Source organism: Tachyglossus aculeatus, chromosome 11 (assembly GCF_015852505.1).
Source record: "Tachyglossus aculeatus isolate mTacAcu1 chromosome 11, mTacAcu1.pri, whole genome shotgun sequence".
Taxonomy (NCBI): domain Eukaryota; kingdom Metazoa; phylum Chordata; class Mammalia; order Monotremata; family Tachyglossidae; genus Tachyglossus; species Tachyglossus aculeatus.
The window spans coordinates 71,407,397-71,631,016 of NC_052076.1; the positions used below are offsets into that span (position 1 = coordinate 71,407,397).

Genomic DNA, 223,620 nt, shown 5'->3' on the forward strand with positions numbered 1-223,620 from the left:
TCCTTGCTGACCTTCCAGCTTCCTGCTTTTCCCCACTCCAGTCTGTCTTCACTCTGCTGCAAAATTTCTACAGAAATGTTCAGGCATGTTTCCCCTCTCCTCAGGAACATGAGAAGCAGCATCGTCTAGTGGATGGAGCACGGATCTGAGAGTCAGAAGGACCTGGGTTCTAATCCTGACTCTGCTGCCTGTCTGCTGGGTGACCTCGGGCAAGTCACTTTCCTTGAGAAGCAGCATGGCTCAGTGGAAAGAGCCCGGGCTTTGGAGTTAGAGGTCATGGGTTCAAATCCCAGCTCCACCAATTGCCAGCTGTGTGACTTTGGGCAAGTGACTTAACTTCTCTGTGCCTCAGTTACCTCATCTGTAAAATGGGGATTAAGACTGTGAGCCCCCCGTGGGACAACCTGATCACCTTGTAACCTCCCCAGCACTTAGAACAGTGCTTTGCACATAGTAAGTGCTTAATAAATGCTATCAGTATTATTATCATTATTACTTCTCTGTGCCTCAGTTACCTCATCTGTAAAGTGGGGATTAAGACTGTGAGCACCCCGTGGGACAAGCTGATCACCTTGTAACCTCCCCAGTGCTTAGAACAGTGCTTTGCACATAGTAAGTGCTTAATAAATGCTATCCGTATTATTATTATTATTACCTCTCTGTGCCTCAGTTACCTCATCTGTAAAATGGGAATTAAGACTGTGGGCCCCATGTGGGACATGAACTGTGTCCAACCTGATTACTCTGCATCTACCCCAGAGCTTAGAACAGTACCTGACTCAGAGTAAGCACTTAATGAATACCACTAAAAAGAGAACTTCCAGGGGTTGCCCATCCATCTCCACGTCAAACAGAAACTCCTTACCATTGGCTTTAAAGCACTCAATCACCTTGCCTCCTCCTATCTCACCTCGCTACTCTCCTACTATAATCCAGCCTGCACACTTTGCTCCTCTAAAACTAACCTTCTCACCTGTATCTCGAGCTCATCTATCTCGCTGCTCATGTCCTGCATCTAGCCTGGAACACCGCTCCCCCACCCCCCACAAATCCAACAGACAATTTCTCTCCCCCCTTCAAATCCTTACTGTAGGCACATCTTTCTCTAAGAGGCCTTCCCTGACTAAGCCCTCCTTTCCTCTTTTCCCATTCCTTCTGCATCTTCCTGACTTGCTCCCTATATTCATCCCCCCTCCCAGCCCCACTATTACATAATAATAATAATAATGGTATTTAAGTGCTTACTATGTGCCAAGCACTGTTCTAAATGCTGAATATATACAATATTTTTGCATTTATATTACTTTATATTGGCACACAGTATGCCCTCGATAAATATTTTTGATTAATTGATCGGGGATTTGGGCCATTTATGAACCTCACCCCTCTGGGTCTGTGGAGAGTCATACGCTCCATCCAGCACACAGTCCTGCCAGGAAGAGAGGCCCACACTCTATAACCCCCGCTCCCAACCCTCACGCTCAGAGCTACACTTTCAGCCTCATTGAGCTCTGATTTCATTCTGATCAGGGTAAGGAAGCTCTCCCGAGAACAATGAAATCATAAAAAGAGACAGAACTCGTCACAGTTGAATGTCTCTCCATTCTGCCGAGGTCTGTCCTTAGTCCATCATTTATCCTAGTAACTCGTTTCAGCCTCCAATCCTGAAATGCGGGCTCCATTTGTAGGTGAAAAATCAATGTTTTACACAGGAGCACCCCACATCCTCCCTCCCTGGGAACTCTGGCCTTTGTACCGTAGTAATTGCGACTTGACTTGCCTGTCTTGTTCTGAATTTCAAATGGTTCCTCCACAGGGATGGTAGCTTCAAAGGCAGAATATGGCACTAATGCAAACACAGTAAACCATGAGAAGCAAAGAGACTGGGATTTCTGAAAACTGCACTCATCACCTAATCATACATAGCTTCATATGTCAAAACAGTCTCCTCTGTTTTAATAAAAATATTTAATAAAAATAAGCCCTAGTCCACTAGTTGAGCTGGTAGTACTAGAACCTTCCGAGTCATTTTTAGTTGAGGTCAGAGAAGGGAAGGAGAAGAAACGAGCAGCATCAAACAACTCCTCTCTTCCCACAGCTCCAATGAGCCTATTTCTCAATTGTGTACTTGTAGTGTTCCACCTTCTTGTCAGTGGTGCATTAAGAATTCTCTTACTTCATCCAAAGATAATGAGGTTGTAGAATCAAACAATGAGCCTCCACTGCACAAGTCTCCCGAAAGGAGTGGTCATGGTATAACTGAGGCTGAATCAGATTCCATCGCTTCACTGGGCGTACTGGTCTAGAAGAAATCAGGATGGCCGGAAAGGGAGCGAGAAAGTTAAGATTAATTTCCTTTGTCTCTTCTTTCCCACTCCATTTCTGTTAGATTGTGGTAGAAAAGAAAGTCTCCATGAATTTGCTGCTCACAAACACTTGTGCTCACTGAACCTAATGATGGTGGAGGAGGGAGAGCGGTGGCCCTGGGGGATTTGGGTGAAACTGATGGAAATTTCACAGGTGAGAATAATTTTTGCTCAAAATTATTTTTGTGAGGTTAGTTGATTCCTGAAGGATTGATTGATTGAAACTCATGAAGCACTTTGAGATTCACAGTCGAAGGTGTTTAAAAGGAACAAATCTGAGGATTATTATTTTGACAGAGGATCTGTCTTCTGAAGTATCAAGCTATTTTGGGCTTGATGAAATTCCAGTCCGTGAAGTAGAGGTGTTTACAAAGGTCTGGGCTTGTTAGTAAGCACGAAGCTGGTATGATTCTTCATTTGAACTCCCTAGTTTAGCAGAAAATGGTAGAACTTTAGCTTGTTCTACAGTTTGAAATTAAAAGAGCCCCACGATTATTGTACGTGTAGTGTTTTCAGGGTATTTAGTTTCATGAGGTCCATAGGAATATATCGGGGTGTCCCTTTCCCCTCTCCTCCCATCTCTGCCCCTACTCCTATACCAGGCCAGCTAATACGTTAGCTTTGGTGTGTAGCCTCTGGTCTTCTTTCTTCTTTTTCTTCCCCCTTCCCACATCACCAGTAATCCACACTCCAGATTCTACCACGCACCTCCCACCTTCTTTTAGAGGACCATGGGGTAGGGCGGGATTGGTCTGGAGAGACTCTGGACAGAGAAATTTAATCTGTAGTGTTTCCAGGTGATATGCATGCTGTTTACTTTGGTCCAGATAAACAATAATGAAACAACTTGACTCCAGGATCAAAGGTCTGAACAAAGACCATCCTCACTGAACCGTATTAATTAGGGTTCATCACCCCTCCACAGAATGCCAAACTGTTCCAACTCTTTTCTAATCATCTTTTTCGAAAATGGTATTTGTTAAGTTCTTACTATGTGCCAGGCACTGTACTAAGTACTGGGAGCAGATAGATATGGAAAGCAGTGTGGCTCAATGGAAAGAGCATGGGCTTTGGAGTCAGAGGTCATGGGTTCGAATCCCGGCTCCACCAGTTGTCAGCTATGTGGCTTTGGGCAAGTCACTTAACTTCTCTGTGCCTAAGTTACCTCATCTGTAAAGTGGGGATGAAGACTGTGAGCCCCACGTGGGACAACCTGATCACCTCGTATCCCCCCAGCACTTAGAACAGTGCTTTGCACATCGTAAGCGCTTAACAAATGTCATCATTATTATTATGCAAGCGAATCGTGTTAGGCACAGACCATGCCCCACGTGGGGCAGGGAGTCTTAATCCCCATTTTACAGATGAGGTAACTGAGGCACAGAGAAGTTAAATGTCTTCCCCAAGGTCGCATAGCAGACTTCGTACACCACGATGTGCCAAGCAACATGAACCGGTACTTTGCAACGGGCACAGGGCTTAACGTTCGAACTTCCCAAGCTCTTAGTACAGTGCTCTGCAAACAGTAAGCGCTCAATAAATACGATTGATTGATTGATTGAATTCAGACCAGACAAAAAAGGGGTGATCTGGTATCCCTCCACTCCTTTCCCAACTGTTTCCTGAAATCAATCATCAATCAATCAATCGTATTTATTGAGCGCTTACTGTGTGCAGAGCACTGTACTAAGCGCTTGGGAAGTACAAGTTGGCAACATATAGAGATGGTCCCTACCCAACAGCGGGCTCACAGTCTAGAAGGGGGAGACGGAGAACAAAACCAAGCATATTAACAAAATAAAATAAATGGAATAGATATGTACAAGTAAAATAAATAAATAAATAGAGTGATAAATATGTACAAACATATATACATATATACAGGTGCTGTGGGGGGGTCCAAGTTGGCAACATATACAGACAGTCCCTACCCAACAGCGGGCTCACAGTCTAGAAGGGGGAGACAGAGAACAAAACCAAGCATATTAACAAAATAAAATAAACGGAATAGATATGTACAAGTAAAATAAATAAATAAATAGAGTAATAAATATGGACAAACATATATACATATATACAGGTGCTGTGGGGAGGGGGGGGTCCAAGTTGGCAACATATACAGACAGTCCCTACCCAACAGTGGGCTCACAGTCTAGAAGGGGGAGACGGAGAACAAAACCAAGCATATTAACAAAATAAAAGAAACGGAATAGATATGTACAAGTAAAATAAATAAATAAATAGAGTAATAAATATGGACAAACATATATACATATATACAGGTGCTGTGGGGGGGGTCCAAGTTGGCAACATATACAGACAGTCCCTACCCAACAGCGGGCTCACAGTCTAGAAGGGGGAGACAGAGAACAAAACCAAGCATATTAACAAAATAAAATAAACGGAATAGATATGTACAAGTAAAATAAATAAATAGAGTAATAAATATGTACAAACATATATACATATATACAGGTGCTGTGGGGGGTTCCGAGTTGGCAACATATACAGACAGTCCCTACCCAACAGCGGGCTCACAGTCTAGAAGGGGGAGACAGAGAACAAAACCAAGCATATTAACAAAATAAAATAAACGGAATAGATATGTACAAGTAAAATAAATAAATAAATAGAGTAATAAATATGGACAAACATATATACATATATACAGGTGCTGTGGGGAGGGGGGGGTCCAAGTTGGCAACATATACAGACAGTCCCTACCCAACAGTGGGCTCACAGTCTAGAAGGGGGAGACGGAGAACAAAACCAAGCATATTAACAAAATAAAAGAAACGGAATAGATATGTACAAGTAAAATAAATAAATAAATAGAGTAATAAATATGGACAAACATATATACATATATACAGGTGCTGTGGGGGGGTCCAAGTTGGCAACATATACAGACAGTCCCTACCCAACAGCGGGCTCACAGTCTAGAAGGGGGAGACAGAGAACAAAACCAAGCATATTAACAAAATAAAATAAACGGAATAGATATGTACAAGTAAAATAAATAAATAGAGTAATAAATATGTACAAACATATATACATATATACAGGTGCTGTGGGGGGTTCCGAGTTGGCAACATATACAGACAGTCCCTACCCAACAGCGGGCTCACAGTCTAGAAGGGGGAGACAGAGAACAAAACCAAGCATATTAACAAAATAAAATAAATGGAATAGGTATGTACAAGTAAAATAAATAAATAGAGTAATAAATATGCACAAACACATATGCATATATACAGGTGCTGTGGGGGGGTCCAAGTTGGCAACATATACAGACAGTCCCAACCCAACAGTGGGCTCACAGTCTAGAAGGGGGAGACAGAGAACAAAACCAAGCATATTAACAAAATAAAATAAACGGAATAGATATGTACAAGTAAAATAAATAAATAGAGTAATAAATATGTACAAACATATATACATATATACAGGTGCTGTGGGGGGTTCCGAGTTGGCAACATATACAGACAGTCCCTACCCAACAGCGGGCTCACAGTCTAGAAGGGGGAGACAGAGAACAAAACCAAGCATATTAACAAAATAAAATAAATGGAATAGGTATGTACAAGTAAAATAAATAAATAGAGTAATAAATATGTACAAACATATATGCATATATACAGGTGCTGTGGGGGGGTCCAAGTTGGCAACATATACAGACAGTCCCAACCCAACAGTGGGCTCACAGTCTAGAAGGGGGAGACAGAGAACAAAACCAAGCATATTAACAAAATAAAATAAACGGAATAGATATGTACAAGTAAAATAAATAAATAGAGTAATAAATACGTACAAACATATATACATATATACAGGTGCTGTGGGGGGGTCCAAGTTGGCAACATATACAGACAGTCCCTACCCAACAGCGGGCTCACAGTCTAGAAGGGGGAGACAGAGAACAAAACCAAGCATATTAACAAAATAAAAGAAATAGAATAGATATGTACAAGTAAAATAAATAAACAAATAGAGTAATAAATATGTACAAACATATATACATATATACAGGTGCTGTGGGGGGGTCCAAGTTGGCAACATATACAGACAGTCCCTAGCCAACAGTGGGCTCACAGTCTAGAAGGGGGAGACGGAGAACAAAACCAAGCATATTAACAAAATAAAATAAACGGAATAGATATGTACAAGTAAAATAAATAAATAAATAGAGTAATAAATACGGACAAACGTATATACATATATACAGGTGCTGTGGGGGGGTCCAAGTTGGCAACATATACAGACAGTCCCTACCCAACAGTGGGCTCACAGTCTAGAAGGGGGAGACGGAGAACAAAACCAGGCATATTAACAAAATAAAATAAACGGAATAGATATGTACAAGTAAAATAAATAAATAAATAGAGTAATAAATATGGACAAACAAATATACATATATACAGGTGCTGTGGGGGGGGGGGGTCCAAGTTGGCAACATATACAGACAGTCCCTACCCAACAGCGGGCTCACAGTCTAGAAGGGGGAGACAGAGAACAAAACCAAGCATATTAACAAAATAAAATAAACGGAATAGATATGTACAAGTAAAATAAATAAATAAATAGAGTAATAAATATGTACAAACATATATACATATATACAGGTGCTGTGGGGGGGTCCAAGTTGGCAACATATACAGACAGTCCCTACCCAACAGTGGGCTCACAGTCTAGAAGGGGGAGACAGAGAACAAAACCAAGCATATTAACAAAATAAAATAAACGGAATAGATATGTACAAGTAAAATAAATAAATAGAGTAATAAATATGTACAAACATATATACATATATACAGGTGCTGTGGGGGGGTCCAAGTTGGCAACATATACAGACAGTCCCTATCCAACAGCGGGCTCACAGTCTAGAAGGGGGAGACGGAGAACAAAACCAAGCATATTAACAAAATAAAAGAAACGGAATAGGTATGTACAAGTAAAATAAATAAATAGAGTAATAAATATGTACAAACATATATACATATATACAGGTGCTGTGGGGGGGTCCAAGTTGGCAACATATACAGACAGTCCCTACCCAACAGCGGGCTCACAGTCTAGAAGGGGGAGACGGAGAACAAAACCAAGCATATTAACAAAATAAAAGAAACGGAATAGATATGTCCAAGTAAAATAAATAAATAAATAGAGTAATAAATATGGACAAACATATATACATATATATAGGTGTTGCGGGGGGACGAGACTGAAAAAGACAAGTGGAGTGGACGCCGCTGCCCCTCCGTCTGGATCTCGGCATTCCCCTATCCGACCCGCCGCCGTCCCCACCCCGGATGGGAACGCGACCCATTCCCGAGGCCCCAGCTCGCCGCGCACGGCCCGCTAGCATCCTCCGGGCCGTGGCAACGGGCTTTCCGCATCCCCGTCACCATGGAGACGGCGCTGCCCGGGCGGGCGGTTGCTATGGTAGCAGGGAGGCGGGTCCGCCGGCGGCGCAGGCGCAGTGCGGGGCGGCTACCGACTCGGCTGGCGGTGGCCCCGGCCCTCCTGCTCATCCCCGACATGGCGCTGAGCTGGTGGTCGCCGCTGTGGCCCCCGTTGCCCCGGCTCCTCCTGCTCCCGCTGCTGCTGCGGGGTGAGTGGGGGCTCCTCGGAGGGAGGGAGGGAGGGCCCGGGATCCTTCGGGGGGCACCGAGGACCCCGGAGGATGCTCCTGCTGCTGCTGCTGTTGGGCGGAGGAGCGGGCAAGGGAGGGCCACCCGACAGTGTCAGGGGACAGTGGCTTGTGGTGAGAGCTTGTGGAGATGGAGTTGGGCAAAGGCCTTGAGGTTAGGAGATGGCTAAATCCCAAAGAGGATCAGGACAAGAGGGAGAGAACCCAGCGGGACTGGGAAAAGTGGAGACATGTCTATTCTATTGATTTTATTTGGTTAGTATGGTTGGTTTTGTTCCCTGTCTCCCCCTTTTAGACTGTAAGCCCACTTGTTGGGTAGGGACTGTCTCTAGATGTTGCCAACTTAGGACAGTGCTGTGCACACAGGAAGCGCTCACTAAATACGATTGATGATGGTGATGAGACGGTGAGCCCGCTGTTGGGTAGGGACCGTCTCCAGATGTTGCCAACTTGGGCTTCCCAAGCGCTTAGGACGGTGCCCTGCACACATGAAGCGCTCAGTAAATACGATTGATGATGGTGATGAGACGGTGAGCCCACTGTTGGGTAGGGACTGTCTCTAGATGTTGCCAACTTGGACTTCCCAAGCGCTTAGGACGGTGCCCTGCACACAGGAAGCGCTCAGTAAATAGGATTGATGATGGTGATGAGACGGTGAGCCCGCTGTTGGGTAGGGACTGTCTCCAGATGTTGCCAACTTGGACTTCCCAAGCGCTTAGGACGGTGCTCTGCACACAGGAAGCGCTCACTAAATACGATTGATGATGGTGATGAGACGGTGAGCCCACTGTTGGGTAGGGACTGTCTCCAGATGTTGCCAACTTGGACTTCCCAAGCGCTTAGGACGGTGCTCTGCACACAGGAAGCGCTCACTAAATACGATTGATGATGATGATGAGACGGTGAGCCCACTGTTGGGTAGGGACTGTCTCTAGATGTTGCCAACTTGGACTTCCCAAGCGCTTAGGACGGTGCTCTGCACACAGGAAGCGCTCAGTAAATACGATTGATGATGGTGATGAGACGGTGAGCCCACTGTTGGGTAGGGACTGTCTCTAGATGTTGTCAACTTGGACTGCCCAAGTGCTTAGTACAGTGCTCTGCACACAGTAAGTGCTCAATAAATACGATTGATTGATTGATTGATCCCCCGGGTTGGTTGTTGCTTTTGTTTTCCCGGGGGTCAGCTGTTCACCACTGGCCGTGTCTGAAAACAGGCAACTCCGCCAGCCCAATCCAAGGACAACACTAGTGTGCATTTCACCGCCAACTTGTACTTCCCAAACGCTTAGTATTAATAATAACAATAATAATGATGGTATTTATTAAGCGCTTACTATGTGCAAAGCACTGTTCCAAGCGCTGGGGAGGCTGCGAGATTATCAGGTTGTCCCTCATGGGGCTCACAGTCTCAATCCCCATTTTACGGATGAGGTAACTGAGGCACAGAGAAGTTAAGTGGCTTGCCCAAAGTCATAGTTGATAAGCAGTGGAGCCAGGATTTAAACCCATGACCTCTGACTCCAAAGCCTGGGCTCTTTCCACTGAGCCACGCTGCTTCTCTTAGTACACAGTAAGCGCTCAATAAATACGATTGAATGAATGAATGAATCAAATCGGGTCTGTGACAAGGGTGAGAGCCCATCTGAAGAACGGATAGGCTAAGTAATAATAATAATAATGTTGGTATTTGTTAAGCACTTACTGTTCGTTCATTCAATCGTATTTATTGAGCGCTTATTGTGTGCAGAGCACTGTACTAAGCGCTTGGGAAGTACAAGTTGGCAACATATAGAGACGGTCCCAACCCAACAGTGGGCTCACAGTCTATGTGCAAAGCACTGTTCTAAGCGCTGGGGTAGATAACAAGGTGATGAGGTTGTCCCACGTGGGGCTCACAGTCTTCATCCCCATTTCACAGATGAGGGAACTGAGGCCCAGAGAAGTTAAGCGACTTGCCCAAAGTCACACAGCTGACAAGTGGCGGAGCCGGGTGTGGCACCAGAGTCAGGCCGGGGATGGTGGGGTGGGGGGAGGTCAGGATGGTCAGATCCAGACCTGTATATATGTTTGTACATGTTTATTGCTCTATTTATTTATTTATTTATTTTACGTGTACATATTTATTCTATTTATTTAATTTTGTTAATATGTTTCGTTTCGTTGTCTGTCTCCCCCTTCTAGACTGTGAGCCCGCTGTTGGGTAGGGACCGTCTCTCTATGTTGCCAACTTGTACTTCCCAAGCGCTCAGTACAGTGCTCTGCACACAGTAAGCGCTCAATAAATACGATTGAATGAATGAATGAGTGAATGACAGTCCATTGTGTCCAGCTCCCCGGGCGAAATATGTGGTAGTCCCATTTGGGATGCCTGGTTGCCCATCTGTCTCCGTGGAAGAGAGGGGAGTTGAGCATGGGGAAACAGTCTTCCATTCCTTAAGGGTCAGCCTTTCCAGGGCTGCTGTTTACCAGCTTACTATCCATTTGCCACTCCCTGCCGCTTCCCAGGCCTGGAAACAGGAAGAAAACTGTTTTAGGAAAAAGCACCTCAGTGTTTACTTTGAACATCTGCCCAGGTACTCGATTTCAACCTCCATTGTAGCGATGATGGAAAGAGGGCTCTGGGGAAAAACTCCGGGCTCCCCGATGATCCAGCATGTGGCTGGGGCTGTGGGAGGTGGCCACACCCTTTGCCTGCATTTGTTTTCCCAAAACAAAAGGGGTCAGGGAAGATAAGTAAGTGATCAGGACAAGGGTGTCAGGAATGTCCAGCTCCTGGCTAGGGTGCTAAGGCTGACAGTGTCACATTCACTCCCTGCAACAAACGCTTATTGTTGGAGAGACCCAGCCACATGAGAGTTTGCAGTTTTCGGCTCAGAAACAGTTGCTAATTCAGTTCAGGAATGAGCTTTGGTTTGTTTGTTGTCTACTAATAAAAGCTGGGAAGCACAGGCATCTTCACACCCCGTCTTCCCCATTTATGGCACTGCTACAGGGGCTTGCTCTCCCGGATCGTGGAACTTAACTGAAGCAACAGTGAACAACAGGTGCAGATAGACCTTCAAGAGGCTGACAGGAAATGTGAAGGGATGGACAGGGATTAAACTTGCCCGAACCTTATGGAGGGGTGTAACACCATCTCTGCTGCCCGGTGTCATCATTCATTAGTTTTTAGGCATTAATCTAAATCGACTCGGCTTCCCAAGTCTCAGATCTTTGATCTCCCTCCCATTAGCAGATGGACTTTGCAGTGGTCCTTTAGGACCCTACCGTCTAGGAAAGGGTCTGTAGACCAGATTTGGGGAACACAGGTGCAGCTGCTATCCGATATGACTCAAGTTCATTGGATCGTTTCTTTAGGCTGGAGAGTTGATGTGGATCAGCCCAGCCAAGCCACCTATTAAGCTGTTAGGTATCAAATACTGCTTGGTTGAACTGGTAGCATGTGGGATTCAGGTTTGCAAATGTTATGTCAGTTGCTGGTTGTGAGTGATAATAACTCTACGGAATCCCTTCATGGCCCAGAAAAAAGATATTGCAATTGGAACTCAAGCCAGAGCAATTTGTAATTCTGAGAAAAGTCAACTTAGGTATTAAAGCTTAATATAATCTGCAAAGGGACATTTCCGGGTAAAATTAAAAAAAAAAACACCTCATGGACTTTTATCCTTAAATCTTTATCCCTAAATTGTCCATCAGAATTTGTTCAAATGCTGGGAAATGGAGTGGTGTGGTTCAAAACTGTTCCTTTCTTTACGTTGGCTCTTTAGTTCTGTTTAACTTTGGAGACACTGAACATCATCTCCACTCTTCTGCTCTTTTTTTAATGAAGTCCACCTGTCCCTAGAGCAAGCAACAGGTTTCAAGTCAGCTGTTCATGCCAAGAATGACTCCTTGGCCCTCGCCTGTTCTTAAGTGCTTTGGGGCTTGGAAGCAGGCGTGGATGGCTATCCTATCCTGCCTAGATTACTGCATCAGCCTCCTTGCTGACCTCCCAACCTCCTGTCTCTCCCCACTCCAGTCCATACTTCACTCCGTTGCCTGGATCATCTTTCTACAAAAACATTCAGGACATGTCACTTCCCCTCCTCAAAAATCTCCAGCGATTGCCCATCCACCTCTGTATCAAACAAAACCTCCAATACCTTGCCCTCTCCCACCTCAACTTGCTTCTCTCCTTCTACAACCCAGACTGCATACTTCGCTCCTCTAATGCTAGCCTTCTCATTGTGCCCTGATCTCACCTGTCTCGCCGCTGATCCCTGGCCCATGTCCTGCCTCTGGCCTAGAACACCTTCCTTCCCCAAATTCGCCAGACAGTTACTCTCCCCTCCCTTCAAAGCCTTATTGAAGGCCCATCTCGTACAAGAGGACTTCCCAGACTACTTTTCCTCATATCCCACTCCCTTCTGTGTTGCCCTGACTTGCTCCCATTGCTCCCCCCACAACCCCCACAGCACTTATGTATGTATATCTGTAATTTTATTTATTTGTATTGATGTCTGTCTCCCCCACCTCTAGACTGCGAGCTTGATATGGGCAGGGAATGTCACTGCTTATTGTTGTATTGTATTTTCCCAAGTGCTTAGTACAGTGCTCTGCACACAGTAAGTGCTTAATAAATGCAATTGAATGAATGAATCAGTAGTCCATAGTTGTAAATAGTTATAGTATGCACTGCTTTCAGAAGAAATGCCAAAACGTGAGGTGACACAAACAAACCCAAACTATGTGATGGTCAAAGTTGGTTCAAAACAATTTGTTTGAAGATACCCAAATGAAGATCAATCAAAAACTGTCTGATGAGACCACATAATGTAACAAAAGAGGTTATGGATTCCGGACATTCAGTTTACAGCTGTTGCCAGAAAATGCGACACCCATAGATTCTGTCTGTGGAGTGTGAGTTCTTTGAATTTTTTTCCAAACACAAGTGTGGGGGGAAAAGAAAGAAAAAGATAAGTGTGTTGTGTGAAGGGAGTTTGGACACATGCTCTTGAGACCCTGTTGAGGGAATGCCCTAATAGTGACTTTGGCTTCCTTTATTTAGATAATTGCGGTCATTGTTTTTTGGGGTTTTTTTTAATGGCATTTATTAAGCGTTTACTTTGTACAAAGCACTGTTCTAAGCACTGGGGAGGTTACAAGGTGATCAGGTTGTCCTATGGGGGGCTCACAGTCTTAATCCCCATTTTACAGATGAGGGAACTGAGGCACAGAGAAGTTAAATGACTGGCCCAAAGTCATTCATTCATTCAGTCGTATTTATTGAGCGCTTACTGTGTGCAGAGCTGACAAGTGGTGGAGCCGGGATTTGAACCCATGACCTCTTACTCCAAAGCCCGGGCACTTTCCACTGAGTGCTTACTATGTGCCAAGCCCTGTATTAAGTGCTTGGGAAGATAAATATGATCAAATCATGCTCACAAGTCCAAGTTGGAAGGAGAACAGATGTTGAATCTCCAGTCTACAGATGAGGAAACTGAGGTCTAGGGAAGTTAGGTGTCTTGCCCCGGAACACACAGTAGTCAAGTGGGATTAGTAGTCTAGTAGGATTAGAGCCCAGATCCTGGGCAGGGAACATATTTACCAACTCTCTTGTACTCATCCAAGCGCTTAGTGCAGTGCTCTGCCCACAGTAAGTGCTCAATGAATACCACTGATTGATTGATTCATCGATTGCTTTGTGCAGGCTAAAATGAGGGACCAGAGGCCTGCATGTAATGGTGATTTGTCAGTACCTAAACCCCAGCTTGGAACCAGTTATACAAATGTATCCCCCAGAATGCCCAGGCCTGAAAGCAAGCTGACAAAGCAGCAGCAAATTCCTTTACACCCATTTTCACAAGGACAGTGGTAACAGCCTCCACGTTTTAAGGAACAGTCAGTACCCTCATTTCCTGCCAGTTTGCTACTGGCCAGGGCAAGCAATGAGACTTTGAAAGGCTTTCCGAGGGTAAGCCAGTGGTTCTGCTTCGCAGGGACCCCAGTGGCTTCCTTCAGCCGGGTTGGGTTAGCCATCCAACTCCTGCTCCCAAGCCCTGGCTTTCAAGCTTTCTGTTGGTAGTGGAACCATAACCCCTTTCCCAGCAGCAATTCACACAGCCGAGGATTGTGCTGTTGATTACGGCTATTTGGATGCTCAGGGAAAAGTTCGTGAACTTTTTTGGAAAGCTGGGACAGTGTAAAACATATCCCTGAAGACTTTCATCCACCAAAAGAGCAATTATGTCTAGAGCACCCCCCTTTCCCGAGCATGGACATATGCAACCTCTGAAATTGTCGGCCCAAATCATCTAGACTCGTGGCAGAAAGAATCAGCCCCATCCCATCCAATCTGCCTAGGTAGAATAGTGGCCAGCTTATTTTCCTGCCAATAACGCCTGCCAGTCTGTTCCCCAGACAAGTGGCTGGGAGAATTGCATGTGTTTTGTTTCGTCTGACAGCCATGAAATGGGCCTGCCTGCCGTCTCCTAAATGCATCGCATCCATAATGCTGGATTGGAGTCGTGCATTCTTTCCGAGTCACTTAATGAGAGATTAGCAATCGTGAGCACTGGGGTGGGGGAAGGGCAGGGAGCTAACGGCCTCCAGGGCCTTTCCCAGAAGGGGACTGGGAAGGCGGGAAGTACCCCACCCCCTGGGGAAGTGGCTGAGGGAATCTCTGTTTTCTTCATTTTAGGTGATAAGACGACAAGGCCAAGCCAGCTTCCTTTGGGGAGAAATGACATGGGAGAGGAAGCTCAGAAAGATGTTTCCTGAAAGGGAGCTGTCAGCTGACGCGTTCTTACCATTTTTTTTTCCTGAGCCACATGAGTCTCCTTGTGCGGGGTCCCTCTCTTAGCCAGCCCATGGGGCCCCTGGGATGGAGCACAGCTGTCTTGACCACTAAAGAGCTGTACATTAAGCCTTGAGACAGCTGCACCGGAGAGCAAGGTCCCAGCCCTTGCAAGATCTTTAGGTTTATTCCAGGCAGAGGGGGAGAAAGACCTGCAAAGATAGGTGGGCTGGAAACTCAGCACGTTCAGAGTTTGAGACAAGAAAGAGCAAAGGAGAGGACAAGTTACTTTTTTGTGAAGGGAAGTCAGGTGAGCCCTGAGAAGCATTTGAGAACAGCAAACTTAAATTGCAGCCGGAAGGATTTGGGAAGTTCTGTAGCTTTCAGACACTCCACCACCTTGCCCCCTCCTACCTCACCTCTCTTCTCTTATTTTACAACCCAGACAGCACACTTACGCTCCTCTGGTGCTAACCTTCTCACGGTGCCTCTATCTCCTGTCTTCTGCTAATCCGTAGTCCACATCCTGCCTCTATCCTGGAATGCTCTCCCTCCTCAAATCCAACAATTTATCTCCCTGCTTTCAAAGCCTTATTGAGAGCACATCTCCTCCAAGAGGCCTTCCCAATCTAAGCTCCATGTTTTCTCATCTCCCACTCTCTTCTACGTCACCCTGACTTGCTCCCTTTGCTCTTCTCCCATCCCAGCTCCACAGCATTAATGTACATATCTGTAATTTTATTTATTTTATTGATGTCTGTCTCCCTCCATCTAGACTGTTAGCTCGTTGTGGGCAGGGAATATGACTGTTTATTGTTGTATTGTACTCTCCCAAGCACTTAGCCCAGTGCTCGGCACGCGGTAAGTGCTCAATAAATAACGATTGAATGAAAGAAAGAATGAATGAATACTGAAACCCGTCTGGCAGAGGATTTTTTAAAAGAAAAAGGGTGGACAGCTCTCTTTAAGGAGGGGTCTGGGTGCTGTCCACCACAGAGGCAGTGGGGTAGATTAAATGACCTCTCTAGGTCCCTTCCTAGATGCAGTAGGATGCATCTCCTGGACTGTGGGAAGCAGAATTGCAACTACACTCAGCTCCCCTACAATGCGGTAACATCTCTACCTGAATGTCCTGCGCACACTTTAGACTGTCCAAAACAGAACTCAGTATCTTCCCACCCAAACCCCGTCCTTCCCCTGACTTTCCTGTGACTGTAGACAGCACCACCAATCTTCTTGTCTCACAAGACAAGTCTCTCATTCAAGAGAAGCAGTGTGGCTTAGTGGAAAGACAACAGGCTTGGGAGTCAGAGATTGTGGGTTCTAATCCCGGCTCTGCCACTTGTCTGCTATGTGACCTTGGGCAAGCCACTTCTCTGTGCCTCAGTTATCTCATCTATAAAATGGGGATTAAGACCATGAGTCCCATTTCGGACAACCTGATTACTTTGTATCTACCCCAGTGTTGTTCTAAACTGTGGCACATAGTAAGTGCTGTTAAAATACCGTAATTACTATTATTATCATTATTATTCAACCCATATATTCAATCTGTCACTAAATCCTGCCAGCTCAACCTTCACAAAATTGCTAAAATCCCCTCTTTTCTCTCCATCCTAACTGCTACCACATTAATCCAAGCACTTTATCCTATCCCACGTTGATTACTGCATCAGCCTCCTTGCTGATCTTGCTGCCTCCTGTCTCTTCCCCACTCCAGTACATACTTCACTCTGCTGCCTAGATCATTTTTCTACAAAAATATTTAGTCTGTGTTTCCCCACTCTTCAGGACCTCCATCCACCTCCACATCATTTTTAAAGCACTATCACCTTGTCCTCTCCTACCTTACCTCACTGCTTTCCTAGTTCAATCCATCTCACACACTTTGCTCCTCTATTGCCAACCTCCTCACTGTACCTTCATCTCATCTATCTCACTGCCGACCTCTTCCCTCGTCCTGCCTCTGGCCTGGAATGCCCTCCCTAACCATATCTGAAAGATGATCACCCTCCCCACTTTTAAAGCCTTATTGAAGGCATATCTCTTCCAAGAGGCCTTTCCCACCTAGGCCCTTAATCAATCAATCAGTCATATTTATTGAGAGCTTACTGTGTGCAGAGCATTGTACTAAACACTTGGAAGAATACAATTCAACGGAGTTCGTAGATACATTCCCTGCTTACAATGAGATCACAGTCTAAAGGGGGAGACAGACATTAATATGAATAAATACATATATAAATATATACACAATTTCTTCTTCTCCCACTCCCTTCTGTGTCACCCTTCCACTTAGATTTGCACCCTTTATTCACCTCTCCCTCCCCTCTACAGCACATATCCATAATTTTTTTTATTTATCCTACTGCCTGTCTCCCATTTGAGAATATAAGCTCGTTGCGGGCAGGGATAGCTCTTGATGATCCCTGCATTAAGGAAAGCTCACATCCGAGCACAACCACTTCTAACATCACACTGCGTTCTGTCTGGACCCATGCGGGTCATCAACAGACCATTTCCTAATTCCACAACAGCGTTCTCTCCAAAGTTTATAGTGAAAACACGCAGTATGGAAGAGCTGCTAGACAACTGGCTGGAGCAGTAGCAGCTGATTCCACCAGGACCTAGTCTAAGTGCCACAAGGCCAAACACATGCATAAAGCAGCTGCAGTCTGACTCCCCACCCTGGATTCCTGGAAGATGAAGTGCTCATTCCAAAAGCCTCAGCCCCATATCCCAGGAGGCAGAAAAACACCCACCGCTACTCAGCGAGACCCCGTTGTAGGTGGCCTCCAAGCCCCACCTCTGGAGGAAGAAAGGAACCCAGAGATGTGGGTGGGTGTTAAGTTTCAGGATTGTTTTCCCAGTTTCCCACGTGATTCCCCATTGGACCTTGGAGAAATAACCCTGGCGGGAAGCCGAGTCAGTTGGAAGTGAATTAAGGCGCCCCTCCTGCAAGCCATGGTTCCCCACACTGCCTCTTCCACCACTTCCACCACCACCTCCCAACCTTTTGAATAATTTACTTTTGGCTTTTGAGATACCAGGGCCGAATACGTGACTTTGGAGATCCAAGAGCCAACTGTTGGTCCTGAATTATGCCTGGCTGAGTTGAATCCTTCCTTCTCAGGACCTTAGTCTCTACAGTCCTAGATCTGAAAGGGACCTCAAGTAGTAGTAACTGTATTTGTTGAGCACCCGTTGGCTGTGGGGCACTATAATAAGCGCTTGAGAAAGCACATTAGAGAAAAGAGCCATGTTCTCTGTCCATAGCGAGCTTCCACCCTGCAGGAGACAGGTCATCTAACCCCCTGCCTCCAGTCTGACCCAACTCCCAACTGGGCTTGCCCTTCTCTCACCTCTGCTAGCATCCCATTCTCAAGCTGAGCTCAGTATGCCCAGCTTAGTAGCCCTCTTGCCTGGAAATTTCAGGGTCCCTCTAAGTGGAGATTCATAGACAGCTATGTACAGCTGTGACAGGTGGTTCTTGCACAGAGAGTAGTAGTTGCCCTCTAAATACGGGCCATATTATTATTCTGTTCACTCCTAATGTGATTAAAAGCCTGATTTTCTTGTTCATATATTTCATGAAAGGCAGCAGTTTGATAGCTTCGAGCATATGGTTACCTTGTCTTCCCTTTCCCAACTTCTGTTTATTTTGGTGAGTAACTGTTGCTCAAATTAAAGCTTGTTGTGGGCAGCAACCGTGTCTACTAATTCTGTCATGTTCTACTTGCCCAAGTGCCTAATACACTGCTCTGCATGCAGTAAGTGCTCAATAACTATGATTGATTTTATGGCAACAAACCGGATGATGGCCTTTTTTTGTGGTGTTTGTTAAGCACTTACTATGTGCCAGGCACTGTCCCAGGAACAGGGGAAGCAGCATGACCTCGTGGATAGAGCACAGGCCTGGGGAGTTAGAAGGACCTGGGTTCTGGTCCTGACTCCACTACTTGCCTGCTGTGTTACTTTGGACAAGTCACTTAACTTCTCTGTGCCTCAGTTACCTCACCTGTAAAATGAGGATTAAGATTGTGAGCCCCATGTGGGACATGGACTGTGTCCATCCAACCTGATTACCTTGTAGCTACTCCAGTGCTTAGAACGGTGCCTGGCACATGGTAAGTACTTAACAAATGCCATAAAAAAATACTAAGTGCTGGGGTAGATACAAGCTAATCAGGTTGGACACAGTCCCTGTCCCACATGGAGCTCACAGTTTTAATCCCCATTTTACAGGTGAGGTAACTGAGTCACAGAGAAGTTGTGACTTGTCCAAAGTTATACAGCAGGCAAGTGGCAGAGGCCGGATTAGAACCCAGGTCCTTCTGACACGTAGGCCCATCCTCTATCCACGAGGCCTCGCTACCTTTCTAGCAGTTCTATTTTAGGACTGGACAAGGGTGGACGTTCGAGGCTTATGGAAAACACACAGCCTAAAGGGAGGAGATGAAATCCTTGCTGACCTTTGATTCTGCATTCCTCCTCAATCTACCTAGACGTGTGTTTAGAGTAGATGGTGATCTTTGTTTTAAAGCTAAGTCACTGGAAAAGATGTCTTGGAGCCAGAACAAATGTTTTCTCCTTCTGAATCCCTGTGGCTAATGACCTACATGCTGTTTCAAGATTCACCCCAAAACTCCACTGAGCGAGTTCAGTGGCAGGGTAAATTTTCTGGGAGAATAGGTATAGTGGTCTAGTTTGGCCTTGGCTCTCCACTTTTACTTCGTGTTGTTGAGAAAGGTTTCAGGCCTTGAAGGAAGTAATATCAGCAAAAAGTGGAGGGTGGGGGGTTTGTACGTGTGCACAAGCTTGCACGCACACATACACACCACCTTTTCAGATCACATTTTGGAAAGTAGCTTTTAATGGGCCGCCCGCAAGAAAGGGAAGCAAGCTAGCGTTCAGAGCAGGTTTGAGCCTGGTGATGCAGTCGTTTCTGGAATGCAGCTGCCGTGACTTTATCATTTGCTGTGTTCGATTGAAATGCGGGGACTCTTAAACCGAGGGCCTCACCTGCAGGAAATTGCTGGATTTGTCTTTCCAGACGACAGAGCCTCAGAGATGATCTGCATGTTCACTCTCCCCATCCCCAATCTCCCAAAGGGGCAGGGAGAGAAAAAGGATGCGGGGCTGACAATTCTCTTTCGGAAAAAAATGATGCATAAAGCAGAATATCTGCCACAGCTGTAGTGCAAAGGACAGCCTTGCATTTGGTTCAGTCAGTCAGCATCTATCAAAAATCAAGCGCTTAGTACAGTGCTCTGCACATAGTAAGCGCTCAATAAATACGATTGATGGTGATCAAAAAACCTCAAAGGTTCTTATTGTATTAGGGGCTTTGAGGTGAGGGTTTAAAATGTAGTGGTGGTGTGCGTGAATGGAAAGAATGTAAGGCTAGCAATTAGGCTTTCCAGTGTGGATCTGCCATTTGACCTGCTGTGTGACCTTGGGTCACTCACTTAACCTCTCTGGGCATGAGTTTATCTCTTTGTCAAAGGTACCTGCTCTCCTTACCTCTTAGAGTTGAGCTCCATTTGGGATGGAGACTGGGTCTGATCTGATTACCAATGCTTGGCACAGGGCTTAATACATAATGAGCATGTAATAAAAACTGTGCCTACCACGAGCTAGCCTGAGACCCAAATCATTCACAGATGTATTTAAGCCCCTTGACATACATTCCGGCATTTCTTGGGCTTAGACTTTATTAGATCATTTAGCCTTCAGAGAAGACCACACCTAAATCATTCTCGGCAATTGGAAAGTGCACCTGTTTTTAAAGACCTCGGGGGAGGAAATTTCTCCCATTCTTCGCGGTCACTCACACCAGTATCTCACATTCATTCAGTCGTATTTATTGAGTGCTTACTGTATGCAGAGCACTGTACTAAGCGCTTGGGAAGTACAAGTCGGCAACATATAGAGACGGTCCCTACCCAACAACAGGCTCACAGTCTAGAAGGGGGAGACAGACAGCAAAACAACACGTGTAGACAGGTGTTAAAACTGTCAGAATAAATAGAATTATAGCTATATGCACATCATTTATAAAATAGAGCAATAAAGATGTACAAGTAAAATAAATAGAGTAATAAATATGTACAAGTAAAATAAATAGAGTAATAAATATGTACAAACATATACAGGTGCTGTGGGGAGGGGAAGGAGGTAGGGTAGGGCGGAGCGATGGGGAGGAGGAGAAGAAAAAGGGGGCTCAGTCTGGGAAGGCCTCCTGGAGGAGGTGAGCTCTCAGTAGGGCTTTGAAGGGAGGAAGAGAGCTAGCTTAGCGGATGTGCGGAGGGAGGGCATTCCAGGCCAGGGGGAGGACGTGGGCCGGGGGTCGACGGTGGGACAGGCGAGAACGAGGCACAGTGAGGAGGTTAGCGGCAGAGGAGCGAAGAGTGTGGGCTGGGCTGGAGAAGGAAAGAAGGGAGTTGAGGTAGGAGGGGGCGAGGTGATGGAGAGCCTTGAAGCCGTGAGTGAGGAGTTTTTGCTTGATTCGTAGGTTGACAGGCAACCACTGGAGATTTTTGAGAAGGGGAGTGACATGCCCAGAGCGTTTCTGTTCAAAGATAGAATCTGGGCAGCAGAGTGAAGAGTAGACTGAAGCGGGGAGAGACAGGAGGATGGGAGATCAGAGAGGAGGCTGATGCAGTAATCCAGTTGGGATAAAATGAGAGATTGAACCAACAAGGTAGCGGTTTGGATGGGGAGGAAAGAGCGGATCTTGGCGATGTTGTGGAGGTGAGACCGGCAGGTTTTCGTGACGGATTGGATGTGTGGGGTGAATGAGAGAGCGGAGTCGAGGATGACACCAAGGTTGCGGGCTTGTGAGACGGGAAGGATGGTAATGCCGTCTACGGTGACGGGAAAGTCAGGTAGAGGACAGGGTTCGGGAGGAAAGATAAGGAGCTCAGTCTTGGGCATATTGAGTTTTAGATGGTGGGCAGACAACCAGATGGAGAAGTCCTGAAGGCAGGAGGAGATGTGAGCCTGGAGGGAGGGAGGGGCCCCGTGGGCCTATGGTGGGCAGACTTGGCAAGTCACAGGACTTGCCAGAAGGAAATCCTGTCTTTCACCTGGGTATCTCAGCTGCCCATCCTTGGAAACAAGCAAGGAAGTGGCCATTGCCCATTTTCAGGCTCCAGGGCAGGGGCTGCCTTTGATCGTGGGTGAGGAGCCTCACTACAATTGGCTTTTCTGGACAATTTCCAAGTGTTTTGGCTTTAGCAAATCTAGTTTTGCCCTGATCTCTTTCTCTTTTTGATTTCACGGGTTTCGAAGTTGGGCAGCTTTGGGGCAGCACACCACCTGTCCAAGAAGTTTCTCCACTGCCAACAGCCCAGAACAAGCCTGCTACCCTGCTCCAAATCCCAGAGTCCTTTCCGACCCTCTTCCCCGTCCCTGGGAGGGGCTCGGCTCTGGTTTCTATGTCTAGAAGAGCACCGTCAACAGTGCTATCTTCAGCTACAATACGTCAATGGGTGAAGCAGAAAGCTTCAGAGCACTGAGTTCTGATTACTTTTGTTTCTTGAGAGGTCCCAGCCCCCTTCGGACTCGGTTTCTCCACCTGTCAAATAGATCTCACATAGCTATGTTGTCTTTCGGAATTAAGATAGGTACAGATAAAACGGGAATGGACAAAAGAGTCTCTTGGGGTCCAACGTGACCAAATACTTTGCAGAATCGAAGTTCCTATCGAAGTACCCCCAGGAAGGATCTGATTGAAGTGATGATGATCTACACTCACTCCCTTGGTGACCTCATTCGCTCCCACGGCTTCAACTATCATCTCTACGCTGATGACACCCAGATCTACATCTCTGCCCCTGCTCTCTCCCCCTCCCTCCAGGCTCGCATCTCCTCCTGCCTTCAGGACATCTCCATCTGGATGTCCGCCCGCCACCTAAAGCTCAACATGTCGAAGACTGAGCTCCTTGTCTTCCCTCCCAAACCTTGTCCTCTCCCTAACTTTCCCATCTCTGTTGACGGCACTACCATCCTTCCCGTCTCACAAGCCCGCAACCTCGGTGTCATCCTCGACTCCGCTCTCTCATTCACCCCTCACATCCAAGCCGTCACCAAAACCTGCCGGTCTCAGCTCCGCAACATTGCCAAGATCCGCCCTTTCCTCTCCATCCAAACTGCTACCCTGCTCATTCAAGCTCTCATCCTATCCCGTCTGGACTACTGCACTAGCCTTCTCTCTGATCTCCCATCCTCGTGTCTCTCTCCACTTCAATCCATACTTCATGCTGCTGCCCGGATTATCTTTGTCCAGAAACGCTCTGGACATATTACTCCCCTCCTCAAAAACCTCCAATGGCTACCGATCAATCTGCGCATCAAGCAGAAACTCCTCACCCTGGGCTTCAAGGCTCTCCATCACCTCGCCCCCTCCTACCTCACCTCCCTTCTCTCCTTCTACTGCCCAGCCCGCACCCTCCGCTCCTCCACCACTAATCTCCTCACTGTACCTCGCTCTCGCCTGTCCCGCCATCGACCCCCGGCCCACGTCATCCCCCGGGCCTGGAATGCCCTCCCTCTGCCCATCCGCCAAGCTAGCTCTCTTCCTCCCTTCAAGGCCCTGCTGAGAGCTCACCTCCTCCAGGAGGCCTTCCCAGACTGAGCCCCTTCTTTCCTCTCCCCTCGTCCCCCTCTCCATCCCCCCGTCTTACCTCCTTCCCTTCCCCACAGCACCTGTATATATGTATATATGGTTGTACATATTTATTACTCTATTTATTTATTTATTTATTTATTTTACTTGTACATTTCTATCCTACTTATTTTATTTTGTTGGTATGTTTGGTTCTGTTCTCTGTCTCCCCCTTTTAGACTGTGAGCCCACTGTTGGGTAGGGACTGTCTCTATGTGATGCCAATTTGTACTTCCCAAGCGCTTAGTACAGTGCTCTGCACATAGTAAGCGCTCAATAAATACGATTGATTGATTGATTGATTGATGATGATGGAGTAGAGCAGCTGGCATCAATCAGTACCTAGTTAGGCAGATGAGATCGTTTGATGTGTTCTAGTACCCAGTGTGGGCACAGGGGTGAATATGGAGGAGACCACTTCCCCTAGCCCAAAGAGGGGAGGCCCGTTCACAGATATTATGACATTTCGTCACCCTTTCTTTCAGGCAGAGGTTGAGGCAGGGTGACTTCACCCCTTGTCTGCTGTCTGACTTTGGACAATTCACTTAACTTTTCTGTGCCTCAGTTACCTCATCTGTAAAATGGAGATTAAGACTGTGAGTCCCACGTGGGACGTGGACTGTGTCCATCCAGGTTATCTTGTATCTACCCCAGTGCTTAGTACAGTGCCTGGCACAAAGTAAGCACTTAACAGACATCAGTAAAAAAAGAGTGGTGGAGTGCATCCTTAGTTCCTTTAGATCAACTCTCCTTCCTCTCCCCTACAAGCTGAGGAGAGCAGAGGTAGTCCATGGCTGGGCCAGGGAAAGCATTCAGCCATTCTACTATGGTAGCTCTGTCTCCCCTCTAGACTGTAAGCTCAGTGTGGGCAGGGAATGTGTCTATTGTTATGCTATCCCAAGCACTGAGTATAGTGCTCTGCACACAGTAAGCGCTCAATAAATGTAGTTGAATGAATGAATGAATGAGCTCTATGCATTTCTCTCTATGAGCTCTCTGCACTTCTCTATGCAGAACAGCAGCGTGGCTCAGTGGAAAGACCACGGGCTTTGGAGTCAGAGGTCATGGGTTCAAATCCCGAGTCCGCCAATTGTCAGCCATGAGAAAGAAGGGGACTGGGAAAGTGGGAGGCTTATCCCTGTCCAGGACCCACCTGAAAGGCCATTGGAGTGATTGTCAAGATCCTTCAGGGTTTGATATAATAGGTATAACAACACTGCAGGGATAGGCCATTTAGAGGAGGTGACATTTCAGAAGGTCAGAAACCCAGCTGCTCCGGGCATCCCAGGCCACAGCAGGGTGGAAAGGCAGGGGTGATAAGGATAAGTCACTTAACTTCTCTGTACCTCAGTTCCCTCATCTGTAAAATGGGGATTAAGACTGTGAGCCCCACGTGGGACAACCTGATTACCTTGTATCCCCCCCCCAGAGCTTAGAACAGTACTTGGCACACGGTAAGCGCTTAATAAATGCTATTATTATTATTATTATTATTATTTCCACTGTGAATTCTTCAACTGGGGCTGTGGCCCCATCCAGTTTCTGCCACCTGTGTCAGCACTTCTGTGGCCAGGGGTCTAAGGTCTGGGCTTTTTGGCCCGAGCTCCACTGCCTATACTCTGCCTTTGGGGCTCCACGGCCTGGACTCCGCAGCCTTGGCTCAATGGGCTGGGCTCCGTGGCCTGGGCTATGCATCAGGGGTTCCTCTGGGCTCCACAGCCCCGGCTCCATGGCCAGGGCTGCCATTGCTGTTGAAGATGAAAGAAGGCAGGAAAAGGGCTCCCTCCTGGGAGACCTTTCAGAGACTGCATTTGTGACCCGCTAAGAGCTCGAGAATCAGCAAATCAGAGGGAGCTGGTCCATATTCCTCCCTCCGGTCAGCTGGAAGAGTCACCCAACCAGGGCAGTGTGGGGGTCTGTTTTTCTTACACATGTCATGCATGTCGACTCTACCAGCAGGGAAGCATCATGGCCTACTGGGTAGAGCATGATCCTGGGAGTCACAAGGACCTGGGTTCTAATCCTGGCTCTGCCTCTTGTCTGCTCTGTGAACTTGGGTAAATCATTATTCTTCTCTGTGCCTCAGTTACCTCAACCGTAAAATGGGGACTAAGACTGTGAGCCTCATATGGGCCAGGGACTATGTCCAACCTGATTAGCTTGTGTCTACCCCAGTGCTTAGAACAATGCTTGACACATAGTAAGTGCTTAACTGATGCTGTCATTATCATTGTCATTATTACCACTTCCTTTGGTGAAGCGTTTAATCACCCAAACTTGACAGGAAATTTTTCCATACTTCCCAAAGGAATATTTCCAGTTTAATTTAAGTTCATTTCCTCATATTCAGTCCTCTATCGACTTTGAACACACCTGTTTATCAACTTCTTCATTACAGCCCTTCATATAGTTGGACAGTCAATTAAGTCCCTTCTTAGCCTTTCCTTTTCTAGGGTAAACAAGCCCCGTTCCTTTAAGCTTCCCTCCTAGGGCCCATTTCCTGTTGGTTTGGACTGCAGCTGGACAAGCTCCTGCGTGAAACCTGGAGGATACCACCGGAGGAATGAATTATCTGCCAGGACAGATTCCAAAAATAAAGGACTCCCGGAAGGAGAAAGAAGGGGACCGGGAAAGTGGGAGGCCGATCCCTGTCCAGGACCCACTTGAAAGGCCATTGGAGTGATTGTCAAGATCCTTCAGGGTTTGATATAATAGGTATAACAACACTGCAGGGATAGGCCATTTAGAGGAGGTGACATTTCAGGAGGTCAGAAACCCAGCTGCTCCGGGCATCCCAGGCCACAGCAGGGTGGAAAGGCAGGGGCGATAAGGATACCATCATACATCCCCTCCCCATGGACCTAGGGGTATTTTATCTCTCAATGCAAGAATGAACATGTTGGGTATACAAAGTTGCAGAGTGGGAAAGAGCTGGTCAGTGGACTTGTTTATTAACGACCCTTCCCAAATGCCTTTTTCCAGGTGGCACACAGGAGGACAGACAGATGTAATGTGAGCTCATCGTGAGCAGGGAATTGTCATGCTTTATTGCTATATTGTACTTTCCCAATCGCTTAGTACAGTGCTGTGCACACAGTAAGTGCTTAATAAATACAATTGAATGAATGAATGCTCTACGCACCTACCACTGGAAAGCAGCTAACAGTGGGGCAGTTAACCTTGTAGCCGGCATGCCTTGTACCTGGAGACTGCTGGGGAAAAGCCCCATGATACAAAAATCATAATATTTCTCTGGAAACATCTGTCACTAGAAGGGGCCCATTTTCCCATGAAGCCTTCCTATATGAATCTTACCTAATTCTGATCATTTGAATCACTCCATAGATGGACAGATGTTCTCCCGTTCCATACTCCTGGCATTTGTCCTTCTGTATTTGTGCATCTGTGTCTCTCTTGCCTTCTCCGTTTGACTGCTTGCTGCTCAAAGGCAGAAATCATCTCTTGTTCTCACTCTATAGCCCCCACAGAACCCAGTATAGCATTCTGCACCCTGTGGGAGCTTACAAAATAATCACTCAAGCAATAGGAAATATCGATGATTGGTCTGGATTTGCTTTAATTAGGAACTGGCCCTTACTCCTATGTCTGTAAGTATTGTGTGTTTGCTTTGTTATTTATTTTTTCCCACCCCCATCCATTTTCTTTACCCAGTTCACATCCTGGAATACAGTACTTTCCCTCACACTATTTGGTATCTCTTGGGGAGAGTGCTTTATGGAAACTGCTGAGCATCGTGGTGCTCCTGAGCAATGGATCTGAATCCCTCGTTGGAGTCTACTTTTACAAAAACTTCACTGACAGAAGTTATTGATGATTTAGCAGTTTTCAGTGTTTTTTTTTTCTTTCCAGATAGAAAAAAGACCCATCCACGGTTCGGGCAGTTGCCCCGCTGAATTGCTTTAGGAAAACAAAAGACTGGTTTTGAGTTTCAGGAGTAGAGCATTTCTTTTTGGCATTCCTGGGTCATAATGGGGGCCAAACAATATTTGTGGAAAGTATTAGACCACTCAGGCCTAGGGTGGGGAATTTTCATGGCTGAGCTAGCATACTCTGAATCACAGTGGGGTTACAGTGGAAATTCCGGCAGATTGTTGAGGAAAGCAGCTGCCAATGTACACCAGTGAGTTCAACATAAAAATAAACCACAGTATAGCAATGGCTGGGCAAGGGTGGACATCTCGAAGAGAATCGATAGTATCCCTTTCCAAGAATGTGGGGAGCGTGCAACAGTTCTCGAGAGACAGTCTGAATCATTTGGATTCTAGGAGCCTGTGGTGAAGTGAACAGATTGTGCTTCGGCCTAGAGATCGCTATTCATTCATTCAGTCAGTCGTATTTATTGAGCGCTTACTGTGTGCCAAGCACTGTAGTAAGCGCTTGGGAAGCGCAAATCGGCAGCATATAGAGACGGTCCCTACCCAACAACGGGCTCACAGTCTAGAATACATGTTGGTATTAAGAGACTTTGTATTAATCTCCCTTTTTGGATAGAGGGTTTGAAGATGAGGGAGGGAGAATGGTTCCTCTGCAATATAAAAAGAAAACCTAAAGCCAACAGTCTTTCACCTTTTGTCCAAGGCTTCCTTCCCTTCCCTCTGACGCTAACCAGGTCCTCTGTTCTAACCAGAACATCCCTATTGTCTTCCTGCACTAGTAGCCCTTACCCTTCCAATTGAGGTATTACTTCAATTTGAGCTGACTGAATTCCTCCGAGACTGGGGAGACTGTTGTGTGTGAGCAGAGGCAGAGATGGAAGGGAAATATCGGGCCATGATACAGACCGCTCAGGGAAGCAGTGTGGCGTAGTGGATAGAGCACAGGCCTAGGAATCAGAAGGTCATGGGTTTTAATCCTGGCTGTACCACTTGTCTGCTGTGTGACCTTGAGCAAGTCACTTCACTTCTCTGGGCCTCTGTTCCTTCATCTGTACAATGGACATTGAGACCGTGAGCCCCACTTGGGACGGGGACTGTGTCCAACCGATTTGCTTGTATCCATCCCAGGGCTTAGTATAGTGCCTGGCACAAAGTAAGCACTTAACAAATACCATAATAATTATTATTATTACAGGAAGATATCCTTTATAGTCTCCTTTTGTACCCCAGTGGTAGCTGATCCTCCCTGAGTGACTGACTCTGTAAGGTGGGCCCAATTTAGGCTTGGAACTAAAATACTTGATCCCAGCCTTGGAAATCATGCTCATATTGGCTAGCAGAGTTGGTGAGCCTCTTGGTTATGTAGTTATATATATCTACACATTTCGCGTTACGTGGTTCTTTCAAGCTCTCTTGTGCTTCAGTGTCTTGGCTTTCGTATTTATTTGTGTTTTTAGGTATCTGAGTCTTTCCTGTCTCATTAGATTTTAAGTTCATCCAAGCACGTTTTGTAGCTTGTTCTCTCTTTGAGAGTCCATGCTGGGGAAGCAGCGTGGCTCAGTGGAAAGAGCCCGGGCTTTGGAGTCAGGGTCATGGATTCAAATCTCAGCTCCGCCGCTTGTCAGCTGTGTGACTTTGGGCAAGTCACTTCACTTCTCTGAGCCTCAGTTACCTCATCTGGAAAATGGGGATTAAGATTGTGAGCCCCACAAGGGACAACCTGATCACCTTGTATCCTCCCCAGTGCTTAGAACAGTGCTTTGCACGTAGTAAGCGCTTAACAAATGCCATCATTATTACTGTTATTATTATTATTACTCCAGAATTTTGTCCAAAGCTCGGCAGCCAGTCAACACTCAACAAATACTGCTGCCTCCCTAAATAAATGGGAAACCTAAATAATCTGCCGTCACAACCCAGTTAACCCTCTGTCTAAACATTTGGACTCCTGGGTTTTTCAAGCTCTTCTAGCTAGGAATGTCTTCCAGAATCCTGGAAGTTCTAGTGTCAGAGTGGTTCGTTCCCAGCAACTGCGTTACGACAGAAGTGGGCCGTTCCAGAACGGCCGATAACTGCGGAAGTATGACACTCTGCTTCTGAGGGCAGCCGTCTCCAGCTATTGAAATCTTAAATTCAGGTACATTAACCTTTGAGGGAGATTTGATTCAGAACGTATTGAAGTGGTTGCTATTGTGAAAGAATGAGTTTCCAGCTAGAGGATTCGGCAGTCTCTCAAAATCCAAGGCAACAACAGGAAATACTAGAAGTTTACAGTAAATGAATGTATACGTGAGAAAGTGGTTTCCAAGACGTAGTTTGCTTCATTTTCATCTCGGCTTATTAGGTTAATCTTAGTGTTGTCAGCCGAAATGGAGGATTCTTTTCCACTTCACTCTTGATTCTCTGCAGAACTGAAGTATTGTGATATATTTAACTTTTGGCAGATGAAATAATGTTTTTCTGTAATGTCTTAGGAGGGCAAAGTGCTAAATGGTCAAAACACTGCCAGACTGAAGAGCCGTGTATTCTGTCCTGAAAGGTACTGTAGCATTTTGGGGCCCTTCCGGTTAGGAGAGCCCCAAAGTCCACTAGATAGAGTGCTTTCAGCCAGTGATTCTTGAGGTTCTCCTGGCTGGGAGGAAACTGGGGAAACCCAAAAATGCCATGGGCACTCACCCCATTTGATAGGTGATCAAACTGAGGCTCAGAGAGGTAAAGCAGGGAGGGTGACATCAAACCCCGACTGGGCCTAATCAATTTTGTGAGGCCCCCATATTTTGCCTGATATTATGATGTCATGACAAGGTGTATGAGACATCTTTGGACAGAAGCAGTGGAGAGAGAGGGCTCCCCTGCATTCTCCAGGACATCCTTTCCTACTTCCCTGACGAATTTACACCCAGATCCCATGTGGGGAGGTATCCATGAAGGCGAGGACATCCAGGCTCCTCCAGGAGCATTCTCCTCCTTCTCCCTGGGCTGAGCGGCATAAGACCCCGTGCCCAGTCATGTCTTCCTACCTGCGAGAACCCGTGACTTCCCAGGGAGTATCACGACCTTTCTGACTCGGGAAAGAAAGCAAGCAGTTTCTTTCCCAACTCATTCCTGTATTTTTTTCCCCAAAGCCAGGAATGCGGAGACACTTCCTGGGAAGCATTGGCTGAGGAGAAACAGAGATAGGGAGGTCTCTGACTAGGCACTTCCCTGGGAGGCACCACTGAGGGCCCTGGTCTATCAGTTTGGACAAGAGCAGCCTATCTGTCGACTCTATTGTCCAGCCTTGCTCCTCCCCCATATCATCCTGCCTGAGTGTAGGTCATTCCATCTTCCAGTCACATACTGGAATTATTCCTAAAATCAGGCTTAGAACTACAAGGAAGGGAGGAAGTTCCACCACAGGAGGGGGAGTCACTGGGTTGATGAGGGGAGGAGAAGAAGGGGAGCATCATAGAGGAAGCATTCTCGCCCTTCCTCACTTGAGAAGTGGGGTTTATAATGGGAGCGGGAGCTTTTGTGGCTGCAGACTGTGCTCTGTGGGCTGTTCTGGCGCTCCTTTAGCCAAGACCCCTGGGCTTCAGACCCATCAGCTCCTTCAGTTATATTCAATCATTGAGTTTCATGGGTTTTAAGTGGCCTATTTTAGGGCGACATCACGATCTAGTGGAATGAACACGGGGTTAGGAGTCAGAAAACTTGTATTTTCCTCCCAGCTCTGGCACAGGACTGCTGCGTTGTCCCAGTCTCCTCGTGTGTGTAATGGGGTAAGATCCCTGCTCTCCTGATCTCCTAGATCGTGAGCTCCATGTGGGACAGGGACTGCATCTGATAGGATTATCTTTTATTTATCCCAGCATTTAGCACAGTACCTAGGCATATAGTAAGTGCATAATAAATACACATTTATATGATATATATATACACATATATATATATATATATACATTAAACATACATCGTTGCCTCCTGTTTACAGGCTACTTGGATTTATTTGAATTTGTACTCAATATGAGCTATACAGAGTTTCACCATAGCTTTCATAATCTTTCAGTTATTCTGCACTCTGCCCCAATAGAGAGAATTCAGGGATTGTTTTTCTCAATCTATTTGCTTTTCTGTAGGCACATGCTTTGAATGCATGGAGAGCTAAATGAAGGGCATTTGTAACTTTCAGAAGATCTTGTGTGTTTCAGTATATTTCCTTTGTCAGCATTCAAAAGGCAGCCCAAGCAAGTCTGTTTTCCCTCTTGGAGATTGGTCGATCTTGTTACGAAATGAAATATCCATGAGGGGAGAACAATGGTTACTTGCTTGTCTCTTTTTTATTTTTTCATTTATGCCCGCCCAGGTAGATAATAATAATGATGATGGCATTTATTATGCGCTTACTATGTGCAAAGCACTGTTCTAAGCTCTGGGGAGGTTACAGGGTGATCAGGTGGTCCCACGGGGGGCTCACAGTCTTAATCCCCATTTTACAGATGAGGTAACTGAGGCCCAAAGAAGTTAAGTGACTTGCCCAAAGTCACACCTCTGACAATTGGCAGAGCCAGGATTTGAACTCATGAACTCTGACTCCAAAGCCCCTGCTCTTTCCACTGAGCCACGCCGCTTCTCCATCTCACTTCATCAGCTTCCCGAGCACAATTTATGGCTGCAATGGAAGTAAAATGACCAGAGAAAGTGGGCATCTTCTTCCAATGACTCCTCTGGCCTCCATTTCCCCAGCAGTCCGGTGGTGGCCATGTAGTGGTGAACTGGCCTGGGCTGGATTTGAACTCTTAGGAGGGGCAAGCTCCGTATCCCTGACTGTTTTCTCGGCTTCTCTCACCGTGACCCAGCCAGATTGTGCAGGAGAAGGCTGGTGGAGGGACTGTGTCCCTTTGAGATGGGGGTTCACTGTTCTTGCCCCACCTGCTCCAGAGCGGCAGCGTTGGCAGGTGAGATCCTTCTGGCTCAGAACTCAAATCTAGAGGCCAGCTGTCTTGGCAGACCCTGCTTCCACTCTTCTAATGAGCTCCTCTTTCACTCCAAGGAGGCATAGCTCTTTGAAGTCTTGTTTTTCTTTTTCGGGAACTGTTTCTCCCTTGTCTCCCTTTATGCAGGGGAGCATGCATGGTTCACAGCTCAACTTTGGCAGCTGTTCTGCAACATGAACTGCCGCTGTGGTGTGTGCCAGTCTGGGATCCCCCCAGTGGCTTCCAAATCCCGGACTCCGGGCCCTGCTCTCTGTTAGTGGATTTGGGGCCCAGTTTACCAATTCCTTATCCATTGGTGACCCAGTAGCTGCCTTTAGTGGATTCGGGACCTAATTTGCTGACTCCTTATCCATTGGTGGGCAAGTGGATGGCTCTCTTCCTGAGGCTGAGGTCCCTGTTAGTACCCTAGTGCCCCATATAGCCATCTGATTTGGTTTAGTGCATCAGATCAGTTCATCACCACCATCACCTCTTGATCGATCATTTATTGTGTACTTGGTGCAATTGAAACACTCTGAGGTTAGTGACTGTGGCGAGCACATGGTTCCCCCCTGCACCCCCGCTATCCCCAGAGCTTCCAAATGAAGGGGAAGGGCAGAGAAAAGAGATCAACAGCATGCAATGAATAAGAAAAAGTTGTCCAGAATCATGCAAATACCCCCTGACAAATAGGCAGAGTACTTACGTACTTAGATGAATACTCAGAAACAGGTGTACACTAAAACATGCATGCAAGCAGAGGTGAAGATTGTGCTAGGATTAGCAGCACACGTTGAATTGAAGTCAGGGTATCCTTCGACACCCTGCATTGGGCCCCTCTCCCTTCCCACCACCCAGAGTGTACTATTTCCCTGGGAGTGCCAGCTCAATCAGGAAAATCTACCCAATGTCGTTTTCAAAAGGGCTGTCTATTAAGAGTGTCTTGAAAGGGAAAACTACTGAAGGAGGAAGAGAAAACGATGGACATATTGATGGGATCTAAAAGTGGGAATGCCTCTCAAGGGAAAGACTTTATTAAGTGGAGACCTCTTAAAGAGGGTTCAAGGGAGGCTGTAAAGTCAAAGGCCCAGAGCCTTTCTTCCGCTTGTGTGGTTGGTGCCTTCCATTTCAGGGGAGTTAGAGAGATTGGATTGGACGCTCCCCTCTCGGCAGCTCAGGAACACGAGATGTTAACGGTGCCATCATTATAACCTGGTTGAAATTCCAGGCAACTACCTCCAGCAACCTTAAAGAGTCCCTTGGAGCCTCAGCAAAAGAAATGAAATGACTTTGGCCAGGAAGCTTTTCCCATGTATTTCCAGGCCTCAGCTGGCACAGGCTCCAATATTGGTATGTTGCTCCAGTGTTCTTGTTCGTCTCTCTTTCTCTTCCCCCAACCCTGTCTCCATCCCCTGCCCATCCACTCTCCTCCCCCTTTTCTTCCCCTTCAGTCTCTTGGCCTTCCTTTCTCACAGCCTTATCTGCCATAGAGATTTTCCCTTTAAGATCGCCGGTCATGGCCTTTCCGGCTGAATGGAGAGGTGAACTGCCTTCAGCAAATGCTGGTGTCTCTCAGGCACTGTCCCTCCTTCTCCTTTCGTGGCTATTAAATCCACTCTTAACTGGGATTTGGCGGCTCCAATCTTTTGCACCGAGTAATTTTAAGTGGGGACGAAAGGGGAGAATGTGTTCGAGAGCTCTCAGAGGATTTTACTCTGAGTGAATCGATGGGTTCCCCCATGGGTACTTCTGGGCAGGAAAGGGGCTCAAAATGGGGTCCCTTACGACTGTCTCAGTGAGCCTCTGGAGCTACGCTTATTTCCCCGTCAAAACAAGCTTCTGCTTCTGTTAACACCAAGGGCTGAGGTGTCTCTGGAAAAGCTTCCCGTCAGGTGTCATCTCAAGCATTCTTGGCGGCTTTTCACCTTCAAAAACCTTGCCGAGTGGGAGGTGTGAAGTGGGAATAGAACGTCTCTGGCTCTGGCCTCTCGGGGATTGATGGCCCACCCACGGCAAAGACAGTCACTACTCTTTGGGGTCTCAGGTTAATCACTCCAGGGGTCTCGAGGAGGATCCGGAAATCTAGACTCCTATGGCCCTACAAAGAACCGCCTCTCGCCACCTCATCCTCTCCTTCACACTTTCTGCACATCACCAAGTTCACCTTTTGGCTTCTCATCCAAAGCCACTTGAATGTCGGGAGGGCTGTTGGAATACTAGGCATCTTGTATCTTACCAACAGAATGAGTAATCCCGTGCTAATGGCGCAATCTTCATTTGAATGAATGCCGAAAACAGGAGCCTACAATCATCATTAACTTCATCAGCATCAGCAGCATCAAAAAATATTGGCTGACTGGTTATGAGCAGGGCTTGGCACTACCCACAGTTCATTCGGAGGCCACTATCCTTGCCCTCCTCGTTTCTATTCTGAAAAGTCAACATAGATGCAGACAGGGACATTTTCCCCTAAAAATAGTAGGCTGCGTGAGTAGTCACCATGAGGTACAGATGGTGACTTCATTTGACCAACGCTGGACTGGTCCCAAAATTCAGACCAAGAAATCAGTACCACACTCAAGAGTGTCGGAGTGACTGGCTGAAGGGTTTGGAATATGGAAACTCTTCTACTTGGGGCTGCTGCCCAGCTCGAACTGACTCCAGATGACTACTTGCCTGCTCCAAGCTTTGGACAGATGTGAAGTTGAGCTACGTGGGCAACATGGGCCCTGGTCCAAATGTGACCTCCTCATTTTCAGAATGGAGCTGGGCTAAGAGACCCTGCCTCTCCCACCTGCTGGAGCTCCATTCCAGTTCTGTGGCAAATGGCCTTTCTTGTAAAAGTTTCTCAGCAGCCCGGCTGATGAGCGAGGCATCTCTGAGGGTGGAGTTTTGAGAGTAAGAGACTCTGGGCTGGGCTGGGCTGGGTTTGAATGACCTAGTTCCAAAGTACGCTTGACAGCCATGCCCTGCTCTATTTGGTCTGGGACTTATTTTTTTTCAGGATCACAAACCCCCGCAAGCAAAGTGGACTAGCTCTTGAATGATGCCTGCAGCTTAGATGCTGAAATGAGGGGGCAGTTCTTGCTCCCACATTTCTTTTTTAATCTCCCTGCAATGGGGATGGCTCTTTAGACATCATGGTCTCCTCTGCCGGCAAGGATCTTTTGTTGACCTGCCCAGAAGACGTGAATGTGTGTGTTTGTGTGTGTGGAGGGTCTACACAGAGAAGCAGCGTGGCTCAGTGGAAGGAGCCCAGGCTTTGGAGTCAGAGGCCCGGCTCCACCACTTGTCAGCTGTGTGACTTTGGGCACGTCACTTTGCTTCTCTGTGCCTCAGTTACCTCATCTGTAAAATGGGGATTAAGACTGTGAGCCCTCCGTGGGACAACCTGATCACCTTTGTAACCTCCCCAGTGCTTAGAACAGTGCTTTGCACATAGTAAGCACTTAATAAATGCCACCATTATAATTATCATTATTATTTATAAGTGTGGGGGATGGGGAGGTGTTCAGCCAAAACTCAATTATGCAGAATGCAATGCCTCAGTTTCCAGCATCTGTAAAATGGAAATAGAATGCCTCTTCTCTCTTCCTCATAGACCGGGAACCTCGTGTGGGACAAGGATCCAAGGATACTTTGGATAAATGATTTATGTTTCAGTTAACATGAAAGGATTGGGAATTGATCACTTAACTGGAGATCAAGAGCTATTTCTAGTGTCTTTTCTGGTTTATGTCATCACTGAGATCCAAACGGGTCAAATTTTCATTGTGAGTGCCAGGGTGGAAAGGTGGGTGGAGACTGGGAGAGGCCAGGCTTCACAGGGCCAACGGGTCAGAGAGGCACCATTTGGGATCTTTTCAGCCCCAGTTGGAAGCTCTCCAATCTTGTCAGTGACCTGGAATGAGCAGGTCTGAGAGCCCAGCCGGAACAGCTGTGGGGAGGCCATCGGCCCTATGGAGTGGGCACCTGTCCTGAGGTTTACTTCACCATTCAGCGCTCCTCTCTGCTTTACCTGCACTGCCACATCACTTTCAACGCCAAGCATATTTCGCCAATTTTTTTTACCTGCAGATTTACATGTGCCCAGAGCCACAAGAAGACAAGGTCTGAGTCAATCTGACAAACACAGAGTAAGCCTGGATATTAGATTTGACCAGAAGAATAAGTATACTCACCATAACCCAGCCCTGCAGAGGTTCCCGGGAATGGTTCTTTGCGTAGCTGGGCGGTTTGGTTTTAAGTGCATTTTCAGGCAGATAGATCTCTTCGATCCTGGTTTAGAAGCTGTTGGAAATTGCTTTCCTGCAATAGAAATGCTGCCAGTTGGAATGGAGAATTTTGATATGTAGACTATTTGTCTATTTTTACAGAGCTTAACTGTCTTCTAGTTTCTAAATGGAGAATTCACATTAGAAGGGACAGTGAGATGGGAGGGAGCGGGGACACTCTGGAAAGTTATGCTGTTTGTGTGCTGAAAGCAAGTTGACTTTTCATCGTAACTGCTATGGAAACCTGTTGGTGGTCCTCCCCATAATGCTTCTACCTGAATAAACTGTTTTCAGCAAGACCCTGGTGACTGAAGGCAGGACAAGGGAGAGTGGACTTCAATTATAATAAAAAAGATTTAAGTTAGGCATTTGGGAAATGCTTCGATCTATTTACAAAGGAGATTGTTGAGATTTTCAAGAAACGGATAGTCTGCTAAGAGGGAGTGGTTTCAGGGCAGACCTGACCAGAAACAGGGACCTGGACTAAGTGACTTCTGGAGTCCCTTCAAGACCCAGGAATCTATGGCATCGTCCTTCTGATCCAACTGAACTGAAATAAAGGAAAGCAAGGCTGATCCTTGTCAAGAGAGGATGGCGAGATTTTTTTGCTGAAGAATCTCCCTCCTATTTTTGCATTGCCCTTCTCCACCAGTGATCCTGGAAAAACCACCGAATGGCTCTCTGCCCTCAGTTCAGCCCTAAGGCATCTCCGTGCCCCGGCCTCTTCCCCCGCTACCCAAGGGTTTCTGACTTTGGATTCAATGAGGTTCTTGCTCAGCCTTAGAACAGTGGCTTCCAACGGAAGAGGCAGTGTTGCCTAGTGGAAAGAGCACGTGGCAGGGTGGTTCGAGCACGGGCCTGGGAGCAAGAAGGTCATGGGTTCTAAACCTGGCTCTGCCTTTTGTCTGCTGTTTGACCTCGGGCAAGTCACTTCACTTCTCTGGGCTTCAGTTCCCTCATCTGTAAAATGGAGATTAAGATTGTGAGCCCCATGTGGGACAGGGACTGTCCAACCCCATTCGCCTATATCCACCCCAGTGCTTAGTACAGTACCTGGCACTTAGTAAGTGCTTAACAAATGCGATTATTATTATGATAATTATTAATAATGAGACATTGGTTCTAAGGCCAGACCCACTGCTTGCCTGCTGGGTGGTCTTCAGTAAGTCATTTTTTTAAATGGCATTTATTAAGCACTTACTATGTGCAAAGCACTGTTCTAGGTGCTGTGGAGGTTACAAGGTGATCAGGTTGTCCCACGGGGGGCTCACAATCTTAGTCCACATTTTCCAGGTGAGGGAACTGAGGCACAGAGAAGTTAAGTGACTTGCCCAAGGTCACACAGCTGATAATTGGCAGAGCCGGGATTTGAACTCATGACCTCTGACTCCAAAGCCTGTGCTCTTTCCACTGAGCCATGCTGCTTCTCAGCCATGCTGCTTCTCATGGTCATTTAACCTCCCTAGGCCTCACTTTCCTCCACTAAAAAATATCTGTTCTCCCTCCCTCTTAAACTGTAGGCCCCTTGAGGGACAAGCACTGTATCAGATCTGATTATCCTATATCTACCCCACTGCTTTGCACAGTGCTTGGTACATAGTAGGTGCTTAATGAATACTATCACTATTATTATTACTACTGTCATTATTATTAAGAGGGTTGGGGTCCATGAAACCCAATGAAGTTCCCAAAGGGAGCCCTGAAAAGAAACCTCCCAAATCCAGGAAAGCCCAAGCTCATTTTTAAACCTCTCTCATCTGGGGTAGTTTCACTTTCTCCCCCAGGATTACCATTGAAATAATCTCAAATATGTTGATATACATACCTCTGTGAGGGATTTTAATACAGTATACACCTTCCCCACCCCTCTAAACTACCCTTAGTCAGTAAAAGCACATTTTAGGCTCTAGGTTAGCTAGATTGAGGCTGGAAGGTGCTCTGCAAATAAAATGCTTAGACTTGCTGTTATCACTGGGTTGAAGAACTGAAAGATCCCTGGGAAGGTCATCTAAATCATTTCCCTTCCTTTGGGCTGTATTTTGCTTTAACATTCCCAGACAAGTTGATTAGTCAATCAATCCGTCAATTGCATTTATTGAGTACCTGCTGTGTGCACAGAACACTGTAATAAGTGTACTAAGCCCCATGTGGGGCAGGGACTGGGTCCAACCCGATTTGCTTGTATAAGCCCCAGCACTTAGTACAGTGCCTGGCACATAGTAAGCACTTAACAAATACCATAATTATCATTATTATTATTAGAATCTAGTGCACATGATCTCTGCCCTCAAGAATCTTAAAATTCTCGCAGGGGAGACTGATACTGAATTAAATTACAGAAAAGAGGAAATAACAGAGTATATAAAATGCGTGTTTAAGTTCTGAGGGGTGAGTTACTTGGGTGGTATGAAAGAGGTGAGAAGGGAGTTGGGAGATAATATAAAGTAGGAAGATTATCAATCAACGATCAATAAGTGATAATCAGTGATAGGGAGAGTACAATACAATATAATTAGGAGAAACATTCCCTGCCTATATCAAGTTTACAGTCCAGAGGGGAAGATGTTAAAATAAATGAATAACTTATACTATATAATTCAAGGATACACATAAGTACAAGGATACACATGTACATGTAAGTGCTGTGGGGTTGTGGGTGGGGCGAATATCAAATGCCCAAAGGTCACAGATTCAAGCGCATACATGACGCAGAAGGTCTGATCTGATCTAGATAATTTAAGTATATTCGGCGTCTTGATCTGTTTGGCCAATCCAAAAATAATTCAGACATTTCCCCAACAGGATAGCCCACAGTCATCTAAAGAAAGGATGAGGAAAGAAGCATTAGTAGCTTCCTATCAATTGCCAACTCAGGCCTCGTTGTGCTTCTAGAGAGGAAGAATGGCATAGTGAAAGTCATGGATTCTTATCTTCACTCTGCCACTTGTCTGCTGTGTGACCTTGGGCAAGTCACTTCACTTCTCTGTGCCTCAGTTACCTCATCTGCAAAATAGGGATTGAGACTGTGAGCCCCACGTGGGACAGGGACTATGTCCAACCCGATTTGCTTGCACACACCCTAGCACTTAATACAGTGCCTGGCACATAGTAAGCACTTAACAAATACCATACTTATTATAATTAGGGACTATCATAGGGTTCGTCGTCAATTCCGCGAGAGCCAAGCTTCAGATAATAGTGGAACATAATGTAATGGTAATACTGAGGTTATGGTACTTATTAAATGCTTACTATGTGCCAAGCACCGTCTTAAACCCTGGGAAAGAAACTGATCAGGTCAGACACAGTCCCTGTACCACAAGTCTAATGAAGGGAGAACAGGTATTATAATTCCCATTTTACAGATGAGAAATAGGCACTGAGCTGGTAAGTAACTTGCCCAAGGTCGTACGGCAGACAAATGGAAACAGGCACCTAGATGTTAAGTAACTTTCCCAAGGTCGCACAGAACACGAGTCTGACTCCCAATGCCATGCGTCTTTCAGTAGGCCATGTTTTGATCTCTGATTGCTGGAGGTGATAGAGTCCAGACTTTGGCAATAATTATCCTGAAAGCTGTGCTGTTCCTGATAAGTCGGACTAATACGGTCTGGAGGGAATCTCGGTACCTGCTCTCCCTTCTGGGATGGCAGGAAGGAAACACTAGAAAGATCCGTTTTTGAACGCAGGGATTAGATGAGATGTTGAGCTGGGATCATCTCTTTTACATTCCAGGTGAGGGGAGCCACTCAACTTTGCAGATGTAAAAGAAAAATGCAAACGTCGGAGGCTCCAGGACATCCTTCTGGTGCCACCCGAGAGCTGATGCAGTTCTGGCATCATCCCTCAGCAGAACTCCCTCCCCACCCTGCAGTTCTAACCCGTTGCTGGGGACAGTGTGCAGAAGCCATGTGGGAGACTGCCAGTCCAGCCCAATCTGGTTCAGGAGACCCGAGGCTCAACTTCAGTAGGGATGAGACATTTTCCCCAGACATTTTCTCATTAATTTGAAAGTTTGGTGGACAGAGAGACTAGCGCACCCAAACACACTACAGCTATTGGGTAGTCATGTGGCCTAATGGCCAGAGCACAGGCCAGGGAATCAGAAGGACCTGGGTTCTAATTCCGCCCCTGCCACTTATCTGCTGTGACCTTGGACAAGTCGCTTCACTCCTCAGTACCTCACTTACCTCATCTGAAAATGGGGATTAAGACTGTGAGCTCTATGTGGGACAGGGACTGTGTCCGACCCAGTTGACTTGTTTCCACCCCAGTGCTTAGTACACTGCCGGGCTCATAGTAAGCGCTTAACAAATACCACTATAACGCCCCCGCCTCCAAACCACCAAAGACATACGTTTGGGAAAGCCCTCTGAGGGAGGTGTGATTTCACAAATGGCAGTTGATGCTGATTTAAAAGATTTCCAAGGTTCCGCATCTCCTGAGGTCACCCATCCCAGGATGTTTAGCCTAAATCTCACATGCCGTGGTTTCTGCCTCTTGTTCAGGCCTCAGTGGAGCTGGAAAGGAGCAGACATACTTGGGGCAGTAACTCTTCAGAGGTGCCGACCTGGACAAGGTCCTGGCCCTTCTGAAGGAACAAAGACAGGGTGAGTCCCAGAGTTGGGCTGAGAGGCCAAGGCATTGCAGGGTAGCCTCGGTGTCTCTCAGTAGCAGAAGGAAGAGCCCAGCCTCTCTCCTGGGCTCTGGCGGTCCCAGAATCCATGTGGAGGGGTTGAGAGGTATTTGCGGGGTGCCGTGCTAACAGCATGGGGGCCGAGCAACACAGTCTCCCGTCGGGGGACTAATGCTCAAAGCAAGTTGAGATAAACTGTTTCTTGACAAGGTATTTTTGTAGAGCAAGAATCTGCCCTGACACATGTTCTGCTTTTAGTTGTGTACCTTGCCACACCTCAGTACCTCCAAGATGGGCCTCATTGCAACACACAGGAGAGTTTTATGTTTGTATCCTGTGCTTTGCCATCAGGTCTGATCCCAAATTGGTCCGTAGTTAGAAAAGCGACAAGGCACAGCAGCTGACAACTCTCTTTCCCCCAAGCACGAGAAGCTGACTTGGTGCTGCTTGTTGCTTTTGGAAGAAATATTCAGCACCCTGGTGTGGCTTGATGGAGGGCAGAGGGGACTGGCATAACACCTCTGAAGTGGTTGGATCTGTGCTTTCAAAACCAACAGGATTGGGAAATTTGTTTTGGTCTGTAAAATAAACCAACATGTGGGTTGAAGAGGGAGTGGGGGGTGCCTTCCTGAGAAGGACTGAAAGCTCCTTTTGATTATAAATTTCTTGTGGGTAAGGATTGTGCCTGCCAACTCTATTGTACTGTGCTCTCCCAAGTGCTGTGTACCTTGCTCTGAACATAGTAATCTCTCAGGAAGAACCATTGATTTGACTTAAGGAGGCTACCAGCTCCAAGACTAATTGGATCCTTACTCAGAGGGTCATTGCTGGGTGAAGCCTCTGGGGAGGAGTTTCCATTGCCTTGCAATCCGCTGTTCTTGGGTGGGGCAGAATTCCTGCAGCAGTGCCTTTCTCTTTATTGTCTCCATTTCCATCGGGTCTGTGCTACTCTTCTCAGAAGCCCTTTTTGGGAATGGAGGGAGCCAGAGGAGGAAGGAGGGTCCCAGACTCCAGGAAAGCCACTCCCACTGGGCCTTGGCCTCCGTTGAACCTGGAGGCTGAATAAAGGGGAACAGGCCTAAGAGGCTTCGTCACCAGCAAGGGCACTGCATTGGGACTAATCAATCAATCAATCGATCAGTCGTATTTATTGAGCTCTCACTGTGTGCAGAGCACTGTACTAAGCGCTTGGGAAGTACAAGTTGGCAACATATAGAGACAGTCCCTACCCAACAGTGGGCTCACAGTCTAGAAGGGGGAGACAGAAAACAAAACCAAACGTATTAACAAAATAAAATAAATAGAATAGATATGTACAAGTACAATAAATAAATAAAGAGTAATAAATATATACAAACATATATACATATATACAGGTGCTGTGGGGAAGGGAAGGAGGTAAGACGGGGGAGATGGAGAGGGGGACGAGGGGGAGAGGAAGGAGGAGTATCCAACACTTCCCTGCCAGCACAGTCTTGAAAAGAGTTTTGATCAAAAATGCACCACTGTTCCTAAACTTAAACATGGTGTTCGCTTTTTGGCTTTTTTCTCAAACAGCAAGCCGAGGTTAGGGCCCCTTTTGTCCAGATGCCTGGGGAAGCTCACTCTTTGAAAACTCTGTATTAGGATCAATCAATCAATCAATCAATCGTATTTATTGAGTGCTTACTATGTGCAGAGCACACAGTAACAGATAAACTGTTTCTTGACAAGGCATTTTGTAGAGCAAGAATCTGCCCTGACACATGTTCTGCTTTTAGCTGTGTACCTTGCCACAAGTCTTACCTTGAGACTGTGCAGGATCAGGGCATGATGATACGTTTATTCAGTCTTACCTTCAGCGATTAATTTTGATGACCCTTTTTGTAAATACTTTTCTGTCTACCTCTCCCTGTTAAGTATTCCTGCCGTACAAAGCAGCATGGCCTAGTGGAGAGAGCGTGAGCCTGGAAGTTGGAAGGTCGGGGGTTCTAATCCCAGCTCCACCACTCACCTGTCGTGTGACCCTGGGCAAGTCACTTTACTTCTCTGCGCCTCAGATACCTCATCTGTAAAATGGGGATTGAGACCGTGAGCCCCACGTGGGACAGGACTGTGTCCAACCTGATTAGTTTGTATCCACCCCAGCGCTTAGTACAGTGCCTGGCACACAGTAGGCACTTAACAAATACCACAATTATTATTATTATTAATACATTTCACCACATCCAGTGGCTGCTCATTACGTTCTCCTTCTCTTACCCCGTGGGCCAGACTTTGTTTCTCCTGAAAGCAAAGAGCCGCCCCCGCCCTGTCCGGGCTCTCAGCCTGTCAGCTGACTGCTCCTGGCGAGAAGTAGAAAATCGAAAAATACCCGAGGCTCCCTTACCGCATCACATGTCACACCAGTCCTCAGCATTCATTCATTCAATCGTATTTATTGAGCGCTTACTGTGTGCAGAGCACTGTACTAAGCGCTTGGGAAGTACAAGTTGGCAACATAGCATCAGCATGACCTGATGATGGAGGTTTGCCCTATTTGGCCAGAATTGGCCCAGAGCTGGAGCATTTCCCCAGGGGGCTCTGACCCCGGTCGCTCTGGAGCCACCGCGTTCCCCTTCTGGGTCTGGGCCGGGGACCACAGACACTGGGCGTGAGCTTGGAGCCCAGAGGCCGGAGCCGCTGGATATCAGAGCAGCTGGTAAGGGATAGGGGACAGACCAGCGGAACACTAGACTGGCAAAGATAAACCGGGGCAAAGTGGGATGAAAGAGCTATGTTGTAGTTAAGGCTCTCAGAAAAATCAGTGGAGACCAGCTAGCTAGCCTCTAAGAGGCCAAGGGAGTTCGTGGGCAGAGGTTACCGTTTCGACGGCATCTGTCGTGGCCTAAATTCATTTTGTCGCTACAAATATAATAGGTGGCCAAGAGGTCTCCTGTCTGAGGATCTTTGTTGGCATCGATCCCCTGGAGGAGTTCTGTGTTTGCGTCTGAATTCAACACTGGTCTATCAGTCAGCCATCAAGAGTGAATACCCACTTACTGGCTGTCCTGGCCCTCCTGTCTAGGTTTGCGCCCATCCAGCTTTTCAAAGCTCCCTCTCCTATCCCCCACTACAAGGTAGAGAGAGGGTCAACACTGCGAAGCTGGAAACTTTGAGGGGGAGTGGGTCACAGGAAGGCAGATGCAGAATAGCCACGTCCCGGTCACCGCCTTTCAGTCCCCAGCCCCAGACACGACTCTCGCCCTGCTGAAGAGACCTTTGGCGGTTGCCATGAGCTGCCCCACCCCCACCCCATCTGTGGGTCTGTCTCTTTGCCGGCCACGTACCCTGCTGACGCCGGCCGGGTAAAGCAAGTGGGCTGAAAGCAGCAGCCTCCGCTTCCAGGAGCAGACGTGTCACTCCCCCACCCTGGGTAAGCCCGCGCACCATTTATATATTTAGACCTTTCCCTGGCAGGACGATTAAACAAAGCCCCACAACACTGCATGCTGACGTGCATCCGAGCAGCTCGGGTCGGGATTGGGGAAAGCTGCTTCAAGCAGGACGCGAACTGGACAGAATCCTGGAGGCTAAATATAGATAGCTTTTCCAAGAGCCAGCCGCTGGGGAAAATGAGTTCCCAGCAAGGAACAAGTTAGACTCTTTTACCGAAAAATCCCAGTTTTCCCCAGGGCTCTGTCGGTGGCCCTCTTGATCTAAAGGACTCTGCGGACAATGACTTGAGTCCTGTGCAGGAGGGGAGAAAGACAGCCTTGTCTTTCTTCCTGTCAATCACTGGATGCAGAGAACTGTACCAAGCGCTTGGGAGATTTGGTAGACTTTTCATCTGAATCACTCCACGATCCCTGTTCTGAAAAGAGGGGGTCCCTGCCCTCCAGCCCCTCAGCTTCTGCTGAAGTAGGACGTGGCCCTTAACTGCGCAGAAGAAGAGGGTACAGCCGACCAGATGGAATGAGGACAGCGACCCTTCTCTCCAGTACTGGTTTCTCTATCAGGGCCCCGCTCTGATTCAAGAGCTAAGTTGTAGTTAAAGCTCTCAGAAAAATCAGTGGAGACCAGGTAGCTAGCCTCTAATAGGCCAAGGGAGTTCGTGGGCAGAGGTTACTGTTTTGACGACATCTGTCATGGCTTAAATTCATTTTGTCACTACAAATATAATAGGTGGCCAAGAGGTCTCCTGTCTGAGGATCTTTGTTGGCATCGATCCCCTGGAGGAGTTCTTTGTTTGCATCTGAATTCAACACTGGTCTATCAGTCACCCATCAAGAGTGAATACCCACTTGCTGGCTGCAGAGCAATGTATCAATCAGTCAATCAGTGGGTATTTATTGAGCATTACTGGGTGCAGAGCCCTGTAGTAAGCACTTAGGAAGAGTAATAAATGATAATCATGGTATTTGTTAAGCACTTACTATATGTCGAGCACTGTTCTAAGCGCTGGGGTAGATATTGGCTTTAAAGTTCTCCATCACCTTGCCCCCTTCTACCTCACCTCCCTTCTCTCCTTCTACATCCCAGCCTGCCCAGTCCACCCTAACCTTCTCACTGTGCCTCGACCTCCTCTGTCTCACCGCCGACCCTTGGTCCATGTCCTACCTCTGGTCTGGAACATCTTCCCTCCTCAAATCTGCCAGACAATCACACTTCCCCCCTTCAAAATCCTACTGAAGGTGCACCTCCTCCAAGAGGCCGTCCCAGCCTAAGCCCACTTTTCCTCAGCTTCCACTCCCTTCCGCATCACCACGACTCAGTCAGGGAAGGCCTCCTGGAGGAGGTGAGCTTTCAGTAGGGCTTTGAAGGGGGGGGGAGTGTGCTAGTTTGGCAGATGTGAGGAGGGAGGACATTCCAGGCCAGGGATAGAACGTGGGTCAGAGGTCGATGGTGGGACAGGCGAGAACGAGGCACAGTGAGGAGGTTAGTGGCAGAGGAGCAGAGTGTGTGGGCTGGGATGGAGAAGGAAAGAAGGGAGGTGAGGTAGGAGGGGGCAAGGTGATGGAGAGCTTTGAAGTCAATAGTGAGGAGTTTTTGCTTGATTTGAAGGTCAATAGGCAACCACTGGAGATTTTTGAGGAGGGGGTGGGTGACGTGCCCAGAGCGTTTCTGAAGAAAGATCATCCGGGCAGCAGAATAAAGTATAGACTGAAGTGGGGAGTGACAGGAGGTTGGGAGATCAGGAAGGATTTAATGCAGTAATCCAGTCGGGATATGATGAGTGATTGTACCAACAAGGTAGCAGTTTGGATGGAGAGGAAAGGGTGGATCTTGGCAATGTTATGAAGGTGAGACCGGCAGGTTTTGGTGACGGATTGGATGTGTGAGGTGAACGAGAGAGCGGAGTCAAGGACGACCCCAAGGTTGCGGGCTTGTGAGACGGGAAGGATGGTAGTGCCATCCACAGTGACAGAAAAGTCAGGGAGAGGACAGGGTTTGGGAGGGAAGATAAGGAACTCGGTCTTGGACATGTTGAGTTTCAGGTAGCAGGCGGACATCCAGGTGGAGATGTCCTGAAGGCAGGAGGAGATGTGAGCCTGGGGGAGGGAGAGAGAACAGGGAAGGAGATGTAGAACCCAAGTCCTCTGAATCCTAGGCCTGTGTTCTTTCCACTAGGCCATGCTGCTCCCCAGAGAGCAGAGTACAGCTCAATACAGTTGGAAGACAAGATTCCTGTCCACAAGGGGCTTATAGTCTAATGGGGGAGATAGACGTTAAAATGAATTTCGGAGAGGGGAAAAGGCAGAGTATAAGGGTATGTGCATAAGTGAAGCATAAGAGAAGCAGTGTGGCTCAGGGGAAAGAGCACGGGCTTGGGAACCAGAGGTCACGGGTTCTAATCCCGGCTCCGCCACTTGTCAGCTGTGTGACTTTGGGCAAGTCACTTAACTTCTCTGGGCCTCAGTTACCTCATCCGTAAAATGGGGATTAAGACTGTGAGCCCCACGTGGGACAACCTGATCACCTTGTATCCCCCCTCAGTGCTTAGAACAGTGCTTTGCACATAGTAAGCGCTTAACAAATGCCATTATTATTAAGTGATGTGCCGTACCAGGCGTTCTTCATTCAATCGTATTTATTGAGCGCTTACTGTGTGCAGAGCACTGTACTAAGCGCTTGGGAGATAGAGAAAGAATAAGACACTTTCTCTGCCCTCAAGGAGTTTTACAATCCAGTAGGATGTCAGAACAAATATAAATGTAAAAATAAACTTAAAATTCAAGAAACAGCAGCATTAAAGACATCAAGGGGGCATAAAAATGGAGGTGTAAATAAATGGTTTTTTTTGTATGTATGCATATATGTGTGTCTTTAGTTTTTTTTATACTTTCATGTGCGTGATATATATATCTTAATCATTTATATATATATATACACACATATATCGATTTGTGTGTACACGTGTTTGTGCATATACGTACTTTGGGGTATTGTAGGAATTAGAGAAGTGAGAGCCGGGGAAGCAATCCAGGAGGGCTTTGTGGAGAAGTGTTTTCTCCCACTGCACCCCAGCTCGCACTCATCTTTCCTCTCAAACTAACTCACTTTACCTGGCCTCATTTTTGTCTCTCCTGCCTCCAGCCTCTTATTCATACCTTCTCTGTTGCCTGAAACTGTCTGCCCCTTTGTACAGGACAGAGCTCGGCTCTTCCAATTTTCAGAGCCCTTCTCTTAAAGGATGCCTTTCCTGATTAATTTTTAGTCTCTCCCGACTTATATTCCCCAACTGCCACTTCAACCCTTCTATTCATTCATTCATTCAATCATATTTATTTAGCACTTACTGTGTGCAGAGTTGGAAAGTACAATTTGGCAACATATAGAGACAGTTCCCTACCCAACATGGGCTCACAGTCTAGAAGGAGGAGACAGACAGCAAAACAGAGCAAGTAGACAGGTGTCAATACCGTAAAAAAAATAGAATTATAGATAAATACACAGTAATAAAATGAATGGAGTAATAAATATGTACAAATATACACAAGTGCTGTGGGGAGGGGAAGGGGTTAGGGCAGAGGGAGGGAGTGGGGGTGATGGGGAGGAGGAGGAGAGGATGAGGTGGCTCAGTCTGGGAAGGCCTCCTGGAGGAGGTGAGCTCTCAGTAGGGCTTTGAAGGGAGGAAGAGAGCTAGTTTGGCAGATGTGTGGAGGGAGGGCATTCCAAGCCAGAGGCAGGACGTGGGCCGGGGGTCGACGGAGGGACAGGTGAGAACGAGGCACAGGGAGGAGGTTAGTGGCAGAGGAGTGGAGGGTGCGGGCTGGGCTGGAAAAGGAGAGAAGGGAGGTGAGGTAGGAGGGGGCAAGGTGATGGAGAGCTTGAAGCCAGTAGGCCCCTTCTAGGCCCCTAAGCACATGAACAACCCCCTGTAGCATTTATAGATATATATCTTCTTGACCTCATTACTCATTTCGCTGTCTGAAACGTACATTAAATGTCTCCCCCGGCAGACCGTAAGCTCCGAGAGCAAGAGCTAATTATTTAGTATCCTCCCAAATACTTACTAAAATCTTTGTGCATGGGTGCTCAATGAATGCTGTTAATTGATCCATCGATTGGAGACCTGGCCTGTAGAGGGTTGGGTTGGAAGAGCAGGCGTGCCCTGTGGCTGTCCATCTCCCGCCCCAGCAGCACCAAGGTGACTGGAAGCTGTTGATGAGAGGGTGCAGCGGGGACAGACTGGAGTGTGTTAGGTGAATGATACCAGATTGTGAAGCCGGAGTGACCCTCTGTGCCTCCTGTCCCCGCCACCCTGACCCAGAAGGGCATCTGCCGGGGAACGCACTGTGGGTTGGGGGTGGGAGGTGGGGGGCAGTGGGCTTTGAGGAGAGTTTTGAATGTGGGATCTTGTGGAGTTGGGGTCCAGGTCCTGGGAAGGTCTTTCAGAGCCGGTGGAAGATCCCGCCGGGGCCACGTGGCCTACGGTTGCCCAGAGCTCGGGGATTTGGAAAAGGAAGGAAAGACCAAACAAACCCAACCAACAATAGTTCCCGAGACTGGTGGAGCACTCTGTGTGACCTGGGACAAGCCATTGTGTGTCAGAGTCAGGGTTTCCTCTCCTCACTTATCTCGCCCATCTGCTTTCTCCTCCCCGCCCCGCTTAACTGGGTTTACATCGTCCTTGTGAGGTGCTGATGTCACCTGGGCTCAGCCCTGGAGATGCTGTCCTGGTCTTAGACTCAGCGGAAGGGATGGTCCCGGGAACAATGAGCTGCAAAATTAGATTTCCGTGTCAAATAACTCTTTCTCCAAGATCCGCTCTGCAATCGTTATCTTTGTTAAGCTCTCACTGTGTGCTGAGTTATGCACTCTGGTAGATACAGGAGATAATCAGGTTGAGAACATTCCCTTTCCTACATGGGACACTCAGTCATAGTAGGAGAGAGAACCGGTTTTGAATGCCCGTTTTACGAATAAGGAAACTGAGGCACAGTGAAGATAAGTGAAGCAGAGAAGCAGCATGGTGTAGAGTATGGGCCTGAGAGCTCTAATCCTGGCTCCACCATTTGTCTGCTGTGTGACCATGGACAAGTAACTTCACTTCACCTCAGTTCCCTCATCTGTAAAATGGGAAGACTGTGAGCCCCATGTGGGACAACCTGATTACCTTGTATTCATTCATTCACTGTCGTATTTGAGTGCTTACGGTGTGCAGAGAACTGTACTAAGTGCTTGGGAAGTACAAGTTGGTAACATATAGAGATGGTCCCTACCCAAGAGCGGGCTTACAGTCTTGTATCTACCCCAGTGCTTAGAACAGTGCTTGGCACTTAGTAAGCGCTTAATAAGTGCCATCATTATTAAGTCACTTTACTTCTCTGTACCTCAGTTACCTCATTTGTAAAATGGGATTGAGATGGTGAGCCCTACGTGTGTCCAACCCGATCTGCTTGTATCCACCCCAGCTCTCAGTACAGTGCCTGGGACATAGTAAGCACTTAACAAGTACCATATTAATCATTATTATCATTCAAGTGACTCACCCGAAATCACGGAACAGGCAAATGGCAGAATCAGGAAGAGAACCCAGGTCCTCCTACTCCCAGGCCGTTGCTCTTTCCACTAGGCCATGATGTGGAACTGAACAGGATGAAATGTTTTCTCTCTTTTCTTTCCCCAGGAGGGAGCCTGAACCAGTGGTTAGAGTAAAATCTGGGAATATGAAGCCTGGGTTCCTCCTTCTGACTGGCCACTTGTGAATGGGTCTTAACCCCTCTAGGCCTGTAAATTGAGGATAATAAACCTTGTCTCTCCTTGGGGAATGCTGGGAGGCTTAATTAGTGGAGAGTAAATGCTGAGAGGCAACCGAAACACTACTCCAGAGAGTGTACACTTTGTTCCATTCCCAGAGAGGTAGGCATTTTTCCCTTTATTTCCTCCTTGCCAGGAAAACCTGCAGAGTCCTCGCTGGGTTCCCTGCTTCTTCCCTGAATGAAGTAGGGGAGACTTGGGTCAGGATTTTGCCGCGGCTGAGGGGACAGGGGACCCAGATCTCCCAGGGCACAACACGTTTTCCTGCTGTACCTTACGTTCCCCTTGGCCTCTTTGGACGGGTGGGCACACCGGCCACACTTGGGCATGTTAGAGATGATGGGGAGGGGAGTCTGACGGTGATGGGAATGCTCCCCACTGCTCTGGGTCCATTGTCTCCCACCCTTTCTTGGGGTGGGGGCAGGAACATGCTTTGCACCTAGATTTCCAGCTCCCCAGCACGGACCTTGGCACCAAATGAGTCTCTCCCACTGGAGAGGGGGCTGGTTTATTTTTTTTTCTGGATTCTGAGAGCCTCCCAGCCCCCGTCCTCCCTTGGAAGGTTCTTGTAGATCAGAGAAGAGGGGTCCCCCCAGCCCCAACTCCCACCTTCCCCTGCTCAGGCTCTTCTCCGCAAAACTGAGCTGGCCATTTCCCTGGGCAGAAGCATCCAGGGAAAGAAGAGAAAGACTCCTCTGGAATCCGGCAGCCCCTGAGCCACGGGACCCTGAAATTCAGAACTGATTCCAAGGTGCCTGCTGTCTTCCCTGCTCTGCAGAAGAGCTCTCCTTTGTCTCCTTCGGGGAACCAGGGCTGTTGTTTCAAATAGATGATTCACATGCAGATAAATGGCCTTTGTCCTTTCCATTCTTGCCTTTTCTCTTTGTTCTCCGGTGGTGAGCCAGCGTGTGCAGATTAGCTAGCCTCTGCCCTTTATTTCTCAGTGCAGAAAGGAAGTCTCCTGGCTGGGGAAGGCTGTGTATTCTTTTTTGGGGGGCCCTGGGCCTCGAATCCATGAGATACAGTTCATAACTGGGTGAATAGTTCTCCCAGATGGAAACTCTTCATTTGTGCTCGTGTTTGCTACTCCATCCCACTCCCCATAGCAGAAGAGGATCCCAGCCAAGGGGTTCATTCATGCATTCAATCGTATTTATTGAGCGCTTACTGTGTGCAGAGCACTGTACTAAGCACTTGGGAAGTACAAGTTCCTAGACTATGAGCCCACTGTTAGGTAGGGACCGTCTCTATATGTTGCCAACTTGTACTTCCCAAGCGCTTAGTACAGTGCTCTGCACACAGTAAGCGCTCAATAAATACGATTGAATGAATGAATGAATACAAGTTGGCAACATATAGAGACGGTTCCTACCCAACAGCGGGCCCACAGTCTAGAAGGGGGAGACAGACAACAAAACAAAACATTTTAACAAAATAAAATAAATAGAATAAATATGTGCAAATAAAATAAATACATAAAATAAATAAATAAAATAAACACACAGACTGCCCTCATTGTCCTCGCCGAGAATGGATGATAGGAGAGTTATACTGGGCATGCCTGTAGCGAAATATGAATGATGTCACATGCTCCATCCAGTCTGTTCAAGGCATCCCAAGCCTGGAATGTTTCTCTGGGATCACCCTGGACTCTCCCCACCTTCCCCTGGACTCCACTCACTATTTACTCCTGAGCCTTAGTATTCCTTCCCCAGGACCCCTGGAACGCGGGCGCCACTTCTAAGCCACGGAACTTAGCAGCAGGAGCCAAGGCAAAGGGAAGGCTGGACACTTAAAATAAAGCGACAAGATCTAAATAATAATAATAATAGTAATGGCATTTATTAAGCGCTTATTATGTGTAAAGCACTGTTCTAAGCGCTGGGGAGGCTTCCAGTGCCGTATTTATAATGGATGTGATCAGACCAGTTGAAAACCAGACTGTTTGGTACAAAACCCAATCAAAGGACCCTCCTGATCCCAGCCTTAAGACTGGGCTCACACAGCAAGCCAGTGACAGAGACACACACAGAACCCAAGAGCCAGGCTCTTGCTCTGATCGGAGAGCTCCCTCCTTCTCTCAAAATCCATTCATTCATTCAATCGTATTTATTGAGCTCTTACTGTGTGCAGAGCACTATACTAAGCACTTGGGAAGTACAAGTCAGTAACATATAGAGACGGTCCCTACCCAACAACAGGCTCACAGTCTAGAAGGGGGAGACAGACAACAAAACAAAACATGTGGACAGGTGTCAAAATCGTCAGAATAAATAGAATTATAGCTGTATGCACATCATTAACAAAATAAACAGAATAGTAATAGAGTAATAAATCTGTACAAATATATACAAGGGCTGTGGGGAGGGGAAGGAGGTAGGGCAGAGAGGGGGATGGGGAGGAGGAGAGGAAAAAGGTGGCTCAGTCTGGGAAGGCCTCCTGGAGGAGGTGAGATCTCAGTAGGGCTTTGAAGGGAGGAAAAGAGCTAGTTCGGTGGATGTGTGGAGGGAGGGCATTCCAGGCCAGGGGAAGGACGTGGGCCGGGGGTCGACGGCGGGACAGGTGAGAACGAGGCATTCCTTCCACCTGTGCATCTGACCCCATCCTTTCACACCTTATCAAAACACTTGCCCCCTCCCTTCTTCCTTTCCTGACTGCCATCTTCAACTGTTTGCTCTCCAATGACTTCTTCTCCACTGTTTTCAAACACGCCCACGTCTCCCCTCCTAAAAAACCCTCCCTGACCCTCTGGCTTCCTCCACTTATCACCCCATCTCTCTCCTACCATTCTTCTCCAACTTCTTAAGGGAGTTGTCCACACCTGCTGTCTCAAGTTCCCCCCCTTCAATTCTCTTCTTGATCCCTGCCAATCTGGCTTTTTTACCCTTCACTCCACAGAAACTGCCCTCTCAAAGGTCTCAAATGATCCTTTTGCCAAATCCAATGACCTCTACTCCATCCTAATCCTCTTCGACCTCTTGGCTGTCTTCGGCACTGTCGACTACCCTCTTCTCTTGGAAGCATTGTCCAATCTCGGTTTTGCTGACACCATCCTCTCCTGATTTTTCTACCTCTCTGGCCACATTTTCTCAGTCTTTTGGGGGGACTCCTCCTCTGCCTCCCCTTCTCTAACTGTGGGAGTCTCTCAAGACTCAGTTCTGGCTTCCCGTCTATTCTCCATCTACACCCAATGCCTCGGAGATCTTATTTGCTCCCATGGCTTCAACTACGACCTCTTTGCGGATGATTCCCAAATCTACATCTCCAGCCCTCATCTCTCTCCATCTCTGCAGTCTCACATTTCCTCCTGCTTTCCAGACATCTCTACTTGGATGTCCTGCTGACACCACAAACTTATCATGTCCAAATCAGAACTCCTTTATCCTTCCACTCAAACCCTGTCTTCTTCCTGATTTTCCAATCACTGTAGGCAGCACCACCATAATACCTGTTTTACAAGCCTGTAACTTTGGCGTTATCCTAGACTCCTCTCATTCAACCTATATATTCAATCTATCACTAAATCTTGTTGGTCATTCTCTACAAAAACATTCAGTCCATGTTTCCTCACTCCTCAAGAACCTCTAGTGGTTGCCCATCCACCTTCTTATTAAACAGAAAGTCCTTGCCATCACCTTTAAAATACTCAAATCACCTTACCCCCTCCTACCTCAACTCACTGCTCTCCTATTTCAACTCACCCTGCACACTTTGCTCCTCTCATTCCAACCCACTCACTATACTTGGATCATGTCTATCTTGCCGCCGACCTCTTACCCGTGTCCTGCGTCTGGTCTGGAACCCCTTCCCTCTTCATATCTGACAGACAACTATCCTTTCCACTCTCAAAGGCTTATTGGAGGCATGTCTCCTCCAAGAGGCCTTCCCTGACTAAGCCCTCATTTCCTCTTTTCCCACTCCCTACTGTGTTGCCCTGATTTGCTCCCTTTATTCACCCCTCCCTCAGCCCCACAGCACGTATGTGCGTATCTGTAACTTATTTATTTATATTAATGTCTATCTCCCCCTCTAGACTGTGAGCTCGGTGTTGGCAAGGAATGTTCCTTCCAACTCTGATGTATTGTACCAAGTGCTTAATACAGTGCTCTGATCACAGTAAGTGCTTGCTAAATATAATTGATTAGTTGATCATCAATCAATCAATAGAATTTATTGTCGCACACTCTACTAAGCTCTTGGGAGAGCACAATACAATAGAATCCTCCAGGCTCTTCCCTTTTGGTAAGAGTGGCCAGTTGTCACCTTTTATTGTGTCAGTCTTCAGGATGAATCCATGGCCTGAGCTTGAGATCCTCTCTAGGCCCCATTCTGCTGCAGCCAGTCCAAGAGGTACTGAGCATTTAGAACGATAGGCTTGGGATCAGTGGTTGAATAATGACTCAACCCTGGCCTGGGCCTGGGCATTTCTCTTCATGCTCCCATCCAGCTTGAAGTGGCGGGGGTCACTGGTAGGAGGGTTTGGGAGAGCAGAGGGAGAGGGAGCATCACTGAAGAAGTAGCCTCCACTCTCCCTGTACCCTTCTGCCCCTCCAGCTGAATCTTCTCACTGTGCCTCAATCTCACCTGTCTCGCTGCCAGCCCTGGCCCATGTCCTACCTACGTCCTGGAACGCCCTCCCTCCCCACATACGACAAACAGTTACTCCCCCCGCCTTCAAAACCTTACTGAAGGCCCATCTCTTCCAAGAGACCTTCCCAGATTAAGCCCCACTTTTCCTCATCTCCCACTCCCTTCTGCATCACCCTGACTTGCTCTTCCCCTTTCCCAGCCCCTCAGCACTTCTGTAATTGTATTTATTTGTATTGATGCCTCCCACCTCTAGACTGTAAGCTCGTTGTGGGCAGGGAATGCCATTGTTTATTGTGGTAGTGTACTCTCCCAAGCTCTTAATACAGTGCTCTGCACATAGTAAGTGCTCAATCAATATGACTGAAGGAATGAATGAAGTTTAACTCCCAGACAGAGCAGAGGAGAAGGGCCTTTGCTGAGCCTCAGGGAGTCCTCATCCATTCTCCTTTCTGCATCACACCGTGACTGCATCCCTTAAGGAGGTGGCCATCCTGGCCTTGGCTATCCTCTGCTGCAGCCACAGATCAGCAGTGCTCCCCTCCTTTCCTTAGCTCCCAGGGCCCTTATCCCTGCTCTCTCATCATCTTCAGCAGCTGACTCCGTGCCACTCCCCGTTCCCTGGAGCCTCACTGCCCAGCCAAGCAAAGCAGAGATGTTCCACTGCACTCCCTTTCTCCACAGCACGGAAAGTCTTCCTTCCGCCCCGCCTTGTGAGGGGCAGAAGGATCCCAGGAACCCTCGGGCGGCTGCGAGTTGAGAATGCTTGCGCAGCAGTGGTGTGAGGGTTTTCGTGCCAGTGAAAACTTAGTGAACCTCTGTGAGAGGGTGGATCGGGAGGGATAGGCTGGGGAGGGGTGGCAGGGGGTGGCTTCGGAATAACTGAAGAAAGTGAAGGCTGAGCTAAATGGGCTGCATACTGGTCCCTTCCCCTCCAACCCTCAGAAAGCAAATAGGGTTAGAGCATTGGGGGATAACATAACAGTCCACTGGGCTTTCTGACGTTTCAGCTGCTCCCTCTCTAATCCTTCTCCATTTATCCTGGCTAGACCAACTTGTCTGTCTTGGTACGAACATACCCCACAAGCCCAGAATCAGCCTACTGGACCTCCTCTGCCTGTTAAAGTAAAATAGCCACTTAGTGGCATTGCACGAAGAAGGAAGAGTCTGGCTTCTCCCCTCCTCACCCCCTTCCATTACCACTGGGGCCAGCAGCTGAGCTGGGTCGCGGGGAGCGGGTGGCCTTTTCTCTTGGTTAACAGTTTGTGTTCACTCTGTCCCAGAGTCCAGGATGCAGCTTGATTTGGCAAGGACCGCCCCTTGGTTTGGTTTTCTCATTTCTGGCCTCCTCTGTTGGCCCACAACAGACCCTGGGGTCCCGCACTCTGGACCCCATATCAGTGCCGGTGCCCCGAACCAGAGCTGATTGCCACTCAACAGGAGAACCCAGATGATTTGGCTAGCTGCTCCTCTGATGCCTCTCTCTCTGGGCCCAGAACTTTCATGGTTTGGGCTGATCCGGTTAAATTTATGAGGCTTCCCGGCTGGCCTCTAGAAATGCCATCGATGGGCTGCTTCCCAAGTGGCTAATGTTATAATAATTCACTGGGTCCATTTAGCTCCTTCCTTCACGGGCTTCAGAGTATTTCACACATCATCTCACTCCTCATAGCATCCATGAGGCCTCTGATTGCTCAGTTAGTAGCATGGAAGCCTCCAGCAGCGCTGCCTTGGGTATCCTTTGATTGCTGGGGTGAATCTGGCTTACGGGGTTGTGCTGTTTTTTACTGAACACTTGAACAGGCTACCAGGGGAGACGGTGACGTCTTCATCCTTCGTCATCCTTTGTCCTTGGAGATGATAGCCAATTGTTCTGAGTGGTTTTTAAGTCACTCTCTCCTGGAGGTAGAGGGCTGGATCAGATGCTCTCCGGAGTCACTAGGAATCTCTGATTCTCTCCTGGTGCAGCAGACTGGGATCATCAGGACCATTTTGCGTTGGAGAAACTGAGGCACAGAAAGGTTGAATGATTTGTACAAGATCACTCCATGGGTCCATAAAGAGACCTCAGGTTCCTGGACCTTCTATTTTTACCAGCTCCCAAAACTTTCCCTAGCCCTTTCCTTGCGTAGGGGCTGGCCAGGGCTTGGAGCACAGGGCAGGGGTCTGGGGTCATTGGAACTGAGTCCCAAGCAGCTTGGTGGTCCCTAACCCTCAGGACCCACCTGGGATCAGTAAACACCACTGAGGCCAACCCCAGGCAAGGCTCCTACCCCTGAAATCGTCATTTGGTGTCCTTACCGGGCGGTCCCGTGGACCGTGAGACGATGCAGTGGGTTCAGAGGTCACCCTGGGGATTCTCCTGGGTGGAGAGGGCTTGCAATCTCCTTGTGGTCAGAGAACATGGCTACCAACTGTGTTGTATTGTCCTCTCCAAGTGCTTAGTACAGTGCTGCGCACATAGTAAGCACTCAGTCAATACCATTGATTCACTGCTGGGCATCTTCTCTAGACTCAGACAGCCTTGAACTTGGCAGTTGTAGGAATCTCCATTCAATCAATCAATCAATCAATCAATCAATCGTATTTACTGAGCGCTTACTGTGTGCAGAGCACTGTACTAAGCGCTTGGGAAGTACAAGTTGGCAACATATAGAGACAGTCCCTACCCAACAGTGGGCTCACAGTCTAAAAGGGGGAGACAGAGAACAAAACCAAACATACTAACAAAATAAAATAAATAGAATAGATATGTACAAGTAAAATAAATAAATAAATAAATAGAGTAATAAATATGTACAAACATATATACATATATACAGGTGCTGTGGGGAAGGGAAGGAGGTAAGATGAGGGGATGGAGAGGGGGACACAGCACAGCCTCTACAGGCCCTGTGGCCACACAGGGACCACCATCTCCTGTAATCTGGCCCTTCCAGACCTTGGGAAGTGAGGACTTCCCACGTCATTCCTGGGAAATGTCAGTGATTATTACCATTGCTACCGTGAGCTACTGCAACCTCGGTGTCGTCCTCGACTACGATCTCTCATTCACCCCACATATTCAATCCGTCACCAAAATCTGCCGGGCTCGCCTTCACAACATCACCAAGATCTGCCCTTTCCTCTCCGTCCAAACCGCTACTTTGTTAGTACAATCGCTCATCCTATCCCGACTGGATTACTGCATCAGCCACCTTTCTGATCTCCCAACCTCCTGCCTCTCCCCACTTCAGTCTATACTTCACTCTGCTGCCCGGATTATCTTTCTACAGAAACGCTTTGGGCATGTCACCCCCTTCCTCAAAAATCTCCAGTGGTTGCCTGTCAACCTCTGTATCAAACAAAAACTCCATGAGACTGTGAGCCCTACATGGGACAGAGTTTGAGTCCAATCCAATTTGCTTATATCCACCCCAGTGCTTTAGTATCTAGTAAGTGCTTAACAAATACCATAATTAATGTTATAGGGAAGCAGCGTGGCTTAGTGGAAAGAGCACTGGCTTGGGAGTCAGAGGCTGTGGGTTCTAATCCTGGCTCCGCCACTTATCATTACTATTTATTTTATTTTGTTAGTATGTTTTGCTTTGTTCTCTGTCTCCCCCTTTTAGACCGTGAGCCCACTGTTGGGTAGGGACCGTCTCTAGATGTTGCCAACTTGTACTTCCCAAGCACTTAGTACAGTGCTCTGCACACAGTAAGCGCTCAATAACAGTGCTTTGCACATAGTAAGCGCTTAACAAATGCCATCATCATTATTATTATTAATAAATACGATTGATTGATTGATTATCAGCTGTGTGACTTGGGGCAAGTCACAACTTCTCTGAGCCTCAGTTACCTCATCTGTAAAATGGGGATTAGGACTGTGAGCCCCAAGTGGGACAACCTGATTACCTTGTATCTCCCCCTGTGCCTAGAACAGTGCTTGGCTCATAGTAAGCACTTAACAAATACCATTATTATTATTATTATTATCATTATTATTGTTAATCATGATCTGGGACTTCTTACTCAAGATTCCACTGCAACTTGTTGTGCATAGAGCCATGCGCTGAGGGTGTTGAGTCAATCCTGTGGGCCACCAACTTACCCCCAGCCTTTCCCTGCATGGGGCCCATCCCCAGATGCCCAGTGTGCCTCAGCTAGACTCCCCTGCTGCTCCAGCCCTGAACGAGGCATTCATATACGAACGAGCCCGCCGTTGGATAGGGACCGTCTCTCCATGTTGCCAACTTGTACTTCCCAAGCACGTAGCACAGGGCGCGCTTAATAAATACGATTGAATGAATGGATGAATGAATATGGGGACATGTCCCCGACGTGTCCCCCGCCCCAGAGCCCCTGGAGAGAGAGAACGCAGGCAGGGGAATAGGCGGTGGGGCCGGGGAGGGGAACAGGAGGGATTCGAAATTCAGGCCAGAGATAAAGGAACTTGGGAAAACATTCTCCAGAGGGTAGACCAAGGACTCTGGATAGCTCCATTCCCCAGCCCCGTCCTCCAGCCTTCCCAGCTGTTCCCAGGAATCACGTCAGTTGCAGCTCCTGTTGCCTCCAAGGGTCCTTCTGTTCTTGAATCCTCCCCGGTGTCCGCTGTTCCCTGGGTGCGGCGTGGCCGGAGCCACCTGTGGCATTCGTCCCGCCCTCGCCTCTCTCTGCCGGGGAGGGAATTTAGAGTTGGTTTCACTGGTCAAGCGGAAGCAGAATGGCTGCTCTCAGTCTGGAGCCACAGGAAATGCTGTGGCTTGATGGCCAGATCCTCGGCGTCTCTCGCCGCCTGGTTCCTTAAGGCTTAGGGCTTTGGCTGGGATTAGTGAACTTTATTTGTGTCCTTAGGGAGGAAAGGAAGGATCCAAACCTTCCCTCGCCATGCGATATATTAGCTGGAACATCAACAGACATCGAGGAGGGAGAAGGAAAGCAATGAGTGGCAGCTCCTGCCTTTATTTACCACCTTCAAGGACAAGGGGCCTGGATCCAGGGGCCTTCATGGGGCCCCGTAGAAAACCGGAGCTGATGAAACCAGACCCGAGGCGTAGTTGTTGTTCGGGGGGCTCTCCTGACCCCGTTCCCGGGAGTGATAGTGTCCCCAACAAGGGTGTGCAGTGCTGGGTGCCATTTATATCCACCACCTCCTGCTCTGCCACTTGTCCTCTGTGAGTGACCTTGGGTAAGCCACTTCACTTTTCTGTGCCTCAGTTCCCTCATCTGTAAAACGGGGATTGAAACTCTGAGCTCCACGCGGGACAGGGACTGTGTCCAACCTGATTTGCTCGCATTCACCCCCGCGCTTAGTAAAGTGTCTGGCCCATAGTAAGCACTGAACAAATACCGTTATTGCTAGAGAAGCAGCGTGGCTCAGTGGAAAGAGCTTGGGCTTGGGAGTCAGAGGTCATGGGTTCAAATCCCGGCTCCACCAATTGTCAGCTGTGTGACTTGGGGCAAGGCACTTCACTTCTCTGTGCCTCAGTTCCCTCATCTGTAAAATGGGGATCAATCAATCAATCAATCAATCGTATTTATTGAGCGCTTACTGTGTGCAGAGCACTGTACTAAGCACTTGGGAAGTACAAGATTAAGACTGTGAGCCCTCTGTGGGACAACCTGATCACCTTGTAACCTCCCTAGCGCTTAGAACAGTGCTTTGCACGTAGTAAGCGCTTAACAAATACCATTATTATTATTGTTATTATTATCCCCCAGTGCTTAGAACAGTGCTTTGCACATAGTAAGTGCTTAACATATGCCATCATGGTTATTATATGTCTGTAAGCATGATTGACTGTGCAGTCAATTGGTTCAAGTTATCCTATTTATAAACATCAATCCTATCAATCATATTAAGTGCATACCGTGCGCTTAGAACAGTGCTTTGCGCATAGTAAGCGCTTAACAAATGCCATCATCATCATCATCACCGTGGGCATGCTTGTGACTTTCCCCCTTGTTCAAGCGTACGCTCCCGGTGTGTCCGTCGTGCTTTCCCCGAGCGCTCCGTAGGAAGGACGACACCCTCAAGGAATCCCTTTGCCGAAACCGCTGCTACTTGCACGGCCACGTCCGTCCCCCGCAAATGCTCCTTGTGAGTGGGGGGCCACCTCAGCTGAAGCTTCAAGGAAGAGAAGATTGGGCTCGTACCCCTCACAGACCCCCCGGGCGCAGACGCCGGCTCAGTATCCCGCAGAACGGTAGCGGGACAGCGGGAAGGCGAGGGAAGAGTTGAAAGCAGTGCCTTCCTGCACCTCGCTTGCACGCTGCCTTTTTTTTGCTCCTTGCCATTTCCGTGTGCTCCACTGCATTGCAGCAGAGGCTCTTGGAAAATAAATGCCGCGATCAGACCACCCCGGCCCGCCCTCCAGCCCAGGCTGCTATGGCAGGCGCTCCACATTCCATGCCTTTAAAATAATAATAATAGCGTTTATTAAGCACCTACTAGGTGCCAGGCGCTGTTCAGGTTACAAGATAATCCGGTTGTCCCACCGGGGGCTCACGGTTTTAATCCGCATTTTCCAGATGAGGGAACTGAGGCCCAGAGTCACACAGCCGACAAGTGGGGGAGCCGGGATTTGAACCCATGACCTCTGACTCCGAAGCCCGGGCTCTTTCCACCGAGCCAGAGCTGCTTTTACGTGGTTCGGGGCTGAGGCCTACGGCTTCCTTCTGGGAGATCGTCATTTCTAGAGGCCAGCTGGTTGAAGAATGCCCTCCGAGAGGGCATGGCTCAGTCCCGGAGACCCCCGTCCCCCACACTACGTGACATTATTTGCTATATGCTGGGCAAACAGCGTCACCTAATAATTGTCATAATAATAATGACAATAATAATAATAATTGTGGCATTTGTTGATTTTTTAAAGGTATCCTTTGAGCCCGTCCTCTGTGTAGAGCACTGTACTAAGGACCAGGGAGAGTACAGTGTAAAAGAGTTGGAAGACACGCTTCCTGCCCACAGGGAGTGGGAAGCACTGTGGCCTAGTGGAAAGAGCACAGGCCTGGGAATCAGAGGACCTTGGTTCTAATCCCGGCTCTGCCGCTGTGTCTGCTTGTTTTCTGTGCCTCACTTTCCTCAGCTGTAAAATGGTCATCCCCATTTTCCAGGTGAGGGAACTGAGGCCCAGAGAAGTGAAGCGACTTGCCCAGAGCCGCCCGCCTGACAGTTGGCGGAGCCGGGATTTGAACCCATGACCTCTGACTCCAAAGCCCGTGCTCTTTCCACCGAGCCACGCTGCTCCTCTACATCTTATACATCTATAAGACTGTGTGGAAAATACAGTTGAGACTTTTTCCTCTTGGCTGGGTCATCACAACACCGCGTTAGGAAATATTTGGACAGTCTTAACAGCCATTGGAAAACGTTTAGTGAGTGTGAGCCCGCTGTTGGGTAGGGGCCGTCCCTATATGTTGCCGACTTGGACTTCCCAAGCGCTCAGTACAGTGCTCTGCACACAGTAAGCGCTCAATAAATACGATCGATTGATTGATTAACAGCCATTGGAAAACGTTTAGTACGTGTGAGCCCACTGTTGGGTAGGGACCGTCCCTATATGCTGCCAACTTGTACTTCCCAAGCGCTTAGTACAGTGCTCTGCACACAGTAAGCGCTCAATAAATACGATTGAATGAATGAATGAATGAATGAACTGTAAAATGGAGATTCAGTACCTGTTCTCCCTCCTGCCTAGGCGTGCGGGACTGGGACTCTGCCCGAATGATTATCAGGTACCTACCCCAGCACTTAGAAGAGTACTCGGCACGTAGTCAACTTGTACTTCGCAAGCGCTTAGTACAGTGCTCTGCACACAGTAAGTGCTCAATAAATACGATTGAATGAATGAATGAATAGTAAGTGCTTAATAAATACCTTTAACAGAATACTACTACTACTAATAATAATAATGGCATTTATTAAGCGCTTACTATGTGAAAAGCACTGTTCTAAGCGCTGGGGAGATTACAAGGTGATCGGGTTGTCCCACGGGGGGCTCACAGTCTTATTACGTACCAAGCTCTGGGGTAGACACAAGATAATCAGAGCAGACACAGTCCCTGTCCCATTTCTCAGTCTAAGAGGATACAGAGCAGGTATTTAATGCCCATTTTACAGATGAGGAAAGTGAAGCACAGAGAGGTCAAGTGACTTTCCTGAGGCGACCCAGCAGGCAGGGCAGAGTTGGGGTTAGAGCTCAGGTCTCCCAACTCCCAGGCCCGTGCTCCTTTCCATTTCCCGAGTCGCTTCTCACTTAATGGTTTCCCACAGAAGCCGGCGTGGAAGTCTAGCGGGTCGCCCCAAGCCTAGTGATTTCTGCTGGTGACCTCTTATTAAATGGGGAAAAAATGGGAGGAAACCAATCGGTCACCTGCGAAGGATCTCCCTTCTCGCCGCATCGTCGGGCCCCCACCCCAAGGGACCACCCGGAGAAGCCCTGGACTTAAGATTGAGAGCCCTTGTTCGTCTGTGGACCAGCCTGTCCAAGATTCAATCGATCGTATTTATTGAGCGCTTACTGTGGGCAGACCACTGTACTGAGCGCTTGGGAAGTACAAGTTGGCAACGTATAGAGGCGGTCCCTACCCAACGGTGGGCTCACAGTCTGGAAGATTCTTCTTCAAATGCCCACATCGAGCATCCCACAACTACAGCTGTGTAGGGGAGCCCATGGGAGAACATTAAATGGGGAAAAATTGGGGGGAAACCGATCGGTCAATCAATATTGAGTACCTGCTCTGTGCAGAGCACTGTGCCACGTGCTGTAAACTGTCTGCTCCTGTGGTCAGGGATCATGAAGCAGCGTGGCTCAGTGGAAAGAGCCCGGGCTTTGGAGTCAGGGGTCGTGGGTTCGAATCCCGGCTCCGCCACGTGTCTGCTGTGTGACCTTGGGCAAGTCACTTAGCTTCTCTGAGCCTCAGTTCCCTCATCTGTAAAATGGGGATGAAGACTGTGAGCCCCACGGGGGACAACCTGATCACTTTGTAGCCCCCCCCCAGCGCTTAGAACAGTGCTTTGCGCATAGTAAGTGCTTAACAAATGCCGACATTATTATTATCATTATGTCTACCAATTCTGTTGTACTCTTAGTGGTTAGAGCTGTTAGTGCTCTAGACTGTGAGCCCACTGTTGGGTAGGGACTGTCTCTATATGTTGCCAACTTGTCCTTCCCCAAGCGCTTAGTACAGTGCTCTGCACACAGTAAGCGCTAAATAAATACGATTGATTGATTGATTGATTGATAGTGCAATGCTCTGCACACAGTAAGGGCTCAGTAAGAACTATTGATTCGGAGAGAACAATAGGTTTAGGACACCGGCTTCCCGGAAAACCTCCAAAGGCAGATTTTTCGGTGGACACTCGGACTCCGTCTCTCTCCCCGCTGCTCTCCCATCGTTGGAGCTGGGCCGAAAGTAAAGGGTTTTGACTCGCGGTGCGATCAAATGGCTTTCCGGCATTCCGGGGACAACTGACGGGGAAGGGGCTGGGGGCTTGGGGGGGAGGAATCCAAGCCTAGTCCCGAGGTTTCTTTCCAGATTTGGAGATGAGCTGCTCCGATTTCACTTCTGCTCCCTCATCCCCAGGCTGCCTGGTCGCTGCTGTGAACCTCAAGTCCAGCAACCAGAACCCAGTGGTGCAAGAATTCCAGAGTGAGTACTGGGAGGGATCCGAGGGAAGAGGGAAAATAAGCAGACCGTATCACAGAAAGAGACCTGGGCCTTCCCCCAGGAGCCACCGTTGACCAAATAATAACAATAATAATGGCATTCATTAAGCGCTTACTACGTGCAAAGCACTGTTCTAAGCGCTGGGGAGGTTACAAGGTGATCAGGTTGTCCCACAGTCTTAATCCCCATTTTACAGATCATCATCAATCATCAATCGTATTTATTGAGCGCTTACTATGTGCAGAGCACAGAGATGAGGTAACTGAGGCACAGAGAATAATAATAATGATGATGATGGCATTTATTAAGCGCTTACTCTGTGCAAAGCACTGTTCTGAGCGCTGGGGAGGTTACAAGGTGATCAGGTTGTCCCACGCGGGGTTCGCAGTCTTAATCCCCATTTTACGGATGAGGGAACGGAGGCCCAGAGAAGTGAAGTGACTTGCCCCAAGTCACACAGCTGACAATTGGCAGAGGCGGGATTTGAACCCACGACCTCTGACTCCAAAGCCTGGGCTCTATTCCACTGAGCCATGCTGCTTCTCTAAGGAGCCTTAGAGAAGCAGCCTTCCTCCAGGAGCCACCATTGACCAAATAATAATAATAATAATGGCATTTATTAAGCGCTTACTCTGTGCAAAGCACTGTTCTAAGCGCTGGGGAGGTTACAAGGTGATCAGGTTGTCCCACAGTCTTAATCCCCATTTTACAGATGAGGTAACTGAGGCCCAGAGAATAAAAATAATAATAATGAGGGCTCCAAGGGAAGAGGGCCCACCTCGTGGAAAATAAGCAGACCGTGTCACAGAAAGAGACCTGGGCCTTCCCCCAGGAGCCACCGTTGACCAAATAATAACAATAATAATGGCATTTATTAAGCGCTTACTATGTGCAAAGCACTGTTCTAAGAACTGGGGAGGTTACAAGGTGATCAGGTTGTCCCACAGTCTTAATCCCCATTTTACAGATGAGGTAACTGAGGCCCAGAGAATAAAAATAATAATAATGAGGGCCCCAAGGGAAGAGGGCCCACCTCGTGGACAATAAGCAGACCACGTCACAGAAAGAGACCTGGGCCTTCCCCCAGGAGCCACCGTTGACCAAATAATAACAATAATAATGGCATTTATTAAGCGCTTACCCTGTGCAAAGCACTGTTCTGAGCGCTGGGGAGGTTACAAGGTGATCAGGTTGTCCCACAGTCTTAATCCCCATTTTACAGATGAGGTAACTGAGGCACAGAGACTAAAAATAATAATAATGAGGGCTCCAAGGGAAGAGGGCCCACCTCGTGGAAAATAAGCAGACCGTGTCACAGAAAGAGACCTGGGCCTTCCCCCAGGAGCCACCGTTGACCAAATAATAACAATAATAATGGCATTTATTAAGCGCTTACTCTGTGCAAAGCACTGTTCTGAGCGCTGGGGAGGTTACAAGGTGATCAGGTTGTCCCACAGTCTTAATCCCCATTTTACAGATGAGGTAACTGAGGCACAGAGAATAAAAATAATAATAATGAGGGCTCCAAGGGAAGAGGGCCCACCTCGTGGACAATAAGCAGACCACGTCACAGAAAGAGACCTGGGCCTTCCCCCAGGAGCCACCATTGACCAAATAATAACAATAATAATGGCATTTATTAAGCGCTTACTATGTGCAAAGCACTGTTCTAAGAACTGGGGAGGTTACAAGGTGATCAGGTTGTCCCACAGTCTTAATCCCCATTTTACAGATGAGGTAACTGAGGCCCAGAGAATAAAAATAATAATAATGAGGGCTCCAAGGGAAGAGGGCCCACCTCGTGGACAATAAGCAGACCACGTCACAGAAAGAGACCTGGGCCTTCCCCCAGGAGCCACCGTTGACCAAATAATAACAATAATAATGGCATTTATTAAGCGCTTACCCTGTGCAAAGCACTGTTCTGAGCGCTGGGGAGGTTACAAGGTGATCAGGTTGTCCCACAGTCTTAATCCCCATTTTACAGATGAGGTAACTGAGGCACAGAGAATAAAAATAATAATAATAATGGCATTTATTAAGTGCTTACTATGTGCAAAGCACTGCTCTGAGCGCTGGGGAGGTTACAAGGTGATCAGGTTGTCCCGCGCGGGGTTCGCAGTCTTAATCCCCATTTTACAGATGAGGGAACTGAGGCCCAGAGAAGTGAAGTGATTTGCCCAAAGTCACACAGCTGACAAGTGGCAGAGGCGGGATTTGAACCCATGACCTCTGACTCCAAAGCCCGGGCTCTATTCCACTGAGCCACGCTGCTTCTCTAAGGAGCCTTAGAGAAGCAGCCTTCCTGGGCCTTCCTCCAGGAGCCACCATTGACCAAATAATAACAATAATAATGGCATTTATTAAGCGCTTACTACGTGCAAAGCACTGTTCTGAGCGCTGGGGAGGTTACAAGGTGATCAGGTTGTCCCATGGGGAGCCCACAGTCTTAATCCCCATTTTACAGATGAGGTAACTGAGGCACAGAGAATAATAATAATGATGGCATTTATTAAGCGCTTACTATGTGCAAAGCACTGTTCTAAGAGCTGGGGAGGTTACAAGGTGATCAGGTTGTCCCATGGGGAGCACACAGTCTTAGTCCCCATTTTACAGATGAGGTAATTGAGGCACAGAGAATAATAATAATGATGGCATTTATTAAGCGCTATGTGCAAAGCACTGTTCTAAGCGCTGGGGAGGTTACAAGGTGATCAGGTTGTCCCATGGGGAGCCCACAGTCTTAATCCCCATTTTACAGATGAGGTAACTGAGGCACAGAGAATAATAATAATGATGGCATTTATTAAGCGCTTACTATGTGCAAAGCACTGTTCTAAGAGCTGGGGAGGTTACAAGGTGATCAGGTTGTCCCATGGGGAGCACACAGTCTTAGTCCCCATTTTACAGATGAGGTAATTGAGGCACAGAGAATAATAATAATGATGGCATTTATTAAGCGCTATGTGCAAAGCACTGTTCTAAGCGCTGGGGAGGTTACAAGGTGATCAGGTTGTCCCATGGGGAGCCCACAGTCTTAATCCCCATTTTACAGATGAGGTAATTGAGGCACAGAGAATAATAATAATGATGGCATTTATTAAGCGCTTACTATGTGCAAAGCACTGTTCTAAGAGCTGGGGAGGTTACAAGGTGAACAGGTTGTCCCATGGGGAGCCCACAGTCTTAATCCCCATTTTACAGATGAGGTAATTGAGGCACAGAGAATAATAATAATGGTGGCATTTATTAAGCGCTTACTATGCGCAAAGCACTGTTCTAAGAGCTGGGGAGGTTGCAGGGTGAACAGGTTGTCCCATGGGGAGCCCACAGTCTTAATCCCCATTTTACAGATGAGGTAACTGAGGCACAGAGAATAATAATAATGATGGCATTTATTAAGCGCTTACTATGTGCAAAGCACTGTTCTAAGAGCTGGGGAGGTTACAAGGTGAACAGGTTGTCCCATGGGGAGCCCACAGTCTTAATCCCCATTTTACAGATGAGGTAACTGAGGCACAGAGAATAATAATAATGATGGCATTTATTAAGCGCTTACTATGTGCAAAGCACTGTTCTAAGAGCTGGGGAGGTTACAAGGTGAACAGGTTGTCCCATGGGGAGCCCACAGTCTTAATCCCCATTTTACAGATGAGGTAATTGAGGCACAGAGAATAATAATAATGATGGCATTTATTAAGCGCTTACTATGCGCAAAGCACTGTTCTAAGAGCTGGGGAGGTTACAAGGTGAACAGGTTGTCCCATGGGGAGCCCACAGTCTTAATCCCCATTTTACAGATGAGGTAACTGAGGCACAGAGAATAATAATAATGATGGCATTTATTAAGCGCTTACTATGTGCAAAGCACTGTTCTAAGAGCTGGGGAGGTTACAAGGTGAACAGGTTGTCCCATGGGGAGCCCACAGTCTTAATCCCCATTTTACAGATGAGGTAATTGAGGCACAGAGAATAATAATAATGATGGCATTTATTAAGCGCTTACTATGCGCAAAGCACTGTTCTAAGAGCTGGGGAGGTTACAAGGTGAACAGGTTGTCCCATGGGGAGCCCACAGTCTTAATCCCCATTTTACAGATGAGGTAATTGAGGCACAGAGAATAATAATAATGATGGCATTTATTAAGCGCTTACTATGCACAAAGCACTGTTCTAAGAGCTGGGGAGGTTGCAGGGTGAACAGGTTGTCCCATGGGGAGCCCACAGTCTTAATCCCCATTTTACAGATGAGGTAACTGAGGCACAGAGAATAATAATAATGATTGCATTTATTAAGCACTTACTATGTGCAAAGCACTGTTCTAAGCGCTGGGGAGGTTACAAGGTGATCAGGTTGTCCCACGCGGGGTTCGCAGCCTTAATCCCCATTTTACAGATGAGGGAACTGAGGCCCAGAGAAGTGAAGTGACTTGCCCCAAGTCACACAGCTGACAATTGGCAGAGCCTGGATTTGAACCCATGACCTCTGACTCCAAAGCCCGGGCTCTATTCCACTGAGCCACGCTGCTTCTCTAAGGAATCTTAGAGAAGCAGCCTTCCTGGGCCTTCCTCCAGGAGCCACCATTGACCAAATAATAACAATAATAATGGCATTTATTAAGCGCTTACTATGTGCAAAGCACTGTTCTAAGCGCTGGGGAGGTTACAAGGTGATCAGGTTGTCCCACAGTCTTAATTCCCATTTTACAGATGAGGTAACTGAGGCACAGAGAATAATAATAATAATAATGGCATTTATTAAGCACTTACTATGTGCAAAGCACTGTTCTAAGTACTGGGGAGGTTACAAGGTGATCAGGTTGTCCCACGCGGGGTTCACAGTCTTAATCCCCGTTTTACGGATGAGGGAACTGAGGCCCAGAGAAGTGAAGTGACTTGCCCCAAGTCACACAGCTGACAAGTGGCAGAGGCGGGATTTGAACCCATGACCTCTGACTCCAAAGCCCGGGCTCTATTCCACTGAGCCACGCTGCTTCTCTAAGGAGCCTTAGAGAAGCAGCCTTCCTGGGCCTTCCTCCAGGAGCCACCATTGACCAAATAATAACAATAATAATGGCATTTATTAAGCGCTTACTACGTGCAAAGCACTGTTCTAAGCGCTGGGGAGGTTACAAAGTGATCAGGTTGTCCCATGGGGAGCCCACAGTCTTAATCCCCATTTTACAGATGAGGTAACTGAGGCACAGAGAATGATAATAATGATGGCATTTATTAAGCGTTACTATGTGCAAAGCACTGTTCTGAGCGCTGGGGAGGTTACAAGGTGATCAGGTTGTCCCACGCGGGGTTCACAGTCAATCCCCATTTTACAGATGAGGGAACTGAGGCCCAGAGAAGTGAAGTGATTTGCCCACACAGCTGACAAGTGGCAGAGCCGGGATTTGAACCCATGACCTCTGACTCCAAAGCCCAGGCTCTATTCCACTGAGCCACACTGCTTCTCTGAGGAACCTTAGAAAAGCAGTCTTCCTGGGCCTTCCTCCAGGAGCCACCATTGACCAAATAATAACAATAATAATGGCATTTATTAAGCGCTTACTATGTGCAAAGCACTGTTCTAAGCGCTGGGGAGGTTACAAGGTGATCAGGTTGTCCCATGGGGAGCCCACAGTCTTAATCCCCATTTTACAGATGAGGTAATTGAGGCACAGAGAATAATAATAATGATGGTATATATTAAGCACTTACTATGTGCAAAGCACTGTTCTAAGCGCTGGGGAGGTTACAAGGTGATCAGGTTGCCCCACACGGGGTTCACAGTCTTAATCCCCATTTTACAGATGAGGTAACTGAGGCACAGAGAATAATAATAATGATGGCATTTATTAAGTGCTTACTATGTGCAAAGCACTGTTCTAAGAGCTGGGGAGGTTACAAGGTGATCAGGTTGTCCCATGGGGAGCCCACAGTCTTAATCCCCATTTTACAGATGAGGTAACTGAGGCACAGAGAATAATAATAATGATGGCATTTATTAAGCGCTTACTATGCGCAAAGCACTGTTCTAAGAGCTGGGGAGGTTGCAAGGTGATCAGGTTGTCCCACGTGGGGTTCACAGTCTTAATCCCCATTTTACAGATGAGGTAATTGAGGCACAGAGAATAATAATAATGATGGCATTTAGTAAGCGCTTACTATGCGCAAAGCACTGTTCTGAGCGCTGGGGAGGTTACAGGGTGATCAGGTTGTCCCATGGGGAGCCCACAGTCTTAATCCCCATTTTACAGATGAGGTAATTGAGGCACAGAGAATAATAATAATGATGGCATTTATTAAGCGCTATGTGCAAAGCACTGTTCTAAGCGCTGGGGAGGTTACAAGGTGATCAGGTTGTCCCACGTGGGGTTCACAGTCTTAATCCCCATTTTACAGATGAGGTAATTGAGGCACAGAGAATAATAATAATGATGGCATTTATTAAGCGCTTACTATGTGCAAAGCACTGTTCTAAGAGCTGGGGAGGTTACAAGGTGAACAGGTTGTCCCATGGGGAGCCCACAGTCTTAATCCCCATTTTACAGATGAGGTAACTGAGGCACAGAGAATAATAATAATGATGGTATTTATTAAGCGCTTACTATGTGCAAAGCACTGTTCTAAGCACTGGGGAGGTTACAAGGTGATCAGGTTGTCCCATGGGGAGCCCACAGTCTTAATCCCCATTTTACAGATGAGGTAATTGAGGCACAGAGAATAATAATAATGATGGCATTTATTAAGCGCTTACTATGCGCAAAGCACTGTTCTGAGCGCTGGGGAGGTTACAAGGTGATCAGGTTGTCCCACGGGGGGTTCACAGTCTTAATCCCCATTTTACAGATGAGGGAACTGAGGCCCAGAGAAGCGAAGGTGACTTGCCCCAAGTCACACAGCTGACAAGTGGCAGAGGCGGGATTTGAACCCATGACCTCCGACTCCAAAGCCCGGGCTCTATTCCACTGAGCCACACTGCTTCTCTAAGGAACCTTAGAAAAGCAGTCTTCCTGGGCCTTCCTCCAGGAGCCACCATTGACCAAATAATAACAATAATAATGGCATTTACTAAGCGCTTACTACCTGCAAAGCACTGTTCTAGGCGCTGGGGAGGTTACAAGGTGATCAGGTTGTCCCATGGGGAGCCCACAGTCTTAATCCCCATTTTACAGATGAGGTAACTGAGGCACAGAGAATAATAATAATGATGGCATTTATTAAGTGCTTACTATGTGCAAAGCACTGTTCTAAGAGCTGGGGAGGTTACAAGGTGATCAGGTTGTCCCATGGGGAGCACACAGTCTTAGTCCCCATTTTACAGATGAGGTAATTGAGGCACAGAGAATAATAATAATGATGGCATTTATTAAGCGCTATGTGCAAAGCACTGTTCTAAGCGCTGGGGAGGTTACAAGGTGATCAGGTTGTCCCACGTGGGGTTCACAGTCTTAATCCCCATTTTACAGATGAGGTAATTGAGGCACAGAGAATAATAATAATGATGGCATTTATTAAGCGCTTACTATGTGCAAAGCACTGTTCTAAGAGCTGGGGAGGTTACAAGGTGAACAGGTTGTCCCATGGGGAGCCCACAGTCTTAATCCCCATTTTACAGATGAGGTAACTGAGGCACAGAGAATAATAATAATGATGGTATTTATTAAGCGCTTACTATGTGCAAAGCACTGTTCTAAGCACTGGGGAGGTTACAAGGTGATCAGGTTGTCCCATGGGGAGCCCACAGTCTTAATCCCCATTTTACAGATGAGGTAACTGAGGCACAGAGAATAATAATAATGATGGCATTTATTAAGCGCTTACTATGCGCAAAGCACTGTTCTGAGCGCTGGGGAGGTTACAAGGTGATCAGGTTGTCCCACGCGGGGTTCGCAGTCTTAATCCCCATTTTACAGATGAGGGAACTGAGGCCCAGAGAAGCAAAGGTGACTTGCCCCAAGTCACACAGCTGACAAGTGGCAGAGCCGGGATTTGAACCCATGACCTCCGACTCCAAAGCCCGTAGTCTTTCCACTGAGCCATGCTGCTTCTCCCAAATGTTGGGGAGCCCTGGGTGGGGCGGGCCCCAGCGGGGTTTGTCACTCAGTCACTGCTCCAACCTGGGGATGGTCCCGTTGTCCCAACAGTAGCCCCCCGGAGCCGGTCTGGCTTTGCGCTCCCCCTAAAAACGGACCCCACTTCGGATGAGCCATCAGGAGCGCCGCGGGCCCCGGCTGGAATCCCTCATGGGCCCCTTCCCCGGAGCCTCTGACCGTGTCCTGAGAGTGGTGGGCGCAGCTTGCACTTCCCAAGCGCTTAGTCCAGTGCTCTGCACCCAGTAAGCGCTCAATAAATACGATTGATGATGATGAGCCTCGGGGATTAAGCCCCCAGAGTGAGGGGTGGGAGCCGGATGGAGGAGGAGCGGGAGCCGGGTGGGGTCAGAATCTACTCGTTTTCCCTTCCTTTTTCTCCCCCCCAACTAGGCGTGGAGTTGTCCTGCATCATTACGGACTCGCAGACGAATGATCCCAGGATTGAGTGGAAGAAGATTAATAGCGAGGAAACCTCCTACGTGTTCTTCGACAATAAGATTCAGGGTTTGGGACTCTGCTTTTTTGACCCTGGGAGGGGGCAGCGTGTGGGTTTTGCCCCGCCTTTGCAGGTGTCTCTCGGAGCGGGGCAGATTGGCTATCGATGGTGGTGCTCCTCCGCTCCCCGCACCCGCCAACAACGGGCCGCGGCATCCATGGGGCACAGGACCGCACCCCCAGATGTCAAGCGCCCCTAAACCGGGCCTGACCAGGCCGCATTTGCCACTCCCGGTGGCCTGGCGTGTGACCTTTCCCTGGCCACGGGACGGTGGACGCCCTCCTCTCCGGGGCGCAGGGAGGGTGGAGTGGGGGAGCCCTGAGGGGAGGAGGAGAACCAGTCTCTTTACCAAAAACGAGGCAGCCCACTTAGCCCTTCCCCTGCCCCGAGGGAGGCCTGGTTTCAGGCAGCATCCGGCTCTATCCCATCCTTAGACCATTCCAGGGAGGGAGGAGATTCCCTAAACCCCACTGGTACCCATTTTAGGGTGAAGCCCTCCCCACTTCAGTCCACGCTTCACTCTGCTGCCTGGATCATTTTTCCACAGAAATGTTCAGTCCGTATTTCCCCACCCCTCAAGAATCTCCGGTGGATGCCCACCTACCCCCACATAGGGCAACAAGGAATTTCTTCCTTCAATCCAACCTGGGTCCCTCCCGCTGCACTTCAAGCACTGTTCCAGGGGAAAAAGAGAACAGCTGCTGTTTGTATTGTGGTGCTGTTGGCTGGCCCTCAATATCTCCCTCCCCCAGTTCTGTAAATGTCATTCATCCCATCCAAGTCAGGCTTCCCGGATGTGTGGTGCCCTTAGGGGACCCCGGGACCCTGTCATTTGGGAATTCACCAGGAGCAGGAACCCTTTCTGGTTGGGGGATTCGCGAGCGCTGAGTGTTGTAGTTACAGGAAGTGATGCTCAGCTCAGAGCGGGTAGTGGAGGGCCCAGCACGGGATGGGAAGCAGAGGGGCCCAGTCCAGCCCAGGCCATTGCTAAAAATCCATCCTTTTCTTTTCATCTAAACTACCGCCACGTCGATCCAGCCACTTATCCTATCCCTCCTTGATTACTGCGTCAGCCTCCTTGCTGCTGACCTCCCTGCCTTCTATCTCTCCCCACTTCAGTCCGTACTTCACTCTGCTGCCTGGATCATTTTTCTACAGAAATGTTCAGTCCGTATTTCCCCACGCCTCAAGAATCTCCGGTGGATGCCCACGTACCCCCACGTAGACAGAAACGCCTTACTATCAGCTTTAAAGCACTCACCCCCGTCCTTCTCACCTCACTATTCTCCTATTACAACCCCACCTGCACACTTTCGCTCCTCTAAACGCCAACCTTCCCTCTGTACCTCGATCTCATCTATCTCCCCCTCGACGTCTTGGCCACATCCTGCCTCTGGACTGCCTCCCTTTTCATATGTGACAGACAATTAATCTCCCTCCTTTCAAAGCCTTACCGAAGGCGTATCCCCTCCAAGCGGTCTTCCGTAACTCAGCCTTCATCTCCTCTTCTCCAACCCCATTCTGTGTCGCCCTGACTTGCTTCCTTTATTCTCCACTGCTGCCCCCAGCCCCAAAGCACTTACAATAATAATGACGACATTTATGAAGCGCTTACTATGTGCAAAGCGCTGTTCTAAGTGCTGGGGAGGTTACAAGGAGATCAGGTTGTCCCACGGGGGGCTCACAGTCTTAATCCCCGTTTTACAGATGAGGGAACTGAGGCACAGAGAAGTGACTTGCCCAAAGTCACACAGCTGACAATTGGCGGAGCCGGGATTCGAGCCCATGACTCCTGACTCCGAAGCCCGGGCTCTTTCCACTGAGCCACGCTGCTTCAAATTTGTACTTACGTACAAATCCATGATGTATTTATTTATATTAACGTCCGTTTCCCCCTCTAGACTGTGAGCTTATTGTGGGCGGGGAATATGTCTGTTATATCGTTGTTTGTGCTCTCCCAAGCATTCAGTACCGTGCCCTGCACGCAGTGAGCACTCAGTAAATAGGATTGATTGACAGATTGGGAGTGCAGGGGTCCATCCCTCAGTTCCCGTCCGTCCGGGAGCCCGCGTGGCTTCGGCTGGGTGCTTTCAGGGGGGTGCCGCCCCGGACGGAGCCGCCCCCGACTCTGGTTCTCCCTTGCTCCAGGAGACTTGGCGGGCCGGGCGGAGATCCTGAGCAAGACATCCCTGCGGATCCGGAACGTGACCCGGAAAGACATGGCCTCGTATCGCTGCGAGGTGGTGGCCCGCGAGGACAGCAAGGCTATCGATGAGATTGTCATCGCTCTCACGGTGCTGGGTATGCCATCATCAATCGTATTTATTGAGCGCTTACTGTGTGCAGAGCACTGTACTAAGCACTGTACTAAGCGCTTCCTGTACTTAGGCCCCGCCCAGAGCCTGCCTAGGCGCCCCCTTCTCCTTCCCCCCACCCCTCTGGCCTTCCCTTCCTTTCTCCTCCCCACCAAGGGGGACCAGGCTCCCCTCCCTGTTGGATTTCCTACCTCTGGACCCAGATCTAGGGGCTGAGAAGATGGGAAAGGAAGCCTTTTTGGAGCGTTGGGGCTGGGTGGGATTTGGGAAGGAAAGGTAAGAGACTGAGAGGGGAAAGAGTGTGGCCTAGTGAAGAAAACACAAGTTTGGGAGTCAGAAGACTTGGGTTCTGATCCTGCCTCTACTGCTTGCTTGCCACCTTGTACTTCCCAAGCGCTTAGTACAGTGCTCTGCACACAGTAAGCGCTCAATAAATATGATTGATTGATTGCTGTGTGACCTCGCGTAATGTCCCCGTCCCTCAGTTTCCTCAACTGTAAAATAGACCCACCTTAGACTGTGGGAAAGGGGCTGGGTCCAATCTGATTGCATTCTATCTACTCCAGTCCGTAGCCAACAGAAAGCATTGAACAAATATAACAATTATTATTAATGACTAAAGTTGCCTCTCCATTCTTCCCTCCCAATAACCCTTCAGCAACAGGGATAACTGATGCCCATGGACAGTAACAGCTCAGTTTCCAGAATCCCGGGGCTGAGGCTGGGCTGGTTCTCATCTTACCTCCTTCCCTTCCCCACAGCACCTGTATATATGTATATATGGTTGTACATATTTATTACTCTATTTATTTATTTATTTTACTTGTACATTTCTATCCTATTTATTTTATTTTGTTGGTATGTTTGGTTCTGTTCTCTGTCTCCCCCTTTTAGGCTGTGAGCCCACTGTTGGGTAGGGACTGTCTCTATGTGTTGCCAATTTGTACTTCCCAAGTGCTTAGTACAGTGCTCTGCACATAGTAAGTGCTCTATAAATACGATTGATTGATTGATTGATTGATTGATTCTCCATCCCACTTAGCCAATTGCCCATTTTCTCTGTCCTTTCGGAGAAAAGGGGAAGCAGAGCGGCCTAGCGGATAGAGCCCGGGCCCGGAAGTCAAAATCAATCAATCAATCAATCAATCGTATTTATTGAGCGCTTACTGTGTGCAGAGCACTGTACTAAGCGCTTGGGAAGTACAAGTTGGCAACAGAAGGCAACAAAAGGTCATGGGTTCTAATTTTGGCTCAGCCACTTGTCTTCAGTGTGGCCCTGGGCAAGTCATTTCACTTCTCTGGGCCTCAGCTCCCTTATCTGTAAAATGGAGATGGAGACTGTGACCCCCACGTGGGACAGGGACTGTGTCCAACCCGATTTGCTTGTATCCACCCCAGCGCTTAGTACAGTGCCTGGCGTATGGTAAGTGCTTAACAAATACCATTATTGTTATAGAGAAGCAGCGTGGCTCAGTGGAAAGAGCCCGGACTTTGGAGTCAGAGGTCACGCGTTCAGGTCCCGGCTCCGCCACTTGTCGTCTGTGTGACTTTGGGCAAGTCACTTAACTTCTCTGTGCCTCAGTTACCTCATCTGCAAAATGGGGATTAAGACTGTGATCATTCATTCATTCATTCATTCAATTGTATTTATTGAGCACTTACTGTGTGCAGAGCACTGTACTAAGCGCTTGGGAAGTACAAGTTGGCAACATATAGAGACGGTCCCTACCCAACAGTGGGCTCACAGGCTAGAAGGGGGAGACAGAGAACAAAACAAAACATATTAACTGAATAAAATAAGTAGAGTAAATATGTACAAGTAAAATAAATAAATAGGGTAATAAATATGTACGAACATATATGATCCCCACGTGGGACAACCTGATCACCTTATAACCTCCCCAGCGCTTAGAACAGTGCTTCGCACATAGTAAGCGCTTAATAAATGCCATTATTATTATTATTCCGGAGGCTCGGGGCCTCTACAGGTAGTCCCAGGAGGTATTCTGGAAAACTGACGGTGAGAGTGGGTCCAGCGGGGGCAGATAAGTCTGGCAATCTCCAGGCCTTCCTTTCTCCACCAGGGAAAGGGAAGTATGGGAGGTTCGGGAGAGGCGGGAGGTGCAGGAGATGTGGATGCTACAGGAAAAGGGGCTGGCAGGGGAGCTCTAGGAATGGCAGTGAGGCCACAGAAGCAGCGTGGCTCAGTGGAAAGAGCCCAGGCTTGGGAGCCAGAGGTCCTGGGTTCCAATCCTGCCTCCGCCACTTGTCAGCTGGGGGACTTTGGGCGAGTCACTTCACTTCTCCGGGCCTCAGTTCCCTCATCTGGAAAATGGGGATTAAGATTGGGAGCTCCACGTGGGACAACCTGATTACCTTGTATCTACCCAGCGCTTAGAACAGTGCTTAGCACATAGTAAGGACTTAACAAATGCCATCATTATTATTATTATTATTAACAAATACCAACATTATTATTATTATTAGTTCCCTGGGCGACCAGCAGGGGGCGTCACCCTGGCAACTGCCTGGACTCTCTTCTGCCACCCAAAGACCTAGGAGGCACCGGATGCAGGGAAGGGGCACTGGGAATAACGATGGCATTTATTAGGCGCTTACTATGTGCTGAGCACTGTTCTAAACGCTGGGGAGGTTACAAGGTGATCAGGTTGTCCCACGGGGGGCTCACAGTCCTTCCTCTCCCCCTCGTCCCCCTCTCCATCCCCCCGTCTTACCTCCTTCCCTTCCCCACAGCACCTGTATATATGTATATATGGTTGTACATATTTATTACTCTATTTATTTATTTATTTTACTTGTACATTTCTATCCTATTTATTTTATTTTGTTGGTATGTTTGGTTCTGTTCTCTGTCTCCCCCTTTTAGACTGTGAGCCCACTGTTGGGTAGGGACTGTCTCTATGTGTTGCCAATTTGTACTTCCCAAGCGCTTAGTACAGTGCTTTGCACATAGTAAGCGCTCAATAAATACGATTGATTGATTGATTGATTGATTGATTGATTAATCCCCATTTTACAGAAGAGGGAACTGAGGCCCAATCGCCTGGGCTGGAGATTACCTGTGGAATTCTCTTCCCATAAATACCATCTGGAGGTCTCCCTTGGGTGGGCTGTGACCCCGGTGTGTTCCGCGGCGTGGCTCAGTGGGAAGAGCCCGGGCTTTGGACTCAGAGGTCATGGGTTCAAATGCCGGCTCCGCCACTTGGCAGCTGGGTCGCTTCACTTCCCCGTGCCTCGTCTGTAAAATGGGGAGCCCCCCGCCGTGGGACAACCTGATCACCTTGTAAACTCCCCGGCGCTTAGAGCGGTGCTTTGCACGTAGCAAGCGCTTAACAAATGCCATTGTTATTATTATTATTATTATTATTCAGCCCCTGGGTGGGCCTGCCCCTTCCCGCTGACCCCCCTACACCCTGAGGTGGATCGCCCGCCCGCATCGGCTCCTTTCCTCCCTACAGTGAAGCCGGTGGCTCCGGCCTGCAGAGTGCCCCAGTCTGTGCCGGTGGGCAAGTCGGCCACGCTGCACTGTCAAGAGAGCGAGGGCTACCCCAAGCCCACCTACAGCTGGTACCGCAACAACGAGCCTTTGCCGACGGACTCCAAGTCCAGCCCCAAGTTCCGAAACTCTTCCTTCCTCCTGAACCCTGAAACGGGCACTCTGGTAAGGTCTTTCAGCTTCCTGGGGGCGGGGAGCAAGTCGGCACGTGGCGTGTGCTCAGTAATTACCACCGATGATGCTTTTTCTGGAGGATGGGGAGGGGCCAGAGACCCCCGACTTGTAGGAGGGTCGTTAAAGCCTCTGGCTCCCACTAGGAGAGTGGCCCCGACTCCGAGGATCCATATTTATTACTCTGTTTATTTATTTATTTATTTATTTTACTTGTACATTTCTATCCTATTTATTTCATTTGGTTGGTATGTTTGGTTCTGTTCTCTGTCTCCCCCTTTTCGACTGTGAGCCCACTGTTGGGTGGGGACTGTCTCTATGTGTTGCCAATTTGTACTTCCCAAGCGCTTAGTACAGTGCTCTGCACATAGTAAGCGCTCAATAAATACGATTGATTGATTGATTGATTGATTGAAGCCCGCCCTGGCCTGAAAGGGTCCAGGCCGAGGTAGCCATCTGGATTGCTGCGGCGCTGAGAGCCGAGGCGGGTTTCGCTGCCAATCAGTCAATCAATCAATCGTATTTGTCGAGCGCTTACCGTGTGCAGAGCACTGTACTAAGCGCTTGGGAAGTACGAGTTGCCAACATATTGCTGCCAGAGAACTGTTGGTCCAGCTGCTCGGTTTGGCGTGCACACCATGCGCGCAGCCCTAGCCTGGGCACGCAGAACAGAACGCCTTATCTTCTCCCCCAAACCCCGTCCCTCCCACCCGTTTTTTTCCCTCACTGTAGACAACATCATTATCCTCTGTCTCTCAAACCTTGGCATCGCCACCTTTCTCATTCAACCCCCAAAGTCCATATCTGTCATCAAATCCTGCTCCTCTCCATCCAAACTTCTGTCACGCGGATCCACATCGTAGCCTGCTTTCGTCTGCTGCATCAGCCTCCTCACCGAAGTCCCTGGTTCTTGTCTGTCCCTCTCCAGTCCATCCTTCACTCTTTTGTCCAGATCATTTTTCTAGAAAATTGTTCGGTCCCTAACGCCCCCAAACCTCCGGCGGGTGGGCAGCCACCTCCACATCAAACAGAAAATCCTCACCGTTGGCTTTAAGGCGCCCGGTCAGCTTGCCCGTTCCTATCATCCTTCCGATTTCTTACTACAACCCGACCCACACATTTCACTCCCCTAATGCCAATCAACTCTCTGCACCCTGATCTCGTCTTTCCTGCCGCTGACCCGTGCCCCTGTCCTCCCTTGTACTCCCCCTTCACGATTCCAGTAGGCCAGCACTCTTCCCACCTTCAACACCCTACTAAAATCATCTCCGGCCGTGAGATAAGAGGAGAAACTCTTAAAGCTTCGCCTACCGGTCGGTCGAACCCGTTCGTAACGTCCATTTTCAGGGCAGGCCAGGGTTTTGACAAGTGAGGAGTGGATTCTTCTGGGCCCAGTATGTTATTTGTCTCTGTGATAATGTGTCTAAGAGATACGGGCTATAAGATCTGCCCCACAACAGGAATGATCCTGCGAACTCTTGGGAGCCCTATATTCGCCTCTAAGCTGCTGCCTGACATAGCTTTTTCTAAGCAGTAGAAGCAGCGTGGCTCAGTGGAAAGAGCCTGGGCTTTGGAGTCAGAGGTCATGGGTTCAAATCCCGGCTCCGCCACTTACTGGCTGTGTGACTCTGGGCAAGTCACTTCACTTCTCTGTGCCTCAGTTACCTCAGGGGATTAAGACTGTGAGCCCGAGAGACAACTTGATCACCTTGTAACCTCCCCAGCACTTAGAACAGTGCTTGGCACATAGTAAGCGCTTAATAAATGCCATTATTATTATTATTATTATCTCCCCCAAGAGGAAAGGGCGGATCTTGGCGATGTCGCGGAGGTGAAACCGGTAGGTTTTGGTGACGGATTGGATGTGAATGAGTATTAGAGAAGCAGGGTGGCTCAGTGGGAAGAGCCCGGGCTTTGGAATCAGAGGTCATGGGTTCAAATCCCGGCCCCGCCACTTGTCAGCTGTGTGACTTTGGGCAAGTCACTTCGCTTCTCTGGGCCTCAGTGACCTCATCTGGAAAATGGGGGTGAAGACTGTGAGCCCCCCGTGGGACAACCTGATCACCTTGTAAGCTCCCCAGCGCTTAGAACAGTGCTTTGCACATAGTAAGCGCTTAATAAATGCCATCATTATTATTATTATTATCTCCAGGAGGCCTTCCCTGACTAAACCCTCGTTTCCCCTACCCACTCACCATTCTGCATTGTCTGTGCCTCGGATCTGTACCCCTGAAGCACCTGATGGTCGTCCCCCCCTCAACCCCACGGCACTTTAGCCCTTTCCGCTATCTGAAATGTATTTTAATGTCTGTCTCCCCTCCTAGACTCTAAACTCCTTGTAAGGCAGAGATCACGTCTACCAACTCTATTGTATTGTACCGTCCCAGTCGTTTAGTTCAGTGCTCTGAACACAGGAAGCACTCAATAAATGCCATGGGATGATTGGATTGTCTCTATCTGTTACCAAATAGTACTTTCCAAGCGCTTAGTACAGTGCTCTGCATACAGTAAGCGCTCAATAAATACGATTGAATGAATGATTGATTAATAATAATAATGATAATGATGATGATGGTATTAAGCGCTTACTATGTGCAAAGCACTGTTCTAAGCACTGGGGAGGTTACAAGGTGATCAGGTTGTCCCGCGGGGGGCTCACACTCTTAACCCCCATTTTACAGATGAGGTAACTGAGGCCCAGAGAAGTGAAGTGACTCGCCCAGTGTCACACAGCTGGCAATTGGCGGAGTCGGGATTTGAACCCATGACCTCTGACTCCAAAGCCCGAGCTCTTTTCCACTGAGCCACGCTGCTTCTCCGCGTGGTTGATTGTGAAGGTTATTGCCAAAGAAAGCAGTCCCTGCCCTTGAAGTATTTTCCCACTCACAGAGGAACCCAGACAGATACAAACCCAGTGGACAGACCCAGATTCAAGTCCCCGCTCCGCCGGTGGCTGGACTGTGAGCCCGCTGTTGGGTAGGGACCGTCTCTATATGTTGCCAAATTGTACTTCCCAAGCGCTTAGTACAGTGCTCTGCACACAGTAAGCGCTCAAGAAATACGATTGAATGAATGAGTGAATTTTTGCGTGAGCTGCTTATCCGCTCTGGTCCTTAGTTTCTTCATCTGTAAAATAGGGATGGGTAGACTGAGAGCCTCTTGTGAGGCAGGGATTATATCCGATCTCAAATGTTGTTATTATTAGACGCAGGTGAGGTGCACTTGGGGCTTCTTCCCAGAGAAGCAGCGTGGCTCAGTGGAAAGAGCCCGGGCTTTGGAGTCAGAGGTCATGGGTTCAAATCCCGGCTCCGCCAGTTGCCAGCTGTGTGACTTTGGGCAAGTCACTTCACTTCTGTGTGCCTCAGTTACCTCATCTGTAAAATGGGGATTCAGCCTGTGAGCCCTCCTATGGGACAACCTGATCACCTTGTAACCTCCCCAGCGCTTAGAACAGTGCTTTGCACATAGTAAGTGCTTAATAAATGCCATCATTAGTATTAGTATTAGGAGAGGGTTGTGTGATCCTTGTGAAGGAGAAAGGGATGTGACTTGTCGAAGAGGAGCAAAGAGCCAGACACTCGTGGCCACCAAGATCCCGTCACCTGAAGGTTTGGGGCGGGACTCAGATCAATACGTGTGGAATTTTAAGACCTTATCAATCATTCAGTAAATCATCATCATCATCAATCGTATTTACTGAGCGCTTACTGTGTGCAGGGCACTGTACTAAGCGCTTGGGAAGTACAAATTGGCAACATATAGAGACAGTCCCTACCCAACAGTGGGCTCACGGTCTAAAAGGGGGAGACAAAACCAAACATACTAACAAAAATAAAATAAATAGGATAGATATGTACAAGTAAAATAAATAAATAGAGTAATAAATATGTACAAACATATATACATATATACAGGTGCTGTGGGGAAGGGAAGGAGGTAAGATGGGGGGGATGGAGAGGGGGGTGAGGGGGAGAGGAAGGAAGGGGCTCAGTCTGGGAAGGCCTCCTGTTGGGTAGGGACTGTCTCTATATGTTGCAAACTTGTACTTCCCAAGCGCTTAGTACAGTGCTCCGCACACAGTAAGCGCTCAATAAATACGATGGAATGAATGAATGAATAGTAAGTGCTTAATAAATGTCATTATTATTATTATTAATAAACACTAATACTACTACTACTGCTACCAAAAGGACCTTCTGGGAGCATACAATTTAATGAGGAGGCAGGCAGACCCAAGTTACTGACAGGTAATAATAATAATAATAATAATGATGATGGCATTTATTAAGCGCTTACTATGTGCAACCATATGTAGAACCCTATATTCAGCTCTTGGAAAGCACAGTATAACAGAGCTGGTAGATTCATTCATTCAGTCGTATTTATTGAGCGCTCACTGTGTGCAGAGCACTGTACTAAGTGCTTGGGACGTACAAGTACATGGTAGACGTGATTCCTGCTCACTGGGAGCTTACGATCTATTGGGGAGGCTGATCTTCTAACAACCCCAGCTCTCTTTGCCCCCTTAATTTCCTTCTGGCATGTGGCCAGACTACTCCTGGCCTCCTAGGAAGCCTCCGCTATTCAGTGATCACTCCCGTTTTTTTCCCTGGACCAGGTTTTCAATGCTGTCCATAAAGAAGACACGGGCCAATACTACTGTCTTGCCTCCAACCAAGCCGGCACTGCCAAGTGCGAGGAGCGGGAGATGGAAGTCTGTAAGTCATTCGGTGGGCTCAGAGCGACCTGAGCTAGGAAAAAGGAGCGCAGTGGTCCGATTTGTTAGGCGCTGACTGTGTGCAAAATGCTGGGGTAGTTACAATACAATCAGATCAGACGCTTTTCCTCTGGAAATGAAAGGGGGGGTGATCCGTTTGAGCCAGAAAGGGATTTTTAACTGTGGTGGTGGTCCTCTTGCTTGAAGGCTGGACCTTTGTTCAGGGCCTAGAGAGCAACTGAGATAAGTCATTTGGTACCATCGGCCCTGTGCGGCTCTCCGTTCCGCCTCCCTCTGTGGGCCAAATTCCTCTAGCTGAGGGAAGCCCCAAAATGCAGTCAAAATCCATCACGTGAGAGGATGGGACAGATCCGGGTAACAACTGCGTCCGAAGGAAGATATTCCGGCTAGCAGCGTTTGTCTCCGAAGGGTTCTTCTCTCTAAAACCAGGACCAATCCGGAAATATTGGACTCCGAGTTGAGTGCTGCTTGATCTCGCCCCAGGAATGATAGAATCAGGGGAACCGCGGGTTGGATGTCATTTGCAGAGGCCGTTTAGGTCATTCCTATTGTGTTGTGTTGCCAGTTTGTACTTCCCAAGCGCTTAGTACAGTGCTCTGCACATAGTAAGCGCTCAATAAATACGATTGATGATGATTCCTCTTCTCCCGGGGATTCTGTGCAGGCCGTTTCTAATTAGAAGGGAAGTGAGACCGCGAGCCCACTGTTGGGTAGGGACTGTCTCTATATGTTGCCAACTTGTACTTCCCAAGCGCTTAGTACAGTGCTCTGCACGCAGTAAGCGCTCAATAAATACGACTGATTGATTGATTGAGTTTGGGGTAACAAAAGTCAAAGCTATACAGATGGTCAGACGGGGTGTCCTGGTCATTTCAAGTGCTAGGCCACATCAGAGAAATTCAGAGTGACGTGTTTCCATCACATTTTCAAATGAGGATAATCAATTCCTCAGATTATGCTTCTTTTAAAATAAAAAAAAGCAGGCTTAGCCTAGTAAAAGAAATGAAACCAGGTTCCCTGGCCAAAGACCATCAGCGAGGCTGCTTTACTTTGGCTTTTCTATCCATCCTCGTCCTTAACCTCAATCAATCAGTCAACCAATCAATCAATCAATGGGATTTATTGAGCACTTACTCTGGGCAGAATTTGGGAGAGTACAGTGGACGGTAGACATGATACCAGCCCCCAAGGGAGGAGTTTACAGTCTTAAGGTGACTCAGAGAAGCAGCGTGGCTCAGTGGAAAGAGCACGGGCTTGGGAATCAGAGGTCGTGGGTTCTGATCCCGGCCCCGTCACACGTCTGCTGTGTGACCTTGGGCAAGTCACTTAACTTCTCTGAGCCTCAGTTACCTCATCTGTAAAATGGGGATTAAGACTGTAAGTCCCGCGTGGGACAGGGTGATCACCCCAGCGCTTAGAGCGGTGCTTCGCACATAGTAAGCGCTTAACAAATGCCATCATTATTTTTATTGATCAAGCTTACTTCAGCACCTCCTTTCCTGTCCCAAACGTGTCCTGCTTAAATAAACATAGAGACCACATCTTCAGCAGGCAGAAGCCATGGATCGGCAGCGGGGGTTTTTGCACTGATGTTTGTGTGTTCGTTGTTCGGTTCAGTCACATGGCAGCTCCACGACCGCGGCCAGAAGTCTCTGGTCCTGTCAATCAATCGTATTGATTGACCCCCACTCTGGTCCATGTTTTCCTCGGTTGGGGCGCGGGGGAGAGGATGAATTTATGGGCTAGTTTTGGAGCCTCGTGCCTGATCATTTGGGGGTCAGCGTTCCCTCCCAGTCAACACCGAGTGAGGAATCAAGTGCTCATGGCATCTCCTCCCAATCAACCAGGCCCATGGTTCTAATAATAATAATAATAATGGCATTTATTAAGCGCTTACTATTTATTTATTTATTGATCATATTTATTGAGCGCTTACTGTGTGCAGAGCACTGGACTAAGTGCTTGGGAAGTACAAGTTGGCAACATATAGAGACAGTCCCTACCCAACAGTGGGCTCACAGTCTAAAAGGGGGAGACAGAGAACAAAACCAAACATATTAACAAAATAAAATAAATAGAATAGATATGTACAAGTAAAATAAATAGAGTAATAAATATGTACAAACATATATACATATATACAGGTGCTGTGGGGAAGGGAAGGAGGTAAGATGGGGGGGATGGAGAGGGGGGTGAGGGGGAGAGGAAGGAAGGGGCTCAGTCTGGGAAGGCCTCCTGGAGGAGGTGAGCTCTCAGCAGGGCCTTGAAGGGAGGAAGAGAGCTAGCTTGGCGGATGGGCAGAGGGAGGGCATTCCAGGCCAGGGAGATGTCGTGGGCCGGGGGTCGATGGCAGGACAGGCGAGAACGAGGCACGGTGAGGAGATTAGCGGTGGAGGAGCGGAGGGTGCGGACTGGGCTGGAGAAGGAGAGAAGGGAGGTGAGGTAGGAGGGGGCGAGGTGATGGAGAGCCTTGAAGCCCAGGGTGAGGAGTTTCTGCCTGATGCGCAGATTGATTGGTAGCCGCTGGAGATTTTTGAGGAGGGGAGTAACATGCCCAGAGCGTTTCTGGACAAAGACAATCCGGGCAGCGGCATCAAGTATGGATTGAAGTGGGGAGAGACATGAGGATGGGAGATCAGAGAGGAGGCTGATGCGGTAGTCCAGACGGGATAGGATGAGAGCTTGAACGAGCAGGGTAGCGGTTGGGATGGAGAGGAAAAGGCAGATCTTGGCAATGTTGCGGAGCTGAGACCGGCAGGTTTTGGTGACGGCTTGGATGTGAGGGGTGAATGAGAGAGCGGAGTCGAGGATGACACCAAGTTTGCGGGCTTGCGAGACGGGAAGGATGGTAGTGCCGTCAACAGAGATGGGAAAGTCAGGGAGAGGGCAGGGTTTGGGAGGGAAGACAAGGAGCTCAGTCTTCGACATGTTGAGCTTTAGGTGGCGGGCGGACATCCAGATGGAGATGTCCTGAAGGCAGGAGGAGATGCGAGCCTAGAGAGAGGGGGAGAGAGCAGGGGCAGAGATGTAGATCTGGGTGTCATCAGAGTAGAGATGATAGTTGAAGCCGTGGGAGCGAATGAGATCACCAAGGGAGTGCGTGTAGATAGTGCAAAGCACTGTTCTAAGCACTGGGGTGGTTACAAGGCGATCAGGTTGTCCCACGGGCGGGCTCACAGTCTTCATCCCCATTTTCCAGATGAGGGAACTGAGGCAAGGAGAAGTGAAGTGACTTGCCCAAAGTCACACAGCTGGCAATAGGCAGAGCTGGGATTTGAACCCATGACCTCTGACTCCAGAGCCCGGGCTCTTTCCACTGAGCCACGCTGCTTCACGCTGGTTCTGCCTGCCTGCCTCGGGGAAGCGGCGTGGCTCAGTGGAAAGAGCCCGGGCTTTGGAGTCGGAGGTCAGGGGTTCAAATCCCGGCTCCGCCAGTTGTCAGCTGTGTGACTTTGGGCAAGTCACTTCACTTCTCTGGGCCCCAGTTGCCTCATCTGGAAAATGGGGATTAAGACTGTGAGCCCCCCGTGGGACAACGTGATCACCTTGTAACCTCCCCAGCGCTTAGAACAGTGCTTTGCACATAGTAAGTACTTAATAAATATTATTATTATTATTATTATTATTATTATTATTATTACCTCACCCTCGGCGTGTAGCTCCCTCTGAAGAGTGCTGGGGGAACAGCTTAGCGAGCCTGATCCCATGGAGAAGGCCCCAGTCCAGCTGGTGTGACCTTCAGCCACATGAGTGAGGATTATCATAATCCCCCATTTACCCTGAGGGAGAGCAGAGCAGGGTGGTCTGACAGGAACACAGAAGGCCCCATTAAAAGACCAGGCAGCTGCTGGGAGGTTATTACCTTCCAAGCCCTGGGTGGCAGTGAAAATAATAAAAATAATAATAATAATAGCATTTATTAAGCGCTTACTATGTGCAAAGCACTGTTCTAAGCACTGGGGAGGTTAACAAGGTGATCAGGTTGTCCCACGGGGGGCTCACGGTCTTCATCCCCATTTTGCAGATGAGGTCGCTGAGGCCCAGAGAAGTGAAGTGACTCGCCCAAAGTCACACAGCTGATAAGCGGTGGAGCCGGGATTTGAACCCGTGACCTCCGACTCCAAAGCCCGGGCTCTTTCCACCAAGCCACGCTGCTTCTGGAGAGATCTCCCTGTTGCAGTCTGCACTCTTGTCAGCCAATCATATTTATTGAGCACTTACTGTGTGCAGAGTACTGTACTGAGCACTTGGGAGAGCACGATACAACAATAAACAGACACATTCCCTGTCCACAACGAGGTTACAGTCTAGAGGGAGCGGCTGCTGTTGCCGCCACCGCCACCACCCGAGCTTTTAGGAAGCAAAGCTGGACTGCTTGCCACGGGGCAAGTCATAGCCGGGGTTTGAGGAAATCCTGATACCCAATTCAGGGCTCTTGGCTGGAGACGCCCTTTTACCTCAGGCCAGGGGCTCTGAAGCCCCCTGCCCCAAACCCTGGGTAAATGGCAGTCCCCCGAGGCCGGGAGTCCCACTAGCCCAGTCCCAATAGAAAGAAGGCCCGTCTCCAGAAGCAGTGTGGCCCAGTGGAAAGAGCCCGGGCCTAGGACTCAAAAGACCTAGGTTCTAATCCTAGCTCTGCCATTGGTCCGCTTTGTGACCGTGGATAAGTCACTTCGCTTCTCTGTTCACTTCCCACTTACCTCATTTATAAAATGGGGATTAAGACTGTGAGCCCCATGTGGGACATGGACTTCGTCCAACCTGAAAACCTTGTATCTACCCCAGCGCTTAGTATGGTGCCTGGCACGTAGTAAGTGCTTAACAAATGCCATTAAAAAAAAAAAAAATCAGTCAACTGGAATGGGCTGAGAACTCTCTGTGCTCGCCCTTCCTGGGATTGGGAACTCCTGCCTCAGTTAGGCTTGGCGGGAGGTGGAGGAGGGAGAAATACAGGAGGGAGGGAGCTGCCGGGAGGGTCTCTTCGGCTCCTGACCCACCCTGGATCGCGCACCTTCAGCTCATCGTGATCTGCTCTGCCTGAACTGCTCCCTCTTTTCCAGACGACCTCAACATTGGTGGGATCATTGGCGGTGTGTTTGTGGTCCTGGCCGTCCTCATCCTGATATCGCTGGGAATTGGCTGTGCCTACAGACGGGGTTATTTTGTCAACAGCAAGCAGAATGGAGAAAGGTGAGCCCTGAGGTAGAGCAGGCTGTCTCCCCCCACCCGCCGCTGTCAACTCAGGCAGAGGGGCCCAGGGTACCCGGGATTATTTGGATCTAAGGGACATCCTCCTTCCTCCCTCCTCTCCTCACCCCCGATTTCTCCTATGGCAGGTGGGAGGACCCCAGCCCCAGGGCCCGACTGAGTGTGCAAATCAAGGGTCTGTTAGTAGCAGCCCGGGAACTAAAGCTCAAGGCCTTTCTTACCTTTCCTCAGCTACAAGAATCCAGTCAAGTCTGACGGGGTGAACTACATCCGGACAGATGACGAGGTAAGGGAGACGGCTGAAGCCGAGGAATCAATCAATCAATCGTATTTATTGAGCGCTTACTGTGTGCAGAGCACTGTCCTAAGCGCTCGGGAAGTACAAGTTGGCAACATATAGAGACAGAGGAACCAGACAGACATCTGGCTCGGGGCACGAGGGTTCCCCAGGGGAGAAATTCAGCAGGGAATCCGATCCCTGGCTTGGAACGAAGAATGAGCCATTCGGGAGCAAATAGCAGAAAAGCGAGCTAGAACCTGGATCTTAAAACCCGGGGCTCCTGTCCTCAACTCCAGGGTCCCAGCGGGATCCCCGCTCCCATCTCCTTTAGGAGGTCAAAGGGGGCCAGTGGCTAACAGCCAAGAGATGCTGCTGTCCTCCTACCTCTCAGAAGCCGTCGGATGACATCCACATTTGGGAGGGTGCCTCAGAGGCCTGGCGTTTGGCTATTACCATAAAGGTTTCGCTGCTTGTTCGTCTCCTAGGGGAAACCTTCCTCTCTCTCTGGCAGCCCGGGCTTCCCAGACTCTGCCGGGACACCAGGAGGCACGCTGGGATTCCCGGGGGGAGGGAGCCGCCGGGAATCAAGAGCGGGCAGCCCCTCCTGACCCCCAGCTCCTTGGCTTTGCAGGGCGACTTCAGGCACAAGTCATCGTTCGTCATCTGAGGTCTGACCGGCGGCCGAGGACACCTGCGGATACCTCCGTTGGGAGCGCCAGCGGAGAGCCACCGTTCAGCAAGATGCACTTGGAAAGAGAAACTCTTGCAAAAACTTTTTTCTTCTGCCAAAGTTGATCACTGTTCCATTCTCAGTTTTAACGAGCCACTGAATTAAGTGAATCCCCCCAGGGTGGACACAGCAGTCGTGGAGAGGAGGAGGAGGAGGAAGAGATGAATGCCTTCAGTGAGTTTGATCGGCACGTTCAGAGGCTGACCGACCCCACCAGTGCCCCCTCTTTGAGTATTTTAAAGAGCTCTTCTAGTTCGAACTTCCCCACGCTCGTGGTTTCGGGTGGGAGGGCTTAATCAGGCCTGGGCTTGGACATCACGGACAAGGGATGCCACATTAGTCAACTACCCAGCTAACGTAGAGGAGAATGTTCGGCGGGGAGAGGGGATGGGAAGGAGGCACCATTGTGTAGCACCAGTAGTTTAGGATTTGGGGAACATGGATTGAGATTGGATTCTGCCGGCAGAGAGTGGGGAACTACTGCGCAGCGGACTCCGCAGAGACGAGGCCTTTACGCAACTAACCCGTTCGAAGTCGACCAGCTCTGCGGCAGCATTCACAGATCCTAATCGGCCTGACGAGGGTCAGCCCGAGAATTGATTTGGTCAGTATTATGTGAAAATGGCAAAAATCAGAAAAGTCACTGGCCCGCAGGCCGTGGGCAGACTAATTCTGACCTGCTGTCGGCAGGTCCGCCCGGGTGGGTTTAGCGTTTGAGAAAACCCTTTTGAGGGAAAGGCGAAGCCACCCGTCTGGGCCCGATTTCAAAATGGTACTTAAATGTTTTTTGCTTTTCTATGGTTCTGGTTTGATTTTTAAAAGATTCCGCAGTCTAAACTTTTGCAAAAAGATATATTTTGATTACTGCATAGAAGGTAGATTTCTATTTAAACTGTAAATACGTCAAGCCAACAGTGTTAAACTAGTGTAGCTATTTTTTTAAAACTCACGAGGAGGTCAAGCCACTTCAGTGTTACACGGAGGACATTGAGGCTTCAAAGCAGCTGCCTGAGAGAAACCTTCCCAGCTTGCAAGCAGATGACCCTTCCCTCCAAAGGACCAGCATTTCCTGAGGCCAGAGTAGCCTGGCGAGCGCTACCGGGTGGAACAGCGTTTGCTCAGGGACCCGAAATATTCTTTGAGACAAGCCACGCTCTTTTGTAACTTTTGATAACTCTCGGCTGTTCCCCAGAAATATCACAGGGTCCCAGCGTGGCCTTTGGATCGCCTCTTCCGACTTCTCAGGTCACAAAGGGGAAGTAGCTCTACTTACCTCCCTGTTTATGGGAGTTGGGGGGTAGGAGTTGCCTGGATCTTCGGAGGACCGGACTAAAAGGCTGCTTGTCCCTAGAGCCCTTCATGTCCTGGAGCCTTGACTCCTTTAGGGATGGCAAGATCAGGCAACTTGGTCTGCTGGTTTCAGGATATCTTCCGGGCTAAACTGTGCTGGAAAGTTGAGGCTATTTTCCACCCCGACACCTCATTCTGGGGGCCGGCTCTTTTCCTGGCCTGGTTTATTGATCAGCCTAAGGGTTCAGCGCAGGATTTAGGTAATCTAGGCTGCCAAACTCTGGCACCTACAGCTGTTTGTTTTATACTAGTTTATTCGTGTGTTTCATGTGAAGTGCCTAAGGCCAAAGGGCAGCTTTAGAAACCAAATCTTGAACTAGGATACCGTTTTTTTTTTAAAGCAAATGAATTCCATAATTACTCTTCGCTTAGAGGAAAGCAGGCCAGACCCCGAAGATTCTGACTCACTTCTCAACAAGCCGTTACGCGGTGGCGGCTAGCCAGCCCTTGGAAGGGAATTCGACAGCGAGGCTGGCTAAGGCATAAAGTCCACTGTGAGACAAGTAAAATGCCTGCATCAAAAGCATTTTTGCAATTTTGATTTTAAACTTTGATCCGCCCCGAACCGCTGTTCGCTTCTGTGAGAGTTCCAGGAAAGGCCCAGCTCTCCAAAGCCAGAGCCGTCAGCCTCAAACACATAACCGAGCCTGGCGATCCACGGCGTGAAGGGCTTTGATGCAAGGGGTTTCTCTCATGGAATCCCTTCAGTACAGGGCGGGTGATGGAGGTATTTTCCAGGATGGTTTCATGTAGCAGAATCCAGTCATCTTGCGTTTGAACTTGTAAGTTTTGTCTTAACTTTTTATGCTTTGACAGGATTTTTTTTTTTTTTTGAATGCCTGAGGAAACTTTTGACTGTCTGGGTTATTTTTAAAGCGTTCTGTTCTACTCTGCCTTGGGTTTTTCCACCAAATATTAGTTTTTGCTAGACATCTGAATAGCTGTTGCTTCACAGTACCTGTCCGCTTTTGCATTTATTTGAAACGTTTGGAGGTGGGACTGGCCTCAATCAGATGGAGGTGCGGGGCTCTGTGAGACAAGATGGGCACCTCCTTTGGTTGCCACGGTGATCGGGTAGCCTCACCACCTCCTGTTTCATATACGTAGGCTTCCCACCCTATCCCTGTATCAGGATTCAGAGAGTGGAAAAAGACAGGCGGACCGAAAGGAGGTAGCCTGTTGCTGAGCTTTCCGACACGGAGGTGAAGACATCGTTTTTTCTCAGATAGGGTGGGCGTTCAAGTAGCCCACTAAAGACTGTTACTTAGATCTTCGGGAGGGAAATTGCTGTACATAGATGACATTAAAGCTTTGTACTAACACTACGTATAGAATTTGATATTTCTGTGAAAAGCTAGGGGGTTTGTTTTGGGTTTTTTTTTTTTTTTTTTTTTTAAGTTCAGCTTCACCCCGGCTTTTTCCATTTCTGCAAAATGGACCTCTTCCCTGTGTCCGTGATTGCAGTTCACTACTGTTTGGCTCCCGGGAGGGAGACACAAAATTATGTGTGCCAGCCACTGGAAGTGGGGGAGTTCCACCACAGGAAGGCTTCCCTGCCGGGGCTTTCTCGGAGAGATTGGTGCAGGGACCGGAGATGTTTCCTGAGGAACGTCCCCGGGAGGCAGACAACTAGTGACAAATCTGTTGCTGTCTCATTGGTTAATATCGTTTAAAGCTCTGGGGTGGAGAGGGAGGACATACCATTCCTCAAGCCCAATTTCCCCTTTCATAAGAACCCGAACGTTTTGCTGCTGTATCAGGATTAAACGAAGACCCACCTGAATTGGCCTCTTTAATCATTTTTCCCTCCGCCCGGCTCACAAGTGGCGAGAGTGAATTTTCTCTGGCTGGTTGCTCGGATTGCATACACTGCCAGCGGTTGAAACTCTGGGGTCAGAGCGCTTTAAACCCCGGGGATCGTGGCAGAGGCTGTCAGATTAGCGCCAAAGAAGATATCTGTAATAATAATAATAATAAAATAATAATAATTATGCTATTTATTAAGCATTTACTATGTGCCACACACCGTACTGAACACTGGGGTGGAAACAAGCAAATCAGGTTGGACACATCCCTGTTCCCTGTGGGGCTCAAAGTCCCAATCCCCATTTTACAGATGAAGTAACTGAGGCACAGGGAAACGAAGTAATTTGCCCAAGGTCACACAGCGGATAAGTGGCGGAGTCTGGATTAGAACCCATGACCTGACTCCCGTACCTGTGCTCTAACCACTCTACCATGCTGCTTCTGTAGGCCCCGGGGATGCTAAGCAGCTGTTTTGGTGGGGAGCAAACGACTCCACTGCGGATCCAAAGGAGAGAGGTGGAAGAAAAATAACGAAACTTCACGGCTGCAGACGAAAAGGGTTTTTATATGAAAGATCTGGCTTTGTTCTTGCTAAGCGTTTTACATAAAATGAAATGGCTGGCGAAAGTGCTGTTCCAATAATAGAAATGTTCTATTTAAATGCTGGAAGGGTGTATTTACACTTAACCTTTATTACTCCATAGGAAAAAAAAAAAGCTGTACACTTCTTCAGGCTTGCAGTTACAAGAACAAAAAATTACATTTCATGAAAATGTCAAAAATGTGCCATTAAATACTGGGAAATGTATCCCGGCGAAGAAATCAGAGCCAACTCTCAAGGGCCCGATTTCTGTTGAGAAAGAGAAACTAGAGTTAAATTGTATTTTTGTGGCACGCACTAGAGAACTGGGATACACCTTATGAAGGGGCGTCTGGCATGTCCATAAGAAACAAAGTCACAATAGTAAACCTCGGCCCCTTCGGTGATAAGCAAATCTGAATTGGTCAAAGGCTTCCATTTTGCATCTTCAGAGTACACAACCTCCAGGAGAGGTTGGCCGTCAAAGCAGAGGAGACAGCGTACGTTCAGTTCATCAGACCAGAGTTTTTCGATGAGACGGAGAGAGTGGGGAGGACAATCCTTCAGCGGATTATTACTTCCTCCCTGTAGAGGAGGGAGAGGTGGGCCCAAGACTGATCTCTTGAAAAAAGCGCAGGGAACGGGAACATTTTTATAGGCTCGGCCTCTAGTGACACACTCGGGGCCGGGATGCTTTAGTCAGCTGACTTCTGGGGTGGCTTTCGCAAAGATTTCCTGCCGGAGGGCGGCTTGCTTCCTTTTCTGGCTGGAGATGTCACATTCCACTGCTGGGGCTGCGGAGTTCTGAGGAATGAAAAGAAAGATCCAGGTCATTCTGTAAAAGGCCCCGTGACCCCCGAAATCCTCCTCTGTGTAACAAAAGAGGCCGAGAACTGCCAGCACACTTACGGCTTATCGGGCAACGACACACACAAAACCTCGTCTCTCTGCTCCGTGGATCCTGTTTTCTCTGAAAGGGAACCAGAGTCGCAGCGGTTCAAAATTCCTGAAACTCAAACAGTAGGTGCTGTTCCAACTGGGAGGAAACACGGACCCGATTTACCTTTGCCTGAAGACGACAGATGAGGGGCGCTGATAAAACTGACCCCAGCTCCAAAGGTCACGTTATTAATGGTCCCTGGAAAACACACATATACACACACCAAGGTTAGCAAAGACTGGGGGCTTCACGAATCGGCCTTTAGAAAGAACCCGAGCCTCCTTTCAGGCTGGCCGAACCGGGGCTTGATGGGCTCCTTCCTGCCTTGATGATGATGATGATGGCATTGATTAAGCGCTTACTATGTGCAAATCACTGTTCTAAGCGCTGGGGGGATACAAGGTGATCAGGTTGTCCCACGATGAGGGGCTCGCAGTCAATCCCCGTTTTACAGATGAGGGAACCGAGGCACAGAGAAGTGACTTGCCCAGAGTCACACGGCTGACAACTGGTGGCGCCGGGATTTGAACCCAGGACCACTGACTCCAAAGTCCGTGCTCTTCCCACCGGGCCACGCTGCTTCTCCAGATCTAGTCCATACTCTATGTTAATCTTTGTACGACAGCATCCAATGGGCGTGTTTAATTAATGACAAGAATTTTACCTTTCGTCCTTCCCACACATAACTCAGTTCTGCTCCTGGGCAGAGATGCCAACTTCCCACTGGGAGTGTCGGGGCCAAAAGGATAATGGAGGCAGCGATGGGTGTGACGGCGTTCAAAGTGCAATATTTTAGGCCTTTTCCGCCCTGATTGGAAATCCTCGATGCAGGTCAGAGACCCAGGCATGAGTGAGGTGGGCTGGCAGTTCAGCTCAGCTGGGAAGGAGCCCCAAGGCCTACAGGCATTTTTTTTTTTAATGGCATTTATTAAGCGCTTACTATGTGCAAAGCACTGTTCTAAGCGCTGGGGAAGTTACAAGGCGATCAGGTTGTCCCACGGGGGGCTCACAGTCTTCATCTCCATTTGACAGATGAGGGAACTGAGGCCCAGAGAAGTTAAGGGACTTGCCCAAAAGTCAGTGTGTCAGTGTATTAGCGTGCAACTTCTTGGAAATGCCCCTGCCTTACCCTATACATTAATTATCCTCTCCGGCGGCCGATCCTTTTTCCAGACAAAAAGTCTCCAGCCTTGACGCGGGCCACTCATCAGTATTTCTGCAAGCTTCAAGCGCAACACCCAGCGTATGGCAGAAATATCCGTGGCCCCTCCCAACTTCCCATCTCCTAACCAGATCGTCTCCAGATCTGATCCAGATTCTGGAAAATGGTCATTTAGCCCGCTGGAGCAGCTTTGTTAGGACCTTTGGCGGGACCAGAGGAGCCGAAGCTGCCGTGTGTCCCATCTGGTACTGGGTAGCCAACGTGTCTTTTTACCCGGCGGCTCGCACCACAGAACCTCACAGGGTTGGTGGAGGAAATGTGTATTTTGGAGCACTGGAAAACAGCCAGGTTCCCTCTCCGACTCACCTGGTAGTTCTCACGAGGGACAGAGATGAAGGCCGGGGCCCGTCTCACCAGCCTCCCTTTCCAATTCAGACCGAGGAGCCCCAGGAATCGAAGAAGCGAGACTCTTTTATAGGAGGCAAGAGATAAGAGAGGGCAACGGGGCCGTGTGATCCGGTGGCCCCAGTGGGCTCTCTCTCTAGTGCGCCGGCAGCTCTGCGCACACAAATCCAAGCAATGACAATGTGATGTGCAGGGCGTCTTTGCTGAAGAACCCAGGCTGCTAGGAAACCGACCAGGAATTGAAATCTGGGACTCCTGGGGATTAGTGTACTAAAAGGAGATACAGTCCCCCGTTTCCTCAGCATATGGTATCAGACTGCTGAAATAGAAAGTGCTATGTGCCTGCCCCTGGGTGAGATACACAGCAGATGAAAGAAAAATTCTTCAGTTTGAACAGCGCTGAGCTTTTTTGCTTGCATCCCATTACACCTGCTTGACGTGTGAAAACCCAGAACCCTCATCGCATCCACGGGCTGGCTTTTTCTAACTGCAACCGAAGAGAAACGGCCGCTCCACCAATCTCTATCCCCAAGCAGAGGAGCCCTTGCAAAGGGGCTCTGCAATGAGGGCCCAAGTACGGGAACCAGGACGGAAATTTTCTCCCAGAGAACTGCAGATTATCTTTCTCATCCTCCATCCCGCAGCTAATACAGCAGGCAGGACGCCTAGGACTTGCTAACGGCTCTGCTAGTCCAGAGCCTCACCGGCCATCTCCCTCCAAGGAGTTCTCTCACCATTCTCAGGTTGGGCCGCAAGAGATGAGAACCTGGGAAAGCCATAAACAAGTTGAGCTCGGCCCCTGAGGTAGTAATAATAATAATAATGGCATTTGTTAAGTGCTTACTATGTGCAAAGCACTGTTCTAAGCGCTGAGCACTGTTTGCAACTCTCTCGGGAGCACGTGCTCGGCTTTTCCACAATTCGTTGGTTTGGAGGAAGCCCCTCGGGCCCAGAAACTGGGAGCGAGCCTCAGTTATTGGGACCCGTCCTCCACGGGCAGGGCTGGTGGTCTTGCTGACGCCGATGCCAGTGCAACTGCTCAGAGAGCAGAGGACGGTGATGATGGGAATGTGGGGAAGTGGGCCTCAGGTCGTGTGGCTACAGGAGAGTCGAAGTTACAAGCCTGGGCTTGGCTCCCGGACTTGCACAGATTGGCTCGGGCTTTATCAACTGGGTTGGGCCATGCTGATCTTGGGAACAGGGTGGTGATGGGAGGGAGAGAGGAAAGCCAGTAGACTCCACCCGTTCTCCTTCCCATCCCACTCTTCCCACACTCTTTACTGCCTCTCTGTCTCTAGTCATAATTATCCCAGCTGCTCACTCAAGAGTCAGCAAGTAGCTTGGTGAAGAGGAGGCCAGGTCAAGAGCAGTGTGGCCTAGGGAAGAACACGGACCTGGGTTCTGATCCTAGATCCACCACTTGTCTGCTGTGTGACCTCATCGGTAAAATGGAGATTAAGACTGGGTGCCCCATGTGGGTCACAGACTGTGTCCAGCGGGATTATCTTGTATCTAGGGTCAGCATTTAGAACAGCGCCTGGCACACAGTAAGCGCTTCACAAGTACCGTACAAAAAAAAAATAAGTAAAAAGAGGAAACCCAGGGAAGATGGTGAGGAGTTACAGTAAAGGTAATGGGGAAATAGTAGGGAGAGGGAGATCCCTGGGGTGGGGAGGAGAGACAGAAAGAGTGAGAAGGATGGGGGTGGAAAAGAGAGAGAGACAGAGAGAGACCCAAATGCTCCCATTCAGAAGCACATATAATCTTGCACCCACCGTCCTTGTGGATAACAAAATAGCAGCCCATTTGGAAACTGTCTCTGACTTCTGAGAAGCTAACCCATAGGACGGATTGCACGCCTCACAAGAAACCCAGCTTAAGTTCCAGTCGGACCAATCTGCAACTTGGCCTTACAAATTTCAGGGGACCCAGATCTGATTGCCATTGATTTAACAGGCAGAGACACCAGCTAATAACTTGCATATAATACAAGCTCCGCAATGCATGACCGAAGCGAATTACTCCGTTAGTTTCCGTAGCCGAAAACAAAACAATTGTGGCTTCCCCAACGACCACTTCAGCTCCTATTTACAGGAAAGCACTTTCTCGCGGAGAAGACTTCATATGTTATTAATACCACTTCATCAAGGTTTCCGATTCCATTTTACAACGATCTCTCACTGGCCCCGCGGCCCGTCTCTTCCTGGCGTGACAGAATAGGGTCTTGGCAGTTCCCTGAGGGGCAACCTAATTTGGGACGGCGGAGGAAAGTCCCAATCGGCTTGTGGCTGGCAAAGCAGCAAGAACTTACCCCCCAGCTCAGGTGGAGTTAGTGGGCCTGACTGCTCTGTATTCCATCTTGAGATTCAGAAGTAACACAGCTAGGCAGGGCTGGCTTTAATAGGTAATCTAGCCTACTGATTCAGTGTTCGATGCATTGGGAAGGAGATTCTGCCATTTCTCCTCCTCTTCCAACCCGGATACCCCGACCCCAGCCTCTCCTCACCTGAACCCCACAGCACTTATGTCCATATCCTCGCACTCTGCCATTTTCCCCTAACGGTAAATTAACGTCTGTTTCCCCCCTCTAAACTGTAAGCACCATGTGCGCAGCGGTTGTACCTACCAACTCTGTTGTAATGCCTTTTTTCAAGTGCTTACTACAGTGCTCTTCTTGAGGAAAACCAGTGGAATCAAAGATAAAAAGTTAGAGCAGCTAGAGTCTGATGAAAGAAGCTTGGTCCCAATCAATCAATGCGACTTACTGATTGCTTACTGTGTGAAAACATTCGGAACTGCTTCAGTCTGAAGTTATTATTAATTTTAATGATAATAATAATGCTCATGAAAAGTTTACTCTGGGCCAACCGCTGTGCTAAACTCTGGGCGGATAAAGATAATCAGATTGAGTAGGCCCTGTCCCACTTGGGGCTATGGGGGAGGGAGGACAGGTATTTTACTCCCATTTTCCAGATGAGGAAGCCGAGGCCCAGAGAAGTTAAGAGGCTAGCCCGAGGTCACGTAACAGGAAGTGACGGAGCCAAGACTAGAACCTGGGCCTCCTGATTCCCAGGGACTTAAGGTCCCAGTTTCTGAGCCAATGCGGGAAAGGGAAAGGAGCTGACCACGGCGGGTGGCAGGACTAAAATCGTTTCTTTTCTCTCATCTGATCAAGCCACTGTTAGTTGGTAATGTGAAAGGGGACACAGAGAAACTCCCGGCAGAATCCCCTGGTTAAACCACCGCCAAAGAGCGTGTACTCTGGCCAAATCTGTGCTTCTGTCATCGCTCAGAGGCCCTGGATCCCTCGGGCAAGAAACATTCCGCCCCTTCTCCAGCGGGGAAGGTTAAATGCTGCAGCCCTCGCTTCGGCAGGGCTCGGGGAGCTGGGAACAATTCAGGAAACTCACGGTCTGGAGTGCTGATTGCACGGGCGGCGACAGAAACCCTGGTCCCAATGCTCAGCTGATCCAGGCTGTTTAAAGATCCTGTTGGGGGCAGGAGAGAAAGAAAAAAAAAGGCAGAAAACTGTGTCGTTTCAAGGCCAGGTGAGGTCTCTGTACATTTTCTTTTTCTACCCTGAAAGCTGGGAAATGATTTTCTGAAATGGATTCTATAAATACCCACCCTTGCAACCCGACCGGTTACCTCGTTTGCTGCTTCCCGGAGAGAAGGTGGAAGACAGCCCTCCGAAGCTCTTGATCCGCCGCCTGCTACTGGACTCGGTGGCTTTCTTGACGGAGTTCAGGATAGCAAGGGTACTTAGGGACATCTGCCTAAGGAGGAGGAGGAGAGCGGGCCACAATCATTGATTTTGCCGTTTACGTAGAACCGCAGGCAGGAAGAGAGGAACGGAGCTCTCGACGACCTGAGAGCTCCGATCCATTCCAATCCACCAATCAGCCCCAATCACTTTGAAATCCAAGAGAAGAGCTCCAAAGTGTAATGAACGGAAGTATTCACGGTGGCAGCAGTGATGAAGGGGAGCCTTCTAAGGATCAAGTGCAGTCACCCTGATTCTGTAGACCTCGGAGAGTACTCAAGTCAAAGGAAAACAAAGCTCTTTTCCGAGTTGGTCCCGTACCTGGCTCTGGGAATGAGGGATTTCACCGCCTCCGTGGTCGGGAGCAAAGACTTGGGAGGTACCAGGCCGGTGGGAGATCCGGCTGACGTGGGCGGTCTTCTGGCACCAGGAGTCCCAGCTGGGATGTCTAGACCACCGGAGGACGAGCCTGTTTCCAGGCTAGGTGGGGGCTGCTGAAGAAGAGGGAGAAACAGAGGTTCTGCCTTACATCACTTCTCTCTATGTTCTCCGGTGTAGTTATTCATGTCATGAACAGGAGATCTGCCGGGAATAGCTATTCAAGCTAAGTCAATGTTGGCCAAGTGAAGTACTCTCCTAGCCAAATCCGGTGGGACAGTTTTTCCCGGTTCAACAGCAAAGGAAAAAGGCTGTGCTCTGCAAGTGGGTGGCAGATAAATGACTGCACAGCCTACGTGACTTTGAAATGTGCGTAGGATCACAACTAACTCAAAACCCCAACGACAGACGTTACTTGGATGGCACGGAAATCCTTCAAAGGATTAATTCTCCCCTATTAGGTATTCTTTCCAGGCATCTCCACGTGACTGTCCTGATGATAATGGCATAGATGTTTCTGCTTGACAGAGAGAGCTCTGTGGGAGAGACGGCAGTTGACTACCATCCCACTGGGGAAAGAAACACTAAGGGAGTCACAAGCAACACAGCTGCTCCCAGGAAGTAATCAGAAAGGGTGAATGAGCAGACTGACCGCTTTTGACAAGGTCAAGCCGTTGGAAAATAAAATCCCCGTCGTCCGGGCTCGCCAAGGGCTCAGAATGACTGACAAATCTGCTGGCTCAACCAACCTGGCTCCAGGACGCAAACTACCTGGGTATCCTGCAAGTTGCTCGGGCCCTCCCCGCCGGGTTGTTCCCGGAGTTGTTCCTCCTGGGCCAACTGCTCTTCAAACTTCTGCATGTCATATTCCAGTTCCACCGCCAACTGCTTGTCGGCTGCAAAGAAATCCTTGATTTCATCCCGGTAATCCTGCATCACCTCCTGAAAGAGAACCACAGGACAACTTGTACTTCTCTTTCCCTAACCACACAGGTACAGCTGCCCTGTGGCCAAATGACAACCACCTGGATGGGAGACGGAAAAGGAAGTCAAGCTGATTCTCCTAAGGTTCTGAGGGGCAAATTCCCAGGGTGCAAGGAAAGATTCAAGAGAATAACACAAGAACACCACAATGGGCTACTACTTAAGCAAAAAGACCGAATGCCATGTTCCACAAAGTGATATGCCCAGTGATCGGTATGAAGAGCCTCCTGGCTATCTCCTGCTGCACCCACCAAGTTTGTGAGCTGCCACTTTGACATAGTCCCATAGGGAAACATATACAGGCAAGGTTACAGCCGCTGGGCAAATGCTTGCCCACCTATGCCCGGAGGCAAAGTTGGTTCAGGGCCTAGTCGACCTCAGATAGAAGGGCCTTGGGTTGTTTCTAAGGGCCTCCGCAGGAAGACAGGTCTATTCTCAGGACTGCCAGTGCAGTCCGGGGTCTCTGGAGCTATTCAGTTCACTCATTCAATCGTATTTATTGAGCATTTACTGTGTGCAGAGCACTAAGCACTTGGGAAGTACAAGTTGGCGACATATAGAGACGGTCCCTCCCCAACGGTGGGCTCACAGTCTAGAAGACCTGAGCCTGTGTGCCCTGCAAATGAAGAAGTGCAACACAGGACTAGGGTGTGAGACACGGGGTTGAGGGAGTGAGCGTCAGGGAGGGGAATTCCACCAGCCCACCAGGCACTTCGTTTGCGCTTCCTTTTCAAACCAAATTATTGTGCCTCCTCTTCAGGACAGAGAGAGACATGAGTTGCTGGGGTCACCTGCCGAGATTTAATTATTCCAGTTATCATGCCTTTTCCCACTTGAACTCCCCCCTACCCTAAAAGTTGGAAGTTTAGCTTCAGAGAATAAATTAGAGATAAATCCCTAATTATCACTCTGGTTGATTTTCTTCACTTTAGTAACGGGTTAATGGAGTGAGTGGGGAAGAACTGAAGGAAGAAGACAGGAGACAGGAGCTGGGCTCCTAAAAAGATCAGAGGAAGGGAATGGAACGTGATAAGAAAATGTTAATGTTGATGCCAACGTGGTTGGATAAATCATGGCTACTGACTGAATGAAGAGCTACTGCAATCTCCCCAGACTAGAAAACTCTCTCCCCAAAGCCTATGTATTTTTATTAAAACTCAGAAAAGTGAATACAATCTTACCCTTTCCTCCCTGACAATAAAGTCTTTTTTGGTTGTTTTGTTTTTCACCTCCCGCAGATCGCCTAGATGGGGTGATGGGCCTGTATTTTACAGCATATATTTAAAAAATGGAAACAGACTCTTCACACTTCTCAATCTCTCAGCCCCCAGATTCACTGTTTCCATAATCTCCATAACGATGATTTATTAAGCACACAGCAATGTGCCAGGCACTCTAAGGAAAATTACAATGTAAATTCACAATCGGAACTGCTCGCAATCTAAAATGAGAAGACGCAATACAGAGGAAAAAACCGGCTCCCACCTTCAACACGCCTAGGAAGGAACTTCAAAACAGTTCGGTCGACAGCCTCCTTAGGACACCCTGCCGCGGAGCCTCCAACGTGCACAATTCCTGACCGACCGTCCTGGTTCTTGAGGATTTACAGGCCTCGGGCCACAGCTCTCAGAGTCCCAGGACCTCCCAGCGATTAATCCACCATTCAATCCATTATATTTGAGTGCCTACTAGTAATGATGGCATTCGTTAAGCGCTTACTATGCGGCAGGCACTGTACTGAGCGCTGGGGTGGATACAGGCAAATCATTCTTTCACTCACTCGATTGTACTTATTGAGCCCTTACTGTTTGCAGAGCACTGTCCTAAGCGCTCCTCAACGAGCTTCCAGCCTAGTGGGGGGAGACAGACCCACGCATTAAATGACAGAAGAGGAGAAAAGAAAGAACAGAAATGTAAATATAGTGCTTAGCTAGCAGGATATGGAAATCTAGGGGTACAGTAGATCTACGGGTGGGAAAGTACATAACTTCTGAGGTGGTACCCCTCCCCACAGCACCTGTATATATGTTTGTACGTATTTATTACTCTATTTATTTCACTTGTACATATTTATTCTATTTATTTTACTTTGTTAATATGTTTTGTTTTGTTCTCTGCCTCCCCCTTCTAGACTGTAGGCCCACTGTTGGGTAGGGACCGTCTCTATATGTTGCCAGCTTGGACTTCCCAAGCACTTAGTACAGTGCTCTGCACACAGTAGGCACTCAATAAATACGACTGAATGAACTGCATGAATAATAATAATGATGTTATCTGTTAAGCGCTTACTGCACGCCAGGCAGCGTACTAAGCGCTGGGGTGGATATGAGCAAATCAGGTTACACCTGCGTGCGGCTCCAAGTCTCAATCCCCATTTTACGGATGAGGTAACTGAGGTGCAGAAGTGAAGTGACTTGTCCAAGGTCACGCAGCAGACAAGTGACAGAGCTGGGTTTGGAACCCATGATCTTCTGACTCCAAAGCCCGTGTTCTTTCCACTATGCCAAGCTGCTTCAGGGTAGAAAAATTAATCAAGGAAGGCCTCAGGAAGGGGATGTGATCTCAGAAAGGCTTTTAAGACGAGGAGAGCTGAGGACGGGTGGACTTGAATGAAGGGAAGGGAGCTCAACACAGGAGGAAGTACATAATAATAATAATAATGGCATTTACTAAGCGCTTACTATGTGCAAAGCAAGTACACGAGCAGGAGACAGATAGGAAAGATGAAAATGGGGTTCAGGAAATAGGTTAGCTAGAGAGGCAGGACGAGAGTAGGGGAATTCAAGTGTGCCTGGACATCTTCATAGGAAATAAAAATGAGTTGGGAGGCTTTTAAATCCAACTAAACTTGGAAGACGCACCAGCACTCTTTCTTTCAGCACTCCCCAAAAAGATGTCGGGCATCAGAAGGAGAGAGCAGGTTGGGAAGGAGGAGAAATCTTTCCTTTTAAACTAAATTTAGGTTTGTTTTCCAAAGTAACGACGGTTTACTTTAGCTCCCTCTGCAAACTGTCACAGGACAGACAGTTGGTCAAAGAGAAGTCTGGCTTCTCTCGCGCTTGAAAATACTGCCAAGCGCTGGTGCGCCAAAATCCCAAACTCAGCCGTCTGCTGAACAATTAACCACTGGAGCCGGAGTGGGAAAAGCATAAGACCACTCGAGGCGGCGGCAAGCGGGCCAGGCGGCTCAGGGGGTACAGTCCATCAGGTCACTGGATGATGGCGGGATTCGGGCCACAGCTCTGAGTCCTAGGACCTCCCATCGATTAATCCATTATTCAATCCATTATATTTGAGTGCTCTGCAAACATTAAGTGCTCAATAAGTTCAATCGAGTGAATGAAAGAATGATTTGCTTGTACCCACCCCAGCGCTCAGTACAGTGCCTGGCACATAGCAAGCGCTTAACAACTGCCATCATTACTAGTGGGCACTCAAATATAACCCGCATATGATGATGATGGTGGCATTTATTAAGCGCTTACTATGTGCAAAGCACGGTTCTAAGCGCTGGGGAATTTACAAAGTGATCAGGTTGTCCCACGGGGGGGCTCACAGTCTTCATCCCCATTTTACAGATGAGGTAACTGAGGCCCAGAGAAGTATTTATTTATTTATTATTTATTTATTTTATTTGTACATATCTATTCTATTTATTTTATTTTGTTAGTATGTTTGGTTTTGTTCTCTGTCTCCCCCTTTTAGACTGTGAGCCCACTGTTGGGTACGGACTGTCTCCATATGTTGCCAATTTGTACTTCCCAAGCGCTTAGTACAGTGCTCTGCACATAGTAAGCGTTCAATAAATACGATTGATGATGATGACGATGATGAAGTGACTTGCCCAAGTCACACAGCTGACAATTGGCGGAGCTGGGATTTGAACCCATGACCTCTGACTCCAAAGCCCGGGCTCTTTCCACTGAGCCACGCTGCTTCTCCTAATATGATTAGTGGTGGAGGCGGCAGCAGTGGCGTTAGTGTTCATTAAGTACTTTCCACTGTAAAGCATTCTACCAACTGTTGGGAAAAAGTATACCGATAAAATATACCGATAAAAGTCAGACAAAGTCCTGACACTCAAGGGGCTCCACCTAAAGATTATGGGGCGTGGGAAAGATTTGGAGACAGATAAGAATAGGAAAGATGAAACCACAGAAGATGGAAAAAACCCTATAAAAAGACAAAAACAAGAATAAATACCATGGGAGTTTTGGATTCATCCTCCTCACCACCTGGGCAGGGCTGGTCAGAGTCCAAATGTCTTGACAGCCACTGCCTCACAAGCCCCACTACCATTTAATGGTACTGAATCTCCATTTTACAGATATCTAGGGCACAAAGTGACTTTTCCAAGGTCACACAGCAGGAACATCACAGAGCCGGGATCGGAACCGAGGTCCTCTGACTCCAGGCCCATGCCCGTTCCACTAAGCCACGCTGCTCCTCTCTACAGAGCCATTCACCATCCGCACTCTCGGCAGCCCCGTTTTCAAGGTAGCAGAGGGAAGGTACAGCGGTAAACTGAGGCCCACTGGGAGGGGTGTGGCGTCAGCTACGGCTCCCTCCAGCACCGCAGGACTGAGGCACGCGTGGCTTGGGGCCCATCTCACCACCAATGCGCACATTAAACATCTCCCAGCAGTTCAGGGCACTGGTGAGGGGAAGACTCCCTTCACCAACTTCAGAATCCTGGGGATGCTGCAATAACCTGCAACTAAAGCAGTGGAGTGTATGAGGACTCCCACCCACCACGATCCAAAGTTGTACTTACCATAATAATAATAATAATGGTTATTTGTTAAGTGCTTACTATGTGCAAAGCACTGTTCTAAGCGCTGGGGAAGTTACAAGGTGATCAGGTTGTCCCACGGGGGGCTCACAGTTTTAATCCCCATTTTACAGATGAGGGAACTGAGGCCCAGAGAAGTGAAGTGACCTTTTTTTTCTTTTTTTAGGGTATTTGCTAAGCGCTTACTATGTGCCTGGCACTGTACTAAGTGCTGGGATAAAAACAGGCCAATCAGCTGGGACACAGTCCTGCTCCACATGGGGCTCAAATTCCCTTTCACGGATGAGGTAACTGAGGCACATAGAAGTGAAGTGACTTGCCCAAGGTCACCCAGCTGACAGCTGGCGGAGCCGGGATTTGAACCCATGGCCTCTGACTCCAAAGCCCGGGCTGTTTCCACGGAGCCACGCTGCTTCTATATCTTGATATCAGCTAATTGTCTTTATGACGGCTGTTTATTGTTGCCATCCGTTGTTACTTTTGTGTTACCTCGCTGGACCTAGAGCCCCATTGGAAAGGGACTACCCCAATCTGTTGTGTTTGTGCCTACCATGGTGCTTGGCACACTGCAAATGCTTGGTAAGTGCCATAACTGATTAACTAACTAATGGCAGGGTCAGGGCAGAAGTGCTGAAGTAGCACTTGGAAGGATGAGAAGTTACTCAGGGACGGCTTCTTGGAAGAAATCTGATTTCCTGTACATTGTGGTCTGGCAGAGTTGAAGGGTTTGAAGTGGGAGAGAGCTCCGGCTGGGAGGAGGGCAGGAGCAAATGTGGAGGTGGAAGAAGATGAGAATGAAGCCCAGTTACTAGTTTAGCTTGAGAGGAATGAAGAGAGCAATGGGGAAAAGAGGCGTTAAGTAGGAGGGAAGGAGCAGATTGAGTTCCTCAAAGCTGGGAACCAGGAGTTTCTGCTTGATTTGAAGAGGAATAAGTTACCATTGGAGGTTTTTGAGGAGGGGGGGAAGAGATGTGCAGAATGATGTTTGAGAGGAGAGACTGAGGGCAGTCAAGAGGCTGAGAAGAATTGGGATAGAATCCAGAGATGTGGCAGAAGTCACTAGAAATCTCCAAGCGTTCAGTCTCAGGGAAGTGAATGGGGTGAAGGGGGCCAAAACGGGAGTCGGAGAAGAGGAAGTGGAAAGAACAGGAAAAACACATCCCATTGGAGGAGTCTGGATAGGAACGGGAGCAGGGAGATAGCTGGAAAGCGGAAGGGGGGGGATCCAGGGCAGGGCTTTACAGGAGGGGGGAGATGCGAGCATGCTTGAGAACAGAGTTGAGGAATCCAACGAAGGCTGAGAGGTGGAAGATGAAGAGTGGACACGAGTACTTTTAGAAGATGAGAGGCGATGGGGGTCAGAGGCGCAGGAAGAAGGAAGAGATTTTAAAAGCAGCCAGGAGATCTCTTGAGAAATGGCTAAGGATGAAAGAGTATAAGTGGCGATGGGAAGTGAAGGGGAGACTCTGGGGAGCTCATGGCGGACAGAAGTAGCAATATATGTGTTGCCAACTTGTACTTTCCAAGCATTTAGTACAGTGCTCTGCACATAGCACTCAATAAATACGATTGAATCAATCGTTATTTATTGAGCGCTTACTGTGTGCAGAGCACTGTACTAAGCGCTTGGGAAGTACAAGTCGGCAACATATAGGGACGGTCCCTACCCAACAACGGGCTGACAGTCTAGAAGGGGGAGACAGACAACAAAACAAAACATGTGGACAGGTGTCAAGTCATCAGAATAAATAGAAATAAGGCACATCATTAACAAAATATATAGAATAGAATATATGTGTACAGGTAAAATAGAGTAATAGATCTGTACAAACATATATACAGGTGCTGTGGGGAGGGGAAGGAGGTAGGGCGGGGGGGATGGGGAGGAGGAGAGGAAAAAGGGGGCTCAGTTTGGGAAGGCCTCCCGGAGGAGGTGAGCACTCAGTAGGGCTTTGAAGGGGGAAAGAGAGCTAGTTTGGCGGATGTGTGGAGGGAGGGGATGACGTGGGTCGGGGGTCGACGGCGGGACAGGCGAGAATGAGGCACAGTGAGGAGGTTAGCGGCAGAGGAGTGGAGGGTGTGGGCTGGGCTGGAGAAGGAGAGAAGGGAGGTGAGGTTTAGTAATAGCATTTACTAATGGCAATACTATTTAGTAATAGCATTTACTAAATGCTTACTGGGTGCAACACTTAACTAAGGGCTGGGAGAGAATACCTAGGTGGGAATTAGACATGGTTCCTGTCCCTCAGGGGGCTCACAATCTAAGATAGTTTTGATTTTGCCAAGAAAGTAAATGGCAAGGACATTCATTCATTCAATCGTATTTATTGAGCGCTTACTGTGTGCACAGCACTGTACTAAGCGCTTGGGAAGTACAAGTTGGCAACATATAGAGATGGCCCCTACCCAACAGCGGGCTCACAGTCTAGAAGGGGACATCATGGGCAGGAGGCAGGTGGGAGCACTAGGGACTTCAGGAGAGAGTTAAACAATCAGTGGGCGCACTGAGATTGGGCATTCATTCATTTAGTGGTACTTATTGAGCACTTACTGTGTGCGGAGCACTGTACTAAGCACTTGGAAAGTACACTTTGGCAACAAATTGACACAATCCCTACCTAACTACGGGCTCACAGTCTAGAAGGGGGGAAGACAGACAACAAAACAAGTAGACAGGCATCAATATAAATAGAATTATAGTTATATACACATCATTAATAAAATAAATAGAATAATAAATATGTACAAATATACACAAGTGCTGTGGGGAGAGAAGGGGGGTAGAGCAGAGGGAGGGAGTTGAGGCTATGGGGAGGGGAATCAATGAGAGAGACATAATGTTGCTGCTGAGAGGAAGAGAGGGAGGAGTTGTCGTAGCAAGGATGAATTTAATGTGGATGAAGTTGGCCTGGTGCCTGGATTTCTTACTAGTGATGCTCTGCAGCACAAATGCAGGACGTGTTGTGGGTGAGAGGAGCAGCGAACTACGGAGGTGATTCAGGCCTGGGGATTGGTGGTCCGAGACTGATGGAAGGACATGGGGGTGAGGGAGTTGAGTAGGGCCTTTCTGTTTGATGCAGAGGTGGGCGAGCGCTGGAGGATTTTGAAAGGTGAGGTTGAATCAGGATATGCTGAGCACCATTTCAGGAAGATGACACAGGCGGCAGTGGGGCAAATTCCCTGAAAAGGGGAGAGACTGGAGGCCGGGAGATCACTGAGGAGGCTGCTGCACTAATCTAACTCTAACAGGATGAAAGCCTGAGCCAGGCTAGTGATAGTTTGGGAAGAGAGGAAGGGGAGGATCCAGGGAATGTTTCAGATGAAGAATCAGCAAGATTTAGCGGTGGATTGGGTGTGACTGCTCTCCACCGACTTCAAAGGCTTATTGAAGGCACATCTCCTTCAGGAAGCCTTCCCTAAGCCCTCCTCTCCTCTTCTCTCACTCCCTTCCGCGCCACTCTTTCTTACTCCTTCATTCATCCTCCCTCCCACCTCCACAGCCCGTCTGTATTTATCTATTTATTTATATTACTGTCTGTCTCCCCCCTAGACCGCGAGCTTGCTGGGGGCAGGAATGTGTCTGTTAGATTGTACTCTCCCAAGCGATTAGCACAGTGCTGTGCACACAGTAAGTGCTCAATAATTAGGATTGAATGTGAGTGCTAAAGGGACAGGGAGGATACTGAAGGAGATTTAATACGCTGTCTTTTCTCACTTGGATCACACCAGTTTTTGGTCTTGCTAAAATCAGTCTTTGTTTGCCCTCAAAAAAACGGGTTGATAGCATTTTAGACCAACAGTCGAGTCGATCTCAATTTTAACTCGATTCAAGCACTTAGAATACTTTGACATTCAGCAAAGGACAGGGTTTAACTTTCCATCCGTGCAATTTCACAGAAATGGAAAGGCTCAACTTCATCAGAGCTGTTGCACTTCTTTTTTCCACTAAAGCCTCACCCCCTTCTCACCCCACCACTTGACATGAGAAGTTAGAACAAATGTGTGGCGGTGAGGAGAAAATCCTGTCTTCCTCTGACACATAAGTGAACGCTATGGTGACAAATTAAACCGACAGAAATGGGCCCTGTCTGTTACCATGGTTTGAAAAACGCTTTCCCCTTCACAAACTCTAGTAATGAGGTGCTCCACGGGCCATATCTGTCCCCACCGCATCAGTCTACAACTCTATCAAAAAGGATAAAGTTTGCTCTTACCCTGAGATAGTTCATGAGGTCCCTCAAGGCTGGGATCTTCTTCTGCTCCAACATTGTCTTCAGGGAGGTGATGATAGGGATCACATTTTCTATGAAATTCCTCTTTTGAACCTGTTGTTAGAGTCGCACAAGAAACAATTTCAGACAGACTTTTTCTGTGTGATTTGGCTGATTGTCTTTCTGAGACGATGTCACTTCCAAGAATTCCGCTCAGTACCTGCCACCCAAGGGAGTTCTATGATTTAGGAAGGGATTGGGTACTTAGCCCATTTTCCGGAGGCCTATGTGCCAACTTTGTGGGACAAATCGGGGGCAGGGGACTTCATGGATTTCTAATTTTAGGGGCAAGGCCATTGTTTTTAGTGACAGATTTTCGGGCTGGACCCCCAGTCTCCCTGATCCCACACAATCTTCACCATGACTTGAGAGTTTCTAAGATGGGATGAAAAGAGGTAAAACTGGGTCCTTCTGATCCACTGGGTCATTCAAGTCCACCAACCACTTCCAATCCCCACCTTGCTTCCTTCCCCCTAAAAGCCCACACACCCACCAAAGATGAAAAGTTAGCACCTATGTGAGGAGGTAAAATGATCCGCTACAGGTCAATTCAAAGAGACAGAGCTGAAACCACACCCAGTCCCCTGGCTCTTCATTCCTTCCACCTGGCCAACTTCCTCTCCTCCCAAATCAAACTAGTTCCTTATGTGGCCTGTTTCACTGGCAGCAAAATGAGATTTTCCTAAGCCAAATTAGTACATTGCTACTATGTTTTCAGAAGGCTAGCAGTGCAGTTTTTTTCAGTTGCTTGGTCCCTGCTCCAGGCACTAGGCGATACAGATGATAGTGCCTTGGTAATCCTTCCCCAGGAGCAGACACCAACCTCAAATGGTTTGCCTGCACATTCTTGGAAAGCAAAATCGTTACGCACCAGACCTGCATTTAGCACGCGTATAAAATATTTTACTTCTAAAACAGAACTTTAAATCCTTGGCAAAACAAGCATTCTTTTTAGGGAAGACTCTCTGGAACATAGACATATCTGAGAGCAATCCACCAACTTGTGCTGTTTTCCTAGACAATCCCTCTAAACAGGGGTCCACTCTGTTTGCTGGGTACCACGCTTGGCATTGCCCTTGTAGTTTTCCGAAGTCTGTCACCGACCGGAGCCCCTCGAAGACTCACAAATGAATGACCGACTGCTCCGTTTTCAGGAATGAAGCCGGCCCTGACAGTAAATGCCTGGGGATGGTCCGAAACCAACCGTCGGAGGCATCTCAGACGGTCCAGGAGGTAGACTAGATGACAGAATCCCAACTCCCTCCTTCAGATGTGTGGTTCAGCTCCTCCCTGGCCAAGCTTTCTAGCAATTATACTCTCCAAAGGGGGAAGGCACACTCACTTGTGAGATGAGTTTTTTCTGGGCTTCCTGCATGACAGCATTGGCCATGGCCATTTCATCCTCTTCGACCACGTCCCTTTCGACTTTAGACCTCATGGCCATCAGTTTGATCTCCTTGGAGCTCAAGACTGCAAAGGTATCCGAGAGCAACGCGCTGGCTTCCATATCCAGGGGCAGGACGCCATCCACGAAGCAGGCTGGAAGACAGCGGGAGAGATTGGATTTCCAGAAACGCTTTTAACACCCCACGGAAAGTGTAATTCTACAGTAATGGGAGACGCAGACGGAGTTGCTGGGAGGATCGGTATCGCGGGGAGACAACAACTGTGAATTCAGGGGAGGACGAGATGGCAAGGGTCTGCTCAGGAGCGGGACGGTCATATCAGAGACAGGCCCGCTGAATCCGTTATTGGCACGGATTTTATTTTAAAGTACACAGTCTGTCCTCAAAACACCAGGCATACCCAAAATATTCAGGCTGATTTTTGAGGTGATGTTGAACCTCTGTTCATCGGTGAAGTGTTCCAGAAGAAATTTATAGATCTGCATCCGTTTATCCTGATTCGGTTTTCCCTTCAGTGAAAAGAGAGTCTTCTCTCTGTGGCAGAAAAAGATGTGATTTTTTTTTTTTTTTACAAAACCAGGATCAATACATGCATATGTAAACAAATCATTAATAGGGTATTTTAACAGCATCCTAATGATCTGCAAAACCGATAAATGCACTAATGAGAGTCCACTGTCGCTCAAGGGAACGTGCCTAGGGACTGTGCTCACTTGAGAGGAGTTTTTCCGGGACACCGGCCTGGAAAGCAAAATCTGCCCCCCAATCCCTGGCACCTCTCTAAACACTGCGTACAAAACAATGTGAGAAGTGCACCCGACTCGCATGGTTGGAGAATGACGCGGGCCCAGAATCACCGACCTCTCCGACTGGGTGAATTTGTTGTACTTCTCGTGTTTCTCGTAGCTGTTGAAGTGGAAAATGCACTCGATGAAGTGTTGGAAGAACATGACGGGATTCCTTTTCAGTAAAAGGTGAACCAGGCAGAATTCTCCAAACCTGAAGGCAGAGAGAGGCAAATAGAGAGGGTCCGTTTCCTGGGAGTGGCCCTGCCTAAACTCTGTCACTAACTCTGCAGGCTCCAGGCTGCTGAGGAGAGTAAATGTTATGCCATCCCCTTACCAATAAACAACTAAGATTACTCTGGTCTCGGCCCATTCGACCTCTGGCCCAAAGGAAGCCATAAAATAGGTCTTCTTTGGCCTGTCCATGTGAAATAGCTGCCTTTTTTTGCATCCAAGGACAGTGTGAATCAATTGACAGTCACTCAATGGTATTCACTGAGGGATTACTGTGTGCAGAGCGCCGTTTAATCGCCTGAGTAAATACTATACCATAGAGTTGTCAGATACGATCGCTGCCCATACGGAGCTTACAGTCTATAAAGAGGGGAAGACATAAAGGTATTTATAGGTTGTGAGAATAAAACTTCGAACATACAGTTGAATGAACAAGTATGCACAAGTGCCGAGGGTGGGTATAAATAAATATGCAAGTGGTAGAGGTGGCTAGAGGATTCTTTTCTAAACTTCAGAGGTCTGCATAGCTTTATGCTCTATTATTCCTTCCTACTTGTTATTTTTTGATCGTTTGTCTCACGGATCTTGGATCATGGTTATTGATTCTACTGTACTCTCCCAAGTGCTTATTACAGTGTTTGGAACACAATAGATTTGTTTTGTTGTCCGTCTCCCCCTTCTAGAGTGTGAACGCGTTGCTGAATAGGGACCATCTCTATATGTTGCCAACTTGTACTTCCCAAGCACTCAGTACAGTGCTCCGCACACAGTAGGCGCTCAATAAATACGAATGAATGAATGGGATTCCCAACAATACCCTGAATGAGCTGCAGAAGGAAAGAAAATGAAGCTTTACTAAATGAAAAGAATTACCGAGGGATACGTACAGCGTAATTTCTTAGGAAACACCAGTATTCTGGGTGGGTAGCCCAGGCTTCTGAGAATCTGGCATCGGCGTTCCCCAAGAGCGTAGGCGGTTTGGACTCGGAGGAGAACCTCCACAGTCAAGTGGGGCTTGTGAACTAGAACTTGGATCAGACCTTCCCACGTGCAATTTTCCAGGCTCTGATGCTCTATTACAGCTTAGCTGGCCGTGTTAGAATAATAATAATAATGACGGCATTTATTAAGCACTTACTGTGTGCTTAACAAAGCACTGTTCTAAGCACTGGGGAGGTTTACAAGGTGATCAGGTTGTCCCACAGAGGGCTCACAGTCTTAATCCCCATTTTACAGATGAGGTCACTGAGGCCCAGAGAAGTGAAGTGACTTGCCCGAAGTCACACAGCTGGCAAGTGGCGGAGCTGGGATTTGAACCCATGACCTCCGACTCCAAAGCCCGGGCTCTTTCCACTGAGCCACGGAAGAGTACCCCTCGAGGGTACTCTTTAATTTGTTCTGACGACTTGACACCTGTCCACATGTTTCCTTTTGTTGTCTGTCTCCCCCTTCTAGACCGTGAGCCCGCTGCTGGGTAGGGACCGTCTCTCTATGTTGCCGACTTGTACTTCCCAAGCGCCTAGTACAGTGCTCTGCACACAGTAAGCGCTCAATAAATACGACTGAATGGATGGATGAGGGTCAGAGCCATCTACAGAATCCACTAGAGAGTCAGGATTGTCTATTGCCCAGGGATTCTTCCAAAAAGATGTCAGATACTAATCTACTTTTCTCAGATTCTGAGGTCAGGAATAGAGGGGACCAGTGAGAAAAGCTCTCAGGCAACTTGCAGGTTCTATCCCCCTGTGAGTAACCTGCTTAATGAGCCAACAAAATAAATAAAACTAGCACCGCTAATGGTTAAGAGACTGACAACATAGGAAATTCAGTCCTGAAATGAAAGCTGAGTCACTCGGCATCTCGGCGTGAGCGCCCAGGAAATGCGGCCGACAAGTGCCAGCCAGCACCGATCCCGTGGCCTGCGCGATATGTAAGGATTTATGGTTCGACTCTGTCAAATGGCTTGAAAACAATAGAGAGAACTGCTTTTGTCACAGAAGGGGGAATAGTTCTATTTTACGGTAGGACACTACATCAATAAACCCCACTAACTATAAAAGAAACCATTAGCTTTTTCTACCTCCCTTTCTCCCCCAGAGAAATTAACATTGTCATAAGAAGGGTCGTTATTCGGAAGGGTGACACCCTTCCCCTGGAGGGGAAAGACAGCAAGTGGTTAAACTTTCCTCTCCATCCAAACTGCAACCACACTGAAGCAGCAGCGTGGCTCAGTGGAAAGAGCCGGGGCTTTGGAGTCAGAGGTCACGGGTTCAAATCCCGGCTCCGCCACTTGTCAGCCGTGTGACTCTGGGCAAGTCACTTCGCTTCCCTGGGCCTCAGTTCCCTCATCTGTAAAATGGGGATGAAGACTGTGAGCCCCCCGTGGGACAACCTGATCACCTTGTAACCTCCCTAGCGCTTAGAACAGTGCTTTGCACGTAGTAAGCGCTTAATAAATGCTATCATTATTATTACTCAACCTATCCTGCCTGCCTAGACTGTGAGCCCACTGTTGGGTAGGGACCGTCTCTATATGCTGCCAACTTGTACTTCCCAAGCGCGTAGTACAGTGCTCTGCACACAGTAAGCGCTCAATAAATACGACTGATTGATTGATTACAGTATCAGCCTGCTTGCTGACCTCCCAGCCTCCTGTCTCTCCCCACTCCAGTCCATACTTCACTCTGCTGCCCGGATCATTTTCCTACAAAGACATTCAGGACACGTCAGCCCGCTACTCAAAGAACTCCAGTGGCTGCCCATCCACCTCCACGCCGAACAAGAACTCCTAACCAGTGTCATGCTCCGCTACGAAAACCCAAATCCAGATTTCCAAACCAGCCCTACGGAGCCTCACAAAAGAGCGGAAGTTTATACGCTTCCATTTTTAGCTCGTTTCAAATTTCCCAACGGGAAAAGTTGGGCAGGCCAACCTGATGCAGGGACCGACCGAGTAAAGACAGCGGGAAATCTAAATCCCCCACTGGAAGCGGGTTATTGAGTTCTGAAAAGCAGTGTGGCTGAGGTGCTGCACTGACTCCATCTAGTGAAATAAAAAGAAAATATTTCACAGAGTCTTGCGCTCCTTGGCCTGCTGCAACCGTTTTCTTTCTTTTTCCTTTACGGTTTTTGTTACAGGCTTATCGTGCTAGAGACTGTATTAACTGTGGGTGCCCTCAAGGTTCACTTTTGAGTCCCCCTTCTATTCTCCATCTACAGCCACTCCTTTGGAGAACTCATTTGCTCCTCTGGCTTCAACTACCACCCCTCTGAGGATGATAACCCAAATCTACAGCTCCAGCCCTGCTCCCTCTTCCCCTCTGCAGTCTCGCATTTCCTCTTGCCTTCAAGACATCTCTACTTGGATGTCCTCCCATCACCTCAAGCTTAACGTGTCTAAAACAGAACCTCCCCTTGTCTTTCCTATTGCTGTAGACGGCACCACAATCCTTCCTGTCTCACAAGCCCAAAACCTTGGCGTTATCCTTGACTCCTCTCTCTCACTCAACGCACATATTCAAGCCATCGCTAAATCCTGTCGGTCCCCTCTTCGCAACATCGCTAAAATCGGCCCTTTCCTCTCCATCCAAACTGCTACTACACTATTAGTCGCTCAGTCTATCCGGCCTGGATTACAGTATCAGCCTCCTGGCTCTCCCCGCTCCAGTCCATACTTCACTCTGCTGCCCGGATCATTTTTCTACATTTTTCATTTTTCATGGCATGTCAGCCCGCTACTCAAAACGCTCCAGTGGCTGCCCATCCACCTCCACGTCGAACGAGAACTCCTCACCACTGGTTTTAAAGCACTCCAGCAGCACCTCGGCCCCTCCTGCCTCATCTCGCTACTCTCCTTCTACAACCCAGCTCGCACGCTTCCCTCCTGTAATGCTAACCTTCTCACTGTACCTCAGTCTTGCCTCTCTCGCCGCCGACCTTTCATTCATTCATTCAACCGTATTCATTCATTCATTCAATCGTATTTATTGACCTATTTATTGACTTGGACCTCTAGCCCAAGTCCTGTTTCTGGCCTGAAACGCCCTCCCTCTTCAATTCCGATAGACTGTCCGCGCTTCCAAAGGCACATCTCCTCCAAGAAGCATTCCCAGACTAAGCCCAGGCCCCGTTTTCCTCTTCTCCCACCCCCTTCCGCATCACCCTTTTTTGCTCCCCTTGTTCCTTCCCCCCTCCCAATCCCACAGCACTTATGGAAGCAGCGTGAGCTAAAGAGCACAGGCTTGAGAGTCAGATGTTGCGGGTTCTAATCCCCGCTCCGCCATTTGTCCGCTGTGCGACTTCGGGCAAGTCACTAAACTTCTCTGGGCCTCAGTTACCTCATCTGTAAAATGGGGATTAAGACTTGTGAGCCCCACGTGGGACAACCTGATTACCTTGTATCTACCCCAGGGCTTAGAACAGTGCTTGGCACAAAGTATGTGCCTTTTCCTCTCCTCCTCCCCATCCCCCCCGCCCTACCTCCTTCCCCTCCCCACAGCACTTGTATATATATTTGTACAGATCTATCACTCTATTTATTTTACTTGTGCATATTTACTATTCTAGTAATTTTGTTAACGATGTGCATATAGCTTTATTTCTATTTATTCCGATGACTTGCCACCTGTCCACATGTTTTATTTTGGTGTCTGTCTCCCCCTTCTAGACTGTGAGCCCATTGTTGGGTAGGGACCGTCTCTATACGCTGCCGACTTGTACTTCCCAAGCGCTTAGTACAGTGCTCTGCACACAGTAAGCGTTCAATAAATACGATTGAATGAATGAATGAATGGTGGGTAGGGACCGTCTCTATACGCTGCCAACTTGTACTTCCCAAGCGCTTAGTACAGTGCTCTGCACACAGTAAACACTCAATAAATACGATTGAATGAATGAATGAATGAATGGTGGGTAGGGACCGTCTCTGTTGCTGACCTGTACTTCCCAAGCGCTTAGTACAGTGCTCTGCACACAGTAAACACTCAATAAATACGATTGAATGAATGAATGAATGGTGGGTAGGGACCGTCTCTATATGTTGCAGACTCGTACTTCCCAAGCACTTAGTACAGTGCTCTGCACACAGTAAGCGCTCAATAAATATGATTGAATGAATGAATGTGCTTAACAAATACCATCATTATTATTACACATCTGTCATGTATTTATTTGTATTGGTGTCTGTCTCCCCTCCTCTAGGCTGCAAGCGTGTTGTGGGAAGGGAATGTGTCTGTTTATTGGTGTACTGTTCTCTCCCAAGCACTTAACACAGTGTTCTGCACATAGTAAGTGCTCATTAAATAAGACTGAATGAATGAATGCTACGATAGATACCCACTAATCAAGTTGGACCCAGTCCATGTCCAACTTTTCGATGTGACTTAGGGACAGTCCAGTCACCGTTCATTCAATCATATTTACCGAGCGCTTACTGTGTGCAGAGCACTGTACTAAGCGCTTGGGAAGTACAAGTCGGCAACGCATAGAGACGGTCCCTACCCAACAACGGGCTCACAGTCACCGGTCACACAGGGGCCTCAAGCCTAAAGAAAATCAGGGTTGGCCTAGGATACATGGCACCCATTCTACCTCTCCTGCTTTCTCCTTTCTTTTGGTTTTCATGGCCTGTGGGGGGGGATTTTGAGTACATCCGCTGCAGGAGGATGCTGTTCTTCTAACCTGGGACTACAGGAAAAGTTTGGATTATGAAGGGCAATTCGCCTACTCCTCTAAGAGGCAGGCAAGGCAGGCTTAAACCAGGATTTGGATGGACGCAGAGGGCTTCCAGCTGGTTTCTGGAAGGAGCGGGAAGGCAGAGAAGAGAAAGAAGTGGTGTCAACGTCAGCAGTCAGGGAGCTACTTCACTGAAATTCAGTGTAGAAGAGAAACTTTAAAAACAGCCTTAATTTGTGGATGCCTTTACTGTATTCAGACTACTGGGAATTTCCATATGCACGGTTGCAATAAAGTAAATCCATTAGTGTGTCGCCTGAGCAAAGGAGAAAGGAATCTTCTGTCCAGAAATGTAGCCTTTCCCTGGTTCTGGTGACGGCATTTCCTAAACCCCGGTCGAGGTACACAATAGCACAGCTAAACTAGAGTATCAGTCTCCAACCTCTCCATTCTGTACTACTCTGCTGTTAGGCCAATCGTTCGAAAACGTCATTCAGCACAACTCTTTCCCCTCCGTTACCTCGCTGCAACCAGCAGAAACTCCCCATCCACTGGCCTTAAGCCACTTTGTCAGTTCTCCTTCCCTCTTCACTCTCCCATCTCTGACTACAACCCCGTTCACACTCTTCACTCCTCCCAGGCTAACATCCTCAGAGTTCCTTGTCCTTGACTTTTCCACCTCATCTTCAAAGCCCACCTGAAAAGCCACCATCTCCAATTAAGCTGCCCCTTCCCACAGCTCCTTAACACTTACGTTTATACATCTGCACCTCTCTCGATGCACCGAAAATTGAGAAAATTCCAGCTGTTGGTTACAGTGGTATCAGCCCATTTTGATGAGGGGACCCAAAGCGTGACCAAAGCCGTACTTTACCTGTTTCCAAAACAACCCATCTCCCTGTCCTTGAAACCCACAACCTTGGGGCCATCCTCAACTTTTCCCTGTTCCTTTAGCTCTCACATCCAAACAACAACTGCAAAATCCTGCAGCTTTTCTTCCATTCTCTCACCCAGATCTATCCCTTCTTCTCCCTGCAAAACACCACCACCCTTGTTAAAGCATTCAGCATTTCACAGCCTATTCTCTCGGCCTCCTTGCCTCGCCCCTCTCCCCTTTATTCTCGCTGCCTGAACCATCTTCCTGAAATGTTGCTCAGCAACAATCAAATTTACGGAGCACCTACTCTATGTACAGCGCTATACTAAGCGCTTGGGGGAGTTGGCAGGGACATTCCCTGCCCACGAGTTTATAGGCTGGAGGGATGGCATTTGCTAAGCACTTGCTATGTGCCAGGCACTGGATTGAGCCCTGGGGTCGATACAGGGTAATCAGGTTGGACAAAGTTCTCATTCCACCTGAGGCACCCCATTTTACAGAAGAGGTAACTGAGGTGCAGAGAAGTTTAGTGTTGCATTCAAGGCTCCCTCTACCCACCACTCCCCGGCTCATTTTCTAACTGGGCACCACTCTCCCGTTGCTCACCTCTGATCCCTTGCTCTTGTTGTCAGCCTGAAACTCCGCACCCCTACCTTCAAAGCCCTCATAAAATCTCACTCCTTCCATCAATTCTTCCAATAAATTGCCACGCCTCTAAGGCAGATCAACCCATGAACCACTTTTAACACACCTGCATTTAATTACACGCCTCCTCTGCATTACATGCACGGGTGTGCAATATTGTATATTTAATGATTTATTCTGATTCCGATTTTGCAGATATTTTTTCCATCTCCCCCATTAAATGATAAGATCCTTGTGGACACTGATCTTGGCTTGAGCTTGGCTTCTGTTGGTGCTCAATAAATATCGCTCTTAGTACCAGTGCCACTGAATGCCTTGCAAGTGATCTCTTCTAAAACACTATTTAGGGAGCAGGACTCAGCCAGATAGAAAAGTTAGGAAATTGAGATTTCTGGTCAGTTGGAAATTCTGCTCTCTGGGCTGCTTTGTGCTGGGCTTTATCTGAGGATTGCAAGTGAAATCTAATAGCAGGGTGCCTGCCTTCCTAACATGGTCCAATTGCCAATTACTCGGGGGGAAAAGCGCTGGAATGCTTAATGTTGTATTTTTGGCTTTCGAGAGTGTAAATTAGAGCATTAACCTTATATTAACAATCTGTTGCGTGTGAACAGTTCTCTCAGAATTACATCCAGAACTGAAGGGCTTCCAAGAAACTGAGGAGCAAAATATCTGTGGCCGTGAACTCTAAAATCAGTTGGACCTGTTTCGATAATGATATTTTTCTAGCTAATTGTGTTTTGCAGAGATTTTCCCCACCATTTTGGCCACTTCTGCCAGGGCATTCAACCATCCGTGTTCTAGTGGCTAACTACTGCTGTATCAAAAAACCCACTCTGAGCTTCTACTACCCGATTCCTGGTTTCAAGTAGTCACAAATCGCTTCTCACCCTCATGGAAGTGAACGACTAAAGCCAAGTACGGTACGGATAGGGTAAGGATTAACAATTAGCAAAGCGCCCATAGTCAAGAGGGTCAGCCTCATCCATCCTTCTGTAAGCTGGAGCATGGGGTTTTAATCACACCACCCCACTCCCTCCATCCCTTTGTTTTTCCTCATTTGTCTAGACCACTCACTCCAATTACTAGTTACTAATGACACTTCCATCTTTCCAATCCGTATCGATACCTCTCTCACAATCCTTCTCTCCTTATCCATAATAATAATAATGTTGGTATTCGTTAAACGCTGACTATGTGCCAGGCACTGTTCTAAGCGCCGGGGTAGATACAAGGTAATCAGGTTGTCCCACATGGGGCTCAGTCTTCACCCCCATTTTACAGATGAGGGAACTGAGGCACTGATTCTTGGGGATTTCACTATTTCCCGCTTCCTCTCACTCATCGGTTCCGCCGACCTCTTGCTCCACCCACTCACCAACCTGGACGTAAGCTCAGTCTCCAGTCGCTGTACGATCTCTAACCTCGTTAACTCTGCAATCTCATTTTCCTGCCCGAATCTCCTCACTTGCCTTCTTCCCCCACACCGCAAAGCTGTCCTGTTCAAGTTCACCCTCAACTGCTTTAATTATGGCCTCCGCTACACCCAGAACCAATACTTCTCCATCCTTAATGACCCTCACATCCACTGCCCAAGTCAGCTGTTGCAGACATTTAACTCCCTCCTCAAACCCCCTGCCTCCCCATCTAATAATAATAATAATAATTGTGGTATTTGTTTAGCGCTTACTATGTGCCAGGCACCAAGCCCTGGGATGGATACGGGATAATCAGGGTGGATCCAGTCCCTGTTCCACCCAGGGCTCCCAGTCGTCATCCCCATTTTACAGATAAGGTAACTGAGGCCTAGAGAAGTAAAGTGACTTGCCCAAGGTCGCCTATCAAACAAGTGGCAGAGCCCGGATTAAAACCTACGGCCTTGTGATTCCCAGGCCCGTGCTCTCTCCACTAGGCCACAACAATGACCTGGCCACATACTTTAGTGAGAAAATGAAACCACCATGTGTAATCTCCTCAAATCTCCCTTGTTCCTCTCCAGTCAATCAATCAATAGTATTTATTGAGCGCTTACTGTGTGCAGAGCACTGTACTAAGCGCTTGGGAAGTACAAGTTGGCAACAGGTCCCTCCCCTCCTCCTGCCCCCTCAGCGTGGCTCAGCGGAAAGAGCCCGGGCTTTGGAGTCAGAGGCCGTGGGTTCAAATCCAGGCCCCGCCACTTGTCAGCTGCGTGACCTTGGGCAAGTCACTTAACTTCTCTGGGCCTCAGTTCCCTCACCTGTAAAATGGGGATGAAGACTGTGAGCCCCATGTGGGACAACCTGACTACCTTGTATCTACCCCAGCGCTTAGAACAGTGCTTGGCACATAGTAAGCACTTAAATACCAACATTATTATTATTACCACCATCTTTCCCAGCAGTATCTCGAGAATATTTCCCACCTCCCCTCAAAATTGACTCACTTTCCCCTGTGCTTCCGACCCGATTGCTTGGCACCTTATCGAAACACTTGCCCCATCCTGTCTTCCCTCCGTGACCGCCGTCTTTAACCACTCACTTTCCAATGGCTCCTTCCCCACTGCTTTGTTGCAAGATGGCAGCGATGGCAGCCAGGCTGTGAAAGGTAGCAGTGATGGTGCCGGATCATTTTTCTAAAAAAAAGAATTAGCCCATGCTTCCCCACTCAAGAACCTCCAATGACTGCCAATCCACGATGGCATCAAATAGAAACTCCTTACCACTGGCTCTCTCTGAGGATTTTATGATTTTTTCTGATTCCAATTTTGCAGGTATTTTTTCCATCTCCCCCATTAAATGATAAGATCCTTGTGGACAGTAATCCTGGCTTGAGCTTGGCTTCTGTTGGTGCTCAATAAATATCACTCTTCGTACCAGTACCACTGAATGCCTTGAAAGTGATCTCTTCTGAAACACTATTTAGGGAGCAGGACTCAGCCAAATAGAAAAGTTAGGAAGTTGAGCCAATTGGCTCAATTACCACTGGCTCTAAAATACTCAATCACCTTGCCCCCTCCTATTGCACCTCCCTGATTTCCTATTAAAACACAGCACATTTTCTTCGCTCCTCTAACACCAACCTACTCACTGTGCCTTGATTTTGTCTATTTCGCCGCCCACTCTTGGCCTTCCTCCTGCCTCTGGCCTGGAACTTACTCCCCCTTCATATCTGACAGACCATCACTCTCCCCACCTTCAAAGCCTTATTAAAATTACATCTTCTTCAAGAGGCCTTCCCTAAGTCCTCATTTCCCCTACTCCCTCTCCCTTCTGCATCATCCTTGCACATGGATTTGTAAGCTTTATTCACCCCACCTTCAGCCCCACATCGCTTATGCACATATCTCTAATTAATTTTAATATCTGTCTCCCCCCCGAGACTGTAAGCTCCTCGTGGGCAAGGAACCCATCTATCGAGTCTGTTGTGTTGTACTCCCCAAGCGATTAGTACTGTTTTCTGCACACAGTAAGCCTTCAATAAATACAATTGATTACCTCTCACCCTCTAATTGTGGAAGTCCCTCACAGTCTGGAAGAGGGGAGACAGACAAAACAAAACAAGCAGACAGGTATCAATACAAATAGAATTACAGATATATAAACATGGTTAATGAAATGAATAGAATGATGAATATGTACACATATACAAGAGTTTTGAGGGGTGGGGGGTAGAGCAGAGGGAGGGAGTCGGGGTGATGGGGAGGGGAGGAGGAGCATAGGAAAAGGGAGACTCAGTCTGGCAAGGCCGACTCTTTTGCTCCATTGTAGACAACACCGCTAGCCTCCCTGACACACAAGCTCAAAACCTCAGCTCACCCCTCTCAGTCTACCCTCGTGCTCAATCTGCCACCAAATATTGTCGGCTCTTCCTTCACAACATCTCCAGAACCCGCCCTTTCCTCTCCATCCAAATTGCAACCACAAGTGATCCAAGCACCCATCTTGAAAAAGGCTAAACTAAAAAAATTTGGTTATTTCTTCTAGTAAAGTTCACTGCAATATATATGTGTATATGTTTGCATGTATTTATTACTCTATTATTTATTTTATTTGTACATATTTATTCTATTTATTTTATTTTGTTAATATGCTTTGTTTTGTTCTCTGCCTCCCCCTTCTAGACTGTGAGCCCACTGTCGGGTAGGGACCGTCTCTATATGTTGCCAACTTGTACTTCCCAAGCGCTGAGTACAGTGCTCTGCACACAGTAAGCGCTCAATAAATATGACTGAATGAATGAATTGCACTCAGTGAGGGTCCGGTAAATACTAAGAGCATTTCTTACATTTTCTTCTCATATAATATATGAGAAGCACTCTTCACCTGTATATATGTATATATGCTTGTACATATTTATTACTCTATTTATTTATTTATTTATTTTACTTGTACATATCTATTCGATTTATTTTGTTCGTATGTTTGGTTTTGTTCTCTGTCTCCCCCTTTTAGACTGTGAGCCCACTGTTGGGTAGGGACGGTCTCTCTATGTTGCCAACCCGTACTTCCCAAGCGCTTAGTACAGTGCTCTGCACATAGTAAGCACTCAATAAATACGATTGATGATGATGATGATGATATAATGCTCAAACTCCTGTGCAATTCTGCCAAACTGAAGATGGGTGGACTTTTATCTTTAATGCTTAATTAGTTGGAAAGGAAGGAGATTCAGCTCATATCTGAATTTAGCCGTAGCAGAGTGTCGTGGGTAACCTGAGAGGAGCAAATACTTTACCTGGCAATGTCTGGGTCGACATCCACCAGACAGCTGACGAATCTAAAGAAGAGTGATCCCTTCCACTTCACAAATTCCTCCTAAAGGAAGAGACAAAGCAGCAAATTTCAAGTCGAGCCAAAACGTCAGAATCTTGACATCTGATCAGCCACGGGAAAACATTTCTGTGTTTGTGGTTTATCTGTGGCAAGTACCCTATCAGTTGTATTCTTTTAGAGCGGGATCTCATCCCAACAACCTACGAACGGACCGATCTCCGCATCAAACAAAGCCTCCTTAGCACTCAATCGGCTCTCCTTCGCCAATCTTACCTTACTGATTTCTTACTGCAACCAAAGCTGGACACTTCATTCCTCTAATGCCAACTTACTCTCTGTTCCTTGACCTCATCTCTCCTGCCGCTGACCCCTTGTCCAGACCCACCTTCTAGCCTGGAATTCCTTCCTCCTTAATATCCCAACAGACCACCTTTCCCACCTTCCTGGCCCTCCTAAAATCACATCTCCTCCAAGAGGCCTTCCCTAAGCTCTCATTTCCCCTATTTTAACTCCTCTACTATGCACATATATTTCTAGACTGTGAGCCCGCTGTTGGGTAGGGGCCGTCTCTATATGTTGCCAACTTGTACTTCCCAAGTGCTTAGTACAGTGCTCTGCACACAGTAAGCGCTCAATAAATACGATTGAATGAATGAATATATGTGTCTCCACAGACACTTGGCATTCACCCCACTCCCAGCAATAGAGTACTTAGGTACGTATTCTTAGACTATGCCATTTTCCATTATCATTAATTTATTTTAGTGTCCGACAAGCACTTAGTATTGTGCTCTGCACACAGTGAGCCTTCATTAAATACTACCAGTTAATTGACGGATTGGCCTCCCCTTGTAGATTGCATGCTCCCTGTGGACAGGGATTAGGTCTACCCACTTTATTGGATTTTTCCAAGGACTCTGCAAATGGAAAGTGCTTAACAAACACCACTGTTTAACTGACTGATGACTGAACCCACCTTTATTTTGAATAATGCTTGTTTGCACTCAAGTTTTTTTGCTGCAAGATGGCAAGGACTGCTGAACTTTGTTTAGTTCAGTCTATCAACCAATCAATCGCATTTATTGAGCGCTTACTGTGTGCAGAGCACTGCACTAAGCGCTTGGGAAGTACAAGTTGGCAACATATAGAGACGGTCCCTACCCAACAGTGGGCTCACATGATGAGAAGCTGCCTGGCCTAGTGGAAAGACTATGCGTCTGGGAGTCAGAGCACCTGGATTCTCATCACAGATTTGCCAATTTTTTTTGTAATGGCATTTATTAAGCGCTTACTACGTGCAAAGCACTGTTCTAAGCGTTGGGGAGGTTACAAGGTGATCAGGTTGTCCCACGGGGGGCTCACAGTCTTAATCCCCATTTGAAAGATGAGGTAACTGAGGTACAGAGAAGTTAAGTGACTTGCCCAAATCAATCAATCAATCAATCGTATTTATTGAGAGCTTACTGTGTGCAGAGCACTGTAGTAAGCGTTTGGGAAGTACAAGTTGGCAACATATAGAGACAGTCCCTACCCAACAGTGGGCTCACAGTCTAGAAGCTGACAATTGGCCGAGCCGGGATTTGAACCCGTGACCTCTGACTCCAAAGCCCGTGCTCTCGCCACTGAGCCACGCTGCTTCTCAGCTGCGTCTGCTGTGTGACCTTGGGAAAGTCACTGAACTTCTCAGTGACTCAGTTTCCTCATCTGCAAAATGGGGATTCGAAGACTGCTCTCCCTCCAACTTAGCCTGTGAGCCCCATGTGGGACAGGCACTTGTACATACCCTAGCACTTACCACGCTAAGTTAAGTGCTGAAATTGTTAAGTTGTTAATTGCTAACATGTTAAGTGCTTAACATACATACAGAAAGCACTTAAATACCACCAGAGAGAAGATGGACTTGAACGTGCATCCACCCCAGTATTTTGACACGTAATAAGCCCTGAAATACCATAATCAAAACCATCATCATTGCAGCCCTAAGGATGGCTCCAGATTGGCACGTGAGGATACTGACTGACAGCTGCTGCATGGGGGTACTGATTCTTTTTCGTTTTTTTGCTACGGATTTATAGCTCAGATTTTTAAATCTCCTATTTTAAATAGGAACAAGTGAAACTTAAAAAAGGAAATCTTTGATTTGAAAAAAAATAGGCCAGAAAAAAACACCCCACCTCTCACACGTGTGTGTGTGTCTGTGTGTGTACACCACACACATATATATATCCCCCCAATCCACCAGTTTTTAATGTTACTGGGGTTGAGAATAAAAAACTGCCACTCCAGGAAGCCCGCTCACCCTTCAGTCTTGCTTAAAGACCCCCAACGTGGGCGATCGGGAGCAAGATTCCTCCCTTCCATGCTGCCGGCTCCTAACCAGCGAGGCCTGCTCCGAAGCCCCCGACCGACGGGACCCGTTCTGAGCCGTCCCAGGGAAGGAGCCAAGGAAGAGAACAGCCTTGGGGGAACGAAACAAGTTGACGGCCACGTGTCCGTGGTCTCCAAACCCCTGAATCCAGTCGAGCTAACTCGCTCAGAACCCGTGCTTCCTCCTGGGTGTCAGGCAGGGGCCTCAATCCCGTCGTTTCTTGCGGCAACTAGGGAGGAAGGCCGGAGGCGGAGGCAGCAGGCCATTTCTACAACATGTAGGGGGATTATTGGGGATTGCTGGGCACTGAGCCACGAGTAGCCTAAAATTATTCCTCAGTTCCTGACTGCTTTTTGGATTTTATTTTGCATTTATCCCTGTCCTCGTCTTCTATGCTGTTCCTGTGCTCTTACTGTTTTATCTCAACTTACGTGACAGTCCCCGGTCTCCTCTCTCCCTTTATTTTTGGACCGTGAGCCCGTTTAGGGCCAGGGACCGTGTCTAATTCTCACGGGGATATTTTTTTCCTTCAGTATACTGTTTTGCACACACAAATGCCTACTGCCACTACTACTGGGGAGGAGGTCTGTAATTAGGTGTGGTCCTATCTGGAACGGGCTCCGAAGTGGTACCGGGGGCGTACGACTGCCAAAATATTATCTTTGGCTGCAAAGAGGGTGATCCTTCGGGATTCGGGTCAAAAACAAATTCTCCAAAAACAGATCTGCCCTGGGCAGATTCAGCCAAGGTGAAATTAAATAAACCTCCTACAACCCCACAGTCTGTGGCGCTCAGATTCCCATGACGGAGAGCTAATGAGTAAGTCTTTACGGCATTCTCTGATGGGGAGTCAAATGCTAGTGGATCCTGGAAGAATTCAGCTAGGCAACGGGAAGGGAGGACAACCTTCTGTTGCCTCCTAATTTCCAACGTCAAAATAGCGAACGAAGAAATAACAACGTGGGCATACGGAGAGGGACAGGAATAAATGCTCCAGTGCTTTGGAGTCAAACTAGCAATACCCATGAATAAAACTAACGTGTCCAGTCACTCTTAAAATGTACAACCCTAGAGAGCAGGAATCAGCTCTTAGTCGGTTAACACAAATGCCTACCAGAGAAGCAGCGTGGCTTCGTGGAAAGAGCCCGGGCTCGGGAGGCAGAGGTCGCGGGTTCGAATCCCGGCTCCACACTTGCCAGCTGTGTGACCTTGGGCCGGTCACTCAACTCCTCTGTGCCTCAGCCACCTCATCCGTAAAATGGGGATGAAAGGGGTGAGCCCCACATGGGACAACCTGTATCTACTCCAGCGCTCAGATCAGTGCTTGGCACATAGTAAGCGCTTAACGAATACCAGAATTTTTATGATTGTTATTATTACCAATAACGATAATGACTGTGGCATTTGTTACGCGCTTACTAGGTGCCAAGCACTGGGATAGCTACAAGGTAATCAGCACACACACAAACAGGTACTTATAAAATGCTCTGAATGTTAACAGACTTGTAAGCAAAATCTCAAGGAGAGGGTCAATATGGAAATCGCCGCCGGTTAGCCATGCTACAAAACCTCAACCCCATGACGTGGCGTTAAAAAGGAACGCGCATTCTAGGAAGCGGTTGCAAGCTTTCTCAAGTGTAAGCCAACATTAGCATTATTTATTTCTGCTCCAGGGAGAGAGCTGCAGAGAGGGCCCGCTTTTATCTCCGTTATTCACCGGACGTCTCCACGTACCTGCAAGAGATTGGTTAACAGGATGAGGGTCTGCTTGCGGATGAACGGGCTGGGGTCCCTCAGGCATACGGAGATATTGGGAATGTAGCGATCCGCCATGACGGTGTAGCGGATACACAGGTCACACAAGACAATCATGACGTTGTTACGGATAGCCACTTCCTGGCACACTTCCAGCTCCCGGACTAAAGCGGGAATACACTTCTTGGCAAGGTCCTCGTGCTGTAAGCACAGTTTTCCTGGAAAATGACGAGAATTGAGACCGTGAGTGATGTATTATCCAACCGCGACATTTCGCCTCCTTTGTATCTCCCGTTAAACTTCTCGTTCTGAGCGAAAAGCAGCACACGGTCCAACGTTAAGCCATCGGTTAAGAAATAAAAAGAAATCAACCAGACACACCTATATTAAAGACCAAAAGCTCCAGATTATCTTAAGGAAAGGTAAATTCTCAGAGGGGTTTTATGACATAATACTACAAAGAAGAGTTCTTTGGACCATAGGTGATAAAATGATCTTCCTTTCTCATATCGTCACGTCAGAGCAGCCTTGCATTTCACATTTTCTCCAGAGAAGGTGGAAGGACCCCGGGGGCGGGAGCCAGAGGTCATGGGTTCTAATCCCGGCTCTGCCGCTTGTCAGCTGTGTGACTTTGGGCAAGTCACTTCACTTCTCTGGGCCTCAGTTCCCTCATCCGGAAAATGGGGATGAAAGACTGTGAGCCCCACGTGGGACAACCTGATGACCTTGTAGCCCCCCCAGTGCTTAGAATAGTGCTCGGCACATAGTAAGCGCTTAACAAATACCATGATTATTATTATTATTACAGGATCACAGACTCATGGAGCTGAAAATGAAGGTCTGACTAGATTAGGAATTTCAGAATGCCAATCTTACCGTGGTTGTTTTAGTGTCCTTATTGGCACCTAGTTTCTGCTGAGTGAAGGGGAATGAATGTGGCTCTCAATAATACTCCCCATATTAGAGTGTGAGTCATATAGGCCCTGATTATCTTTTTATCCACCCCAGTGCTTAGAACAGTGCTTGGCACATAGAAAGCGCTTAACAAAAACCACAGCTACTAATAACGTCTGTGCCCTCCGCAAGAAGGGGACAGACCAGTTGATAGATCTTCATAGGCCGGTAATTGTTTTGTACAGGTTGGCAAGAATCCACATTTAAAAGAAAAATGAATATCCAGAGCACCCGCCAGGCACAATAAAAAGGTAATGAAAGTTCACCAAACAGAGCTTTGGAAAGCAGTAAACAAATCAACCGCTGGTGATGAGTTTTTTTCCACTAGGCCTTGCTGCTTCTCATTTCAAAATAAACTTCAAGCTCTAAAAGCCCGTGATCCCCGACTTTTTCGACGAGACCTAAACACCGGCTGTTTTCAAGTCAGAAGAGTTCTTCTCACGGCAAAAATCTAAGAGTATTGCCCACTCACCTCTTTTGCCCATATAGACCGCAGAGCTGAGTTCCCAGCCTGCCGTAACTTCTAAAAAACCCAGAAGGACTTCAGCAAGCATAAACTCAAGATTAAAGACACCAAAGCTTCATTATGGCTAGACCAGGAACTGTAAAATGGGCATGTGGGGAAAGGCAAGAAATTTTTTGTGTGGTATATGTTAAGTGCTAACTATGTGCCAAGAACTTTTCTAGGCATTACGCTAGATACGAGGTAATTGGGTCAGCCAAAATCAATCGGTTGTATTTACTGAGCACTGCACTATGCACTTGGGAGATTACAATATAAAAAAGAGTTGAGACACATTCCCTGCCCACACTGAGCTTACAGTCTAAAGGGGGAGACAGACATTAATAATAAATGAATTAATTACACTTAGCTACATAAGTGCTGTGGGGACGAGGGAGAGGGTGAATAAAGGGTGCGAAGGTGACGCGGAAGGGAGCGGGAGAAGGGGAAGTGAGGGCTTAGTCGGGGAAGACCTTGTGCTTTTAATATGATTTTAAAGGTGGAGACAGTGACGGTCTGTCGGATATGAAGAGGGAGGGCGTTCTAGGCTCGAGGCAGGACACGGGGAAGAGTTTGGCGGCAGAATAGATGAGATTGTGGTGCAGTGAGTAGATCTGCATTAGAGGAGTGAAGTGTGTAGGATGCTTAGTAGAAGCAAAGCAGCAAGATAAGACAGGAGGGGTGATGATGACTGAGTGTTTTAAAGCCAACGGTAGGAAGTTTCTGTTTAATGTGGAGGTAGTAACGTGGGGCATAATCCCTCACCCACATGAAGCTCAATGTCTAAGAGGGAGGAGGGGGGACGGATATTTCATCTCCGCTTTACGATTCCCAAATCTACACCTCCAGCCCTGACCTCTCTCCTCCCTTGCAATCCTGCATTTCCTCCTGCCTTCGAGACACATCTGCTTGGATGTCCCGCCGACTTCTCAAATTAAACGTGTCCGAAACTGAACTCCTTATCTTCCCACCGAAACCCTGTCCCCTCCCCTGTCTTTCCCGTCGCCGTAGACAACACCACTATCCTCCCGACTTCACAAACCTGTAACCTTGGCATTGTCCTTGACTCATCTCTCATTCCATCATCAATCGTATTTATTGAGCGCTTACTATGTGCAGAGCACTGTACTAAGCGCTTGGGAAGTACAAATTGGCAACATCTAGAGACAGTCCCTACCCAACAGTGGGCTCACAGCCACCCACATATTCAATCTGTCGCCAAATCCTGTCGGTTCTACCTTCACAACACCGCCAACGTCCACCCTTTCCTTTCCATTTGAACTGCTTCCACGCTAATCCAAGCACTTAATCCTATCACACATCAACTACTGCATGTCCTTTCGGCCTCATGTCTCTACCCACTCCAGTCCAAACTTCGTGAATCGTTTATCAACAGAAACGTTCAGTTTATGTCTCCCCAGTCCTCAAGAACCTCCAATGGCTGCTTATCCACCACTGCATCAAAGAGAAACTCCTTAGCACTGGCTTTAAAACACTCAATCGCCTCATCCCACCCTACCTCATGTCACTAATTTCATACTACAGCCCAGCCTGCACACTCCATTCCTCTAACGCCAGTTTACTCACTGTGCCCCCAACTCATCTATCTCGCCACCAATCCCTTTCCCACGTCACCTTCCTAGCCTGGAATTCCCTCTCCCTCCATATACACCAGACCATCACTCTATCCACCTTCAAAGTATTACTACGGTCACGTCTCCTTCAAGAGGCCTTCCCCAGTTAAGCCCCTTTTTTCCTGGCCCACTCTCCCTTCTATGTTGTCTATGCACTTCAATCTGTGACCTCTGGACACCTGATATTCTCCCCACCACCACACTTATGCACATATCTTTAAATTACATATTATAAATTATCTATCTATATTATTGTCTGTCTCCCCCTCTAGGATTGTAATCGTGCTATGGGCAGGGAACATGACTGCTAATTCTGTTGCAAGCACTTAGTATAGTGCTCTGCATGTAATAAGCACTCAATAAATACAACTGATTGACTGAATTTACAGATGAGGAAAACGAGTCCCAGAGAAGTGAAGCGACACAGCAGACAAGGGTCAGGATTAGAACCCAGGTCCTCTGGCTCCCTGTTGCAGTCACCATTCATTCATTCATTCAAATTCTTCCTATATTGTTCTTACCTAAGGTAATGAATGCATGGGCTCTGATCACCGGCGGCATGAAAGAACCTTTGAACTGGGAAAGTGGCTGGGAAGTTGGAAGATTATCGCTTCCGTCTGATGGAACCACTGAGGAAAAACAGGAAATTTACATTTACACCACGTGTCGAAACGGCTTAAAAAAAATAACTTAATTCTTCCTTCATATAATCTCCAGGGCCTCACTTGTTTCCGCATCGACAGAAGCCAGAATGGACTGGATGAGAAGGAAGATTCGTTTCTCAACTTTGGCCGGGCAGAGCTGTGCTACCTCCCCTAATGTGAAGATGTGTCTTACCTATGAAGAGAAGCAGCAGGGCAGTCGGAAAATATAAAAGAGAACAATAATCAATGGGTGCTATGTTCTTAGGGTTTTATCCGCAAACAGAGGCCCTATGACCTCTCTCCCGACCCTGGTGGAGTGAATCCACTGGGAACACTGCAGCCTTCCCATCGCGACATCCACGGCCCTTGGAGTTCCCCTCTGACAGCTTTGCTGCCTTCCTGGGATTCTGTACCGGTTTTTTCCCCCGTCACCAAGGAACCTTCACCCCGATCAACCTCCCACCACCCTGATGGGACAGAGAAAATTAGCCGCAGCCTCGCACCACCTTCAAAGAAACTCGGGGAAACTGTGGCAGCGGCTGCTAAGGGAGTGGTCACTGCGGCCATGGTCGTGACTGTGGAGGAGCCACAGAGATGAGCCAGAAATTCTGCTTCTCTAGCCATTTTGTTTATTTGTTCCCCATCTTCACTCCGTCTTAGGTTTTAGTTTCATATCCCGTTGCCTGTCCCTTCTCTTCCCTTATAATTTTAGATTATCAGTCCCTCGAGTGCCAGGAACTGTGTCTAATCCCCACCTGCGTATTCCTTCCCAGTGCTTAGACCTGAAAGGACAAACGGGAATTTCCGTCCACCTGAATCCATCCCTGCCGAAATCTGAATTCAGACTACCATATTAACTACTGATTGAGCTAAGAAACAGTACACTGGTCAGAAAAACCGGACACTCCAAGGCAATGGCTTTAGTTGGCCTGAGTGGTGAAATTTAAAACTCCACGTGAGGGGAATAACAGGTCCTCCCAGAAGTTGCAGAAATAAAACTTATTCTAAAATAAGTTTGAGTCTCATTACCTAAATGTTCCCTGCTTCTGACCCAGGTAAGTTTTAATAAAGAAATGTGCTCATAATAAAGCTTGGGGCATCAGGAGTGTCTTCCCATAACTTCAGTAACCGTGGTCTTCAATCACTAGAGATTGTGAATGTTGGACTGCCAGAGCAGAAGGGAATTCAGGAGAGAGCTTTACTGGATTAAAAAATGGTCCAATTCTTTGAAAAAGCAGCCAATACTGAAGAGCTTCAAAGAAAAAAAATAGCTCATTATTTCCTTCACAGGGACAGTGCCAGATGCTGGGATCAGTAACTTTGAGAATTACTATAACGCACTTCTTGAGGATTAGCCAATCAAATCAGTTAATTGGCTCATTTCGCGCTAAAGCAATCTCTTGCACGGAAACTGCTTCTGGAGCCGGGATTGCAGGGGGAAGGGGGCTATGGCACGCCGTGTGTTTTGAATATTAAAACATCTCCTTTTTATTTCAGATGCTTCTTTTGAACTATTCGACACCATTCCCTAATTTATAGCACGGAAGGCATTTTTCTAATTGAAAAGGTTGCAAAGAGTGAGCGTATTTTATTTCTTCTCTTATTTCAATGGTGGGCTTGACCGAGCTGGGAGTATGTTTGCCTCATAATAATAATGGCATTTATTAGGCGCTTACTAGGTGCAAAGCACTGTTCTAAGCGCTGGGGAGGTTACAAGGTGATCAGGTTGTCCCACGGGGGGCTCACAGTCTTAATCCCCATTTTCCAGATGAGGTCACTGAGGCACAGAGAAGTTAAGTGACTTGCCCCAAGTCACACAGCTGACAATTGGCGGAGCGGGGATATAATAATAATAATAATAATCATGGCATTTATTAAGCGCTTACTATGGGCAAAACAGTGTTCTAAGTGCTGGGGAGGTTACAAGGTGATCAGGTTGTCCCACGGGGGGCTCACAGTCTTAGTCCCCATTTTACAGATGAGGTAACTGAGGCACACAGAAGTCATCTGAAAAATGGGGATGTAGATTGTGAGCCCCACATGGGACTACCTGATCACCTTGTAACCTCCCCAGTGCTTAGAACAGTGCTTTGCACATAGTAAGCGCTTAATAAATGCTATTATTATTATTATTAAGTGACTTGCCCCAGGTCACACAGCTGACAATTGGCGGAGCGGGGATTTGAACCTGTGAGCGCTTGACTCCAAAGCCCGTGCTCTTTCCATTGAGCCACGCTGCTTCTCTACTCAGCTGAATCAAAGATCTCTCATAAATTTGGTGAATGAAAGGTATCTTGTAAAATTATTTCAGAAGAACAATTACCCTTATTATACTTTTTTAAACACTTACCAGCTGCCAAACGTCATGCTAAGCCCTGGTGTTGATACAAGAAAATCAGATTAGACATGTCCCACACAGGGCTCACAATCTAAGAGGAAAAATCCCATTTTAATACTGGAACGGCAGTCAAGACGTCTTCAGAAAAATCAGCTTAGCTAAGATATCGGTGGCGAGTGGGGGCACCGACACTGACTTTGTAATTCAGTGCTTTGGTTAGCGTCGTCGGAGAGCAAACAAAACATCAGCGCTAAGAAAGGACCGGGATAGAGTAAAAGCTGAGTTACTTACCAGCAAGTCTTCCTCCATAAACCCTGCTCCACCTTCTTTAAGAACTATACTGGAGATGTAACGATCACAGGTTGACAGGACACCCTCGCACACCTGATTCAGTAATTTCTGCGGTAAGGTAAAGACAAACCCGGCTGAAGGTGCTACAGACGAAACCAAATATTCATCCAGGCAATACGCTTGATGGACTCGGAGCGGAGGAGGAGGAGGGGGTCGGTCAACCCCAGAACGAACCCATTGTAAAAACAAAACTCCCAAATCTGGGCGCAAGGTTTACACTGCAATATTTTTTTGGCTATACGTCCCAAGATGCGTTATTTCTCGCTTGCTAAAGATGTCCAGGGCCAAAATGACAAACCTCTTCTTCTGCCACCCAGCTAAGTGACATTTACAGTAAATACTGCCCGGTTTTGAACAGTTGCTCTCCTTTCATTTCTACCCTATTTTTACTATAAAAATTAATGCAGGGAAGTCTACTGCCTCAATTTCGAGAAGCTAATAGCCGTGTTCTTCAACCAATGTAGAAAGGAAGGTACTGTAGTCCCTCTGGTGCACGTACCAGTCTAAACCAGGGGAATAACTGCTGTGATTATTGAGAAGCACCACCGTTACCGAAAAAGACGACAGGAACTCCTCAGCAGCCTTGAGCCTCTCGATTCGAAACGACACGAAGGAGCCATGCGGTCCCCACTTCTCAGCAAAGGAGCCTGCAACTATGCGAACCCACTAGAGGAAGCGGTGTGGTTCTGTGGAAAGAGCCCGGGCTTTGGAGTCGGGGGTCACGGGTTCAAATCCCGGCTCCGCCGCTTGTCGGCTGTGTGACTTTGGGCAAGTCACTTAACTCCTCTGTGCCTCAGTTACCTCATCTGTAAAATGGGGATTAAGACTGTGAGCCCCCCGTTGGGACAGCCTGATCACCTTGTAACTTTTCCAGCGCTTAGAACAGTGCTTTGCACATAGTGAGCCATTATTATAATTATTATGTATCAATTGTCCATTGAGAGAAATCTCCCAGTTGACCCTCTGACATCCATACCTCATTCCTTGCAGGAATTATATTAAAAAGTCGATAATTTCAGAAATCAACTGGCCCATAAAAGCTTTCGATAACCCAAAATATTTACCAGCCCAGATAGCTGGCGTGTTGCCTCCTGGCAAATATATGCATTCACAGACCACACAGAAAACAATCAGAGTAATACAGTAATAATAATGATGGTATTTGCTAAGTGCTTACTATGTGCAAAGCACTGTTCTAAGTGCTGGGGGGGGGGGTTACAAGGTGATCAGGTTGTCCCACGGGGGGCTCACAGTCTTCATCCCCATTTTATGGATGAGGTAACTGGGGCACAGAGAAGTTAAGTGGCTTGCCCAAGGTCACCCAGCTGACAAGTGGTGCAGCCGGAATTCGAACCCATGACCTCTGACTCCCAAGCCCGGGCTCGTTCCACTGAGCCACGCTGCTTCTCCTACTGACAGGAGTGAGAGGCGCACAAACGCCCACATTCACAAAGGACCGTACAGTCAGGGAAAGAGACCAAGGTATCCGCACATTCCCTCCACGTTCCTTCCTAGGAGAAGGGTATTTATTCCCAAGCGCTTAGTCCAGTGCTCTGCACACAGTAAGCGCTCAAGAAATACGATTGAATGAATGAATGAATTTATTCCTAAAGAATTTCACCTCTTAGAAGAGCTGGAAATGGACCTCATCTTTTCCCCTAAAACCACTCCTCCTCCAAACTTTCCCATCTCAGTGGTCAACTTCCCTTCCTTCCTCTCCCCCTCGTCCCCCTCTCCATCCCCCCATCTTACCTCCTTCCCTTCCCCACAGCACCTGTATATATGTATATATGGTTGTACATATTTATTACTCTATTTTTATTTATTTTGCTTGTACATTTCTATCCTATTTATTTTATTTTGTTGGTATGTTTGGTTTTGTTCTCTGTCTCCCCCTTTTAGACTGTGAGCCCACTGTTGGGTAGGGACTGTCTCTATGTGTTGCCAATTTGTACTTCCCAAGCGCTTAGTACAGTGCTCTGCACATAGTAAGCGCTCAATAAATACGATTGATTGATTGATTGATTGATTCCCCATTCTCCCTGCGCCCGAGGCCTGCAACCTTGGGGTCATCTTTGACTTAGCCCGTAAGCTTGCTGTGGGCAGGAAACGTGTCTAACAACGCTGTTCTCCTCTGCTCTCCCAAACACTTAGCAGAGTGCACCGCAAACAGTAAGCGCTCAATAAATGGGACCAACTGATTGCCTCTTCACTATTTCAACCCTTTTTCCTTCTCCTGCCAAATCCCGCTTGGTTGTCCCTGTACATCTCCCAGATCTGTGTCTTTCTCTCCACCCAAACTGCTCATTCGTGGTAGCTCCCAGCAAAACTATTTTATTATCCTCCTGGCTGGTTCCCGGCCTGTCCCACTTCCAGTCACTACTAACCGTGAGGCTCATCATCCTGAAGCATCACTCGACCCCAAGGTCTCCTCTTCTCAAAACCCTCCACCGGCTCCGTGGGTCTCATAAAAATGCCTTATAATCGGCTTCAGGGCTCTCCAACTGCTGGTTGAACCCCATCTATTCTCCGGTTCTCTGTCTCCATTCCTCCCAAGCCAACCTTTCGGCCAAACCTCACTCTCAACTCTTCCACCTCCGTCGCCCCTCGTCCTGAAACCGTCTCCCTTCTCAAACAAGCCATCAGTGGTATATATTGAGAAATTACTCTATGCAGAGTAATAATAATAATGATTATGGTACTTGTTAAACGCTTACTACGTGCTGAGCACTGTTCTAAGAGCTGGGGTAGATACAAGGTGATCAGGTTGTCCCATGTGGGGCTCACGGTTTTAATCCCCATTTTACGATGAGGTAACTGAAGCTAAGAGAAGTTAAGTGGCTTACCCAAGGTCACACAGCAGACAAGTGGCGGATCCGGGATTAGAACCCACGTTCTCTGACTCTCAAGCCCGGGCTCTTTCCACTGAGCCACGCTGCTTCTCTAAGAGTCTTTGGCAGGGTATCAGACTGTAAGCCTGTTAATGGGCAGGGAATATGACTGTTTACTGCCATATCGTACTCTCCCGTGCGCTTAGTACAGTGTTCTGCACATACGATAGAGTAGGTAAACACAATCTCCTCCTCACAGTCCCACTTTGGCCAATGGGCTTCCCTCAGCTGATGTGGCTCAGTGGAAAGAGCCCGGGCTTTGGAGTCAGAGATCATGGGTTCAAATCCCAGCTCCGCCACTTGTCAGCTGTGTGACTTTGGGCAAGTCACTTCACTTCTCTGGGCCTCAGTCACCTCACCTGTAAAATGGGGGTTAAGACTGTGAGCCCCACATGGGACAACCTGATCAATCAATCAATCATATTTATTGAGCGCTTACTGTGTGCAGAGCACTGTACTAAGCGCTTGGGAAGTATAAGTTGGCAACATATAGAGACAGTCCCTACCCACCAGTGGGCTCACAGTCGAGAAGGGGGAGACAGAGGACAAAACCAAACATATTAACAAAATAAAATAAATACAATAGATATGTACAAGTAAAATAAATAGAGTAATAAATATGTACAAACATATATACATATATGCAGGTGCTGTGGGGAAGGGAAGGAGGTAAGATGGGGGGACGGAGACGGGGACGAGGGGGAGAGGAAGGTCGGGGCTCAGTCTGGGAAGGCCTCCTGGAGGAGGTGAGCTCTCAGTAGGGCCTTGAAAGGAGGAAGAGAGCTAGCTTGGCGGATGGGCAGAGGGAGGGCATTCCAGGCCAGGGGGAGGACTTGGGCCGGGGGTCGATGGCGGGACAGGCGAGAACGAGGCACAGTGAGATTAGTGGCAGAGGAGCGGAGGGTGCGGGGTGGGCTGGAGAAGGAGAGAAGGGAGGTGAGGTAGGAGGGGGCGAGGTGATGGACAGCCTGGAAGCCCAGGGTGAGGAGTTTCTGCCTGATGTGTAGGTTGATTGGTAGCCACTGGAGATTTTTGAGGAGGGGAGTAACATGCCCCGAGCGTTTCTGGACAAAGAGCGTTTCTGATCACCCTGTAACTGTCCCAGCGCTTAGAACAGTGCTTTGCACATAGTAAGTGCTTAATAAATGCCATTATTATTATTATTATTATCACCTTCACCACATCACCAAGACCCACCCTTTCCTCTCCATCCAAACCACTACTTTGCTGGTTTAATCTCTCATCCTATCCCGACTGGATTACTGCATCAGCCTCCTTTCTGATCTCCCATCCTCCTGTCTCTCCCCACTTCAGTCTATACTTTGCTCTGCTGCCCGGATTATCTTTCTACAGAAACACTCTGGGCATGTCACCCCACGCTCCTCAAAAATCTCCAGTGGTTTTGAATCAAGCAGAAACTCCTCACCCTTGGCTTCAAAGCTCTCCATCACCTTGCTCCCTCTTACCTCACCTCCCTTCTCTCCTTCTCCATCCCAGCCCGCACCCTCCGCTCCTCTGGTGCTAAGCTCCTCACCGCGTCTCGTTCTCGCCTGTCCCGCCGTCGACCCCCGGCCCACGTCCCACCTCTGGCCTGGAATGCCCTCCCTCCTCACATCTGCCAAACTAGCAAACTTCCCCTCTTCCAAGCCCTACTGAAAGCTCACCTCCTCCAGGTGGCCTTCCCAGACTAAGCCCCCTTTTCCTCTGCTCCACCCCCCTCCCCGCCCCACAGCACTTGTGTATATACGTACATATTTATTATTCCATTTTTATTTTATTAATGATGTGTATACATCTATAATTCTACTTATTTATACTGCTGTCTGTCTACTTGTTTTGTTGTCCATCTCCCCCCTTCTGGACTGTGAGCCCGCTGGGTAGGGATTGTTTCTATTTGTTGCCAAATTGTACTTTCCAAGCGCTGAGTACAGTGCCCTGCACACAGTAAGCGCTCAATAAACACGATTCATTCACTCATTCATTCAATCGTATTTATTGAACGCTTACTGTGTGCATAGCACTGTACTAAGCACTTGGGAAGTACAAGTCGGCAACATAGAGAGACGGTCCCTACCCAACAGCGGGCTCACAGTCTAGAAGGGGGAGACAGAAATAGAAAATAGAAAAATACGTACATGATTGATTGAATGAATGAGTGAATGAAGTGGCGTTGGCTTCCTTCTCATGCCCCAATGCCACTTTCGCACCATTCCAGCGCTTAGAACAGTGCTTTGCACATAGTAAGCGCTTAATAAATGCCATCATTAGTATTATTATTATCCCACCTCCCCCTTCCCTTTCTTTGAAGCCCACGTCATCTGTCTCTACCACCCCCTCCAGACTCTAGTAGCTGTCACCTACCGACCCTGAGGTCCCACCTTCAACTTTTTTAACTATTTTGATCCCTTTCTCATATTCCTTCTCTCTTTTCCCATGCTTACTTTGACCCCCCTGGGGACTTCAATATCCACATCGATGTTCCTGATAATAATAATAATGGCATTTATTAAGCACTTTACCATGTGCAAAGCACTGTTCTAAGCACCGGGGAGGTTACAAGGTGATCAGGTTGTCCCGCGTGAGGCTCATGGTCTTAATCCCCATTTTACAGATGAGGTAACTGAGGCTCATTAGAAGTTAAGTGACTTGCCCAAAATCACACAGCTGACAACTGGCAGAGCCGGGATTCGAACCCATAACCTCTGACTCCAAAGCCCGGGCTCTTTCCACTGAGCCACGCTGCTTCTCTTCCTGATGACCTTCTATCACCCCTCACAACCCTTCCCTCTCTTCCTCTCGGCAGCAACATTATGTCTTTCTCGATTCCCCTCCCCATTGCCTCAGCTCCCTCCCTCTGCTCGACCCCTTCTCTCCCCACAGCACTTGTGTATATATATGTACAAATTTATTATTCTGTTTATTTTATTAATGATGTGTATATATCTATAAGTCTATTTATATTGAGCTATTGATGTCTGTCTACCTGTTTGGTTTCGTTGCCTGTCTTCCTTCCTTCTAGACTGTGAGCCCATTGTTGGGTAGGGATTCCCAGACTGAGCCCCCCGCCTTACCTCCTTCCCCTCCCCACAGCACCTGTATAAATGTTGGTACGTATTTATTACTCTATTTATTCATTTATTTTATTTGTGCATATTTATTCTATTTATTTTATTTTGTTAATATGTTTTGTTTTGTTGTCTGTCTCCCCCTTCTAGACTGTGAGCCCGCTGTTGGGAAGGGACCGTCTCTATATGTTGCCGACTTGTACTTCCCAAGCGCTTTGTACAGTGCTCTGCACACGGTAAGTGCTCAATAAATACAATTGAATGAATGAATGAATGATTGTGTCTGTTGCCAAATTGTACTTTCCAAGCACTTAGTACAGTGCTCTGCACACAGTAAGCGCTCAATAAATACCACTGAATGAATGAGTGAACTGCACCAATCTCCTGTTTCACCCCACCTCTCCCACTCGCCAACTTGGACACACACTCCATCTCTTCATCTCTAACCACTGCACAATCTCTAGACTCACCCATCCGACTCTCTCAACTCGTCGCTCCCCACTGAGCCTTCATATTCAATCTACCCACTCCTGCTGACCAAAGAGACGTTCTCAACACCAACCTCTCTACTGAACTCAACTCAGCCGCACCCCTAGCCCTTCGTCGAACGCGTACCCCTAACCCACAGCCCCGGATCACCCGCACAGTCCGCCTCCTTCGCTCTTCTGCTTGATTCTCAGGATGCTGCCGGCAGAAATCTAAATATCAGGCTGACTTTGTGCACCTCAAGTTTCTCCTTGCTTGCTTTAACTCTGCCCAGCAAAACGATTTCTCTTCCCTTACTGAAACCCATGCTCATTGTCCTTGCCAGTTGTTCCAGATATTTAACTCCCTCCTCAGCCCCGCCGTTCCCCCAACGACCTGGCCATCTTCTTCATTAAGAAAATTAACACCATCGGGTGTGAGCTCCCTAAAATTGCCCTCCCCATTCCCGGCCCCCTCTTCAACTTTCCCATCCTTCCAAGCAGTATCTCTAGAGGAGATCGCCTATCTCCTCTCAAATGCCACCCCCTCCACATATGCATCAGACCCCATTCATTCGCACCTTATAAAAATCTCTCCCGCTCCCTTCTTCCCTCCCTGACATCTTCAACTGTTCCCTCTCCAGTGGCTTCTTCCCCACTGCCTTCAACATGCCCGTGTCTCTCCCATCCCCACAAAACCCTCCTCTGACCCCACAGTTCCCTCCAGTTATCGCCCCATCTCCCTCCTACCCTTCCTCTCCAAACTCCTTGAGAAAACTGCCTATACCAGTTGTCTCAAATTCCTTTCCTCCAACTCTCTCCTGGCTCCCTCCAGTCTGGCTTCCGTCCCCTTCACTCCACCGAAACCACCCTCTCGAAGGTCACCGATGATCTCCTTCTTGCCAAATCCAAGGGCTTCTGCTCCATCCTAATCCTCCTGGACCTCTCAGCTGCCTTGACACTGGGGACCACCCCCTTCTCCTGGAAACATTATCCAACTTTGGCTTCACTGCCCCTGCCTCTCCTGGTTCTCCTCTTATCTCTCTAGCTGTTCATTCTCAGTCTCCTTCACGGGCTCCTCCTCTGCCTCCCGCCCCCAACTGTGGGGGTCCCTCAAAGTTCAGTTCTCGATCGCTTTCTATACTCCATCTACACTAATTTGCTCCCATGACCATCTCTATGTCGATGATACTCAAATCTACATCTCCAGCCCTGATCTCTCTCTCTTTCTCTCTCTGGGCTCCCACCTCCTCCTGCCTTCAAAACATCTCTACTTGGATATCCTCCTGTCACCTCAAACTTAACATGGCCAAAACCAAGCTCCTTACCTTCCCACCTGAACCTTGTCCTCTCCTGGATTTTCCTGTCACTGTAGATGGCCATCCTTCCAATCCCATAAATCCTTTACCTTGGCTTGACTCTTCTCTCTCATTCAACCCACATATTCAATCTGCCACCAAATCCTATCGGTCCCACCTTCACAACATCGCTAAAATCCGCCCTTTCCTCTACATCCAAACTGCTACCATGTTAATACAATCACTCATCCTATCCCTCCTAGATTACTGCATCAGCCTCCTTGCTGACCCCCCAATCGCCTACCTCTCCCCATTACAGTCCATATTTCATTCTGCTGCCCAGGTCATCTTTCTACACGAGCGTTCAGGACATGGCACCTCTCTCCTCAAAACCCTCCGGTGGTTGCCTATCCACCTCCGTATCAAACAAAAAACCCTCCCCATTGGCTTTAAAGCATTTCATCATCTTGCCCTCTCCTACCTCACCTCACTTCTCTCCTTCTAAAAGCCCAGCCCGCATACTTCGCTCCTCTCATGCTAACCTTCTCACTGTACCTCGACCTCGCCTGTCCCGCCGCAGACTCCTGGCTCAAGTCTTACCTCTGGCCTGGAACATCCTCCCTCCTCAAATTCATTCATTCATTCAATTGTATTTATTGAGCACTTACTGTGTGCAGAGCACTGTACTAAGTGCTTGGGAAGTACAAGTTGGCAACATATAGAGACGGTCCCTACCCAACAGTGGGCTCACAGTCTAGAAATCCGCCAGACAACTACTCTCCCCGGCTTCAAAGCCTTACTGAAGGCACATCTTCTCCAAGAGGCCTTCCCGGACTAAGCCCCACTTTTCCTCGTCTCCCACTCCCATCTCCATCATCCTGACTTGTTCCTCTCCCCTCTTTTCCCAGCCCCACAGCACTTATGTATGTATCTGCAATTTCGTTTACCTGTATCCATGCCTGTCTCCTCCCTCTCTAGACCGTCAGCTCGTTGTGGGCAGGGACTGTACTTTCCTAAGCGCTTAGTACAGTGCTCCGCACACAGTAAGTGCTTAATAAATATGACAATGAATTAATCAGCAGCTCATTTAATGGGAACCAACTATTCCAACAGCTGTGGTGGGAGGATTTGTCCACTGACCTGTGCCCAACTCCTGTGCAGCAAGACCCTACGTCAGTGGTTGTAATTTCCCACCTCTCCTCATAGTCCGACCTTCGGATCCTCAGAGAGATTAATTCAGAGGGAAACTAAACTTTAGCGAAAGAAGGACATGACAAGCATTCCAAGTACTAAACTAAGAACGATCTGTATTTTCAGGATGCTCCTTCTCTGGGCCTTCCAAGGGTTCTTTCTGTTCCCCTCAATTGGTTATTCTCACTACTAACCTCCTTATCCAATTTTTGTTGATGCAGAGTAAAGAAATATTTCTCACAGGAAATTTCTGAAGAGAAATATTTCTCTTCTGAGGAAAGCTGCTAGAGAAACCTAAAAAATAAATATATCATCGCTTCCAGAAAAAGTCCAAGGCATGGAAACCAAGAAAACACCAGGCAACATTTACGTAGGAAACAGCTCGGCGTTTTCTGCTAAGCAAATTCCAACCTGTCTTGTGCCTCAGGCGACACAGTTAGAGCATATTGATTTATTACAACTAATCCCTTGAAGAAAAAGCAACCAAACAAATACGGACCATCTCCTCAGGAGAGGGAAAATGCAACAAAAGGCAGAGAACTGAATAACTTGGGTGACGGGAGGAGCATTTTCCTCCAAGCCTTTCATTTGTCACAGAGTCCGAAGAGACCGCAGTTCGTTTCTGACTACTGTCCATATCCCCAAACCCACCGCCACAACTGACAATGTGTAGGGCTGTCACTCAAGACAGTACTTGTCCTAGAAGGAATAAATGGATATTCCAAATTGCCCAGTCAACCCATTCCTGCAGAAAGGAGAGCTGCATTACGCACAAATCACTGTAAGACATATTTTAAGCATGACACGAACATTTAACCTCAGAGGCACAGATATATTTTCTGGAGTCAAAGTCACTCAGTTGCAAATGCAGCATTAATCCCCATAGATTGTAATGAGCCTAAATGTCTCCGGGCCAGTTAGGTACAGGAGGGAAAAATAGTATTTCTTTCAAGCCACTAGGGAGGTGGAGGATGGAGGAGGAGGAGAAAGATGCAAGATGAGGAAGAAAGAGGAAGTTTGGGAAAGATGAAGCTGGAAGAGGAGGAACATGAGAAGGGGGGAAAAGGAGGATAGAGGAGAAGATGAGGGAGAATGGAAGGGGAGGAGGCTTGGGGAATATGAGGATGGAGGAGGAAGATGGAAGAGGGAGAAAGGTGATGGAGAAGAGAGGAGGGAGGAAGAAGAAAAAGGAAAGGAAGGGATTTATTGTTTACTGTGTGCAGAACATTGTATGGAGCACTTGGGAAAGTACACAACAACAGAGTTGGTAGACTTGATTCCTCCCCAGTCCTATTTATTGAGCACTTACTGCGTGGAGAGCACTGTACTAAGCACTTGGTAGAGCACATATAACAAGAGAAGAGTTGGTAGACACATTCACTGCCCACGACAAGGTTACAGTCTAGAGGGGCAGAGAGACATTAATATAAATAAATTACAAATATGTACATAAGTGTTGTGGGCCTGGGGCACCTGGGGAAACAATCAGGGCGATGCAGAACGAGGTGGAAGAAGAGGAAAGAGGAACTTAGTCAGAAAAGGCCTTTTGGAGAAGATGTGCCTTCAGTAAGGCTTTCAAGTGGGGGAGAGTAATTGTCTGTTAGATGTGAAGAGGGAGGGCGTTCTAGGCCAGAGGCAGGACGTGAGCGAGAGGTCAGTGGCGAGACAGATGAGACCGAGGTACAGTGAGTAGTTTGGCATTAGAGGAGTGAAGTATACGGGCTGGGTTGTAGTAGAAGAGCAGTGAGACGAGGTAGGATAGGGCAAGGTAATTGAGCGCTTTAAGGCCGATGGTAAGAAGTTTCTATCTGATGCAGAGGTGGAGGGGTAACCACTGGAGGTTCCTGAAGAGTGGGGAAACTTGGACTGAACATTTTGGTTGAGACATGATGCAGGCAGCAGAGTGAAGTATGGACTGGAGAGACGGAAGGCAGAGAGATCAGCAAAGAAGCTGATTCGGTAATCAAAGTGGGACAGGATTAGTGATTGGATTCACGTGGTTGTACTGTAGAGAGAGGAAAGGGGGGATATTAGCGATGCTGTGAAGGTTGAACTGATATGACGGACTCAATATGTGGGTTGAATGAGATAACACCAAGGATAACACCGAGGCTTGGGAGACAGGAAAGATGGTGGTGCCATGTTCAGGGATGGGAAGATAAGGAGTTCTGTTTCGGACACGTCAGGTTTGAGGTGACTGTGGGACACCCAAGTAGAGATGTCTTGAAGGCAGGAGGAAATGTGAGACTGAAGAGAGGGACAGAGATCAGGGCTGGAGATGTAGATTTGGGAATCATCCACAGAGAGATGGTAGTTGAATCCATCAAAGGGAGTGCATGTAGATGGAGACTAGAAGGGGACTCAGACTGAACCTTGAGGGACTCCCACAGTTAGGAGTCCAGAAGGAGTTTACCGTCTACAGGGGGAGTCAGACGCTAAAATAGATTAGAGATAGGGAAAATAGAAAAGTTTAAGAATGCTTACATACGTACTGCGGGACTGAGACGAGTAACAAAACATCTAAAGGGTACACAGGCAAATGCAGAATTGAAGCAGGGGGAGGATGGATAAGGAAATGAAGGGCTTAGTCTGGCAAGGCCTCTTAGAGGAGATATGATTTTGGGAGGGTTTTGAAGGTGAGGAGAGTGGTGGAATGTCAGATATGAAAGTGGAGGGAGTTCTAGGACCAAGGGAGAACCTGGACACGGTGGTGGGATAGACGAGATCATGGTACAGAGAGTAGGCTGGTGTTAGAGGAAAGGAGTGTGCAGGTTGGTAGCACATTAGTGAGGTTAAGTAGGAGAGAGAAGGCCGACTGAGTACCTTAAAGCCAACGGTAAGGAGTCTCTGTGCGCTGCGTCGGTGGATGGGCGACCACTGGAGGTTCTGGAGCAGTGAGACGTGGTCTGAATGGTTTTCAGAAAAATGATTTGGGCAGCAGAGTGACATATGAATTGGAGAGGGGGGAGAAGAGGAGGCAGAGAGGTCCGCGAGGAGGCTGATGCAGAAGTCAAGGCAGAATAGGATGAATGGGATGGAGACAGAAGGGGGCATTTCAGCAATAACGTTAAGGTAAAACTGACAGGATTTTATGACGAAGGAATATGTGGGTTAAATGATATCAGTTGAGGATAATGCCAAGGTTACGGGCTTGGGAGACTGGGAGGATGGTGGTGGTGCCTACAGTGATAAGAAAGTTAGGGGAAGGATAGGGTTCGGGTGGGAAGCTGAGGAGTTCTGCTTTGGATGCATTAAGTCTGAGATATCGGTGGGACGTCCAGGTAAAGATATCCTGAAAGCAGGAGACTTCAAGGAAGGAGAAGGATCAGGGCTGGAAATGTTGATTTGGGAATCATCCACATAGTTGAAGCCATGGGAGTGAGTGAGTTTTCTGAGTAGGTGTAGATAGGAGAATAGAAGGGGACCACAACTGAACAGCCGAAGTTAGAGGGTGGGAGGTTTTCATGGGCATGCCTGAAAACAACAGGGAGCCCCTGGAAAGTGAACAGTTGGAGATGGTGGTCAGGGAAGGAAGAAACTGGATCCACTAAATATAGCTTTTTAAGCTCATCTTAGGAAAACATTGCTTGGGTCTGGGAAGGGAAGGAGGAGGTGAAGTCCGGTTGAGAATTAAGGCACAAGGGAATTAAGGGTAATAATAATAATGACGGCATTTGTTAAGCGCTTGCTATGTGCAGGGCACTGTTCTGAGCGCTGGGGAGGTTACGGGGTGATCGGGTTGTCCCACGGGGAGCTCACAGTTTTGGTCCCCATTTTGCAGATGAGGTAGCTGAGGCACGGAGAGGTGAAGTGACTTGCCCAAGGTCAGGCAGCTGATGGTTGGCGGTGCCGGTATTTGAACCCATGACCTGACTCCAGGGCCCGTGCACTTTCCACTGAGCCATGCTGCTTCTCTTATAATATTATTACATTATTATATCACCTGTTTATATGTATATATGTTTGTATGTCACCTGTATATATGTATATATGTTTGTACATATTTATTACTCTATTTTATTTGTACATACTTATTCTATTTATTTTATTAATATGTTTTGTTTTGTTGTCTGTCTCCCCTTTCTAGACTGTGAGCCTGCTGTTGGGTAGGGACCGTCTCTATATGTTGCCAACTTGTACTTCCCAAGCGCTTAGTACAGTGCTCTGCGCACAGTAAGCACTCAATAAATACAATTGATTGATTGATTGGAGATTTTAGGGAGACCACACATAATGGGTCATTAGTGGCAAGAGATCAGGGGAATGGGGGGACGGGATTTGAGGAGGGAGTTAAAAGACTGAAACAGCTGTTGCAGGGGAAGAGGAAAGGGTAAGAGAGGAGGAAGAAGAAAGACAAGTAGGGAGGAAGAAGGAGAGGCAGGATGAGAGAAAGAAGGGAGAAGGGAAAACAGAGGAGGGAGGAAGGAAGAAAGACAACTGGGGAGAAGGGAAAGGGAGAAGGACGGTGATGAGGAGGAAAGGACCGATGAGCCTTTGTCCCATCACAAAGCCTCTCGGACTCAAAACCTATGTGAAATAATTGATTCTAGTGGTGGTAGTCTGTGGAGGGTCACCCTCATCCTCTTATTCTCACCAGCAGTGTCCCCCCTGGGGCACAGAGTGGAACAAGTACGCAGGTGGGCGGGAGGGAGCACCCTGTGAAATGCATGCCAAGACTCTGACTATTCAGGGCAATGTTGAACACATCTTCATAACGAGGGTGTACTTATTAAGCGTCGACTATGCTAAGCGTGGGATCAATACAAGACCACCAGAGAGGCCACAGTTGTGACTGATTCCAAGGGCCTGAAGAAGGAGTTAATAGCCCTCCCAGATGGCCTAACTCATTTCCATGAGACTTGGGAAGAACTGCCATCGCCCAGGTCCCGCAAACGAAACGGAATACAGGTACGGCTGATGTCTTACCTGGGCCTCTTCCGGGGTGTCTGCACACGCATGGCAGAGCTTCTGCAAGGCTTCGACGGCTGGGCTAATGACTTCCAGGGGCCACCCAAACTCCCGCAGCTTGCTCGTGATAACACCTGAGGAGGAAGTTGAACCACCCCAAGTTCCCCAGCTACCCCAAACTCCAACCGAACGGAGAACCGGCCTCGCCTCCCCAAGACCCCAGTGGCCCCTTACCAATCAGCCGGTCCCGGGTATCCCTGGGCAGGTGCTTGGCAATATGCCCAATCACACACAGGATATGGCCCGTGGTGCCTGGACAGACAGTGCTGTGATGCCTAAAGAAAGTGAGAAACCGGGAAGAAACACCGTGAGAAACCACTCGGTTCCCTGGCTTTTCAGTTTGGGGGAGAGCTAGGAAATTAGCTGAAGCCCAAACGGACCACTAAGGTGATACCAGGGATGTATAGGTGATAGGCTGGGGTGGGGAGTCTGAAACTGAAGACCGGCCTTTCTAGATGGAAAGAATATGCATTTTTCACACTGGAATTGAAACAGAGTGGCTTGAATCTGAATGACAATGTTTGGAACAGCTCTCTCCCGTGGCTGAAGAAGAGCCAGTGGCTTTGCCAGGGTCTTCCGGCCCCTCCACAACTAGACTAGGCGTGTACGCACCTGCAGACTCTCTCCCAGGATTCAATTATTTTGGTGTAATCCAGTTTGGGTGACGAGCAGGCGACCTTCGCAAGGAGCATCCAGGCCGGGGCAGAGTGTTCTGTTTCCGTATGGGTTATCACGTTGTTTATAAAAGTGGATGAGAACTTGTTTTTCTTGGACCACAGATAAAAGGCCTTGTTTAAATAGCGGCTGGAAAGAGAGGGGAAGGGAGAAGGGAATCATATCTATAAATAGCGTGCATGCAACTGCTCGGCTCAAGATTGGATTGGCAGGGAATCAACTCCAGCTGGTTCCTGCTTTCACTCTGCAGAGGCGGATACTGGCCGATAGCTTATTAGAGAAAAACTTCCACAAAATTAGAATGCTTGCCATACATATATCAAACAATCAATGGTATTTATTGAGCACTTACTGTGTGCACAGCACCGTACTGAGCACTTGGGTGAGTACAGTATTGGTAGACATATGTAATCACGCACAAAACCTAGAAATGGTGGCATTAGTCTCTAGAACAAGAAATATATCTCAAAATTCAACTGAATACAAAAACGGCATCAGCCTGGAAGAGGAGGGGGTAAACACCGCAAGCCACCAATGGCAGAGAGGCACATTTCGACAGGTTTTTGATCATAAAAAACATGGAAACATTTGATCCCTGCCAATTTTGGGGAGGAGAAAGTACCTTCTCCTCTCCACCAGCCCCGCTGCGCTGCACTGCACGAATACATAGCTGCACGGCCTTTAGACAGAACGTGAGTTGGAAGGGCCCAGATTCTAATCCTGGCCCCGCCACTTGTCTGGTGGGCGACCCTGGGCAAGTCACTGCACTTCTCGGTGCCTCAGTTACCTCATCTGTAAAATGGGGATTAAGACTGTGAGCCCCATCTGGGACGGGGACTGTGTCCAACCTGATTAGTATAAACACCAGCGCTTAGTACAGTGCCTGGCACATAGCAAGTGCTTAACAAATACCGTTAAAAAATAATTTATTTTGATGCCTGTCCTTGTCTAGCCTGTTAGCCCTTGCGGGCAGGGATTGTGTCTCCCCACTCTCCCAAGTGCTCAGTACAATGCTCTGCACACAGTAAGCACTCAATGAATACCGTTGATTAATCGAAAGAACAGGCAAATTACCATTTTGAAAAAGGGCCAATTAGACTAGTTGAAAAAAGAGAGTCTTTTTCGGAACTCCTTTAAAACAACTACAAATCGAAAACTAATGCTATCCGCTTATAACCCTGTCATTGTCGAACCACCTCTTTCTTTTGTGATTTCCCCTCAGCATTCTGCAAAACAGTGAGGTTATATTAATCAGAAGCCAAGAGCCATATTGAATACTTGAGTGAAGAATTAGAAATATACACAGCTCTTTATAAATACATGCAATGTTTTCTCTCCTCCCTCAATTAATTTTGCTATCTTGGGCTGCTAGGAACACAAAAGACATGTAATTAGTGTGGCTGCTTCTCATTTAAAACTGGAGATTACCAAAGCATGAGGCAACTACAAAAAATAAACAGAAACACAGCCTAATAAACAGCTGATAGGCCCAGACATTTGTAGTTCCCATTTGAAAATAACTACTATTCATTAAAAAACTATTCATTAAAAAGACCAACAGGTCTCTTCTTATGGTTTGACTGAAGTTCACATTATAATCTTCTGCCTGACTGCAGAAACCAACTCAAATTATACTGCCAAAGCATTAATATACTTGGGGGTCGCTAATGATTCACGTACAGTCATCATCCTCATTTCACTAATAGGAAAATAGAGATGTGGATGCTAAGTAATTTTTTCAGTGTCACCGCTGTGATGACGAGAGTGGAACTGTGGCCTCCGGGCCTGTTTTCAAGGAAACTCTTGAGCCCGTGAAAGAGTGAGGCCTGAACTATGGACTTCAGGATGGTAATCGCCTCTGAAAATGTGAAAACAAGTTGGGGAAATAGTTGACAATAAGATTCAGGTGGGCCATTCACCCTTAAAAGGAAAGAACCTGACAGGAAAATGGAAAGATGGTCAACTGAGGGGAAAAAAGGAGGGAAAAAGCCAAGTGAACCAGAGGCTAAATATAACACCGTCTCAGACTACGTTATGATGAAAATGACATCCTAAAGACATGGACCAAAAAGGTTCAACATGCAGGAACCATGAAGTCATCCTTCCTTCAAAGCTAACTTTGATGCCGGGCTTTTTCCGCTGGGCCAACAGCAGGGCATAAAAAGGCAGCATGAATACTTCGAAGGTGGGGGTTGTCTCGTTGGGGTTTGGTGGAGGTGATGGGGGAGAGCACTCCACGCTGGGGGAAAGGTGTGAGCAACAGATCAAAGATGGGTGGGCCGCGAGCAGGGTGCAGTTTGAAGGCTTTTCAGGGAAAAGGAGTGCAATGAACTGGGGTGCAGTGGATTTAGGAAATGGACAAGAGAAAGGCAGCTGATGGAGAACTTCGAAGTCGGTCATCAATCAATCACTGGTTCCTACTGAGTGCATACCGTGTGCAGAGCACTGTACTAAGCGCTTGGGAGAGTATCAAAAAGTAGGGAAGCACTGGAGTTTTTGGAGAAGAGAAATGATGCACTCTGATTGGCATTTTTGAAAGTTACGTCATTCTGTTTGCAGGACAGATTGAAGATAGGAGAGGATTGAGATAGGAGGATGACCAATGAAGAGTCCAGCTGAGAGGTAATGGGGGAAGTAAAAGTGAAGAGGAAGAGGTAGATCTGGTACTTATTTTGGAGAATAATGTCAAGATTAAAATAAAGGCAAGAAAATAGGTCAAAATAACCCCTAAGTTTCCGGCTTCTGAGAAAGAGCGTGGTGATGCTGATGACTGAGATGCTGATGACAGAGCCTGGGAAATTTAGGAAAAGGAGGTGGTTTATTAGGAGGGAAGATTCATTCATTCATTCAATCATATTTATTGAGCACTTACCGTGTGCAAAGCACCGTACTAAGCGCTTGGAAAGTACAATATAGAAAATAAGAGGGACAAGCTCTGCCCACAAAGGGCTCACAGCCTAGAGAGGGGGAGAAAGACATCATAACAAGTAAACAGGCATCAATATAAATAAAATTATAGATACATACACAAGTGCTATCTTGTGTATAGCAAAGGGAGTGAGTCAGAGTGACAAGAGAGGGAGTGGGAGCTGAGGAAAAGTAGGGTTTCATCTGGGAAGGCCTCTTGGAGGAGGTACGCCTTTCAGGATGGCTTTGAAAGGGGGAAGAGTGATTGTCCGGTGCGTTTGAGGAGGGAGGGCGTTCCAGGCCAGAGGTAGGATGTACGCCAAGGGTTGGCGGCGAGACAGGTGAGATGGAGGCACAGCGAGAAGGTTAGCATCGGAGGAGCCGAGTGGGCAGGCTGGGATGTAGAAGGAGAGAAGGGAGGTGAGGTAGGAGGGGGAAAGGTAATGGAGAGCTCTAAAGCCAATAGTGAAGAGTTTTTGTTTGATACGGAGAAGGATAGGCAACCACTGATGATTTCTGAGGAGGGAGGTGACGTGCCCTGAACATTTCTGTAGAGTGGGGACAGGCAGGAGGCTGGGAGGTCCGAAAGGAGGCTGACGCAGTAATTCAGTCAGGATAGGATGAGTGTTTGTACTAACTCGGTAGCAGTTTGGATAGAGAGGAAAGGACAGATCTTGGTGATGTTGGGAAGGTGAGACCAACAGGATTTGGTGATGGATTGGATATGTGGGTTGAATGAGAGAGCGGCGTCAAGGATGATACCAAGGTTATGGGCTTGTGAGATGGGAAGGATGGTGGTGCCGTCTACAGTGGTGGGAAAATCCGGGCGAGAACAGGGTTTGGGAGGGAAGATAAGAGGCTCTGTCTCTGACATGTTGAGTTTGAGGTGGCAGGAGGACATGTAGAGATGTCCTGAAGGCCGGAGGCGACGCGAGCCTGGAGGGAGGGAGAGAGAAAAGGGGAGGAGATGTAGATTTGAGTGTCATCTGCATAGAGATGATAGTTGAAGTCGTGGGAGCGAACGAGTTCTCCAGGGGAGTGAGTGTAGATGGAGAATAGGGGACCAACAACTGAACCTTGAAGAACCCCTACAGTTAAGGGATGGGACGGGGAGTAGGAGCCCACGAAGGAGAGTGAGAATGAATGGCCAGAGAAATAAGAGGAGAACAAGGAGAGGAGGCAAGATGAATAGTTCAGATTTGAACGTATTAAATTTAAGGTCCTGGCAGGGCATTCAGATGAAGATGGAATAGAGGACCTATGAATGAGCCTTATAGGCCACTCACAACTAAAGGACAGGTAGAAGAACCAGAGAAGAAACTAAAAAGAAGAGACACGCAACAGGCGTGGGGTGCAGCACGGAAAAAACTGGGGTCCTACAACTGATAGAAACGGTGGAATTAATTGTGGCAAGAAAAAACCATTTCCCAAAATGTTGCAGATTCCAGCCATGAAAACTCTCAATGTCTATCACAAAAGGAGTTTTCAGGGATGTGGTCAAATCAAGAGAAACTAATGAGAATGGCTATTTTTTTCCCATGAAATTTCAGGGAAGCGTGGTTTCATGGACTCCGAAGTTCAGGTAAATACTCTACCCCAGCAAGGGAATTGAAACCAAATTTGAGTCCAACCCCAAAATGACTGTCTTCTCGGGAACAGAAATATTAGCGTACGGGAGATACTCTACCCACCTTTGGCCTAATGGAAGTGAGGCCAATCATGGGTTTGACCATGTGTGTAGTCCCAAAGGACACATCTCCTCCAAGAGGCCTTTCCTGAAGCCCTCCTTTCCTCCTCTCCCATTCCCTGTTGCACATCACCCTGACTTGCTCCCTTTATTCATCGCCCCCTCCTAGGCCCACAGCACTTATGGACAGATCTGAAATTCATTTATTTATATTAATGTCTGTCAACCCTCTAGACTTTAAGCTCATTGTGGGCAGGGAATGTGTCTGTTTATTGTTATACTCTCCAAAGTGCATAGTTCAGTGCTCTGCATACAGTAAGGTTCAATAAATACAACTGAATGAACGATAATAATAATAATGATGGCATTTATTAAGCGCTTACTATGTGCAAAGCACTGTTCTAAGCGCTGGGAAGGTTACAAGGTAATCAGGTTGTCCCACGTGGGGCTCACAGTCTTAATCCCCATTTTACAGATGAGGGAACTGAGGCACAGAGAAGTTAAGTGACTTGCCCAAAGTCACGCAGCTGACAGTTGGCCGAGCCGGGATTTGAACTCATGACCTCTGACTCCAAAACCCAGGCTCTTTCCAATCAATCAATCAATCGTATTTATTGAGCGCTTACTATGTGCAGAGCACTGTACTAAGCGCTTGGAAAGTACAAATTGGCATCACATAGAGACAGTCCCTACCCAACAGTGGACTCACAGTCTAAAAGGGGGAGACAGAGAACAGAACCAAACATACATGTACAAGTGTACAAGTGACAAGTAAAATAAATAAATAAATAAATAAATAGAGTAATAAATATGTACAATCATATATACATATATACAGGTGCTGTGGGGAAGGGAAGGAGGTAAGACGGGGGGATGGAGAGGGGGACACGCAACAGGTGTGGGGTGCAGCACGGACAAAACTGGGGTCCTACAACTGATAGAAACGCTGGAATTAATTGTGGCAAGAAAAAACTGACTGTGCCACTGAGCCACGCTGCTCCTTTGAATCGAATGAATGACTATGAGACTTTCATTTCAGAATATTCGACTGTGAGTCCCGTGAGAGTCAGGGTCTGTTTCTGACCTGATTAAGCACTACTTAGTGCAGTGTGCTGCATGGTAATGCTCAGTAAATACCACTGATTTATTAATAAGCTTAAAACCCCATGATTAGTCAATCAATGGCATTAACTGAGCATTTACTGTGTGCCGAGCACTGTACTAAGAGCGATTGGGAGAGGACAATATAACAGAGTTGACAAGACTCATTCCCTGCCTACAAGGAGCTCACAGTCTAGAGGGGGAGACTGGAAATATCTATGCTAGACAGCAAAATTCAGGAATCTGTAGCAGTAAATACAAGCTCTCCTGATCATTGTGAAGAGATTTTTAGGGCAGTTGAAAGCCAGAGTTAAAAGGGACTCTCTTCCCCTACTTGGAGAAAATACCACCAGCAATTGTACAAACAAAAAGGTTTTCAGGAAATGAGATGACTTTGGAAGACCTCAGCTAGTTGAAGAAAGTTTTAAACTGAGAAGATTAGCACATTATTTGGATGGTGTAGGGGGCCTGTGGCTAACTTTGGCAATCTGTCAGTGTATCATCATAGGTTTGGCATGACACATGAGCACATATCCATGGTGGACTCCTCTTTGGATGATATAACCATCTTCGGGTTCACCAAAGAGGACAGGAGCATGATCAAAGACTGGGAATTCCTGGAGTACCTAGAGTAACAAATGTGAAATTCAAAAGAAGGAAGTAAGTGTGTGCTCCAGGTAAAAGAACTGACCTTTTTGGGAGCAGTCCTTTCTGCTTAAGGTGTGAAATCTGCCAAGAAGGCCCCGACTGCTGATAGTCCCCAATGAAAGAAAGAAGCCTGACATTTTCTGGAGATGTCAAATTATTTGGGGAGATAGCTATTTAATTTGCCCTCAAAGACATATCTTGAAGGCCACCCTTTGAGAAGGATTATTGGTGTTGTGATGTGGAATGGACAACACCACAGTGCTCTTGATAACAAGAATTGATGCAAGAATTAGTGTTTAAAAAAAACTCCACGACTCCAATAATCCCCTAAAAATGTCTTCAGGCATATCACAGTTGGTCTTGGGTGGAGTAATTTTACAGAGCCATAATGATTTCTGGCAATATGAGACATAGGCATTCAAAGAAATGACAGAGGCAGAAAATCAGATTGGAAAGAGTTATTGGGAACATTGCTTAAAAAAGATATGTTGTCCTTTTATACATGGCCAGAGGGTTTAAATGGAAACGGACCCAAACATCTAAATAAATTATTCGGCAAACCTAAGCTCGGTTTGGGACAGTGGGCCCTACACGAGTCTTTACAGTCACACAGGCCTCAAGGGTAAATTTAATCAGCAACGCTCTCTCATCTTTGAGTACGAAGAACAATAAACAACTCTACCGTAAAGATTCAGAAAGACTGAAGATTCGATCACAAAAATACGATTTGATTGTGACAGACACACAAGGAAAGTTCATACATGCTACGAATATTGCAAAGTGAGAAACTCCACAAAGACTACAGAGATTTGGGCCTGCAGTGTTGGCCTGCATTGACTTAACTGATCTACCACTCCCCATAGCTGACAGAAGATTGTGCACATCAATGCAGAAAGAGAAAAAGATGCATCGCTGGCGATTCTGAAAGGAGTTACAACTTCAGGTTGATCTGAAAACAAAACTCTTGCGATATGAGAATGAGAGACAACTGGAACTGTAGATGACACCTTGGTGTTTTTCAAAGGAAGTCAAATCATGATTCCAGAGGGAAATGCTATAAATGAATCCCAGGTTTCCTATGGATGGAGAAATATGAACAGAAAGCACGGGATGTGATGCGTTTGCCAGGATCAGAAGAGTCCACCTGTTTGAGAATTCAACTGTGTCAGCTGGTGGGGCCACAGAAAACCACCCAGGTGCAACCAGGAGATCAATCAATCAATCAATCAATCAGGGAAGTAGAATGGCCTAGTGGCCTGGGAGCCAGAGGACCCAAGTCCAATCCCAGTTCCACCATGTGTGACCTTGGGCAAGTCACTTAACTTCTTAGGGCCTCAGTTCCCTCCTCTGCCAAATGGGGATTCAATACCCGTTCTCCTTCTTACTTGGATTGTGAGCCCCATGTGGGACCCTGTTATCCTGTATCTACCCCAATGCTTAGTACAGTACATGGCACATAGTAAGCTCTTAACTAATACCACAGTTATTTGTAGTACTGTTTATTGAGCACCTTCCCAGTTCTCTCTCCCTCTCTCCAGGTTCACATCTCCTCCTTCCTTCAGGACATCTCTACTTGGATGTCCTCCCGCCACCTAAAACTCAACATGTCCAAGACGGAGTTCCCTATCTTCCCTCCCAAACCTTGTCCTCCCCTAAACTTTCCCATCACTGTAGACGGCACAACCATCCTTCCCGTCTCACAAGCCCGCCCACTTAACTTCTTAGGGCCTCAGTTCCCTCCTCTGCAAAATGGGGACTCAATACCCGTTTTCCTTCTTACTTGGATTGTGAGCCCCATGTGGGACCCGGTTATCCGGACCCCAGCGCTTAGTACAGTACTTGGCACGTATTCATTCAATCGTATTTATTGAGCGCTTACTGTGTGCAGAGAACCCTTACTAAGCGCTTGGGAAGTACAAGTTGAGACAGTCCCTACCCAACAACGGGCTCACAGTCTAGAAGGGGGAGACAGACAACAAAAAACACGTGGACAGGTGTTAAGTCATCAGAATAAACAGAAGTAAAGCTAGATGCACAGCATTAACAAAATAATAGAATAATAAATATGTACAAGTAAAATAGAGTAATAAATCTGTACAGACATATATACAGGTGCCCTTTCCTCTCGATCCAAACCATTACAACCACTCAACCTATCCCGACTGGATTACTGCATCAGCCTCCTTTCTGACCTTCCAACCTCCTGCCTCTCCCACTTGTCCACAGTTCACTCCGCTGCCAGAATGATCATTCTACCGAAATGCTCAGGGCACTTCACCCCTCGTCCTCACAAGTCTCCAGTAGTTGCCTAGCCTCCTCCGTATCAACCAAAAACGCCTCACTTTTGGCTTTAAAGCTCTCCATCACCTTGCCCCCAACACCTCACCTCCCTTCTCTCCTTCTACATCCCAGCTCAGACATTTCGCTCCTCCGGTGCTGACGTTCTCACGTGGCCTCGATCTCGCCTGTCTCGCTGCTAATCCCTGGCTCACAATCTACCTCTGGCCTGGTACGCCCTCCCTCTTTAAATCTGCCAGACAATCACTCTTCCCCCTTTCAAAGCCCTACTGAAGACGCACCTCCTCCAAGAGGTCTTCCCAGACTAAGCCCTACTTTTCCTCAGCTCCCCCTCCTCCTCCTTCGCGTCACCACGACTCACTTCCTTTCCTCTTCCCGCCTCGCCCCACAGCACTTACGTGTATATCTATAATTTTATTTCTTTATATTATGCCTGTTCGCTTGATGTCTTTCTCCCCCTCTCTAGACTGTGAGTCCGCTGTGAGCAGGGATTGTCTCTTTATTTGTACTTTCCAAGCGTTTAGTACAGTGCTTTACACAAAGTAAGCACTCAATAAATACGATTGAATGAATGAATGAATGAATGCAGAGGACTGTGCTGAGTGTTTGGGAGAGTACAACAGAGATAGAAGATATGAAAGCTGCCCTCAAGGAGTGTACAAGCTTGTCGGAAGGAGATAGACGCGAAAATAACTTACAGGTAGGAGGAAGAAGGAAAAAAGATAGGGCATGAAAGGTATGAACAGAAAACAATGTGATAGAAGATACGAAAGCTGCCCTCGAGTAGTGTACAAGCTTGTCAGGAGGAGATAGACACTAAAATAACTTACAGGTAGGAAGAAGAAGGAAAAAAGATAGGGTGTGAAAGGTATGAACAGAAAACAATGTGTTGTGAGTAAACAACACATACTTAACGGGGATGGGAAAGGTCCAGGGACAGTGTGTAATGTATATTTTTTCCTCAGCACTTAGTACGGTGCTCTGCACAAAGTAGTTGCTTAATAATTACCATGACTACTATTCTGACAGCAGTATCTCCGCAGTGCTGAATTCCCAATGAAGTCTTTGGTGACAACGGATCTGTTCTCCAGTTTAAAAATTTTAAATATCTTGCCAGAGTTTGGGACTTTCAACCATTCACCTCCTGCCATAATTAACCATAATCGAATGAATTGGTGGGAAAAATAGATCCATATGATGATGAAATGTTGGAGAATGAAAGGGGCTTGACTTACTAAACGATGGGTGGTCCTGGGAAGGTGGAGATATTCACATTTATTGATCACTGCCTGGCTGCTAAATGAACGAGAGAGCGAGTCAATGCTAATTTCAGTGCGACGGAGTGAACTATGGGCTAAAGTGGGGAGAGGCAGGAGCAGTCTAGAAGCGGGGTTTAAGTACAGAGCGGAGTCAATGCTAATTTCACTTCAGCAATGAAAATGAGACCATGAGACCAACGAAAGGCACTGGAAAGCAGAAACGAAAATGCTCCTTCAACAGCACAACCTGAAGACTCTGTGCTCACAACGGATTAATCAGCTGTTTCCTCCACCAGAGTGTAAGCTCCCTGTGGGCAGGGCATGTCTTGTGCACCTGTCGCATTTTCTCAAGTGCTTAGTACAGTGCATTCTACCCGGAGGTACTCAACAAATTCTGGAGACATGTGTCATGGAACAATTGGCTGGTGCAGCCATGTTCATACGTGGTTCACAGATCAAGGGAACATAATCATCAGGTACTTCCAGAAATTTCACTCCGAAGACAAGCTCGTCTTGACCTGCCCTCAGACAACTACGGCCATCTCCTCACCCAAAGTACAAAACTAGTGAAGAGGGGGGACTGACAAACCACAACGGATGCCAACCTATCCACAAGTCTCTTACGAATCATTAATACGCCAGAAATTAGGACAAAGAGAAAAAAGTTATAGGTAAAGGGTCCCAAGTGATCTTGAGGAATCTATTCTGTTCCTGGTTGGCAGTGATTTAAATCAGATTTATTTTGTAGCACAGTAATTGGTACTTTCATTCATTCATTCATTCATTCAATCGTATTTATTGAGCTCTTACTGTGAACAGAGCACTGTACTAAGCGCTTGGGAAGTCCAAGTTGGTGACATAGAGAGACGGTCCCTACCCAACAGTGGGCTCACAGTCTAGAAGGGGGAGACAGACAACCAAACAAAACATATTAACAAACTAAAATAAATGGAATATGTAGAAATAAAATAGAGTAGTAAATACGTACAAATATATATACATATATACTTGAGGATGTATTATTATTTATAGTAGCATGTGCTCCTGTGGGGAAGCAGCATAATCTACTGGATTAGAGCACAGGCCTGGGGGTCAGAAGGACCTGAGTTCAAATCCCGGCTCTGCCAGTTGTCTGTCGTGTGACCTTGGGCAAGTCACCTCACTTCTCTATGCCTCAGTTACCTCATCTGTAAAATGGGGATTAAGGCTGTGAGTCCCACGCGGGACGGGGACTGTGTCCAATCTGAAAACCTTGTCTCTACCCCGGCACTTATTACAGAGCCTGGCACATAGTAAGAGCTTTCCCAATGCCATTTAAAAGAAACAGTAGCGGAGTTAGTATTTTCAGACGCTCCATACAGTGGGCTGTGAGAACGGGAAGAGACTCTCTGCTCCTTACTCCAGGAGGACGAACTACAGGCAGGTTTCTAACCTCAGATTTTCACCTGATCCTCAGTGGCCCTCTGGAGAGCCAACGCGTACTTCCCAAGCGCTAAGTACAGTGCTCTGCATGCAGTAAGCGCTCAATACGATTGAATGAACGAATGAATCAACGAGTCCGCAACTTCTCCTTCTGATGTCTGAAGACAGATTCTATGCCTTTCCCTAACACTCTCTTCTCTCGGCTGAACAACCCCAGTTCCCTTTATCCTTATCTCACAGGGCCTGATTTCCATTCCTTTAGTTTTGTTACTCTTCCCCAAACTTCCTCCTCTGAAGCCCATCAACAAAAGAATAGGTAACTTCACTCCAGTCAGAATGGTTGGGGAGGGATACAAGCTTGCCTAAATCATCCCTTCCCATCCTTGATTCTACAGCTGTAAGACAAAGGGCAAGATATCCGATCGTTCATGGGGGTATACTTCTTCATGTACTTTAAAAGCCTCTACCAAAGTTTCCCAAGAACTCTCCTGCCAGCAAAATAAACCCACCTCAGCTCCTGGCTCTCCGCGGTGAGGAGGGTGAGGAGAGTCCAAGCTAGCACCTGGCTGTTATCTTCACTCCGAAATTTACTGTAGTGTTTAATATGCTGCAACAACATCTGGTCCAGGCATTCCAGAGCCTTCTCCTGCATGCTGTTCTCGGAGTCCAACACAACTGGGATAATCCCGGTCAGCCAAGCCTTTTGTATAAGGACATTGCCATGCTGAGCCTGAAAAACAGTTTTTCCTTGCATGTTAGCAACTGAGTGTTGACATCGTTAAAGCTTCCCCTACGCTTCTGCTTGAGCAACGACGCTGTGCTCAGGGACTTAAGGAGCCTCCGAAAAATAGGAACAAAACCACTAGGGGAAAAAAGGCTGTCAAGAGAGAAATCAAAATTTAGAACATGGAGTGAGGGAACATGGAGTTCAATTAATGGTGCATGCTGAAATCTTAAACTTAGAAAGTAAATTCTTTTAGCATTATTAGATTATAAGCAACTCCTGCTTTGGGTAATGTCAAGATCAGAAGGTATTGATTCACGAGGTAAATATTGATCGGGACCAAGCAAAAAAATCAGCATTTTTTTTTCAAGAAGCAATTAGAGTAGATGCTGACAGAAAAAGCAGTCACTATATTTATGGTTTTATGCTTTCCGGCATGAAATTAGGAAAATAAACACGCTTTAAACAGACTGGAGAAGCTATGCCTTATAAACTAGTGGCAGAAGTAAATCCTTTGCGATGTACATGACGGTGCCCTTGGGACAACACGATCTGCGTATTTCAGTCTTATTAGATAAAAATCGATCAAGACACCTGCCTTAATCCAGTCAGACAGGGAAAAAAACCACTTATTGATTTCTTATGGGACAATTTTCAGTCTGGTACAAATCAGGAAAAGGTGAACCATTAGCAATATCTAACTTGAGCTCTTAACATATTTTCCAGTGGGCTGTGACATGTCCAATGGAATCAAACTCCAAATCTTCCATCCTCTCTCGCGCTCTACGGCTATTCGATAGACAAGAGTCCCAAGAGTCTGTGTGAGAATCAGCCGCAGATATTTGCTGAGCCCGCCCCGTTTTCGCCTTCGAAAGCTCGGGGCAGAAGAGTGAAACCCAATGACACCTCCTCACCATAAGAAGTTCTGTAAGAGACTGCACTGCCTGTTTCCGGACTGAGACGGCAGGGTCCCGACAGCGATCCTGCAGCATAGACACGTCTTCTTCGGTACACGGGATCTTGCTGTGTTTTAAAATATTCATCAACACCTATACGAAGCAAAAATCATTAGAAGTTATTAGGACTGAAACAGCAGAAATGTAAGGGATATTTTTCAAGGGGAACGAGGGAAGGATGCTTTCCAAGCACCAAAAACACAGGAGGAGATAATAATAATAATGATAATAGTGGCATTTATTAAGCGCTATGTGCAAAGCACCGTTCTAAGCGCTGGGGAGGATGCAAGTTGATCAGGCTGTCCCACGAGGGGCTCACAGTTTTAATCCCCATTTTACAGATGAGGTAACTGAGGCACAGAGAAGTTAAGTGACTTGCCCAGAGTCACACGGCGGACAAGCGGCGGCGCAGGGATTTGAACCCATGACCTCTGGCTCCAAAGCCCGGGCTCTTTCCACTGAGCCACCGAGCCGCACACCTCAGTGTCGCTGAGTTTAAAGGAAAGCGGTTTCTATTTGGTTTTCACTGTTAGCTGGATTATGAAAACTTCCAGAAGAACCATACCTGGAGGGCTGATTTCCTAACGTTGGTCTTTTCATCCTCAGCTCTCTGCCTCAGCATGGCCATGACAAGCTTCCCTATTTAGTGGATTCACAAAAAAGGCGTTAGGAGTCCAACAGAGATCACAAGTCACGGCATTGCTCCACAGTGCCAAAGGAACCTTTGCTATAAAAACTGCAACTATACAAGAGGCAGGAAGAGTGCAGTTCAAGAATAAAAATAATATTAATAATGATAGTAATAATAATAGTATTTGGTAAGCAGTTGTTGTGTCAAGCGCTGTTCAAAATACACGATAATTAGGTCAGATACAGTTCCAGGGCTTATGGTCTAGTTCACTTTTAGTCCTAAGTCTTTTTATCAAAGTGTAATTACTGGGAAAAAAAAAAAGAAAAGAAAAAGATATCACTAGACACCTACAGCTTTGCTTTCTTGATGACAAGAAGAAAGTTATTGGTGGGAGCGGGGGGAACCCCAAACATTTGTAACTTAAAAGTGGAAATGAGGTGCACGGATGTGCACTTTCTGTCTGGGAAAAATTTGAAAGTTTCATTTAATTAAACACATCCTGGTGGCTTCCAGAAAAGCTCGTGCAGAGGAAAAACTTACATTTAGCAAACAAAGGGGACCTGGTTTAGGCAAATTGCAAGACTCTCTTCAGTTTTACTTTCTCTGTTAAGAGTCAAACAAAAAAATGGACCCAAACTGGCAATCGATTCAACGAATGCATAAATGTTAACCCGAGCAGCTCCATCTTCTGTGTAGCTACCTCAAAGTGTGGGCAAGTGAATCCAGCCATGCCAAGCAGCTGGGAGCCCAGGGGAAGGTTTGGGTATGACTCAGTTCCTTCTTCACCAGCCCAGATGAGTGACTACATTTATGTGCTGTTAATAATGACGGCATTTGCTAATCACTTACTACGTGCCAGGCACTGTACTAAGCACCCAGACAAAAATTCCAACTTACCGGGGTCACATTTTATAACTCTCAACCTCACAGCCTCCCATCGTTACAACTGAAAAGCAGCTAGCTGCTTTCCAATAAGACCTGCTTTCAAACGATCCCCAAATCCTCAATGATCGCATTCTTTATCTCCGGGTGAAACATGATGCTAAGATCACCAGACCCGACCTGACTGACAGAATTGGAACTACAGTCCTCTGGGGGAAAAAGCACATTTCCACATCGCGAGAAGAAAACGAGCGCGCTTCTCCCTTTCTCGGGTACGAGGGGACAAGCTCAAGGTTGGTTCACGGAATTCCTTGGACTGTACTCTCACACAGTACGCACTCAATAAATACCATTTTTGGGGGTGGATTGAGTGACTGTTAACAGAGGCTGCCGTTTCTAGATATGCCCTAGGCCTGGACATTAAGCAAAATCCGTGCGGCCCCAGTAGCGGCCAAGGATGCTGGAAGAGTGGCAGAGCTCAGTCAGAGGGCCCACTGCCAGCTTTCTCTAACGTGCAGCGTGTTAACAACATGGCTGTAGGCCTCTTGAGGAGGAGGTGAGTACATCCTGAGAGCATGGAGCTACAACAGTTGGGTGAGAACCATCCCACTACCATGGCACAGTCCCCAAATTGGGACTCCTCCCGGCCTAATTAAGATCGCTCCGAAAGTGTCTGACGTCCAGATCCGTAGAGGCCATTCCAACCTGGTAGTCCTAGACCAGCCTAAGCACCAGGGAATTCGGGGACTGCCCGCCCTCGAACTGTGGCCCCGGAGATCCCTAAGAGTCCCCTGGCGAAGAAGCTGTTTAAATACGATTAGGCGAGTGACAAATGAAAAGCTACCGGAGTGTCAACCGCTTAACAGATTAAACTCGACGTACCATCGAGCACTGTCCTTTCATCGTTGTCGACAACCTCCGTCACTTCTATGGTTTTAAAAGCATTAGGCGTCTTCTTTCGGCAGTTGGAAGGGGCTAAAAAAATGGGGGAAAAAAATCAAGGTTATAAACTTTTGACAACATTAGGATGGCTTATTACTGCTGATCACACTGTATTTTTGAAATACAGGTACACACCAATCAATCAATCAATCAGTGGCATTTATTATGTGCAAAATACTGTACTAAGCACTTGGGAGAGTACAACACAACAGAATTAGCAGATGTGTGACCTGCCCGTAATGAGATTCTGTCCCCTGAAAATAAGGTTGCATCATGAATGGTCCTGATGTTTCCCATGGACGTATACGCGATTAGTGAGGACCCATTCCGGAAGCAACAGGGCGTGAAGGTCGATAAAAATTACACTGTGGAAGAAAATCCCTCCCTGCCTTTCTGATCCCCCTGACTTTGTTCCCCCTCCCACCATCCCTAAATCCATATTCATCCAAGCACTTATCCCATCCCACCTTCCCTGCCCCGTTTCTCCCCACTTCAGTTCATCTTCACTCTGCTGCCTGGGTGATTTTTTCTTCATTCATTCATTCATTCAATCGTATTTATTGAGCGCTTTCTGTGTGCGGAGCACTGGACTAAGCGCTTGGGAAGGACAAGTTGGCAACACGTAGAGACGGTCCCTACCCAACAATGGGCTCACGGTCTCGAAGGGGGAGACAGACAACAAAACAATCTCCGCTCAATCAATCGATTGTATTTATTGATCGCTTACTGTGTGCAGAGGACTGTACTAAGAGTTTAGGAGAGTACAATTTAACACTAAAACAGAGTTGGTAGACACGTTCCCTGCCCACGGTGAGCTTACAGTCTAGAGGAGGAGATCGACAGAAATTCTTAACTATTGGCTTGAAAGCACTAAATCACCTTGCCCCCTCCTAGCAGCGTGGCTCAGCGGAAAGAGCCTGGGCTTTGGAGTCGGAGGTCATGGGTTTGAATCCCGACGCTGCCGCATGTCGGCTGCGTGACCTTGGGCAAGTCACTTCACTTCTCTGAGCCTCAGTGACCTCATCTGTAAAATGGGGATTAAGACTGTGAGCCCCACGTGGGACAACCTGATCACCTTGTATCCCCCCCAGCACTTAGAACAGCGCTTATGTTGCCAACTTGTACTTCCCAAGTGCTTAGTACAGTGCTATGCACACAGTAAGCGCTCAATAAATACAATTGAATGAATGAATAAATGAATGAATAGAACAGTGCTCTGCATATAGTAAGCGCTTAACAAATGCAATCATTATTATTATGATTATGATTATTATTATTATGCCGTCCTGATTTCCTGCTTCAACTCAGTCCGCACACTTTGCTCCTCAAACATCAACCTGCTTCGATTTTGTCTACCTTATTGATTCATTTATTCATATTTATTGAGTGCTTACTGTGTGCAGAGCACTAAACGCTTGGGAAGTCCAAGTCGGCAACATTCATTCATCCAAACATATTTATTGAGCACTTACTGTGTGCAGAGCACTGGACTAAGCGCTTGGGAAGTCCAAGTTGGCAACATTCATTTATTCAATTGTATTTACTGAGCGCTTACTGTGTGCAGAGCACTGGACTAAACGCTTGGGAAGTCCAAGTCGGCAACATTCATTCATTCAATTGTATTTACTGAGCGCTTACTGTGTGCAGAGCACTGGACTAAACGCTTGGGAAGTCCAAGTCGGCAACATATAGAGACGGTCTCTACCCAACAACAGGCTCACAGTCTAGAAAGGGGAGACAGGCAACAAAACAAAACACGTGGACAGGTGTCAAAATCATCAGAATAAATAGAATTATAGCTATATGCACATCATTAATAAAATAAATAGACTAGCAAATATGTACAAGTAAAATAAATAGAGCAATAAATCTGTATAAATATATACATGTGCTGTGGGGAGGGAATGGAGGTAGGGTGGGGGGGGGTGGGGAGGAGGAGAGGAAAAGGGGGGCTCAGTCTGGGAAGGCCTCCTGGAGGAGGTGAGCGCTCAGTAGGGCTTTGAAGGGAGGAAGAGAGCCAGCTTGGCGGATGTGCAGAGGGAGGGCATTCCGGGCCAGGGGAAGGACGTGGGCCGGGGGTCGACAGCGGGACAGGCGAAAATGAGGCACAGTGCCTTATCCATATCCTGCCTCTGGTCTGGAACACCCTCCCTTTTCGTCTAATAATAATAATTATGGTATTTGTTAAGCGCTTACTATGTGCCAAGCACTGGAGTAGATACAAGGCAATCAGGTTGTCCCATAGGGGGCTCACAGTCTTAATTCCCATTGTACAGATGAGGTAACTGAGGCGCAGAGAAGTTAAGTGGCTTGCCCGAGGTCACACAGCAGACAAGTGGCAGAGCCGGGATTAGAACCCACGTTCTCTGACTCCCAAGACCGTGCTCTTTTCCACTAAGCCGCGATATCTCACAGATGGTCACTCTCTCATTCTCCCCACCTTCAAAGCCTTATTATTAAAAGCACATCTTCTCCGAGAGGCCTTTTTCTTTTTTTTTTTTTTTTAAAAGGTATTTATTTAAGCGCTTACTATGTGCGATATACTGTTCTAGGCGCTGGGCTCGATAACAAGTTAGTTAGGTTGGACATAGTCTGTGTCCAGCATGTCGCAGTTTAAGTAGGAGGGAGCAGAGGAGCACAGAGAAGTTAAGTGACTTACCCAAGGTCACACAGCAAACAACTGCCAGAACTGGGATTAGAACCCAGGTCCTTTGATCCCCCCACAAAGATCCGCGCTCTTTCCATTAGGCCATACTGCTTCTCAGCATGGCCTTGCCAGATTAAACTCTCATCTCCTCTCCTCCCACTCCCTTATGTGTCACCATTGCAATTGGATTTGCGCCCTTAATTTCCCCCTACCCCCAGTCTCATAGCACTCACGTACAGAGCCATAATTTAATTTCCTTATATTAATGTCTGTCTTCCCCTCTAGACTGTAAGCTCACTGAGGGCAGGGAATGTGTCTACCATCTCTGTTATGGTGTACTCTCCCAAGGGCTTAGTATGGTGCTCTGCACACAGTAAATGTTCAATAAATATGATGGGCTGATTAATAATAATAATAATAATAATAATAATGGTATTTGTTAAGCCCTTACTATGTACAAAGCACTGTTCTAAGCACTCCTGCTCACCTTCCCCATAACCCAAACTCATCCCCCTCCCTCCGACACCTTACGCTCCAATAATTTTTTTCCTTTAAACAACTCGTGTGACCGTCACTACTCTGGGGGCTGCTGCCACCACCTCATCCTGTTCCTCTTCCGGTCTTATCACGCTGCCTTCTTATAATAATAATAATAATAATAATAATAATAATAATAATAATAATAATGGCATTTATTAAGCGCTTACTATGTGCAAAGCAGTGTTCTAAGCGCTGGGGAGGTTACAAGGTGATCAGGCTGTCCCACGGGGGGCTCACAGTCTTCACCCCCATTTGACAGATGAGGGAACTGAGGCACAGAGAAGCGAAGTGACTTGCCCAAAGTCACACAGCTGACAATTGGCAGAGCTGGAATGGGTATAAATGGAAAGAAACCTAGAGGGGGATATGGGTATAAATGGGAAGAAATCTAGAGGGGGAGATGGGTATCAATGGAAACGAATCGAGAGGGGAAGACAGATGGGACTAAATCGGGGGGGCGGGGGCAGGTATGAATGGAAAGAAATCAATGGCAGAGATGGGTATAAATGGAAATGAATCTAGAGGGGGGGCGGGTATAAAAGGAAAGAAATCCGGGGGGAGAGGGATAGAAATGGAAAGAAATCTACAGGGGGAGACGGGTATAAATAGAAATGAATCTAGAGGGGGAGATGGGTATAAATAGAAATGAGTCTAGAGGGGGAGACGGGTATAAATAGAAATGAATCTAGAGGGGGAGAAGGGTATAAATAGAAATGAATCTAGAGGGGGAGACGGGTATAAATAGAAATGAATCTAGAGGGGGAGAAGGGTATAAATAGAAATGAGTCTAGAGGGGGAGACGGGTATAAATAGAAATGAATCTAGAGGGGGAGAAGGGTATAAATAGAAATGAGTCTAGAGGGGGAGACGGGTATAAATAGAAATGAATCTAGAGGGGAGACGGGTATAAGTGGAAAGAAATCTACAGGGGGAGATGGGTATAAATGGAAAGAAATCTAGAGGGGGATAAGGGTATAAATAGAAATGAGTCTAGAGGGGGAGATGGGTGTAAATGGAAAGAAATCTAGAGGGGGAGATGGGTATAAGTGGAAAGAAATCTACAGGGGGAGATGGGTATGTGTGGAAAGAAATCTAGACGGCGACGGTATAAATGGAAAGAAATCTAGAGGGGGAGACGGGTATAAATGGAAAGAAATCTAGAGGGGGAGACGGATATCAAATCTTCCAGGAAGAGCTCAGGGGACAGCGGCAAGCACAGGGAGGTGGGATGGATGGGCTGGGCTGGATACCTAGGGTGCCACTGCCCTCATCCTTCCCTGGTCCAGCCCTTTCCCTGCTCCCGTGGCAGCGGGAACAAACCCAGAAGGGGAAAGTTGGTAGCATGGCAGCTGCAGCAGCTGTAACTGTGCATAAACCAAGAATCAAGCGCTTAGTACAGTGCTCTGCACACAGTAAGTGCTCAATAAATACGACTGATTGAATGAAAGAAGACATTCTGGAGTATCGTGGGGCAGGAACGGAGAGACAACTGACTTACCTGCAACCCACACCCACGTCGACAAATAGTACCGGCTGTGCCCCCGGTGCAGATACAGTGAGGTGGCCACGACCTGGGGCACACCTACACAGCGTACTCTATTAATTACTTTCAACAAGCAAGAACTAAACAATACTAAATCAATACGAGACCTGAATGCACAGCCTAAAAAGGGCAGCTGCCTGAATCATTTTTCAGAAAAAAAAATTCAGTCCTTACCTCCCCACCCTTCAAGGACCTCCAATGACGCCCACCTACTTCGGCAATGAGAAATTCCTTACCCTTGACTTTGAGGCTCTCAATCAGTTTACCCACTCTGTCTTAGATTCTGAGCCCCATGTGGGACAGGGACTGTATCTGACCCAATTACCTTGTATATACCCCAGTGCTTACATAGTAAGCACTTAAAATATACCAGAATAATGTTAGGATACATTAGGATATATTACATCAGAATACATTAGGATAATGTATACTATAATTGTGTAAAAATAACAATCATTATTATCTAACTTCGCCAATCTCCTACTACAACTCCAGAGGCACACTTCACTCCTCAAAACCATCTTCAGTCTCTTCTATCCCACCACTGATTCATTCAATCGTATTTATTGAGCGCTTACTGTGTGAAGAGCACCGTACTAAGCGCTTGGGAAGTCCACGTCGGCAACATATAGTGACGGTGCCTACCCAACGACGGGCTCACAGTCTAGAAGGGGGAGACAGACAACAAAACAAAACACGTGAGCAGGTGACAAGTCGTCAGAACACTGATCTCTCACCCACGCACTCCCTTGGGCCTGGAGCTCCCTCCCTCTTCATATCCCCTTGCTGTGGGGGTTCCCCAAGGTTCAGTTCTCGGTCCCCTTCTGTTCTCGATCTACACTCTCTCCCTTGGTGAACTCATTCGCTCCCACGGCTTCAACTATCATCTCTACGCTGATGACACCCAGATCTACATCTCTGCCCCTGCTCTCTCCCCCTCCCTCCGGGTTCGCATCTCCTCCTGCCTTCAGGACATCTCCATCTGGATGTCTGCCCGCCACCTAAAACTCAACATGTCCAAGACTGAACTCCTTGTCTTCCCTACCAAACCTTGCCCTCTCCCTGACTTTCCCATCACTGTTGACGGCACTACCATCCTTCCCGTCTCCCAAGCCCGCAACCTTGGTGTCATCCTCGACTCCACTCGCTCGTTCACCCCTCACATCCAAGCCGTCACCAAAACCTGCCGGTCTCAGCTCCGCAACATTGCCATGATCCGCCCTTTCCTCTCCATCCAAACCGCTACCCTGCTCGTTCAAGCTCTCATCCTATCCCGTCTGGACTACTGCATCAGCCTCCTCTCCGATCTCCCATCCTCGTGTCTCTCCCCACTTCAATCCATACTTCACGCCACTGCCCGGATTGTCTTTGTCTAGAAACGCTCTGGGCATGTTACTCCCCTCCTCAAAAATCTCCAGCGGCTACCAATCAATCTGCGCATCAAGCAGAAACTCCTCACCCTGGGCTTCAAGGCTGTCCATCACCTCGCCCCCATCTACCTCACCTCCCTTCTCTCCTTCTAGAGCCCAGCCCACACCCTCTGCTCTTCTGCTACTAATCTCCTCACCTTGTCTCGTTCTCGCCTGTCCCGCCGTCGACCCCCGGCCTACGTCATCCCCCTGGCCTGGAATGCCCTCCCTCCGCACATCTGCCAAGCTAGCTCTCTTCCTCCCTTCAAGGCCCTACTGAGAGCTCACCTCCTCCAGGAGGCCTTCCCACACTGAGCCCTCTCCTTCCTTTCCCCCTCGTCCCCCTCTCCATCTCCCCATCTTACCTCCTTCCCTTCCCCACAGCACCTGTATATATGTATATATGTTTGTACATATTTATTACTCTATTTATTTATTTATTTATTTTGCTTGTACATATCTATTCTATTTATTTTATTTTGTTAATATGTTTGGTTTTGTTCTCTGTCTCCCCCTTCTAGAGTGTGAGCCCACTGTTGGGTAGGGAATGTCTCTAGATGTTGCCAACTTGTACTTCCCAAGTGCTTAGTACAGTGCTCTGCACATAGTAAGTGCTCAATAAATATGACTGATTGATTGATTGATCTGACAGTCCACCGCTCTCCCCACCTTCAAAACCCTCCTCGAAATCACACCACCGCCAAGAGGATTTCCCAGACCAAGCTCTTTATTTCCCCTATCCACCTCCCCTCTGTGCTGACTATGCACCTCAATCAGTGGTATTTATTGAGAGCTGTGTGCAGAGCACTGCACTTGACTGCTTGGGAGGGGAAAAATACAACGTAGTGGGTAGACATTCTCTGCCCAAATGAATCATTTACGGTAAATAATTTATAGCACTCATTCCAGCTCCACAGTACTTATGCAAATATCCTCAAACTCTACTATCTCCCTTACCCTTCATCTTGAGACAAGACCTAATCTACTTTCACACCTGTCTCTTCCTGAAGTCTGTAACCTCCTTGTAGCAAGAATCACATCTACCGACACCGCGGCGTTGTACTTTCCTAAACACGCTGTACAGAGCTCTATTCACAGTGAGTGCTCAAACAATACCACTGATTGACTGATTGATTGAAAAGAGGTAATTCTGGTTTGTTTGTTTTTTACAGCTACGCCACAATTCCTAAATAAAAACAAAGCTAAAATCAAGTTTGCATTAATATTTGAAATCAGATACCCCCAGTTACCTTCCGCGTTGGTCAGTAAACTCTCAGGGGAGGTCTCCATTCCGGAAACAGCATTATCTGAAGTTGAATGGGTAGATGAAGAGGGAAAGCAAAACATCAGCTAAAGAGTAAATATCCACACAGAATCAGGCAGCCCTGATGTCACAGCTGGCCCTAAAACCAGCAACCTCTACAGTTGAAAGACAGTTGACTGTCTAATCGAGTGTCAGGTAATGAAGTACCTGTTAACAATTCGGGAGATGACTTTCAATTCCAACAGCCAGAGAGTCCAATTTAAAAAGTCTTACACCAGTAAAATCTCCTAAAGTAGACACTTAAACGAATAAAAAGACACTGTGCCCGATCTATTTGGGGAGCATACATTTTGCTTCTTGTCACAATCCCGAAAGGCCCCTCTGTGGTACAGCTAATTCTCTGACGGTCACTGAAACACGTTCAAAAGCCGTGTACCCACCCCGGGTAATGCCGCCGGCGTACTTACTGACTTGCAAGAGCTCCAGTATGCTCTCTGAGGATGAGGAGGCTGACATTTCGAGACACTGAGCAAAGCTGGTCAGAGCCTTGCTGCGGACGGTGGGCGTTTTGTCCGAGCAACGCCCGAACACCATTACCTGCACCAGAAACTTGTGCTTTAAAAACTTCTGCTGCTCCAACGGGAGGGAGCCTTCTAGCTCTCTCTCTGGCATTTCCAACAGAGCTAAGAGGACATCCAGAGTAAATACTCTATATGCGATCTGTTGGCACAAAGAACAGAAAAAGCTCCATCACGCAGGTGTTATGAGTAAGGAGACCTTCTAAGCCCCGGGGGCTTACTTAGCTCTCAGCAAATCCTTCCCATGCCATGCCATGCCACTTCTTACCCATCCAAAGAATCATCTTCTTACCTTGGCACTGTGTGAATATCTGTAAAGCCAAGCTATGAATCCTGCATACTCTACACAAGGGAGTTTTCCGAGCAATTGCACCAGGGACTTAGCTGCATAGGTACGATATTCGGATTTATCTGGGACCTGAAACAGAACGGAAGAAATGTCCCGATCCAAGGCTCCGGGTCACAGCGGCTGAAAAATCTCAGTTTTCGTGATCCACTGCAGGGTGAGTCAAAGACCGGTGACCGTCACTGGCCGGCACACATTCAAACGCTCAATGAAATCGTAAGAGGGCACCCGGTAGGCGAGGACAAACGTTTCAAGAAAATCCATCACACTCACACCAGGTATGAGTCCCCATACTGAAATCCAAGAATAACTTTCCATTCTGACGGGAACCTTCGTAAAGCAAACAGTACCTTGGTACAGATGTATTGCAGTAAGATGCGAAGAACCGGAAAGACAGCCTCCTTCAGTTCATCTACCAGTGAGCTATACAAAACAAAACACACACCACTGTTCAACTCTCAGACATATCTCCAGGAGTCAGCTCTTGAAAACCCCACAACCTGGATTTCCAAAAGCAACTTCTATTTTACTGGAGATCTCACCTGTCACAGAGCAAAGGAATGGGCAGACGGGTCCAGTGAGAACCCCCCATCTCCTGACTTCACACCTCGAGAAAGTTTCGGACTGACCGAGTCTTTTCGGAGCGGCAGATGTCCCAAGTCTAGTGTGTCTGTTGTGCTAACATCAGACCTGCAGGACCAAACCTTCAGGACAACCCCCCAACCCTCAGATGGCTACAGTTCCAAGGGATCCATCTGAAGTCACCCAGGGATTGAGGCATTAGCCTCAGAGTTGTTGCCACCACCTAACTGGAGTGGATCAGAGTTTACTTAATGTGGTAGATGATACTCCAGCTTGTATGCTTAACAAGTACCTTATGCTCAACAATAATGGGTTAAAAATAAATTCAACTGTCCAGAAAATGGCATTCCAGACCTGTAAAATCCAGGGCAGTGAGTTAATCTTCCAGAGAGATGTCACCCAGTAGTAGCAGCAGTATCAGAAGCAGCATGGACTAGTGGAAAGAGTCAGAGTACCTGGGTTCTAATTCCAGCTCTGCCACGTGCTTGCTGTGTGACCGTGGGCAAGTCCCTTCCCTTCTCTTTGACTCAGTCGCCTCATTTGCCAAAGGGGGATTCAAAATCTGTTCTCCCTCCTACTTAAGCCGTATATGGGACCTGATGATCTTGTATCTCCTCCAGTGATTAGTACATAGTAAGCACTTAACGAAAACCACAATCATTAGCAGCCATAATAGCAGCAGCATTTACTGGGGGCCCACTTGGATCTGGGGCATTTTACTAGGCACTTGAAGAGTGCAGAATAAGAGAGTTAACAAGTCTTCCACCCACTAAGAGTTTACCCAAGGCAGACTGTTGCCTGTTTGGTAGCTCCTGCCCTTCCCGGAGCCCTTTTAAAAGACCCGATATGTTCTCACTGTAAATTCGAGAAAAGCCAGTAAAGGTGGCCGGGATGGGAGCAACCCATCCCATTAATTCCAGGTGGAATAACAGACTAACCTGGAGTACCACCCTGTGGTAGTTGGACAAAATACTTACAACCATCGTGTTAAATCTCTCTGACTTGGATTCGCGTGACTGCCACAAAGATGGGCAGAAACGGTTCTAAGTCCATTTCATCGGGTGCTTAATATAGCACTCCGAGCCCTGTTGGCACTTAACTGAACGTCGGTGCTTTACTTGAAAGGGTAACTGCCCAAGAGCACATCTGATCAATCTTCAAAACTGAATCTCCAACTCTTTCTCAATCAATAGTATTTATTGAGCTCCTACACTGGGCAGAACACTGAATTAAATGCTTGGGAGAGTACAACAGAATTAGGAGACACGATCCCTGCCCTCAAGGAGTTTGCCAGCTGATGGAGGTGGACACTAAAGGAAATTAAAGAAAGGAGGGAGTAAAAGAATGTATAAAAGATGCACATAACTCCTGTGGGGGGTTGCAAGTGTTTACGTGCTTAGGTGGGTCAAAAGAGCTGATGTGGAGGTGGGGAGATGAGAAATGATTTGGGGCAGGCTTTCTGGAGATTGATTCATTCATTCAATCATATTTATTGAGCGCTTACTGTGTGCAGAGCACTGTACTAAGCACTTGGGAAGTACAAGTTGGCAACATATAGAGACGGTCCCTACCCAACAGCGGGCTCATAGTCTAGAAGGGGGAGACGGACAACAAAACATATTAACAAAATAAAATAAATAGAATAAATATGTACAAGTAAAATAAATAAATGAGTAATAAATATGTACAAACATATATACATAGTGATTTGAATATAGATAGCACACCCCTCTAAATGGTTATCGCAACCAAAAATTTGGTAGACTGTGAGCCCACTATTAGGTAAGGACCGTCTCTATATGTTGCCAACTTGTACTTCCCAAGTGCTTAGTACAGTGCTCTGCACACAGTAAGCGCTCAATAAATACGATTGAATGAATGAATGAATGGTAACCCAGTTTTCTGGATATGCATATGCTAGGTATCTAAGCATGGGGGCTTTCCTTTTTTCAGAGCAGTAGTTGCCCAAAATCAATTAATGGTATTTATAGTAATAAGAATAAGAATAGCATGTATTAAGTGGTTACTATGTGCCGAGCATGTGATTCCGGGAAGACTCTGAAGACACGGAGAGCTCAGTCTGCCACTTATCAAGGTGGAAAGAGTCCCAGGCCAGGGGGAGGGCAAGGTGGTGTTTGAAAGGGATTTATTATCGACAGTCACATCTCCGGGAGGCCTCTCCCTACCCAGCTACACCTTCCTAACTTTCCCCGCAATTTCAGGGCTTTCCCTCCACCTATGCACTTGGGGACTTCCAAAGCCCTCACGGACACATCACAAATACCCAATTATTTAAGCACTACTCATCCCTCTTTCCTTCTTTTTCCTAGATGCCATTCGTTTTAATGTCTTTCTCTTCCACTAGATTGTAAACTCCTTGAGGAGAGCGATTACATTTATAAATTCTATTGTACACTCCTAAGCGCTCTGCGCACAGCGGGTGCTCAGTCAATATTACCGACTGGTGAGCTGATCCAGGGGAAACAGCCCGCACCTAATGAGTACATGACGGCTTCCATTCCCGCTTTCCTTTCCCCTCCGGGTCCTACAACTCCACTCTACTGCCCCTCCATTCATTCACTCACTCAATCGTATTTATTGAGCGCTTACTGTGAGCAGGGCACTGAACTAAACGCTTGGGAAGTCCAAGTTGGCAACATAAAGAGCCGGTCGCTACCCAACAGCGGGCTCACTAGGAAGCTCCAGACGGCCCGGCACAGGGTCCAGGCGTACCATGTGGTGAGAGGAGTGGGCCCGAGCCCCCAGAACTACCAGGTACAAACTGCCCAATGGACGGACTCCCGAGCTCACCAACAGATCCCCTGAGGAACGATACAGCCCGTCCACACCAGTTCAAAGTAACACTACTGAGTCAATCGCGCGCAATTGTATCAGGATGTGTTTTTATCCAATCCTTCTAACGCTTGACGGCTCACGGGCAGGCTACCTCTTAGCGCCATTAAGGAACGTGAGCCACGCGTGAAGCGGTGGTCGTACAATGCTCAAACACTGCTCTTGACAAGAATCCCCCACGATGACCGGCAGTGGACCTACAGACAATCCCTTCTGAAACTGTACATTTTGAATTCCGGGGTCACGTCGGGCCACCCCCTCAATTGGGCCTCACATTCTTACACACAGGATGCTACTAACATCCAGGTTCAGCCACTCTGAGGCAAAGCGGTGACCTGAAGCTTTGCGATTCAGATAAGGAGCCATTTCTGAGCGGCCGCTGAGATGCCGGCAATCTTCGGCTGCCACCGGGCAGGGTAGGGGCACTGCGCTGAAATGAGTGAAGGGTCAAGAGACCGATTTATTGTTCACCTGATAAACTGAATTGCTTGGTTCCTGGTTTTAACAACTTGGGAGGTGATGCTCGACGCAGCAGAGTAGGGTCCTTCTCCTTCTAACATGAGAATGACATATAATAGCTGATGGAAAAGGGAACGGACGGTCTGAAAGAGAACACAACGTTCGGCGTGAGGGTTGATGAAAACAATCATCCACGAGTACATTTTGCTGATTAACCCAAAAATCCTATTGCCTTACATCTCGGGGGGGCATATTTTACTAAGTATTCCGCAAAGGGAAATAAGGCCGGTCTCCAGAGCTTTCTTTCTCTTTAATTCCATTGATACATATCTTGGCTGGGATAAAACAGGTCAGCAATAAATAACAGAAGTAGCGGGACTTAGTGGAAAGAATTCGGGCCTGGGGGTCAGAGTAGCTGGGTTCTAATCGCGGCTCTGCCACTTGTCTGCTGTGTGACCTTGGGCAAGTCACAACTTCTCTGTGCCTCAGTTATCTCATCTGTAAAATGGGGATGACAACTGTAAAACCCTATGGACTGTGTTCAACCTTGTATTCTACCTCAGTGCCTAGTACAGTGCCTGGCACAGAGTAAAAGCTTAACAGATACCTTCAAGAGAAAAAGAGAGACAAGAGAATACCCATAAGAATGCTTTGGAAAACATTTACGTTCTTTCCTATAATAAATCTAGTTACATGGTCATCGGCCATAATCACCTTGGCTACCCGTTAGATTGGTCAGAATCTAACTTGGGTACCAACTTCTAGACAAGGCCATATTTACGACTGGTGAAAATGCTGCAGAATCACTAAGGGAAAGCTGGTAAATGCCCACATTTTTCTTCTCTTTAAAGCAATTCTGTAACTATCTGTATAAAAAGGATTTCTTTTTTGTTTAGAAATGAACTCGCCCCTCCTCTGTATTCACCATTTACAACTAGTCCTATTTGAGACTCAACGGTCAGTTGCTGTGGGAACGCTATACAAGTGTTGTCAAGCGAAGAATAAAATCCAGGTGGTGATGAAAGGTCTTGTTCACGGGCAAATGTGGGATAGTGATTCTACTAGTAATTTTAATATTCAAAACGTGTGGTAGTTACTAAATTGGCTCCAAACAGAAGACGGCTGTCATAGTATGTCCTCTAAGCTGAGGAGGAAGTGAAGAAGATTTGTTACCTTATCTCCTTCCCCGTGAATTGGGGAGCACAGCAAGCGCAACCCATGATAGGCCAACTCAGGTATGTTTCTACACAAAGCAAAACAATGAAACATTAACTCCGACGTACGTCTACTAGTTTCCCCTTCCCCAGACTATGTCTGAATTAGTCTGCCTGGATTAGGAGCTGCTGCCAGGACAACAATTCTAGTTTTCATTTTTTTAACCGAGGAACAGAATGGCTCACCTGCCTTTAGAAGGCTCTAATTCATGAAGAATCGGCTCAAAACTGGTCAATGCCACAAAGATCTGAAAAACAGAGAGTCAGAGAATAACCGATTTCTACGTTGCCCGAATGGACTGTCCTACAGCCTGGGGCTCACGGTCCTTTGGCTCTTCTGCCCCCCAACTCTGGCAAAGGAGGATTTGAAGTTCCTCTCCTCTCCCCACCATCCCTGGTGTCAGCCATCTGGAAAACTTCCCCTAGGCCAACATCCTGAGCTACAACTGCCAGCCTTGGTCAGCAAAGCTCACCCTTTCCCCGGTACCCAGGTCTCTCCAAGAGCTGAGGAAGCAGAGCTCCACAGTCTTGCCCAGCTGATCTCAGGGATGCTGAGTATGAGTGGGCAAGGGATGGGCCAGCGGGAGGAGACGGGGGAGACCTGGTCCAGGGAGGAGGCAGTTTAAGTGGAATTGCTGCAGTGGCCGGCAGTTCTGTTTTTAAGCCCACCCCTCCCAGCTCCTCCTGACCACCCCCCTTGTCTTGAAAAAACACTATCGAACCTTGGTTTCTCTGACCCCGTCCTTTCCTTCTAGTTCTCAATCAACCTCTCCGGCTGCTCTTTTTTGGTCCTTTTTATTGGCTTCTCCTCTGCCTCCGACCCCCTGAATGTGGCGGGGGTTACTCACGGTTCGTTTCTGGGTCTCCATCTACACCCACATTCTGTTCCCATGGCTTCAATTACCATCTCCACGCTGAAGACTCCCAAATCTACCTTTCCAGCTCCGCGCTCTCGCTCTCTCCACAAATCTTGCATTTCCTCCTGTCTTCAGGACATCTCTACATGGCTATCCCAACATCACCTCCAGAGCTTCATTTCTCACCTTCCCTCCTAAACTCTTCCCCCAAACCTTCCCATTGCTGTGGATAACACCACCATCCTTCCCGATTCACAAGCCTGCAGTCTTGGTATTATCCTAGACTCATCTCTCACCCTCTAGCCACATAGTCATCCAGTCACTACATCTTGTCACATCTCCAGAATTCACTCCCTCTTCATCCAAACTGCTACCAAACTGGTTCAAACGGTTGTCATATCCCATCCTGGCTCCTACGTCACCCTTTTTGCTGACCTCCCTGCTTTCGACCCCTTCCCTCTCCAATCAGTACTTCCCTCTGCTGCCCAGATCGTTGATCTAAAAAAGTATTCTGCGACGGTCCCCCCACTCTTCAAGGGCTTCCAGTGGCTGCCCAGCCATTTCCACATCAGGCAGAAACTCCTGGACATCATATTCAAGGTACTCTATCAGCTCCCTCCCCCTTATTTATGTTTGCTCCTCTCCCACTACAACCAAGCCTGTACACTTCACTCCTCCGATGCAAACATTCTCAGGGTACCCCAATCTCGTCTATCTCGCCCCTGACCTCTTGTCCATGACCCGCCTCCAGCCTGGAATGCCCTCCCTCTTCATATCCGACACACAATTACTCCCCCTACCTTCAGTGGCCTCTTTTCTCCCAAGGACCATTCAACTATCTCCTCAAGGTATCACGTTAAGTAGTCATTGCTGTCTTTTACCTCAACTACAACGCTTAAACTTTACTAATTCCACCAGGAGCCACCCCATCCCAGTCCTCCCCGCTCACCACACCTCCCCGCCTCCACCCAATGCCTCCCCACACCTTGGGTCTTCCCCACTCCATCCCTGTAATCCTGTCCCAGAGCCACCCCTCGTCCGCTTCCCCTTCCCCCCATTCCCATTCAACCCCTGCCCGTTCCCACTCAACCCCTAGCCCCTCTACAGCTTTAGCCAAGTGTGGCCTGTGGAACCCCCGCTCCATCATGGGGAAGCTTCCCTTTGTCCTCGACCCAATCATTACTCCTCCTTGCCATCACTAAAACCTGGCTCTCCTCGGATGACACGGTCTCCCCTGCTGCTCTCTCCAGAGGGGTCTAATCTTCACCCACACCTCCCCCATCCCTTTCTTTCCCTTCCTTTGAAGCCCTCATCATCCCGCTCTACCACCCACTCTAGTAACCGTCACCTACCGTCCCCCAGGTCCCACCTCCAACTTTTTTTTTTTTTTTTTACCATTTTAATCCCTTTCTCACATTCTTTCTCTTTCTCCATCCCTACAATGATCCTTGGGGACTTCAATATCCACAAAGACGATTCTGATGGCCCTTCTGCTGACCACTGTTTATCACTCCTCAACTCCACTGACCTCCTGCTTCATCCCACTTCAACCATTCACCAACTTGGACGCACATTCGATCTCTTCATCTCTAGCCACTGCACAATCCCTACACTCACCAACTCTGAAATCCCTCTGACCACAACCTCCTACCGGCCTTCCTTCCCTCAAATCTATGCTCCATCCCACTGGACACCTCTGATCAGCCAACTCCTTTCAATTTTTTCAACTCATTTAGCCTCCACGCCCAAACTCCCTTCCCTTGATGACCAAACCGACGCTTCAACACCACTCTCTACTGAACTCAAATCACTCGCTTCCCCTATCCCTTTGTCAATCTCGTACCACTACCCCACAGTCTGGGGTCACCTCCACAGCCCTCCTGCTTCACTCTTGATGATGATGGTATTTATTAAGCGCTTACTATGTGCAAAGCACTGTTCTAAGCGCTGGGGAGGCTACAAGGTGATCAGGTTATCCCACGGGGGGCTCACAGTCTTAATCCCCATTTTTACAGATGAGGGAACTGAGGCCCAGAGAAGTTAAATGACTTGCCCAAAGTCACACAGCTGACAATTGGCAGAGCCGGGGTTTGAACCCATGACTTCTGACTCCAAAGCCCAGGCCCTATCCACCGAGCCACACTGCTTCTCTTGTGCACAGGCCTCAGGGCACTGCCAGCTGAAATCTAGATATCAGACCGACGTCGTCCATTTCAAGTTCACCCTTGCATGCTTTAATTCTGCCCTCTCCTCTGCCCGGCAAAATTATTTCTCCATCCGGACTGGTACCCATCCCCATCTCTCTTGCTAGTTGCTCCAGACATTTAACTCCCTCCTCAAACCCCCTGCCCCCTCACCTCTCCGACCCCGTGCACCTAATGGCCAGCAACCTGTTTTACTGAGAAAACTGATATGATCAGGTGTGATCTCCCTAAAATCTTCCCTGCCCCTTCCCAGCCCCTCCTGCCTCTTCAACTCTCCCATCTTTCGCTGCAGTATCTACAGAGGAGATCTTCTGCATCCTCTGAAAATCCACCTCCTCCACCTGCTTATCTGACCCCATTCCCTCAGACTTTATTGCACTTGGCCCCTTCCTCCCCTAACTGCCATCTTCAACTGTTCACTCTCCAATGGCTTCTTCCTCACTGCTTTCAGGGGAGGCTAGCTATGCCTCCCTTCAAGGGAGCTTTCAGAAGCTGGTAGCTGGATCTCAGCTCCTTCCCCAATTTCTGTTCTAGAGCCAATTAGGGCACTACTGGATGGAAGAGATCAGAGGAGACAAGGATTTTCCCATACGTTCCCTCCCACAAGGAGGACTTGCCTAGGATCCCACTCTTTCAAAAAGTCGCCCCTTAGCAATGCTATTTGACAAGTTCCAGGTGGTTGTCATTACCTGCAAACAGTTCTGCACACACTGTGGTTTCTCTTTCAGAGAGAACTTGGGGAGAAGCCTTAAAAAGTTCTTCAGAAGAAGGAACACAGCCTCCCGAATTTGAGAGAGGTCACGGTTAGAAAAATAAACATCATTCTCTTGCTCTTCCTCTTCTTCAAACATTTCATCCATCTAGACCGGAGAAAACAACGATAATTCATCTGTCATTTTTTAGCTAACCACTCTGGCCTGTGACCTCTAAGCTTATTCAGTGCAGAGAGTGTTAAACAGGAAGGAACTTGAGGCCGCTTAGCTTTCACTTAACCCTGAACATCGCAGCACTGCCTCATCACAAAGCAACACCACAAACTCCAGTCTAAGCTTGCTGCTCTTGGAACTGATCTTTCTTATGGTTTTTGGTAAGCGCTTCCTAGGCGCCAGGCACTGTACTAAGCGCTGGGATGATAGAGAATAATCAGGTCCCTGTCCCACATGGGGCTCACAGTCTTAATCCCCATCTTACAGATGAGCTAACTGGGGCACAGAGAAGGAAAGTGACTTTCCCAAAGTCCCACAGCAGACAAGTGGTGGAGCTGGAATTAGAATGTAGATCCTTCGGTCACAGGCCCGTGTTCTATCCGCTAGGCACGCTGCTTCTCAAACTTTTTTTTTAATGGCATTTATTAAGCGCTTACTATGTGCAAAGCACTGTTCTAAGCGCTGGGGAGGTTACAAGGTGCTCAGGTTGTCCCATGGGGGGCTCAGTCTTAATCCCCATTTTACAGAATAAGGAACTGAGGCACAGAGAAGTGAAGTGACGTGCCCAAAGTCACACAGTGGATGATTGGCAAAGCCGGGATAATAATAATAACGATGATGGCATTTATTAAGCACTGACTACGTGAAAAGCACTGTTCTAAGTGCTGGGGAGGTTACAAGGTGACCAGGTTGTCCCACGGGGGGCTCACAGTCAATCCCCATTTTACAGATGAGGGAACTGAGGCCCAGAGAAGTGACTTGCCCAAAGCCACACAGCTGACAGCTGGCGGAGCCGGGATTTGAACCCCTGACCTCCGACTCCAAAGCCCGGGCTCTTTCCACTGAGCCACGCTGCTTCAATAACTTGATCCCCCGACTTCTCCACACTAGTGTGACAATCCACTTGCTGTCTCTGAGCACGGTTCGGTGTCGCGAGCTTGAGTTGGTCGTGGGGAGGGAGGAGAAGAGCATGACTCTGGGACCCAGGAGACCCGGGTTCTAGGGCCGGCTCTTCGTCTGGGGAAATGCCCCCCGAGGTCCGCCATCGGTGGATACGGATACTGATCAAAGCTCCACCCCCAGCCCCAAGGGATTTTGCAAAGTGGAGATGTCACTTAGTGCAGCGTTCTGCATATAGTAAGAGCTCACTAAATCCCCCTGATGGATTGACAGACGTCTAGGAAAAGATGGGAGCGACTGTTACGGCACCCCCATCCTGGGGCATTAAGGGGAATTATGGCCCAGCATTGGCACTACGCTCCGGTCAGGGTTCTCCCTGAAAATGTCCCCTGTGTGCACGGTGCATTGGGCTGCCCCACAACGCACCTACTCATCGCTAGCACTCCATGCCCGGCAGGAACGTAACTGGCGGTGAAGAGAGACTAGACTGCGAGCCCGCTGTTGGGCAGGGACCGTCTCTATATGTTGCCGACTTGTACTTCCCAAGCGCTTAGTACAGTGCCCTGCACACAGTAAGCGCTCACTAAATACGATCGAATGAATGAGTGAGAAAGAGGACGAGTGACGCTGCACAATTTCTTTGCACAGGTTCTCAGGCTGAGAGTCAAAGCCGGAGGTTTGCCCATCGCACTCGACCGAAGACTCCACTATCATCGTTTTCAAGAGTGCGCTCATTTCCACGGCTGATTTGCGTTTTTCATAAAGAATAAACACCGGCAGACTGACTCGATACTAACAGTGAGCTACCACAATGCTCCCCATGAAAACTGCTGTACTGCTTTATAGCATACCTGCCGACATCAGTGGTATTGGACCTTATTTTGAGATGTTGGGATTTTGTTAGAATAAAGCTACACCGACAAAAACCTCTTCTAAAGCGGGAGAAAAGCTAATACTCAGATCACGCATCAACTGTACACCCACCTAAAGATCATCTCATGAATTTTCTCATTCTTACCTCCAAGTCCTCTCTTCTTGGTGGTTTGCCCTTCTTTCGATTTCCTCTTGGATCCCCTTGAGAGCTTTTGAGCTGCTCTTTCTTTCTCTTCCGATTCAAGCTACATTCCTGAGGCCAGCTTTTCTTCAGAGTCTGAAGACATTTGTCAAACATCACCGGGTGGAACACTTGATTAGCTACGCTGCCTGGTCGTAAAGAGTAAACCAGGTGACTATTTAATTAGTCCTGAAACACATCTACAGACACGCAAACGCCAAAACGCATTCATCGCACTTGCCGTTCGCTGCATTTGGATTACCTAGCCCCCGAGCGCGCTTTATGGATTTCCGTTTTAATGGCTAGGCAATAGGCGGCGAAGCAAAAATGGGGGGCTGCCACAGAACATCCAAGAACCGTAACGAGTTCATGCCAACTTAAACACATCACCTGCCTGAAGCACTGAGTGCGAAGGAAGATGACCCAGGATGTTCTGCCCCAGCCCCAGCCGGCTGGAAAACTGAACTGACTTTCGGGCACTCGTTGCAGTGGGAAGGGGAATACAGGGATGTGCACTGGATACTTCTTTCCCGTTCTACCTCCATCTTAATCCGAATTTAGGCGACCGTTTCTGACTCGGGGGAGGAAAAGGGAGTCGCTGTGGGCAGGGAACGTGCCTGTATACGGATATACTGTACTCTCTCAACCGCTTAGTACGTGCTCTGCGCACAGCAAACGCTCAATATATACGACTGACTGACTGAGAACGGACGGAGCCTCATCCGGTGGCCAGCTCCCTCCCCTTGGGGACTTCCACCGGCCGGCTCCCGGATAAGGACCCGGAGACCCAGAGATGGAGCCTCGCCAGAGCCCACCCCATCCCCTTTGGTCCCCCCAAGTTAGGGCCCAGAGACACGGGACAGCTGGCAGCAGAAGGGGCACGGGATCTCTCATGTGTCCCTTCAATGGCAAATCCTCAGATGGTGTTTAACCCTCTGAATCAAGCTGGCATTGGCTTTTAATAGTTGGTTAGCTCAGTTATCTCAACCTACGACACTCTTGAGCAGCCGAGCAATCCGGGGCACACGGGGGACAGTGTTTGAAATCCAAGATGGTATTGAGCGCGTGCCCGTTGCAAGAATAGACCACTGCTGCCGAGTTTGCCGGTCCCATGGAGTCTGGTGACTTTCTTCCATGAGCGGGCAGCGCCTCCAATTCTAGCGGTAAAATGCCCACAATAAATAGTTTACCGTTGTTCACATTCCTGCGATGTGTACCTAAAGCGTGGTAGCTCATCAATCAATCAATCAAATAGTATTTATTGAGCGCTTACTGTGTGCAGAGCACTGTACTAAGCGCTTGGGAAGTCCAAGTTGGCAACATATAGAGACGGTCCCTACCCAACAGTGGGCTCACAGGCTAGAAGGGGGGGGACAGAGAACAAAACAGAACATATTAACAAAATAAAATAAATAGAATAAATATGTACAAATGAAATAGAGTAATACATACAAACATATATACATATATCAATCAATCAATCAATCAATCGCATTTATTGAGCGCTTACTGTGTGCAGAGCACTGTACTAAGCGCTTGGGAAGTACAAGTTGGCAACATATAGAGACGGTCCCTACCCAACAGTGGGCTCACAGTCTAGAAGGGGGAGACAGAGAACAAAACAGAACATATTAACAAAATAAAATAAATAGAATAAATATGTACAAATGAAATAGAGTGATAAATACATACAAACATATATACATATATCAATCAATCAATCGCATTTATTGAGCGCTTACTGTGTGCAGAGCACTGTACTAAGCGCTTGGGAAGTACAAGTTGGCAACATATAGAGACGGTCCCTACCCAACAGTGGGCTCACAGGCTAGAAGGGGGGGACAGAGAACAAAACAGAACATATTAACAAAATAAAATAAATAGAATAAATATGTACAAATGAAATAGAGTAATACATACAAACATATATACATATATCAATCAATCAATCAATCGCATTTATTGAGCGCTTACTGTGTGCAGAGCACTGTACTAAGCGCTTGGGAAGTACAAGTTGGCAACATATAGAGACGGTCCCTACCCAACAGTGGGCTCACAGGCTAGAAGGGGGAGACAGAGAACAAAACAAAACACATTAACAAAATAAAATAAATAGAATAAATATGTACAAATGAAATAGAGTGATAAATACATACAAACATATATACATATGTCAATCAATCAATCGTATTTATTGAGCGCTTACTGTGTGAAGAGCACTCACTGTGGGGTTCTCTTGGCTTATGAGGGGGGCAAAGAGAAATCTCTCTCGTTTTGGGCGGCAGGTGACCCCATAAACCTCTTGGCTGATTCGGGTGGTCCGATATTAGCGACTGTCGGAATGCAGATCCGACTCCCGAAAGCTGTCACTCTGAGGACGGATGACGCGTCTGGGAGCAGGGATAATCGGCACCTATCTTGGTGAACGGCCCTTTATCCCATATTTCAGTCTCAAATAGTAGTGTGACTGACTCTCCCTAGTCAGCTCATGCACTCTTAGTTATTCATCAACACGTAGCATCCTGATATTCCGTGCCGCAGTGGTTATTTCCTTAGTCTGTATTTTCCTGTTTTTTGTGGGTTTTTTTCCAATGGTGTCTGTTAAGCACTTGTTACGTGCCAGACACTGTACTAAGCACTTAAAATTTGTTACTATTTAATCAATCCATCTTATCTATTTAGTGCTTACTGAATGCAGAGCACTGTATTAAGCACCTGAGAGAGTATAATATAACAGAGTTGGTGGACAGGTTCCCTGCCCACAACGAGCTTACAGTCTAGAGGGGGAAGACAAGCAGCGTGGCTCAGTGGAAAGAGCCCGGTCATGGGTTCGAATCCTGGCTCTGCTGTGTGACCTTGGGCAAGTCACATAACTTCTCAGCCTCAGTTCCCTCATCTGTAAAATGGGGATTAAGACCGTGAGCCCCACATGGGACAGCCTGATCACCTTGTATTCCCCCCAGTGCTTAGAACAGTGCTTTGCACATAGTAAGTGCTTAACAAATGCTGTTATTATTATTCCCCTTCTAGACTGTGAGCCCACTGTTGGGTAGGGACCGTCCCTATATGTTGCCAACTTGTACTTCCCAAGCGCTTAGTACAGTGCTCTACACACAGTAAGCGCTCAATAAATACGATTGAACGAACGATTGAACGAAGACAGGCATTAATACAAAGAAATTATGGATATAATAATAATGATGGTATTTGTTAAACACTTACTATGTGCTGAGCACTGTTCTAAGCGCTGGGATTGATACTAGGTTATCAGGTTGTCCCACGTGGGGCTCACAGTCTTAATCCCCATTTTACAGATGAGGTAACTGAGGCACAGAGAAGCAGCGTGGCTCAGTGGAAAGAGCACGGGCTTTGGAGTCAGAAGTCACGGGTTCAAATCCCGGCTCTGCCAACTGTGTGACTTTGGGCAAGTCACTTAACTTCTCTAGGCCTCACTTACCTCATCTGTAAAATGGGGATTAAAACTGTGAGCCCCCCGTGGGACAACCTCATCACCTTGTAACCTCCCCAGCGCTTAGAACGGTGCTTTGCACATAGTAAGCGCTTAACAAATGCCATTATTATTATTATTATTATTATTACTAATCCCGGCTCTGCCACTCGTCAGCTGTGTGACTTTGGGCAAGTCACAATAATAATAATAATAATGGCATTTGTTAAGCACTTCCTATGTGCAAAGCACTGTTCTAAGCCCTGGGGAGGTTACAAGGTGATCAGGTTGTCCCACGGGGGGCTCACGGTTTTAATCCCCATTTTACAGATGAGGTAACTGAGGCACAGAGAAGTTAAGTGACTTGCCCAAAGTCACACAGCTGACGAGTGGCAGAGCCGGGATTAGAACCCACCACCTCTGACTCCCAAGCCTGTGCTCTTTCCACTAAGCCACGCTGGGAGGGGTGAACCAAGGGTGCAAATCCAAGCGCAAGGGTGACAGAAGGGATGGGGAGAAAAGGAAATAAGGGCTTAGTTGGGGAAGGAAAGCCTCTTGAAGGAGATGAGGTTTTAATAAGGCTTTGAAGGTGGGGAGGGTGATCATCTGTAGTATATGAAGAAGTAGCACATGGGCGAGAGGTTGGCGGTGAGATAGAAGGCATCGATGTACAGTAAATACGTTGGCGTTACAGGAATAAAGTGTGTGCGCTGGGTTGTAGTAGGAGAGTAGCGAGGTGAGGCAGGAGGTGGTCTGAGTGAGTGAGTGCTTAAAGTAAGCAATTTCTGTATGATTCAGAGGCTGTTTCGCGATAGCAGTGTTGGCTGGGTCAAAGGGCTGTCCTGTCTGACGCATGGCTCACTGCCAGTGGAGGAAAGTTGGGATGCAAACAAAAAGACAAGCAGGCAGTTATTAAAATGTGTTTCTGCTCCTCTGGGAAACCTCCAACTCGGCAGACCTAGCGCTTAATCGAAAGTCCTAAAGACAGTTGTTGCAGAATTGCCCTACACAGGTGACTGTGCCCCAGAGGCACACACCCAAGAAGACATGCAAGCGACTGTAAGCTGCTTCACTGATTATCGGCCAGGCATTAGAGGCTGCGAATACGGCTAAAGAAAACCCAGCCGATGTATCGGCCTGCACTGGTGAAGACTTACACACAGACAAAGATCTACCTTGGCCAGAGCCAAACGCTATCACGGCATCCCGTTACCCGGGCAGCTTTCTGATAAGTACGGTAATGATGGACGAGGATGTTCGAAAAAGAATCAAGAAGGCCAACACATCTTTCGAAAGAACGTCAGAGTGTGGTGGCAGCGTGGTATTCGGCTGGAGACCTGGATTCCATCCTGACGCCACATCTAATCCCTTCAGCAGTTAGTTCCCGCAGTATTATTTATGGGCTACCTATAGACAACGTGAAATGGCTAGACGGGACCACAAAAATCAAAGGCTTGGGACAGTCGGCCTCCTAGTCTTGAAGTACCGTTCACCTCAGCACAGCGGGACTTGGGTGGCGCACCGAAGAAGAAGAATGGAAACAGGAGAGGTTCCAGTCCTCTACCAGTCCCGACTACGGGAGGGAGAGTCAAGCGGAGGCATAATCACTCCATTCCTAGCTCGGGCAGTGGCTAGCGAGTGGAAGGCATTCTGCTACATATCAAAACACACCTGGCCTGGGCAGCAGAGGAATGGGAGAGAGTCGAGGGTGGAGACTCAAGTTTACTGCGTGGAAGGAGTCAATGGAAAACCACTTCCACGGTTTTACCAAGAAAATTCTAAGGATACACTACCAGAACGGCTGCAGATGGAGGCGGGGCGTTCTGGGAGAGATGTGTCCGTGGCGTCGCTACGGGTCGGAGACGACTTGACAGCATAAACCAAGACAAGGACACCCTAACAGCTATTCTATGGCGAACACAGATTGGGAAACCCAAAGCAAGGAAGTCAAACCCAGTAAAACCAAACCTCGGACAATGCCACGCCTCGGCTGAAAACTGGGAGTCAGTTGTCAGAGACAGACCAGTATGAAGGACTAAAATCAAGAAAGAGAAGGTTCTTTGGGAACAGAAGCTCCATAAGGATCAGGAGACAAGGAGACAGGAGTAAAATTAGCACCAGCTGCCTGCAATGAACAAACACGACGGGACAACAAGGGCCTGTAAAATGTTCAGTTGGGACATGCGAACTTCATAAACAGGGGTGCCTTCTTCGAGCCCCAAGGACGACGGCCTCCCTGCTCCCCCGCCCACCCACAAACCTGAAAGGTCATCAAATTCACTCACCTGGTATTTCAAGCAACAAAAAATACAACCCAGCGGCATGAAGGCCGTATTCCCTCTGTTGGACGCTGGCATTTTTTTCGTGAACGGTTTGTACGAAGTGATAGAACAGCGCCACGAGTGCATTGTGGGAAATGTGGAACTCGGGGAAGAGAGTCCAAATACTCTAAATCAAAAACAAACAAAAATTTAAAAAAAATGGGCAAGTCTCAATACACTGCGCTTTGGAGGGCTTTCTTTGCATTATGGTGGAGATGGCTCATTCCGGAGCCTCCAGAAATCCCCGAGAGTCAAGAAAGAGAGGCTTTCCCCATCCACCCTCAACTCCAGCCACCTTAGGTCTCCCCGAACCTCACTTTGGACCTCTCCACTTTAGGAAGCACCAGACTGAATGTAAAAAGGAAGGGAATAATTTTAATACCATTAATTGAGTGATTGATTGAATGGGGCTCCGTCCACCAAAGGCCTGATGAGAGCCAAGGAAGGAGGGAAAGAACAGAGGACTCCCAGGCTGGAAGGCGCAAGACCAAGAGAGGAAAAGTCTTAACCAAACTTGGCCTTTCCTGCTTCTCTGTAGAAAAAGGGCCAGTGGTAGGCACTATTGGCTGGCAGGTGGACTGCTCACCTCGACATTCTGCTTTTATTCACTTATATTCACTTTTATTCATTCTTCTACACTGTGAGCTCGCTGTTGGGTAGGGACCGTCTCTATATGTTGCCAACTTGTACTTCCCAAGCGCTCAGTACAGTGCTCCGCACACAGTAAGCGCTCAATAAATACGATTGAATGAATGAATTCACTCCCTGCAGCCTCTCTTTCTTTCTGGGCTCATCTCATTTGCTTTTCCCTTCTTAGGCTCACCCTTGCTCCTTTTCCTTTAGTTACTTGAGCTGAGTAATATTTCCCATTTGAAATACCTTTGTACAGTGCTTTCACTTTACCAGAAGAAAAATACTTATAGCAATCAATCAATGACACATATAGAGTGTCTACTGTTTGCCAAGCCCTCCACTAAGTGCTTCGGAGAGGAAAAGCTAAATTACTTCTACTGCAGGACTCCTCATGAATTTGCACCCGAGTCAAGCGACAATGGTCGCTACCCTCTGGGGGGACGAGTTTGGTTTTTACCTCTGTCGTCTGATGTTCTTGCAGAGTAAAGGGAAAGAGGCTCTCGTAAAGTTCGGTGAATGCCTGGAGTCCGTTTCCTGTGATCTGGGCTTCTGTGCTGGGATCCAAAGGCTCGGTCTCGGTGAAATCCAGTTCCCAAACTGTGTCCACCCAAGCTGGGGAAGAAGATTTCAATTCAGGGCATAAAAATCATCAGTGAGAAGGCAGACGCTGACATTCGATAAGCCTTGGGAACGGTCCGGCAGAGACAGGGAAAAGAACAGTAATTCCCACAATTTGATCTATACAATACTTAAATCCTAAGTCATCCATGGAAGTTGTTTATCCTCTTCAGGTCTTTTTCAGGATCTAAGTCATTTATTTTTAGAATGCACGTTTCAAGAAGGTTGAGACCACATCTCCTTTCTGCTTATTACGGTACCCAGAATACTGTGAGCATACTGTCAAACAGAATTGATCTTACACGGCTCTATGACAAGCTTGGGAAACATACAGCAGCTGCCTTCTACTTTATATAGCCCCTAAAAAGGAATAATGTGCACAAATAGACTGTATAGACAAAGGTGACCACACAATGACAAAACCACAAGCTAAAAGTAATGCTTGCCATTATGCTGTACGCTATATGAGCTTTACTCTTTCTGGTCCATGTTTTAAGACGTTTGGGACTCCCACTGGAATTTTACAGGAGGGAAAGATTCACAGTCCCATTTCCACTCAGTCAGGCAGTGGGCATTGAAGGAGAAAAGGACATTCCAGGGATAAGGAATGATCAATCAATCAATCAATCGTATTTATTGAATGCTTACTGTGTGCAGAGCACTGTACTAAGCGCTTGGGAAGTACAAGTTGGCAACATATAGAGACGGTCCCTACCACAGTGGGCTCACAGTCTAGAATGATGTGAAAGAAAACAGACTTGGGAAAGGCAAAACTGAATGACAGGTTTTCGTAAGTAAAGGTCTGACCAGAGCAGAAGCCTAGGGAAAAAAAACGCAGTTTGTAATTTGGAGAAAAGTGATAAAGGACTTATCACGGGATGGTCAACGAAAAAGGATGACAGTTTTGACATTTGGCTTCTGTTAGGCCGATTTACGTTTCTTTTGGTCTGCTGGTTCAGCGATCCTATAAATGGTGCTAAAATGTTCTTTGGAAAATCAGAGTGGATACAGGGAGTGAACAGGACCAAATGCCCCATCCATCTACTGCAGAAGGGAAGCACATCCCGGGATCGGCCACGCATCCCCTGCCGCAACGTGCAGGCCAGGAGAGAAGCTGCCTGCATCCCCACGCTCAGCCCCGGCTGCACGTCAGGAAGCTACTTTCTGTCTAATATTGCCCATAACGGAACTATCAACCCTGCAACTATTTCAACTCTTCCTAACATCTCTAACTTCTTCTATCTTCCCCCCAGTCATGTATTTTGAACCTCTCGTCCTTGAAAGTAGTAAAGCTGGGAAGCAGTGGACAGAACGGGGGTTTGGGAGTCAAAGGACGTTAGAAATGAGTTCAATAATCTTACTCTTTACTAGCTGAAGGGTTGTGGGGATGATTGTGACGGCGGTGGTGGTGGAAACAGCTTGGCCTAGTGAGTGGAAAGAACATGGACCTGGGAATCGGAGGCCCTGAGTTCTAATCCCTGCTCCCTCACTTACCTATGTGATCTTCTGCAAGCCACTCAACTTCTCTGTGCCTCAGTTCCCTCCTTTGCAAAATGGGGATTCAATACCTGCTCTCCCTCCTTCCTTAGACTGCGAACCCCATCATCATCATCAATCGTATTTATTGAGCGCTTACTATGTGCAGAGCACTGTACTAAGCGCTTGGGAAGTACAAATTGGCAACATATAGAGACAGTCCCTACCCAACAGTGGGCTCACAGTCTAAAAGGGGGAGACAGAGAACAAAACCAAACATACTAACAAAATAAAATAAATAGAATAGATATGTACAAGTAAAATAAATAAATAAATAAATAAATAGAGTAATAAATATGTACAAACATATATACATATATACAGGTGCTGTGGGGAAGGGAAGGAGGTAAGGTGGGGGGGATGGAGAGGGGGACGAGGGGGAGAGGAAGGAAGGGGCTCAGTCTGGGAAGGCCTCCTGGAGGAGGTGAGCTCTCAGCAGGGCCTTGAAGGGAGGAAGAGAGCTAGCTTGGCGGATGGGCAGAGGGAGGGCATTCCAGGCCCGGGGGATGACGTGGGCCGGGGGTCGATGGCGGGACAGGCGAGAGCGAGGTACGATGAGGAGATCAGCAGTGGAGGAGCGGAGGGTGCGGGCTGGGCTGTAGAAGGAGAGAAGGGAGGTGAGGTAGGAGGGGGCGAGGTGATGGACAGCCTTGAAGCCCAGGGTGAGGAGTTTCTGCCTGATGCGCAGATTGATCGGTAGCCACTGGAGATTTTTGAGGAGGGGAGTAACATGCCCAGAGCGTTTCTGGACAAAGATAATCCGGGCAGCAGCATGAAGTATGGATTGAAGAGGAGAGAGACACGAGGATGGGAGATCAGAGAGAAGGCTGATGCAGTAGTCCAGACGGGATAGGATGAGAGCTTGAACGAGCAGGGTAGCGGCTGGGATGGAGAGGAAAGGGCGGATCTTGGCAATGTTGTGGAGCTGAGACCAGCGGGTTTTGGTCACGGCTTGGATGTGAGGGGTGAACGAGAGAGCGGAGTCGAGGATGACACCAAGGTTGCGGGCTTGTGAGACGGGAAGGATGGTAGTGCCGTCAACAGAGATGGGAAAGTCAGGGAGAGGGCAAGGTTTGGGAGGGAAGACAAGGGGTTCAGTCTTCGACATGTTGAGCTTTAGGTGGCGGGCAGACATCCAAATGGAGATGTCCTGAAGGCAGGAGGAGATGCGAGCCTGGAGAGAGGGGGAGAGAGCAGGGGCAGAGATGCAGATCTGGGTGTCATCAGCGTAGAGATGATAGTTGAAGCCGTGGGAGCAAATGAGGTCACCGAGGGCGTGCGTGTAGATCGAGAACAGAAGGGGACCAAGCACTGAACCTTGGGGAACCCCCACAGTGAGAGAATGGGAGGGGGAGGAGGAGCCTGCAAAAGAGACTGAGAAAGAACGACCGGAGAGGTAAGAGGAGAACCAGGAGAGGACGGAGTCTGTGAAGCCAAGGTCAGATAGCGTGTTGAGAAGAAGGGGGTGGTCCACAGTGTCGAAGGCAGCTGAGAGGTCGAGGAGGATTAGGACAGAGTAGGAGCCGTTGGATTTGGCAAGCAGGAGGTCACTGGTGACCTTTGAGAGGGCAGTTTCGGTGGAATGTAGGGGACGGAAGCCAGACTGGAGGGGGTCGAGGAGAGAGTTGTTGTTGAGGAATTCTAGGCAGCGAGTGTAGACAACTCGTTCAAGGAGTATGGAAAGGAATGGTAGGAGGGATATGGGACGATAAGTAGAAGGTGAGGTGGGGTCAAGAGAGGGTTTTTTTAGGATGGGAGAGACATGGGCATGTTTGAAGGCAGAGGGGAAGGAACCAGTGGAGAGTGAGCGGTTGACGATGGAAGTTAAGGAGGGGAGAAGGGATGGAGCGAGAGATTTCACGAGATGAGAGGGAATGGGGTCAGAAGCACAGGTGGCCAGAGTAGCACTTGAGAGGAGGGAGGAGAGCTCCTCTGAGGACACTGCTGGGAAGGATGGGAGAGTAGCAGAGAGTGTTGAGAGCCGGGGGGATGGAGAAAGGGGGGAAGAGACTTCTTCTCTCCCTGATAGCCATCTTCAACCGATCACTCTCCAATGGCTTTTCCCCCATTGCTTTCAAACATGCTTACGCCTCCCCTATTCTAAAAAAAAACCCTCCCTTGACTCCACAGCTCCCTACAGTTATCACCTCATCTCTCTCCTCCCATTCCTCTCCAAATCCTTGGGTGATACCTGCACAGCACCACTAAAATCCACCCTTTCTTCTACATCTAAACTGCTACCACGTTAATATCCTATCCCGCCTGGATTACTGCATCAGCCTCCTTGCTGACCTCTCAGCCTCCTGCTTCCCCCCACTCCAGTCCATACTTCACTCGGCTGCCCGGATCATTTTTCTACAAAACCGTTCAGGACACGTCATCCCATTCCTCAAAAAAACTCCAGGCGTTGCCCATCCACCTCTGCATCAAACAAAAACTCCTCACCACTGGCTCTAAAGCAGCCCACCACCTCGCCCCCTCCTATCTCACCTCGCTACTCTCCTACTACAACCCAGCCGGCACACTTCAATCCTCTAACGCTAACCTTCTCACTGTGCCTCAATCTCGCCTATATCGCCGCCGACCCCTCACCCACGTCCTGCATCTGGCCTGGAATGCCCTCCCTCCTCAAATCCAACACTTTGCCCCCTTCAAAGCCTTATTGAAGGCCCATCTCCTCCAAGAGGCCTTCCCTAAGCCCCCGCTTTCCTCTTCTCCCACTCTCTTCTGTGTCACTTTTGTTCTTTCCCCGTCCCAGTACCACGGCGCTCAAGTACATTATCTGTAATTTATTTATATTAATGTCTGTCTCCCCCACTCTAGACTGTAAGATTGTTGTGGGCAGGGAATGTGTCTGCTTATTGTGGTACTGTATTCTCCCACGCGCACAGTACAGTGATCTACACACGGTAAGCGCTCAATAAATACGACAATGAATGAATGAGCAGTCTAAAACCTGCTGTCTCCACTTCCCCTCCTTCAATTCTTCATTCATTCATTCAATCGAATTTATTGAGCACTTACTGTGTGCAGAGCACTGTACTAAGGGCTTGGAAGAGTACACTATAACAATGAATGGACACATTCCTTGCCCACAACACGCTTATAGTCTAGAGGTGGGGAGACAGACATTAATACAAATAAATAAATTACAGCTATGTACATAAGTGCTGTGGGGCTGGGAGGGGGGAATGAATAAAGGGAGCAAGTCATGGTGATGCAGAAGGGAGTGGGAGAAGAGGAAAGGAGACTTTAGTCAGGGAAGGCCTCTTAGAGAAGATGTGCCTTTAGTAAGGTTTTGAAGAGGGGGAGACTAATTGTTGGATTTGTGGAGGGAGGGCGTTCTAGGCAAGAGGCACGTTTTGGCGAGGCGTCCGCAGCGAGATAGACAAGATCACAGTGAAAAGGTTGGCATTAGAAGAGCAAAGTGATGGGTTGTAGGAGAGTAGTGAAATGAGGTAAGAGGGAGCAGGACGATTGAGTGCCTTAAAGCCAACGGCGAAGAGTTTTTGTTTGATGAGCAGGTGGACGGGCAACCACTTGAGTTTCTTGCTTTTCTCTCCTTGACCCCTTCTAATCTGGCTTCCCCCCACTTCACTCCACAGGAACTGCTCTCTCAAACATCACAATGATCTCGAGCTTGCCAAATCCAGCGGCCAATACTCCATCCTAATCCTCTTCCATCGCTCAGCTACCTTTGACTCTTGTCAGCCACCCCCTTCTCCTGAAACCATTATCAAAGCTTGGCTTCACTGACCCTGCCCTCTCCTGGTCCTCCTCCCATAACTCTGGCTGCTCATTCTAATTCTCTTTCGCAGGCTCTTCCTCTGTCTCCCACCCCCAAACTGCAGGAATCTCTCAAGGCTCAGTTCTGAATCCCCATCTATCCTGCATCTGCACCAACTCCTTTTTTAAAATATGGTATTCGTTAAGCACTTACTATATGCCAGGCACTGCACTAAATGCTACGGTAGATACGAGCTAATTGGGTTGGACATAGTCCACGTTCCACATGGAGCTCACAGCCTTAGCCCCGATTTTACAGATGAGGTAACCAGAGTAACGGAGAACTGAAGTGACTTACCCAAGGCCACACAGCCGAAAAGAAGCAGAGCCGGGATGAGAAACCAGGTCCTTCTGACTCCCAGCCTTTCATGGAGAACTCATTTGCTCCTATGGCTTCAACTACCACCTCTATGCAGATGATTCCCAAAAATACATCTCCAGCCCTGATCACTCCTCCTCTGCAGTCTTGCATTTCCTCCTGCCTTCAGAATACCTCTGCTTGGATGACCCACCTACATTTCAAGCGTAACATGTCCAAAACAGAACTCCTCCTCTGCTCGCCCGAACCCTGACCTCCCCAACTTTCCCATCTCCATAGACAACACCACCATCCTCCCCGTCTCACAAGCCCACCGCCTCGGTGTTATCCTCGACTCATCCCTCTCATTCAACTAGCATATTTCCTACGTCACTAAATCCTGTCAGTTGAACCAGCACGGCATCGCTAAAATCCTTCCTTTCCTCTCCAACTAAACTGCTACCTCATTAATCCAAGCACTTATCCTATCCCGTCTTGATTGCTGCAACAGCCTGCTTGCTGTCCTCTCTACCTCCACCCTCTCCAACCCACACTTTTCTACAAAACCATGTTTCTGTGTTTCCCCACTCAAGAACCTTCAGTGGTTGTCCATCCACCTCCACGTTACAGAATCCCTACCAAAAAATGAACACCATCAGGTGTGAACTCCCCAAAATCACCACTCCCCCCAGCCCCCTCTTCAACTTTCCCAGTATCTCCAGAGATCTCCTGCTTCCTCTCAAGTGCCACCCCCTCCACTTGTGCATTGGACCCCTTTCCTTCGCACCTTATAAAAACTCTCGCCCCTTCCCTCTACAGCCATCCTTCAACCATTCGCTCTCCAATGGCTTCTTCCCCATTGCCTTCAAACATGCCCACGTCCCCCCATCCTAAAGAGCCCCTCCCTTGACCCCACAGCTCCCTCCAGTTATCACCCCATCTCCTTCCTACCTTTCCTCTCCAAATCCTTGGGCGAGTCGTCTACACCTGCTACCTCAAATTCCTCTCCTCCAACTCTCTCTTGGACCCTCTCCAATTTGGCTTCCATCCCCTTCACTCAACTAAATCCGCCCTCTCAAAGGTCACCGATGATCTCCTTCTTGTCAAATCCAATGGCTCCTACCCCATCCTAATCCTCCTCGACCTCTCAGCTGCCTTTGACACTATGGACCATCTCTATATGTTGTCAACTTGTACTTCAAGCGCTTAGTACAGTGCTCTGCACACAGTAAGCGCTCAATAAATACGATTGAATGAATGAATGAACCTTACCTTCACTGACTTTGTCCCTTTCTCGTTCTCCTCATCTCTCTGGCCGTTCATTCTGTCTCCTTCGCGGGCTCCTCTCCGCCTTTCCATCCCCTTACTGTGGGTTCAGTTCTCGGTCCTCTTCTATTCTCCATCTACACTCATTCCCTTGGAGAAGGTACTTGCTCCCACAGCTTCAGTTACCATCTCTATGCGGATGATACCCAAATCTAAATCTCCTCCTCTGTTCTCTCTCCCTTCCCCCAGGCTCCCATCTCCTCCTGCCTTCAGGATATCTCTACTTGGATTCTCTCCCGCCACTTAAAACTCAACATGTCCAAGACAGAGCTCCTTATCCCTCCCAAACCCTGTCCTCTCCCTGATTTTCCCACCACTGTGGATGGCATGACTATCCTTCCCGTCTCACAAGCCCGCACCCTTAGTGTCATCCTTGACTCCACTCTCTCATTCACCCCACATATCCAATCTGTCACCAAATCCTGCCGGTCTCGCCTACACAACGTCGCGAAGATCCACCCTCTCCTCTCCATCCAAACCGCTGCGTTAGTACAGTCACTCATCCTAACCCAACTGGATTACTGCTTCCGTAATCTCACTTTGACTCCTTCTAATCTGGTTTCCCCCCCTTCACTCCACAGGACCTGCTCTCTCAAAGATCACAATGATCTCGATCTTGCCAAATCCAGCGGCCAATACTCCATCCTAATCCTCCTCGACCTCAGGACTGCATCAGTAATCTCACCTTGACCCCTTCTAATCTGGCTTCCCCCCCTTCACTTTGCAGGACCTGCTCTCTCAAAGATCACAATAATTTTATATAAATGTACATATCTATAATTCTATGTATTTATATTAATGCCTGTTTACTTGTTTTGATGTGTATGTACATCCAAATTCTATTTATTTATACTGATGCCTGTTTACTTGTTTTGCGGTCTGTCTCCCCCCATTCTAGGCCGCAAGCCTGGTGTGGGCACGACTGTCTCTCTCTATTGCTGAATTGTACTTTCCGAGCGCTCAGTACAGTGTTCTGCACACAGTAAGTGCTCAATAAATATGACTGAATGACTGAACGAGTCTGTAAACTTGGTGTCATCCTTGACTCCGGTCTCTCATTCCACTCACATATCCAGTCCGTCACCAAATCCCGTCGGTCTTACCTTCACAGCATCGCTAAGATCCACGCTTTCCTCTCCAACTAAATTGCTTCCATGATAGTACAATCCCACCTAGATTACTGCATCAACCTCCCTTCTGACCTCCCAACGCCTTGCTTCTCCCCACTCTGGCCCATACTTCACTCTGCTGCCCGGGGTTATATTTCTACAAAAACGTTCAAGGCATGTCACACTCCTCCTCAAAAGCTCCAGTGGTTGCCTATCAAACAAATAGCTCTCCATCACTTTGCCTATCAATCAAAGCTCTCCATCACTTTGCCCCCTCCCACTTCTCCTTCTACAACCAGCCTGCACATGTCGCTCCTCTGGTGCTAACCATCACACTGTGCCTTGATCTCCCCTGTCCCGCCGCTGACCCCCACCCAAAATCCTACCTCTGGCCTGGAACGCCCTTCCTCCTCGAATCTGCCAGACATTTACTGCTCCCCTGCTTCAAAGCTCTACTGAAGGCACATCTTCTCCAAGACACCTTCCCAGACTAAGCCCTACTTTTCCTCATCTTCTGCGTCACCATGAGACTCGCTCCCTTCGCTCTTCCCCTCCACTCCCTGTCCCACGGCACTTATATATATATATATATATATATCTGTATATATCTGTATATATCTACAGAGATATATATATATATATATATACATCTGTAATTTTATTTATATTGATGCCTGTTAATTTGTATTGATGTCTGCCTCTCCCACCTCTAGACTGTGAGATTGTGGCAGGCAGAGGTTGTCTCTATTGCTGTACTGTACTTTCCCAAGAGCTTAGAACAGTGATCTGCACACAGTAAGCACTCAATAACAGTAATAATAATAATGATGGCATTTGTTAAGCGCTTACTATATGCCAAGCACTGTTCTAAGCGCTAGGGTACACTCAAGGTTGGCCCACATGGGGCTCACAATCTTAATCCCCATTTTACAGATGAGGTAACACGCACAGAGAAGTGACTTGCCCAAAGTCACACAGCTGATAAGTGGCAGAGCCAGGATTAGAACCCACAACCTCTGACTCATTCATTCATTCAATTGTATTTATTGAGCACTTACTGTGTGCAGAGCACTGTACTAAGCGCTTGGGAAGTACAAGTTGGCAACATATAGAGAGGGTCCCTACCCAACAGTGGGCTCACAGTCTAGAAGGGGGAGACAGAGAACAAAACAAAACATATTAACAGAATAAAATAGAATAAATATGTACAAATAAAATAGAGTAATAAATACATACAAACATATATACATATATACATATCTCCTAAGCCCACGCTCTTTCCACCAAGACACGCTGCTTCTGCTCAATAAATACGATTGAATAAATGAGTAAAGCATTCAGCTTGCCCCAGCCCGCGGACTTCGCTCCTCTAACGCTAACCCACTCGCTAGACCTCAATCTCGTCTATCTTGCTGCCGACCTCTCACCCACGTTGCCGCCTACGGCCTGGAATGCCCTTCCTCTTCACATCCAACAGATGATCACCCTCCCCATCTCGAAAGCCTTTTTAAAAGCACATCTCCTCTCAGAGGCCTTCCTCGACTAGGCTCTCATTTCCACTTCCCCACCCTTCTGTGTCGCCCTCGCACTTGGATTTGCACACTTATTCACCCTCCCCTAAACTCCACAGCACTTATTTACATATCCGTGATTTTTTTTATATAGACATCTGTATCCCACCCCTAGGCTGTAACGTCACTGTGGGCAGGGAACATGGTCTACCAACTCCATCTCCTTCTCCTCAACACGTTATCCAACCTTGGCTTCACGGACTCCGTCCTCTCCTGGTTCTCCTCACCTCTCTGGCCCTACATTCTCAGTCTCCTTCGCGGGCTCCTCCTCCCCTTACTGTAGGGGTTCCTCAAGTTCTTGGTCCACTTCTGTTCTCCATCTATACTCACTCCCTTGGTGAACTCATTTGCACCCACGGCTTCAACTATCATCTCTATGATACCCAAATTTACATCTCCTCCCCTGTTCTCTCTCCCTCCCTCCAGGCTCGCATCTCCTCCTGCCTTCAGGACATCTCCACCTGGATGTCCACCCGCCACCTAAAACTCAACACGTCCAAGACTGAGCTCCTTATCTCCCCTCCCAAACCCTGTCCTCTCCCTGACTTTCTCTCACTGTGGACGGCATTACCATCCTTCCCGTCTCACAGGCCCGCAACCTTGGTGTCAGCCTTGACTCCGCTCTCTCATTCACTGCACACATCCAATCTGTTAACAAAACCTGCCGGTCTCACCTTCCCAACATCGCCAAGATCCCCCCTTTCTTCTCCATCCAAACCGCTATCTTGTTGGTATAATCTCTCATCTTATCCTGACCGGATTACTGCATCAGCCTCCTTTCTGATCTCCCATCCTCCAGTCTCTCCCTGCTTCAGTCTATACTTCACTCTGCTGCCCGGATTATCTTTCTACAGAAGTGCTCTGGACATGTCACCCCACTCCACAAAAATCTCCAGTGGTTACCTATCAACCTTCGCATGAAGCCCAAACTCCTCTCTCTTGGCTTCAAAGCTCTCCATCACCTTGCCCCCTCCTATCTCACCTCCCTCTTCTCCTTCTACAGCCCAGCAGGCACCCTCCGCTCCTCTGCCGCTAACCTCCTCACTGTGTCTTCTTCTCGCCTGTCCCGCCGTCGACCCCCGGCCCACGTCCTACCTCTGGCCTGGAATGCCCTCCCTCCACACATCCGCCAAACTAGCTCTCTTCCCCCCTTCAAAGTCCTATTGAGAGCTCACCTCCTCCGGGAGGCCTTCCCAGACTGAGCCCCCCTTTTCCTCTGCTCCTCCTCCCCTCCCCATCACCCCTACTCCCTCCCTCTGCTCTACCCACCCCACAGCCCTGGTGTATATTTGTACATATTTATTATTTTATTAATGATGTGTGTATCTCTATAGTTCTATTTACCTACTTTGATGCTAGCGATGCCTTTCTACTTGTTTTGTTTTATTGTCTGTCTCCCCCTTCTAGACTGTGAGCCCGTTGTTGGGTAGGGATTGTCTCTGTTGCCAAATTGTACTTTCCAAGCGTTTAGTACAGTGCTCTGCGCACAGTAAGTGCTCAATAAATATGATTGGTATCTAACAGAGCACTGTAAGCGCTCAATAAGATTGATTATTAGGTATCTAACAGACCAACACTCTCTGCATCTCAAAACCAAGCCCACAGCGTGTATGTACATATCCATAATTTATTTGTTTATATTCATATCTCTCTCTCCCCCTAGATTATAAGCTCCGTCGTGGGAACATGTCTACCATACCTATTATATTGCAATAATAATAATTATGGTATTTATTAAATGCTTGTTATGTGCCAAGCACCGTTCTAAGCACTGGGGTGGCTACAAGATAATTGGGTGGGCCACAGTCCCTCACTTCCAAGAAGCCTCCCCTAATCAATCTCTCACTTCCCCACACCTATCTGCCCTCCTTCCTGCATTACCTGGCCACTTAGGTCTGTCTCCTCTAAGCAGTTTGATAGCCGCCTCACCTCTATTTACACATTCTTATTCTTTGTTGCTTCCCCTATCTGTTACTTATTTTAATGTCATTAGATTCTAAGTCTTGGGAGCAAGGATCGGGTTGACGTACTCTGTTGCACTGTCCTCTCCCAAGCGTTTAATACAGTGCTCTGCACGCAGCAAATGCCCAATAAACACCAGTAATTGAATGACTGATCCAAGTGGTGACGCCCGGGAGGCAAGCCCCTCCCCACGGTACTTGTATATGTTTGTATATATTTATTACTCTATTTTACTTGCACATATTTACTATTCTATTTATTTTGTTAATGCTGTGCACGTAGCTATAGTTCTATTTCATTCATTCATTCAATCGTATTTATTGAGCGCTTACTGTGTGCAGCGCACCATACTAAGCGCTTGGGAAGTACAAGTCGGTAACATATAGAGACGTTCCCTACCCAACATTGTTCTGACGATTTTGACACCTGTCTAAATGTTTTGTTGTCGGTCTCCCCCTTCCAGACTGTGAGCCTGCCGTTGGGTAGGGACCGTCTCTATACGTTGCCGACTTGTACTTCCCAAGCGTTTAGTACAGTGCTCTGCGCACAGTAAGCGCTCAGTAAATACAACTGAATGAATGGAGGTGGTAGTGGATGAGCTCCCAGATTGGGCAACCCCCCCCCAAGTTTTCAAATGAGGAAAATGGGGAGTGTTTGGGTGACGTGCCCAAGGCCACACTGCAGGCTGGTGCGATTCCAGACCTCGACTCCCGTGTTGCCTATCGGGATCTCCACGGCGCTTAGCACAGCGCCGGGATCACAACGAGAGCTTAAATAAGGTGGGTGGTTTGGGAACAGCCTCAGGGAGCAGTAGTAACACCACCCTGGGCCAGGCACATTCAGTCGTATTTATTGAGCACTTACTGTGTGCAGCACACTGTACTAAGCGCTTGGAAAGTACTTAGCGTGGCTCAGTGGAAAGAACCCGGGCTTTGGAGTCAGTGGTCAATGGGTTCAAATCCCGGCTCCGCCAATTGTCGGCTGTGTGACGTTGGGCGAGTCGCTTCACTTCTCTGTGCCTCAGCTAATAATAATAATAATGGCATTTACTAAACGCTTACTATGTGCAAAGCACTGTTCTAAGCACTGGGGAGGTTGCAAAGTGATCAAGTTGTCCCACAGGGGGCTCACAGTCTTCATCCCCATTTTACAGATGAGGGAACTGAGGCCCAGAGAAGTGAAGTGACTTGCCCAGTCACCCAGCTGACAATTGGCGGAGCCGGGATTTGAACCCATGACCTCTGACTCCAAAGCCCGGGCTCTTTCCCACTGAGCCACGCTGCTTCTCTACTTCATCTGTAAAATGGGGATGAAGACTGTGAGCCCCCCGTGGGACAACCCGATCACCTTGTATCCCCCCCAGCGATTAGAACGGTGCTTTGCACATAGTAAGCGCTTAATAAATGCTATTATTATTATTATTCGGCAACAGAGACAGTCCCTACCCAACAACGGACTCACAGTCTAGAAGTGGGGAGACAGAAAACAAAACTAAACGAGTAGACAGGCACCCTGGTTATCTTGTATCTATCCCAGCGCTTAGTACAGTGCTTGGCACAGAATAAGTGCTTAACAAGTACACTTTACTTATTTGCGCCTCAGTTATTTCATCTGTAAAATGGGGATTAAGACGACGAACCCCATGTGGGACACGGACTGTGTCCAACCTGATTATTTTATAATAATAATGTTGATAATAGTGATGGCATTTATTAAGCACTTCTAGACTGTGAGCCCGCTGTTGGGTTGGGACCGTCTCTATATGTTGCCAACTTGTACAGCGTGGCTCAGTGGAAAGAGCCCGGGCTTTGGAGTCAGAGGTCATGGGTTCAAATCCCGGCTCCGCCAATTGTCAGCTGGGTGACTTTGGGCAAGTCACTTCACTTCTCTGGGCCTCAGTTACCTCATCTGGAAAATGGGGATGAAGACCGTGAGCCCCCGGGGGACAACCTGATTACCTTATAATCTCCCTAGCACTTAGAACAGTGCTTTGCACAGAGTAAGTGCTTAATAAATGCTATTATTATTCCCAAGCACTTACTACAGTGCTCTCCACATAGTAAGCGCTCAATAAATACGATTGAATGAATGAAGCACTTAATTATGTGCAAAGCGCTGTTCTAAGCGCGGGGGAGGTTACAAGGCGATCGGGTTGTCCCACGGGGGGTTCACAGTCTTCATGCTTAGAGAAGCAGCATGGCTCAGTGGAAGGAGCCCGGGCTTTGGAGTCAGAGGTCATGGGTTCAAATCCTGGCTCTGCCAATTGCCAGCTGTGTGACTCTGGGCAAGTCACTTCACTTCTCTGGGCCTCAGTTACCTCATCTGGAAAAGGGGGATTAAGACTGTGAGCCCCTTGTGGGACAACCGTCTAGACCGTGAGCCCACTGTTGGGTAGGGACCGTCTCTATATGTTGCCAACTTGGACTTCCCAAGCGCTTAGTACAGTGCTCTGCGCACAGTAAGCACTCAATAAATATGATTGAACAACCTCCCCAGCACTTAGAACAGTGCCTTGCACATAGTAAGCGCTTAATAAATAATAATAGCTTAATAAATGATAGCTTAATAATAATAATAAGACTGTGAGCCCCATGTGGGACAATCTAATTACCTTGTATTCCCCCCCCAGCGCTTAGAATAGTGCTTTGCACATAGTAAGTGCTTAACAAATGCCATTATTATTTATTTATTAAGTGACTTACCCAAAGTCACACAGCTGGCGGAGCCGGGATTTGAACCCATGACCTCTAACTCCATATGGAGTATATAGTAACTCCGGTGCGTAGAAGCACAGTTTCAGTACTTAGTACCATAAAAAGCATCATCATCTTCTTCTAGACTACCCACTATTGGGTAGGGACCGTCTCTATATGTTGCCAACTTGGACTTCCTAAGCGCTTAGTACAGTGCTCTGCACACAGTAAGCGCTCAATAAATACGACTGAATGAATGAACAACCTGATCACCTTATCACCTCCCCAGCGCTTAGAACAGTGCCTTGCACATAGTAAGCGCTTAATAAATAATAATAGCTTAATGAACGATAGCTTAATAATAATGATAGCTTAATAAATGCGATCATTATTATTATCCCCATTTGACAGATGAGGTCACTGAGGCCCAGAGAAGTGAAGTGACTTGCCCAAAGTCACACAGCTGGTGGAGTCGGTATTTGAACCCATGACCTCTGACTCCATATGGAGTATATAGTAACTCTGGTGCGTAGAAGCACATTTTCAGTACTTACTACCATAAAAAGCATCATCATCTTCTTCTAGACTGTGAGCCCACTGTTGGGTAGGGACTGTCTATAGATGTTGCCAACTTGTACTTCCCAAGTGCTTAGTCCAGTGCTCTGCACACAGTAAGCGCTCAATAAATACGATTGATTGATTGTAACCTCCCCAGCGCTTAGAACATTCATTCATTCATTCATTCAGTTCAATTTGCAACAGTGCTTTGCACATAGTAAGCGCTTAATAAATGCCATTATTATTATCATTAGGGGCCATCTCTATATGCTGGACTTCCCAAGCGCTTAGTACAGTGCTCTGCACACAGTAAGCGCTCAATAAATACGATTGATTGTAACCTCCCCAGCGCTTAGAACATTCATTCATTCATTCAGTTCAATCTGCAACAGTGCTTTGCACATAGTAAGCGCTTAACAAATGCCATTATTATTATCATTAGGGGCCGTCTCTATATGCTGGACTTCCCAAGCGCTTAGTCCAGTGCTCTGCACACAGTAAGCGCTCAATAAATACGACTGATAGATTGTAACCTCCCCAGCGCTTAGTACATTCATTCATTCAATTCAATGTGCAACACTGCTTTGCACATAGTTAAGTGCTTAATAAATGCCACTATTATTATTATTATTAGGGGCCGTCTCTATATGTTGGACTTCCCAAGCGCTTAGTCCAGTGCTCTGCACATAGTAAACACTCAATAAATACGACTGATTGATTGTAACCTCCACAGCGCTTAGAACATTCATTCATTCATTTCAATGTGCAACAGTGCTTTGCACACAGTAAGCGCTTAATAAACGCCATTATTATCATCATTAGGGGCCGTCTCTATATGTTGGGCTTCCCAAGCTTGTGAGAAGCAGCGTGGCTCAGTGGAAGGAGCCCGGGCTTTGGAGTCAGAGGTCATGGGTTCAAATCCCGCCTCTGTTCATTGTCAGCTGTGTGACTTTGGGCAAGTCATTTCACTTCTCTGTGCCTCAGTACCTCATCTGTAAAATGGGGGTTAAGAGTGTGAGCCCCCCCGTGGGACAACCTGATTACCTTGTAACCTCCCCAGTGCTTAGAACAGTGCTTTGCACATAGTAAGCGCTTAATAAACGCCATCAATTAATTAACAAGCGCTTAGTCCAGTGCTCTGTACACAGTAAGCACTCAATACGACTGACATTGATTGTAACCTTCCCCGCGCTTAGAACATTCATTCATTCATTCAATTCAATGTGCAAGAGTGCTCTGCACGTAGTAAGTGCTTAATAAATGCCATTATTACCATCATTAGAAGCCGTCTCTATATGTTGGATTTCCCAAGCGCTTAGTCCAGTGCTCTGCACACAGTAAGCGCTCAGTACATACGACTGATTGATTGATTGTAACCTCCCCAGCGCTTAGAACATTCATTCATTCAATGTGCAACAGTGCTTTGCACATAGTAAGCGCTTAATAAATGCCATTATTATTATCATTAGGGGCCGTCTCTATATGTTGGACTTCCCAAGCGCTTAATCCAGTGCTCTGCACACAGTAAGCGCTCAATGAATACGATTGATTGATTGTAACCTCCCCAATGCTTAGAACATTCATTCATTCAATTCAATGTGCAACAGTGCTTTGCACATAGTAAGCGCTTACTAAATGCCATTATTATTATTAGGAGCCGTCTCTATATGCTGGACTTCCCAAGTGCTTAGTCCACTGCTCTGCACACAGTAAGCGCTCAGTACAGACGATTGATTGATTGTAACCTCCCCAGCGCTTAGAACATTCATTCATTCAATTCAATGTGCAACAGTGCTTTGCACATGGTGAGCGCTTAATAAATGCCATTATTATCATAATTGGGGGCCGTCTCTATATGTTGGACTTCCCAAGCGCCTAGTACAGTAAGTGCTCAATAAATACGATTGATTGATTGATTGTAACCTCTCCAGAGCTTAGAACATTCATTCATTCAATTCAATTCAATGTGCAACAGTGCTTTGCACACAGTAAGCGCTTAATATATGCCATTATCATCATTATTAGGGGCTGTCTCTATATGTTGGACTTCCCAAGCGCTTAGTCCAGTGCTCTGCACACAGTAAGCGCTCAATACGATTGATTGATTGTAACCTCCACAGCCCTTAGAACATTCATTCATTTCAATGTGCAACAGTGCTTTGCACACAGTAAGCGCTCAATAAATGCCATTATTATCATCATTAGGGGCCATCTCTATATGCTGGACTTCCCAAGCGCTTAGTCCAGTGCTCTGCACGCAGTAAGCGCTCAATAAATACGACTGATTGATTGTAACCTCCCCAGCGTTTAGAACATTTTAGACTGTGAGCCCACTGCTGGGTAGGGACCGTCTCTATATGTTGCCAACTTGTACTTCCCAAGTGCTTAGTACAGTGCACACAGTAAGCGCTCAATAAATACGATTGATATTGACTGAACAATCATTCATTCAATTCAAACGCGCAACATTGCCTTGCACACAGTAAGCGCTTAATAAATGCCATTCTTATCATCATTAGGGGCCGTCTCTATATGTTGGACTTCCCAAGCGCTTAGTCCAGTGCTCTGCACACAGTAACCGCTCAATGAATACGACTGATTGATTGATTGTAACCTTCCCAGCGCTTAGAACATTCATTCATTCATTCGATTCAATTCAATGTGCAACAGTGCTTTACACATAGTAAGCACTTAATAAATGCCATTATTATCATCATTAGGGGCTGTCTCTATATGTTGGACTTCCCTGGAGCTTAGTCCAGTGCTCTGCACACAGTAAGCGATCAATAAATACAATTGATTGATTGATTGTAACCTCCCCAGCGCTTAGAACATTCATTCATTCATTCAATGTGCAACAGTGCTTTGCATCATAATCATCATCAATCGTATATATTGAGCGCTTACTATGTGCAGAGCACTGTACTAAGCGCTTGGGAAGTACAAATGGGCACATAGTAAGCGCTTAATAAATGCCATTATTATCATCATTAGGGGCTGTCTCTATATGCTGGACTTCCCAAGCGCTTAGTCCAGTGCTCTGCACACAGTAAGCGCTCAATAAATACGACTGATTGATTGTAACCTCCCCAGCGCTTAGAACATTTTAGACTGTGAGCCCACTGCTGGGTAGGGACCGTCTCTAGACGTTGCCAACTTGTACTTCCCAAGCGCTTGGTACAGTGCACACAGTAAGCGCTCAATAAATACGATTGATATTGATTGAACATTCATTCATTCAATTCAATGCGCAACACTGCTTTGCACATAGTAAGCGCTTAATAAATGCCATTATTATCATCATTAGGGGCCATCTCTATATGCCGGACTTGCCAAGCGCTTAGTCCAGTGCTCTGCACACAGTAAGCGCTCAGTACGTACGAGTGACTGAATGAATGAATCTTCATTACGATGAACAGCCAAGCCAGGGCATCATCATCATCAATCGTATTTATTGAGCGCTTACTGTGTGCAGAGCACTGGACTAAGCGCTTGGGAAGTCCAAGTTGGCAACACATAGAGACGGTCCCTACCCAACAGCGGGCTCACAGTCAATCAATCAATCAATCAATCGTATTTATTGAGCGCTTACTGTGTGCAGAGCACTGTACTAAGCGCTTGGGAAGTACAAATTGGCAACATCTAGAGACAGTCCCTACCCAACAGTGGGCTCACAGTCTAAAAGGGGGAGACGGACAACAAAACCAAACCTACTAACAACATAAAATAAATAGAATAGATATGTACAAGTAAAATAGAGTAATAAATATGTACAAACCCGCGGGGCGGGGGTCCTGGGAGCGCTTAGTACAGTGGTCTGCACACAGTAAGCGCTCAATAAATACAATTGATTGATTGACTGATTACCGCCCACTCACCCACCGGGCCGGAGGCCGAGCCGGACGCCTGCCGTCACTCCATCAGTCGATCCTCTTTATGGAGCGCTTGCTCGAATCAATCAATCAGTCAATCGATCGTATTGGTTGAGCGCTGACTGTATTTCTTTAATCCCGTGCACCGTCCCTGGCCCACATGGGGCTCGCAGTCGCCATCCCCTATATGCCTGTATATATGTTTGTACATATTTATTACTCTATTTATTTATTTATTTTGCTTGTACATATCTATTCTGTTTATTTAGAATATTTCTATTCTATTTAGAACAGTGCTTTGCACATAGTAAGCGCTTAATAAATGCCACCATTATCATTATCATTATATATATACATATGTATGTATATGTATATGTTTGTACATATTTATTACTCTATTTATTTATTTATTTATGTTGCTTGTACATATCTATTCTGTTTATTTAGAATATTTCTATTCTATTTAGAACAGTGCTTTGCACCTAGTAAGCGCTTAATAAATGCCACCATTATCATTATCATTATATATACATATGTATGTATATGTATATATGTATATATCCCTGTATATATGTTTGTACATATTTATTACTTTATTTATTTTACTTGTACATATCTATTCTGTTTATTTAGAATATTTCTATTCTATTTAGAACAGTGCTTTGCACATAGTAAGCACTTAATAAATGCCATCACTATCGTTATCATTATATATATACATATGTATGTATATGTATATATGTATATATCCCTGTATATATGTTTGAACATATTTATTACTCTATTTATTTATTTATTTGTGTTACTTGTACATATCTATTCTGTTTATTTAGAATATTTCTATTCTATTTAGAACAGTGCTTTGCACATAGTAAGCGCTTAATAAATGCCACCATTATCGTTATCATTATATATATACATATGCATGTATACGTATATATGTATATATCCCTGTATATATGTTTGTACATATTTATTACTCTATTTATTTATTTATTTTACTTGTACATATCTATTCTGTTTATTTAGAATATTTCTATTCTATTTAGAACAGTGCTTTGCACATAGTAAGCGCTTAATAAATGCCATCATTATCGTTATCATTATATATATACATATGTGTGTATACGTATATATGTATATATCCCTGTATATATGTTTGTACATATTTATTACTCTATTTATTTATTTATTTTGCTTATACGTCTCTATTCTGTTTATTTAGAATATTTCTATTCTATTTAGAACAGTGCTTTGCACATAGTAAGCGCTTAATAAATGCCATCATTATCATTATCATTATATATACTTATGTATGTATATGTATATATGTATATATCCCTGTATATATGTCTGTACATATTTATTACTCTATTTATTTTGCTTGTACATATCTATTCTGTTTATTTAGAATATTTCTATTCTATTTAGAACAGTGCTTTGCACATAGTAAGCGCTTAATAAATGCCACCATTATCATTATCATTATATATATATATACATATGTATGTATATGTATATATGTACATATCCCTGTATATATGTTTGTACATATTTATTACTCTATTTATTTATTTATTTATTTTGCTTGTGCGTATCTATTCTGTTTATTTAGAATATTTCTATTCTATTTAGAACAGTGCTTTGCACATAGTAAGCGCTTAATAAATGCCACCATTATCATTATTATATATATACATATATATGTATATATATCCCTGTATATATGTTTGTACATATTTATTACTCTATTTATTTATTTATTTCGCTTGTACATATCTATTCTGTTTATTTAGAATATTTCTATTCTATTTAGAACAGTGCTTTGCACATAGTAAGTGCTTAATAAATGCCACCATTGTCATTATCATTATATATATACATATGCATGTATATGTATATACGTATATATCCCTGCATGTTTGTACATATTTATTACTCTATTTATTTATGTTGCTTGTACATATCTATTCTGTTTATTTAGAATATTTCTATTCTATTTAGAACAGTGCTTTGCACCTAGTAAGCGCTTAATAAATGCCACCATTATCATTATCATTATATATATACATATGTATGTATATGTATATATGTATATATCCCTGTATATATGCTTGTACATATTTATTACTCTATTTATTTATTTATTTTGCTTGTGCATATCTATTCTGTTTATTTAGAATATTTCTATTCTATTTAGAACAGTGCTTTGCACCTAGTAAGCGCTTAATAAATGCCATCATTATCATTATCATTATCTATATATACATATGTATGTATATGTATATATGTATATATCCCTGTATATATGTTTGTGCATATTTATTACTCTATTTATTTATTTATTTTACTTGTACGTATCTATTCTGTTTATTTAGAATATTTCTATTCTATTTAGAACAGTGCTTGGCACCTAGTAAGCGCTTAATAAATGCCACCATTATCATTATCATTATATATATACATACGTATGTATATGTATATATCCCTGTATATATGTTTGTACATATTTATTACTTTATTTATTTATTTTACTTGTACATATCTATTCTGTTTATTTAGAATATTTCTATTCTATTTAGAACAGTGCTTTGCACCTAGTAAGTGCTTAATAAATGCCACCATTATCATTATATACATACATATGTATGTATATGTATATATGTATATATCCCTGTATATGTTTGTACATATTTATTACTCTATTTATTTATTTATTTTACTTGTACATATCTACTCTGTTTATTTAGAATATTTCTATTCTATTTAGAACAGTGCTTTGCACCTAGTAAGCACTTAATAAATGCCACCATTATCATTATCATTATATATATACATATGTATGTATATGTATATATGTATATATCCCTGTATATATGTTTGTACATATTTATTACTCTATTTATTTATTTATTTTACTTGTACATATCTATTCTGTTTATTTAGAATATTTCTATTCTATTTAGAACAGTGCTTGGCACCTAGTAAGCGCTTAATAAATGCCACCATTATCATTATCATTATATATATACATATGTATGTATATGTATATATCCCTGTTATATGTTTGTACATATTTATTACTCTGTTTATTTATTTATTTATTTTACTTGTACATATCTATTCTGTTTATTTAGAATATTTCTATTCTATTTAGAACAGTGCTTGGCACCTAGTAAGCACTTAATAAATGCCACCATTATCATTATATATATACATATGTATGTATATGTATATATGTATATATCCCTGTATATATGTTTGTACATATTTATTACTCTATTTATTTATTTTACTTGTACATATCTATTCTATTTATTTAGAATATTTCTATTCTATTTAGAACAGTGCTTTGCGCATAGTAAGCGCTTAATAAATGCCACCATTATCATTATCATTATCTATATACATATGTATGTATATGTATATATGTTTGTACATATTTATTACTCTATTTATTTATTTTACTTGTACATATCTATTCTATTTATTTAGAATATTTCTATTCTATTTAGAACAGTGCTTTGCACATAGTAAGCGCTTAATAAATGCCACCATTATCATTATCATTATATATATATACGTATATATGTATATGTATATATGTTTGTACATATTTATTACTCTATTTATTTATTTATTTTACTTGTGCATATCTATTCTATTTATTTAGAATATTTCTATTCTATTTAGAACAGTGCTTTGCACATAGTAAGCGCTTAATAAATGCCATCATTATCATTATATATATATATATGTATGTATATGTACATATGTATATATCCCTGTATATATGCTTGTACATACTTATTACTCTATTTATTTATGTATGTTACTTGTACCTATCTATTCTATTTATTTCATTTTGTATGTTTGGTTTTGTTTCCTGTCTCCCCCTTTTAGACTGTGAGCCCACTGTGGGGTAGGGACCGTCTCTATACGTTGCCAACTTGGACTTCCCAAGCGCTTAGTCCAGTGCTCTGCACACAGTAAGCGCTCAGTAAATACGATTGATGATGATGACATATACACATTCAGCGCTCAGAACAGTGCTTTGCGCATAGTAAGCGCTTAATAAATGCTATTTTATTATTATTATTATTATTGTTATTTTGCACCTAGTGAGCACTGAAGTGTTTGGGTTGGTGTCCCCCTCCCTCCTCCCCCCGCCTCCTCACCGGGGCCGGGGGGCGACAGGCACCAGGGCTCCAGGCCGCGCTCCAGCCTCCTCGACGCCGCCGCCGCCGCCATGACGGCTTCCTCACAGGACAACGGCAACCGCGACGCCATTCAAAACTCCCTCTGCGCGCGCTCCGGCCTTACGGCTCGGCCAATCCGCGCGCTTGCGGGGCGCCTGCGCGGGCGGGACGGCCGGGGAACGCATGCGCACTTACCCAAGGGAGGCAGCCCTCAAAGGTCACGCGCGGGCGGGGACGACAGGGGGCGGCGCATGCGCACTTACCAAGGGAGGCAGCCCTCAAAGGTCACGCGCGGGCGGGAACGACAGGGGGTGGCGCATGCGCAGTGACCAAAGGAGGCAGCCCTCAAAGGTCACGAGGGATAATAATGATGGCATTTGTTAATCAATCAATCAATCAATCAATCGTATTTATTGAGCGCTTACTGTGCGCAGAGCACTGTACTAAGCGCTTGGGAAGTACAAGTTGGCAACACGTAGAGACGGTCCCTACCCAACAGTGGGCTCACAGTCTAGAAGGGGGAGACAGAGAACAGAACCAAACATACTAACAAAATAAAATAAATAGAATAGATATGTACAAGTAAAATAAATAGAGTAATAAATATGTACAAACATATATACATATATACAGGTGCTGTGGGGAAGGGCAGGAGGTAAGATGGGGGGATGGAGAGGGGGACGAGGGGGAGAGGAAGGAAGGGGCTCAGTCTGGGATGGCATTTGTTCATCAACCAATCAATCAATCAATCGTATTTATTGAGCGCTTACTGTGCGCAGAGCACTGTACTAAGCGCTTGGGAAGTCCAAGTTGGCAACATATAGAGACGGTCCCTACCCAACAGTGGGCTCACAGTCTAAAAGGGGGAGACAGAGAATGGAATCAATCATATTTATTGAGCGCTTACTGTGTGCAGAGCACTGTACTAAGCGCTTGAGAAGTACAAGTTGGCAACATATAGAGACAGTCCCTACCCAACAGTGGGCTCACAGTCTAAAAGGGGGACACAGAGAACAGAATCGATCAATCGTATTTATTGAGCGCTTACTGTGTGCAGAGCACTGTACTAAGCACTTGGGAAGTCCAAGTTGGCAACATAAAGAGAGGAGTCAGGAGTTTCTGCCTGCCTGTACTAAGCGCTTGGGAAGTCCAAGTTGGCAACATGTAGAGACAGTCCCTACCCAACAGTGGGCTCACAGTCTAAAAGGGGGACACAGAGAACAGAATCGATCAATCGTATTTATTGAGCGCTTACTGTGTGCAGAGCACTGTACTAAGCACTTGGGAAGTCCAAGTTGGCAACATAAAGAGAGGAGTCAGGAGTTTCTGCCTGCCTGTACTAAGCGCTTGGGAAGTCCAAGTTGGCAACATGTAGAGACAGTCCCTACCCAACAGTGGGCTCACAGTCTAAAAGGGGGACACAGAGAACAGAATCGATCAATCGTATTTATTGAGCGCTTACTGTGTGCAGAGCACTGTACTAAGCACTTGGGAAGTCCAAGTTGGCAACATAAAGAGAGGAGTCAGGAGTTTCTGCCTGCCTGTACTAAGCGCTTGGGAAGTCCAAGTTGGCAACATGTAGAGACAGTCCCTACCCAACAGTGGGCTCACAGTCTAAAAGGGGGAGACAGAGAACAGAATCAATCGTATTTATTGAGCGCTTACTGTGCGCAGAGCACTGTACTAACCGCTTAGGAAGTCCAAGTTGGCAACATATAGAGACAGTCCCTACCCAACAGTGGGCTCACAGTCTAAAAGGGGGAGACAGAGAAGAGAATCGATCAATCGTATTTATTGAGCGCTTACTGTGTTTAGACCACTGTACTAAGTGCTTGGGAAGTACAAATTGGCAACATATAGAGACAGTCCCTACCCAACAGTGGGCTCACAGTCTAGAAGGGGGAGACAGAGAACAGAACCAAACATACTAACAAAATAAAATGAATAGAATAGATATGTACAAGTAAAATAAATAGAGTAATAAATATGTACAAACATATATACATATATACAGGTGCTGTGGGGAAGGGAAGGAGGTAAGATGGCGGGGTGGAGAGGGGGACGAGGGGGAGAGGAAGGAAGGGGCTCAGTCTGGGATGGCGTTTGTTAATCAATCAATCAATCGTATTTATTGAGCGCTTACTGTGTGCAGAGCACTGTACTAAGCGCTTGGGAAGTCCAAGTTGGCAACATCTCGAGACGGTCCCTACCCCACAGTGGGCTCACAGTCTAAAAGGGGGAGACAGAGAACAGAATCAATCGTATTTATTGAGCGCTTACTGTGCGCAGAGCACTGTACTAACCGCTTAGGAAGTCCAAGTTGGCAACATATAGAGACAGTCCCTACCCAACAGTGGCCTCACAGTCTAAAAGGGGGAGACAGAGAACAGAATCAATCGTATTTATTGAGCGCTTACTGTGTGCAGAGCACTGTACTAAGCGCTTGGGAAGTACAAGTTGGCAACATGTAGAGACAGTCCCTACCCAACAGTGGGCTCACAGTCTAGAAGGGGGAAACAGAGAACAGAACCAAACATACTAACAAAATAAAATAAATAGAATAGATATGTACTAAGTAAAATAAATAAATAAATAAATAGAATAATAAACATGGACAAACATATATACAGGTGCTGTGGGGAAGGGAAGGAGGTAAGATGGGGGGTGGAGAGGGGGATGAGGGGGAGAGGAAGGAAGCACTTACTGTGTGCAAGGCGCTGGGAAACACAAGGTGATCAGGTTGTCCCACGTGGGGCTCACAGTCTTCATCCCCATTTTACAGATGAGGTGACAGAGGCTCAGAGAAGTTAAGTGACTTGCCCAAGGTCACACAGCAGACATGTGGCAGAGCGGGGATTCGAACCCATGACCTCTGACTGCAAAGCCCATGCTCTTTCCACTGAGCCACGCTGCTTCTCCTAAGTAAGCGCTTTGCAATCCACAGAGTGCTCATTCTGCAATATTTACCCCATCATTTTTTTCCACCATAGGGTGAGGGGATTATAAAAAAACTCATGTTACAAGAATGCAATTGGAATTTTGTCACCTTTCAAGGGCTCTTCTTTCTGCGCATGGGCACGGGACTGAGGTCACGAGGGATCCCTTTGCAATCCACGCCGTGCTCATTCTGCAATCAATCAATCAATCAATCATATTTATTGAGCGCTTACTTTGTGCAGAGCACTGTACTAAGCGCTTGGGAAGTCCAAGTTGGCAACATATAGAGACGGTCCCTACCCAACAGCGGGTTCACAGTCTAGAAGGGGGAGACAGAGAACAAAACCAAACATATTAACAAAATAAAAAAAAAAAATAGAATAGATATTTACGCCATCATTTTGTCCCCCAGTAGGGTGAGGGGATTAAAAAAAATCATGTTACAAGAATGCAATTGCAATTTTGTCACCTTTCAAGTGCTCTTCTTTCTGCACATGGGCATGGGACTGAGCCCCCTCCTTGCCCTCCCCACAGCACCTGTATATTCATTCATTCATTCATTCAATCGTATTTATTGAGCGCTTACTGTGTGCAGAGCACTGTACTAAGCGCTTGGGAAGTCCAAGTCGGCAACATATAGAGACGGTCCCTACCCAACAGCGGGCTCACAGTCTAGAAGGGGGAGCCAGACAACAACAAAAAACATGTTCTAAATGTTTTCCAGCACTTAGAACAGTGCTTTGCACGTAGTAAGCGCTTAATAAATGCCATTATTATTATTATTATCGTAGAAAAATGATCAAGGCAGCAGAGTGAAGTATGGACTGGAGAGGGGAGAGACAGGAGGCAAGGAGTCCCATCTAAGCACTTAATACAGTCCTCTACACCCAGGAAGTGCTCAGTGAATACAACCGGTCTGCTGTGTGACCTTGGGCCAGTCACTTCACTTCTCTGGGCCTCGGTTCCCTCAACCATAAAATGGGGATTGAGACCGCGAGCCCCAAGTGGGACAAGGACTGTGTCCAAAATAAAATAAAATAAATATGTACAAGTAAAATAAATGGAGTAATAAATATGTACAAACATCTTTAAAAACATATGTATATATTTATTACTCTATTTATTTTACTTGTACATATATATTCTATATATTTTATTAGTTTATAATATATTATTTTTACATTATTTTATATTACATTTATATCATATATTATATTTTATTGTTTATATTATTATATGCACGTTTTATATTATTAATATATTGTTATATATACATATATGTTTGTGCATATTTATTACTCTATTTATTTTACTTGTACGTGTTTCTTCTATTTATTTTATTTGGTTTATATGTTTTGTTTGGTTGTCTGTCTCCCCCTTCTAGACTGTGCGCCCGCTGTTGGGTAGGGACCGTCTCTACATGTTGCCAGCTTGTACTTCCCAAGCGCTTAGTCCAGTGCTCTGCACACAGTAAGCGCTCAATAAATACGATTGAATGAATTAATTAATTAATTAATTAAGATTTGTTTTACTTGCACATATTTCTTCTATTTATTTTATTTGGTTTATATGTTTTGTTTGGTTGTCTGTCTCCGCCTTCTAGACTCACCTGTATATATGTATATATGTTTGTACATATTTATTATTCTATTTATTTATTTTACTTGTACATATCTATTCTATTTATTTTATTTTGTTAATATGTTTGGTTTTATTCTCTGTCTCCCCCTTCTAGACTGTGAGCCCACTGTTGGGTAGGGACCGTCTCTATATGTTGCCAACTTGTACTTCCCAAGCGCTTAGTACAGTGCTCTGCACACAGTAAGCGCTCAAGAAATACGATTGATTGATTGATTGATTGTGAGCCCGTTGTTGGGTAAGGACCGTCTCTATATGTTGCCAGCTTGTACTTCCCAAGCGCTTAGTACAGTGCTCTGCACACAGTAAGCGCTCAATAAACGGTTGATTGAATGAATGAATGAATATTCATTTATTTATTTTACTTGTACATATTTCTTCTATTTATTTTATTTGGTTTATATGTTTTGTTTGGTTGTCTGTCTCCCCCTTCTAGACTGTGAGCCTATTGTTGGGTAGGGACTGTCTCTATATGTTGCCAGCTTGTCTTCCCAAGCGCTTAGTACAGTGCTCTGCACACAGTAAGCCCTCAGTAAATACGATTGAATGAATGAATGAATGAATATTTATTTATTTTATTTGGTTTATATGTTTTGTTTGGTTGTCTGTCTCCCCCTTCTAGACTGGGAGCCCGCTGCGTGGTAGGGACCGTCTCTAGATGTTGCCAGCTTGTGCTTCCCAAGTGCTTAGTACAGTGCTCTGCACACAGTAAGCCCTCAATAAATACCATTGAATGAATGAATGAATATTTATGTATTTATTTTACTTGTACATATTTATTCTATTTATTTTATTTGGTTTATGTTTTGTTTTGTTGTCTGTCTCTCCCTTCTAGACTGTGAGCCCGCTGTTGGGTAGGGACCGTCTCTAGATGTTGCCAGCTTGTACTTCCTAAGCGCTTAGAACAGTGCTCTGCACACAGTAAGCGCCCAGTAAATACGATTGAATGAATGAATTCACCTGTGCTTCTGACCCCATTCCCTCTCATCTCATGAAATCTCTCGCTCTGTCCCTTCTCCCCTCCTCAACTTCCATCTTCAACCTCTCACTCTCCACTGGTTCCTTCCCCTCTGCCTTCAAACATGCCCATGTCTCTCCCATTCTAAAAAAACCCTCTCCTGACCCCACCTCACCTTCTAGTTATCGCCCCATCTCCCTCCTACCATTCCTTTCCAAACTCCTTGAACGAGTCGTCTACACGCGCTGCCCAGAATTCCTCAACACCAACTCTCCCCTCGATGCCCTCCAGTCTGGCTTCCGTCCCCTACATTCCACGGAAACTGCCCTCTCAAAGGTCACCAATGACCTCCTGCTTGCCAAATCCAACGGCTCATACTCTGTCCTAATCCTCCTCGACCTCTCAGCTGCCTTCGACACTGTGGACCACCCCCTTCTCCTCCACACGCTATCCGACCTTGGCTTCACAGACTCCGTCCTCTCCTGGTTCTCCTCTTATCTCTCCGGCCGTTCTTTCTCAGTCTCTTTTGCAGGCTCCTCCTCCCCCTCCCATTTTCTCACTGTGGGGGTTCCCCAAGGTTCGGTGCTTGGTCCCCTTCTGTTCTCAATCTACACTCACTCCCTTGGTGACCTCATTCGCTCCCACGGCTTCAACTATCATCTCTACGCTGATGACACCCAGATCTACAACTCTGCCCCTGCTCTCTCCCCCTCCCTCCAGGCTCGCATCTCCTCCTGCCTTCAGGACATCTCCACCTGGATGTCCGCCTGCCACCTAAAGCTCAACATGTCGAAGACTGAGCTCCTTGTTTTCCCTCCCAAACCCTGCCCTCTCCCTGACTTTCCCATCTCTGTTGACGGCACTACCATCCTTCCCGTCTCACAAGCCCGCAACCTTGGTGTCATCCTCGACTCCGCTCTCTCATTCACCCCTCACATCCAAGCCGTCACCCAAACCTGCCGGTCTCAGCTCCGCAACATTGCCAAGATCCGCCCTTTCCTCTCCATCCAAACCGCTACCCTGCTCATTCAAGCTCTCATCCTATCCCGTCTGGACTACTGCACTAGCCTTCTCTCTGATCTCCCATCCTCGTGTCTCTCTCCACTTCAATCCATACTTCATGCTGCTGCCCGGATTATCTTTGTCCAGAAACGCTCTGGGCATATCACTCCCCTCCTCAAAAACCTCCAATGGCTACCGATCAATCTGCGCATCAGGCAGAAACTCCTCACCCTGGGCTTCAAGGCTGTCCATCACCTCGCCCCCTCCTACCTCACCTCCCTTCTCTCCTTCTACTGCCCAGCCCGCACCCTCCGCTCCTCCACCACTAATCTCCTCACTGTACCTCGCTCTCGCCTGTCCCGCCATCGACCCCCGGCCCACGTCATCCCCCGGGCCTGGAATGCCCTCCCTCTGCCCCTCCGCCAAGCTAGCTCTCTTCCTCCCTTCAAGGCCCTGCTGAGAGCTCACCTCCTCCAGGAGGCCTTCCCAGACTGAGCCCCTTCTTTTCTCTCCCCCTCGTCCCCCTCTCCATCCCCCCGTCTTACCTCCTTCCCTTCCCCACAGCACCTGTATATATGTATATATGGTTGGACATATTTATTACTCTATTTATTTATTTATTCATTTATTTATTTATTGTACTTGTACATTTCTATCCTACTTATTTTATTTTGTTGGTATGTTTGGTTCTGTTCTCTGTCTCCCCCTTTTAGACTGTGAGCCCACTGTTGGGTAGGGACTGTCTCTATGTGTTGCCAATTTGTACTTCCCAAGCGCTTAGTACAGTGCTCTGCACATAGTAAGCGCTCAATAAATACGATTGATTGATTGGAAACTTGTCACCTTTCAAGCGGTCTTTCTGCGCATGGGCGGGGGGGGGGTCCGCTAGACGTCGGGGAGGCGCATGCGTACGGAGGGCCGGCGAGCGTTTAATGATGTCCAGTGAACCCTGTGAAATTCCCCCTTTATTCCTTTTCTTTACTATTAAAAAAAGGCCCGCGATCCCCTTTTTTTACTCCTTTGTTGTGAAGCGAGAGGAGCCAGTCACGTTATTCCTTTTTTTTTAAATGACAAAAGTCCCGCGAGCCCTTTTTTCGGACCTTTTTGCGAAGCGAGAGGAGGCGGTTGGGTCGGCGGCTTAGCGCGCCTGCGCGCTTCCCGACCCCCGCATCAATCGGAAACTTGAGTGACCTTTCTGCGCATGCGCGTGGGGGGGGGGGGGGGGGTCCGCTAGCCGTCGGGGAGGCGCATGCGTACGAAGGGCCGGCGAGCGTTTAATGTCGTCCAATGAACCCTGTGCAATTCCCCCTTTATTCCTTTTTTTATTATTAAAAAAGGCCCCTTTTTTAGTCCTTTTTTGTGAAGCGAGAGGAGCCAGTTACGTTATTCCTTTTTTTTTAAATGACAAAAGTCCCGCGAGCCCTTTTTTCGGACCTTTTTGCGAAGCGAGAGGAGGCGGTTGGGTCGGCGGCTTAGCGCGCCTGCGCGCTTCCCGACCCCCGCATCAATCGGAAACTTGAGTGACCTTTCTGCGCATGCGCGTGGGGGGGGGTCCGCTAGCCGTCGGGGAGGCGCATGCGTACGAAGGGCCGGCGAGCGTTTAATGTCGTCCAATGAACCCTGTGCAATTCCCCCTTTATTCCTTTTTTATTATTCAAAAAAGGCCCTTTTTTAGTCCTTTTTTGTGAAGCGAGAGGAGCCACTTACGTTATTCCTTTTTTTTAAATGACAAAAGGACCGCGAGCCCTTTTTCCGGACCTTTTTGCGAAGCGAGAGGAGGCGGTCGGGTCGGCGGCTTAGCGCGCCTGCGCGCTTCCCGACCCCGGCATCAATTGGAAACTTGTCACCTTTCAAGCGGTCTTTCTGCGCATGGGCGTGGAGGGGGAGGGGTCCGCTAGACGTCTGGGAGGCGCATGCGTACGAGGGGCGAGCGAGCGTTTAATGTCGTCCAATGAACCCTGTGAAATTCCCCCTTTATTCCTTTTTTTTAATTAAAATAAGGCCCGCGAGCCCTTTTTTTATTCCTTTTTTGTGAAGCGAGAGGAGCCAGTTACGTTATTCTTTTTTTTAAATGAAAAAAGGACCGCGAGCCACTCGTCACTTTTCAAGCGGTCTTTCTGCGCATGCGCGTGGGGGTCCGCTAGGCGTCGGGGCGGCGCATGCGTACGAAGGGCCGGCGAGCTTTTAATGCCGTCCA

At 47.2% G+C, this 223,620-nt stretch overlaps 2 protein-coding genes across 3 annotated transcripts; one reads left to right on the top strand and one right to left on the bottom strand.

Annotated features, from left to right (window-relative positions):
• Positions 1-7,883: 7,883 nt before the first annotated feature.
• Positions 7,884-92,903, top strand: JAM3 (junctional adhesion molecule 3). Its single transcript, XM_038753970.1, has 9 exons — positions 7,884-7,977; positions 64,603-64,668; positions 73,164-73,277; positions 75,418-75,570; positions 79,064-79,266; positions 83,891-83,990; positions 89,071-89,200; positions 89,450-89,504; positions 90,130-92,903. Exons 1-9 carry the CDS (start codon positions 7,905-7,907, stop codon positions 90,163-90,165), a joined length of 930 nt encoding a protein of 309 aa, XP_038609898.1. The 5' UTR covers positions 7,884-7,904; the 3' UTR covers positions 90,166-92,903.
• A 1,026-nt stretch (positions 92,904-93,929) lies between these two features.
• Positions 93,930-214,933, bottom strand: NCAPD3 (non-SMC condensin II complex subunit D3). 2 transcript variants are annotated; one of them, XM_038753646.1, is made up of 35 exons: positions 214,868-214,933; positions 191,818-191,972; positions 190,692-190,854; positions 184,923-185,107; positions 182,768-182,938; positions 179,204-179,265; positions 178,977-179,046; positions 177,816-177,946; positions 174,260-174,332; positions 173,856-173,981; positions 173,453-173,705; positions 172,972-173,028; positions 165,523-165,615; positions 163,693-163,766; positions 163,086-163,220; positions 161,957-162,177; positions 150,063-150,254; positions 149,625-149,725; positions 149,409-149,524; positions 135,514-135,621; positions 132,966-133,077; positions 132,762-132,869; positions 129,130-129,368; positions 124,990-125,069; positions 112,927-113,064; positions 112,466-112,599; positions 112,002-112,198; positions 110,603-110,713; positions 101,384-101,554; positions 100,556-100,728; positions 100,120-100,247; positions 99,882-99,959; positions 95,028-95,102; positions 94,874-94,934; positions 93,930-94,768 (listed from the first exon to the last, which is right to left on the bottom strand). In XM_038753646.1, exons 4-35 carry the CDS (start codon positions 185,073-185,075, stop codon positions 94,660-94,662), a joined length of 4,050 nt encoding a protein of 1,349 aa, XP_038609574.1. In that variant the 5' UTR covers positions 185,076-185,107; positions 190,692-190,854; positions 191,818-191,972; positions 214,868-214,933; the 3' UTR covers positions 93,930-94,659. The 2 variants fall into 2 exon arrangements, with proteins under 2 accessions (XP_038609574.1, XP_038609573.1); XM_038753645.1 differs by lacking the exons at positions 191,818-191,972; positions 214,868-214,933 and having other exon boundaries at positions 100,556-100,725; positions 190,692-190,766.
• Positions 214,934-223,620: the final 8,687 nt, after the last annotated feature.

Coding starts and splice junctions, on each gene's coding strand:
- JAM3 (XM_038753970.1), top strand. CDS start 7,905: ATGGCGCTGAGCTGGTGGTCGCCGCTGTGGCCCCCGTTGCCCCGGCTC. Junction 64,669..73,163: donor AGTGGTGCAAGAATTCCAGA/GTGAGTACTGGG, acceptor CCCCCCAACTAG/GCGTGGAGTTGTCCTGCATC. Junction 89,201..89,449: donor AGCAAGCAGAATGGAGAAAG/GTGAGCCCTGAG, acceptor ACCTTTCCTCAG/CTACAAGAATCCAGTCAAGT.
- NCAPD3 (XM_038753646.1), bottom strand. CDS start 185,075: ATGTTTGACAAATGTCTTCAGACTCTGAAGAAAAGCTGGCCTCAGGAA. Junction 182,939..184,922: donor CAAGAAGAGAGGACTTGGAG/GTAAGAATGAGA, acceptor TCTCCGGTCTAG/ATGGATGAAATGTTTGAAGA. Junction 163,767..165,522: donor TGAAAGGACAGTGCTCGATG/GTACGTCGAGTT, acceptor TCCACTAAATAG/GGAAGCTTGTCATGGCCATG.